Consider the following 269,646-nt stretch of genomic DNA (forward strand, 5'->3'; position numbering starts at 1 on the left):
CAACTCCTTTCTAGGCCCAGACCTCAGGTCTCTGCTCTCCTGGGCCTGGATGGTTCCCCCCAGCCTCTTCCAATGGCCACAGACTTGGGACCACTCCTCAGAGGACTCCACCAAGCTGGAGGCCGGAAGAAGAGGGTGAGGTCTGCTTGGGGGCCAGCAGCAGCTGGAGGCTCCCAGAGGCCTGGGAGCAGCAGCCGGGCTTGTTGCCACCCAGTCAGTCAGGAAACTAGCATTTATGACTGATTATTATTAATTAATAGCTACCATTTATATGATGAGTCAGGCACTATGCTAAGTACTTGAAAATGATCTCATGTGATGGGGAGGCAGGTGCTCTTGTTATCCCCATTTTACAGATGAAGAAACTGAGGCAGGGAGAGATGAAGTGACTTGCTCTGGGTCACACAGCTTGAAAGTGTCTAAGGCTGGATTTGAATTCAGGTCTTACTGAGCCCAAGACTCTATTTGCAGCCTACTATGTGCTGGGCAGTGGGTTTTACAGACAGTTCCTGCTCACACACCTCCTGGCCATCCCTCCCTGCTTAGTGGCCTTTCCTTGATTTTCAGTTCTCCCTCAGAATCGCCTCATCACTTTCTCATTCTTTCCAGCTGGAAACGCCACCTTTCCAAAGATTTTAGTCTCCTTTTTCACCTTCCCCATCTCAGGGGTCTCTTTTCTCTTCTCTAAAACAAGCTTAAGTTTTGGTTCCTAAATGGAGGGTTTGTCTTTAGCATTAACAAGAGCCTTACTTCCTTCAGGGCTGGCCCTGCGTGAGGTGTGGAGGACAGAGAGGCTCCCAAAGGATGCTGCAACGTTTAGGCACACCTCACTGGTGGCTGGGATTCTGGGGAGCTTTGTGACTCTGGCTCAGCCCTCTGTCAGGGAGGCGGTGAGCAAGAGGACATGTACCGCCTTCCCTCCTCTCTCTCCCAGAGTGGTACCAGACCAGAATTATATGTCTGCCCCCTCAAATATCCCTGGTGTAGGGGTACAACAGATTTAGAGCAAACGCTGCTTTCCTGGCCATTCTTAAGGGGGGGGCTTAGCTTAGCTCCTCCCCCCACAAATGCTTCCTGCACCATGTAGTAAAACATGATAGTAAGAGCACCAACCTTCCAGGGTTCATGGAGAGAATGAAATCATGGAATATGTATGAACAGAGCCAAGCCCGGCCCCGCTGCCTCTTCTGCTTTGTGTTTCCTTTCCTGAGTAAGTGACTGAGCTCCAATCAAAAGCAGGGCGTCCTGGCTTGGGTGTGACCTTGGGAGATCAAGGATTGGGTACCATGTCAAACTGTGGGCCTTGGAGAAGACAGGAAGAGAAGAGGAGCCCAAGGTTGGACCAGGCAGGTCAGAAGATGTGGACTGTGAGGGGACAGGGCAGAAGCTGGGTGAAAAGAAACAATGTCTACGCGGTTCCCACGAGGGCTTTTGTGTTTGTCTAGTTAGAATCAAGCTCCCAGCAGAATGCCACAGTCGTACCTCCCCAAACCACTCTACCACGTTTCCAGCCTTTCTGTTAATAAGCACTTTTAAGTGGTTTGCACTGAGAATTTATTTTATTTGCAAGAAATAAATTCTGTCCCCCACCTGGTTTACCTTGTGCACTGAATCTGCCTCTTTGCTCTGAGGAGACCTGAGGCATGAGCCACAAACTAAAGTATAAAAGAGTGATGGAGTGGGGACATCACAGACCAGAGCATGAGGAAAGGGAGCCTCATCACCCTCCTTGGTGATGCTGCCAGGAGCCCAGTGGGGCCTCATGCCTGGATCTAGAGCAGATGGGTCTTCTAGCGGAAGGGGGCATCTCAGCAGTTCTTAGCATCAGGGCTGTAAAGCCTGCAGGGGCGGAGGCTGTGGTCTGGATGCTATTACAGGATTGTTACGGTAGTGGAGAAGCACAAATATATTATTTGATGGTGATACTGATTGAGAGGAGATGAGCAGTTGTTAGTGACGACACCATAGAGCCTAGAAGATGAAGTTAGATGGAGACAATGGAAGGGACCTCAGAGGGTCCAGCCCCTTCGTCCTCCAGAGAAGGAAGCCAAAATCTAGAGCAGGGAAGTGACATGCCCAAGATAACTCGGGAAGAAGCAGGAGGAGCACCATTTTAGAACCAGGGGCCCTGACCCCCAAAGCCAGGGCACCACCACCTCCCCTGGTGTGTGGTCATACCAGGCCTCTCACAAATGTGCTGGATAAAAGTTGGCCAGTCCATCCCAGCCTTAGCTTCCCAAGCTGAACCCAAGGTTCCAATACTGAGGGTCGTTCTCAGGGCTGACAGAAAGGCTAATTTGTGCCTGTATTAGGAGCTTTGGCCCCTTGGGCCAAGGCACTGTCAGCAGGCCAATAAGAACACTCCATCTCCCCCCCCCCCCCCCCATCCCAAGAACTTGGAAACCCTGGAGCTGGATTTTACCAAATAGGTAGTCCCCTCCCCCTTCATACTTGAATGTGCCCTGAAGGGTTGGACTGATCATCTGGCGACTTGAAGATTTGCTGAGAGTCGAACCTGGCAGGCTTCTGTCTCTGATTTCCTCCGCTGAATGTTAAGGCTTTCCCAGAAGCAGTGTGATGGGAAAAGGTTAGGCGTAAAGGGATGGATGGAGCTGAGAGCACTGAATCTGTAGAAACAGATGTTTGGGGTATCCCTATCCCCCTCTCTGCAACCTTCCGGTACTCTGTGAATGAGATGAGTGACCAATGACTGGTCATTCACGACCATGTTTACAAGCAACCAATGGTCACTTGAGGCCATGTTTGTAGGTGACTAATGATTATTCAAGGCCATGTTGGCAGGTGTCTAACCATCATTCAAAGCCAAATTTGCTAGTGCCCCATTTACAATTGGCTAAGAGTCACCAGAAGCCACATTTGCAGGTAACCAATAGCCCCCCAAGGCTATGTTTACAGGTGACCCCTACTTGGTCATTCAAGGCCACATTTGAAGGATCATACTCAAAGCTCCAAATCCTACTCAGGATCAAACAACGGAACCTGAGCTCTTAATACCAATATTCTCCTCCATAGTACACATGGTCACAAATGATGGAGCATGAGACTCAGAAAAATCACAACTATGGGTGACCCAAAGGGCAGATAACCCATGGGGAATCTAAGGAGGAGGCAACAAGTCCCCAGCAGTGCTGCCAGGCACCTCACGGGTCAACTAGTCCAAGGATCTCGTCTGACAAGAGGAGATGGAGGCCCAGGAAGGTTAGGTGGTATGCCTGCATTATCATAAGAAAATGTAGGATTGCAAAAGGAGACAGGCCAGCCCGACTGTAGCCCTGGCACCCGTGGAACCTCAAGCAAGCCAGAGGAAGGAAGGCCTCAGGCAGGCTGGCTGACTTTTCCTCAAGGGACATGAGGGAGGACGTGGTCCCCAGGGCATAGAATGAGGCCCCCTGATTCATGGTCAGCCCCAGAGACAACCACCTGTGTGCCGGCTTTGGCCCATGTGAAAAAGCAACTGGAGGCAGCATCTCAGCTCTCTAAGAGCTGCACCCATGAGGTCACTTCTAACCCAAATTTTTCCTTCTTCAGCCTCTTTGGTTTCCAACTGGGGTTTCAGCCTTTGGAATCTCTGGGCTCTTTCTGCAGTACAGAAAACCCATCACACAGGTCATCGAGCAAGCTGGCAGGCAGGAGGCCTCCCCATGGCTGCTCCCTGCCAGCCGTGGCCAGACGGTGACCCAGCAGAACATATGCCTTTCACAGTGGCCCTCGGGGACTGTTCTTCTCTCCACCTCGCCTTCCTCTATTTGTCAAACCCATCCCACCTGTCCTCCAGCTCTGTGCAAAAAGGCAAACAACCACAAACTGCTGAGGTCCTAGCAAGGCCACTGAGGTGCCTGGCACCCAAGGCAGGCCCCGAGGAAGAGCAGGTGGGTCCTCGGATGACCACAGGGAAGGAAGAGAGAGGAGGGATTCCAGGCGAGAAAAATTAAGGGGATGACTTGGAGGCAAACTGAGTGCTGGCTCTTATCTGTCACACTATCTTCTGTCCCAAGAAGATGCCCTTCCAAAGCTGGGGGAGGGGAGGAGGGTCAGATGATATGGCAATCTGAACTCCAGGACAGAAGAAAACAAACAAAAGAGCCTAGCCTGAGGAAGAAAAGAGAGACAGAGAGAGAAAGAGAGACAGAGAGAGACAGAGAGAGACAGAGAGACAGAGACAGAGACAGACAGAGAGACAGACAGAGACGGAGAGACAGACAGAGACAGAGACAGAGAGAGGGAGAGATTGTCTCTGCTCACATTTGTATTCTGAGTAATTACCCTTGGGTCTATCACACTGAAAGTCCCTAATAAATGCTCTACCTCCCTATTTCCCTAACTCCCTCCCTATCTCTCTCTGTCTCTCTTTGTCTGTCTGTCTGTCTCGCTCTCTCTGTCTCTGTCTATCTCTGTCTCTGTCTGTCTGTCTGTCTCTCTCTCTCTCTGTCTCGCTCTCTCTGTCTCTGTCTGTCTCTGTCTCTGTCTGTCTGTCTATCTGTCTGTCTGTCTGTCTGTCTCTCTCTCTCTCTCTCTCTCTCTCTCAGAGGAGGGTACTGTGCAGGAACATAACCCGAGTCCCCAAAGGCCCTTGGACTGAGGCTCTCTCTTGGTTGGTGCAGATGAATTACAAAGACAGGGGCTGAATGTCTAGGGTTCCGTCAGGTTCCGTTAGAACCAGATGAGAGGGGAACATGTCTGGCTAGGCCTCTCCTCAAAGGGAGGTTCATGCAAGGAGCTCACCTAGGAGAGGAGGAAGCCCCAGGGACCCAAGCACAGTCACAACCTCCAGATATCCGAAGGGAGGTCACGGGAAAAGGATACGGCCGTTATGTGGATGCCAGAGCGCCCGTCAAAAACAAGCTGGAAGTTTCAGAAGCAAATTTTTGACCCACCAGAGGAAAACATTTCCTGACGGTTAGAACTGTCCGATACAAGTCACCTTGAGGTAATGAGTCCCCATCCCAGCAAATGCTTAAAGCCGAGGCTGGGTCAGAAAGACTTCGGGCTTGGAGCGGGTTTTCATGACCTTGTCTGTGTGGCCACAGAGACCCCAAGAACCAGCCCCCAGAGGTCTTCCAAAGTGGAGGTGCAGCATGCTTCGTCAGCCACCACCACCAAACGTGCTTTGCAGACCACAGCAGCACCCGTGTATAATGGGTGGTCCTGGAAGGCAGGAGCTGTTTGTACAGTTGAGGGAACAGGGGCACCAGGAGGTTCAGTGACATGTCCTGGACCACACAGCTAGTAAGTATCTGAGGCAGGAGTCCCGGGCTTTATCCACGCACCCCCCACATCCCTTTAATTTGCTTCATGTAGCTGGTAAGCTCAAGTGCAACCTTTCTGAAAATTTGGGGCAGTGAAAGGAACACTAAATCTGTATTCAAGGTTCCTGGGTTCAAATCCTGCCTCCACCGCTCAGGGAGCCCAGGGCTAGAAACTTACCTAAGGATGCACTTGTAGGGATGTTGTAGGTCTCTTTTGGAGGGGGACTGGGTGGGACCAAAATGTCAGGCAGGACAGGGATTAGACACCTAGTTTCTCTGCCTCTTCTACTCCCCAAGGCCCCCAGTTCATGTCCAGAAACTCTCCTGTGCCCTCAATACCCTTTCACCCTGAAGGAATGAGTGAGTGAGTGAGGGAAGGAAGGAAGGAAGGAGGGAATGAAAAAGCATCTACTGAGTTTTTATTTTGTCTATAAGCATTTATTAAGGGCTCTCAGGTACCAGTCCCTGGCCTCAAGAAGCTGCCAGCCCAGGGGGAGGGATGAAATGCAAACAACTCCGGGATAAATAGGAAATCATTACCAGGGAAGGCACCACATCAAGGGGACTGAGGAGGGCTGTGGGGTCAGACTCAGACAGAAGCAGAGGCTACCAAATAATGCAGAAGGGTGCCTGCTGTTGTTTGTCGACTTTAACAGCGCACCGACAGGATCTGTGTTCTGTGTTATTTTTGTTCATTCCATCGTTTGCCAATTATACTTTCATCTGGTTCAGTGCCTAGCTGGCACCCAATCATGCAGCTCTCTAGAGGTGTTTGATGCCCAACCCAGCTGCAGCTGGATGGATTTGAAGGAAGTCATGGAGGTCAGGTGTTGGTACAGAGAAAGGAAAACATGCCAGACAGACTGGACATGCCTAGAGCCCAGAGATGGGGGGCCTTGTTTGAGGAACAGACAGAAGGCATAAGGTGTGAGAAGACTGGAAAGACAGGGGCGGGGGTCAGGTTGTGAAGGGCTTTGAACATCAAACAAAGCATTTTGTATTTGATTCTGGAGGTCAGAAGGAACCACTGGAGGTAACTGAGTAGGGGATGATGGCATCATCATCCTTGGTACTCTAGGAAAAATATTTTGGAAGCTAAATGAGGGGTGGAGCAGAACGGGGAGAGAAGAGGCAGGCTCCCCAACTCACCTTCTTCAGGTCTGCGCCAGTGTCTGAGGACAGGTGCTTTATAGGGCAGACTGATGGGCCTGGGTAACAGGTTGAATGTGGGGGGAGGTAGTGAGTCATTGAGGGCGACTGGGGGATGGTGGTGCCCTAGCCAGGAACAGGGAAGTTTGGAAGGAGGAAGGATTAGGGGAGGAAAAAGAAAGACCACGAGGATTAGTAATTAAGCAATCCTTGGTAACTGGGGAGAGAGTGATTTCAGTAGAGTGATGAGCTTGGAAAGCAGGCTGGACAGAGTTCAATAGAGACATGGGAATACAGTGTAAATAGGATAGGAAGTGGCGGCCTCAGTTATTGATGGCCTTCTCCAGGAGTTTAGCCAGAGGACAGGAGAGATGTAGGCTGACAGCCCGCAAGGATGGATGAATCAATGAAGGGCTCTGTGAGTAAAGGGGAGACCTGAGCATGACTACTATAAGTGGGGAAGCAGCCACAGAGAGGACAGAGGGAAGAGAAGGGAGAGCGGGGTGAGAAAGGGCAGTTGGTCAGAGAAGATTGATGCATGGGGATTCCCTGGTACAGGGGGCAAGGAGAAGGGCCACCTCCTCATGGGAGATGAGGGGGAAGGAGATTAAGTCCAAGAGCACCTGAGTGATGGAAGAGGGAGGAGCCTGGGGAATGCTTGGGTAAAATTTGGGGCAAAGTTCTCAGCTGAGAGGGTGGGGGTTGGGCAGCCATTGGAGAAAGTTTGGAAGACTGGAAGTGGTGAGTGGCCTAGTGAATTAATTTGGAAGGTGTGAAAGGATTGGGCACCAACAGCAAGGCCTTGTTGGGTTTTGGAACCTAAATTCACAGTGGCCTCAATCAGCCAGGTAAGGGGACATCAGTAGCAACTGTGTGGAGGAGGGCAGTGAATGGTGGGAGAGCCTCAAGGTTGAGGCTTGGCAGAGCAGTATTGGCCATAAGGGGGCATGGTACTCAAGGGAAGAGGTTGGCATTGAGTTGAAGACTGGTAGAAAGGAAGAGAGTGTGGCTAGTGGGGGAGCCATAATGAGAGAGAACAGATTAAGGGATCTGACATTTAGGTATAAATGAATATGGGGCTTGGGGGGGATGACAATAGATTCTGATCAGTAAAGTCTGGGGAAGAGAGACAGACTGGATGAGCCTTGAACTGAAAAGAAGGTCAGTAGGTTACAGTTACCTACATCTTGGTTGGTTTGTAGAAGAGATTGGCTGTGCTTCACAGGACAGGTCTCTGAGCAGTGGTGGTAGAGGAAGAGCCTGAAAGTGGGAATGGAGATTGAGGAGGATTCCATCCTTGCCATGTCTACCAGTGAGCGGGGAGGGAGTGGTGAAGGTGGGAGGAGATGGATGAATGTGCATCCACTGTTGCACCAGGTGTCCAGGGAAGCTGGGTCATCTTGAGGGAGCCAGAAAACAGAAGGAGAGGGAAAGGAAGAGAACTGACCTGAAAGCACCCTTATTATCCATGAAGCAGGCATTTCCAAGAGCCCAGGGGGAGGAATGAGGAACTTTAGAGGGAGGACTTTGAGGGGACTCTGTCAGTGTAAGGAGAAGAGAGACAGGCTGTGAGTGTGGGGAAGGCAATGCAAGGTGCAGAGTGCTGAACTGATCACAGACTTATCCTCTCCAAGCTAAGCATTCTCACTGAACATAGGCAGCAGCCCCAAGGCAAGAGGAGCACCAAGGCTTGGTTGGCTGTTGTCCTTTGTCTTCAAAGAGGACCAACATGACCTCACCACTGCAAAGCGAAGTGTCAGTGTGTGCGGCGAGCTCGGAATGCTCTACCACAGGGTGGGCACGGATTGTCTGTGGGAATATTTGGGGTCGATATCCCAAATTCATACATCATGTGTTTACTTTGTGCCATCTGAATTCTGCTTTGCTCAAAGAGCACAACGCCATGCTGTTGTTTTTCTGTATACTGGATTTTATGTTACCTATTAGTGTGTGCATGTTCCACAAGCTGATGGTGAGTGGAATCATCTTTGCAGATGTTTTCTTACTTTTTTTGTGTTTACACCACATAGTGGGATTCCCTGCCTGCAGCAGTAATCAGGCCAGGGTTGGGTAAGCAGGCAATGTTTAGGGCACCTTTTCTAGCCCCCTTCCTCACACCAGGAGTGAGCAGTGTTATCCTTAAAAGGCTGCTCAGACACCCAGAGGGCTGCCCAGTCCCACTGCTGCTTCCAGTGAGAAACAATCCTATGGCCTGGGCCACCTGTGTGCAGGGTTGTGACTACAGCTCCAAGTGTATCTGCACCTGCTGCTTCATCACTTGCCTGTCGCCACAGGACTTTGAGGCATAATAGTGAAATAGTATGGGTGACGTCTTCTGATTCGTTTGTAAATTGGATTTAAGGGAGGCAGAGTTGCACGGTCATCAGCTTCACTCTCTCCTCCTGAGTCATCATAGTCCAGGGGCAGGACAGAGTCCAGATGGCTGGCGATGGCTCAGGATGCAGTTGGATGATCTTGGTATCTTCAGTGTCTAATCAAGCTCTAAGTGCTCCACATCACCTGCTTCATCTGCCTTCATGGTTGTTGGAATACATTGTTCTCATCTGCCATTCCACCAGAGGAAGTCTTTACATGCTCGGGGTAGACACCCCCCCTCCCAACTCACCAGTGGGTTTGAGAACCCCTGGTTAAACCTCAACCTGGTTTGGCTGGTCTGCCAAAACGGTTTACCAGGGTGTGGCCGCTGCGCATGCTGCAGCTTGTTGGAGTCACAGGTGAGAGTTAGGCAGAACAGGTAGACACCAAAGGTGGAAAGAGTCCAAAAAGGGCTCGGCAGCCATCACACCAAAGGTACTGGTTCTCCCTGAACACACCCTACACCCCACCAAGACTTAACATTAAGAGATTAGAGTGCTTCTCTGAGAGGGAACAATTTGTTGCTAACTTGGAAGAAAAGCTGAGCCGACACCATGTTGGCAACACTGGAGCAGGAAAGGAGTGGGCAGCTTTCAGAGATTTGGTGTACAGTTCCACATTTACTCATCTGGGACAGAACATTCAGATATGTCAAGACTGTTTTGACAAAAATGACGAGGAAATTCAGAAACTACTAAGTGAAAAAACAAGAACTCTGCAGGCTTTACCAGGAGGATAGTTTGTCTATCTCTAAGAAGGCTGTATTTAACTCCATCAAAAGTAAAGTACAAGTGAAGCTTAGAGAGATGAGGGATTCTTGACTCAGTAAGAAGGCAGTTTTATGCTGACAGAAACAAGCCAAGTGTTTTTATGAGGCCCTGAAGGCTATTTATGGGCCAGAGACCTGTGGTACATCTCAACTACTCAGTGCTGATGGAGTCATGTTGACATGACCCTGGAAAGACAGGCTGAACACTTCTATGGGGCTCTCAATGCTCTTTATCAAGCAGTCCTGAAGTCAGTGACCACATACCTCAGGTTGAAATCAATCCCTCTCTGACTAAACTTCCAATTGAAGGAGAGGTGTTTAGGGTCATTAGGTTTTTCTCATGTGGCAAAGCACCTGGTGCTGATTGTATTCCAGCTGAGATTTACAAGGCAAGGGGTCCAATGCTCATACAAAAGATGAGTGAAATTTTCTGAGTTATATGGCAAGAGGAGGTTATTCCCCAGGAGTTCAAAGATGCCTCCATTGTCCATCTCTATAAAGGGAAAGGAAATAGGTTGTTCTGTAACAATTACAGGGGGACGGAGGGAGGGGTCTCTCTCTTAGTCATTGCTGGCAAGATTCTTACCAGTGTCCCCCTTAATAGGCTGAGCCTTCACCTGGAGGTTGGTCATCTACCTGAAAGCTGGTATGGCTTCAGAAAGGGCCATGGGACAGTGGAGGTGGTGTTAACTGCTGGACAACTCCAGGATAATTGCCAGGAGCACAGAAGAAGTCTGGAGACAATGCTTGTCAGGCTAACCCAGACTTTGGATGCTGTCAGTCTTGAGGGCCTGTTGAAGATCATGGCAAAATTTGGTTGCCTGGAGAAGTTTATCAGCATGAGTTTGCCCAGGTACTGACAGAGCTGTGTGCTCGCTGTCATGCTTTTTAGCATGATGGTTTCAGGGATGTCATCATGTGGGGATTATAACTGCCCAATCTGCAAGAGGAGCCACAGAGGCAGAGCTCTGAGCCAATGGCACTTTATTAAAGGGCCCTCTCTGGAAGTGGACCTCAGACCTTCCTGAGTCTGAGGTGTGAGATGCCCCTGGTCCTCAGGACATTGTTCTTACAGGGTTTAATACCCAAATATGCAGAAGAGGCATGGCAAAGTACAGAATCTCATTGGCTGATAGATTTTGCTCTTGAAGGCCATAAAGGCCAATGATGGATCAGCAGTGGGGTTGGGAGAAGCCCATTCTAAAGGCCTACTACAAGAATCTATCTTTTCTAATTATCCCTATAGATATGTATAAAATATCCAACTGATTAATACTGATTGGGCTAGAGGAGGGGTACAAATGAATGTATGGGAGAGGAGAGATATTAGACTGACTACCAAACTGAAGGTCTACAGAGCCATTGTACCAATCTCATTGTTTTCCGCCTGTGAAACCTGGACAGTCTACCAGGGCCATGTTGTTGCTATCTGTCCTTCATTCTTGAAGAGGACCGTGACATCGTGGTTATGATGCCACAGCTTGCAAGTGAATTGAATTGCAGTGAAGGAGGGCTGTGCAAAGTCACCAGCTTCACTTTCTCCTTCGCAGCCATCTGGGTGCAGTGGCCAGATATAGATCAGGACACCTGGAGATGGTCCTGGATATAGTTGGGGGCTTGGTCTTTTTAAGGTAAGGTCTTTCCCAGGTCTCAGTTTGACTCAGGCAACGACCCATTCAGTCATTAAGACTAGATAAGAAATGAGGCAGAAAGTGGCCTCTATTATCTAGTCAAAAAAAAAAAATTCAATCTGGGAGGGTATGACAAGACCCTCTGGGTTTTTGACTGAAACAGAAACAATTGCTCTTTACTTTCACTAGGAGCTAATCAGGGCCCAAACAAAGACTAGGAGGGCTTGGTCTGGGACCTATTGTAAGCAGATCAATCACCTCTAAGAGTGATTTTTTTTTTTGACTAGGTAACAGAGGCTACTGTTTATCATCACCACGCCAGAAAATGAAACTGTTTCTTTTTGAATTGTCTTAGGAAGGTTCTGAAGATCACCTTACAGCATAAAGTACCAGACACCGAGCTCTTTTCTGGAGTTGAACTGCCAAGCATTCCAACTCAACGGCAGAGAGCGCAGCTCCAATGGGCTGATCATTGATCATGTTCGAATGCCAAACATACATTTGCCTAAAAGACTATTTTCCAGAGAAGTCATACAAGGTGAGTGGAGGTCAGTGTAAGGACACTCTCAAGATCTCCCTGAAGAACTCTGGAATCCACTGTGAGACATGGGAGACCCTGGCACAGGGCCCTGCCCACCTCAGAGGAGGCGCTATGCTCCATGAACAAAGCCGAATTGAGACAGCTCAAAAGAAACCTGAGAAGTGCAAATTTAGAGACTCATCTCCCCAAATGGCCGTACAGTTTATCTTGTGCCTGGCTTGTGGTAGAGCTATTGGTCTGAGCAGCTGCAGTCAGACACACTGTACCTTGACCCTAGCACGGTGATGTCATGCGGTCCTCTTGGAGCCTGAAGGACAAAGAGCTCCCCTTCCCCCAGGGCAGGAGACCAGGCTGGAGAGTTGAGGGACCAGCCTTTCTTCTCTTCCCTGGATGAGTCTGGTGCTGGATGGAATGGTGTTTCTCCTCTTCCTGTGGAAGTCAGGAGATCAAACAGAAGGCTCAGAGAGACAGAATGGCATTTCTTCCTTTACCCAAAGGCAAGAGGCGAGTGGAATTTTCCTCTCTGCTAAGTGTTGTTGAGTACCAAGAAAGTCTCTGCCCTCTCGTAGCTTACATCCTCATTGAAAGAGATGATACGAATTGGGAGGTGGTGGCCAAGGTCGGATGCTTGGGTCTGGAATGGTCCTGGGAGGGTGAATGGGGTCAGAGAAGAGTAGCTGGATGTGCTCTTTCCATAAGTCATGTAGAGTTAGGGTTAGACCTCTGATGCCCCCCTGCACCTCTGCCCTCCCCTGACATTTTGCTTCCTGAATCCCTTGGTCTTAACCCTAATTAATTAACTGCCCTTCAGATTAGACTTATGTCCTCCCAATGATAGGGTACAGGCTCTAGGAACCCCCTTCAACTCTCCTTGAGATCAAGTGGAAAAATTCAAGGCAAGTTCAAGGGGGTACAGAGCCCATAACCCATCAGCTGCACACACCATATATTCCTACCTCTATTGTATCTACATTGTGGCATTGCGTGGGGAACTACTTCTGCTGCCCTCCCCCCACCTTAGTTCATGTGAGGCTTTCCCCTTTCTCTGTCATCTTCAATTCATCATTTCTTATTCTGAACTGATGTTCCATTATTTTCCAGACTATATCGTCTTTATCCATTCTCCAAACAATTGGCATGTGTCTACTTTGTCTCCTGGTCCTGGCCCAGATTAACCCCTGGTTTAAAGGGGACCTCTTTTCCTGTCCTTGATCCTCCAGGGGTAGCCACCTGGAGGTGGGATCTCTAGGTGTTTTGGACTTCTGAATCTTTCCATAAACCATTGCTTCCTCAAATAACAAACTCATTAGGTATGCTAATTAAAACATCATTGGGAAATGAATGCCAGAATGTCAGACTCTTGAGTAACTGTCATTTGGATGTATGCTTGCTTGTATCATGCCAGCCTTAGCATGGACTGATTGCATGAGCTGACCCAGGCCTCTCAGGAGAGCCCGAGAATGTGCGTGTAAAGCTGGAGGCTCAGCCGCACAGCTTCCTCATTTCAACTCCAGGCCTTCCCGGTCCATGGAGGGTAGGGGGGTGTTCTCCCTAGGATGTAGACCCTGACCATCCTGGGCGGCCCCTGCCTAGGCTGCAGATCCTCCTCTCAGGGCACCACAGGGACTCCCCCAACAGGCTGGGCACTTTCCTGCTTTTTCTTGACAGTCCAAGCACCCGCTGCCTGCCATGTATCTCTCCAGAGCCCTTTGGATTACAGCCAGCTGTGAATTCTCTAGAATCTAGGAGCCAGCCACCAAGGTGTGAAAAGCTGCTGGTTCTCGGAGAGAAAGAGGGGTCAGGAGAGGAGATTTGCAAATTCCCAGGGCAATCACCCCCATCTCCCCTCCCTCCCTCTTCCTCCTCCCACCCCAGCCGGTACTCCTCCCCCTGCCTGTCCTCCTCTTGTCCTCCTCGAGCCAAGGCATTGTCCATTTGCAGACTCTGGTAACCCCCATCTGGAGGGTGGAGATGTCAATTCCATCAGCCTGGGCATTTGGCCTTGAAGGTCCCAGGACTCCAGAGTTGCTGCTTCTTCCTGGCTTAACCAATGTGGCCACCCATTCTCACCTCCTCCCAGCACAGTCTCTCCTCTCTCTCTTTGTATCTCTCTGTCTCTGTCTCCTTTCTTCCTCTCTATCTCTGGGTCTTTTTCACACCCCACCTATCCCTCTTAAGTATCCCTTGTTTCCTGCTGCCCCCTCCAGATGCTCCCTCTGCCACCATCACTCAGCACCCTGTTCTTTGAGGTCCATTCCATCTCCTTCTAGCCTGTAGTCTAGATCCCAGGAGCTCCAGGCTAGAGGGGCTCTCGATGCCACCTAGCCCACCTGCAGAAAGCAGGATCACAGGTGAGAAGTGAGCAACCTCTGTTGGAGGTGGTCCTCAGATGAGGGAGGAGCCAGCCTGCCTAGCTCCGCCTCTGTTCAGCTTCTGTCCACTCCCTGTGCCCTCTGGGCTCGTGTCTAATGTGGCTGCAGGAGCACCCTTCACACACATAGGCAGGGTCCGGATCCCTCCTAACTCTCTTCAAGACCAACATGCCCCAGTCGCTTTAACCAATTCTCATCTAACATAGACGCAGGGACCTTCTTCTCCCGTTGCCCTCCTCTGGACACTCTCTAGCTTATGGGTGACCTTCCTGAAATGGATAGTCTAAAATTCTTGATGGAATGCCTTGGGGTGGGAACCAGGAAGAGCCAAGTTCAAATCTGGCCTCAGACACTTACTAGCTGGGTGTCCCTGGGTAAGTCACTTCACTCTGTTTGCCTCAGTTTCCTCATCTGTGAAATGAGCTGGAGAAGAAAATGACAAACCACTCTGGTATCTCTGCCAAGAAAATCCCAAATGGGGTGATGAAGAGTTGGACATGCCTGAAATGGCTGAACAAAATTCCTGATGGAGTCTTGGCTGGACAGAAGACAGAGGTACCACCACCTCTTTGTTCCTGGACACTGTGCCTCTCTTCATGCAGCCCAAGATGGCATTTGCTTTCTGGGTTGCCACACCACTCCCTGCTGATCCTTGAGCCTGTGGTTCACTCTAACCCTCAAATCTTTTTCAGATAAATTGCCATCTAGCTCCATTAGTCACACATCTCCTTCATCTTACATTTGTGGAGCTGACTTTTTAAAACTCAAGTCTAAATGTACTTTATCCTTATTCCATTTCATTTAATTAGATTTGGCCCAATATTCAAGCATGGAAAGATCTTTTGAATCCTCATTGTCATCCTGGATTCCCTAATACAAGGAACAAGTATTTTAAAGCTGCCCCAAGTCCTTACTGACGATTGCTGCCACGTATAAGACGGAGTCCTGCTTTGGGGGAATGGGGGAGAATGTTCTGAGCACCATTTCCTGTCCTGTCCTGGGGTGCCTGAGGACATGGGGTTATATAGCCTCCTAAATAAGGGCTTCCTTTGATGAGTGCAGCCTGTCTCCATCAGCAGCCTGACCTGGCTGCATGACTGGCTGGATAAAAGGCATTTCCCCTCTCAGAACCTCAGTTCTGCATCTATAAAATGGGGATAATCATGTTAGCATTGCCTACTTCATAGGGCTGTTGATGAGTGATGATGGGGAAATGATCTAACGATAATCTAGCGGTGTTTTATCAGGTCTAATTGAGGGTTCCCAGTTTTATTCTTCGCTCTGGAGGAAGTGCCTCAGAACAAGCCCAGAAAAACCTGAGAAGAAATTGTTTCTCCTGGAACCCAGGGTCTCCCTCTTGGCTTTCAGGGAAACAGCCCAGGAAAAGCAACATCCTAATCATGCCTGATAAGGCTCCCCTAGTCTCCCACCTGCCAAAGTAATTCCACTAGCTTCAAAAAGAAAAGTATTGATCTCCTGTCTTTATATCATCTTCATCACCAATTTAATTCCCATGTCCCTTATAACAAAGAATGAAAGAAAATCCAACAAAACTAAATAACACACCATCGTGAATGAATGGAAAAACGCATTAGTCCTTGAGGTACAAATATAAGGAGCCGATTTTCTAACAGGAGAAGGCAATCTGTGTGGTGGAGAAGTGGCCAGAGGTGAGGAATTAGAGTAAGATGGTCTGGGTGGCGTCTTGGGCAGTCAGGTGGTGCAGTGGACAGAGCACTGGGCTTAGAATCAGGAAGATTCTCCACAAGTTTAACTCTGGCCTCAGACACTTACTAACTGTGTGACCCTGGGTAAGTCTTGGTTTCCTCATCTGTGAAATGAACTGGAGAAGGAAATGACAAAACATTTCAGTATCTCTGCCAAGAAAACCCTAGAGAGTTAGAAAACACAAAGTCAGACCTGACTGAATGATTAAACAGTAAGTAGAGGGCCAGCCAGTAGACATTCATTTACTCACCAATCAGTGGCTTTGGGCCTTACCAGATCATCTTCCCAGGGTCTAGAAGCCTGTATTGCTAAGGCAGCCCCCTCCTCCCACAGGAAGCAGGGGGAGGAAGATGAATTTTCAATTATGATCCCATGTTGGTGAGTTTCCATCACCGACACTGTCCTTTCTATGTCCACTACTGTAGTCCTGGGTATATCATTTTCCTGGTTCGGTGTTCTTCATTTTGTATCCGTTCTTAGGTTTTTGTGTCCTTCTCTATATTCTTTATATCTGCCATTTCTAATGGGGCAGTAAGTAATATTCTGGTGCATTCACATGCCACCATGCCATGGGGATCGTGAGCTACTCTCTCAGCTTTCAACTCTCACTGCTAAGTCAGGTCCCTAGAACTTAGCTCCTAAGCTCCTACTCGAGTTCCCTGCACCTCCGCCTAGGACTAGCAATTGGTGTCAATGAGTCAATCAGATTAATTAGCCTTTAGATAGGGGTATTTACTAAGGTTGTACCCACCACCCCATTTCACAAGGACACACAGCGTCCTGGGGAAAGCAGGCTCACACTCTGGGTTCCCAGAGGCCCTTTTGCTGGTCTTCACAGTGTTCCCCTTCAGTCTCCTGCAGCTGCCTGATGGGATCCTCACAGAGATTTGAAGTGACTGCCTTTCCTTAATGGGTCTAGTTTGTCCTCAGCTCCCAATGCGGACAGTGATACCCACCATGATTGTCCCAAGGACGCTGCTGGGAGTCCAAAGCCTCGACCTTCCAAGAATGGGGAAGTGGGGGTGGGGTGGGGAGAGGAGTCAGGGAATCCCTCCCTGGAGAGGCTGGACTGCCACCTCTCCTCTGCGGCAGTGCTCCGAGCCTCCTGGTTGTTCTACACAAACCAGGGACACGACTGGCCTTCTTCGCAGTCGCAGCACAACCCCACCTCACCAGTGGGCATCTAGGTAGAGCGCCTCTGACGACCCAGCGACTGATCCAACAGGCCTCCTCCGGACCTGCTCCTGCCCCTGAGGCCTGGCTCTCCGCAGCTGCGAAGCAGGGACACGGAGCCTTGCTCGGACTGTTCCAGCCACAGGATGTGCCTCTCCCTCCCCCAGGTTGGCCGCCACGAGAAGGGCTGCTCCAGGCGTTGGGTGGGCACGGCCGGGCGGCCTGCCTCTGAGGTGTGCCTAGCAGCGCGGCTCCTGGGTCAGGAGGGTGGCGCTTGGTTGTTTTCGGTGCCAGACTCCGAGCTGCTGCCCAGGGGTGGCCCGCCTCACAGCCCACTGGGTCAGGAGGGTGGCGCTTGGTTGTTTTCGGTGCCAGACTCCGAGCTGCTGCCCAGGGGTGGCCCGCCTCACAGCCCACTCACGAGCCGGCACCGAGCGTGTCCATGCTGGGTCGCCTGCCCAGTCTCCTGCATTCCCGGGCCTGCGAACAGCGGTTCTCGGGGCCCTCCGGCCGTTTGTCCTTCCACCTCACACACCTCGCACAGGTGTGTGACGTAGCAGGCCTCCTCTTTCCTTCATTGGCCGCTTCCCTGCCCATCCAAGTCCCGCTGACTTTCTAAGGGAGAGTCTGATCAATTTTTTTCCATGACAAAGTGATCAGAGCCACAGGTTCGGGGAATTGGGCCGGAGCCGCCAAGGCCGACCCTGTCATGGTGTAGATGCGAAAGTGGGGGTCACAAGGACACAGTGACCCCCCGGAGGTGCGGGGCGCAGGGCCGGGCTGGGGCTGCGTCTGCGGGAGGATCGCGACAGGGGCCTGACCCTGCTGGCGGGACCGGACCGGACCGAACCTCACCGGGTTGTCACGGGCAGTAACGGATTTACCTCAGCGCTGCCAGGAGCGCCGGGGGGTCCCGGGGGCACTTTACACGCACACGCGTGCACACACATACACCTGCGCACGTCGGCAGGCGCGTGACCCTGGCTGACTTTTCCGTGCCTCAGTTTCCCCTGCCCCCCGTGGGGTCCGCCAGCTTCGGGCTCCCGTGACGTGGGGGGGCGCGCACGGTCCAAGCACAGCAGGGGGCCCGGGGCGCGGCCAGAGGAGGCGGGGCGGGCGAGAAGCCCCGTCCGTCCGTCCGTCCGTCGTCCGCGGGTCCTTCACAGAGGGGGTTCTCGGGGGCTTTCCCGCAGCCCTTGAAGCCCGGTTCGGGGCGGCCCCGGGCCTCGGTTTCCCCCAGCCCCTCGGCTCCGGCCCGAGACCTGGGCGCTCCTTTGGGGTTTCTCCCCCACCCCCACCTCCACGAGCAGCGGCGGCTCCTCCTCCGGGCCCCGCCCCGGGGCGTGGCCAGCCCACCTGCGGCTCGGCCCCGCCCGTAGACCGGCTCGGTCGGGCTGCCACCTGTGGCTCGCGGGCCCTTTAAGGCGCGTCGGCCCCGCTCCACGGGGGGGAGGGAGTGTCCGCCCCGCCCCTCCACGGGCCCCGCCCCCTAGCGTCTCCGCCCCCAGGGCCCCGCCCCCTGCCCCCTCTCCGGGGCTGCCGAGCGTTCGGGCCGCTCGGGCGCGCGCCGCCGCCCGCTCACTTGCCATTGGCTGGCGGCGCGGGGGAAGGCGGTCACGTGGGGGCGCGGCCGTCCGGCTCGGGGGCCGCCATCTTGGAGGAAAGTTTGAGGGGAGAGCCCGAGGAGGAGGGGGAGGAGGAAGGGGAGGCGGCGGCGGCGGCGAGGGAGAGACGGAGAGAGACGGAGGCAGAGAGAGGGAGCGCGGGCGGGGAGCGCGCGGGGAGCGGGCGGCGATGGCGCTGCGGGCGTGAGGCGGGGCCGACGCGCGCCAGCCATGCCCGTTCGGAAGCGAGGTGAGCGGCCCGGAGGGGAGGGGGAGGGGAGGGGGAGGGGAGGCCGGCGGGCGCGGGAGGGGCGGGGGAGGGGGCCGGGGAGGGGGCGGCCCCGCCGCGCGCTGACGCCTGCCCCCCGCCCTGTCCCCGCAGACACGGAGCGCGCGCTGCGGCTGCTGCAGGAGTACCGCGCGCAGCTGAGCCCCGCACACGACCGGCCGCTGCGGGGCTCCCTCGAGCGCGTCATCGGCATCTTCCAGAGCAGCCTCTTCCACGCGCTCCTCGGTGAGTGGGGGAGGGGCGGGGGAGGGGAGGGGCGGGGGAGGGGGGAGGGGAGGGGAGGGGAGGGGAGGGCCCGCCCCCGCCCCCGCCCCCGCCGCTCGTTACAAAGTTGCCAAGTTCGGAACTTTCCCCTTCCCCGCCCGAGGTAAAGGCGCGGACGCCGTCGGGGCTGGGGGAGAGGGAGCGCCCCGGGGCTGCGGGGGGCCTGGCGGGAGGGGGGGCCCCGTGCACCCCTTTGGGATTAAAGGAGGGTGGTCTCCTGCGGGCTGTACGACGGACACGCCCTTAGCGCGGTGCCTGGCACGCAGGAGGGGTGGCAAAGGCTGGCACCCTCTTGGAGTTGGAGGACGGGGGGGGGGGGGGGCCTTCGGGGCAAGGGGGCAGCGGAGCCCCTCCCCCGGGGGGGTCAGTCTGGGCCGGCCTCCGCCCCGCTCCGCCCGGACCCCGACCCACAGCCTCCGCCCCCCTCGGCCCCCTGCTGCCCGCCCGGGCTCCTCCCCTCCTCGCCTGGTGATGGGCAGAGAGGCGGGAAGCTGCGGCCTTGGCCGAGGGGTGGCACGCACCGTTCGTGCCCGTGCGGGTCCGCGGTCCCCGGTTCGGGTGGGGTCCGAGCGCGTGCGGCCCGGGAGCGGCCCGGGGCAGGCAGGGCCGTGAGGAGCGGTTCGGGGTAAGGAGGCTTCCGAAGCCCGCTGAGCTGGGGCGCCACCGGGAGCCCGGGGCACCTCCTAGCCGGATCGCCCTGTGGACCTCAGCCGCCGCCTTCGGACCGGCTCCGCCCAGCCGTCTCCAGGCTGACCTGCCCAGGCACCCCCCTTCCTTCCCGGAGTGAGGGCTTGCAGCTGCTAGAGGCAGGGGCCCCCCAAGACTACTCAGTTCAGCCGGGGCGGGCCGCCAGGATTGGAACCCAGGACTTTGGCTCCAGGCCACCCCGAGCAGGGCAGAGGAGTGAGGGCACAGCCTGGGATTCGGGTGAGGAGAAGGAGGAGCGTTTCACTTGACAGAGGAACGTACCGGATCCTAGCAGAGCTTTCCGGGGGCGTCCCTTGCTGTTGTGGAGAAGCCAGAAGGGTCCAGACTGGTTAACTGAGACAGTGGGCGGTTCTGTGCCAAGAGGCCTTCACCCTGGTGGACCGTTTTTCTCAGTTCTTTGGATCAAAGGACAGAAGGCAGGCTCTTCGCGTCCAGCCGGGAGGGACAGCGGACACCCTGGACAACCGAGCCCGAAAGGACTTGAGAGGCCCCAGTGTTGGGCCAGGTTCAGTCGATGCACTGCAGTAAAGATCAGTGTGAAGTCTCGGACCTGTCTGTGCCAGTGGACCTCATGCAAAGGCAGCTGTTCTGAACAAGATGGGATGGGCTTTTGTGGCCTGCGGATTCAGGATGAATTAGCAGTGACCTGTCACGTCCAGGAAAGCCGGTGAGATGTCTATGGACATCCAGCTCAAGGTGCCCAGAGGCATCAGGTGGAGCAGAGCTCCGTATCTGAGAATCATCTTCGTAGGAGCCCAGGAGGGCTGAGGAGGGCACCTAGGGAGACGGTACAGAGGGACAAGGGTGGACCGTGCAGGGTGAGGAGGCCGCTGCAGGGACGGGAACATGAAAGGTGCCAGAGAGGAGGGCTGATGGGGGCAGTCTGCTGGAGAAGATGGAGGACTGTGGGCTCCAGATTGAGGGGTTTCCCTCAGCAGGAAAGCCTTCCTTTTCATGGGACACAGGACTAACAGTACTTAGTTGTCAGAGGTGGGGACTGCTAGAATTAGCTATAGAAGTGGATTCCCTATAACTGAGAAAGCAAGCACTCTACCAAGTGCCTAGGACCTGATCAGGGAGAAGCAAACCACAGAAAATTACAGGATAATTGAATTAAACATTTATTAAGCACCTACTGTGTGCTTGCTCTTGGTTAGGTGCTAGGGATACAGTGGCTGCTCCCAAGAAGCTTACCTGCTGGTAGGAGGGAGAATCAAGTTCAGATCCGTCACACCCAGAGTGTATGGTGCCCAAACCTGGGCTGGCCTGCATAGGGCCCCTCCTCTCTTTGCCCTGCTGGTCCCACCTATTGTGGATTCAGGAAACCTCCAGAACCCACGTCTCTCTCCTGTTGGTTTTAAGGCTTCCCCAGAGGTGGGTAATATGAATAACAGGGCCCCCAGCTCTCAAAAACAGTCAAGTTTGGCAACTCCCTTGGACTCCAAGAAGATGTTGTAAACCTCTAAGGGCTTTTTACTGCCCACCTGAAATTGTTTTTGTGGTGGAATTCAGGCGTTTGACATTCCTGATTAGTCGATCTTTATTAATGAGTCCTCTGGGGTCTCCTAAAGCATAAAAAAAGTAGAGTACAGTGCCTGCCAAAGATACCAAAGTCTCCCAGGGCTGTGCCTAGGTGCTGTGGTGAGGCTGTACTGTGGAGGAGCCATCCAAGAGTCTGCACTCAACCCTTCACTGGGTTCCTAAAAAAAAACTTCACTTTTACCCTCTCACCTCCCCCTTTTTCCCCTCCATTGAAAACCTTTTGCTTGCCTCTTTTATGAGGGATAGTTTACCCCATTCCATTTCTCCTTTTCCCCTCCCACTATATCCCTCTCTCACCTCATAATTTTATTTTTTTAGATATCATCCCTTCCTATTCAACTCACCCTGTGCCCCCTCTCTCTATGTGTGTGTAATCCCCCCAAATACTGAGAAAAGTTTCAAGAGTTACAAGTATGATCTTTCCATGTAGGAATGTAAACAGTTCAGCTTTAGTAAGTCCCTTAGGGTTTCTCTTTTCTGTTTACCTTTTCATGCTTCTCTTGACTCTTATATTTGAAAGTCAGATTTTCTATTCATCTCTAGTCTTTTATTTTCATCAAGAATGCTTGAAAATCCTCTATTTCATTGAAGGACCATTTTTTCCCCTGAAGTATTAGACTCAGTTTTGCTGGGTAGGTGATCCTTGGTTTTAGTCCTAGTTCCTTTGACTTCTGGAATATCATATTCCAAGCCCTTTGATCTCTTAATGTAGAAGCTGCTAGGTCTTGTGCTATCCTGATTGTATTTCCACAATACTTGAATTGTTTCTTTGTAGCTGCTTGCAATATTTTCTTCTTGACCTGGAAACTCTGGAATTTGGCCACAATGTTCCTAGGAGTTTCTCTTTTTGGATCTCTTTCAGGCGGTGATCGGTGGATTCCTTGAATATTTATTTTGCCCTCTGGTTCTAGAATCTCAGGGCAGTTTTCCTTGATAATTTCATGAAAGATGATGTCTAGGCTCTTTTTTTGATCATGGCTTTCAGGTAGTCCCATAATTTTTAAATTGTCTCTCCTGGATCTATTTTCCAAGTCAGTTGTTTTTCTAGTGAGATAGTTCACATTATCTTCTATTTTTTTCATTCTGTTGGTTTTGTTTTGTAATTGCTTGGTTTCTCATATAGCTTCCATCTGTTCCATTCTAATTTTGAAAGAACTATTTTCTTCAGTGAGCTTTTCAACCTCCTTTTGGCTAATTCCACTTTTTAAAGCATTCTTCTCATTGGCTTTTTGGACCTCTTTTGCCATCTCTTTTACTTGATTTTCAAAATCCTTTTTGAGTTCTTCCATGACCTGAGACCATTTCATATTTATTTTGGAGGTTTTGGATGCAGAAACTTTGACTTTTATGTCTTCCTCTAATGGTATGCATTGTTCTTCCTCATCGGAAAGAATGAAAGAAAATACCTGTTCACCAAGAAAGTAGCCTTCTATAGTCTTGTTTTTTTCCCTTTTTGGGGCATTTTCCCAGCCATTTACTTGACTTTTGGGTCCTCTGTCAAGAGTAGGGTATACTCTGGGGACCTGTAAGTTCTCAGTTCCTCCAAGGTGGCACAATCAAGGGAGAGGAGTTTATTCCTCTCCTGGCCTGCCTACTGGTCTGGCAGCAATCAAAAACTTTTCTGCCCAGGATCTGCGAGTAAAATTCCCTCTCCACAACTGCCTCCAGCTCCACCATACCAGCACTCCTCCTCACCCCAGGGCCGCCGTTCTGGGCTGAAATCCAGATCAGCAGCTCAATTCCCCCAGGGTCTTTAGGGCTCCAAATCCAAAAATGGATGCTGCTGATGCAGTGGCTGCTGCTGGTGGGGCCAGATGGTGTTCCTTTCTCACCTAGGTGAAAGAGCTTTCTCATGAACCTTTGAAGCTGTCTTTGGTATTTGTGGGTTGAGAAGTCTGGGAACTGCAGCTGCTGCTGAGGATTCCACCCCTTGAGGCCTGCTCCATCAGCGCTGAGTCTCCGCTTCGAGTCTAGGGCGATAGACCTTTCCAGTTGGCCTTCCAGGCTGTCTTGTGTTGGAAGTCTCTTTCACTCAGTTGTTTTGTGCCTTCTGCTGCTCTAGAATTTGTGTAGAGTCATTTTTTATAGGTGTTTTATGGGCTACGGGGGAGAGCTTTTACAGGTCCATCCTTCTACTCCATTGTCTTGGCTCTGCCCCAGGAAATCCCTCTTGTAGCTAAAAGACTCGATCCAGAATTACGGTGCCGAGGAAATTTCAGAATCTATTCCACATAGGCTTGTGGGCTTCATTTATGTCCTGCTTAACTCTCTGGTTGACCTTGGATCAAGAACTTAACTTTACTGGGCCTCAGCTTTCCCATCTGGGAAATGAGGGGGTTGCAAGATGGCTTCTGACCAGAGCTTCTGACTGGATTTTGTATTTTGGAACTCTCTGGCAGGCATTGTGGGCTAAGCTTATAAAATCCTCTTTAAATGCATAAAATACTGATGATGATAAAGGAAGCTGGTTCTTTGGAAATAGTTATCCAAATATTTAAAAAGAAAGAAACTTGGATCCTCAGGTTAAGATCCCTTGTTTTGGATCTATGATCTCATAAACCAGTGATTCCCAATTTTTTTTTCCTGTGAATTCCTTTCAGAAAATAAATGTGTTATAAAGACCCAGGATAATTTAATATATTACTCATTCTATTCTTTTAGATTTATTTATTAAGTACTTAAAGTAACTACAGTGATCATTTTTGCCCCCCAAATTAAAATTTAGATTATTCAAATAAAATAAAACTTCATTCTACCTATACTTATGAAAACTCTAAATAGAAAATTCTAAAACTCAAATAGTTACAATATCGACTGTGGGATAGTCTTTAAGAATCAAAAGAAGTAAACTAGCAAGCCCTCTAACTAACATAATCTTAGTAATCATATGTAAACTTACTTTTGAGGTTGGACTTTCCTGTTTGAACAAAGGCTTGTAGTCTTTGACCCAGTCTTAGATCTGTTTCCCCATTGGGCTTATGTTCTGAAGTGAAAAGATCATTCGCAGACATGGTGGAAAATGATAAAATTTTACAAGCTCTCATTGAGAGATGGAAATTCGTTTTTTATTTTTTAAAAAAATTTATAAGGCTCTCATTTTTGAATCATGTTTATAGTTCAGAATCCAATGACATGTTAGTTAAATTTAATTTTTCGTCTTTTGCCAATTTGTCAACCGGTCATAACATAGGTATCAAATTGGATTGAGAATCCAATTTAATGTATTGGAAATTTTAGGAAAATATTCGTTGAAAGTCATTTCTAAAGATTTTAGAGGATTACTGACATCTTTTTTTGACAGCCTGATCCTGAGACTGGTCATTTTCTAATAAGAAATTATATGATGTCACAAAGCATTTAGTACTATTGTTAATTAAATGGTTTCTAAACTTTAGTTTCTCTAATAATACTTTTTTTTTGTCTTGCATAGCCAGTGCTTGTACTGTGCCATGTCCTCCCCCCTTTCCCAGGGTGTGGGATTTGTTAACTTTTGAAAAGATGTCTGCTAAGGATGCTAATCTTTTTAACTGCGTCATATAACCTGATCTCTTACTCGGGTGAAAAAGGATGGTCATTAAAGAAAGCAGCTAACTTTTCTCTCAGTTCAAATAGACAGTTCTCTCTGTCGTGGGACAGCCAGCTACCAGCTGGGTTATCCTTCTGAAGGGTAACATCCTTACTGTGCATAAAATGGTCAACTGTTGAGACTTAGAGGAATCCTGATTTTATAAAATTGATTATTTGGACAGCATCATCAAACATGGTTTTAAGTTTGGAGCATTCTCTTGGATGCCCTAACTTGTCTGTATCTTCCCTAATGTGTCCTTCATTTTTCTTTCTCTGTAAATTCCAAGACAGTAGGACTGATTTGTTTTCTTTCAGAGTATGAATTAATTAGGTTAAAAATGCCTTCTCCCGTTCTGCATCCTTTCAACATAAAGTGGCATATATACTTCCACTTTACCATCAGCAAATACCTTATGAATACAGTTAAAATTGCTAGGTTATGATCTTCAGATGTCTTATCTGATCGCAAAGGATAAATGTTATTTTTTTGAACTCTGTATAGTAGCTCATTCAATGTCATTGGACATAATGTGTTTGAAGACGTTCCTTTTTAAAAAAATAGAAAACAGATGATCAACTCTAGTTTCTTAAGAGAATTGTCTGCAAACATACACTTTACAGTTGCTTTGGCTCATGGCCAAATTTATTTTTCTTCAACAATATGAACTTCCTCAAAATATAAAAGTTCGGTTGCTTTTTTGCTTTTTAGTTCACAGAAACGAATGAATTGCTGTGCCTTTCCAGATATTGTTTTTTCCACTTCAGAAACAATCAGCCTGTCTCTCTGGTTTGCATTGTAAATGTCCAGACCAAAGACCAGGCTTTGAGTTTTCTCCCAAAATCAGACAGTGTGGCTGTGGAGAGCCGATCTCTCCATCAACTAGAAGCTCAGCGTCATGTGTTCTGGATCCCATTGTTTTCTTGTTGATGCCTGTGTAATGCAGGTGTCTCACACATGTTCTGCTTCAGAATTGTGACCTGTCAAGATACTTCTGACTAGTTTTTTGGTCAACATAGGCTGAATCTGAATGAGAATTTTGACTTTCTTCACGAACCCCTTTTTCAGCATTTTCTTAATCCATTTCCATTCTTTATCCATTGATACGTTGGGGCTGTAATAATTTAAAAAATAAAAACATTTCTACAAAAATTTCATTTTATGTTCTCTATTTGTTAAGTGTAAAACAGTACTATACCAACATAATTGCAAATGCGTATCACTCCAGGCAGCTTTGCTTTGTAAGTCGGCTGACTTCAGACTGCCGAACCAAGCGCTGAAAATGGGTAGCTCATTATGACATAAACATTTTACTTTGCCGCTGGCTGATGACAAGTACTACTTTGAATGATAAATATGTGTTTTTTTGTTTTAAACAACTTTTACATAAACTAATCCTTGCAAGATATGACTTTCTTCTCCTGACTCTTGACTCAAGTACATTCTTCACAGAAACACCACTGGACTGCTCACCAGTGTTGTCAGACAGAAGTAGTTCTCATAGTTCACTGACAGTATTTTAAAAATATCACTTGATCCACCTGTCCCCACTATCATCCCCTACGTCTCCTGCCTTTTGTGACTAAACTCCTTGAGAAGACCGTCTGCAGTGCAGTAGGTGCCTCCCCTTCCTGTCCTCTCCCTGTCCTCACTCTGCTCTCTGGCTGCTCACCTCATCATTCCACCTAAAGTGATCGCTTAATGGCCAAAGCTAATGATCTCTTCTCCATCCTCATCCTTTTTTTTAATAGCTTTTTTCGTTGTTTTTTTAAAAATTTGTTTTTAGTGTTCCACATTTGCTTTTATAAGATTTTGAATTCTAAATTTCCCCCCCTTCTCCACTCCCCTTTCCCCAAGACGACATGCAGTCCGATAGAGGCTTTACATGTATGATATTATTAAACATATTTCCACATTAGCCATGTTGTGAAAGAAGAATCAGAATAAAAGAGGAAAACCACAAAAAAGGAAAAAAGAGAAAATATTATGCTTCGATCTGCATTCAGATTCCATAGTTCATCCTCAGGATGCTTGACCTCCCTGTAGTCACACTCTCTGGTGCCACTCTCTCCAGTTTCTTCTACCTGTCTTACCTATAATTGCTCCTCCTCAGTCTCCTTTGCAGGATCTTCATCCAGGTCATGCCCTCCAACCAGAAGTGTCCCTCGGTTCTGTCCTGGGCCCTCTTGTCTTCTCCCTCTAAACTGCTTCCCTTGGAGATCTTAGCAGCTCCCTTGGATTCCCTTGGGTTCTACTGAATTCAGTTCTGTCTCTGTGCTTATAATTTTCAATTCTGCCTTTCCTGCCTCAGTCTCACTGTTGACATCCAGTCTCACATTTCCAGTTGCCTTCAGACATATTGAACTGGTTGTCCAAAACTCAGCTCATTCTCTTTTCTGCAAAGCCTTCTCCCACCCCTTTCCAAGCTTTGTTATGACTGTTGAGGGCACCACCCAGTATTTTGCCAGGGTGTTGGTTTCACCTCTGCAGCAGCTCTTGGATACACCACTCTCTTTCCTCTGACACTACCACCGTCGTTGTGCATATTCCCATCACCTCCCACCTGGACTGTAGTCCGCCTGCCTCAGGTCCCTCCCCAGCTGTCCAAGAGACCATGTCACCTCCTAATTCAGTGAATTCTCACCCCCTTGGATAGCCCTTCCCAGCCTGGCTCCCCCTCTCCCTTTCCAGACCTCTCAGGTTGGATCAGTGTCCTTGGTCTCCTCCAGGCAGGCCTCTAATGCTCTCCCACCTCTTCTCTACTTCTTGGATTCCCAGCTAAAATCTCAGCTTCTGCAGGAACCTTTTCCTAACCCCTCTTACTTCTGACATCTTCCGGTTTAGCTCTTGTTTGTACATGGTTGGTTGCTTCTTGCTCACCCATTAGCTTGTAAACTCCTTGAGGGCGGAGACTGTCTTTTGCCTTTCTTTGTGTCCCTAGCACTTAGCATAGCACCAGGCCGGGTCGTAGGTGTTGGAGAAGTGCTGATTGATTGACTGAATGGCAGGCAGTATAAGGATTATTTCTTGAGAGCAGTTGTGCTGGTCTGTGGTCATTTTCAAGGTGACCGATGATGAGGGTGCTTAGACATGTGTGCTGCAAGAAGATCAACATTCCTAGCCTCATGATGAAGTGATTGCACAGTTGGTGAGGGACATTGATTGGGGGTAACTGTAACAGGAAAAGGAGCAGTGGTTTGCTGGTACCAGCTCTTGAAATGACGCACCTTTAGTTTTAATTTGCTTTTTTAACATTTTCTCCATCATTTGTCTAAACAACCAAAAAAGAGTAAGTCAGGTCTTGATTTGTGTTTGCCACTTTCTGGATGTAAATGCTCACGTGTCAGGGCCTACCCTTGGGAGGGAGGGAACCCCTGTGGTGCATTACACAGACTACAAAAGAGGATTTGGGGATGTTTCTGACTACTGGTTGGGAATAGGTTTGTGCTTGAATGTCTGACTGGTAATAGTTTGGAAGCAATTTGATGACAGATTGAGAATCTGCAGCATGATGGGCTTAGTTGGAAGTGGTCAAAGTGAGTTCAGATTTCTGCAGGAGCACTGAAATCCATCCCTCAGATCATGTGTATGATCATGGTAGGTTTTGAATTGCTGTGGAAATGAACTGGTAATACTTCAACCATGTATGTAGATGGAACAGGAGCAGTAAATTAGTTATTTGCTGCAGAAGGAAGGGAACAAGCATTTGTTAAATGCCTGTTACTATTCAATGCCAGGCATGGTGTCAGGCACTTTACAGATGTCCCATTTGATCCTAACAACAGTGGGATGTGGGTTCCATTGTCATCCCCATTTTAAGTGACTTGCCCAGGGACACACAGCTTGGTAAGTATCCGAGGCTGGATGTGAACTCAGGTCTTCCTGACTCCAAGTGCACTCTTGTCTACCATACTACCTAGCTGCCTCTTAAGATGCCGCTAAGTCATTTTTAGTTTGAACTCCTTGGACTCTCATCGTTGCAAACCTCTTCCTCCTGGGAAGTACTGCGATAAACTACGCTGTTGTGCTGATTCTTCTCTTAAATCTTTGCTGTGATGCCCATTGACAAGGTTCTAGAAAGGCTAGAGAAGCACTCCCCTTCCCTGGCTGTCCACCTTTCCCCCATAGGGCTGGTCTCCCTCATTGGAATGGAAGCTTTTAATAAATACTTTTCTCCCCCATTCATTCCAAGGGGAAACAGCATCATTATCACTGTTTGTATCCAACAAGGTGGTTTGATTAGAAAACCTTGGAAAATCAGCAGGGAGTTAAAAACAATAGCTTCTGTTAAGTTGCAGAATACAAAATAAGTTCACAGAAATCATCATTTATTATATGTAACAATTGCAAAAAGCTAAGAGGAAGTAATAGAGAAATTACATTCAAAGTTCTGGGGTGGGGGGAGAGGGCAGTCTGCCAAGATGTGCTCGAAAGACTTACAAAGACGTCCCCAAAATGCTGTCTGCAAAGGTGATAGAAGACAGATGACTGGGTCACTGCTCACTGCTCATGGTTAAACTACAGTAATATAAAAATAAAGATTGTGCCTTTAGTTACGTGTAGTTTGGATGAATGAAAGGACTGAGAAGTCACCATGTATGAGCCTGTTTTGGTTCCACTGGTCCTGCCTCTCCCTGTTGGGCTGTGGGCTCTTCTTTGCTCCAGTCTGCTCCTCTAACACGTCTCACCTTTGTGTAGTTTATCTTGGTACGCACTTTGGACTGTTGGTCTATAACCAGCTTTGGGGCTTTCCCAGTAGTTTTTGTCAGATAATGAGTCAGTCCCCCAGTAACTGGGCTCTTTGGATTTATTGAGCGCAATACTACTGTTTATTTGCTTCTGTATGGTGCATCTGACTTATAAATCTAATAGGATGGAGTCTGCTCAGTCCTGATAATGCCACTCATGGCAGTTTGGTGTGGCCCTGCCCCCATGTGTGCCCTTTCACGAGGACTCTGCAGCACGCTTGGTGATTTTCTTTTCACTGAGCAGTTTCTTTGTGGAAGACTGACCTAAAGGTTTTTTCTAACCTGAGAATTCTTCTGAGCTAAGGAACTGTGAGAGAGACTCGGGGACCTCCCAGCCCTGGGTGAGGGAGGGGGCCCTGGTAGTTTTCACTGAATGATTTCCACTCGGGACATGAGGTTTACGTTAAAAACTTCCAGCTGACCAGCGGAACCCAACTTGCCTGGAAAGGCCCATTCCATGCAGAGCAGAGAAAAAGATGCCCATGTAAAACTTACTCTTCCTTGTTTCAGGTGAGAGCCTTTCTGTTTGGCTTTACCTTAACACCATCACCTGCTGTCCTTCCTTCCCCAGTTTACTCTATGCAATGAAAAATTTTCATGCCTCATACTCATCATATGTTTTAGATCTTGCTCAGTGCCTTGTTGTTGCTTAATTCTGAGGTTGTTTCGGGTTGTTTTGAGTTCCACTCCTCCCTGGAGGATACCTTTAGTAAATGTCATGGCAGTGGAGGGCCTGCTTTGTGTCATCTTCAGGCCATTGGGCCCAAGGATGCCAGGTTTATCATCAGATCCACCAGAGTGCCCCTGTTTGAAGGGCAGTGCTCCTTCCCACAGCCAACAGATTCCTCCTAAAACAGCATCATGCCATTGAAACTCCTCTCTGAGTTAACAGTAATCTCTTCATCAACAAATCCAATGGCCTGGCCTCTCCTCAGCCTCAGCCATGGTCCGTCACCCTCTCCTCTGACACTGTCTTCTCTTGTTTTTTCTCAGGACCCGTCTCTCCTGCCTCTGACACTGTCTTCTCTTGTTTTTTCTCAGGACCCGTCTCTCCTGCCTCTGACACTGTCTTCTCTTGTTTTTTCTCAGGACCCGTCTCTCCTGGTTCTCCTCCTCCCTCTCTGACCACTCCTGCTCTGTCTCCTTTGCTAGATCCTCCTCCAGATCATTCTCTTTCTCCCCAAACCCTCCCCTGCTCCAAGCTCCCCTTTTTCTGTAGAGGGCAGCATCATCTTCCCAGTTCCATGCCCTATGGCTCACCCTGTACTTCTCACTTGTTCTCACCCCTCATATCCAGTATGGGACCAAGGCCTGTCCATTGCATCATCTCTTGAATACACATCCTTTCCTCCTTTGCCTCCATCCTGGTGCAGGAGCTTATCACCTCATACCTGCCAGTCCTACCATTGCTGCTGCTAGGTCTGCCTGCCTCAAATCCTTCTCCACTCTCAGAAAGCCCTCCTTGCCTTCCCTCCCATACCTGGAACATTCTTCCTCTTCTGCTACCACTCCTGATCTCTTTGAGTGGCCTTCCTTTAAATGCTAACTAATATCCCACCTTCTACAAAAAGCCTTTCCCAACCCCTTTTAGTGGCAGTACCTTGTCTTTGCTAATTATTTCTTACTTATTCTGTATATTGCCATTTTGCAAGTATTTTTCCCCCTTATTTTACAGCTGGGGCAATGGAGGTAAACAGAGGTTAAGTCATTTGCCCAGAGTCACACAGCTCATAAGTGTTTGAGGCCAGATTTGAACTCCAGTCTTTTATATTGTTTTATAGCATGCCTTGATGCTACCTCTAGGCAATCACTAGCCTAAGGAATTATTATTCTGTAAAAACTCCTGGGAAAACCGGAAAGCAAGGGAAAGGCTATTAAGACGCAGTATTCAAAACAAGTAATTGAAGTGACTGTATGAGAAGATGCTCCAGATGCTCCAGATCCCTAATAATGAGAGAAACTGTCATTGTACCATTTTGGAGATTCCACTGTGAAGTCAGCTCTGCTGACCAGAAAGGAGAGTCAGTGCTGCAGGGACTGTGGGAAGACAGCACTGGAATGGCTGTGGGTGCAGCTGTGGGTCCTAGCCGTCTTGGAGCAGTTTTGTGACACCACCAAAAGAGGAGGAGGACTGTGATGAGCAAAAATATTTATCGAAATTTTTATTAGTAGCAAAAAACTGGAAACCAGGGGAGTTGTTACCTTTTGGGGAATTTTTCTGTGTGTGTAATAGGGAATTATTTCACGTAAGAAATGATGAGATAGTTTTAAAGCAAACTGCCATGACCTGATGCAGAACCAAGTAATAGAAGCCGAAGAACACCTTATATGTTAACAGCATTATGAAGAAGATCAACTTTGGTGGACTTTGGAGCTCTGACCAGCATAATCACAAATTCTGCTTCCATGATGAGGCGCACTGCTCGCTTTCTGACAGAGGAGGGAGGGACTCAGTGCAGAAGGAGGCGCGTATTCTTTTGGATATGGTGAATTAGGGAATTTGCTTTCCTTGACTGCCTATTGTCTTGAAGGTTTTCTTTTTCTTTTTTTGTTAAATGGTAAAGGGAGGGAGAGAAAATAAATGTTGATAAAAAAATAAAAAGGAATCCCTTGTCTTACCAAAATAATATCAGGAAAAGGAAAGCTAATGATGAATTTGAGGTGTTGAGGTTGAGATATTTCTGGGATATCTAGTTTGAAATGTCCTGTAGGCCTCTGGTGAGAGGAGACTTAGGTTCTGGGGAGAAACTCTGGCTGGGTATGTAGATCCGGGACCTGCAGCCTAGAGATGATGGTAAGATACATGAGGACTCATGAGATTTCCCAGAGGGGATGTGGAAGGAGAAGAAGTCCTCAGACAGAACCGTAGGGTTCCCACAATCATGGGGCATGTTGGCGATGATTCCCCAGACAAGATCCTCAGCAGAATACTGTCAGACAAGTGGGAGAAGCAGAAGAGTCTCCTGAAAGAGAAGAGACTGTCCATGAAGATGGGAGTCTGCAGTGGCAGATGGTGCAAAAGGTTGACAAGAATGAAGACTGAGGAGAGACTGGCAGGCGTGGCTGGCAGTAAAGGGGTCTTTGGGCAGATTTCAGTGTCAGGCAGAATGGAAAGGGCTGAGGAAGTGTAGGCGGTGAGTGTAGATGATGTTTCAAGGAGTTTGGCAGCTAAGGGCAAAGACCTACATAGAGATGCAGGGACAGAGTCTGGGGCAGGTTTTTAAAGGTGGGAGGAGAAGCTGTTTGGAGGCAGTAGGAATGCACTGAGCAGATGGGAAAGGGTTGGGGATGGGGGAACAGAGGAGAGAAGAAGGAGAAAAGTGAATATAATTGAGGTGTATGTTGCTGGAGAAGGCTGTAGGGGACATGTCCACGTGTAGAGAAGTGGAGGATAAGGGACCCTCCTTGTCAGAGTCTGGAGGAAAGGAAGAGAGTGAGAGATAATGTTGAGGGGTTTGGGGATGGAGAACAGGACAAGAGAGGGGAGCCCCTGTCACGTTACCTCCGTTTTCTCAGGGAACCAGTCTTGTGGGGGGCCGGGTGAGGGGAGAGCAAGGATTTGAGGAGAGAAGAGAACATTTGGAATAGGCTTTTGGTGGAGTGAGATTGAGAATAAATTAGGGGAAGTAAATGAATTGCTTTGCTGCATTGAGGGGCCATTCAAGCTGCCTGTCTTTGACCAGCACAGTCAGAGGAGGCAGATGGGGAGAGTATACCAGGGCCTTCAGTTTGCTAGCCATAGAATCTTGATTAGAAAGGGAGGAAAGTGAAATTAGAGCAGGATTGATGAATGAACAACCTCACAAACACTGATGAATGAAGGGATTGGAAGGGTGGATGAGGGCAAGTATCCCCGGCACTTAGCACCGTGCCTGGCACACCGTAGGCTTTTAATACATGTTTATTGAGTTGAAATACATTGAAAGATGTGGGTGTGGAAGAGGGTTAGGCATGGGCAGAGCTGGAGGAGTCATCTCGGTCAGCTTGGAGAGTATGGGTTGTGGTCATTTACTCTTTTGTTCTAATTGTTTTCCGTTAGCTCTTATTTTCTCTTCGTCTCATATTCAGCAGCTTATAGCCTGAATCCTCCTTTCTTTCCATCCCTTCCTCTCTACCAGTTCATTCCCTACTGCCTTCAAAAATGCCTTTCTCCCTTCTCCTTAGAAACTCTCACCCCGTTCTGTGGAGATGTGGAGGGCCACCCCTTTCCTGTCACCTCATTTCACAGCCTTGGAGTCATCCTCAGACCATCCTCCCCCCAGATCCATTCAGTGGCCACTTCTTTTCAGCCCCCTTCTGTCCACTCTTAAGGTGGCTGCCCTGTTTCAGGCTCTGGTCGACTCTGGCCTGTCCTGTGGTAGTCCCTTCTCATTGGTCTCCCTGCTATCCATCCTCCTTCCAGATTGTCCACAGCTGACCATGTCATTGGTCTTTATCCTTTTAGTTCTTACATCTTGTTGGGAGTAAGACTGTCAGAATTAGTAGGGTTCAGTTCTAGGTGTTCACCTTTAGGGGGCTGGGGCCTCCAGCCATTTTGAGCCTCTCCGCCGCTCTTTTTTGGTCGGCTTCCTAGTGCATTGTTCTTTGCCCATACTTAACTGGACTGGGCCATGGAAGACAGGCAGGCCCCTCCGTGCCCTGAGGAGAAAATGGAGGAGGACCTTGGATTTTCACAAGTAGATGGGCCATTTATCACTAATTTCTGAGTGAAAATATTTCTTTATTTCTATACTGTTGTGCTATTGTTCAGGTTAAGTAGACAGTAGATAATCTCCTTTAAAGATGTTATTAAATGTCTTGTTTTCTTTTCCTCTCCTCTTTCTAGATATTCAAGAATTTTATGAAGTGACCTTACTGGATAACCCAAAATGTATTGATCATTCAAAGCAGTCTGAACCAGTCCGGCCTGTGAATACATGGGAATTTTCCAGCCTTCCAAGTACTACTGTGACAACAGACACGCCACCCAGCAGCCTTAGCCCCAGTGTAGAGGTAAGATTTTCTAAAAGAGTAAGTTTTTTAAGTTCATTTAACCAGACTACCTAGTTTTCAAATTTTATTATAATAGCTTTTTTTTTCTCAGACCGATTTGTATAAGAATCATGGGTCATTTATAAATTTGAATTTTTCAAATTGTATGTGTGCTTGGATTTGAACTGAACCTTTCATTCCATTGGGGTGTGGAAACTTCTGCTGAGGAAAACTTCTCCCAGTCTAGGTTGGCGCTTGCTCTGAACCTTGGTTGTGGAGAGTTGTCTGGGGTTCTAAGAAGTTAGGTGACTTGTCCAAGGTCACTGAGTCAGACTGTGGCAGAGGCAAGCCTCAAATCCGCCTCTTTGTCTTCTCTCCCATGCGACATCGTCTTTGTAATATGGAGAAGAAAGTGGAAGTGAACCTATGTTTGGTGTTCCAGTCCTGCCCTCTTTTGGCTGCCCTGTTGTATACCATTTCTTACAGCACAGTCACATTCCTTCGTTCCACTCATGTGTGACCGTTCCCCAATTCGTGGGCATCGATTTTGTTTTTTGGTGGATTTGGGCACTTTTGGATATAAGCCTAGTAATGGAGTTTCAGTTTGAAAGGGTGTGGACATTTTAGTCACTTTATTTGTGTGATTTCAGGTAGCTTTCCAGAATAGCTGTGCCACCACCACCAGGTGTACACACCACCACCAATGCACTAGTGCGCCTGGACCGAGTGAGGTCATCGTTAGTGCCCAATACGGTAGTGATGGTCATGTAAACGATAACTTTGTCATCATCATCATTCCACAGGCCCTCCAACACTAGGAATGATTCCTTGAGCTTTTTCTAGGTCAGATGTTTTTGATCCTTTTTCTATGTTAATTTCTCTTACTTTTTATTCTCCTATTTTTTCAGCCATTTGATTGTATGACAATATCTACTGGTTGTCATTGGTAGAATTCTGATTGATCTATCCTAGCTCGCAAAGAATCCATTTCTTGGCCATTTTCTTTTATTTATTTATTTATTTATCTATTTAGCTTTTAACATTCATTTTCACAAAATTCTGGGTTCCAAATTTTCTCCCCATTTGTCCCCTCCCCCCACCCCAAAACACTGAGCATTCTAATTGCCCCTATCACCAATCTGCCCTCTCTTCTATCATCCCTCTCTGCCCTTGTCTCCATCTTCTCTTTTGTCCTGTGGGGCCAGATACTTTCTGTACCCCATTACCTGTATTTCTTATTTCCTAGTAGCAAGAACAGTACTCGACAGTTGTTCATAATACTTTTCCAATTTCTCTTCATCCCTCCCTCCCCACCCATTCCCTTTGGAAGGCAAGCAACTCAATATAGGCCAAATCTGTGTAGTTTTGCAAATGACTTCCATAATAGTTGTGTTGTGTAAGACTAACTATATTTCCCTCCATCCTATCCTGCCCCTCAGTGCTTCTGTTCTCTCTTTTGATCCTGTTCCTCCCCAAGAGTGTTGACTTCTAATTACTCCCTCCTCCCTTTGCCCTCCCTTCCATCATTCCCCCCACCCTGCTTATCCCCTTATCCCCCACTTTCCTGTATTGTAAGATAAGTTTTCATACCAAAATGAGTGTGCATTTTATTCCTTCCTTTAATGGAATGTGATAAGAGTAAACTTGATGTTTTTCTCTCACCTCCCTTCTTTTTCCCTCCACTGAAAAGTCATTTTCTTGGCTCTTTTATGAGATAATTTGCCCCATTCCATTTCTCCCTTTCTCCTCCTAATATATTTCTCTCTCACTGCTTAATTTCATTTTTTTAAGATATGATCCCATCCTATTCCATTCACTCTGTGCTGTGTGTGTGTATGTGTGTGTGTGTGTGTGTGTGTGTGTGTGTGTGTGTGTATGTGTAATCTCACCAACTACCCAGATACTGAATAGTTTCAAGAGTTACAAATATTGTCTTTCCCTGTAGGAATGTAAACGGTTCAACTTTAGTAAGTCCCTTATGACTTCTCTTTGCTGTTTACCTTTTCATGCTTCTCTTCATTCTTGTGTTTGAAAGTCAAATTTTCTTTTCAGCTCTGGTCTTTTCACCAAGAATGCTTGAAAGTCCTCTATTTCATTGAAAGACCAATTTTTCCCCTGAAGTATTATACTCAGTTTTGCTGGGGAGGTGATTCTTGGTTTTAGTCCTAGTTCCTTTGACTTCTGGAATATCCTATTCCATGCCCTTCGATCCCTTAATGTAGAAGCTGCTAGATCTTGTGTTATCCTGATTGTATTTCCACAATACTTGAATTGTTTCTTTCTAGCTGCTTGCAATATTTTCTCCTTGACCTGGGAACTCTGGAATTTGGCTAAAATATTCCTAGGAGTTTCTTCTTTTGGATCTCTTTCAGAAGGTGATTGGTGGATTCTTTCAATATTTATTTTGCCCCCTGGTTCTAGAATCTCAGGGCAGTTTTCCTTGATAATTTCATGAAAGATGATGTCTAGGCTCTTTTTTTGGTCATGGCTTTCAGGTAGTCCCATAATTTTTAAATTGTCTCTCCTGGATCTATTTTCCAGGTCAGTTGTTTTTCCAATGAGATATTTCACATTATCTTCCATTTTTTCATTCTTTTGGTTTTGTTTTGTGATTTCTTGGTTTCTCATAAAGTCATTAGCCTCCATCTGTTCCATTCTAATTTTGAAAGAACTATTTTCTTCAGTGAGCTTTTGAACCTCCTTTTCCATCTGGCTAATTCTGCTTTTGAAAGCATTCTTCTCCTCATTGGCTTTTTGGACCTCTTTTGCCAGTTGAGTTAGGCTAGTTTTCAAGGTGTTATTTTCTTTAACATTTTTTTGGGTCTCCTTTAGCAGGGAGCTGATCTGCTGTTCATGCTTTGACTTCATGTCTCTCATTTCTCTTCCCAGCTTTTCCTCCACCTCTCTAACTTGATTTTCAAAATCCTTTTTGAGCTCTTCCATGGCCTGAGCCCATTGGGTGGGCTGGGATACAGAAGCCTTGACTTCTGTGTCTTTGCCTGATGGTAAGCATTGTTCTTCCTCATCAGAAAGGAAGGGAGGAAATGCCTGTTCCCCAAGAAAGTAACCTTCTATAGTCTTATTTTTTTTCCCTTTTCTGGGTATTTTCCCAGCCAGTGACTTGACTTCTGAGTGTCCTCTCCACACCCACCTCGCCTCCAGATCTGCCCAGCCAGCGCTTGGGGTCTGAGATTCAAATGATGCTTCCCAGCCTCAGGGCTTCCGCGGGGGTGGGGCTGCTATTCAGTGTGAGATCAAGTTCAGGTGCTCAGGTAGGGGCAGGGCCACCTCACAGACTCAGTTCCCTCGGGGGTTTATGCAGAGACCTTCAACAATGGATCCGAGCCCCTGCCCGCCCTGGGAGCCCCTGTCCATGGCTGCCTCCCGAGGGGGCCCAAGCAATGGGGACACCCCGCCCCCCTCTCAGCGAGCCAAAAAGGCTCTGTCTCTCTCACTGACTCCCAGCGCCTGCAGGTGGAGGGACCCGAAGCCTGCCTGGATCCACTCCCCTCGGTGCTGCGCAGACAAGGCAGGGCTGGGCTCTGCTTTGGGCCCAAGGCACGACGGACCCTACGGACCCCTCGCACTGGCCCTTCAGGCCTCTCTGGAACAGAAATCCCCTCCTCCCCCCTCTGCCGCCCTGTGGCCTCCGCTGCTCCAGAGTCCGCTGGGAGTTCTTCTCTACAGGCATTTTATGGGCTGTGGGTTTGCAGCTAGTATATGTGTATCTTTCTACTCTGCCATCTTGACTCCTCCCCCCAAAACTTGCCATTTTCTGTTCTAAGCTATTGTTGAGTCATTTCAAATTTGGCTCTGTGACCCCATTTAGGAATTTCTTGTCAGAGATACTGGAGTGGTTTGCCATTTCCTTTTCCAGCCCATTTTACAGATGAGGAGACTGAGGCAAACAGGGTGAAGTGACTTGCCCAAGGTCACACTGCTAGGAAGTCTCTGAGGCCAGATTTCAATTCAGTATGATGAGTCTTCCTGATTCCTGCTGCTCCATTCACTGTACCACCTGGCTTCCTAAGCTGTTCTCTTTCTAATTCTTGCCTCCAGAATTTTCTTTTCATTTTTTAATCACTTGCTTGGTTACTTCTGCACAGTATTTGTATAATCCTTGTGGAAAATCCATTTTTTCCTTTGAGTCTTTACTCGTTGTTATACCCTTTAGGTTAGATTTTTGGGCATCTCTAGATCTATAATTTTTCGTACTGGTTGGTGTTTCCTTGTATTTACTTACCTCTAGCTTTAGTTCCTGAACTGGGACTTTGTGCTAGGGATGGGCTTTTGGGTGAGGTCATGGGCCTGGCTTGAAAGAGCCCTGGATTACCTTGGTTCCAGCGGTGATCTCCACTTCCTAGGTCTTTGAATTTCAGAATGCTGGATCTTCTGGTCCCTTTTTGACATCTCTGGATGGGGAGGGATAAGGAGGGACCTATGATGCCTTAGTTATGCAAAGTACTGTTCCCCTAGGCCAGCTGCTTGTTTGTCCATAATGGTTTATTGCGATGGCCTGTGGGCTTGTCAGGGGAGGAAGTCATTGACTGGATCCTCACTGGATTTTCTGGTCATGCTTCTGTCTGGAGCAAGTCTGTGGGAGCTGGTGTCTGTTTTCTGTCTGGCCTGCCATTCTGGCCAGAAGTTGCTACTGTTCTTTGATTCTCTTGTCTTATATTTGTAATTCTTTTGGTTTCACTGACAAGTATTATTCTTTGGTTACTTCATCTGCTATTTTCCTTTGATCTCAGAGTTCCCATTTCCCTCTGCTGATGCACCGCTGGTTTTAGATCAGTTATGTCTGGGTATTAGTTGATTTTATATGTGTCTTTTTTTCCTAGATCAGGGGTAGTGGTGCTTAAGTGCACTCAGGAATCTCTGGGGCCACCTAGTGATTTTGTTTTCTAATGTAGTTTTGTTTGTCAGATGTCCCCCAATCCAATTTTAATCTAGTTCAGTTGGTCCGTTTGATTTCCTCTGTTCTGGATCACAGGGCTTGCCCAAGCCTTGGGAAATGTGATTGCTCATTAAGGACGGCCAGTCAGCCTTCCATCTTGCCCTCTACTCTGTCATAGTGGCTTTTGGGAATTGTTCCTCGCTGGTGGTTTTTTAGTGTTGTTTCTACAAAGACCAAAGAGAATAGTGAGTTCAGTCAGCAAGTCAGCAGTTTTCTCTTGAGCTGAGAAAATGTGTCCTCCCCGCCTTGCTGCGGCCGGGCACTTGGTGCTTACCCCACGCGCCGTCAGACGTGGCTGAAGCGCTGCTCTGTCTTTCTTTTTTTGTTCTGTTCGCTGGCTCGCTTGGTAGCGGAGGAGGGAAGGGTCTGTTTGGAGTTGTGGTGTAAGGAAGTATTAATAGCTTTTTCAAAAGAGGATATTCTAAAGAAAGTGCTGTTTTACCTTATTTAAAAACTAGTTTTCAGTTGTGTCCAACTCTCCGTGACTCCATTTGGGGTTTTCTTTGCAAAGACACAGGACTGGTTTGCTGTTTCCTTCTCTAGCTCCTTTTACAGAGGAGGAAACTGAGGCAAACAGGGTGAAGTCACTTGCCCAGGGTCACACAGCTAGAAGGGGTCTGAGGCTGGATTTGAACTTGAGAAGATGAATCTTCTGACTCCAGGCTTTGCACTCTATCCACTGTGCCCTCTTTTAAAAACTGAGGCCATCAAAAACTTTGAGGCAACCAGGTGGCACAGTGGATAGACAGCTAGGCCTGAGTTCAAATCCAGCCTCTGACACTTCCTAGCTGGGTGACTGTGGACAAGTCACCGCTCTTGTTTGCCTCAGTTTCCTTATCTGTAAAATAGGGATAATAATTAGATTTGGAGAAGGATTCTGATTGAAATCTCCACTGAAAATGGACTGCTGGATCAGATGGACCATAGACTGTTGTGGGAGTTTTTATTCTGCGTAGTGGTGATTTCGTTGAGAAAGAGAGATAACATTTTTGTTGCCCTCTTCTTTTCAGGGATACTTCTTTTTTAAAAAAACAAAAACATTCATCTGTCTATTTTTAGCATTCTTTTTTTTTTTATGTTTTTAGTTCCCCATTCTCTCCCTTTCCCACCCATTGAGAAGGCAGTATGATAACCATTATATAGGTAAAGTCATGTAAAACATACTTTTATACGAGCCAAGGTTGTTGTGGTTTGTCCTTCATCCTTGAAGAGAGCCGTGACATCAGGAAGTGAATGGGACATAAGTGTGCGAGGGCCTCACTCTCTCCTCCACAACCCTTTGGATCCAGTGGCCAGGTAGAGATCAGGATGATGGGGGGTGGCCCAGGGTGCAGCCAAGGTTGCTAATCACTGAGGGAAGGAGTTCAGGTAAGTTTTCAAGCTCTCTAGGGGTCTGGCTGCAGGATGTGGTTTTCTCAGGGCATTAAATGCTGAAGTCTTGGTATCACTCCCTTTCCAGGCTTGGAGACTTGATGGCTTAGCCTTCCTGCTCTCCTCTGCAAGGGCTGAGTCTGGTGTTTCTCTTCTTTTTGAGATACTGGTGAAACCTGCCTGGTCGGAATCTTGTCCATGGTCCCCATAGGCAGGAGACTGGGCTTTGAGGAGAAGTCCTTCTGCCAGGCTGCCATTCCTGCCAGGGCCTTTACCGTGGCTTTCTGGTTGGTCTTCTTGATCTCCCTTGTTCCCCTTCCCATTTCATCTCTCGTTCATGAATATCTTCTGAACGGGAGTGAGCATCAGAAGAATGTGGGCTTCAGGCATTTTATATGTTCAGTCTAGTGCTTTTGAAAAGAAGGAAACAAGTGCTAAAGCCTTTTACAAATTTCATCCCATTGGATACTCATAACAAGCCTGGGAGGTGGGTGATGTTACCGTTATTATTCCTGTTTTACTGTTGAGGAAACTGAGGCAGATAGAGTAACTCCTTGGCCACACAGTGATTTGGTCACATGCAGTGTCTGAGGCTGCATTTGGATGGCCCCATGCTTTATGCAGTGTGGGGTCCCTCGAAGCCTCAAATCAGACCAGACCACCTCCATATTTCCCTAGTTAAGTTTTAAAGACTACAGCTCTATTTTCAGGGAGTGACTTTTTGTTTGAATCTTTATGACTCAATAGTATCGTTGAATAGCCTGACCTTCATAACAATGTGACTGAGGACGGAGAAGCTCATGATTGCCTCACTGTAAGGTTAGCATCCCAGTTTGAAGGTTTTTTTTTTGTAATGGAAAATGAGAAGAAAACATTTCTAAATGTCACTCAGATTCCCAAGCACAGAGGAAAGGGATGGATTTACTTTTCTTCCATGGACATTTTGTACAACCTACTCTTATGCCATTTTCCTAAATGGCAGGCACATGCTGAGCTGAGGTTTTAGAACTGTTAGGTTGAGCTAAAAAAGATTGAATCTCATGTACAGTGGCGTTGATGAAATGACTGTCACTGCCTTAATTTAATTTCCATGTCAAGAAAGAGGGGCTTGGTGGGGCTTGGTGACTCTCAGCCTCATAATTTTAAAAATTCTATATGATGAAAAAAATGGGTGGAGAGAGGGGGAGAAAAATGGAAACTTATGGAAGTGAATGTTGAAAAGTAAAAATAACTAAATTGGGAAAAAATTGTGTCAGCTATGGGGGTTTTTTTGGCTTTTTTAAAAATTGAATTATTTTATTTGTTTTCAGTGTTTGACAATCACTTCCATATATCTTAGATTTCTAACCCTCCTTCCCCACTCCCTCCCTGAGATGGCATACAATCTTATGTAGGTTTTCCTGTTAGAGCTGTTTTCGAAGCTGGTTGGTAAAATGTACTTTTCAAGTTCCTTCTGCAGGGGTGGAGCCAAGATGGCGAAGAAAAGGAAAGGACTGACCTGAGCTCTCCCCCAAGCCCCTCTAAACACCTTTAGATAATGACTTCAAACAAATACGGGAGTGATAGGCCTCAAGGACAGGATGAAACAGTTTTCTAACCCAAGACAACTTAGAAGGTCAGCAGGAAAGGTCTGTTGTACCAGGTGAGATTGGAGTTCAGTCTAGCACAGGCCCCAGCAATGCAGGAACAGGCCTTGGGGTGACAGAATCATTGGCAGCTGTGCTGCTTTCCAGACTGCTCAGCCCAAAGACATCAAAGACAGTTGGAAGGTCGGCAGGGAGGGTCTGTCACAGCTGGGTGAGAGAGGAGCTCAGTCCAGCCCAGGCTCCACCAGCACAGCCCCCGCAAATGAGAAGTCCTTGAAAGTGACTGAATCAGCAGCAGGAGCTGTTTCCAGAGCTCTTGGCCCACAGACGGTAAGGGGGGTCAAACAGTTGGTCAGAAGGAGATTACAGGGGTCTCTTTGCTGGCACTGAGGCAGGACTCTGTTGCTTTACCCATACTCAGATCCAGGTCACAGTTCTGGGGCGAGGAGGAGCACTAACCCAACAGAGCTTGTGGCTACAATGAAGCAGGGACCCTCCTCACAGTTCTAGGACAGAAAAGAGTGCTTGTGGTCATGTAGAGCCCAGAGCACTGGCCAGGAGAGGAGGAGACGCCTCTCCTTTGAACCATGGAAGAACTGAAAACTTAAAGGTCCCTAGAAGCTTCTCTGAAAACAGGTGCATAAAACCCCTGAAGTTTGGGACCCTCCACGCTGAAAGCAGAGTCCCACTTTAACAAAGAGTTAAAAGTGAAGAAATAGGCTGGAAAAAGGAGCAAACATCAGAAAAAATTCTGACCATAGAAAGTTACTGTGGTGACACACACTCAGAAGGAGATACGATATCCAATATTCAAAAACCTCCAAGAAATATATGAATTGGTGTCAGGCCATGGAAGAGCTCAGAAAGGATTGTGAAAATCAATGAGATTGGTAGAGGAGAAATTGGGAAGGGAATCGAGTGATGCAAGAAAAGCATGAAAAATGAGTCAACACCTTGCTAAAGGAGACCGCCCCCATTAGCACCTTAAAAAATGAATTAGGCCAAATGGTGAAAGAGGTACAAAAAAGCCAATGAGGAGAAGAATGCCTTGAAAAGAAGGATTGGCCAGATGGAAGAAGATAAAGTGATTTCCACATTATATCTCGTGGGGCAGAAAGGTCCTGAACCCTTGGGACTGTGGATGGCGAGTGCCATATTAGGAGGAGTCAGAAGACCTGGGTTTGAATCCTGCTTTTTCGGGCTTTCCTCATGTAAGGCAGATATGCACAACCTGTAAGCAGTTTAGACTGGAGATAGACTGATGATGGTTGGCTCCTGTGAGCCTGTTCTCACCTCCCTATTGAGCTCATCTCAGACTTGATGCCTCCCAGACTCATTGGTGAGCTTTCTCTCCAAGCTGTTCCTGAGGGCCCAACAGCCACCCCAAGTCCCCCATGTTCATGCCCCCTGTGTCATCTTTGTGTGTCCAGGGTCACTCTCCTGTTCTTCTGTGGCTCATTGTGGTAGCCTTGTTATTGGTGTTCCTTCTCTGACTGGTCAGAGTGCGGCGCTGATTGTGCCATACTTCCTCCCTCCTCTTGACTTGAGGATTCTCTTGCTTCCTTCATCTAGACACCTGACGTCTCCTGCTTGTCCTCTTGAGGAGAGGTCCCCTTGCCACAGTTTTCCTTCTTCCCTGATTCTCCTGCACAGCCCAGAGTTGAACTTGTGAAGACATTCACAGTCAGATTCTAGCACTGCCTTCTTGGCTGTGTGGAACATTCTGTATTCTCATCACTGTGGCCTGTTTATGACATCTTAACTTTGACTTTCTTGCTTTTGCACCAGCTGTTTCCTGGGAGCTTGGAATACTCTCCCTCTGTAACCCTGGCTCCCTTCTACTAGAAACCCTATTTTACATTAGCTGCGCTGTCCTTCAAAACCATCGTGATCCCCATGGAAGCGTGCTGAGGTGGAGAGGAGAGGGCCATGGACTTGTAGTCAGGGAGACTTGGCTTTGTTTCCCTTCTGATATTTACCAAGTCATCCCCAGCCCTCCCCCTGCCCAGCTAAGCAATGTGGTGGATGGAGTGCTCGGCCTGGAGTGCAGATTCAGCCTCAGCTTCCTTAGCTGTAAAATGGAGACAAGAATCGCACCTACCTCTCTGGTTGTTGGGAGGATCCAGTGAAATAATCTTCATAATGTACTTAGCACAGTGCCTTGCACATTGGCAATGTCTAATAAAAGCTCATTCCCTTCACATCTATAAAATGGGACAAGTAGTGCCAGTCGTGCACACCTCATATTGTTATTTGTGAGGGTCCAGTTAGCTCATGGATGTGCATTAAATAAAGGCCAGCTGTTTCTTGGGAAGAAACATGGTGGGCATCAGCATGCGAAGGCCCATTTCCAGCTCTGAGCAGAGTAAGGGAAGGATCATTGAAGGTCCAAGGGAACTTGGGGCGGGACCAGATGAGGAGAGAGGGCAGTCCAAGAGTTAGAATGAGACACAACATGGAGAAGGGGGCTGGTAGATTACACATTGAAGACCCCTAATGTTTCCAATGAGTTCTGGCAGTGAATTTATGGGATAATGTAGGAAAAGGCCAGATAGGATGAGAGCTCAGGAATTTGGATTTCTCTACCTTCTCATCTTCTCCAACATAGATGTTGGCCTCTTAGCCATAGCTTTTTTTTTCCTGTCAGCTTTGTCACAAACTCACATCAGAACCACAAGAGAGATGACCACGCATCTCCTGCCATGTTGGTTTCTGCTTTGGGATATAGTCAGATTGGCTTTGCCTCCTCCTTTGTTTACCTCTCCAAGGAGACCTGTGTAGCTGCAACTTTTATGTCTTCTGGTTTCATTTGTGGCCAGGATGAATTGAGAGGATTCCATTCGTTCCAGAATATGTCACTGGGCAGGGACCTTTGACTTCTGCGGCACCACCCTCCAAGTATGGAAGCAGTGTGAGGCTGCCTTTGGCACTGTGACTGCAGGATCCTTGTTTGATCAGAGGTGATGAACCTCTCTGCTAGGCTGGTCCTAGGACAGCAGACAGGATGAGCCCAGAACATTTCTAGCTTGGTAGAATTTGGGTCAAGCTGGGGGTGCACATTTATTAAGTGTTTACTAGGTGCTAGGCACTGTGCATAGCAAGCACTTTGACTTGAGAGAAAGGCAAAAAGGGGGTGGTTTACTCAGCAACATCCACAAACAACATAAGGACAGGAGAAATTGGAGGTAATCATAGGGGAAGGCACTAGAAGGTGGGAAATGTGGAGGGAGAGAGTGGGGAGGGGGAAGCAGTCAGTGAATATAATTGGAATGGGAAGATGGAGGGACAGCCGGGAGGCCTGAATCACTTACTGATTGTAGACCTTGGGAAAAGGGAGTAAGGTATAAGAAGAATGGAAAAGGGGGGAGGGAGCCCATAGGTTCCCAAAGGCTTTAAAAGCTAGTCACACCATTTAGATTTGCTCCAGAAGCAATAGGGAGCCACTGGAGTTCACTGCATGGGTGATGGGCTCAGACTTGCACTCTGGGGAGATCGTGATAGGTTCTGTGAACTCAGAGACAAAAATGAGGTTGTCTAGGCCCCCAGGACTTTCTGATTCTGTTGGGATGACGGGGCTGGTACTGTAGCCAGGTAAGTGACCTAGCCTGAGGCCTGCTGGGCATCACCTTCAGGAGCCCTCTTGTGCCCACAGTGAGGGAGCTGCCAGTGGGCCAGGATCTGGGGTCCTTCATGGGATACAGGCTGGAAGTGTATGAAGGGAAATCACCAGGTCAGAAATAGCCAAGTCTCTGTCCCTCTCCAGGTCAGCAGCATTGCACACACATGTCATCAGTCCCCTCTTGGTTTCAAAACTGTGATCTTAGTGTTAGCAAGAACACACGCTGTGTTTGAGCCATAACTTAGGGTGTTTCATCGAGTCTGAGAGGGTGCTGCATGGAGTCTGAGTGAGCCTTTTGTGAGCAGAATTGGGTCACATCAGGTGATTGCCACAAAGTAATCACAGGAAGAACACGTCTCCTCCTGCGGGCTCCTCGCTCCATTGTCCGCATGCTCCCCTCCTCCAGAGTCCCACATGGAAGATTCCGGTTACTCCTGCCTGCCAAAGTCAGTTATTTTTCAAGCAGCAGTTACTAAAACGCTTTAATGGAAGCGATGTTCGCTTGCTCTTGTGTTCTCTTCCATTGAGGTGTAAAGCCAGACTGCTCTCGGCCAGGGAAAGCTGCTTTTAGCTCTGTCCTCGTTGGGAACCTTTCCCTCTAGCATTTCATCAAATGCCTCTCCTTAGACCTTGTGTCCCAAGAAATCCTGAGAGAAGAGGGATCCATGAAACCGTGCCGGCTGCTGTGTTCAGCAGCTTTGGAATAGGCTTGGCCACATTCCAGGATGATTTTAAATTATTTAGATACAGATAGAACAAGTGAACATTCCAGCTTTTCTGGAGCTCCTACGTTTGGATTTCTTCTGAAGTCTTAAAGAAATTGTGACTGCCTTTCAGGGTGGGTTTTGTAGAGATATTCAAGCCTCCTGGGACCGAGCTGTAACTTTCATTAATTTCTAGTGAAGTGAGATAAGAAAAACGCTCATTAATTTCCTTAGAGCACCTTTTTCCATCTCCTGCTTTAATGACTAATCCTGCTGTTATGGTTTCGGGATGGATTGTCTGTGTATTCTAACCACCAAGGTAAGTTGCTTCCGGTGCCGGGGGGCGGGGTGAGGAGGGGTGGGAGTGTGGGGCGCTTTTGTTCCATTTTGTAGTTTACAATTTAATTGTGATAAGACTGCCCCCATTTATTTATTTTTTCTTTCTGGTCTGATTTCTGGTGCTGTTAGTTTGACTCCTGTGCTAGGGCTAAGGGGTTTTCTTTTAATAGTTGCTGAAAATAAAGCTTATACAGTAAAACATATAAAATGAATTCCCCCTGCCTTATAAAGGGATCTTTTCTTGTCTGAATAAGAAAGCTTATGTTTAGCTTGGTATCTACCTCTGGAGTTTCTCGTTTTACATCTCAGTTCCCTGTTGGCGTTTAGCTGATGATTTTTATATGAAAGGGTAGAATGCCATTTTACAGGACTCTTCCCCCCCAAAATGAATAGACTAGTAAATATTTAACAGGTCTTCAGAGTGTTCATGTAAAGCCTGTTTCTAAAATAAGAAGCAGGGAAGTAGACTAGGTGGCCCTTGGGGTTTTTGAATTGAGTTACGAAATGACCGTGTCTGTGCACACACTCGTTTCAGTGCATCCCTTAGCCCCTTATCTCCGCTACTTTCTTTAAATCAATCTGTTCAGGAAGAATGCAGAGGAGAGTGGAGCTTGGTAATTGAATATTTTCTGAGATGATGGGAGAGCTCCGCGTAAAAGGAGCATTCTGTCCCGGTGATTTGAGTTCTGATTGTTTTGCTTAAAGGATCCTTTTTGAAGAACGATAGTCTTTGCCATCAGCGTCTCTAATGCCACCTCCGACATCCCTGGTGAGGTCCCTTTGCTGTCAAAGCAACCCAGATCGTAAGGGCTCTGTGGGTGCCAGTAGGGCGTTTGTTGCAACTTCCAGGGTTAGGGGGGTTTTTGCACTGTCAGGGTGGGCTCTGTGTCTGGGGCTTTTGTTCCTATGAATTTTCCTTTGTAATAGGTTTTAGGGTGAAGCAGTATTCTCAGATATGCCCAAGGGAATTTCTTTTTAATATTTAGTCAGCAAGGGAAAAAAGTGAATTACAAAGGTGATTTTTTTTTCTGAGCACTTTTCAGGGCTATTTTTAGAAAATAATGTAAAAACCTTAGTGCATTTTGCAATTGTGGAATGCTGGCTCTTGCTTTGAGTTTTCCTGAGAGAGGGACCACAGCCTAAGGCCAACTCATCTAGTGCTTCTGGTAGGGCTTTGGGCCCTTGTAGAGAAGCACCCCTTGAGGAATGGCCCGACTGCCTCGTTGGCCGGTGATTTGTGCTTCCCGGGGCTACTATTCGGCCTTTGTTCTTTCTGCCTTTTGCTTCTAAGATTGGAGGCAGGTGTAGTCATTAAAAAAATATCCCACTTTGTTTTTTTCTATTTAAAAGCTCACTCATTTGCTCCTTTCCTTTACAACTAGAAGCTCAGGAGATCATCCCTTTTTCCCCTTCATTGATGTATGCATTCATTTGCTATCTTGAAGCTGATAAAAAACATGTTATCTAACAATTAAAGTAAAAATAGATAAAAGTAGGCTGAAAGTGTGGAAGTTACATGATTTATCCTCAAGTATAAAAGAATCAGAAGCATTTGTTTTAGGCCACTATGGCAGAAAGAAAAGTCTTTGTTTTGTAATGTGAAAAAGTGAAATTGGATCTTAGTCATTTTAAATGATGCTGTTTTGTTCAGATGAGAGAATGGGAAAAAGGAATTGAAGTTCACTCTGGTCTTCCAAGATCCTCATGCAGCTCCTTGCTTAACACTTGGGTCTTCATGAACAAATGAACTGCAGCTCTCAGAGCCTCGCTGGTGTAGGCTTGGTGACTTAGGTGGCAATGTTCGAGTCATGGAAACCATGGATACCCTTCCTGAGAGGTGTGTGGGCAGAGCAACCGTGCAGTGGTTCTTTAGTCTGTCATTTTTGCTGCCCAGCGAAGATGTCCAGAAAGCTTTGGGTGAGTTCTTGGCTGTGATCAAATAAACCACAGTGGGCCTCTGAGTAGAGCAGTAGTGCTGGGCTGGGAATCCATTTTCCGTGCTTCTCCACTAGAAAAAGTATCTTGCCAGTGGAGTCATGTGTGTTTATCTTAGGCGCAGAATTTCAGAGGTTGTGTGATTGGTGCAGCCCTCAGCTGAACAAGATTTCCCCTCTCTAGAAGCTGTCAGCCAGCTTTTGTTGGAATACTCCAGTGCTCACCACTTTACAGGACTTCGTGAAGGCTTAGTGGTGTGCCTCTGTGCCCACTCCTGCTCTTTGCTCCCCCTACAGCCAAACAGAACAAGTCACATGACCCCCAGAGGGCCTCCTCATGTCCTACCCAAGGCTTGCCTTCTCTGGCATCACATTTCTCTTTCCTTCAGTCAGTCCTTGTTTGGCACAGCCATTTGTCCAGTCACCATCCTCTAGATTTGTACCAGATTCTAGTTGTCTTTTCTGAGATTTTTTACTCCAAAACACATGAGCTTTATGACCTGCTAGCCTGTGCTTTGGATTCATAAAGAACTGGTCAGGCCCCATCACATGGAAAGCTTTTCCAGATGAACTGTCTCTAAATTCTCCACCTGCAAAGTTAACTTTTTGAACCAGTGTTAAACATGATTTTAGACCTGTTGCTGTTGAATTTCATTTTATTAGATGATCAGTTTCATGATCTCTCTGGCCTGCCAAGATCCTTTTGAAGCCTGATTGTCCCTGCCTTGTTGAGAGCACAGGGCAGAGGGTGACCGTAGGCCCACTTTCCTAGGCCATTGGGCACATTCATGTCACTAGGAGACTAGCATGAGAAGCTCGATCAGATCGATGCTACCTGGAGCATTCCACCAGTCTGTTAGATAGTTTGGTGTGACTTATGCTGAGTTTGGGGGACCATCAGTTCCAGTTCATCTCTAATAGTGTGTTCTGGAATTTTTCTAGAAATGGACATTGAGCTCATATACCTATAATTTTCATGTTTCATTCTCTTTTGTTCCTCCTCTTTTGGAGTTGAAAACTAGAAGGGTTCTTAGACTTGCCTAGACCCACCCCTACATTTTACCGATGGACAAATTGAGGCCCAGAGAATTTGAGTACTTTTTCCGAAGGTCATGGAGATAGTGTTTGAACTTGGGTGCTTGATTCTTCATCCAGTGCTTTTTCCATAGTGGGACTCAGTTTAATCCTGTGCTATTCTCTAGTGCTCCTTTATTTAAAAAATATATATTATCACTTATCAAAAATCTGACTCCCCCTCTCAACCCCAGTTCCACCCTTTCCCAGTTGAGAACCAAAGGAAAAAGCTGCTATTATCAACATGAATTGTCAAGAAAAATAGATTTCCATATGGACTGTGGCCAAAAATATGTCTCATTTTCCACGCAGAGTCCCTCATCTCTTTATCAGGAGGTTGCTAACATGTTTGGCATTAGCCCTCTGAAATCTTAGTTGGTCAGTACATTCATCAGAGCCCCTAATTCTTTCAAAGATACTTGGTTTTGCCAGAATGTTGTCATTGTGTAAGTCCTGTATCAAATCAATCTTCCCAAGTTTCACTGAAACAGTCCCCTTTGTCATTTTTTATAGCATGATGTTAAATTTAAATTGAAACAATGACAGATTGACATTACATAGTATATTGTGTTAAACATATTTCAATTATATTTTAATTTGGTTCAGACCATTTTACTGTGAGTTTGACACCTCTGTCTCCTCATATTTATGTACGATAGTTTGTTCAGCCATATCCTAATTTATGGATACTTCTCAGAGTCCTGTTTTTTGTTGCCCCAGAAAGAGCTCTTCGTATTTTTGTTTATTCTTAATTAAAGGTTATTTTACTTAGGAATAATCACTCTATTAATCTGCCTTCCTTCCAACGTCCCTGTCCATCCCTCCTTTTCCCATTTTGTCTGTTGAGTAAAATATGTTTCTGAACCCAACTCTTATATATGTGTGTGTATGAATTCCTCTCTTTTTAAAAATTTTTTTATAATTTTATTTTTTTTTATTCTAACTTTGTACTAATTTTGATTTTTGCTGTAACAAATCAGTGCTATGACTATACCCAGATAGTTGATTTGGAAATGACTCGTATCAGAAATGAGTTATTACCTCTCTTTAAAATGTAATAAAAATAGGTTTTTGGCCATTTTATTCAGTGCTCACCTTGTCCAACACTTTCTGATGTTTTCCCCCCAAAAGGTGAATTCTTCTCTTCTTTGACTAGTTCAACTGTGGCCACTTTCCCTCACCTTTCCCCTATTATTTGAATAGATGTCTACTTGTACGCCTTTCAGTAAGGATTATGTAACATACAGTTTTCCCTAGTTTTACTTTCCCTCTCCCCCGGCCCCCACAGTGTTCACCTTCCCCTCTGAGCCCTGGAGCCGGTGCGGAGAGGATCAGTCATCATCTCCCCATGTTTGTATGTAAGCTCCTTAATCTTGTTTGTGTGTGTTTCCCTTCACTCCGTGTTTGAACTTCAGAATTTCTGTATAGCTTTGGACTTTTCCTCAGGAATGTTTGGAAGTCTTTCTCATTAGAAGTCTCTTTCCCCGCTTTGTAGCATTCTACTCAAGTTTTTCTGGGTATAGTATTCTTGGCTGTAAGCTCACATCCTTTGCCTTCTGGAATACTATATTCCAGACTGTCTGATTGTGGTGGCTACTAAGTTGTGGCTGATCCTGACCATGGCTCCTTGGTCTATTTTCCTGGCTGCTCTCAGTGCTTTTTCTCTGACCTGAGAGCTCTGTGTTTTGGCTGTGACATTCCTAGGATTTTTCATTTTGAAGTTTCTTTGAGGAGGTGACTTTAAAAAGGTGGAGCCTTTTTATGTTCATTTTACCCTTTGTAAGACTTTTGAGATTTCTTGAAAAATGATGCATAGATTCTTGTTTTGGCCATAATGTTCAGGTAGTTCAATGATTTTTAAATTTTTTCTCCTTGATCTGTTTTCCAGATCAGTTGTTTTGGCTGTAGAGATGCCTTACATTTTCTTCTATTTTTTTCAGTCATTTTACTTTTTTGTTTATTATTTATTGTTGGCTCATGGATTCACTGGCTTCTATTTAGTCCATTCCAGTTATCAGGGAGTTTTGTTTGTTGGACAAAGCTTTCTAATTGTTGTGGCGAGCTCTTATTTCCCCTTTTCATTTCTTTCTTCCATAGCTCTCATTTCTTTTCTCATTTTTCCTCAAGGACTCTCATTTAATTTATAAAAACACTTTTAAACTGTTTTTTTTTTAAAACAACTTTGTTTCATCATTTCCAGGAATTCTAGTTGAGTTTGTGCTTAAACTTTGAGGCTTTTGCTTGTGAATGTTTTAGAATCATTCCTTTCTTCTGATGGTGGGTTTCTTTTTTTGTTTGCTCAAACTTCCTGACTTAAGGCTTGATACTGGAGCTAGACTCTGAGCTCTTTTGGAAGATCTAGGCTGGTCTTGCTGTGTTTTTGGGTTTTGAGTGTTGTGTTATTCCAGGATCCTAGCTTGGGATGTAAGTATTCCTAGACTGGTCCGTTTAGTCTGATCTAACTTTGCCACTTCCTGACGTGGATTTTGCAGAGCCTGAGAAAGAGTAGACTGCTACTCTCCTCAGTCACCATCAGCCAGCTGGGAAACTGCTCCCTGGGGCTGAGCCCCACTGCTGTTGTCTGGCTTGCTCTAACTTTGGTAGAGCTTAGCCATCCCTGGGCCCAGGTCTGCCCTAGATCTGTGACCTGGAACTGGGGAGTGAGTGACAAAACTGCCCGAAACTAGCCGTGCATCTTGTGCTGGCCCTCCAATGGGTCTGGCCCCTTTCCTTGTCCTGGGCCACCATCCTTCCTGCGTGCTGCAGTGTTCCTCTTGGTGTGCTTCTGGCCTCACCCTTCTCTAGCCTTCTGTGCTCCATGCTGGTCTGCACTTCCTTGGTGGGAACACTTGCTGAACACCCAAACTTTTCCTTTTCCTTTCATTTATGGTATCAACAGATGATCACAGTGTCATGAAATTTAGATGAAAACCTGGTTATTACAAGAGAAATGAACATGCATGTGGAAGCCAAAGAATTCACAGTTCTTTGAGAAGTTCGCATCTTCATGTGTGTTGTTCTTTTGTTGCCAAAGAAGACCATGTCGTCAGAGAAATAATGACATGACTTGCCCTTGACTGTTTTGAGGGAGGGAGGGCTCAAAAGGAGGAGAAAACAGGAAGGGGCGGGTATGGGGGGGGGGAGACAGGTGCAGTAACCCCTCACAAAGGGGAGGAGCCAAAGTGGTTAGATTAGTTGGTTTCATCCTTTTCTATTCTGGATTTGGTACACTTGGAGACTCAATGGGGTGGAAAGAGGATCTGCCCTACATTCCAGTCTGACCTCTGAGCTTTACTGGATGTATGACCTCAGGGCAGGTGATTTCACCTATATGTGTTTAGTCACCTATTCTGTAAGATGGTCATAATACCTACTTCTCCTGGCTTAGGGGAGTGTGCTGCTTATAAACCTGAAAGGATCACATACATGGAGTTCTTTTAAAAACAGATTTTAAACAAACTTCCTCTCATAACTTCCCTGTGCCATGGTTATGAAGGTTTGTAAATTGTGTAGCTGTTGGAACACACACACACACACACACGCTCTCTCTCTCACACTCTTTTTACTTTTAATTTCATGACAGAGAAATCCTAAGAAAATGTCAGATATTTTTAGTACTTCCATCAATTCAACTTGAAAAATAAACAAAGAATTTAAGAAAATAATTGAGACCTCCCTAAACACCTGAATCTGGCCTCAGGGAGAATTCACAGACATACAGAGGTAGGGATTGGGCCCAGCAGCAATATTTGTACTCTGCTGAACACACACTGTGAAGACCTGGGGAGTTTGGGAAATGCAGGGTACACTGTCCTTCAGCTCATAGCATTCGGCAGTGCTCATGGAGCTGCATTGGGTGATAGATCATTGAAAAAATTCTAGGACATTGCACCTCTCACATTCTGTACTTTTCTGATTTGACTACTTCAGTAAATTATTTTTCCATGGAAAATCTTACTGGATTGGTGAAGGGGAGAGACTGAAATCTGCACTTAACTACAAGAGGAATATAGCATGATAGCTTTAAAAAACAGACAACTTTCCAGTCGACAAGTCAAGTCACTGACCATTTATTTTATTAAGCACTTCCTGGGAATACTGAGGCAGGCCAAAGGAAGTCATTCCTTGCTCTGGAGGAGCTCTTAGTCTCTTGGGGGAGAAAACATGCAAACCAGTGTGAACAAAAATTTACATAGAGGAGAAACTGGAGCTGGTCACCTGAGGGAAGGCACAGGAATGAAGGGAGAGATTGTAAAGTGCTTCGTCGAGCCAGGGCTTGGAGAAAGCCATCCAGGGAAGCATTGCAGAAAATTTTTGGTAGAGAATAAGGAATTAATTTGCAAATTCTTGAACCAGGACCTGGACAAAAGTTTAAAGTAGGCAGCCAGCTGGGCTTGGACTTTGCTGTTATGGCTCAGGGTTTTGGTTTTTTTTTCCCCTTTTCATTTAAGGAAGCCTTTTTTTCCTTTCTTACTTTCTTTCTTTTCTTTTTTTTTTTGCAGTTCACCAATCCCTACTAAAATATTAATTGATCTTCATTGTTTTAATTGTTTCATTGTCTTCCCAATTTTAGACCACTTCTCTCACTTCTGCTACCCTTAAGTAATGAACAAAAGATAGAACTAGCACATTCCCAAACTGTTGGGAACACTCTTGGCTATTTCTTCAAAGGCATGGTTCATATTCTAAGTCATTGTGAGTCTTTTAATATTCAGCAATCTCCATCAGGTAGACTTGGATGTACTTATTAAATTTGAGAAATGAAGCTCTCCCCAGACAGATCTCTTTTGAGTAGAGATCTGGGAGTTAGCAGCCTCTTCTTGATGGCTGAGTCCAGTCCATTTAGGATTGAGTCTTTTGGGGCTGATTTTTGCAGGTCTGTTTGATGTGTTGTTTAGTGTAGTGCCCCAGGGCTAAAGGAGACTGTTTAGGGAAAGATGCAGGGTTATCCTGCCAAAGCCTGATAACTTCAGTCTGTGCATTCAGTTCTCTTCCTAGGAACCCGATTTTCTTAGGTTATTCCAAGATGATCAGACCCAGTTGAATTGATTGATGCAAGCTTTGCTTCTACCCTGCCATCTGTAGCCCATCAAATTTACCATGTTCAAAACAGAATTCATCATCTCTTCTGCTCTTTCTCCCCCCAAAGAAAACAAAACAGCAAACCACAAAACCACCCAAACCAACCCTGCCCTCTTTCAAATTTCCCTATTCCTGAAGGGGGAGCCACCTTCTTGGCCACCTGAATTTGTGACCTCTGCCTTCCCAGCTCCATATCCATTTTCCAAATTCATGGACTCAGGGTTTTTCAGTGACTCTTGTACTGTTTCTGTCCCAGCTAATGTCCCCTTGGCAATGTCCTTGACAGATGATCGCCCAGCCTCTGCTCAAAGCCTTCCAGAGAAGGGCAGGCGACTGTCTCCTGAGGCTGACTTGCCACTTGAAGATGGTACCAACACTGCCTTCCCCCCTGGAGTTCCCATCCTGATTGAGGAAGACAACCCACAAAGGGAATTGAAAAGGGGGAAATTGGAGTGGGGGGCAGGGTGTGGTCTACAGAGTCCGAAGGAGATCTGGGAAAGGGAGAGAGAGCCTTGAGGCATGAGAGTCAGGCTCACCTTAAGAGATTTTCCTTATATCTAGTTAGGAAATGGAGTGGGTGGGGCTGAGTTCTCCCAACAAAGCCCCCTTCTCAGCTTCTCTGGCATCTCTTCCCTCTTCCTTCGTATAGGTGCCACCCTCAGTATGTCTTATCCGGTCTATCACTGCAGCTTCCCAGTTAGTCTCCTTATTTCTAGCCTCTTCCAGAATCATCTTCCTGAGTCACACGTCTGACTATGTCACTCTCCTCAAAAATCTTCAGTGGCTCCCCATTATCTTTAGGAAAAATAGAAACCCTAATTGTGCCTGGAATTCATGGCCTTCCATAATCTGCTTTGTACCTGCCTTTTCCAAACTTCATTCTGTTCTTCCCGACCTCCTGTGCCAGCAAGATCCTCTTCATAATCAATGTGCCATCTTTTGCCAGTCTAGGGAACATTGTCTAGAAAACAGATAGTGCCTCCTCCAGGAAGTCCAGTGGCCAAAGGATATTGATGGGCAATTTTTCTAAGGAAGAAAATCCAGACCATTGACTGCTGTATGAACAAAAGGGGTGGATGGAATTTAGAGATGTAAAAAACAAAAGATAGCAGTAAAAATGAGTTTTAAAGCATTTTTGGAAAAAGAGAGCCTTGCATAAGTCTGACAATCTTTGGAGCTCACATCTGATATCCCATCTTTCCTCCATCTTCCTTCTTGTTCTCTTTTGTCCAAAGCTGTTTGCTCCTTGGCCCCTCCCATTATCTTGTGAGCTCCTCGAGGCCACACACTGTACCTTAAGCCTCTCTCTGTGTGCTCAGGGCCTGCCCCGAGGAAATGCTTGTGTGTGATCTCTCCAGGGTGGCAATGAGCAGCCCACAGGTCACTGGGGTGCTGACCAAGCCATAAGTTAGACCGGCCTGTATGGGCAAGGTCTTCACAAAATCTGAACTGACAAAAAGCTCTTACTTTTCATGGAGCTCACATTTTCCTAGTGGGCACACTAGGAAAAAGAACATGAACGCATAGGGGCAGTCAGGAAAATAGCCTTATTATGTATTTGAATCAGTTCCTTATTAGAGTGGGCACGGTGTGGGGGGGGGGGGGGTGCACCATAGTGCACAGAGCACCCGGCCTGGAGTCAGGAAAACGCTTCATCCTGAGTTCAGATGTGGCTTTGGACATTTACTAGCTGTGTGACCCTGAGCAGGTCACTTCACTGTTTGCCTCAGTTTTCTCATCTGTAAAATGACCTGCAGAAGGAAACTGCAAACTACTGTAGCATTTCTGCCAAGACGTACCCCCAAAAAAGTCACAGATGACTGAAAAACAGTCTACAGAAATACTGACACCTTATTCTGCAACTTTGCTGAAGTTATCTTTTGAATTAATGACTTAGTAGTAAACATTGTATAGTGTGTTTGCTCACGGTTATTCCCTCCTTTCTTCTTTTTCTGTCTTGGTGCCCAGTGCGTGTCTAGCACTCCAGCACATAATAATAGTGACTGTGGAAAGCCTTTATTTATTCCTGATATTATGGCAGATGCCTTTGTTTGTTCAGACTGAGAAAAGAGCTTCTTGGTTGCCCATTCCTGCTAATGTGCCTTTCCTGCATTGATTGGTAAAGGATTTTTGTTGTTACTTTTTATATGGCTATTACTTTTGTAGTTTTCCTAAGATTGAGCTAAAGCTATGTTGCTGATAGGAATTCAGCTTCATCACGGGGTCTAAACTTAGATCAATGTTTGTCGCTTCTTGATGAATATTTTGTTGAAGACCTTGCTATCAGTGTTCACTAGAGATATCATCTCTGTTTTGGCTTCCCCCAGTTTCCATATCCAGACCATACTTGTATCACAGAAGGCATTTAGTAGAAGTTGTTTTTTCTTATTTAACTTGCCTCTGCAGGCCTTCAGACTCACCCTTTCCTCCACAAAGGCAGTGCTGTCCAATGGCCATACCCCTTTCCACCTTTCCAGGGACCTCAGCCCTTTGCTGTATCCCTGCTGGCCTGGTTGCAGGTCCTCCAACAAGACACTTCTGCCTCCCACCTTGGTGCCCTGGGCCTGCAGTGCTCTCCCCCCACCCCTCCGTCCTCTGACTTCTTTTAAGACTAGACCCCTGGCCAGGCCCCTGGCCAGCTGCTAATTCCACCTTCCCTCCTGCAGGATGAGTTGTTTATTTGTTCTCTCCCCCATTTGGATGTGAGCTGCTTGAGGCCAGGGACCACTGGGCCTTACCATGCCTTTCCTTCTGCTTGCTTAGCACAGGGCCTGGCACAGAGTCTCTACTCCACTGCTTGGTGGCCTCTGCCACTGCAATACAGGGCACCTCCAACACCTGTCCTGTCTTCACCAATCTGACCTGAGATCCTGCCCTTGGCTTGGCAGTTTTCATTGGCCTGATGTAGATTTCGGCAATGTTGTTCCAGACTTCTTTTGCTCGTAGACTGTTTGGTGTGCCTCAGAGTGGAGAACTGGTTCTACCCCCATTCTTCAAGCAAAAGAGAACGCAAAGGAGATGAAGTAGGCTTCCTGTAAAGCCTTGGAGATTCTCGGAAGTTTGCTGCTGTGATTGTTGCTAAAAGGAGAAGCCCGTCCGAGGGCTGTGAGAAAGAGCAGCCCTGCAGGCTTGTGGAGGGCATTTTCCTAGGTGTTCTAGTGGATGCACACCCCTGCTGATGGACTCCATGACAGAATCAGAGTCTCTGAGAAGTAAATTATGTGCATCTTCATTCACTTATTCTTTGTTCCATAATGTCATCTTCGCAGCATTGACATTTTCTCCAGGAAAGCCTCTTGCTGCCTGCCTGCAGGAGGTTAGGGAAGCAGATTTGCCAGGTGCCTTGGGCCTTTTGAATTCTATCATTTGGGTCTTGGTTTCTGTGGCATTGTACGTTCCCTGCGTGGGGCACTACTTCTGATCTCACTGTAAGTGAGCAGTCTTTTGTAAGTTTTCAGGAAAGGTTGGATCTTCCTTCATAATCAGGTAACATCGGCAGTTTGGAGGGGGCTGTTCTACAGCTTCTGGTTCCTTTTGGTGAAACCTTTATCTGCCCTTTCACGTTTTATTTTGATGCATTTTCCTCCCTTTACGTGATAGAGCTTTCTTTTTAAAATTAGCAGCAGCTTTCAAAGAGAATGAGACCTTTTTGAGTCTCACTGTATTTTTAGAGTGATTTTGATGATTTACATCAAGTCTTTGTGTGTTCAAAAACACACAAATTGAAATATTAGTATAGAAATGCTGCCCTCTGCTGTTTGCCTATTTTCCCAAAATTAAAAAAAAAATTACCCATCTCAAGTAAGAGATTTTAGTGGATTTCCTGTACCCTATGGCAGTGGATGGTCTTGAAATTTAGGCATCAGAATACTTGAATTCAAATACTGCTTCTGAGATTGACTAGCTGTGTGACCCTGAGCAAGCCAGTTAACCTTTCTGAGCATCTGTGGCCTCATTTGTTAGCTAGGGTGCTAACACTGGCTTCACCAGATAATTGTGAAAATCTATAGCAGAAAGTGTTTTGCAAACTTTGAAGTGGTCCACAAAGGTTAGTCTTATTTCCTTCAGGACAGAAAACCACCCTGAAACCCTTTGTTTCCAGAGGTGTCTATGGGAAGAAGAAGGTGGGATCCGGCAGAAGTATCTGCATTGTACTTGTAGAGAGGCAAAAAGGAATGCAGTCCATATCTTCCAGGAGCTTACACACAAAAACACACACATGGTACCTGCAAAGTTAGTTTTGTGCAGATTTAGAAAATGCTGAATGTTATACATGTTGGGGCTAAGCTTTGGAGGAACCTGGGAATTCCAAAACACAGCAATGACGCATGGAGGAATGGAGTCAGGAGATGGACAGTTTTGTTGGATGGACTGGTGACTCGCTTATAAATGGAAGTACCATATAATATGGGACAGTAGATAGAGTGCTGAGCCTGGACTCACAGAGACTCCTCTTCCTGAGTTCAGATCTGGCCTCAGACACTTAGTAGCTGTGCAACCTCAGACAAGTAATTTAACTGTATTTACCTCAGTTTCCTTATCTGTAAATGGTCTGTAAAAAGAGTTGGCAAACCACTCCAGGATCTTCACCAAGAAAAGTCAGACATGACCGAGCAACAGTAGTGATGTGTGACTGGAAAGGCAGGTTCAACCTGGGGCTCTGAATGCCAAGTAGAGGAGTTTGTCTTTGATCCCCCAGGTAGTGGGTAACTACTGGAATCTGAGTAAGTTTTTGTTGGTGTCTCCATAGTGTCCCATGTATCTTTCCATCTCCCAGAGAGCCATCCTGTATGACAACTCGTAATTTTTTAGGGAGAAAAAAATCATCACAACTGATCTGTACATGGGCAGTGTGTAGGACCTCATGAATGAAGAGAATGGCCCACCTGATCTTTATAGTTTTGTTACCTTTATTTTTGATTTTTTGATGAGTCACGCTTTCCTTTTATATTGTAGTTACTGTTGTACTTTCTTGATTCTGTTTACTTTACTCTGCATCTGTTCATATAGATCTTTCTAGACTTCTCTGTATTCATCATACACATCATTTCTTTTTTAAATTTAATATTTTATTTTTTTCCACATCCTTTTTTCAAATTTTGGGTTCCAAATTCTCTTTCCCTTCACTTTCCCCTCATTGAAAAGGCAAGCAGTTTGATATGGGGTATACATGTGTAGTCATGCAAAACACATTTCCATTTAAGTTATGTTGTGAAGAAAAATAAAGACCAAAAAACCCCCCAAGAAAAAGAAAAAACATAAAGAAGAAGCATCTTTGGTCTGCATCCTGGTGCCACCAATCCTTTCTCTGGAGGTGGATCTTTCAGAATGGTCTTGGATCCTTGTTTTACTGAGAGAAGCCTAAGTTAATCCCAGTGGATCCTCATACAGTGTTGCTGTTACTGTGTACAGCGTTCTGGTTCTGCTCATTTCACGCTGCCTCAGTTTGTATTCATCTTTTCAGGTGTTTCTGAGAGCGTGCTGCTTGTCATTTCTTGTAGCCCAGTGGTATTCCATCAGAGTCCTGTGCTATAACTTGTTCATCCATTCCTCAGTAGCGCATCGTTTCTTAAAGTGTCAATTCATCGACCACAGTTTGTCTGGCCATTTCCTAACCGATGGACATACATCTGCTTTGTTTTCAGTGCTTGCTGTTCAGTTACCTTTTCAGTTGGGTCTGACTCTTTGTGATCCCATTTGGGTTTTCTTGGCAGAGATACTGGAGTGGTTTGCCATTTCCTTCTCTGCATAATTTTACAAATAAGGAAACTGAGGTGAAGAGAGAAGATTAAGTAACTTGCCCAGGGTCATCCAGCTAGTAAGTGTCTGAGGTCAGATTTTAATTCAAGATGATGAGTTTTCCTGATTCCGGGTCAGGTACTCTATCCACTGTACCACCTTCCTGTCCTTTTCCAGTTCTTAGCGATTACAAGAAATGGTGTTATGAGTATTTTGGTGCATATGGAGATTTTCTTCTTATCACAGGCTTCCTTGGAATATAAGCCTAGTAATGGAGTCTTCCATTCACAGGGTGTGGACATTTTAGTCACTTTATTTGCATAATTTCAAATTGCTTTCCAAAACGGTTGTTCTACTTCCCAGCTTCACCAGAAATGTATTAGTATCTCCATCCCACAGCCCTTTCAACATTGTTGCCATTTTTGGCAGTTGTGGGGTATGAGCTGAAACAGTTGTTTTACTTTGCAGTTCTCTTTTTTTGTTATTTGGTACCTTTTCATATGGTTATGAATATTTGGCAATTCTTCTTTTGAGATTATTCGTATCCTTTGATCACTTTATATCTGTTGGGGAATTGCTATAAGTTTTATACATATTTATGAATTCTTCATCTAGGTTACCACACCCATATCAGGAAAATTTGATACAAAGATTTTTTTCCCATTTGACCACTTCTTATCTTAGATTCATTAATGATGCCTGTGCAGAAGTTTTTCTGTTTCAAGTAATCAAAAGATATTTTATCTTTTATAATTTTATCTTTCATAATTGCCTCTTTCACTTGTTTGGCCAAGTTAATATCTCTTACCCATAGCTGTGGGAGACATGATCTATTTCTCTTTGTATTAGTAAGGACACATACTCATTTAGAATGTATTATGGAATGGAGTGTAAGGTGTTGGTCTAAGCCTAATTTCTACCAAATCACTTTCCACTTTTCCCAGAAGTTGTTTTTTTTAATCAGATTGGGAGTTTTCCCAGGTAGTTTGTGTTTTCCACTTTATCAGATACTGGCTTATTAAGTTCTGGTCCTTCTGAGTTTCCCTTCTATTCCACTGATCTTGGTGTTCTTTAACCAACTCCTCATGGTTGGGATGACTGTTGCTGTGGAACATACTGTGCCCACTCCCTTTTGTCCTTCTTTTCATTGTTTCCCTTGCTATTCTAGATCTTTTGTTTTTCCAAATGATTTTTTTATTAATCAGGTTCTGTAAAGTATTCCCTTGGTAATTTGATTAATATAGCATTAACAGTACATATTAATTTTTATTATATTTTATGTCTTACTATATTGGCATGGCCTAATCGCGAGTACTGAATATTCCTTAACTATTTAGGTGGTTCTTTATTTTTTAAATTTTATTTTTTTATGCCCTTTTCCAGAAAGGATTTCTCCTGCTCTTGTTACCGTCCACCTTCTCTTTCTACTCTGAACCCTCATTCTCTGGCCTATGTCCCCTCTATATTCAAGTCTCTTTCTATTCTCTGTATGTCTCAGGCTGTCAGAACTCCCAGCCTATCCATTCTAGGTACTCCCCCCAGACAGATTTTGTCAGTGCCCTTTTCCTTTACTTTGCCCTCTTCACTCTCTTGTATGTGTCAGAGAGGACACTGCTCCATAGTAGGATCCCTCCCTCCCAGTATCCTTTATTATGTAAGCACTACTGATCCCTTTCCTTCTCCAATTACCCCCCTTCCCCCATTTTTTGTCTCAAAATCTCCTCTGTGGTTCCATGCCCTTCCTGTCTCCCTGGGGCCACTTGTCACATGGAGTTCTACTTTCTCCCTCCCAAGGTAGGATCTGTGGACTTTTCAAGCACCGCATTGCCTCAAGCACACCTGGGGTGAAGGTCTGCATCTCCCTCGCTTCACAGAGAACCTCTCTTCACTCGTGAAAATTCATCCTTGGAACCCCCTCCCAGGACCAAAGCAAGGCTGCCTTTCTCCCCCTTCCTCCTCACACTACTCCTCTTACTGTGGCCACAAGAATCACTTCCCTTTCTGCCTTAATTTAACCAGAACACACCCCATATTCCTAAGAGTTATTTTGTAGTCCCGCAAAACACCTTGATTCACCAGGAGGCAGGATCTGTCCAGAAGGCTCCCTGTGATCTCCCCTGGATTTGCTCCTTCTCTGTGTCCTTGTAGATATTTAGAAAGAAGACTCTTCCTGGTCTCTCTGGTGTCCTTTTTCGTTGCTTTCCTTGGCTGCTGCGTTTATTCACTCCTACATTTCTGAGGGTTCAGAAAGCAAAGAATCTCTTCGGTTCTGGTTCCTTTCGAAAAAATGTTTTAAACACCTTCTATTATTGAAGGTCCAGCTTTTTGTATGTGTGGTTACGCTCAGACTTGCTGGGTAAATTACCCTGGGCTGTGTCCTGAGCCCCATCCTTCTTTAGAACACATTATTTCCCTATTCCCTCCAGTGTTTTCTGGTGGGTGCAGAAAGGCTTGTGTTATTTGAATTGCTTTTCCTTTGTATTTGAAGGTCTTTCTCCTGATTCCTTGCAGAAGTTGTTTCTGAAATGAATTATTAAATTTATTCCCTACATGTCTTGGAGGTTACAGCCTTGGTTTTTTTTCTTTGAATTCTAGATTAGTATTTCATTTTCTGTGTAGTTCTCTTGTTTAATTTCTTGCATTAGGGTGTTCAGGTTCCTTTTGGAGACCTTTAATCCTTAGGTTTTTAAATTTTGTTTGTGTAGTAAGCATATTTCTTGTTTATTTTCTTGAATATTGTTTTTTGCTTCTCTTCTGCAGGTTATCCTTCCGTTTTGTATATTTGCATTCCCAGTCTGTTGTTTTCTCTTTTGTTTCTTTGGTGAGACTCGCCATCACAGGTTCCAGCGCTTCTTTTTCACTCGTTATCTTTGAAATTCTGCTCTCATAATTTTCCTTTCTTATTTATACTACTCAAGAACCTTATTCTTACCTTCCACAGCGTCCTCTGCCTCATCCCTCGTTATTCATAGATGTTTGAATTAATTTACTAGATCTGGAGGCCATATTTCCTTCTTTTGTTAGTTTTCCTCTAGATTTATTTGCTTTATCTTCAGGGTCTTTCAAGTTTTCTTCTTGAATTCTTTGAGCTGGATCTCATAGTGTTTCAGCCTCTTCCCACACTGAGCTGTCTGCCTTTCAGCAGCCCCTGGTCTCTGGCCTCAGTTACTTTTGGGTGGGCACAACTGACTTCACAACTGGACACTGAAAACTTTCCTTCAGGACTTTTGCTCCCCCCTCGCCACACATGGTGTCCTGTAGGATACAATACAGACTCCTCTGTTTGACCACTTAGGCTCTTCCTACCTGATTACAGACTCGTTGTTTTTTTCTACAGACACGCATTCCCAGTCAGTCCCATTGGCCTGGTTGTGATTCTTTTTTTTTTTAAATTATACTCTTTTTTAAAAAATTTTATTTTATTATTATTATTTTTTTAATGTTTTACAATCACTGCCATAAAATTAAGATTTTATCCCCCCCACACCTACCTCCCACTACCCCCCTCCCTCCCCATGACAGCATACAATTCTGTATAGGTTCTACATATACTTTCCTATTGAGTACATTTTCACTATAGTCATGCTATGTAGTCGAACTAAAATAAATGGAAGAAATCATATAACAAATCAAAACATGATACACAAAAACACACACACACACACAAACATGATCTGCTACATTCTGCAAATGACTGCCATATTTCTTTCTCTGAGTGTGGAAGGCGTTTTGCCTTAGAAAACCACCATTGGGATTTTTTTTTTTAATAAGTTCTTGCGTTATTATGAAATTCCAAGTCTACCAGAAAAAGCTCTGGCACACTGTGGTCGCTGCTGTGCACAAAGTTCTCCTGGTTCTGCTCCTTTCACTCAGCATCAGATCATATAAGTCCTTCCAGGCCTCTCTAAAGTCTTCTTGTTCATCATTTCTTATGGCACAGTAGTGCTCCATTACATTCATATACCATAATTTATTGAGCCATTCCCCAATTGATGGGCATCCCCTTGACTTCCAGTGTTTGGCAACTACAAAGAGTGCTGCTATAAATATTTTTGTACACATGGGACCCTTTCCCATTTTTATGATCTCTTGGGGATACAGTCTTAGAAGCGATATTGCTGGGTCAAAGGCTATGCACATTTTTGTAGCCCTTTGGGCATAGTTCCAAATTGCTCTCCAGAATGGTTGGATGAGCTCACAGCTCCACCAACAATGAATTAGTGTTCCAACTCTCCCACATCCTCTCCAGCATTTATCATTTTCTTGTTCTGTCATGTTTGCCAATCTTATAGGTGTGATGTGGTACCTCAGAGTTGTTTTGATTTGCATCTCTCTAATCAAAAGTGATTTAGAGCATTTTTTCATATGATTATAGATATCTTTAATTTCTTCCTCTGAAAATTGCCTGTTCATATCCTTTGACCATTTATCAATTGGGGAATGACTTGTATGATTATACATTTGAGTCAGTTCTCTATATATTCTAGAAATGAGGCCTTTATCCCCGAGCTTAGCCGTAAAAATTCTTTCCCAATTTACTACATCCCTCCGGATTTTGGTTGCATTGGGTTTGGTTGTGCAAAAACTTCTCAGTTTAATGTAATCAAAATTATCCATCTTGCATTTCATAATGCATTCTATCTCTCCTTTAGTAAAGAATTCTTCCCTTCTCCATAGATCTGATAAATACACTATTCCTTGCTCCTCCAGTTTATTCATGGTATCAATCTTTATACCTAAATCATGTATCCATTTGGACTTTATTCTTGTGTATGGTGTCAGGTATGGGTCTATGCCTAATTTCCGCCACACTGTTATCCAGTTTTCCCAGCAATTTTTGTCGAACAGTGAGTTCTTATCCCAGAAGCTGGGGTCCTTGGGTTTATCAAACAGAAGGTTGCTATATTCCTTGCCTACTGCATCTTGAGTGCCAAGTCTATTCCACTTGTCTACCTCTCTGTTTCTTAGCCAATACCAAGTGGTTTTGATAATTGCTGCTTTATAGTACAGTTTGAGGTCTGGTAGCGCTAGGCCACCTTCCCAAGCATTTCTTTTCATTAGTCCCTTTGATATTCTGGACCTTTTGTTTTTCCAAATGAATTTTGATATTATTTTGTCCAGCTCTAGAAAGTAATTGTCTGATAGTTTAATTGGTATGGCACTAAATAAGTATATTAGTTTAGGTAGAATTGTCATTTTTATGATATTAGCCCGGCCTATCCATGAGCAACTAATGTTTTTCCATTTACTTAAATCTGACTTTATTTGTGCAAAAAGTGTCTTGTAATTGTGTTCATATAATCCCTGGGTTTGTTTTGGCAGGTAGACTCCTAAGTATTTTATACTGTCTACCCTAGCTTTAAATGGGATTTCTCTTTCTATCTCTTGCTGTTGGACTTTGTTGCTAATATATAGGAATGCAAAAGATTTGTGTGGGTTTATTTTGTACCCTGCAACTTTGCCAAAGTTTTTTATTAATTCAAGTAATTTTTTACTTGAATCTCTGGGATTCTCTAGGTAAATCATCATATCATCTGCAAAGAGTGATAGCTTAGTTTCTTCTTTGCCTGTTCTTATTTCTTGAATATCTTTATCTTGTCTAATTGCTACAGCTAACATTTCTAGTACCATACTGAATAATAGTGGTGATAATGGACAACCTTGTTTCACCCCTGATCTTATTGGGAATGCATCTAGCTTATCCCCATTGCATATAATGCTTGCTGAAGGTTTTAGATAGATACTGCTTATTATTTTATGGAAAGTTCCCTTTATTCCTACGTTCTCCAGTGTTTTTAGTAGGAATGGGTGTTGTATTTTGTCAAAAGCTTTTTCTGCATCTATTGAGATAATCATGTGGTTTTTGTTAGCTTTGTTGTTGATGTGATCAATAATGCTAATAGTTTTCCTAATATTGAACCAGCCCTGTAGTCCTGGTATGAATCCTACCTGATCATAATGTATTACTCTCATGATAAGATGCTGTATTCGTTTTGCTAAAATCTTATTTAAAATTTTTGTGTCTATATTCATTAGGGAAATTGGTCTATAATTTTCTTTCTCTGTTTTGTCTCTTCCTGGTTTAGGTATCAAAACCGCATTTGTGTCATACAAAGAATTTGGGAGCGCTCCTTCTTCCCCAATTTTCAAAAATAGTCTATATAGTATTGAAATTAACTGTTCTTTAAATGTTTGATAGAATTCACTTGTGAATCTATCTGGCCCTGGAGATTTTTTCCTAGGGAGTTCATTGATGGCTTGTTCAATTTCTTTTTCTGAGATGGGGCTGTTTAAGTATTCAACTTCCTCTTCTGTTAATCTGGGCAATTTGTATTTTTTAAAATATTCATCCATCTCGTTTAGATTATCGAATTTGTGGGCATAAAGTTGGGCAAAGTAGTTTCTAATTATTGTTTTAATTTCCTCCTCATTGGAGGTGAGTTCACCCCTTTCATTTTTAATACTAGTAATTTGATTTTCTTCTTTCTTTTTTTTAATCAAATTGACCAAAGGTTTATCAGTTTTATTAGTTTTTTTTCATAAAACCAACTATTGGTTGTATTTATTAATTCAATAGTTTCCTTAATTTCAATTTCATTAATCTCTCCTTTGGTCTGGTTGTGATTCTTGACCTGTGCTTCTCAGGGGCTTGCCCATACCTCCTCTCCACGACCCAGCCCACATCTCACCCACTATTGGAAGCCTTATCCCATGTGCCTTCATTTTACTGCTTTCCCTCGCTGATCATCTCCAAATTAGCCTGTGTGTTTCTTGTTTTTATGTAGCTGTTTGCATGGTCTCCTGTCAGACTTGACCTTCGTGAGTGTTAGAACTGTCTTTGGCTTTTCTTTGTGTTCTCAGCCCTTACTGGGCTGGCGGAAGGATGCAGTGGGATCTTGGAAACCCTCTCTGCCACATTACTGTTTCTTAATGACCAGATCTTAGAATCACCTCCAGGCAACATGCAAAGTAGGAAAAGTAAAAACCAAGGATACCTATAAAAATCTATGGAAAAAAAGAGTAAGGTAAATTTAGCGTTTGGACATTGAGAAGGCTATGGAGTTTAGAAAGGGGTTCTGAGAAATGTTCCCTCTAGCCTGGTTCTGCTCTTTCTGTCTATTGGTGCCTTCCCTGTTGCCTCCAGACACACCCCACATGTCCTCTGTCCTTAAAAACCCCATCACGTGACACTGCTCACAGCTGTCCAGTATCGCTTTCCTTCTCGGCTAAGCGCCTTCTCTTTCTCTTCTCTTTGTTGTCCAACTCCTCATGACCATGTTTGGGGTTTCTTGGCAGGTATTGGAGCAGTTTGCCTTTTCCAGCTTATTTTTACAGATAAGGAAAGGAGGCAAACAGGGTGAAGTGACTTGCCTGGGTTCACACAGCTAGGAAGCATCTGAGGCCAGATTTGAAGCCAGGGCTTCCTGACTCCAGGCCCAGCTGCCCTGTGTGCATGCAGACATACATGCACAGTATCTGTGTGTGTGTGTGTGTGTGTGTGTGTGTGTGTGTGTGTGTGTGTGTGAAGAATGTTCCTCAGATTTATGGGAGAAGCATTCTATTGGAACTTTTCTTACTGGGCCATTTTCATCTAATAACTTTTCTTTGAAGTCATCGTGTCCTCCAGTTGACCAGACAAAAAGTGACCACATTGGGTGCAGCTTTTAGGCCATGGTTTTGAGTGCCTTATGAGCCATGTCTTGCCTTGGATCTGGGCCCCTGTTCTTGAGGCTTAACAGTGATGCTAAGAAACAGTAAGTTACCTGAGTGGGTGCTGTCCTTGGTCTTGAATTCTCAGAGAGCCATCTCCTTGCTGGCCTTGCCCTGCCCACCATTCTCCTAGTAGTAGCCTCATGGTGGCCAGTGCCTCATGGATGTGTAATCTTGCTGGACTCCTTATGCCTGTGGTTCTCTGGCTTCTGGGCCCATCCTCAGGACCTGGGCCCCTGGCCCTTGCTAGGCCCTGCACTCAGAGAACCCTCCAGGAGGAGGAGCTTGAATTCTGCTGGGAGGCTGAGTGAGCGCCCTTCTGACACAGCCTGTGTGGGAAGTTTCATGGTAGCTTTATTTTGAAGGGAGTGCGGAGTGAGAGATGGGGGGATCCTGGTAGAAAGGTAGAGAGGGAAGGCTTGGGATGGGGAGGAGTTGGTTCTGCTGAAGTGGATGGAGGGTGAGGAAAGGAGGTCATTGGAAACAGCACTGGGAAGGCTGAGGGGAACCTGGCTGGGGTGGAGCAGTTGGGAGCATTTAGGGAATATGTTTCTGCATGCTCTCCTCTGTGTTGGGCAGCTGTGGGGAAGGGCTGATGGGCCCTTTCTAGAGGCAGGCGAGGAAGGCTGCAACTTGGCCGGACTGTGTGAACCCAGAGAAGAATCTGGATTTGAGATTTTGTGGAGGGAGAGTTGGCCAGATTTGCTCACTGATTGGATGGGGAGAGGGCAGAGGTGCCTCTGACCCAGTCGGAGCCTTGTCAGTACACAGAGGTCCCAGATCACAGCCTACCTGGGAGTCCCAGAGCCCTTTCCTTCCACTTACTCAGTCACACAAGTAGGTAGGGACTGAGGCTGACTGTTCAGCGCTGCTGCAGTGGGAAAGAAAGCTGGGTCAGAAAGGATGCTGAGCTTGGGGCCATGGAGCCAGCCTCTTGCTGCAATCCCTGGCCCCTCCCCCCAAGTCACCGGCACCCATTGAACACCGTGGCTCCACCAGAGTTCTCTTCATCTCCCGGAGGCGATCGAGAGAGCGGGTGGACGACTACACTGCAGCAGGTGGAAGGAGCTGCCTTGGCGTGGGCCCCCGAGTGCTGTTGGGGAATTGGAGCAAGGAGCTGGACCTCAGAATAGGGATGCTGCTTGTGTCCTTTCCTCCTGTTGTATGGAAGGCTGTGGTCTAGAGGAGAGAGGAGAACGGGCAGGATTTCTGTGGCAAGCGTACCATGCCCACCTGATCTCTCCCGGGAGGGAGGGAGATTGCTGCTGCCAGCCCCGAGGAAGAATGCTGCATCTTAGGACAGATCTTTTTTTAAAAAATGCTTTGGCTCTCGATTAAATGTTCCTTCCTGGCAGCCTGCGCTGTTTGCAAAAGCCTTTTTCTACAATCTCAGTCCTGGATCAGTGGAAGTGCCCAGGCTCTGAAAAAATGTCTCCCAGCATCAAAAACTTGGATTGCTTTTCTCCGATGTTATGCCACTGTAAAGTAGCTTGCAGCAGCAGTATGATGTCCTTAATGTTTGGCTGTAAGGTGGGTTGGAATTGTGTGTTCCGAAAAGCTCAGCATTAGTCACTGACATCCCAGTTCTCAGATTTGGTTGTTCAAATCTCGGAGTAGGGTCGGAGGGGTTGAGCGGATGTTGGGTGGAAATGAACAGCTCTTTACTTGCCTCCAATGAAGAATTGTTCGGGGTGAAGATATTCTTTCTGCACAATGACGTTTTGAATTAGAAAGCCATATGCAAAACAGCATTTGCCATGAACAAGTCCTGCTAATCATCATGTAACCAGTTTATTTACACTCATTTTTTCAAGTGTGAACAGTTCAGTGCTCTGAAAATCCATTGAGGTGCAGGGTTGGGGCTGCCTTCTGGCCACTTAGGGAGAGATGCAGGCTCTCCCAACAGCTTTGAGCTCACTGACTGTCCCCCAATCTCTCTCTCTCTCAGTAACCAAAGAACCTTTGGTTTGGTCATGTTTTTAAAGCAGAACTACATCGCTTCTCTTCTTTGGAGTTTAATGCAAATGATCACTAATTGGCTTTTGAAAAGCATATAAATACCCACACTTCTAAAATGATACAAATCTGAAGTATTTTAATCTGATTTTCCCTTTGAAAACAAACTTCTAATTTTGTTCCAAGCTAATAATGGATTAGAGGGAGTTTTCTAGCAGAGTTCATTATATATTTAGTACAAAGTATTTATCGTTAGTATAAAATGTTTATTAATTTTTGTAGGGCTGAACCTTTTTTAAAGCAGTCAGTAAAGTAGGCTACAATAAAATCCTAGAATCTCATGCACTTGGATGATTTTGAGTTAATGAGTTTTGCTTTTTAAAATTAAAAATGTGTTTTCTTGAAAGCTTGTCTGCTCCAGGTGTGAACAGTTTGTATTAGAAAATTCGAATTGTTCCCCCTGCCAAAAATCTCTGTTATTATCGAAAATAAGAAAGGAAATGTGTTGCATAAACACTGTTCCAATCAACAGTTGATCAACCATATTTTCAATAATTTCCCATTAAACTAAGATCTAATTTAAAACAAAAAATTTATATTTAAATTTTGGCTTTTTACTTAAACCATTCAGATTGGCTTCCTTCCAACCTTGCTTTTGAGAGAAGGCCTTTGCTTGAGGACTTTTTAAAAAGCTTCTTTCATTTGCAAAGGCGCTCTAGAGGCGCCTTGATTTTCACAAAGGAAAACAGCCAGACCCAGGCGGGCATTTTCTTCCGTCCTGTGCATGTTTAGTCATCAGCTCTTTGCATCAGGAAGCTGCCGGCCTGCAGCGCTCTTCCTGGGCTTTGGACTGTTGCCTGGTTCTTGGGGAAGTTTATGGCATTGCCTGCTTGGCCTCCCCGATGTCCCAGTGCTGGTGCCCCCTGGTGGGACCGATGAGCATTAAAGTCTTGTGGTATCTCCTGTGGCTTGTCACCTCTGGTGGTAGCACCAGGTTCAGAAGAAGCATTTAATTGGTAATGAGCCACGTAGGAAACAGGTTTCAAGTTTGTTACCCTATGACACTGCATGTAATTAGCTTGTTTTCTCATAAATCCTCATTGTGTTTAGTCTAGTTTGTCTTCGTAGTTTTTATTCTCAGAGTCAGTCTGGTCTTGAACTCAGGAAGACCTGGTTCCCATTCTGCCTCAGAGTCCTGCTTATGGCTGGGATTCACGGGAGACGGTCTTTGACCTGGGGCTGCAGTCCCTTCTAAGGGACTATCCTGTCCCCCTCTGGAGGAATGGAGTTGTACGTTCATAATCAGTTTTGGACTATGGAAGAATACTTCTTGGATGCTTCTGTGCCCATAGTTGAATTTGGGTAGTGGTCCTTGTGCGCTCCATGTGGTGAAAATGGAGCTTCTTTGGAATAGTTCATTGTACTTTTTGTTTTTATCTTAGGGTTTATGGATTAAGACCTAAAAAATAACAAAGGAGTAGCCAAATCTGTGCTAAACAAGGGAGGAAGCTTCTCCTTATTACCCCGGAGGCCCTGTCTATATTTGTTCAGATAAAGGGAGTGGTGTTTGCCAAATATTCAAGAGAAAAAACAGGCTTATAACTTGGTGAATTCCAAAGGAAACTTAAAAGTCACCTGATGCTACACTGTGTTATCTCCATCTGAGGTGTTTGCTTTAAAACCCTCTTTAAGCATTGGCTTGCTTTGGCATTTTGAAACACTTAAAGTATTCCATATGTTGAGTTGTAACTATCATTATAGGATGGTTAGGGGTCTGCAGGACTGCTTGCCCTACCCCGATGACTCCAGAGACTACTTTGCTATTTTTGTTCTTTTATTTAGCACCACCCCTTCCTCCATCCCACCCATTTCTTTCTGCTCCTGGCACTGCCCATGCCTAGGATTTCCTCTTGTCCACCTTCCTTGGCTTCTGCTTTGTTGTGCACCTAGAAAACAGAGACAGTTTAGTTGTGTCTGATTCTTCGTGACCCACATGAGATTTTCCTGAGAATTTTCATTGTACCTGCACCGTACGAAGTGCTTTGCAGATGGCGTCTTATTCTTCATTTGAACCCTCAGAGGGAGGTGCTGTTATTATTGTTGCCATTTCGCAGTTGAGGAGAGTAAGGCCAGCCTTGTCTGAGGCTAGATTTGAGGTCTTCTGGAGGCCAGGCCCAGTGCTTTACCCACTGAGCCACTCAGCTGTCTTTAATTTGGGTGAGGCACACAAGGGAGTGGGCTCTGGAAAAGGAGAGCCCCTCAGGCCCTGGGAGGTGATTGCAGGAGCTGGCACACAGGTAGATTGGAGCAGCAGGGTGTCATGGCAGGGCATTGGAATCCTAGACTGCTCCCACATCCAAGTCCTGGCCCTGTTCCTTATTATCTCTGCAGCTTGAGGGCAAGTCACTTACGTCTTCTAACTTTTGACCTTTCTTTGTATCCCTAGTGCTTGGCAGAGTGCCTGACACACAGTAGGTGCATAATAAATGCTTATTGACTGATTGATTAAACTTGGGGTTACATCGCCTTTCTGGCTTGCTTGGCAATGCCCTGTACAAGGGGAGGTTGCGCCATAGGTCAGATTTGACTTGAAAAATTTCTGTGTAGCATGCTGAATTGTAAAAAAGTGGGCTTATGAATTTTGTAATTGAAAATTAAATCCTTTGAAACAGAGCTGTTTATATTTGACGCAGATGAAATGTATAAATGAAGTGATCGCTGTGAGAAACTTTATCGTTGTGACAAAGATTTGGCAGGATGATTCCGATTTGATTTAGAATGTCCTCCCAGCCGTTTTTCTGCTTTTTCTTTCTGGCTGTCAGGCTTATTAGTCTATGTGTTGTTGTTTTTTTTAAATTTAGCTTTTATAGTTGAACTGACACTTGCAGAATTTGTTGTTTGTCCATGAAATTGCTAAATTTAACCATTGGGTGACTTGGGGTTTACAGAACAGGCACCCCACCATCCACCCCCCCTCTCCTCTGGTGTTCTGGTTCCTCTGGTTTTGCTGTTCAGAAGTTCTGGGTTGCTTTCTTTCTTTGGTTCCCTTTTGGGGGGAGGGTATGATCTTTTTTTTTTTTTTTTTTACTAGTTACATTCTTCTGGCAATCCTTATGTTGTCACAATACATCCTGCTTGAATGGAGAGTATGCTTTCTTTCACTTGTGTACTTGCATTCTCCGTCATTTATTCTTTTGGGAGACTTGTTTTCAGTGAGGCTTGCCACTGTGGATTCAGATCTTTTTGTTTGCCAATTGTTCCTACCATGCAGGCCATATACCAAGCTTTCCCAATTATTATTACCTTCTTTAGCCACTCAAGATCATCCTGCTGTGGTTCCATGCTCTTTTGGGAAGCTTCCGCATTCTCTGCCTCACCAGGATTGATCAGTTTTCCTTTGTCTGGCTGTATTTATTCATGGATGTCTGAGGCTATGTTACTACTTGTTATTAACGTCTTCCCTTTTGGTTTATCTGCTTTTGCTCAAGGCCTTTCTTTAGCTTCATTTTCTTCCTCCCTGAGATCTTCAGTCATTTTTTCTCCCTTTTTTTTTAAAGCCCCCTATTTCTCAATTTCTGACTCCTTCCCCTTTGAGTGTGGTTTCCCTAGGGGTTGGCACTCAAAGCCTTCTCAGCCTCCTCCCATGATAGGTAGGTCACTCACAGTTCACTAGCCTTGGATTCTGCCTCAGATGACTCCTGGGGGGATAGAACTGTCCCCAGATGGATTCTGGCTCCTTCCCTCAGGCTTAGTAATGTGCTATACGGCCACATGTACTTGTCATCCCTTGGTTACTCAGTTCTTCAACCGAGTCCTAGAGTAGCACGGAGCCCTGCCCTCTACTGTCTCAGACTGAGGAAGCCTAGGTATTCTGGATTTCTTTGGCACTGATGGTACAGGGAGGTGGGGGGATTGAGCTCTGCTGCCAGCCCTGGTTTGACAGTGTTGAGGGAGGGCACTAGAGAGTAGGGATTATTATTGACTCTTTGTTCCGAGTTTATTGGGAATTGCTGTCCTGGACTTTGGGGGCAGCAGAAATGGCTTTATCTCTGGCACAGAATTCTGCTGAGGGTGCTCCCGAGCCTGTGCTACCTTGGACAGTGCTCTTTTGGTTCTTTAGACTTCAGCCTTGCCTTATCATAGTCTGGACAGTTCTGGTGCGGTTGGCCACCAAGGAGAGAAAGAAAAAGGGAAAGGAATAAGAATTTTTATAGTGCCCGCACTGTGTGAAGTGCATCTTCTTTCTTCTTTATTTGGACCCTCAGAGCGAGGCGCTGTTACTATTATTGCCATTTTACAGTTGAGGAAAGTGAGGCAAGCAGAGGTTAAGTGACTGGACAAAGGTCACACAGCTAGAACTGTCTGAGGCTGCACTTGAACCCAGGTCTTCCTGATTCCTGGTGTGGTGTCTTGATTCTAAAAGTATCCAGGAATATTTAGTTTAGTTCAGTAAACATTTATCAAGTACCTGCTGTATACCAGGTGTTGTGTGAAGTCAAAGAAACAGCCTCCAGGAACTTAGGATATAAAGAAAGTTGAAAAGCTGTTTGGGGGCACCTCCTGTCAAGAGCGAGGGAAAGGCCACTGAGGGGGAGCTGAGAAGGAGGTGTCGATATTTGTAGGCCTTGATTTTGCCCGGTTAGATGTTGTGGAAGGGGTTACCGTTGTTCTGAATCAGTGAAGTGTCTGCCAAAGTGTGGTAGGAATTCTCTCCATCCACACCAGGCAGCCGACTGGAATGAACCTGCCTTAGGGCCACCGCCTTGAACCAGTAGTTCAGTAAGGCTGGAGGGGCTTTCTTCTGTTTCTTATTTCTGCAGTTTCTGTGTTCATCTTTATTCAGTTTCTTAAAATTTATTTTCATGTTTTTCTGGTCTTTACCACTCGTCAGGAGGAGTGGTGAGGCACTTATTGAATCTAACAACTCCTGGAATGCACTTGAATCTTGTTTCGTATGTGATAGAGCTATTTGGGAAAAAATGTGTGCTTCATCAGCTTAGTGTGTCCTTGCCCAGAAGCGCTGGGTCTGGGAGGGGAGGATGGGAAGGGTGAGGTGCAGGGAGTGCAGCCTGTGGAGCTCTCGCTAGCCCACTGACCATGTGAATTATCCAGAGGAGGTTTCTCAAACCTGGGTCATTTTTTCAGACTGGATTGAGAAAGCTAGCTAGTGATGCCATTGGATCAGATGCACGGTTCACAGTTGGCTTCCTTCCAACCTGTCTCTTTCTTGACTTTTTCTTCGTCACATCTCTCCCCTGCTTTCCATTTCCGTTGCTGCCTGCCTGATTTTGGTCTTGGATGGGAACCTTTAAGATGGGAGCTCTGACTGCTGTGGGAGTGTGAAAGGCCTCATTCCCCAGTTCCCCATACCCAATTGAACCCTCTTTTTCACTCTGGTGCTCTTGACTGCCTCCTCCCCATGGACTCCCCCAATCTTTGTAAGAGTTTTATCCCATTTCTCATAAAGTTTTTTACAGCACATAATTTCAGAGTTGGAAAGGACCTTGGGGGCCATCTGGGTTAGCCTGTTTAGGGAGGATTCCCCAAATAAGAACCCACAGGGAGGTAGCCAGTCTGCTTCTAGAACTTTAGAGGCATGGGGCATTCAGGAGGATGAGCTCCTCTTGGATCCCTCTGTCACCCAGCTCTCAGCTGGGGCTCCAGAAGCTAGAGCACAATCAGCTGGCACAGCCTAGAAAACCGTCTGGGCAGATAGGCTAAATGAGGCTAGCCAGCGGATTTCAGGGCTGCTGGTGAATTGGGGATGTCTATCCCCAGCGGAATGGATGGGTGGGAACAGTTTGTTCCAACGGCCTCGAAGGTGGCTGAGGCAGGTGCTGGGGAGAGCTTAGACCCATCCGCTGCTTCCTGGGCCATCCATGGTTGTATCTCTTATTAATTGTAATTAGCAGGTTTCCTTTGAGGGAATGAGCCTATATCTTAAAAAGTTCAGTACTTCAGACCTTACAAAATCCTATTCAGAAGGGCACTCCCTGTCTCCAGAACCCTCCATCCCCACAATAAGCCATGAAATCACCTCTCCAAAGGTACCTGTGGCTAATGTGCTGCAGACGCTGCCTGAAAGCAGGGGAAGGGGGGGGGGGGGTGCCAGTGGGAGTTTTGTACCGAGCTGTTTCCTTCCTTGTCTGCCTACTCTCCAGGGCCCCAGTCCTCCCACTCAGCCTCACTGGGCAGCAGGATCTGTCTCCTTACTTCACCTTCTTCATGATGTGACCTTTGGGAACAATTAGTTCTCTGATTATGGTAATTTAGTGAGCTGTAGGGGTGACTGATGACTAAAACTTGGGAGCATTAAAGTGCTAGGCCACTGAGTTCAAATCTATCGTGTGTGTGTGTGTGTGTGTGTGTGTGTGTGTGTGTGTTCAGCTGTGTGTTTTTGCTTTGGGATTTTTGAGCATCATAGTTGTTTGGGGGAAGGGAACCAAAGACACTGACTCATTCCCTTTTTGTAGAGCTAGGAAGCTGAGGGCGGGGGGAAGTGTTTCTGTGAGACATTCCTCTAGGCAGGAAGTTGCAAGCTGTTATGTGGCTGGACTCTCATGACCCTGGAGGAGACTGAGGCTGATAGCTTTGGCAGTCTAGTCTGCCTCACTTCAGTCCAGTTTACATGTCAGTTAAAAGACTTTATACGTTTTTCCAAAGTCTTGTTTTGTTTGCCACGCTACACTTGCACGTCCTCTCCTTGCCATCACCACGCCATCCTTTCTGTATCTGGCATCTTCCAGATGTTTCCACTGTAAATGGGCATCCCTGACCCTTGGATTCAGACTCCAATTGGTGAAGTTGCATTGTATCTTATTCAGTACCAAGTTCACCATGCCACTTCCTGGCCATCTTCTGAGCTGTCTCCAAAATACTTCGTTAAGTCCAGAAATCAGGAGGGAAGGAAAGCTGTTTTGGCCCCTCTACAAGGAGGAGGCCCCAGGAGGTATTTCCCAGTGGAAGGAGATGGGCCTTGGAGAGACTGACCAGGCCACAGGGATAATGGGTACAGAAGGTCAAGGAGGCATCTGGGGCTCAGTGAGTTTTGGATGAGATGGCAGCAAAATTATGGTTCTGAGTGGTTGAAATGCAAAACGTCCAGTCCCTTCATGTAGATTAGCATCACACAGATTTGACTTTACGTAAAGAATTCTGAAAGAAATCTGCATTCCCCAAAATACCTCTGTTAAATTTACTGCACAGTGCAGTGCGGTGCTGCCCCTCTGAGTGGGCCTTGGCCTGCCGCCACTCCTTGTGAAAGCAGGACAACTTCATGCTGAGATCGCCAGCCCCCAAAGAAGAGGTCATAGTCTCAGTTCACCAACCTGCTGGCGTGTGTCTGTCTCTGTGGGAGATAGTGGGGTGGCAGGTGGCCCTCCTGGACCCCTCTCTCCCATCTTGTCTGTGTTACCAGTTCTCTCATGCCAATGTTTGTGACTGTCCCCTTGCATGCTGTCTCCTACATGGCTGGCCCCAGGCGCTGCGTGGTCCTCTTTCTGCTTTTGCTTCTCTGACCCTGGCTCCCATGCCGGCCCCCTCCTTCCACAGGTTTGCATGGCCCTTCCTGCCTCCTCCCACCTCCCCAGCTTCCACATGTCTGTGGCAAATATAAGTAAGAACTGCCTTGAGTGCCTAGCCAACAGTGGTCATTTCTTTATTCCTTTCTTGTCTCCATTTCTGACTCTGAGGACCCAATAAGAGTTAGGGAAATATTTATTAAGCTTTTGCTATGTGCTAGGATCACAAAGCAGGGTGACAGCTCCTGCTCTGAAGGAACTCGCAGTCTGACAGGAAGACAAAATGAAAACAACGCTATGCAAACAAAAGGTGTGCCCTCCCCCCCTCCCAACACGGAGGATAAATTGGGTCTAGTCTAGAGAGGGAAAACAGAACTTCCAGGGGGAGACCAGGACATACTCCTTGTGCAAGGTGAGATTTTCACTGAGACTTAAAAGGCAGCCAGGGCAGTGGAGATGAGGAGGGAGAGCAGAGCATTCCAAGCATGGCGGACAGCCAGAGAAAACATCCAGAGCCAAAAGTCTTGTATGAGGAAGAGCCAGGAGGCCAGCGTCACTGGGCTGAAGAGCACACACGGAGGAGTTAGGAGGAAAGAGATGAAAGGGAGGAGGGGGCTAGGTTACAGGATAGAGAGCTCTGGAGTTCATTGAGTAGGGGGTGATGTGATAGGACCTGTACTTCAGGAAGATCACTTTACTGGCTGAATGGAGAATGGACTGGAGTAGGGGGAGGCTTGGCAAGCAGACCCCTGCACCCCAGCAGCTGGTGCTACAGTCCAGGTATGAGGTGAGGAGGATCTGCACCAGGCTGGGGGCAGGGTCAGAATAGACAAGACTTTGGCAGTATTGCATATGGTGGCTGAGAAGACAGGAAAGCAGGGTATAAATTGAGTCTAGAATGAAACAAAAGAGGGAGGAGGAATTGGATTGCCTTCAAGAAAAGGCAAAACCTCTTCTGCTGTCAGTCACTTGGTTCTACATGTGATGTTTTAGATCTTATACTTTTCTGATGTTCTGGTGACTAAGATGTGAGTGAGGAGATGGCTGGTGTGTAGGGGTGCCCAGGGCTCAGAGTGCGGGCCTGGAGTCAGGAAGAATAACAGTACCCACCTCCCAGAGGATTAGATGAGACAAGAATTGTAAAGCACTTAGGATAGTGCCTGGCATACAGTAGGTGCTCCATAAATGTTGGTTGTGATGATGTTCATTGACGCTCAGGATCCTAACATCTCTACAGACAGGAACATGGAACCACATCTGTTAGGATGAATTTGATAGGGATAAATGTGGAGTATTTCCCTTGGATTAAATAGAGCAGTTCTCTAGATAAATTTAGGATTGATCTGAAGAGGTTTCCGTGGATTTCGTAGGGATTTCTTCAGTGCCTGCTCTGTGTGGATTGCACTGCTAGGTGTTGGGATGGCAGGGCCCGATCACAGTCCTTTGTCTTGGTTATTCCACTATAATGGCCATATTGAGTTTGATTCTGGTCAAACTGATGCTAACCCCAGTTTGTTTGGAATTTTGTCCTAAATTTTGGTGATAGTGTAATGGCAGTTAAAAATCTTCCCACCCATTGACAGGCCTCAGATGGGGCTACTGAGGGAGGCTTGATTAGGGCAGATTTGTTTTGTATGAAGGCCCCACCTTTTGCTGATTGCTGGTGAGGCCCTGGGTCTCCAGGGGTCATGCCCTCTGGCTCTCAAAAGAGTATCTATACTCTGAGGGGAGGTTTTGCTTTGGGGCTTAGTTTTTGGAAGAAGGTTCCTGTGCCTGATGAGACTCTGGGCAACCCCTGCTCCCAAATGTGGGTGCTTGTCTCTGTGGTAGTGATGTATGTATTGCCTGGGGTCAGACAGTTAGAAGCCCTGTCTGTTGGTCCTGCTTCTGTTTTCTCTGCTGGCATACGTGTTTGATTAAAGTCATTGTTGACCCCTCAACAGTTGCTTTCCTTTTAGAAAATCAGATATAAGACCCTGGGCAGCAAGCCCTCCTGGGTGTGCCGGGGTGCTCACTGCTACAGATAGCTATCCACAGCAGATCCCAAGAATTCAAATGTAATCCCACCTCTCCCTTGCCCCATTTCATATAAAGAGTTTTAAATTTGTGTTTGTAACATTATAGTTCCTTGTTCTACCCTCACTCATTTGAATATTTAAAACACTTTCAGTGGACCTAATAATCACAATTCGAAACAAAATATTGATGAAAAAAATCTCTCAATTCTTTGAAAAATAAAACTACTACAAGGCTAACAGTTTCACAGAATGGGGAAACATAGCATGAAGTGGAATGATGTCATATCCTCTGGTGCCGAGTCTGGGCTCTTGAAGTCTTTGCCAGTGAAGTTCACACTCTATCACATTGGAATGTGCTGGCAAGGCATTGAAGCACCTCCAGGTTGTGCACTTGGATAAAGCCCAGGTGAGTACCTTCAACAACAAAGCTAGAATGGCTCCTGGGAAAGAGAGCAAGAAGAATTTCCTAGTTTCTAGGATTTCTGTCAAACTGGACTTTACTTTTAGCATGCCAGATATGAGATCTTCATTGACAAAGGAGTGGAATTGGGCCTCCTGGAGGCCCTGAATTGTGTCCATCTGGACACTTGAACTATCAGTGGAATTACTAGCACAAAGGAAGTTGTAGTGGAGAGTGTTTCCCAGATTCTCCTTGTTGGAGTATTGTCCAGCCAAAGTCACAAAGAAACATCGCGTCACGAGATGGTTGCTTGCCTTGGAATGCTTGGGGGGGGAACCTTTTTTCTTTTTAATTTAATTTGTTTGTTTTCAGTTTCCAGCAATCACTTCCATGAGTTTTAAGTTTTCTCCTTCTCCTTCTCCTCTTCCTCCCCGAGATGGCTTGCAGTCTTATTAAACACATTTTCACATTAGTCATGCTGCATAGAAGAATTAAAACCAATGGGAGAAACCATGAGAAAAACTGAACCACAATACAGCACAAGAGATAATAGTCTGCTTCATTCTGCATTCTGATTCCATAATTCTTTCTCTGGATGTGGACGGCATTTTGCCTCCAGAGTCCTTTGGGAATGTTTTAGGTCCTTGCATTGCTGTGAATGGCTAAGTCTGTCAGAAACAGTCCTCGCACACTGTATCTGTTACTGTGTATAATGTTCTCCTGGTTCTGCTCATTTCACTCAGAATCAGTTCATAGAAGTTTTTCCAGGTTTTTCTGAAGTCTGACTGTTGGTCATTTCTTTCTTTTTTTTTTTTCTTTTAAAAAAATCTTAATTTATTTGTTTTCAGTTTTCAAGAATCGTTTCCGTAAGTCTTAAATTTTCTCCCCCTCCTTTTCCTCTCGCTCCCCAAGACAGCTTGCAGTCTTATATGGGTGCTACACTTACATTCTTACTAAACACATTTTCACATTAGTCATGTTGCATAGAAGAATTAAAACAAAATGGGAGAAACCATGAGTAAAACCAAACCAAACCAAAACATAACACAGGAGAAAATGGTCTGCTTCATTCTGCGTTCCAGTTCCATATTCTTTCTCTGGATGTGGACGGCATTTTGCCTCAAGAGTCCTTTGGGAATGTTTTAGGTCCTTGCGTTGGTGTGAAGGGCTAAGTCTATCAGAAACAGTCCTCGCACACTGTGGCTGTTACTATGTACAATGTTCTCCTGATTCTGCTTATTTTACTCAGAATCAGTTCATATAAATCTTTCCAAAAAGGAAATATTTTTGCTATAAATATTTTTGTTCATGTGGGTCCTTTTCCCATTTTTATGATCTCTTTGGGATACAGTCCTAAAAGAGATATTGCTGGGTCAAAGGGTGTGCACATTTTTGTAGCCTTTTGGGCATAGTTCCAAATTGCTCTCCAGAATGGTTGGATCAGCTCACAGCTCCACCAACAATGAATTAGTGCTCCAGCTGTCTGTGGGAAGCATTTTCAAGAAGACCATGATAAAAATCCTGGCAGCTTCTGGGCCAATAGCTGTTACAGAAGTTAAGGAGTTAGAGAAATGTCTCTGAAGAACTCAAGAAGATCTATGAAATCAAATCCTGATGCACTTTCAGACTTGGTGACATCACTGTGAGAGTGGTGAGCGAGGGTGACGAGAATTGGAGAAGATGGTTTTCCTGCTCTCCCTTATCCTCACATCACGTTGTTCTCATTTGATGTACTTCAAAAATTGTTTGATTTTTAAATCAGCAAAAATACGTATTTTCTCCCTCCCACCCAGTCACCCCTTTGAGAATTCATGTGTATGTTCATCCTTTGTTGCTGAAGAAGACCATGCCATCAGAGAAATAATGACATGACTTGCACTTGACTTTGTTTTGAGTGAGGGTGGGCTGTGCAGGTCACCAGCCTCACTTCTCCTCCAGAGCCGTCTGAATGCAGTGACCAGATATTCGTCAGGATGACTGGAGATGATCCAGGATGAGGCAGTTGGGGTTAAGTGACTTGCCCAAGGTCACACAGCTAGTGAGTGTCAAGTGTTCAGGTCCTCCTGACTGGTCAGGAGATGCTCTATCCACTGCACCACCTAGCTGCCCCTAACCCCTTTGAGAATACAAGAAAAACAAAACCCCTTACACACATTTAGTCAAAACATTTTCATACTGCCTCTGTACTCAAACAATGTTTGTCTTTCCGTGCTCTGTGTCTTTGACCGTCTGTTGGTAGTTGGGTGGTAACTTTCCTCAGTAGTCCTGGAATCCTGGTTGATCATTATGCTGAATAGAGATCGCCACCACAAGTACTGCATCACATTCATCTGCCATTCCCTAGTTTATGGGTATGGTGCCCCTTCAGATTCCCATTCTTTGCCACCTCAAAAGAGCTCCAAATATTTCTGTACATCCTTAGAATTTGTTTTTTGATTAGGACCAACCTGTTCTTTAATCTTCCCTCTCTCTAATTCTCCCTTTCCTTTCCTCTTTCCTGTTGAGTGAAATGTATTTCTGGATGTGTGTATGTGAGTGTGTATTCTTAAATCTTTTGTCTAATTCATATGACAGTGAGGTTCAAGTGGCAGCTGCTCCCTGGAACCCATCCTTCTTGTTTGTATACGTCTCCTTTTGCACCCTGATTGTTTGAGATAATTTCCCCATAACCACCGCCACTGCCCCCCTGTGCCTCCTGGTGTGCTTTCCTGCTCTTTACATTCTTTTCTTAAATTCATCAAGACATAAGAAAGGACTCCCTCTGTAAAGCCTGACAATGATAGGGATCAGAGGAGACATTTCTTATCTCCCCCTATTGGAGTGTGAGCAGTTTGTCCTTGTGGGTCCTTTATTATTATTTATTCATGTTGACCTTCTTCTGGTCCTCTCCACTCTCTTGTTTGTATTTCAGAGTTTCTCTACAGCTCTGGCCTTTTCATCTAGAATGCTTGGAAGTCTTCTCTGTCATTAAAGGTTCATTTCTCTCCCCTACCCTCCCAAAGTATTGTTCTCACTTTTTCTGGGTATCTTGGCTTTAAGCCCATATTCTTTGCCTTCTGGAATATCCTATTCCAAGCTCTCTGCTACTTCATAGTGGTGGCTGTTAAATCATATATAATACTAATGGTGACTAGTTAGTACTGGAATTCTTTTTTCTGGCTGCTTGTAAGACCTAGAAACTCTGGATTTTGGCTATGATGATCCTATGAGTTTTCATTTTGGGATTTCTTTGAGGTGACTGATGGATTCTTTCTATTTCTACTTTGCCCACTAAGATATCTGGTAAGTTTTCTTTAGGATGTTTTGAAATATGATGTCTAGTTTCTTACAATTTTTTTTCCTCTTTGATCTGTCTTCCACGTCAGTTCTTTTTGCTATGAGATACCTTACGTTGTCTTCTATTCATTTTTCAGCCTTTTGACTCTGTCTTAATATTTCTTCTTAATAATGACTCCTCACGAACTCACTGCCTTCTCCTTGGTCCATTTTCATTTTCAGGGAGTTCCTTGCACAGAGTTTTTCACCTCTTGTGCCAGGATTTTCTTTTCCATTTCTTTCTTCTCCCATTTTTTTCTTCAGGCACTCTTCATTTCATTTATAAAAGCATTAAAAAATATTTTAAAACTCTTGTTTCATTTTTCCCGGGATTCAAAGCTGTTTTTTTCCATTGAGACTTTGCTTGTTAATGTTTTAGAGTTATTCTCTTTTGAGTTTGTGTCTTGGACATCCTTGTTCCCCCAGTGACTTTTGATGGGGGTTCTTCTTTTCTTTCGGTTGTTTGTTCTTCCAGCTTTTTCATGACTTGATGTTAAGGCTGAACAGGGAAAGTCCTGCTTGGTCCTGTTACTCCTTTCTTGGGTTATTAAGTGCCATGTTGTTCCAGAATCTTACACACATCTCAGGCTTTTGTTTTTGTAGCAGCACCTTTTAAACTGTGGGTCGCTACCCTGTATGTGCCCCATGTCCAGGGCACAGCTCAGCAGGCTCCCACCTTAGGTTTGGGCAAAATCTTCCAGAACAATTGACTGATGCTCGATTCAGCCATTTTCAGTCTGCTTTGGAGGACCTGGGATTCCTGCCTTGGTTACTCCTCTGACAGCTTCAGACCGTGTGAGAAGCTGGGACTGATACTCCAGTCTCCTCCCTGGTTCTGAGCCATACCACTGCTGCTGGCTTCTGAACTTGCTTTCTTCTCAGTGCATCGGGCTCCTTACTCAGAATGACCACGTTAGAGGTAGGTGCCCTCTTCAGGCCTGTATCTAAGATCCAGAACTGGCTATTAGGTGACAAAACTCTCACTTGTTGCTGGCATGATTCCCCAGTCTAGGCATGACCTGTGGGGTTCTAGACCCTGGTTCAGAGCCCCTCTTTCTGTTAAGAGTTCTCCACAAGTAGTAATCCCCTTCTATTTCCTCATGCCACTCTGGGCTGGAAAAATTCTCCATTAGGATCCATTCTGGGGCATTGTCTAGATCTTTTGGGGAGAAGTGCTTGGCTGAACTTCTCTCTGATCTTCACCACCTTGCTTTCACCTATTTGATGGACCTTTAATTTACATGTATGTACTTCATTTGTTCCCCTCTGTGTGTGTGTGTGTGTATAGTATGTATATATGTTTGTGGTGTTGTGCTCGTCCTTTGTTGTCGAAGAAGACCATGCCATCAGAGGAATGATGACATGGCTTGCACTTGACTTTGTTTTGAGAGAAGGAGGGCTGTGCAGGGCACCAGCCTCACTTTCTCAGCCATCTTGAGATGGCCCAGGATGCAATGGGAGACCTTGATCTCTTTAGACCAAGGCCTGTGTGTGAGTAGGATGTATATATATATGTATATATGTGGTATGTATATATGTATGTGTGTAGTATGCATGCATGTGTGGTATGTATATGTGGTATGTCTATATGTGTGTGGCATGCATGCATGTGTGCAGTATGTGTGTACACATGTCTCTGTGTGTATGTGTGTATATACATGTTCTCCCTGATGGAACAGGTTTGACTGTGGCTTTTGACCTTATATCCCATTGCTCAGGATGTGATGCTTCGCAGAGTAAATACTTAGATACTTGCTGACTGTTGCATGCAGGATGAGGTAGCGTTCAAGCACTGGCTTTGGGGTCAGAAGACTTGAGTTCTGGTCCCACCTCTGATGCTTTTTGTACATGCCACTTTGACTTTCATGGGCTTCAGTTTTTCCATCTGTAAAAGGAGGGGTTTGGGCTCCATGAGCTGTGAAGGCACTTCCAGTCCTAAGGCTCTGATCATCCACTTGGTCTTTTCATTAGTTTTATGTATGTTACATCTCTCCAATAGAATATAATCTTGAAGGCAGGGGCAGTTTTGTGTCTGACTGGCATATAAAATGTAGGTAGATTCAGAATTCTTCATGAATGAATGTAGCCTTTATGCCTAGATGTCAAGAATATTTTCTCCAGGAAGGGATTCCCGTCAAAATGGTGCCCTGGAAATGCTGCCAACGTTAAAGATAAAAGGGAATTGACTCTATTTTTGCACACAGGAGGTAACTGGTTGCCTTCATTGGAGTTCTTCCCTGGCAGCTCTCTTAGACTGTGTTGCTCCATCACCTTGTTAAAGCAGAACTTGTGGTTAGTACTAAATAAAAAAGGATCCAGTTGAGAAGATAGGGCAACTGACCTAAACAAGCTGTGTTCCCTGAATCATGGATAAAAATGTAGTCATTGTCAAGATTGCTACCATTTCCTAAAAGAGAGAAGTAATGGAGGGAAGAAATAAAAGAGAATTTACAGAATTCTTTGTGTCACACTGACTGAGCTAATTGTCCTGAGGTCATTTATGATGAAGCTGGAAGTAGGACACCTGCAAATGCACCAAGACCATTCTTGAGAGACAGAGCTGGGAGAGCGGATATTTGGGTCCGTGGGGAGGGAGAAGAATGCCTGCTCATTCATGCAGGCAGCACCCCTCACCCTCACGTGGTGCCATACTGCTCCATCATCATCAGTAATCCTTGGACTTCAGGGATAGATTTATCTTATTGACCTTTTCTGTCTAAACAGACTGATACTGGCTTGATATATTGCATCATAAGTAGTGACAGAACCCAGCGAGCACGAACACTAGTCTGTTGGTACTCTTAAGGCTTTTGAGGTGATTTTGCATAGATGTTTTCTTCTCTTGCATGGATTCATGTATCTGTCTGGTAGACTGTACTCTCCTGGAAGCAGGGCCTGTCTCCTTTTTGTCTCTTTCCCACACAGTGCACAGCATACCATAATGGCTAATGGAATAAAATGAAAATCAGACCACTGCCTCTTTGCAGGTGCACAGATAGTTGAAGGGTGAACATAGGATGATGCCCTGTCATGCTGGTCCTGACTTGTTGACCAGAAAGTTCACACTTGGTTTGGCCAAGTGAAAACACTGCCTAAAGGCCCCCTTTCAGCAGGTGATTCCTCTGCAGTTGTCCAGATGTAGTAAGATTCCTTTATGGGTACAGCAGGACAGACCATTTTATCTGTTATCATATGAATGGCAATGTAAAACAGGAAGATATACTCACCGGAGACTGAATCAGTACCAACTCCAGATCTCAAAATATTAGAGCACTGCCTTAAAGTAGACATTGTGTCTATGTGCCTAGGGTGCCTCTGGGTTATGTCTTGTCTGTGGGCTAGCTGTCTGCAATCAAGAATGTGCTTTCCATTGAACATGTGCAGTGGAATCCAGAGGGCCTGCATTCAGGTGCTCCCCACCTGGGCAGCCTTACAAACCTCGCTGAGACTAGATGGAGGACTTCTGAGGTTCACACTGATTCATTCTGAATGGCAGTCCCCCCACCCCAAGACGGTCGATGTTTCAAAGGTTTCTTTCTGTTTTTTATTTTGCAGAAATACCGATATCAAGATGAAGATACTCCTCCACAAGAACACAGTTCTCCCAACGTTATCAGTGAGGTGACAGGTCCTGAACTGGTTCATGTCTCAGAGAAGAATCTTTCTGAGATAGAGAATGTCCATGGATTTGTTTCCCACGCTCACATTTCACCAGTGAAGGTAGGGTGTGTTAATGCATGTTCATCTTTTCTTCCATGCTTTATTGCTTTTGCACTAACATCGCTTTTAGAAAAGGAGTAGAGTTAGGCATCGGAGCCAGTGAACTGCCCTTGGCGGATTTTTGCTGAAACTTCAGGGGAATTTCAAGTCTCTCATGTTCAAAGAAACTAAATTAGCTTCTAAATATTCTAAAATGTCACTTATTTTGAAATACCATGACTGTTGTGTTTGGTCTATGGCAATTGATGTTGGTATTTTAAAATAATGGATCTCACTCTCTTGTGTTACCTTCTCACCTCAATTCATCTTGAAAAGATGTTTTTGGGTTTGTTTGGGGTTTTTTTGAGGCATTTGGTGGCTAGTAAGTGTTTGAGGATGGATTTGAACTCAGGGCTTCCTGCTTCCAGGGCTAGTGCTATATATTCACTGTGCTATCTACTTGCCAGAAAAGATGGCATTTTTTAAAAATAATTTTCCATTTATGATTTCTGTTTTTTACATCACCATGGTTTCCCATGTGTCTCTCCCCGAGAGCCATCCCATGTGACAAAGGATTTTTTAAAAAAATTCACAAACAAACAAACAAAAAAATTCACAAACATGTGCCATATGTAGCTCCTATGGGCCACCTTGCATTCCCTCCTATCTCTTCATCTGAGTCCCACAATTTTGTCCCATTTACCTTTGATCGTGATTCTCTCGTTGTCTCGGTTCTACTTTCTTCACTCTTCATCAGTTCAGATGTCTTTCCATGCCTCTCTGTGTCCATCACATGCATCATTTCTCATAGCATGGTAATATTCCTTTACATTCATGGACCAAAATTTGTCATTGATGGACATTTACTATTTTTTAGCTGTCACAAAAAATCCTGCTATGAATATTTTGCATTATATGGGGACTTTTTTCTTACTGATTTTCTTACTGGGCTATAAACCCAGGAAAGGAGTCTCTGGTTCAGAGGGTATGGACATCTTAGTCACTTGATTTGCATAATTCCAAATTGCTTTCCAAAGTGGTTGTTCCACTTCCTAGTTCCCCCAAGGAGAATTCATCCCAGCTAACTCCCATTTTCCATTTTGTCCAACACTGGGTTATTAAGTTCTCTTGTTTCCATACCTTCCATATCTGTTCTGTTCCATTGATTTATCTTTCTGTTCTTCAACCCGTTCTAGATGGTTTTGATGACTGCCACTTTATTATAGGGTTTGAGATCTGTTAGTCTTTACTTCTTTTCATGATTTCCTTTGATAATCCTGGACCTTCTGTTTTTCCAAAGGAATTTTATTAAGCTCTGCAAAGTGTATCATGGTCATTTGATTAGCCTAGCGTTGAAGTGTGAATTAATATTGGTAGTATTGTCATTGTTGTTATATTGGCCTGGTCTCGCCACGAGCACTGAACATTCCTCTGGCTATTTAGGTGAGTGGATCTGTACAAGTCTTTTATGTCCCTTGGGAAGCTGATCCCCAGATATTCAAGCCTTTAGTAGGTATTTGGAATGGGATCTTCCTTTCTCTTGCTGCTTCTTGCCTTTTTTTCTTTTGTCACATAGACATGCTGTTGATTTTCAAGGGTTTATTTTGTAGCCGATAACTTTGCTGAAGCTATCAATTATCTCAGTGCCTTTACTGATTTCCTGGGGTTTTCCAAGTAAGCCATCCTATCGCAAGCAAACAGGGATAATTTTACCTTCCTGTTTACCTTTCTTTGAATTCCTTTCTCATGTCTTACTGCTATTGATAACATTTCTAGTACTGTATCAAATAATAATGGGCGTCCTTGCTTCACTCATGTATTGATTAAATGTCCTGATTGCGTATAATGTTTGCTTTTGGTTTTAGATAGGCGTTTTTTTACGATACTTCAAAAAAGGTCCATCTGTGCCTATAGTTTGTAGGGTTTTAGTATAAAAGGGAGATACTCTTTGTCAAAGACTTTTGCTGTATCTGTTGATGGATCATATAGTTTTGGATTTTAAAGTGATTAATTATATTGATTCTTTTCCTAATGTTGAATCATCCTTGCATCCTTGGTATATAAATGCTGCTCGATTATAATGAATAATTTCTTGGATAAATTCCTATAATCTATTGGATAGGATTTATTTTTCAATTTTTGAGTCAGTCTTCATGAATGATCTTGGTCTGTAATTTTCTTTCCTTGGTTTGGGTAGTGAATGTTTGTTTTTGTCTCATAAAAGGATTCTGGCAAGGTTCTTTTTTCCCTGCAGTTTTTGAGAATAATTTCTGAAGTCTTGCCTACTAATTGTTCTTCAGAAGTTTGCTAGAATTTGCCTGTGAACCTGTCAGGTTCAGGGGGTTTCTTCCAGGCCCCCGCAGTCCCTTTATAGGTCAGTCCATTTCCTTTTCTGTTATAGGGATATTTTGTGGTGTTCCTCTACTTGTTTGTGTTCTCAGTTTTGTTAGCAGATAATTGTGCATGATCTGATTATTGTTTTTATTTCTTTAGATTTTCTGTAGTTCTACCTTTCTTTGCTCTTTTATTGATTTGATATTCTACTCAGTTTTAAGTCAGATTAGCTAAAGGTTTATCATGAGTCTTTCCAAAAAAACAGCTTCTAATTTATATTTATCATTTTTATTTCTTTTATTTACTATTTGTTGTCTAATTTTTGTTCTTATTTTTTGTTTTTTGTTCTCTTTGGTTCTTATTTGAAGTTTGTTTATTTGTAATGCTTTCATTTTTTTAAAATGCTAATCTTCTCTTTCTCAGTTCCCCGTGAATTCTGCTTCTCAGAAATCTTGGCGTGTTGTTTCATATTATCGTTCTTTTACATGGAGATTAATTGTTGCTTTGATTTGTTCTTCATTCCACTCGTTTCACACTGTTAAGTCTCCATTTGGGTCTCTTTGTGTGTCCTTCCTGAAGCAGTTCCTGATTTTATTTCGTTGTGCCCTTCAGAAGATGCATTGATTATTTACATCTGTTTATACTTTTTTGCTGTGTTTCTACGCCCTCCATAAGTACGTGGTCAGTCATTGTACAAGTTCCATGTGGAGCAGAGAAGTCTTTTCCTTCTGCCTTTTAACTCTCCTTTCTCTGGTTATTTGTTCAGTTCTATATTTCCTCATTTGTGCATCTTTCTGTGAGATTTATCCAGAACTGATAGAAGGATGTTAAAGTCTTCTTTGTGACATTGTTGTGTTATCGTCTGTATCTTCCTGAAGCGCAGATGTTTCCTTTAGGAATTTGGAGGCTAAGGCATTTGATCATGTAAGGTTATTACTGATAATGATTTGTTATCTGTGGTTTCTTTCATAATAACGTAGTTTCCTTGTTTATCCCTCTTTAATTTTTTGAGTTTTTGTATATTCTGCATGTAGCTTGTTTGTACCTATCTGTTTGCTTCTTGTCTCATCCATTAGATTGTGAGATCCTTGAGGGCAAGGACTGTCTTGTGCCTCTTTTTTTGTATCATTATTATGTCTGTCACTAGAAGGTGCTCAATAAATGTTGACTGAGTGGTTGCGATGTTTCAGTAGCTTGTGTTCTTCCAGGAGGCCTCTGGGCCTTAGCTTGAGTCTGTATGTCCTGTGTTTGAGATCCATGTTTTACTTGCATAGTGAGTGGACTTTTCTTTTAATGTTGGTTTTTGCTCCTCTTGTTTTTGATGATCTTTCACGTCTTTGTGTTTGCATTTCCAGTCCAGTGTTGTCTCTTGTCTCACCCTTCCTGCCTTCCTCCCCTCCTTGTCCTCTGTGATCTCTTCCAGGCACATTCCCTGATGCCACGGCCTCCTTCTCACTGGCTGTCCTCCCCGCAGAATTCCAGCTCACTTCAGTCCCACCTTCTATAAGAAACCTGTACGGGTCCCCCGACTGCTGGGGCGACCTGTTTATCTGCATGGCTTGTTTGTGTGTTACCCCTCCAGTAGACTGGGAGCTCATTGAGGGCAGGGACCGTTCTTGCTTTTCTTTGTACCCCCAGCTGGCACACAGCTTCATCAGTGCTTGTTAGCTGAGTGGTCCATAAGTAAAATCAACAGAACTTTTCCAGAATCTGTGGCTTCATTACCATGTGGCAACATGGTTTTCCATTTGCCTTTGCTGACGTAGACTATGACTATAACTGTTGAGTGACTTGATCTAATGTATCTGTGACTCTGAGGCCAGTCTTCTTTCACTGGACCATTGAAGGGATTTTTGTGATAGTGAGACAATAGAATTCGCATGACATAGCGCCTTGCTTTATGTGTCTGTTGATGGCATACATGATCCTCTTATTGGGAGTTTGGCTTCTTTGCCTTTCTTGTCTGTACCAGAGTAGCAGAACTCTGACACACATGATGTAGACCCTCCGACAAGATGGAAGAGACCACAGATAATCTCGTTCTCTCCCCTCCTTTTATAGATGAGGATGATGAAACTAAGCCACTTTCTGCAGAGTTGGGGCTGGTAGCCAGTCTCACCAATTCTCATTCTCACCAGAAGCTGGCATTTCTGTCCTGCTTTAGGACTTGGCAAAGAACCTAGCCTACATTCTCTTCTGGGAGGGTCACAGGAGCCCCATGAGCTCAGTCCTCCAGCTGTAATCATCTGACTCTTAAAATTGGGGCTTCTAGAAACTAAAGTACATGCCTATGGATCCACAGCTAGTGAGTTAAGTGGTCTTTTAAAACCTGCCACTTCAAGACTGTATCCCATTTGATGTGCTTGTAGATCGTACAGTGTGGTGCAGTGGCTGGAGAGTTTGGCCTGAGTTCAAATCCAGCCTCAGGCTTAGTTGTGTGACCCTGGGTAAGTCATGTCACTTCTGTTTACCTCAGTTTCATCATCAGTAAAATGAGGATAATAATGACACCCACCTCCCAGGTTATTGTCAAGGATCAAGCGAGATAATAATCGGAAGGCACATGGCACAGTGCCTGGCACACAGCATCATCGTCATCATCACGCATCTTGTCTGGGTTAAACAGAGGCCCCTGGAGAGGAAGCCTTCTTTATACTGTCTATCCAGGGACCCTCTTTTATATAACTTCTCAAGATTGGTCTGAGGATCAAATGAGATAATACTCGTCAAGTGCTTAATACGCTGCACTCTCTAAGTGGTAGCTGCCGCTGTTATTTTTAACCACCAAGCCGACATCCCAGACCATCATCCGTGAACAGAAACCACGATACTTAGAACCTGAAGAAGAACAGTTTTTAAAACACATACATTTGGATGCCATGGAGTACATGGCATGGCTGGATTCACTAAGCTCTTGTCTGCTTGAAACCTGGGGTTGCGGTGAAGTGAGTGAGAGAGCCTAGTGATCCTTGGGCTCAGAAAGCCAGCCTCCCCTGGACAGGGTGAGATGGGTGTAGGTACATGGATAGAAGCTTGTCTGAAAGGGAGGGAGGGAGCTGCAGGGCTGGCATTTTCCACAGTCAAGGAGCTGACATCTGAAGAACTGTATTAGGTTCTTCAGGCCATATTTTGGTCAGAACATTGGCAGGCTTGAGTGTACAAAGGAGGGCACTGAGAGGGTAGTGAGGGTCATGTCCCATGAGGTTGACTGAGGGACCTGGAAAAGATGAGACCATCTGATGAGGACTGGCAGAGGAGGCCGTGGCAGTGGGTAGAACTGTCTTCAGGTATCGGTATCCCTGTCGTATGAAAGAGGGATTAGCTTTGTCATGTAGAGCTTCAGAGGACAAGACTATGCTCAGTGGGTGGAAGTTCCAGAGAGGTAAATTGAGGCTTGATATAAGAATTAGAGCCTTTCAGACCTGGAATGGAGTGCCTTGGGAAGGGTAGAGTTCCCCCTCTTTGAAGGCCTTCCTCAAGTAGGAGAAGTCAGGGGGGGTCAGTCACATGTTAGATATGTCATAGTGGTTGCTTTTTCACATTTCAGTTGGAGTAAATGGCTACTGAGGTTTTATCTATCTAACTCTGAAATTCTGGGGGCCTTTGAAATTTGCACTCCAAATAGGGTGTTATTTACTTTTAGAATGGCTTTGAGTACTGTGTGTTGTACTAAAGGATGGTGTGGCCACTAGGTGGCAATACCACAAAAGGGGACTTTATGGACTGCCTGGGTGATTACTGGCACTGAATTGTTTTCTTTGTTAAGGGTTAAATATTACTTTTAAAAAAAATAGCCACTGTATTCCATCAGCCAGAGAAATCCTAGGTCATAATTTCAGCAGCACACATTGGTGAGTAGCTTGAGTTGTCTTCAGTCTCCACTTAACCAGACTCATTTGTAGGGAATTACGAATTGGTGCAATTCTATTTAAGACTTCATCTTTAAAAAAACCCGTCACCACATAATGATTGAGTGCTGGTTCTGTCTAAGACTCTTTGCTTGGCCTATAGTGTAAATGCATCTGTGCTACCCATCCTCAAGCAAGCTCTATGCTGCTGCTGTCTGAAGCTCTCATATATACCCACTGCCGGTTCTGGGCTTGGGTTGCCAATCCCCTTGTAGATTTTTCCACGATCTGCCTTGCTTCTGCATCCCCCTCCCTGATTTCCCCTCCCAAATCTTCTTTCTACCCTGTGTTCCCTAGCCACCAGTCCCACTAGCCTTGTTAGCTCCTTTAGGGCAGAGACTGCCTTGTTTACTTGCATCCTCAACACTTAACAGAGTTCCTGGCACACAGGAAATACCTAACAATGCCCTTTCATTATTGCTATGGAAAGAGCATTGCTTTGAGCATCCTTTGAATCCTTCCTGTGATCTTTGATAAATCATCCAACCTCTGGGGAACTCAGTTTCCTTTTCCATACAATGAGGGAGACTGTTGAACTGGGTGGTCTTTGAACCTGTCAGTTAATCTAAGATAATTTGAGGAGGGAGAGAAAGCCAGCTGAGCCTTTTGAAGGTGCTGAAGCCTGGGGGGAGCTTCCTGGAAGGAGTGCATTCCATGCCCAGGGAATGTCCCCCAAGGTGGGGGATAATGTTTTGGGAACAACTGGTCATATGAAATAAGGTGAGATAGGGAAGTTGGATTGAGATTACTGTGTACCTCCTTGAATACCACGTTGAGATAATTGTTTTATCCTAAAAGCTGCAGGTATTTTGAACAAAATATTTTTGACATGATCAGATCTGTGTTTTTTGGCAAGTTATTTTGGTAGTGATGTGAAGGAGGAAATAGAGAGGAGAGAAACTGGGAATAAGGAGCCCTTCTCTTCCACCAACCTTCTCAGCCAAAGATTTGAGCATATCTTTGATGGAGAAAGTAGAGGCCATTTGCAGTGATCTTTCATTCTCCTGTTCGACATCTAAGGGGGGCAAATCATACCCCATTCTTCCATCCTTTCTCTAACCTGATGAAGAGATGATCCTTCTAGCAGCACTATGTGGTTATAACTATCTGGTATAGTTGGTAGAACCTTGAATTCAAATTCAGCCTTAGATACTTATTAGCTGTGTAACTCTGGACATGTGGACTTTACCTCCATCTGTCTCAGTGTTCTTAACTGTAAAAATGGGGATCATAATAGTATCTACCTCAAGAAATCAGCTAGAACTTCATATTTAACTTCTAATATTTAAGTTTATGGTATGTTTTTATTTCTTTTTTCTATTCTCTATTTGTGTTGTGGTGAAGTAAAAAAAATTCTGGATGCTGTATTTCAAAAAATTAAAATAAATTAAATAAAGCTGCCCATTAAAAAAAAAAAAGGAAATAGGCTAGAAAATGAGCAAACAGCAGAAAAGGTTCCTTACTATAGAAAGTCACTGTGGTGACAAGGAAGATTGAAGCAGAAACTCAGAAGAAGTCAACAGAGTCAAAACTATGATGTCCAAAGCCTCAAAGAAAAATTTGAATTGTCCCCAGGCCATGGAAGAGCTCAGAAAGGAGCTCAGAAAGTTAAGAGAGATAAAGGAAAAATTGGGAAAGGACTGATACTGCCACAGTCTAATCGTGAAGAAAGAATCAGTAGCTTGGTAACGGAGGCACACAAAGTACTGAAGAAAGCAATACCTTACAGATAGAATTAGACCAAATGGCAAAAGACACACTGTTCAGCCTAGAGGCTGATGGGCTACCCGAGTCTTACCTTTTCACTGGTCTTCGGCGGCCAACCGGATAAACGTATTGAGAGAAGAGACTTTCCAGAGTCGAACAAGGGTTAGGCTTTATTCAGGGTCTTGGTTACATGTGCAGGGTGAATTCTTCCTTAGGTGAGAGGAATCCTCCTCCTCCCAAGGGGCAAGAGGACGGGAGCGGAAGAGGGGAGGGACCCTCTTCCCTCCAAGGACCCTGCAGCAAGAAGAGCCCCTGGAGGGGACTCCGCATCCAGAAGAGGGCCTTCAGGCTTTCCTGTCCCTACTTAAGCTCTCCTGCCGCATAGTTTGCACGTGAATACCATGCGTGCTCTCAGCCCCTAGCTAATCAACAACAGGTGTGCTCAGACCACAGACCAATCTCAAGGGTGGGATGCTCTCCCCAGCAAGTTTCCCACTGAGAAGAGGTGGAAATGCACGAGATAGCCCGTGTTCCATGCCTCAATTCCCAGCTGTTCCCGGGGGGGCCTCATGAGAACTCTGAGGTTTGGAAGTCCTCACCTTTACCTGCCCCAGACTGTCCTCATGAAAACTGAGCTTACACCCCCAACAACACACAAATCCAGTGAGGAGAAGAATGCCTTGAAAAAGAATTAGCCAAATGGAAAAGTAGGTATAAAAGCTCATTGAAAAAAATAATTCCTCAGAAATTAGAATTGGGCAAAGTGGAAGCTAATGACTTCATGAGACATCAAGAAACAATCATATGAATTCAAAAAAATAGAAGAAAATGTAAAATAGCTCATTGGAAAAATAACTGACGTGGAAAATAGATCCAGGAGAGATCATGTGAGAATTATTGGACTAATTGAAAGCCATGATCAGAAAAAGAGCCTAGACATTATCTTTCAAGAAATTATCAAGGAAAACTGTCCTGATATTCTAGAACCAGAGGCATCACCTCCTGAAAGAGATCCCAAAACGAAAACTCCCAGGAATAGTATAGCGAAATTTCAGAGTTCCCAGGCCAAGCAGAAAATATTGTAAGCAGCCAAAAAGAAACAATTCAGATACCTCGGAGCCACAGTCAGGATAACACAAGGTTTAACAGCTTCCACGTTAAAGGATCAGAGGACATTCCGAAGGGCAGAAGAGCTGGGATTACAACCAAGAATGCCTGGCAAAACTGGGTGTAATTCTTCAGGGGGAAAAATGAATGTTCAATGAAATAGAGGATCTTAAGCAAAAACACCAGAGCTGAATAGAAATTTTGACTTTCAAATACAAGACTCAAGCTAAAAAAAGAGTAAAGGAGAAAGGAAAAGAAAGGAAAGAGAAATCATAAGGGATTTAATAAAGTTTTAAGTAAACTGTTTACATTCCTACATGAGAAAATGGTACTTGTAACTCCTGAAAACGTTGTCATTATTAGGGCAGTTAGAAGGGGTATACATAGAGGACACGAGTGTGAGTTGAATATGATGAGATGATTATCTTTAAAAAATAATATTAAGGCATGAGAAAGAAGAATACTCTAAGAGAAGGGGAGAGCTAGAATGGGGTGAATTACCTAACATGAAAGAGATTTTACTATGGAAGGGAAGAGCATGTGGCCCTCACTCCCACTGAAAGTGACTCAGAGAAAATAATACATGCACTCAGCCGGGTGTAGGGCAGGGGATAAGAGAAGGGAGGGGAGAAACTGATAGAAGGGAGGGCAAAACACTTGAGAATGGACAGGGTGAAAGAAGGGAGAAAATAGGATAAACAGGGAAAATAGAGAGTAATCATTACTGTGAAAATAATTTTTACAGCATTTCTCTAATAAAGACTTTATTTTTCATATATAGAAAACTGAGTCAAGTTTGTAGAAAAAATGGCCATTCCTCAATTGATATATGGTCAAAGGATATGAACAGGCAGTTTTCAGACAAAGTAATCAAAACTATATGTAGTCATATGAAAAAATGCTCTCACTGTTGGTCAGAGAAATGCAAATTAAACCAATTCTCAGCTACGATCACATACCTGTTAGATTGATATGACAGAAAAGGAAAATGATAAATGTTGGAGAGGATGTGGGAAAAATTAACAGCACTTAATGCACTGTTGGTGAACTTGTATACTGATTGAACCATTCTGAAGAGCAATTTGGGACTATGCTGCAAGAGCTATAAAACCACATTGACCTAGCAGTATTGCTACTAGGTCTGTATCCCAAAGAAGGAGAAAACAAAACTATTTCTAGCAGCTCTTTTAGTGGTGGCAAAGAATCGGAAATGGAGGGGATGGGCTGAACAAGTTGCGGTATGTGATTATGATGGAGTACTGTTGTCCTCTAAGGAATGACTAGTGGAATGCTCTCAGAAAATCCTGTGAAGATTTACATGAACTGTTGCTGAGTGAAGTGAGCAGAACCAGGAGAACCTTGTGTAATAACTCAGCTCTTCTCAGCAGTACAGTGATCCAAGAGCAGATTGAAGATGTTTTCACTTTCTTTGTTGGGGTGTTCCAAATTGTTCTGCACAGCATAACTTACATGGAAATGTGTTTTTCATGACTACACCTGTCCTGGGCCAAATTGCTTGTCTTCTCAATGTGGAGGTGGGAAGAGGGAGGGAGGGAGGGAGGGGATTTGGAACTCAAAATTTGAAAATAAAAAAGCATGCTAAAATTATTTTCACATGTCATTGGGGGAAAATTAAAATATTAGTTAAAAAATCCAGTAACAGTGCCCTCCCAGGGTGGTTGTGCGGATCAAATGAGATTACACTTAGAAAGCACTCAGCCCAGCTGCTGGCATCTAGCAGGCGCTTAATGAGTGCTTCTTCCTTCCCTTCCCCTCCAGTTTTAGAACCTTTTACCGTCAATCCACACACAACCCTCTTCTCAGCCACCCTTTAAAACAAACAAAAAGCCCTTTATTTGATCCTAGGCTTTTGACCTAGATCTTTTCTCCCTTTACTAGGCAAACTCCTCTCAAATGCTATTTCCATTTCATTCTGTGCTCCCATTTTTATTCCCTTTTCTGAATAAACTGCTTGTGAATTTCAAGGCCTTGGACATAAGTTGCACTTGATGGACAGGCATAGATGAGTTGGGGGCCTCAGACTAGGTTATGAAGGACTTGGAATGCCAAACAGGATTTTATATTCTTGGGAACCACTGGAGTCGAGTAGGGAGAGATGCTGTAGTCACACCTGGGTTTAAGGGGGACCAGTTTGACATCTGAGTGGAGAATGAATTGAAGTGGGGAGAGACTTGGGGCAGGCAGGCAGGCCCCTCCCCCTTCCCTTGCAGCTGTTGCAGAGGTGGCATTGACAGGCTTTGGCACCATATTGTGGATATAGGGAGTGAGAAAAAGTGGGGAGTCCAGGATGACTCTGAGGGACCAGGTGATGGTGTTGCCCTCCACGGTAATAGGGAGGTAGGAGGTGGGGTGTTTGGGGGTAAAGAGAATGAGTTCTCTTTTGGTCAAAGAAGAGTTTTCATTTTAACTGGAAATGACATCTGAGTGGAAGGGCAGTAGCGGTGAGACAGGCAGACAGAGATGGTAATCTCTTACTCCCATCCCCGCCTTTCTGTTCCCATGCTGCCATGCAAAGTTGGGCCTCCCTTTTTGCCTGATTTTTGGGTTCCCTGGGATGTCTCTCTCATGTCCTGTTCATCCTCTGCCCACTGGCCAGCACCACTCTGGCTGCATCATTCCTGTTGCACACTGAATGCTTTTCCAGACTAAGGTCATGGATGCCTTATGGCCTTAGGGCTGCTCCCTGCTACTGTTTCATCTCCCATCTCTACATCTTTGCCCCAGACTGACCCCCATGCCTGGAATGGTCTCCCTCCTGACCTCTGCCTCTTAGAGTTCCTAGCTGCCTCCCAAACTTTGATCAAGGTTCACTTCCTCCATGCAGTTTGCCCTAATCCAGCCTTGTCCCCAGCAATTACTACCACCTCCCACCCCTCAGATAGCCTTGGAGTTACTCTGTATGCATTTTGCATTGACTTATTTCCATTCTACAATGAGACAGTGTTGGTTTTTGTCTTTTTTCTACCCAGAGCCTAGCACAGGGGTGGGGAGTCGGCAGCTTCAAGGCCACATGGGACCCTCTGGGGCCTCAGGTCTGGCCCTTTGACTTTTGACAAATCCAGGATTTTTTCTGTAAAACTTGGAGTCCTTCAAAAGGCCACACCCAAGGACCTGGAAGGCCACATGTGGCCTTGAGGCTGCCTCTTCCCCACCCCTGGCTAGGTCTTTCTTTAGGACCCTGACTGGCTTTTATTTTGTTTGCTTTTGCAAAATACTGGAGTGTTTGCCATTTCCCTCTCCGAGTAGGCACTTAGGAATTGCTTATTGATTGATTGGCTTCTCGCTGGCAGTTGCTAAGCCTCTCCTCAGTATGGCTTGGGATGAATCTGACCAGAAAGAGAGTCTGTGTCTGGAACATATGCTTGGCTCTCTGTCAGCTCTGGTGCAGATTGGTGAGAAATGTCTGGGGTCTGAAGCGGTGACTCCAACCCAGGGCATCGGGTAAGCAGTTAAAGTCACTGTCCACACGGATCCCTCAGGTTCTTTTTTAAAAATAAGCTTTTATTGGTATGTTGGTTTTTAGGTGTCCTTTTCTTTCCCCTCCCACAGAGCATGAGGAGAAAAAGCACCAACCAGACTGATGAGCATCCACCCCATCCTCCGTAGCGGAGGACCCGCCCGCTCTGCCACTCTCCCGTACTTGCTTTCATTTCTTCTTCCGATTTTTGTGGTGCTTTTTATTTTGCACTGTATGTACGATGTCTGTTGTGTTCTCTGTTCTCTTCACTTTCATTAGCTCAGTCATCTAAGTGTTAGCGTCTTTCTCTGTGTTTATTCTGTTTCTTTCATCTCATGCAGTTGGTTTTAGCCGTTCTGCAATTAAATGTATTTCCAGTTTTCTGCTATCACAAAAGTTACTGCTATAAATATTTTCCTGTACATGGGATCTTTTTTCTAATTAGCAACCTCCTCGGAGTCTAATCCTGGTCACAGGGTATGGACACATTAATTGCTTTATTTGCTTATTTCCCTTTTGTTTTCCACAATGCTACAATCTATAATTATAGAATTTTTTATTTTAAAAATTAATGTATTTTTGCAAATATTTATTTCCCCTTCCATCATCCTCCCTATCAAACAATAACAAAAAAAGAAAACTTTCCTAACAGAAATCCTCCAACAAAACAGTTTCCACAGTGCCTGTGTCCAGAAATGTTTATCTCATTATGAATTTTAAATCTGTCTCTTCTCCAGCAGGAGGCGGCAGCATATTTCCCCTTCAGTCCTCTGGGATCTTAATTTGTCACTGCATTAATGAAAGCTCTCATCAGAATACAACTTATACTCTTTAAAATGTTATTGATACTTTTCAAAAAAATCCCTGTTTCCAATATGACTCTCCTTTTGTCAAAGTAGAAATCTCCCTTTTTGTAAATAAGTGAAAGAAGCCCAAGTATTGGCCAGCTCTGAACTAGCGTGCCTCCTTCCCACCCGCTGCCTGACACCTTGCAGCAGGCCGTGGGAGCCACGCTCCTGTGCATCTGGGGGCTCCCTGCACTGGGCACAGACCAGAGGCTTGGAATGCCCTTTTTCTTTAGTTATCGGTTCTTCCTTGGTTCATCAGCATCTTCACTTCGGTCTTCCTGTTTCTCTGTTTTGTCTTTTGCACTGACTGTGGCGCAGCAATAGCCGATTCATCTACTACCGGTTTTCCTCAATTGGTGGGTACCTACTTTCCTGCTGGGTTTTTGCACAAATCAGTGGATTTCCTGGGGATCCCCAAGGCTCCCCTTTCAAGGGGTTGACTAAGTAAAAATTGTTTTTCTAATAATTCTAAGACGTTTGTCTACTAATATACTCCTTGCATTTCTCACTTAATACCTCTTTGGGGTTGGGTTTTCTTCAAATAATTTAATTAAAACAGCCAGTCACAGCAGACTAAATGCAAAAGGAACTCTGAAAATTCAGACTTTAAAGAGGTTTTATTTCCACACTCCCCCCAGTAAATAAATAGAAGTAGAACAACACCAATTTTCTCTCTTTTTTTGCTTTGGAAATACCTGTTTTTCATAAAATGTGTTATTTATGCTAGCTTTGTAATGGCTTTGTTGTTGCTACTTTAAACAATCAGCTTTAATCACCTAAACAGAAGCTCTTTGGGGTCCTCCATCTTAGGAGTATAAAGGGATTCTGAGGCCACTGTTAAAGAGGCCCAACCTTTCCCTCTCATCTTTGGCCTTGTTGAAGTACATGCTTAGTAGCAGCACAGATGTGTCCAAGCTGAATAACTTTTGAGTAGTCATTGTGAACAGCTCAGTAAGTTTTAAATGGGATCAGAACATCCTCCATTGAGAGCTGGAAGCCTCGGATTTTCTAGAGGCCAGGGCAGCTTCGTTGACTCTTCCAACAGGATTTTAATCCAGATCTTCCTGTCTCCCAGGGGAGGGGAAGAAAAGAAGCACTTGGAAGATAGTGCCTGCAGATAAGCACTTTACAAATGCAGCTTTATTTGATCCAGGCCAGGACCCTAACCACTGCTCCCTTCCTTCCTCTTCGTCAACTTGACTGTGTCACTGTTCCACCAGCAGCTTATGGGCAGCCTGTTCTCCTGAAGCCGCCTCTTCCACATTTACTCTTTTTGTATTTTATCTTTTTACCATGTGAGGGAAAACCTTTGAGTTGTTTGAAATAAACTATTTTTTGATAGTATTTTGGAGAATATGGTTATCCCTTGTAGTTTTTTTCTAAACTGTTTGTAATGCCATCTCTTGGGGACAAAATAGGTGCACATGCAGAGACATATATCACTTTGTTCAGGCTTCCCTATTAGTCCTTGTGGGCATTGCTTTGTTTCAGAGTTCCAAAGTCTTTCAAAATTGCTTATCTTTGCAGTATTGTCGTCATTGTATTAATTCTTCTCCTGGCTCGTTCCTTTTACTCTGCATCAGTTTTATACAAGTCTTCCCAGATTTCTCTGAAACCCCTCCTTCTCACAGTGGTTTTCTGTCATATTTATGCACCGTAACGTTCAATCATTCCTCAGATGATGGGTGCTCCCCACAGATCTCTATTTTTGTCTGTCTTAGAAAGAATTATGCCTATTTTTGTATATCCTTCATTGGTTTGCTTAGGACTGATCTCTCCCTTAATCTACCCTTGCTCTAATTCCTCCATCTTCCCCTTTCCTCCTACTACCGTTTAAGTAATTTTTCCAGCCCAAGTCAGCATAGGGAGACAGAGAGGACTGTGGACCTTGGGGATGGGGACCCCAGACAGAAACTCAGAAAAGAGAATGACACCAAAACAGGGACAGGCCTAATGAGGCCTGAAAGGCAGATGTTAGGAGAATTATCCTTTAAAAGTAATAAAATGCAAATAACTTGAATCAGATTTTGACTTTTTCTAAAGTCAGTCATGCATAGAAAGTAGTTTATGTGGTTTTTTTGCATTGAGGGGTCTTGATCCTTGGGTTAAAGGAAAATCCAGCAAAGCCGGCTAAGGAATGAAGGAAGGTGCTTGTTCCTTGTAGAGTAAAAGTCAAGAAGAATTAACTTTTAGACCTCTGTAACCTAGAAGAAACATAGTAATGGAGTGCAGAGGAAATAGCCCCACACTAGGTGTCAGAGAATTTACTGCCTCTGTGACTGGGCAAATCCCTCCCTCTTTCTCTAGAGTTGGACTCGATGAACAGCTCTCAGTCTCTGGTACTTTTTACTTTGGTAGAAATCTGTCCTGCTTTTGTCATCTTCCCCCGCCAACCGAAAATACGTGAACAAAATCTCACATTGACCTTTTGACTTAATTACAGTGTCAGCCTGAAAATGGTGGTTATATTTCCACCAATTTGCATACTACCCACAAATCTTTGGTTTTCATTTTTTCTTTATTCATCCACATTTGTTTTTTAGCATTACATTCTCTGAAGTAAATTATTTTGGGGGCCATTCTCTTAAAAAAATAGAATTTCAGATTTTCTCTCCCACCCCTTCCCCACCCACTGAGAAGGCAATCAGTATACACTAGTTATGCATGTGAAATCATGTGAAACATTTCCATATTAACCATGGTGCAAAAAAAAAAAACAACAAAAAAGCAAGAAACATAAAAGAAAGTGGGGGAAAAAATATCTTTCAGTCTGGAGCTCAGTCTCTGGAGATGGATGGCATTTTTTGGTCATAAGTCCTTTGGAAATTGTTTTGAGTCATTATCTTGACCAGAGTATCTGGGGTTTTCACAGTTGATCATCATTACAGTATTCCTTTTGCTACGTTTGCTATTCTGCTTTTGCTCACTCCCTTTGTGTCAGTTCACATAAGTCTTCCCAGGTTTTTCTGAAACCATTCTGCTTATCATTTCTTCTAGCACAATGGTGTTCCATCACAGTCATATACCACAACTTATTCAGTGGTTCCCCAATTCATGGGAATCCCCTCAATTTTCCTTTTCTTTTTTTTTTGTCACCACAGAAAGAGTTGCTATAAGTATTTTTGTATATATGAATTCTTGTCCTTTTTCTTTGATCTCTTTGGGATATAGTATAGTAGTGGTATTGCTGGGTCAAAAGAGCTGCAAGGTTTTATAGCTCTTTGGCCATCATTCCAAGTTGCTCTCCAGAAAGGTTGGATCAGTTTACAACTCTACTAACAGTGCATTAGTGTCCCTGTCTTTCCATATCCCCTTTAGCTTTTGCCATTTCCTTTTCCTGTCATGTTAGGCAATTTGATATGTGTGAGATGGTACCTCACAGTTGTTTTAATTTTCATTTCTCTAATCAGTAGTGATTTAGAGCATTTTTTATGTGACTATTGATAACTTTGATTTCTTCTCTGAAAATTGTTCATATCCTTTGAGTTTTATCTATTGGGGAATGGCTCTTTTATAAATTTAGCTCAGTTCTCTGTGCTTGAGAAAATGAGGTCTTTATCAGAGAAAGTTGCTGTACATTTCCCCCCAGTTTCCTGATTTTCTTCTAATTTTGTTTGCATTGGTTTTATGCAAAACCTTTTTAATTTCATGTAATCAAAATTATCCATTTAATTTCATATGATTTTCTCTATTTCTTGGTTGTAAACTGTTCCCTTTTCCATAGATCTAACAGATGAAACTTTCTATCCTCTCCTGATTTGTTTATAATTGCTTTCTTTCTGTTGAAAAAATGTGCCTATTTTGACCATTATCTTAGTATACAGTGGAAGATGTTGGTCAGTGCCTAGTTTCTGCCAAACTGCTTTCTAGTTTTCCCAGCAGTTTTTGTCAGATGTTGATTTCTTGCCCCCAAAGCTTGGATCTTTGGGTTTATCAAATACTAGATCAGGGGTGGGGAGCTCGCAGCCTCAGGGCCACACATGGCCCTCTTGGTCCTCAAGTGTGGTCGTTTGACTGAATCCAAACTTCACAGAACAAATCTGCTTAATAAAAGGGTTTGTTCTGTAAAACTTGGATTCGGTCAAAAGCCTGCACCCAAGGACCTAGAAGGCCACATGTGGCCTTAAGGGTTAGGGTCAGAATCTGAACCTAACCCTAACCCTAAATGTGCAGCTCTAGATTATTTTGATCATTTAGTGCTGAGTACTACGTACCTAACCTATTCCACTGATCCACCACTCTATTTCTTATCCAGTTCCAGATTGTTTTGACGATGATAGCTTTGTAATATAGTTTGAAATCTGGTACTGCTAGGCTGCCTTCCTTCACAGTTTAAAAAATCGATTCCCTTGGTGTCCTTGGCCTTTTGTCCTTTCAGATGAATTTTGTTATTATTTTTCCTGGCTCTATAAAGTAATTCTTTGGTAAACTAATTTAGGTAGAGTTGTCATTTTTATTATATTGGCTTAGACTACCCATGAGCAGTTAATATTTCTCCAGTTTTATTATTGTGGTGAAAAGTGCTTTATTATTGTGTTTATATAGTTGCTGAATTTTTCCTGGCAGGTAGACTCCCGTGTATTTTAAAATGTCTCCAGTTATTTTAAATGGAATTTATTTCTCTTCTTGCTGAGTTTTGTTGGTAATATATAGAAATGCTGATGATTTATGTGGGTTCATTTTATACCCTACAACTTTGTGAAAGTTGTTCCTTGTTTCAACTCATTTTTGAAGTTAATTTTCTAGGATTTTCTAAGCATACCATCATATCATTTGCAAGGAGTGATGGTTTTGTTTCTTTGTTGTTGCCTGTTTTTATTCTTTCAGTTTCTTCTTCTTCCTTATTGCCATTCTAATTCAATGTTGCCTAATAAGTGTTTGATGACAGATGTCCTTGCTTCATCCCTGATCTCACTGGGAAGACTTCTAGCTTACTCCCATCACAGGGAGTGTTTGCTCTGGGTTTTAAATAGGCCCTTTTTATCATTTGGAAAAAGGCTCCGCTGATTCCTGCGCTTTCTTGGTGTTTTTCATGGAAATATGTTTTGTCCAAAGCTTTTTCTGCATCTATTGAGATGATCATGATTTTTGTTGCTTTTGTCTATGATGGGTCAGTTATGCTGATAGTTTTCCTAATCTTTGTAATACATTATTGCGTCCTCTTGCTAGTATTTTATTAAAAATTTTTGCAACAATATTCTGACCTTCTAAATTGTTTTAGGCTGAAGTCCTGCCCTGACTTCATGTTGGCTCTGCCATTCCAAAATTTGACCCGATGCATCATTTTAAAGTTGTTTGGAGCTCTGAGGTGGGCTGCTACCTCTAATCCATCATCTTTAGCCTCCCCACTCAAGTCTTTCAGATTTTAATTTAAAATGTCAAATCCCCTAGCAATAATTTTCAGTGTGGTATTTCCCCCTGACAACCACTTAGTGTCATGTGACTTTGAAGGAGTAGAAACACTTCCTGTCTACTCTCGATAGTAGATCCCTTGGTGACCAGTTTTGAGTGCCCAGAGATAGGCTCTGTCACATGAGCCTAGTTCTCTTCTCTTCTTGTCTGTCTTCGTGGTCTTATGAAGTAAGGACCTCTCGGGTGACCCCCCAGACTAGCCAAAGCGAGGCTTTGTTACTTTGTCCTTCTGGCTTCTGGCATCGGGGTTTATCGAGCCAGCATGCAGCTCCCACCTCTAGACTTTGTAGTTTCCTTTAGCGTTGGTGTTGGGAGCTCGCCTTCCCTTGGTAGCCTCTCCTCCTCTTTCATGTTCTTCCTCCTGCCTTCCTTTGCTTCTCCTTTTCCTCTTCCCTCTTCCTCCCTTCCACTTGTAAAAATTCATCTTGAGATGACACTGAATTCTGAACACTTATCCTTAGTTTTGAATGCTTCCTACAGTTGACACATACTATTAAAATGAATGTTCTCATTTGTTGGTCAAGCGATGTGTATAATTTCATGACAGACGAGGTTTCTTTAGTGCCACAAAAGTTCCCAAAGTGGAGTGTTAATTCTGCCAGTTAATTATCTTTACCTGTCTTTAAGCTGATTTATTAGAGCATTGTGAGTAGATAAAGGAGCATTGTTATAACAATAAAAAATGGCTGGTCTCCATTCAGTATAACCTTGTTTCCCATGTCAAGATAGCCAAACATTTTAGAAGCACTTCTAATGGAATCTCATTTCTGAAGGAGTCATTTGTTCATTAACAACATCACCTTTTTTAGGTCACAGTCTCTTAAGCAGTCAGAATTATTGCAGAGAGGACATTTCCTTGTTGAGTTCAGTTTATGTTGATAATTTATGTAAGCAGCGAAGATGCCATTGGATTTTACTACAGCCTGTGATTGAAACTTGGTAATTGTGATCCTCGGTTTCTCCACCCAGTGCATTCAAGCAGGCAGCCCCAAAGGGTCTCGCTAGTCCAGTGCTTAGAACATCCCTCGGTACCTGCAAGTCGACCTCACTTCCTGGATTTCAGTCTGTCTAGTTGGCAGCTAACAAAAGAACAGCTTTTGATCCTTGCAGACCTCGGTGAAAGGATAATCGTGAAAAAGAAATCTACCTTGTCCTGCATTTTCTGTCTCCAAACATGAGCCCAGCCTTCCGGCAAGTAACAGGTACAGAGGGAAGACATAGGCTCTTGTACGGAATGAACTTAGAGGAGAAATGAATAGCAGTTTGGGAGATGTTCATTTGCCTGATCTGCCAGCGATGCTGCTGTAATTCTGTCTGCAGTTCTTCTCTGATCATTCACCACTGAGCAGCTGCTAGAGAAATAAGACTGCCGGCAGCCACCTGCAGGGCTGCAGACATGAATTACATTTTCGGAAACAACACACTTCTTTACTCTCGTGCCAGTCGGGGAGGCAACCCCAGCTCCAGCCACAGCTCGGCAGGCCCCAAGCAGAAGCCCTGGGCCCAGAAGGGCTCGAGTGACGAGCTGCAGGCTGAGCCCACACCTTCCCGCTGGCAGCAGATAGTGGCATTCTTTACTCGCAGGCACAGTTTTATTGACTGCATCTCGGTGGCTGCCAGCTCCACCCAGGTAATCCATCGTCACTTGTTGAAATTATTGTTGACTCTTAGAATCTGCTAATGTCTTAGCACAGGTTTCTTCTAATTTGGAAAATGGGATTTTACATTAGATTCTCTGTTTATGTTATGTAATTGGAATTCATAGATATTGACGTGCTTCCAGGCCAAGTAATGTAGGGCTAAATGCTGAGTGGGGAACAGAAATCTCTTACCTTATGTAATTTTTTAAAAAAAAAACCCAGCAGTCAATCTAGAAATTTTTTTGAATGACAACTCAGAAATGCCATGACATCGCTGTGTGCGTCAGTGTATGTATAAATCAGTAGTGCTGAAAGTTGTTGATCAGGTTAGCCTCTTTATTTTCAGAAAATGTTATGATTACACACCATAACGAGCAGCACAACAGCTTAAATGCTAATTTGCCTTTCCTCCTCCTGAGAGGATCGAGAATCAGAGAATGATCATCTTAAAGGGAGAAAAAATTACAAAATTCAAACTGCCCACTTTGGTGAGATAAGGTCACCTGAGATCTCTCTGGTTGCTTTCCAGCTCAGAAATTTTGAACTGTACATTATAGCATATTTTGTAGTTTAGTGTGTGCTGTAAACACAGAAATGGGGGAAATCTTAAGATACCGTTCATGTGGCATCTTTTTGTCAGTTTTTTTTTTCTATCTCCTAAATTTATTTGCATTGTTTGAAATAAGTAAATCTATTACAGTGGAATTTTCTGTCATTCCAAATTTTTCTGTCAATACATAAATCACAGTTTAAAGTGGGGGTAGTGAGTGCCAACCCTGAAGCTCTATATGAAGAGACTAGGAGGAAACGTGACAGGTCAGTGATCCAGGAGAGTGACGTACAAAATGATTTTCATACTGTTCTTTATCTGAATTGAAACAACAGAAGAATAAAAAATATCTAGGTTAGAGTTCTTTTAAAAAATATTGAATATAAATACTGTGAATCATGTGGTTATCTTTTAATAGGAGAGGACCTGTCTCTGATTATATGTTTAGTACAATACTGTCTTGTTATTTAAGGCCAAGGACCCTTAAGTCTTGTTAGCTGTGTAAGCAGGAAGTAATGAAATAAATCCAGTTTGTAACGCAGTCGTTCCTTTCTGGCTTTAGGCATCATAGTGGCTACTCATTGTCTACTTTAGAAGTCCTTAAACTTTCTGAAGTGATATTTCTTTCATTTGTGTTTGATTTGGGAGGCAGCAGGGGTTAGTGACTTCCCCAGGGTCATGCATTTAGTAAGTATCTGGGGCAGGATTGGAACTTGGGTCCTTCTGACTCCATGGCCAGTGCTTTATCCACTGAGCCATCTAGCTTCCCCAAGATATTTCTTTCCATTATTTTCTTTCTTTTTTTTTTTTAAATTCCACTATTTTCCTTTTCTTTGAAGTCAGAAACTGTATTTATTTATATAAGTTATTTATGTAAATGAAATATCTTTTAAAGTCCCACTTTTACAAATAAATCATCTAAGTATCGTCTATCAAGTGACTTTCATTATGTTGGTCAGTGCCTTATTTTCAGTCAGTATATTTTGTTTTTGTGGATCTTTTGTTATGTTACGGAGGAAAAGTGAAGTCTAAAGATGGCTCATGTCTACATTTGGTTATTCTGTGTTAACATTAAATCAGCCCTTGTGATACCCAACAAAGCTCACAGTATCTGGGATGTTTAATAAAAATGTTTAATAAGGATTTGCGCTGGCCTATAGATCTCACTTTCATTCTTATTACCTTATTAATGTAGCATTGCATTTATCTAAATTGGAAGGCAATGTTCTTTAGAATGAATTAATTGACTTCAGTGGTTTAAAGCTAAGATATTTCTTTGAAAAATTAAGTTGAGGTAACTTAGGAATTGAGCCTGAGCAATCTTTGAGTTCTCTCTTGTTCTGCTAAGATGCTAATGGAGATTTTATCTAGACTTAGATGGTCCCTAACTATGACAGAGCAGTTTTAGTTTTGAGCATTTTCTCTTTAGGTAGATTTCGTTTCTTTAGGTAGATTTCGTTTCTTTAGGGGTTGGGGATGTAATTCTTTAGACTTTTCTCCTTATAATTTTGTTGCTTTTAAAAAACGAATACCTTCATAATTTCGGTCTCGAAACATCAAGGCTTGTTTCTCACCTTGTCAAGAACTTGGAAAGCTCCGAGGACCTGCCAGCTGTTCTCTGGTCAGCGGAGAAGAACTGGACTCCAGTGAGTGACTGCATCATGGTGCTAGTACAAAGGACTGGATGGTTTGGGCGGAGTTTTTCATAGGAATTACTTTGGCTTTTTTTCCTTTCAGACTCATGACTAGGTAATGACCCTAGGTGTCCAACCTTTGGAAGCAATGCTCATTATTGGAATAGGAATTTACTGAATGAACATAATTCATCACAACTCAAATCTCAATGGATAACATGAATTCTGAGTGAAGGGGACCTTTGGAGGGTTTGGAGCTCCATAAACCAGTAGTTGATTCTTTTCTCTGGCCATTGTCAGCAGTATCCTTCCATCTTATGAGTACCCCAGAGGAAAAATTACATAGAAAAAGAAACCAGATGAATGGAATTTATTTGATGATAATTATGGTGGGCTCTCTTTCAGTGATCTCAGAGCAGCAGAGAAGACATTACACATGGTGTTCCTTGGTGCTCTACAAACCTCCTGGGCTTTTGTGTGCAGGGCAAACAGATGGATTCCTGGTTTCCTGTCCAGTAGTAGACACATACCTAGGCTACTGTCCTTTCCCTAGAGATCCTCGCGTCTTACCTGCACTTACACATAACCATCTATATCATATTGTCTTTTTAACGTATTAGCTTTGGAGTAGACTTCTGTAGTAGCGATTGCACAGTAAGAAAGAACACAGGAAGACCTGTCTGCTTGTTAGGTGGACTCATGTTACTCATGCATAAGTACAGAAGCCTGTGGACCAGAGAGCTGCCCACACTGTGCAAACCCAGATAGCTTTCTGTCTCCATGGTTAGAAGGGGGTTCCATGATCAATGAAATTACAGCTATTCATTAGTCATAAATATACCAAAATGAAAGAGAGACTATCTTTCAGAGAGCGGAAATAGTGGGTGTAACTAGAGTTACGATGTAGCATAAAGGTGGATGGATGGTGGAAATGGGATAGATCGTGTAGTCCACAAGGGTGGAAATGTGGCTTCCTGTTTCTTTCCTGAGTAGGTCTTCTTTGGGTTATTATAATTTCTCACAGTTTCTCCCCAATAATAGTCTGTGAATGGACATCCCATGTAACTTTCTGGAGCTTCTGTGCTGACCTACCTTTCTTAACAGAAATCCTCTGTGATGGAGAAATCCATTTCATTTCTTCCTTTCAGGACCACCCTGTCTCACAATGGAGAAACTTGGTTCACCATATTCAGGTGGTCACGGATTCTTTGTGATTGTTCATAGGTAGTTTTGGGGACTTGGGGAGTTTTCTTATCTTTGTAGCTTTTATGTAGCTTTTTATATCTTAAGACCGTCAGGTAATAGGTTCCTCCTTTTTTTCCCCCAATTTACAGAATACATTATATTGCAGTAATATTCTGTTTTCTATACTTTGGTTTATTCAACCATTGCTGAACAATTTGCCACATGTGATAAGCCTTGCATTCAGTGGTCTGAGGATGAAACACACTGACCAACTTCTGCCACGTGGGTGATAGAATTAAAACAGAAAAGAAGACTTTCCTTTTTGGAAAGTCCAGTGTAGGAGTTTCTTTTGCTGGCTCATAAGGGTTTTCTTTTTCTTTTTTTAAAATTTCAGTTAGAAAATGGACAGTGGAAAGGAAAGACAGTGCATTTAAGGGGAAAATGAAACCCTTAACCGTCTGCACAAACCAGTTGTTTGCAGGGAGGATGGTGCAGCATGCCAAAGGGGCCCAAGAAGGATTGAAGGGGGAGTGACAAAGGTTACAGGAAGGGGGCAGGTTTGAAGTCTAGAAAGTCAGGAGTTGTGTGGGAGGGGAATTGAGATCGGCTGGCCTGGGCCCTCCACAAAATGGAGTCCCCCAAAGAACTCATCAGTGGCAGAAATAGACAGTCTAGTAGGTAGCTATTCCATGGTGAGGAGACCATCGAGATGGTTGCATAATCCAGGGGGAGGAGATCCAAGGCAGTAACTTAGATCCCTCCACACCATGGCAGCCCCAGGAGGAAATCCCCATAGGAGAAGGGGACTGGTCTGGCAGATGGATGTTCAGAGTGAGAAGTCAATGTAAGAGCAGTTGGTAACAGAAAGCAAGGTCACAGAAAACTTGTGGAGATGCTTGAGGAAGCAGAGTTAGGGGCCTGGAAGGGTGGAGCCAATGAGATGGGGCAAGAACAGGGAAAGATCTTTTCTCCATCCTTGGCTGACGAGCACTCACGAATGAACTCTAGCATCGCAGTCCTTGGTGGAGAGATCAGAAAGGGAGGAGATGGCTGGAGTACAGACACATGTGCAGACCAGGCACTTTTCAGGGAGGAGAGGAGGCCAACGGTGAGAGAATAAAACTCTCCGAGCTTATTTTTACCAAAAATGTTGACCAAGACAATATCAGCGTGGATAGGATACCTTCCTGTCTTGCTCTGACATTTTTATGAGACTCATTTCTATGCTCATTGAAGGCGTCTTTGAAGAAATATGATCAATATGTGTGAGAAGAGAATCTGATGGCAAAGCCAACATTTCAGTCACATTGTTGACTGAAAGGTCAGGAGAAGCAGTTCTCAGTGTGGGGCTTGAGGACCCCTGGGGTCTGGAGACATCTCTGAGGGGCGGCAGGGTCAACGCTATTTTTATAATAGGACTATGACAGTCCAGTAGATGGAACCCCCATAAACAAAAGCCCTTTCTAGAAGTGTCCTCAATTACGTTCTCAGTAAAAAGGTCCTAGGACCAGAAATTTTGAGAACAAAGATCATATTGTGCTAATTGTTTGTTGACTAGAACAAAACAGTTTTTTAAACCAGGAACTCTCACGCTGGGGTCCAAGGACTCCTGTGAATAGGTATCAGGGAGGGGTCTGTGAGCTTGGGAAACATTGTGACTAAACCTCTAACTGCATTTGAGTGTTTCCCCCAATAATGCGTGTTGGTTTTGGTGGTAGTGTTGTAAAGACATTATTCTGAGAGGATATTGGCTTCCCTATACTGCCTGAGGTGTCTGTGATATAGAACAGAGTTCGACATCCAGGTTAAATAGATCTAAAAGGCTGTCCCCCTACGAAGAGGCCCCTTGTGCCAAGGTGGATAAATCATCTGAGAAAGATGTAACAAAGGTCAGTCTACTCAACCTTGTAATTATTAACAAAGATGTTTCCCAAAGATGCTGGCCCATTCTTATTGGTGGATTCTTGATCATTTTCGTGGATAGCATCTAGCAGAGCATCTAAATTAATCAATAAACCTCTGGGAAGCACTTGATAGATATATATGCCACACACTGTGCTAAGCACTGGGGATACAAAGAGAGGCAAAGGATACTCCCTTGCCTCAAGATGTTTGTAATCTAATGGGAGAGAAAATGTGGAAATAAGTATTTACAAAGTAAGCTATATAGAGGATAAAATGGAAACAGTGAACCAAGATCAGGCACTGGAAGTAAGAGGGTTTGGGGAAGGCTCCCTGTAAAAGGTACAATTTTAGTTGAGACTTAAAAGAAGGTCAGTAGTTAGAGCAGTGGAGAGAGAGCATTCCTGGCATGGGGGAACCCAGAGAGAATGCCCAGAGATGAGATATGGAGGGGCTTGTTGGTGGAACAGCCAGGAGGCCAGGTTGGGGAGTAAGAGGGAAGAAGCCTGGAAGGTGGGGGGAGGCCAGACAGATGATTTTGTATTTCATCCCAAAGTCATAGGAAGTCCTTGGGGTTTATTGATGAGGGGATGATATGGTCAGACCCTGCACTTTAGGAAGCTTACTTTGATGGCTGAATGGAGGATGGACTAGAATGGGGAGAGCCTTGAGGCAGGCTGACTCCCCAGCAGCTATTTTGGTAGACCAGTGTGAGGAGAGAAGGTGGTATATTGGGGAGATGGTGCATAGGTGAAATCAACAGGCCTTGGCACCATATTGAATCTGGGGGCTGAGAGATAGTGAGGAATTCAGAAGGACTGCCAGCTTGGGAGTATGGGGGACCGGAGAATGGGACTGCCTCTGCAGTGCTAGGGAAGGGTTTGAGGAAAAGCATCCCAAGTTTTCTTTTGGACATATGGAGATGGGGGTACCTGAAAGACAGTTGGAGACACGAGATTAGAGATGTGGCTATTCTTGGATGCTCCGCTTTGCTGATGATGTCATGTTGAGTGTGTCAGGCATTGGAAGGCAGCCGAGCTTCCTCAATGAGTCCCACAATCAACTCAGAAGTGCTTACAGTATCATGGAAAAATAATGGGAATAAAGGTTTTAGTCAGTTGGGAGGCTGTGTAGTAATGGTGGAGTCAGGAGGCCCTGGGTTCAGGTGTGGGCCCCCGTGTGCTGCCCTTCCTGGGTGCCACACACCATGCTCGTCATGGGGGCCAGTCACTGTCCCCAAGGAACTGCTCCTTGACGTAGGAGACCAGGAACATTTACATTGTTCTTGTTGGAGTTTGGGGGAAGAAAGAACGAGAGGCCTTCTATAGCAGGTGGCCCTTGGGCCAGGCTCTGCAGGGATGAGGAGGAGCCTGCATCCAGATACAGGGTGGGGCATAACCATCAAGGCAGTTTAGCTAGATGAGGTGGTTCCAAGTCTGGTCAGAAAGAAAGGGCTTTTAATGCCAAACAGAGGATTTTGTAGTGGATCATAATGGTCACAGAGAGCCTCTGGACACTGAGCTGGGCCCACAGAGTACTAGGGAAGAAAGGGGGCTGGCTGACCTTTGGGTCTCTCTTAACAAACACGTTCTTTGGGTGATGCTGCGGCTGCAAACCATGTCATCCCATGGCTTCCATGAGGGTTTCGAAGTGTGTGACTGAGAAAGGAGGGGGACCTGCCATGTGATGGGAGTGATCGGACAAGACTCCTCCCTCATTCGGGAGAGGAGGACCCGGATGAACCTCAACCTTCATCTTTGGAGGGAGCACCCATGTTGATGTGGTCACTTGGCTATTGACATCTGGGGCAAATCAACCCAGGCAGCCAGCTTGGGTGACCTGGTATCAGGAAGACCTCAGTTCAGACCTGGTTTCAGACACATAACTACCTTTGAATCTCTGTCTACCCCCTCTCTTGTTTGTAAAATGGGGAGAATAGTAATGAGCACCTGCCTCCGAGAGTTGTTAGGAAGATCAAATGAGACAGTGCATGCAAAGCATTCTGCAAACCCTAAGCTCTGTAGAATTGCTAAGTGAGAACAGTTGGAGCAGTTCACAGCTTTCCAGGGGTATTTTTGTGATCTCTGGGCTGATCATTCTCCATTTTTGACCATCTTTGCAGGCTTTGTGGATAGGATGTGACCACTGTCTTCTTCAATAAAAGGCTTCCCTTGAGAGCATAGGAGTGCTGCTTCCCAACAGAGATTTAGTCATTAAAAAAAATAAGCTTCTGGTTGAACTCCATTTTATAATCCCTTCCTTCTCGTCTGTTAAGTTAAAGCCTTCTTCACTTTGTCAGTGTTTTATTCATCCAGTGTGCCAGCTTCGAAACTTTGCTTCTTTTGTGTCGTTTGTGATGTCATTTCTGGGATAAGATCATCTGTGTTTTCATTTTGAAGCTTGGGACTATGCTTCCCCACGTAGATGGCAGGCCATAACCTAATTCTGGGCATTCCTATCAGCTGTCATGAAGTTGGACACACTCAATAAAAATCAATACAGAGATTTTCTAGGACTGTGCAAATCCACCTGTAGCCACCTGGGAGTCATTTGGACATGAATACGTGAAGAAACTTGAAGGCTAGAAGCTGGAGCCAGTATTTACTTTGGAATTTCCACTTCAGTTCTGAGACCTTTGTGGTTCTGAAGTGGAGGAAGGAGCTTAGTACTGCCCCAAATCGTGTTATCTCAGGCCCTCCTGGAGCAGATTACAGAATAGGAGCTGGAGATGAAAGCCCAGCACCCTCATTTTATGTGTAGGTGCTGATTCTTGGCCAGATCCCAAGGTTTCCTACTTCTTCCCAGTACAGTAACTATGCACAACAGTTTAAGTCCTCAAATCTTCTTTCTCTGCCTGGGCCTTCCCTTCATGTCCACATGAGCCCTGCCAGTCTTTTCTGAGGCCTTTTCAGGTACCACTGAACAGAGAGCCTCATAGGCCTGGTTACGGCCCACTCCAAAGGGCAGTGGGTGACCCAGCGTCTCTCGCTGGGCTTCCACCTGTGAGACTGTGGTGACTGGGGATCATGCTGTACCATTTTGTGTTCTGAGTGTGAGATTGGAAGCCCTGCTTAAACTGTAGGAAGCAGCTGGTGGAGATTTGGGGACACTTTGAAAGTAGTGGTACATGCACATCAGTGTATGAGCTGATGCTTGAAGAAGCAGTTCCAAGTGATTGCTTTGGACATTTTGTTATCTCTGTCCTTGTCAGTTTCGAGAGTTGACAAAAGGGGAAAGGGGAAAAATGGCTTTTTTCATTGATGTGAAATTAAATATCCTTCTGATAAATTGACAATTATCCTCTATTTCTCACCAGAAAAATCTTTGTAGAAAGAGCCTTCTTGGTTATTGGCTGTTTGGTTTGGGGATCTGAAACTGTCCTTCCCTTTTCATTGCACTAACTATAGGTTGTTTGTGTTTTAACTTGCCTTGTGATTTCCTTACTCTAGAGCGTTCTTGTGAAGAGCCTCATCCCTACAGATCAATTGGCACCTTCTCTTAAATTTGTAGCTGTTGGGGGGGCACTTAGTGCTTCCTGACTTGCCTTTTCTGTGTTCAGAAGGAGTTATGCCCAGGGGTTTCTGACTCCAAGACTGCCTCACCCTTACACACATTGCCTCTATACTGACCATATCACTTCTTATAATTTGAGGTTCTTTTGTGCAAATTTGAACTGATTATATATTTGGTAAAAAGCTCATAGAATATTATTTGCTGACTTGTAGATAGAAATTAATCAGTTTATGTTTTGTCAGTATCATAAACCCAACATCTTCTGTTTAGAAAGCAAAATACAGTTTGTTTTTGATCAAATATTCCAAGTAGCTTTTGACAAATTTTGAAATATTAATGAACAGATTTAGATTTTTTAACATCTTTTGAAAGTATAAAAAAATTTTAAACTTAGGGAAAGCATGTCTGGTACAATTATCAGATATGCAGAAAGCAAAATACAGCTGGTGTTTTCATTTTGGTTAATTTTGTAACAAGTCATTTAAGCAAAAATAATAATATTTTTAAATTGGTCCTTTTTAGATTGACCTATTGATACACATAACTGCAAAACTTTAGAGTTCTCTTAGCATATTAGTAACAGCTGTTGGGTATAAACCCAGCTAGCTCATCCCAGCTGGAAAACAAGCAGGAAACAATCTCATGAGGGTAGAGAAACTGATGGCCGTGACTCTTGATAGGACTCATTGTTGCTTTCTCATTTCAGTTCATTATCCCTTCCTTGAGACTATAAAAAGTTTGAATGTATATTTTTACATGTAACCTAATAACACAATACTTCTGCAGTTGTGAAAATTATTACAGAAGTTTTCTTTGCACTTGTCCATGCTTCTGTGAGAGGAAGATTAACAGCACCTGTCCTCCTCTCTCTTTGTATCTCTGTGTGACACACAGAGACAGACATAGACACACACACACACACACACACACACACACACACACACACACACACACACACACACACACACACACACATATATATATATATATATATATATATATATATACAAGAACTTGTATATATATATATATATATATATATATATATATATATACAAGAACTTGTACCTTCCCTCTGGTCCCCACTCTGCCTCCCTCTGACATCCTCCTCCTCCCTGTTTTTTCTGGCCATCCTCTTTACCTTCTGGCTTCCCCATCTTTCTTCGAATCCCACCTAACATCCACCTTCCTGCCAAGACCCTTTCTCAGTCCTCCCCACACCTGGGACCTCCCTCCCGCTTGTCCTGTGTGTTGCCTGTATGGTTGCCCTTCTTAGCATTTAGCCCAGAGTCAGCACACAGTAGGCGCTAACATGCTTGTTTATTTGACTTGACTTTTGGTTAAGTCCATGCAGATCACAGAGAACCCCGGGGCAGAAAATGGAAAAATTGCTGACAGCCATATTGAATCAGTTCATTATGCCCTGAGTGCACTATTTCAGGACTTGCTCACAGATATACCAAAAGAACATGTGTGTGATACTTTTTGCATCATCCTTCCTTCCCCACTCCCAGGGCTTTTTTAGTAGGATATATGAAGGGGGAGGGGGAAGATTTCCCAGCAGTTTCCTGCTTTTGGACCTGGGGTTTTTCCATGCCTTGGGAAATCTCATTTTGCCAGGTGGAATGTGCCTGGAAGACAGGGGCAGGCTGTAGGGTTTGAGGGGGCTCAGCACAGTCTTCTCAATTCCCGCCAGCCCCATTGCTTTGGGACTTCTCTGGACCTCTCCAGCATGTCACTACCTTCTGTTTGTTGTCTTCTCACCCAGTGGATTGTGAGCTCCCCAGCACTTAGCACAGTGCCTGGCACTTCAGAAGTGTTGTTTGACTGACTGACCAAACCATACAAGGTAATCCGTGCATGGTGGTTGTCTGCATCTGTGGGGAATCACAAGATCATAGATTCAGGTGGAAGGGACCTGAAATTCATCTCATTACTTGAGAGTTGAGGAAACAGAGGCATGGACAGATGATGTAGTTTGTCCGTGGTCACAGTTGTAGCAATCCAGTTACTACTGGGGTCCACAGCAGAATTCTGTTTGTTTTACCTACCTTATGCCTCCTCTCCAATGCATCTGCCTGGGAGGTCAGAGGCAGCACCTCCTACACTGAGGAGATCACACCGAGCCCCTGAAGAACTCCAGGTGCCGTGGGCGGGGTGGACTTTGTAGTGACCTCTTTTAACAAAACTTACCTGAAGGACTCCAACTCATTCCCTCTTTATGAACTCCTAATCCCACCAGAAAGTCGTTCACTCAGTAAACATAGATTAGGCACCAACTGTGTTCTGGGTACTATGCTAAGTGCCAGGGCAGTTCTTGGCTCCCGTTGTTGATTCCTGGGTATCAGGGAGCTGGTGTAGAGAAAGAAGAAGCTCTTCAGATTCAAGAAAAGGATGAAAAATTAGAAAAGGAAGGAACTGATTGGAAATGGAAGGAAAATTGTGCCATTCTCTGAAGGATTGAGGTCAGATTCCTCTGGGCTCTTGTGAGCAGGCCAGGAGTGTCCTGGGTAGGCCAAAGACCCAAGGTGCCACAAGGGGGCACAGAGCTGCTGTTAACATTAACATTGTTAATGGATTTTCATGTTATTAGAAAATCTTACTGGGTTTTTGGATAATTTTACAGGATACACAGAATGTAAAATCTTAAAGAAAATTGCTAATCGGCATTAGAATAATTTTTAAAATGTTTATTAAATTTGTGTTAACTATTTATAAAGCTCCCTACCATCCCCCGTTGGCTCTCCATTCCATATACACCTTGGAAAAAGCAACAGTTTGACATTTGTGTCTTGGTATGTTGTCATTTATCCAAAGGTGCAGTCTTGTTGTTTTGTGGTTGTGTTCATATTATAAGCTCCGTTGTCATGGAAGCAAGTCTCTGAAGGCGGCTTGAAGTGTTTCCATGGTGTCACCATGGATAGTCACATGGGCCAGATTTTTATCTTTGGAGATGGCTTTATTAAAAGATGCAGCTGGAATGGGACACGTATGATGATGTGATATTCATTATTGGCTTATTAATGAAGGAGTAAAGATAGGAACTGTCGGCATAAAATCCTTCTGTTGAATCCCACAGTAGAACATGTGCCTGAGTATTGTGTAGGGCCTTCTGTAGTTGGCTTGGCATCCAGCAAAACTAAAATCTGCGGCAAGATTTTAGTCATATTTTTACCACAGAGTTTATTTCTTCCTCTTTCTCCTTGGATTTCATAGCACCCTCCATTATGTTCTAGAAGCTGCTTCTTAGAATCCGGTCTGTTCCAGCCTCTTTGCTGTGCCCATTACTCCTAAACATTGTGTCCCTGAGATCAGAAAGAAGGGTGGGCTGCAGGCAATGTGGCTCAGCCAGGGGGCCAGAGGATGACTAATTAGAGCGTTTGGATATCCCAGGCAGGTTTGTTGGTGACATTTCTGTATAGAAGCCAGCTATGTCTTTGATGTGACTGATAGCATATTAACAGATATTGTTAGAGTCACAAGGTCCTGGGCTCTGCCTCTGCTTTGACCAGTTGGAAAGATTGTTGGACTGAGCATGTGTTTGCCTGTGTGGCCACAGGGATGTTTGATCTACTTTAAGAAGACTCTTGTTCAGCAGGACTCCTCTTTGTCAGAACAGCTGTTGTAGCTGCGGTACCTGTGGTACATGAAGGTGTACGTGAATTTAAAGTAGACTTTCTAAATCAGATCATGATTGTCATTTTAGAGTGTCACAAAACCTGAGAGGTGTTCTTACCCTCTGTGGGATCTGGGAATCTTTTAGGACCTTTTGGGATGGAAAAAGGGAAGGGAATAAACATTTGTACAATACCTGTTATGTGCTGAGCCCTTTACAAATGTTATCTCCTTTGATACAACAACCTTGCAAGGTAGGTACTGTTTTTACATGTTACAGTTGAGGAAACTCAGACAATAGGCTAAATGACTTGCCCAGTCACACAGCTAGTAAGGATCTGAGGCCAGATTTGAACTCAGGTCTTCCTGACTCACCCAGAGTCAGAGTCAGTGTCAATAAACATTTATTGATGCCCATGTGCCACAAACTCTGCTGAGCACTGGGGATACAGAGAAAGGCACAAAAACAGCCCTTGCCCTCAGTCGTGGGGAGATTACCTAGTCAGATTCATCATGCAGCCAAGCTCGAGAAACGATCTGAGGAAGGAGCTGGTGTCCTGTGGCCCATATTGAAGTCCAGGAAAGTAGCATGTGGGAAATGAGGAGGCAAATGCTCCAAGGACCTGGGCGGAGCTCTCAGGTGTGTGGCCTCCACCTTCCTCTACCTTCCTGCCAGCCATCCCTGCAATTTCAGGGTGATTGGCATCTCTGTGTTGAATGCACTATTCTGAAAAGGAGTCCAGAGGCTTTGCCACACTGTCAGAGAGGTTCATAACAGAAAATATGAAGAGCCCCCTGATCTAATACAGTTCCTTATTTCGAAATTGAGGCATAGATGAAGTGACTTGCCCGAGGCCGCTAGGTGACCTAGAGTCAGGAAGATCCAAGTTTAAATCCTGCCTCAGCCACTCAGTAGCTATGTGACTCTGAGCAAGACATTGAACCTCAGTATGCCTTGCATCTCTTGTTGTAAAATGGGGATCAGTAATGGCACCTACCCCCCAAGGTTGTTGTGAGAATCCAACGAGAAGATATTTGGCAAGGGCTTTGTAGACCTTAATGTGCTCTCTCTGAACGCGACTGCAGACAAGTCGCTGCTGCCACAGGAAGGCTCGGAAGGCTGGTTTTGTGACTCCTAGGTCAGCTGTCTTTCTCGCCATCTTGCCACCTCTTTCTCACCTGTTTTTCTAATGCTTACTTGATGTGTAAGTGATTATTGATGCTGAAATTGCCAGTAAATAGCCTATAAAATGGTGAGTTTGTTCTGGAAGTAATAAAAAGTATGTTATCTTTTCACTGGCCAAGAAACCATGGTCACCCCTTGGTTGTGCCCGTCACTGCACTTGCTCTTTGTCATTTGGAATTCTGAAGACTGATTGATTCAAAATGAGTTAAAATTTTACATTTTGCCAAAGTCTGCTTCTTCCTTTCTTTAATTTCTAGTAGACTTGATTGTTGCAGGAAACAGTGGTGATTTCGTTGATTTGGGTGACTTCTTTGAGGATGCTCCTGCCAACAAGTACAAGGCAGAGCAGGGCCCATATCTTCCAAGTTCAGAGGCTTCCTCTGCCCACCAAGTTGTGTTGCCCAGCAGATATGAATTTATACTGAACTACCAAAGTCACCACCACTGACAGGAAGAGATTCTTCTGGAAAATGCAGTCTGGAAAGGCAAAGGGCAGCAGCCTTGAGCTAGGCCTTTGGGGAACCATTTGAAAGAAGGAAGGCTTTGTAGCTTTGGAAACAGGTCTCCTGGAGGGAGAGGACAGCCAGAGAGCTTTGTTAGGGAGCTGCAGAAGCAAAAAGGTGAGGTGAACCAGATCCTGGATGACCCCAGGTTTTTTAAAAAACATAGAGCAGGTTTGATTGGATTGGATTAAAATGCAAGAGTCCCTACGTTATTGAAACAATTTCCCTTCCCTTGCTGATGGACTTATTTGCCAGGTTTCTTCTTGGTAGGGTCCCTTTTTTGTTCTGTGACCAGGCCTACCATCATCATAACCAAGTCACTGGCCCCTGGACACAGTGTGTGTCCCAAGGATAATCATTGGGACAGTTGTGGTGGGGACAGTTATCGCAGTCAGTTCAGGACTTGCTGTGCTTTGTCCTCAAGACAGGTCTGATTCCTTTGGGCAGTTCGTAGTGGTGCTGTTGTGTGCAGTGGGCAGGTGCTCTCTCCCACTGAGGTGGACTCTGTCTGGCCTGGATCCAGTAATGTCTACATCTGAGACCATGCTCAGGAATGCCTGAAGGACCTCATGCTCTGCAGGGGCGTCCTCCTCTTCCCTTAGGATGTGAGGGTGGCAGAGAAAGGCTTTTGGCGAATGTCTGGGGGCTCCCAACTAGCCATTCACATTCACTCAGCTCTTGCCAAGGTTACTAGTCACCTCTTCATTGCTCACTCATGGCCTTTTCTCAGTCCTCATCCTGCTTGACCTTCTTGCTGTATCAGGTGGGATGGTTGAGTCACTCCCATCCTCCTGTACCGTTTCCCTTTCCTGCGTTTTCATAGGATTGCACTTGTCTGCTTCTGTATTTACTCTTCCTTGTCAGTCTTCCTAGCAAGATCATTTTCCACGTCCTGCTCCAGTAGGATGTCGACTTTGTGCTAAGCATAGGATACAAAGAAAGGCCAAAAGCGATCTCTCTTCTCCTTGATAGCCCTTTTCTCCCAACGCTTTCTCCTACTTGTCTCACCTGCTCCCCAGTTTTCAGCTGTCAGTTCTCTGCAAGGTGATCTCCACCCCTCCTGAGTTCCAGTCCTACGTCACCCATCAGTTCAGTATTTCCAGTTGGATGTTCCATAAGCATCTCAAGATTGCCAGGTCTGAATTGGAGCTCCTGCCTTTTCCCCAAACCTGGCCTTTCTCCAAAGTTGTCTTGTAGCCTCCTATTGCCAATCTTGGAGTCATGACTTGCCAGGTCTTACTGAATCTAGCTCATGACACCTACCCTGTGCACCCACATGGTCACTGCCCTGGGCTTGACCTGAATTCCGAGCTCACCTTTTACCTGGATGATTGGGTTGCTAGCTCCCCTAGCCTAGCCTCCATGCAGTGGCCAAAATAGTCTTGATCAAGATTCCTCTGACCTTGTCACTTCTTGCTTCAGTTTACCATTCTAGATATTTTATGTTATGCTGAGCTGTGTTCTGTTCTAGGCAAACTGACTGGTACTGCCTTTTCTCCAACCCAGCCATCCATCTTCCAGCCCCCATGCCTATGCACTGTGTAGGGGCTACCCAGGGTATCCACACCAAGGAAATCATAGATCTTTGGAGGAGGAATTCAAGTTAAAGCTTTAAATTGGATACTTCCACCATGATGTGGGAGTTCAAAATCTAGGCCAGAAAAGGGTCTGTGGGACTAGATTCCCAAATAATACTCAAAAATAGAATCTGATGAAATGTTTCAAGGGAATTAAATGCCACTGCAAATATATTTGAATCATAGCTAAAAACATGAAGAAAACTGTTATATGAAGATTGCATTTAGGGTTATCGAATGTGAAATGTTAATATGTGTGCGAGCACACACACATACACACACACACTAAAGACCACTTGTCATCTGTTGTAGTGGCCAGCAATGTTACAGGTAATCCCCAACTAGTTTCTAGTTAGAGATTTGTAGATGTTTTAACACTGTACTTTGGCATTAGCTTAATTAAGGTACTTCGAGTTCTTGAGTGTCCAGTTGGGCAGGAGCATGTAGGCTGGCCAGTTTGGCCTGTGTGTCAGGTGTGTGAAGGTGGGGGGAGGGAGTAAATGACTCCTAGCCTTTGTCCCGGGGCCTCCATCTGGCGTTATTGTGAGAGCTGCCAGCTCTGGACTCGGGGAGGGGGCGGGGGGTGCTGGGGCTTGGTCTGAGAGTGTAACCTGCTGCACCCGCTTATCTGCTCATTGACTTTGTTAAAAACTCTTCTGCCATGTGGTGTCTATTCTCCTTCCTGACTCTCTGTCCTTGATGATTTTTAGCCAACAGAAGCCGCACCTCCCTCTCCTCCCATTGTCCCTGTGATCCCCGTCCTGCCAGTCTCTGCTGAGAATACTGTCATCCTGCCCACAACATCACAGGTTTTTATTCTTTTTTTTTTCCCTGTATTTTCTTTCTCTCTCTCCCTGCCTCCTTCAATGTTTGCAATTTTGTTTCCTGGTTTCTGTGAACATTTCATGTACTGAGAGCATCAGTAGTTTTACTTTAAAGAAATTTCACACTTAAATTTAGAGATGCAAACTGTTTAATATTTTAGTCACCTTTTGTCATATTCTTAATGACCTCTAATAATTCTCCATTGGGGAGAATTCAGATGTTCTGATTATCTCATTTAGAAAAACTTTCTTTTTAGAGACAATTAACCCTAAAAAAACAATAAAAACCCTAAATACTTCTGTCATCTTACTAAATCTAGGACTGTATGTTAAGATAAAGAGCATTTTACCATCCCATGAATTACTTACTGCATGTTTTTGAAAAACCGAATGAACCTGTTGTCTTGGTGATGTTTGTTTTGTTTTGTCTTGTTTTGACCTTAATTGGCTCTTGGTTTAGCTTGAGAAATCAAGCAGTTAACTGAAGTAAAAGGACTGAGGTTTTTCACGTTGAAAATAAATGTTCCTATGATACATGAAGACCAAATGTCAGGGTTCAGTTTTTTGCTCTGTGTTCGTTGCACATCTCTATCGTGGCGGTGTTACTTTCCATCTTCTTGGCATTGGTCTGTTTTGTAAAAGGCGGATTATACTTGTCAGAGATAATCCTACTATTATTCAGTGTTATTCACTAGAACAAATGAAAGAAAGAGTAGCCACGTGCTAGTTGGAGTTCTGCACCACGTGGGGAGTGGCTGCAGCCTGTCCTGCATCTCGCCCTGACTTCCCACCCTTCATGGTGGCCTTTACCAGGCAGCACAGGGACCAAAGGAAAGGCCAGTTATGGCAAGAAGGAACGCACAGAGATCCTGCTTCATCTTTGCTTCATTCGAAAAGAAATCGTTAAAAATTAAATGGTTGTAAAACCATAGAAAACAGAACTAGGGGGCTGAGTCAAGGCAAACCTTTTCTATTCATAGTAGATACATTGAATTTATAAATAAACGATAGTTTTGAGTAAGTAGGTGACACTGTTCACGGCATTGTCACTTTAAAAAATCTTCTAAGTCACTGAGGTTTAGCAGCATGGCATCTTAGGAAAGAAGAAATTGTATGAGTGCAATTGTTTTACTTTGTTATTTCTGTCTTTCAGAATCAACCCCTTCAAGCTGGTAGCCTGGCCCACAAAGCTTCCTCCCTGTCCTCTTCCCTCACTCCTTGACTCAGGCCCATTCCCCTTTGCCCAGACCTGTCAGCAGGCTTCTTCTGGGCTTCCCTGCCTCTAGTTTCTCATCTCTCTGATCTGTCCTTCCCACTGCTGCCAAGATCATTTTCCCTAAGTGCAGATCTGACTGTGTAACTTTCCTAGTCTGCTTATTATACCATGTGTCTATCTTCCTGTGGTCCTGCTTAGCCTTTAAAGCCTTTCCCTTCTTGGCCTCAATCTTTCTTTGCATCCTTAGTACACATTCTTCCCCTGGCCTACGGGCTACAGTCAGCCAGGCTGACCTCGCCTCTGTTGCTCCCACATTACTGTTCCAACTCCAGGCTGCAGGTTTTGTGCTGGGCATGCTCCATATTTGGAATGAACTCCCTGCTTACCTTGACCTCTGATTCAGAGAAGCCCTCTCATCCTTCATTGTGCAGCTCCAGCTCTACCTCATGCCTTTCCTGATCCCCCATCTACTCATTCCCTCCATCATAAACTCCCTGGTCTTTCCCTACCCAGGAAAGATTTGCATTCATTAGGTTTGTATTTATGCTGTCAGACAGATATCCCAAGAGATGCCAAGGCTTCAAACTGGCCCAAGATTCTGGAGACACTCTGTCTATGCAGCGCTCTCTCTCTCTCGCTTTCTCTCTCTCTCTCTCTCTCTCTCTCTCTCTCTCTCTCTCTCTCTCTCTCTCTCTCTCTCTCTCCCCCTCTCTCCCTCCCTTTCTCTATCCCTTCATCTCCTTCCCTCCTTCTCTCTCTTTCTATGTATGTACACACTTGCATGTGCATGTGTTCTTCTGTACTTGTCTCTGCCATGAGAATGCACAGTTGATTTCTTTCTCTGTCCTTGTATCACCAGTGCTTAGTACAGAACCTGACACATAATAAGAGCTCGATGAATATTGGTTGATTCGGCTGCTTAATTCTGCTTTTGGACAGCTGGCAACATAATGAAGTTTGTCCTTGCATTAAACCAAAGTTTGTCTCTCTCTCCTCCTTCCAGTCCAGTCTCCCTGCCCCCAGATGGCACTGCCAGTGTTCCGAACGTGCTCTGAGGCCCTCTTCTCTCCTCCGTGCCTTACCCTTTTTTCCATCACTTCCCTGGAGGCTCCTTCTCTTCACACTAACCGTTTCCAGGGCTATAGATGGGACTCTTCCAGGCATCTCCAGGCTCTCTCACCATCATAGTCTCTAGTCCTTTGTGAATTGAGCCTGAGTCTGGGGGCAAGGTCCAGCTAGGTCCAAGGACAGTGGCAGTGTCCCCGCAAGTTCAGAGTGCTTTCCTAAATCTTATGGTGCAGGTGGCTCACCATCACACTTGCTCCTTGTACTGACAACTCCTTGTGAGTTGGTGGTTTGCTGAAATCCCCACAGAGCCTCTGTTTCTCCAGTTGGTTTTTTGGTCCCTCAATGTAAGATCTGACATTTCTCTCTTTTTAAATTTGGTCATATTAGGGTTATCCCATCTCTCTTAACCTATAAAAATTGTGTTTACTTTCAAACATTCTGACCTCCCAACTTTGTGTTACCTGCAAATTAGGGCTTTCATTCCCTCCTACCAAATTGCTTAGCTTGTAGCAGTAGGCATGGGAGAAATACACAGATGTTAAGGGTGATTGGCATAGGTGAATGATAGACCCACTGAACGTGCCTCCTCTAGTTTTTCCTCTCCCTTTTTTCACCCCGATCAGATTTAGTGGAATGTCCTGTCTATGCTAGATTCCTGCCTGTGGACTGAGAAACCTTTTCTGTGTTGATGTCCAAAATAGGTTGTTCAGGTGCTATCATGTACCTAACCATGCCCACTCAGAACCATTGCATCCTGTCTGCCCAGATCCGTTTCCTATTCTTTATTAAGTCTTGTAGCTGCAGCCTGCCACCATTCTCCCTCGGCTGCTATGGAGGCAGCACTGCCACCTCCTGGGGCTTATGGGGCCAAGAGGCTGACTGCACCTGGCTTTTACTTTGTTATTCAGGTATTACAGATTGTGAGATTTTGGAGTATGAAAGGGGGAACCTTTGGGCATTCCATGAAAGCTCCATAATTTTCCCCATTAAAATGAATTAGAATAGCGTTTTTATTATGTGCATTTTTGCTTTAAGGAAAGTATTTGCAGAATGGATTTTGTCTGCCTGTAAATCTGAGGATGAGTGTATTTGACAGCATTCTCTTAATCTACTTGCTTGATGATTCTAAACAGAAAGGAAATAAGGTCACCAAGTGAAATAGTCTAAAGGGAGAAAAGAAGAGGGCCCAGGACTGTTTAAAACCCCTATGGTTTGTGGGTATGACCTGGGTGAAGATCCAGCAAAGGAGAATGAGGAGGAGCAGTTATATAAGTAGGAGGAGAACCTATATAAAAAGAGAGTATATCAAGGAGAGAAAAGGGTAGCGCACAATTTCCAGGGCCACAGCCTGGTCAGAGAGAAAGAAGACTGAGGAAAGACTATTGGGTTTGGTAATCAAGAGAGCCATTAGCTTGGAGAGAGCCATTTGTGGGGAATGGTGTTGTGGGAAGGGAAGACAAACCAGACTGCAGAGATGTAAGAGGAGCCTTAGGGGGAAGGGAGGGGCCGCCCTGAGGAGAGACAAGAGACAGTCTTCTCAAGGAAGTTAGCCAGAAAGGGAGGAGAGATGGGCCCGCAGCCAGTGGGGATGGATGGATTCTGAGGCTTGTTTGAGGATGGGAAGACAGGAATATGTTTCTCGGCTACAGAGAAGCAACCAGTGGAGGAGAGAGATGGGGTATCCTTTGAGCCTTGAAGGAAGCCAAGGAACTGCAGGATGTAGTTGAGGAGGGAGTAAAATGTGGGGATACCCCAAGCCAGGCCAGTGTAATTAGGACATTATTTGGCTTTGTCTCACTGTCTCTTGTCCTCAAATATCACGTGTGTGAGAAGTAAAGGGATCCAAATGAAATGACTCTCTCCTGTTGGCTGATTGTTCCCCTGAAGTCATAGAATCTACCATGTTAGAGGAGGAAGGGACCTCAGCAGCCATCTGATACAATCCTTATCTAGAAACGATTCCCACTTAGCATCCTCCACAAGTGGCTCATTTCATTCTGGGATGCTGGATTATTAGGTTTTTCTTTACATTAATCCTAATACAATTTCTGCCCTCTCTCCTTCCATTTGCCCTTTGAAATGAGTGTGAGCCTTCCACCTGACAGTCCTTCAAAGAATTGAACCCAGCTCCCAAATGTCCATTAATATTCTCCTAAAGCATCTCTAGCTCCATCAGCCCAGTGGCATGAACGCGATTTTACCATCCTGCATACTCTCTTAGCCTTAGCCTACCAGAGCATGTTGTTCTTAAATTTTATTGCTTAGGACAGAATACTACAGGGTGGTCTGACCTTGTTAGAGTACAGAGAGACTGAAAACTTTGCCTCTCTGAACGAGTCTCATCCCCTAGATGTGTTGGCTTTTTGGCTGACCTGCCATCCTGTTTGCTCCTGGAGCTCACGGTCCCCTGAAAGTCCCACAGAAGTGAACAGGGAGTTCAGCTCTGGTTAAGAGGAGCGTGCAAAACAGTGGTCACTCTTGGTACTTGCCACAAACCTCCCGCTTAAATCACATTTTAATCTCCTGAGCACACAATACCATTGAAAACGGCTTGAAGAAGTCAAGAGGTGTGTGTTCAGATTCTGCAGTGGAGGAAGGGAATGCAGGGCAGGTCTGCCGGGCAACCTCTCGAGAGGAGGGAGAGAAAACACCAGAATGTGGACGTTGTGGGTGTTGGACTTTTTATGAGGATGGTGCTATGGGCTTGAAACCCTCAAGTTTGGTGTTTTAAATACATTCTTCTGTTTGATTTTCACTGAAATTCTTTTTATTGAGTAAATGAGGGAAAGCAAATCACTTATTTTTAGTAAGATAATCTACTTAACACCAAACATAACTAAGTGAATATTAGCTCCACCATCTTACTTTAGAGTTAAAATGATTTCCAGTCAGATTGATATTTAAAGATACAAGAATATGATTCTTTTGGTTGCTCACAGTGTTAAAATAATGAGCATGTTTTACACATAGTAAGAGTTCAGTAAATGTTAAGGGAATAAAGAAAGGGACCACTACAGTAATCCTGTAATTCCTTAAAAATACAGCGGAATCTGAGAAAATGGTTTTGTGTTACAGTTATTCACAGATGTGATCTTTAATCTCTTTAGAAAAAAAACTAATTTCAATCTTAAGGTTGATTGAGTGGTATTTAATTAATAGTAGATAGGGAGTAATGCACATCTCTCTTGAAAGGATTTGGAGGTTTTAACACGAGAGTGAAACTTTAATTATAAGAAAAAGTATCCCTTGGAAACTATCATTCTGACCACCTTCCATGGGGATTGAAGGAGACAGATGTTATTTTCTGACCAGTAAAACAGAAGAATTGAAGAGTCAGCACAATGGACAAGGCCCTGGGGAAGGGAGCTAGAGGGCCTTGTCTATATGTGTTATGGGGGAAAGCTGCAAGGCGCTTTTAAAAGACTTCTCAAGCATTCTCTGTATGCCCGATGGAACTTTTTGGTTGCATTTATTGATCAAGAGAGTGCCTAAGTACAGTGACTTTGTTTTAGGAGAAATAATGGATCGAATTCTCAGTGGGCACATGATTCCCAGATCTCTGTGTCTGGCCTCTAACCCTGCCAGTTGGAGATGATAAACTGCCTGTGTTCATGACATTTCACACTTGTCCTGCCCATGACAGAAACAGACAGATTTCACATGGGCATGCACCTCTGTCTTCTGAATGCCCTTTTTCTGTTGAAGGCAGAAGTATCCTTCCAATAGATTGCTTCCCAAACCTTAGTATTACCTTTGACTCCTCCTCCTTCTGGACCCCCCAAATCTTATCACTTACTGTTGTCTCTCTCCTCTGTCCTCACTTTTTTCACTCACTTTCCTTGAAGGGATTCTTGCAGGTGTCTCTGAACTGGTCTCCCTGCCTTCACTGGCTCCCTGTTCTAGCCTTTGCGATCCTTTTTCCCCATGGCTGCTCAAGCCTGTGTTCATACATCGTTGTTCCCCCAGCACAGCTTTGCCCTGGTTGTTCCCCCAGCACAGTTTTGCCCTCATCAGTCACCCACTCAAGCCCTCCACAAGGGGGCCCCCAACATAGCTTTCCTGCCCCATGATGCATTTCACCCACTCATGGTGGTCTGACCCAGCCAAGAGGGGCTTTCTTTTGTGCTTGTGCACAGTCCTCCAGGACTCACCCTCCCCAGGTCCCTCCCTTTGTGCAGGACCCTGCTCCCCCTCCACATGGTACAGGCAGCCTTGCAACCCTTCTTTCCTTCTTGAGAATTTTCTGACCTGCGTGACCATAAGCCTTTTTCATCTTCTTGGTGCTTAGTTGTGTTCGAGCTTATGGTTGTGATGAACCCTTGTTGATCAACTGTTGGCTTGGCCTCTGCTTAAGAGTTTACTTCTTCACAGTAGCAGCCACCTTGTTATGTCCTGTTTGTATGTTTCATTTTGTAGACAAGAAAATCAGGTCACTGTAGCTTGAGAAAAGTTCATGTGAAAGGGTACTTCTAAGAAACAGCAAACATTCCGTGTGCTCCTGATAGTGGTGAGAGCTGTTTGTGAAATGTCTCCACTGTGATCATTGAACTTTGCAATTTTTGGTGCAGGTAACTAATACATTTTACAATTTTTCTTCAAAGGCAAATCCTCCTCCAGTGCTGGTCAACACAGATAACTTGGAGACGTCACCATATGTAAGTTTACGTTTCTTTTATATTCTTCCCACCCCCACACCCCCTCCTTGTGACCAGGCATTTTTCCTTGAGACAGATGTTTTCAAGGAGAATGTGAAATTATTTTCTAATCACCAAATCATAACTGCGTTTTACAATATAGCATATTTCTGATAAAATAAAATTCATGAAGCTTAATTACTCATAGATTGTGGTGGTAGCTGAAGTGCACATAATTCCAATAAGTTATTCTTAACAGTTGATTTTCTGCTTTGTCAGTAAATGGGAAAATTTGATTAGGAATCTATGCTGTGATGTTTGAACTAAAATTTGATTAACCTCGAAAGATTGTCTTGGACCAATTACCTATGTGGGGTCACCATATGGATAATTGTGATACATATGTTATTGGATGGTGCAGGCATCTACTGAGGAAGTCTGGAGAAGGCCAGGCCAGGTTTTCTCAACGGTGGGGGGATGGCAGTTGGATACTCAGCATATCATGCTTTGCATTATTTCTGCTCTGTGTGTGTGCTGGTGGGTGCCTCTCTGGGCCCAGGGACCTTGTGCAGGTTAGAAGGTTGATACAGAAGCTGCTGCTGTGGCCTTAGGGGGTGGGTCGTTCTTTGTCCTTCTCAGAGGACCATGACACCAGGAATGTGACACCATGACATGTAAGGGAGGGAGGGCTATGCAGTGACGAACCTCACTTTCTCCTCCAGAAGCATCTGTGTCCAGATATAGATCAGGACAACTGGACATAACCCAGGATACACTGGGGGACCCTGGGCTTTTCAAGCTAAGGTCTTCAGCAAGTTCTCAGTTCAACTGAGGCAAAGCCCATTCAGTGATAGAGATTTAGTAAGAAATGAGACAGAGAGCAGTCTCTTTACTTTGTCAAAAATTAAAAAAAAAATCAATCTGGGAGAGAAAGACCCTCAGGGTTTCTGGCCAGAACAGAAACAATTGCTATTCACATTTGACCAAGTAGGGCTTGGCCTGGGACCTGTTGGATCAGTCCCTGGCACATAACAGGCTTTAGTAAATGGGATTGGAATATGGGCTGTGATGGGGATGATTGAATGAAAATCCTCAGGGATCTGTGACCTTCTGGGTTGACATGGCAAAGATACCAGGGGAGCATGCAGGCCATTCCCAGCCAGGTAGCACAGTGCTTGGATCCAGGAAGACCTAAGTTCAGATGTGACTTCAGACACTCAGGAGCTGTGTGACCCTGGGCAGATCACTTTACCTCTGTTGGCTTCCATTTCTTAAACTGTAAAATGGGGTTGTTGACTCTTAGGGCTGTTGTGAGGATACAAGGAGATCATACTTTGTTAAAGGGGGCTTTTCTCATTACCTGGCACAGTGTCATCTCTTCCTCTCTCCCTCCCATCATCCTTTGCTCGAATCACATGGCCAGTCCACCTTTGCTTTATTTGATGACATCCTGTCCTCTTTTCCTTCTTCTCTGGTCAGAGGTTGCAGCCGGTGCCTGCTCACTGTGTACTTTTGGGGGAGGACAATCTTGAGTTCTTCTGTGGCAATGCCCCATGCCTTACTACTGGAATGCAGCCCAGGCCAGATGTATTGAAAAGGTGGGGCCAGTGAAAGGGCTTTGCACTTTCTTTTGTTTATTCTCTAACTAAGCATAACAAACATTTATTAAGCATCTGCATTTTACTTAAGTACCTTGTTTTTTCTTCTTAAATTTTTTTTATTTTGCTAAATGTTTTCCAATTGCGTGTAAAACTTTTTTACCATTCATTTTTTAAAGCTTTTGAGTTCCAAATTCTCTTCCTTCTCCCATCCCCTCCACTGTTGAGAAGGCAAATAATACATCAGTTATACATGTGAAGTCATGCAAAGCGTATTTCCATATTAGCCATATTTTTGCCATTTCCTAAAAGCATCCCACCCCCTCTCCTTCTTTTTTCCTGTCGGCCCCAGCTTCTTGGCCGCCTGTCCTTGCTGTCTCAGACTCACAGACTCTTTCGCTAGCTCTGTGGGACATCTGTTCAGAGGCAGCTGACATGCTTTATAGTCAGACCTTCCCATGTGGATAAACAGGCCAGGCTCCTTTGGGTAATCCCAGTTGTCTTATGGGAAGTTTTGCAGTTTTGGGGTTGAATACAATTGGCAAAACGTCACATGCAAACAAGAGCATTTGGAAGACCTGCCTCTCCATAGGGCAACCCTCCTTGGGCCTGACCTCTGCCCTGCATCCTCCTCCATTTGGTATCGTGGTTCAGTGCTGTGCCTCTCTTGGTGACCCTGTAGAGCGCACTGTTTATGGAGTCTTCTTGGCAAAGGTACTGGAGTGGTTTCGTAAACACAGGTCAAGTGACTTGCCCAGGTTTACTCAGCTAGTAAATGTCTGAGGCTGGATTTGAGACTCCAGGCTTAGGGCTCCATCCACCGAGCTGCCGCCCGCCTCCTCTCCTATATTTTGGAGGCAAATACACAGCAAGTACACACTGCCCCGTTTTGTGCCATGCATGATGTTTATTATTGATGGGTGATAGTAGACAGGGTGATTTTAGTTGTTGTCTCTTAAAAAGAACGGTCAATGATTGTGTTATGTGGTTGGGAAGACACACTATTGAACACAATGCAAAGTAAAGATAGTTGGCCTGTCCTTTTTTGTGTAGGGTTGTTTTTGAGTGTTTCATTGTGGTTGTTGAGTCATTTCAGTTGGGTCTGACTCTTTGTGACCTCATTTGGGGTTTTCTTGATAGAGATACTGGAGTGGTTTGCTATTTCCTTCTCCAGCTCATTTTACAGATGAGGAAACTGAGGCAAACCCGGTAAAGTGACTTGCCTAGGGCCACACAGCTTATAGGTATAAGGCTGGATTTGAATTCATGAAGATGAGTCTTCCTGAGTTCAGGCCTGGTACCATCTAGCTGCCCCATAATGCACTTTAATAACATGACTTAAAATGTATTCATTATGTGCAGATAAAGAATACAGAAAACTCTTTTCAGCTCTAATGATAGGATGATATGAATTCTTAGTTTATTAGACTTTTATGAGATTCTTCTCTTTCTTAGTTTTTCTTTTTTTTTTCTTCTCCTTTTCTTGATTTAGGCCTCCATCCTCACACTTATTTTTAGATAGCTATCTTTCTGGCATATATTACTTGGTACAGGGAGGGTACTTAAATATTTAGGATAGTTTACTTTTTTTAGAAGTCATTGCCTTTTGCTGGCTATAGAACAAGCAAAAAAAAAATAGAAGGCAAGTATTCAGATAAATTAGGCAAATCAACATAATTGACAGTATTCCAAAGTCAAGCAAGATTTGCCAGTAAAAGCAAATCTTAAAAATTCTAGACTTGATACTAATCTGAAATAGACCAGAAAAAGTAACCCTGATCAAGGTACAGGGTGGATCAGGACCTGATGTGAAAGAATAAGCTGAAATTCCACTCCCCTGTGCTCTGTCTGACAAGGGGAGGACACCCCCACCTAACTATGGGAAGCTTCTGTGGGGGATGGCTGAGTGGCAGTTGCCCCTGTTCTGTCCCCTGGGGCAAAAATGAGAGAAACTCCAGCTGGCCTAGTGTGAAATGAATCTCACCAACTGTCTCTGTTTCCTCAGTGTCAGTGTAGCAGTCTTATCTCTACAGGGAACAGTCATATCCTTCTTTATTTCTGGAAGGGACCTTAGCAGCTATTTAGTCCAGGACCCTTAGGGGTTAAATGGTTTTCCCGCGGTCCCACAAGTTGTCATGGCATCACCTTCCTGATGTCATGGTCCTTTTCCAGAACAAAGGACAAACAACCTGTGAGAAGTCCGAGCTGCTCCACTGGGTATGCAACTGGCCACTGCCAATTGGGCAACGCAGCTCCTTCCTTCCTTCCTTCCTTTCTTCTTTCCTTCTTTCCTTCTTTCCTTCTTCCCTCCCTCCCTTCCTCCTTCCCTCTCTTTCCCTCCCTCCCTTCTTTCTCCCTCTGTCCACACAAGGAATCCATTCTCTTGCCTGCTGGTGCTCTGCCCAAAGGAATGTAAATTTTGATCCCTGAAACCTCACAAGATATCTTGAGGTTTATAGGCTACATTTCTTTCTTAAGGGCCATGTCTTAAACCGAAATCACTCTGGCTTTCATTGATCAACAGTAGGTTCCAACCCAAGCATCACTTGGTCATTGTTTGGGCCCTGATGGCTCAGAGTGAGTGTAAATAGCAATTGTTTCTGTTTTTAGGCAAAAGAGGCCATTCTTTGCTTCATTGCTTACCTAGCCTTAATCTCTGAATGGGTGTTACCTCAGTCATACTGAGACCTGGGAAAGACCTTAGCTTAAAAAGGTCCAGGTCTCTCACTGCATCCAGGCCATCTCCAGCCATCCTTATTTATGTCCGTCCACTGGACCCAGATGGCTCTGGCAGAGAAAGTGAGGCTGGTGACTTTGCACAGCCCTCCCTCCTGTACATCCATTTAACTTCCAAGTGATGGCATCACCTCCCTGTTGTCATGGTCCTCTTTGAGAATGAAGGACAAACAAGAACTTGTAAGTAGTGAGGAGCAGTGCTGGTACCTCCCTTCTTGCCTGTTCCCAAATGTGCCCAAAGTGGCATCTATTATTTAGTAGGACTTTGAAGCAACTGTTCTCTTGGAGGTTTACAGCACTGGTGCACAGCTACCTAAATTTTTAATTAGGAAGAGCACTCCTAAGCACTAGCATGAGCTTGTTCTTATTTTTTAAGCTAATGCATCATTATTTTTAGACTCTGAGACTATACAAACTTTGAGGTCTTTAATTGTTTAAAAGCATGCATTAATATGAACCTGAGTCATATAAATATGAATATTTATTGACAAAAATCTTGGATTTTAGAAAAGGAAGACACCCGGTCCAAATACCTCATTTTGCAAATGACCACACTGCATTGCAGAGATAAGTGCTTTGTCCCATGTCACTGATCTAATTGTACCTTGAAGCCGGGGCTTCTACACCATTCTTACCTCTCTAAACTGGAGGATGAATGAAATTAGACTCCTTTCCTTTAGATAAAAGTAACTTTTGCTTTCAAAGTCAGCAGAGTGTAGGGAATGAAGAATTGGGCATGTTTGTAGGCAGTAGAGAGGGGAAAATTAAAGAGAAGTGACAGTGGGGATGCCAGGGGGCAATCTGTTGGTAGAGATAGAGTGGAATAGGGTCACGTGAGCAGGTAGCTTTGGTCAGGAGTCGGACCACGTCATCATGTGAGGCGGGAGAAGGAGGAGAGGGGGCAGAAGATGTCTGAGTGATGGGAGGTGAGGAAGAGGGGAGCTCATGATGAAAAGCTTCATTCTTTTCTGTAAAATATGAGGCAGGAGTCTCAGCTGAGAGGAGGGGAAGGGGGAGCCAGGAGAGGTTTAAGGAGATTTGGTGAAGAGTGAGGTGATCAGAGGGGGTGAAAGGATTGCCTAGCAGCAGTGAGGGTCCAGGTGAGGCTGTAAAACATAAAAGTTTTAGTGGCCCTGGTCAGAATGGTCAGGTGATTTCCTTCATCTTTGTTCAGCAGCACATGTATGTGTGGAGGAGTGAAAACTATATATGGTGGGAGTGATCCAAGGCTGAAGCTTGACTGGGTGTAGTTGGGGCTATGATTGGGGGGGAGGGATTCAAAAGAAAAGGAGAGAGTAGAGTGGAACTGGTGTTCATCAAGGGATGAAGATGGGGAGAAAGAGAGAAAGTAGTGAGTGCAGGGGAGGTGGCCTGGGAGAGAACGTCTGGAGGTCACAGTGACCTGAAGAGCAGGGTTATGTAACGGAGGACTGAGGAGGAGCTGGAAAGCCAGTAGATTAGGGTTGGATATGGAAGGTTCAGAATTCTTCAACCTGGTGGTGTCCATCTGTGGGTGATGCCAAAGTGGAGGAGATAACCATTTTTGTGTGTGGTTGAGGTGGGGTGGAGGAGGAGTTCCTGGGAGGTGAGCAGACTGAGGATCTGAGTGGTTAGGGTTAGATTTGAGGGAGAGTCGTTATTGATGTTGAGGTCCCTCGGTATAATGGCAAGAATTGGGAGGGAGAGAAGAATTGTGAGCCAGGCATAGCACTCATAGAAGAAGGCAGAAGCATGAGCTGTGGGGTCTGTGAATGGCAGCCACCAGGACTTTGATTAGGTGGTAAAGATGAGTGGCATGAACGTGAAAGGAAGAGAGGTCACTGAGTGAGGGAGGAAGGAGGAGAGCCTGGGAGTGGCAATGGGGAGCAGGGAGGATTCCTACTCACCTGCCTCTATCCCTGAGCTGAGAAGAGTGAGTGAAGGCACAATCAGAGCTGGAGAGGGATGCCAGGGAGGCTGGAGCATCAGGGGGAGCCAAGTTTTAGTAAGAACTGGTAGATGGAAGGAGTTGGAGAGGAGTGCATTTAAAACTGAGGGAAGTTTGTTGCCAGTGGAACAAACAGAGGACACGTTGGAAGAGTTGGGGTGGGATTAGGGGTGGGAAGTTTGAGGGATTGGGGAATCAGTGGCAGGGGGTGTATAGTAAGGTTTGGATAATGATCTCAAGGAGATCTAAAGGAGCACCAGGTGTCATTTCTTATAGTGTGGCCGTAATATTACATTGCATTCATGTCAAGTCAGCAGGCTTTTATTGAGTGCCTGCCACATGGCATTTAGGGTTAGGGTAAGGGTGTGCCAAATGCTGCAAGAACTAAGAAAGGCCAAAAAAAAAATCCTTGCCCTCAGGGAGTTTCCAGTCTAATAGGGGAAACAATATTCAAACCACAGCATACAAATGATTGGATAAGCCCTTACCCACTGAAGGAGCATCCATTTTGCTTCCCTGTCTTTGTTATCACAGAAAGGGCTACTACAAATATATAGCTGTGTATTTGGCGTAGCCTAGTAGTAGACTCTCTTGAATCAAAGAGTAGCAATAATTTTTGTGGTCACTTTATCTACATAATTGCTTTCCAGAATGGTCATGCTGATTCACAGCTCCACCAACAATGTACTATGGTGCCTATCTTTCCATTATCCTTCCAACGTTGACTATTCCTTTTTCTTTATCTGCCATTTTGTAGGATATCAAAAAACCCCAGCTTTTGGTTTTGCATTTCTCTTATTATTAGTGATTAGTTTCATTCTTTCATGGTTATTAATAATTTGCAATTCTTCTGAGAAGTTTTTGGTGTTCTACCTTTTGCCACTTATCTGTTAGAGAATGGCTTTGACTAGGTGTGTGGTGGACTGGATGGGGAGGGAGGGGTGGTGAAAGGGGGGTGACCCATGGTAATAGCATCCAAATTCTTGAAGAAGTTAAGTGAGAAAATTGAATGGGAATGGAAAAAAATATACCTTTTTTTCAGCAGCACATAGCATCTACACATGTATTAGGGCATAGAAACAATCAGTAATTTCATTAAAGAGAATGACAGATAACATACTAAAATTTATGGGATGCAGCCAAACCAATACTTAGGGGAAATTTTACTGAAGTTTTACATCAGCAAAATAGAGAAAGAACAGAGCAGTGAATTGGGCATTGCAACTAGAAAAGAATAGAAAAATAATCAAGTAAAAATCCCCAGTTGAGCTCCAAATTGGAAATCCTGAAAAACCAAAGGTGAGGTTATTAATAAAATTGAAAGTAAGAAAACTATTAAGCTAGTAAATAAAACTAGGAGCTGGTTTTATGATAAAAAATCAGGATGATCAATAAGCCATTGGTTAATTTGATTAAAAAGAAAGAAAACCAAATATCCAGTATCAAAAATGAAAAGGGAGAAATCACCACCAATGAAGAAAGTAAAGCAATCATTAGGAAATATTTTTGCCCAATTATATGTTAATAAATTGACAATCTGAGTGAAATCAGTGAATATTTACAAAAATATAAATTACCCAGATTAAGAGATGAAGAAATAGAATGCCTAAATAACCCCATCTTAGAAAAAGAAATTGAATAAGCCTGTAATGAACTCCCTTCGAAAAAATCCCTAGGAACAGATGGGTTCACAAGTGAATTCTACCAAACATCTAAAGAACAATTAATTCCAATACTATATAAACTTGTTTGGAAAAACAGACAAAGGAGTCCTAGAAAATTCCTTTTATGTCACAAATACGATCTTGATGCCTAAACCAGGAAGAGCTGAAACAAAGAAACCTAGAGACCAATTTCCCTAATGAGTATCAGTGGGAAAGTGTTAAATAAAATACTATCGAGGACATGACAGCAATGTGCCACAAGGATCAAACACTATGACCAGTTGGAATTTATACCAGAAATGCAGGGTTGGCTCAGTGTTAGGAAAGCTGTGTGTGCTCGTCCTTCATTTTGAAGAAGACCATGCCATCAGAGAAATGATGACATGACTTGCACTTGACTTTGTTTTGAGTGAGGGAGGGCTGTGCAGGTCAGCAGCCTCACTTCTCCTCCAGAGCTATCTGAATCCAGTGACCAGACATTCATCATGATGACTGGAGAGGACCCAGGATGAGGCAGTGGGGGTTAAGTGACTTGCCCAAGGTCACACAGCTAGTGATTGTCAAGTGTCTGAGGTGAAATTTGAACTCAGGTCCTCCTGACTCCTGTACTGGTTCTTTATCCACTGTACCACCTAACTGCCCCAATTAGGAAAGCTATCAGCAAAATTGACCATAATAGCAAAATCAGCAGAAATCATCTGATTATCTCAATACAGCACCCGTCCCTAGTAAAAACACTAGAGAGCATAGGAATAAGTGGAGCTTTCCGTAAAATGATAAGCAGTATCTATCTAAAACCATTAGCAAGCTTTATTTCCAAGGGGGATAAGCTCAAAGCCCTCCCAGTCTGATCCGAGGTGAAAGGAGGCCCATTATCACTACTGTTACAAAGTATCGTACCAGAAATGTTAGCCATAGCAAGAAGAGTTGAAAAAGAAATTGAAGGAATTAGAATAGGCAACGAGGAAACAAAATTGCCACTCTTTGCTGATGATATGATAGTATACTTAGAGAATCCTAGAAAATCAACCAAAAAACTACTTGAAATAGTTAACAACTTTAGTGAAGTTGCAATATATAAAATAAACCCTCATAAATCATCAGCATTTATCTGTATGACCAACAAAGTCCAGCCGCAAGGGATAGGAAGAGAAATTCCATTTAAAATTACTCTAGACAGTCTAAAATACTTGAGAGTCTACCTGCCAAGACAAAACCCAATATGAACACAATTACAAAACACTTTTCACACAATTAAAGTCAGATCTAAACAACTGGAAAAATATTAATTGTTTTTGCCTAGGCTGAGCCAGTGTGAAAAAAAAATGACAATTCTACCCTAAATTCATTTGTTTATTCCATGCGATACCAATCAAATGATCAAAAAATTATTTGATGGATGAGAAAAAAACAAAACAGAATTCATCTGGAAGAACAAAAGGTCAAGAATATCAAGGGAAGCAATGAAAAAAATGCAAAGGAAAGTGATCTAGAAATATCAGGTCTTCAGACTGTATTATATAAAGCAGGAATCATCCAAACTATCTGGTACTGGCTAGGAATAGAGTGTGGATCAGTGGCATAGATTAGGTACACAAGGCACAGCAGTGCATGATCATGGTAACCTAGTGTTCAATAAACCTAAAAGACCCCAGCTTCTGGGATAAGAACTCAGTTTTTGACAAGAACTGCTGGAAAAAAAGGAGAAAATAGTATGGCCGAAACTAGGCATAGACTAACATATTGCATCATATTCCAAGATATGTTCAAAATAGGTACATGATAGACATAAGCAAATTAGAAGCGCAAGGAATAGTCTACTGGTCCTGTCTTTGGAAAAGGGAAGAATTTGTGACCTAGCAAAAGAGAGAGAGCATTATGAAATGTAAACTAGATCATTTTGATTATATTAAATTAGGAAGTTTTTGCACAAACAAAAGCAATGCAGCCAAGATTGGAAGGAAAACAGCAAGCCTGGAAGCAATCTTTATAGCCCATGTCTCTGATAAAGGCCTCTTTTCTCAAGTGTATAGAGAATTGAGTCAGATTTATATGAATAGAAGTCATTCCCTAATGGATGAAATAATAAAAAGGATATGAGCAGGCGGTTTTCAGAGGAAAAAGAGTTCTAAATCACTTTTGATTAGAGAAATAGGAATTCAAACATACGTATCAGACTGTGTAACATGGCAGAAAAGGAAAATAACAAATGTTGGAAAACTGGGACACTAATACACTCTTGGTAGAGTTGTGAACTGATCCAACCCTTCTGGAGAGCAAACTATGCATACCCTTTGACCCTGCAGCTTTACTCCTAGGTCTGTATCCTAAAGAGATCCAAGAAAAGGGGAAAGGACCAATATTGACAAAAGTATTCATATCAGCTCTTTTGCAGGGAGGAGGGTAAAGAATTAGAAATCAAGGAGATAGCCATCAGTTGGTGAATAGCTGAACAAGTAGTGCTATCTGAATATTATAGAGTACTGTTGCGCTATGAGAAATGACAAGCAAGATACTTTCAGAAAATCCTAGACTCACATGAATTGTTGCAGAGTAAAGTGAGCGGGACCAAGAGAGCATTGTACACAGTAACAGCAGGGTATAGGATGATCACTTGTGAATGACTCAGCTATTTTCAGCAGTGCAAGGATCCAAGGGATGTAGAATGAGAAATGCCATCCACCCTTAGAGAAAGAAGGAATGCTGATGGAAGCGTGCTTGTGTTTTCTTCCTTCTTTCTGTCCATCTTTCTGTTTTCTTTTCACAATGTATGATTATAATGGAAATATGTTTTGCATGACTTCACATGTATAACCTATATCAAATTGCTTGTTTCATGAGTGAGGAGGGAGGTGATGGAATGAGAGAATTTGGAACTCAATTATAAAAAAAAAGAATGTTGAAAATTGTTTTTTACTTTGGAATTACATGTAATTGGAAAAAATAAAAAGCTCCAGGAATAGGAAGAGGCAAATCACTACGCATTCATCAATTTTTGAATAGACAAGAGGAAAATAGCCTGATACCTATACCACATTTACTGATTTCCTCCCACAGTCTTTCCTTAGAAGGTACTACAGAAATAGAGCATAGCTCAACACAGTGAGAATGCTCACTTTCTTCACATTCATGTGGAAAACATTAACTTCAGTTTGGTAAAGAACACAAGACAATTTTCTTTACTTACCCCTACACCTTCACCATTGGGTGGAAGATGAAGAAAACAAAACCTTATTTTAAAAAAATGTTCAAAATCAAGGAATGCAAAGAAATGTTGCCCTTGTACCCACTTTGCATCCTGAGTTCATCACGTCAGTCAAGAACTTAATAGAATTTGCTCTTCTGAAATCTTGATGAATCTTTGTGTGGACCCAGAGTCATTTTAGCTTTCAAAATTGTTTATTTGTGTACAGCATTGTTGTTAACGTATGGGTGGTTTTCCTAGTTTTGCTCATTTTCCTCTGCATCAGTTCATACAAGTCTTTCTGGATTGCACTTGAAATCTGTTCTCATCCTTTCATATGGCTTAATAGTATTGCATTACATTTATATACCACAGTTTGTTTAGCAATTCCCAGTTTATCAGTAGCCTTTTATTTTCTGGTTATTTACTACCACAAAAAGAAGTGTTATAATTTTTTTTTTTTTTGCACAAAGGTCCTTTTTCTCTTTCTTTGATCTCTTTGAGATATAGACTCCGCATTGGGATCAGTCGTTCAAAAAGTGGTCATTTGGAACGGATTTGTAGAATGGATGGACCAGTTCACAACTGATTGCTCTAGCCCCGATTATTGAACATTTGACATTTTCCTTTTTGATGAACTTTGCCTATCTAATAGCTGTGAGCTGTCACCCAAAGCTTCCTTACTTTACATCTCTCTAATTATTCTCTAATTAGTGGTTTTTTCATGTGACTATTGCTATCTATGATGTCTCCCTCTGAAAACGACTCATTCATATCTTTTGATCATTTGTCAATTGGAATGGCTTTTGTTCTTATATATTTGAATCAATTCCTTACATATTTTGGAAATGAGACTCTTATCAATGAAACTCACCACAAACATTTTCCTCTAACTTACCTGCTTTCTTTCTAGCATTTTTCTTTGTGCAAAACCTTAGAATTTTCAGAATCAAAATTATCTAATTTATCTTTCGTTAGTCTTTTTTATTCATTGTGTAACAATAGGTTTTATCTTGCTTCAGTTGCTGGGGTCTTTGGTTTCATCAAACACTAAGCCCCTACACTCATTAGCTTTATATGTTGTCTATGTAATCTGGTCCATTGATTGATCAACTTTTTTACATTTTAATCAGCTCCAGATCTTTTAAAGATTATTTGTTTATAGTTTAACTTGATGTCTGGTACTGCTAAGCATGCCCTCTCCATCCCTCTTTACCCTTTGTACTTTTATTATTTCCCCAGAGATTTTTAAACTTTTTTAATCCCTATATGAATTTATTATTTTTCTGTCTCTTTGATGTAAGCCTGTAGTAGTTTAATTGGACCACATTGGAGAAATGAATTGTTAGGTAGTATTGTCATATTTATTTTATTGCTTTGACCTACCATTGATCAATTTTTAGTTTTCCTTTTATTTCTGTAAATGGTTTTATAGTTGTTCTCATATAAGTTTCTGTTTGTGTGCTAGTAGGTGGACTATCAAGTATTTTATAAATTCTGTAGTTATTTTCAATGTAATTTCTCCACTTCTTGCTGATTTTTTTGGTAATGTATAAAAATGCTGATGACTTAATGTGTATTTATTTTATATCCTGCAATTTTCCTAAGGTTATTTAACAACATAACTTTTTTCTTATCACTCTTTCATTCTCTAAGTACATGATTATGCCATTTGCAGAAAATAGTATTTCTTTTCCTATTCTAATTCTCCCATTTTCTTTTTCGTACCTTATTGCTGTCAGAAACAATTTTAGCAGTGTGTGTATGTGTATCACATGGTAGTTGTGACAGTGGCATCCTTGCTTTACCTCTGATCTTAATGAAAATACCAGTAGTTATCCCCATTACATATAATACTGGCTTGTGGGGATCTAGGGGTGTATATTCTTATGTTTAAAAAAAGGTTTCATTTATTTCTGTATTTTGTAGTGTTGACAGAAATGAATGTTGTAATTTTCTCAAGCTTCTTCTAAATAAATGATTTTTGAATTCTTTGTTATTAACATATTGGTTGATTATGTTTTTAGTTTTTCTAATATTAAACTAGGCCTGCATTCCTGTTATAAATCCAACCGAATGGTAGTGTTTTATCTTTGTGATCTGTTATTGTAAGCCTCTTTGCTGACATTTAAAATTTTTGCACAAATATTCATTGGGCATTAGTATCTATGGTTTCTTTTTTCTGTTTCGACTCCATCTGGCTTAGGTGTCAGGACTACGTTTATATCATGGAAGGAACTTAATAGAATAATTCCTGTTTTGAATTACTGCAGTTTCTTTATCAAGAAAACTCCAAAATGGGGTCACAAAGAGTTGGACTTGACTGAAAAATTACAGCTAATATTATCTTGGACTGCAGACTTGCTATAAGTCTCTTTTTTACTTCAAAAATAATAATAATAATAATAATTCCTTTTTTGCTCTTTTTCCAAACAGTCTGTGTAATATTGAAATTTATTGTTCCTTGATTATTTGATAAAATTCACTTGTAAATCTATTTGGTCCTAGGATGTTTATGTTAAGGAGTTCATTTATGGTTTGTTCATTTTTTTTGTGCTGAGATTGGGATGTTTTAATTCTCCTTTTCCTATATCAGTCTGTCTCTTTATCAGTTGGGGAATGGCCAAACGAATCCATTCATCAGGGAGTAATGGCGTATTATTACAATGTTAAGAAGTGACAGAAGGCACGAATTCAGAGAAGCCTGGTAGTGTTGACTGATGAACAGTAAATGAAAACAGAGCACGGCGACATCGTAACGGAACTTAAGAAGTCCAGTTAATACAGTGTCCAGTCAGGGTTCCACAATACTAATGATGAAGCCTGTCACCTTTCATTGTTTAAATTATTATTATTCAGTTTAAAAATTTTAAGTGTTAATTTTTATTAATGAATTTAATTTTATTGTGTTTTAAATATTAATATTTTGTTCCCCTCCAATTACATGTAAAAACAATATTGACATTCTTTTCTCAGATTTTGAATTCCAGATTCTCCTTCTCCTTTCCTTTCCCATGTCACTTTTTTAGAGAGAGATCAGCAAGTATTTGTTAAGTGACTACTATACAAGAAAAAAGTGTAGCATATGTTTGAAGGGTAGAGACAAGTAAATCTAAGATCCATCCAGCTCAATCAAAAGCAAAGGTCTAGGAACCAGTAAAAAGTGAGGGATCCAAGACAATATTCCTGGGTAGAATAGTTCTTTAACATCTCTTAAAGACACAGAATGGGGATGGGGTGGGGAGAAGGAAGGAAGGAGGTCCAAATTCACTTGATAGAAGAGGGAGGGTCCCATCTTGGTAAGTTCCCTGGGTGCTGTTGGGGCTGGGGTGTGTAGGGTTTTAAGTGGTAAAGAAAGAGTTTATATTTTATCCTGGGGGCAATCAGAAGCCCCTTGAGTTTTTCCAGCAGAGGAGCCAGATGGTCAGACTTGCACTTAAAGAAAATTGACAGACCAGAGTGGAGAGAGACTTAGTGCAGAGGAGCAACTGTTAGGAAGTTGTGGCCTCTGGGTGCTAAATGTGTCCTTTTTTTTTCAGACAAGACTACCCAATAAAATACAAATATATTGGTCTATTTATTAATCAAGTTTTATTCAGGACTTGTTGGGTGCTGGTCACCATGCAAAGCTCTGAGGATCCCACATAAGGCAGAAATCCTTTCCCAGGCTTCAAGGAGTTTATATACTCTGATGAGGAAACCATTAGACTTCATTAGTTACTGGGGAAAAAAGACCAGTAGTTATTTGTATTACTTATTGCCATAGACCATCAGTTGTAAATAATTGTATGTGAAATGTACGTGAAAGGTGTTTATCAAAAAATAAGAAATAATCCGTGAGCGAAAGCCCCGCCCACGTGGGCCCAGGATCTGGATTGGGTGACAAACTTCCAGGGAGGAGTGGCGAGCTCCCACCAGGAGCAGGAGTCAGGGCTCTGTGTACAGCTGGCACCTGGATGGTAGTCCGAGCACAAGGAAAGAAGCAGGTCCCAACATTGGAGGAGTACACATCTTCTTCAGCTCACTCTTAGAATGAATGATGGTGGTATTTACCATGGGCTGGTCACTGAGCTAAGCGCTTTCTAGTTATTACCTTATTCAATCCTCATAACCCTTGGAACTGGGGGCTGTTACTATCCCCATTTTACAGTTGAGGAAACTAAGGCAAAAAGGTTCAGTGAGTTGCCCAGGGACTCAGAGCTAGTAAGCATTGAAGACTGTTTTGAACTCATGCCTTCCTGACTCCAGGCCCAGCTTTCTATCTCCTGAGCCACCAAACTGCCCTAAATTATGAAAATTTCTCATTTCTTTCAAGTCTTTCCCCTAGTGCCCCCACTTGTTACTTATCATCTGTATACTTTTCTTTGTGTCCATGTTGTCTCCCCCAGGGAAAGGTTTGCTCCTTGAGATCCCTGGCTCCCAGGGCAGTTCTTTATACTGAGCAGGCACTTAATAAATAAATGCTGATTGCTTGACCCTCAGCTTGTTTCCCTCCCTCCCCCTTCCCCCCATCTAAGCTTGTTATGAGAATCAGATGAGAAAAGCTGTGTCACATGCTCTATGAACAGTCCAGGGCCCTATAGTGGTCACCGTCACTATTGTTACATTATTACTTCTGGCTCTTTAGGGTTCTGAGATTCTGGTGTCCAGGGACTGCCTTATGTCATCGATTTAGTCTTGGAGGGTTAGGACATGAGGCTGGCCCGCTTCCTCGTGACTCTTGAGTGCTGTTGTTTGGGATCTAGGCTGGCTGCCTCCTGCCCCCCTGACTTGTGCTATGTGCAGGGCTCCTGCTGATGAAGCCTGCATGGTGTCCTTCACTCAGGAGACCTCGTGGAACAGAGACACCCTGAGCTGTGGATGTGGGGTGCTTCTGAGCCTTCCTACATCTGCTGCCTTTCCAATGAAGTGTTGCTGTACACAATCCTGTGTGTGACTAGCACGTGACTTGGTGGGGTGGGCATTCTGGGAGTGCATTTCTCATTCATGAGGCAGCATGATTCCTTGCACACACTTGGTGCTTCCACTAAACTAAATCCATCTTCTTGGGGTTGTTTCCATTTTGTAAAGGAGTAAAGGTGGATCTTTCATCTGCTCATTTCTTTTAGAGGACAAACACTGAGAATATTGAATTTCAGAATGAATTTCCATCAGCAGTAGTTCAAAGAGCCTTCGAGATCAGTCATGAGGGAGGAATTCTGCCTAGATTGCTGAAACAAAAGGAGAGTGCACCATGTATCAGACGTCAACCTTGCTTGTAGATGATGAATTTCAAAGAGTGAGCTAACCCCAAAAGTGCTGATGGCAAACTCAGCAGTCATTATTTTTTAAGGTAATATTTCCAGTGATTCATGAGGTCAGGAGTTTCTCCCTCCTCTCCCCTGTAACCTCCATTTTTAAGAAGATCTCAGTGAAACACAGGGTGAAAGGCAGCCTGGTTTGAACAGAGACATGACCTGGAAGCCAGGAGCTTAACCTGTATGGAGAACCGTGGGCAAGTTCTCAGAGATGAACGTTGCTGCAAGCAATTTCCTGCCAGGAGAAACCCCACATCCATTCCCTGTTGCTTTTTTTAGTTTTTTGGAGGGGGGAGGCGAGGCACTCTCACAGCTAGGAAGTGTCAAGTGTCTGAGACCAGACTTGAACTCAGGTCCTCCTGACTCCAGGGCTGGGCTCTATTCACTGTACCACCCCCCACCCCCACCCCCCGCCCCTACTTGCTTTTTACTGTTTGCATTTTCTGTCCTTTGACATTAATCAGGCCTTTTAAATAAAATTCTTTCATTTCAAGTGTATAACTTTTCGTTTGTGTCTCTGATGTTACAAAAAGTGTATTTGAGTATGAAGAGTTGGACATTTCAAAGCAAGTTAACCCGCCATCCCTGCCTTGTGACCTTGTGCAGAACACTTCTGTGAACTAATCTGGAATGCTTCTGCCTCTGTCACCCGTATGGAGGTAGGGGCCTGATCTTCTCCATGACTTTGCCTACAGAAAAGAGGGTTATCTGACCTTTTACCTCATTGTTGTAAATATTCTTCCTAATGGGCACTGCATAACCCAGAATACATGAGAATCAAAAATCATTTGGTTCCGGAGCATCAGATTTGATGCCAGGAAGATTGTTTGCAGCTGACCTCAGAAACTTCACGGAGGTTCTGGAGCCCTGGGTACAACAGTGACTTCAACTAAACCAAGTAGTCTTCTTTGCAGCACCAAGCATGTTGCCTTACTGATAAAATTGGGACTTTTTATGCCTGAAAAAAGCAAATTCAGTGTATTTGGGTTCCAAAGTTAGTTTTTTAATCCTTTGCCTATAATTATCTCTAAAATGAAGTCACCATGAGAGTTCTGATCCTTCCGCTGGCCGTTTTTCTCTTTGTCCACAGTCTCCTCTTTTTCATTCTTCTTGTGGCCTCTAGTGTTTCTGTTCCTCCCTGATCCATCTCCCCTTCCAGCTCTCTGGAGTGGATGTCACTCACCTTTTCTACTCCTGCTCATGCAGCCTGGTACGGCTTCAGGGCAGATCCAGGGGCCTGATCTTCTCCACGACTTGGCTTTGCTTTCTTCCTGCTTGGTTCTAGAGGTTCTTGTAAACTTGCTGTTCTATCCATGAATGTCCTCTGCCCCTTTGTCCTCTCACACTCATCAACTGAGGACTATGCTTTGTCTTTCACCGAGCACACTGGACCTGGAATCAGGAAGATCTGAGTTCAGATCCGACCTCAGACATTCCTTTGGCCATCTGTTTGCCTCTGCTCCCTTCTCTGTAAAATGGCAATCATGGCAGTGCCAAGCACTTGGCACGGTGCCTGGCACATAGGTGCCTTCCCTTCCCTGGGATCCATCTCCTGTCCTGCTCCTCTCCCCCCACCCGCACCCCGCAGTGCCTCCAGGACTTTGTCCCTTTTTTCAGCTCGCCCTTCTTCCTTAGGCACCTTGGATTTTTTATATTTATGTTCTTTATCGACTAGTTCCTCCTAATCCACCACCTTCCACACTCTGCCACGTTCATCATCGTCACCCCCCGCTTGTCTTCCCCATTTCCTTTGTGCCCTCTCTGTGATCACACCAGTCCTTGGTTCACTTACTGTGCTCAACCCTATAGGCCTCCGCACCCTGGACAGGGGATTGCTATCTGGGGCTCCGTGTATCAGAAATTGCTTGTACAAGATAGAAAGTAATCTTGGGATTTCAGACTCTCGAAAACCTGCCCCTGCCTCCCTCTGCAGACCTAGGCCTGCCCCATCTAGGGCCTTCTCCCCCATCTGATCACGCCTCCTCTTTGGAGGGCTCCCCATCTCCACTGCCTTTCCTAGAAGCACAGCCAAGGTGTCCTCTCATGCAGGAAGCATTGCTAGGTGTCCCAGTGATTAGTGGTGTCTCCCCTTCGTGTGTGTGTGTGTGTGTGTGTGTGTGTGTGTGTGTGTGTGTGTGTGTGTACTTGGGTGTACACATCACTTTTCCTTCCAGGTAGATATCAGAAAGCTCCTCCAAGTCAGAGCCTGTGTGTCCCCAAGGCTGCTTTATTGACTCCTTATCAATATTTGATCACTTGAATTATAAATTGGGCTTTGGAATTATCTTCATGGTTGGATTACAGGGTACTTGCAATAAAGTGAGCCATTTCTTTTACATTTTTCTATTAATAAAGCTTGATTATGTCCCTTTTCTGCTGTGCCATAAAAAAATCATTGTGGCAGTTTTATTAGATGTGTTCATATTATTGTTTAGTTGTTAAACACATTTGTGACATATTTGTGAGGAAAGCTTTGTCATTTCTAAATGAGCTTCTTGTCCCCACATTAGGTCAATGGTACAGATGCGGATTATGAATATGAAGAAATCACACTGGAACGGGTAAATACGCATATTAATTGATCTTGTTTTTTATAAGAAGTGGTTTTCAAAAACAACTTTTACCTTGCTCTCTGTTCTAATTGACATAGATTTAAAAGAAAAAGATCTTTTTAAAGAGGTCTGAGTAGTGGTGTCTTTCTTTAAAAGCATCACAAACACACAGATCCACTCTGTTTATATAGTCTAGATTAATTTTTTGTTAAATAATTTATATAGTGAGTGGAGCCGAGAATTTTTCAGGAACACAGAATACCTTTCAGTGTAGCACATCAGATCTAAGTTGACATTCACCAGGACAAATGGACTAGGGTGATGACTTGTGCCTAACTTTCCTCACTTCCACAGAAGCCATGGCAACTGTCATGGGGATTTGTTCTGGTAGGTGAGGAGATGAGGCTGTTTAAAGAATGTTATTAAAACTTGAGCTAATCTGGAAGGTTACACAGTAATCTCATAAATCATGTTTGAATTGCTCCAAACCTTTAAAAGAATAGCCAAAGGTAGAAGAGTCTGCCCTGAAGTAATGAGGCTCCCTTCAGCTGCCTGTCTTTGAGCAGATGCTTGGTGGCTCACCTGTCAGGTGGGGGAGTTGGGGTCTAGGTACTCTTTGAGTTCCCTTCTATCTTTGTGTTTCTTAGGTTGTGTCCAAAGCAGGTTTGCACAACATATGGCCCATGGCTGGTGTGTTGTGCAGGCCTGCCCTAAGGGAACTTCACATGGTCCAGGCTTGCACAGCATACTGCTTGCAGGCCTGGTCTAAAGTATTTTCTGCTAGGAGAGATTAAGTGATCAGACTATTTAATGCCACTATCATTTGGAGCCATCAAAGAATTTAAAAGACAATGATAGAAAACAGTTTTGTGGAAGAGGAGGCAAGATGGTGAAGGAGGAACCAGTTGTGATCATGTTACCCTCCACAAAACTCCCCTAAATGGATCTAGAAAATGCACTAGACCAAATCCAGTTAGGGAAGTCTAGAGGGGAAAAAAATCACAGTAATTGTCTGGCCCAGCTCATCTTGGGTTAGAGAGTAGGGCACTGGAGACTGCCACATGTGAGCACGCCAGTGCTCAGGAAAGTCCAGGTCCCCTATCTGTATTGTGACACTGTGATGGGGGCAGGTCTTGGCAGGGAGCTTTGTCACCCATAACCCATCTGTGGCTCACAGTTCCAGGGAGGAAAGCCTCGGGTAATGGGCTGAGAAAGGAAGATGTTCAGAAGCCAATAACAGCAGTGTACCTCACATCTTGGGAACAGTGGGGTGTCATTCCCATCATCCAGCCTAGTCTACAGAGGAATAATCAGGGCAGGAGTCCCACCCCAAAGGGGAACCTTCAGTTGTGCTGCTCTGAGCCCACAGAGCTTCCCAGTTGGCTGAAAGGAGCAAATTCTAGCAGTTCAGAACAGGGGGCGGCAATCAGCGTTTGCCCTGGATCAGACCCCGCTGGGAGCACCAAAGGCTCACAGCTGCCTGTGTGTCCCTGAGATCCTTGAATACCCCAAGAAAGACCAGCTCAGACCTTTGCTCCAGAAGGACCAAAGGGCCCTAACATCAAGTCTAGAATCAGGCTGCAGGCTGGAAGGATCAGCAAACAAATAAACCAGAAGAAACATAAAGAGCTGCAGTGGTGGCCAGGGAGACACAAACATGGAGGAAGAGAAGGTTCCAAAGCATCCACAAGCAAAGCACAAAACTCCACTAGATCCTCTGCAGGAGATGAAATGAGAGTTTTAAAAAACAAAAAAAGAGTTGAGTGGTTTTTTTAAAATGAAATGAGAGCACTAGAGGAAAAAACAGGAGAAGTAGTGAGAGCTTGGAACAAGGAATGGGAGAAGGAATGAACATCTTGACACAACAGGCACAAGGCCTTGTCCAAGCAACAAGCTCCCTGAAAACCTGAATGGACCAAATAGAAGCCAGTGACTGTGAGGCAGCAAGAAATATGAAAACAAAGTCAAAAGGCTGAAAAAGGAGAAGGAAATTCAAGGCATCTAATGGCAGAAGCAACTAACCTGAAAAACAGAATAAGAAGAAAAAAATTAAGAATCATCCTCACTGGACCACAAAAGCCATGACCAAAAGAAGAACCCAGAACATCCTAGTTCGAGAAATGAAAACTGCCCAGGTCTCTTAGAACCAGAGGGCAAAGTGGAGAAGGAAAGAATCCACTGGTCACTTCCTGAAAGAAACTCCAGAATGAAATCTCCCAGCAACATCCCAGCCTAAGCCTATTAGTATGATTTCACTGGTGATTCACTGGACTTACTCTCCTGAGTACAAGGACCAACTTAGTGGCTCCATGTATACAAGCAGCCATGATGAAAGATGATGTGCTCCCAGCTGTTAGCGTAGTGCCTGCTGGCATCTGTTGGTTTTGTCCAAAACATAATTTATTTGTGAAAGAGGCAGTTTGATTCCAAGGAAGAAGAGCCTGTGTTGAAGAATGGCAGGGGTAGGCAACGTCTGTGACGTGCTTCTCTTTCTAGGCAGCAGCAAATCCCAGAAGCATGGGGGCAGCTCTCCCCAAGGTGATCCAGTCAGTGCAGCAATAGAAGGCATCCATCAGCAGGTGGCTAATGAAAGCACCCTGGTCCACCATTCTGTCCTCAGTGTAGATGGCTGCAGTCAGTGTAGACAGTAGCTCATGGCCATCGCTTGTACATATTCATGATGAGAAGCATGTCGTCTTTTTTCTGTGTATTTGAAGGACGGCCATGTAAAAAGACTTAGTTCCCATGGTACTTTTATTATTCTGTAGGTGATTATTCATCTAGAAAACATAAGTTTGTTTAATTTCCAAGTTTTATGTTACTGAATTGGATGAAATTTTTCACAGCTGACTTGAATTCTTTCCCTTTTTTCTTTTCCCCAGGGCAATTCAGGGCTTGGTTTTAGCATTGCAGGGGGCACAGATAACCCACACATTGGAGATGACTCAAGTATTTTCATTACAAAAATCATTGCTGGGGGAGCAGCAGCACAGGATGGAAGACTACGGTATGTTGAGTCTGCAAGAAATAATGAATCTGGCAGCAGAAGAGATTGACTCAAATTGTTGGGTCTGGTGTAATTGGGAAGAGGTATATGGGTAAGAGGGGCTGCGGACGTTTTCTCTTGTTGGCTTGTAGTAAATATTGTTTAAATTGTAATTAGGTTTTTACTGTCTGAATCCTCCGTATGTGTGGTTAAATTGCCGAAGTCAAGGCCTTGTCTACAGATCCTCTGTCATGATGTATGTCTGCATGAAGCACTGGAGAATGTTTGGTTTTGGCTATTTGAAGAGAATATGTAGCTAAGAATAGATCCAAGATCAGAACCAGTGAACTATGTTGATTCCCACTCTTGTTCAAGGCACTTACTTGGAGTAGGTGGGAAGAGGTCTTGTGAGTGCTCTCTCATCCTGTCCTAGCTTAAAGAAGGATCCCCATGCCCTCCACCAGCCATAGCCTTTGTTGTCTCCTGAGGAAGGACCCTCTGCCCCTTCCAGGTGACCTGACAGCCCTTCAGAGCCTTCTCTGTTCTTCCTGTGCTATGCAGCCCCCCTCCCCAACTTCCCCTCTGGATGCTCTGCATTCCTTAGGGTTTCTCTCAGAACTGGGCCTACAGATGCCATCAGCTCCACAGTCCTGGACTCGGACACATGTGCAGTGTAGCCTGAAATGACATCAGATCTTTTGAAGACTCACTCACTGGGCAGAGTGCCCAATCAGCTTGAGGTAGTGTGCTGTGTAACCACACCTCTACCACTTCATATTTATGCGGATGGTGGGGATGGGGCCAATCAGGGTCATACTGCTGGTAAGTATCTCAGACCAGATTTGAACTCAGGACTTCCTGATTCTAGGGCCAGTGCCCCACCTAGCTGCCCTCATTTATCTCAATTGCTTCCAAATGCCATCCAGTCATTAACCCTTGTCATTAATATAAACAGAAGTGATGGTGCCTGACAGGAAGTCTTTCACTCAGCAGGCATCTAGTGAGCCCTTGCTAGGCTCCAGATGCTGGGCTGAACATTGGGCTACAATGACAGAAAGGAAACAGCCCCTGCCCTCCAGAAAAGAAGGGAGGGAGGGAGCATTTAAGCACTTGGCATGTGCTAGACACCGAGGACACTGAGACATGTGAAGAGAAAGACAGCCCCTTCCCTCCATTCTGATGGGGGAGCTAAAAAGCAAGGAGGGACTGATGTGGAGGGGAACGAGGTCCAGAGAGTTGGGAGGGTGAAGGCCATGCATGTGGGGGTGAAAGGCTCATGAGGAGCCAGTAGGAGAGGGGGCTTTGAGACAGGACCAACCTAGACTTCCAGCTGTCTGTCCATAGGCTGTTTTGATTATGATACCAATGTTAATGAGAATCAGCTTAGATAACATTTATCAGCCATTGTCAGGTTCACATGCACTTACATCCATGGTCTTGTTTGTTCCTCAGAGTAACCCTGTGAAGGGATAGTTACTAGTGCCCCCATTTTATTGATGAGGAAGCAGAATCTGGGGGTGGCAGAGTCACCTAGTTAGGTAGTACCTCAGACAGGATTTGACCTCTTTCTGACTCTACTAAAGCACTCACAGCCCACTTGACACCATAGTGCTGGAGAACGAAGGGGGCACCACACAAACACACAACATGCATGGCATACCTACATGCAAATATATCCAGAGTCCTCTGAAGTAATTTCAACGACTGGTGTGTTGGTGTGGTGGAGATGGCCAGGGGCTTGATGACAGCCAAACAGAGACCACTTCTTGGGACCCTCTTGTACAGAAGCCCTCCTCCCAAAGGGAAAGTCAGCCATCACTAGCTGCTCTTTGGGTTCAGCTCTTCACTCACTCCCAAACTCATTGGGACGTATTATTATCACACCCATGTCTTGCCATTCTATTCACAAGTACAGCATGAAACATTTCCTCCCCTCTTAGCTAAACTAGGTAATGTTTAACACCCTTGTCAAACTGTCAGGACACAGAAGTAGACAGTGTTTTGAGTCTCATCTCAAAACATGTTGGTAGGGCTACGCATTGGTGTAACCATGTAGGAAAACAGCTTAACACATCTTGGCGGGCTTGGACCTGTTGCTCTCCCTCCTGGACATGTGCCCCAGGGAAGTCAGAGGTAATTATCAGAATCTTCATTGCAGCACTGATGGAGGAAGAGAGCCCTGGAAAGAAAACCCTGACTGTATGGAATGTGCTTGTGGTTGGAATCCCAAGAACCCTGGGAAAGCTCAGGTGCCTTGGTGCAGATTGAAATGAGCGGCCAAAGGACATGCAAAGGACTGTGCTTGGCTCTGTCCCAGTCCCTCGCTCTCCCAGTCTAGTGACCACTAGTGCATCTGGAAAGGAAGAAAGACAACTTGGGCCTTGCCTGTGCTTGAAGAAGCCCTGTTTGCCTGGGCTTCTTTGGGGAGCTCTCACTGACTCTCCCTGGGATGACACAGCCTACAGTTTGGCTAGGAATTGCGTTCCCTGGCCTGTGTTTTTCTCTCTTCTGTTCCTTTTTTCTGCTCCTGGAGCACCTCTTCCATTGTTCACTTCTCCCCATTCTCCACAGTCTGATAAAGATGATAGTCTCATGGCAGCCAGGGCTGTTGGGACCCCAGTCAGTGTATCGTGAACCCACCATGGGTAGTGAGGCGCTCCATTGCTCTCCCAGTCTTGGCTGTCAGTTCTCTAGTAACTGTTTGGTTGGGTCTCCAGTAGAGTTCTCATGTGATCTTTCTCCATATAAGTCTGTGTTTCCTTCTTCCCTCCATCTTCCATTGTCCCCTTTTGGTCTGCCCCAGGCATCAGCTCTGTCCTATCTTTGGTCCCTTTTTTCTTTCTAACTCACTTAAAGGTTCCCTTCTAACCATAGCAATACAGATAGATGCTAGTGCTGGGCTGCATCCCACCTTCCTCACTTGTTCATGCTGTGGTCTGGAGGACATCAGGCTTGGCCTCTGAGCTCCCCATGGGAGTCATTGGGATTGCTGTTGATCATTTGTCTTTTGTCCTCATCAAAATGTTTCTGTTTGTATTTTTAGAATTTCAGTCTTGGCCTCTTTTTTCCTTCTGGGCTTCTTCCCCAGTGGCATTGCAGTCCATGAGACTCTCCCTGTCTTTCTCTGTATACTTGGACATTTTCCTTCTAATACCTAGGTTCTAATTCTCTTTGGGATTCTCACCAGGAATGTGCCTGACATGGCATGAGAATCCATTTCATGATGAATCTCTTAGTTTGGGCTCCATGGGGGAGCAGTATTCTGTGCATCTTGTTCAGTATTGTGAGCATCCTGTGAATTCATATCTTACATTTCTATTCATTTTTCCTCATAGTTCTATTTCTAAGGTAAAAAAAGTTGTACTTTTTAGGTAATAGTTATGGCTACTAAAAAGGCCTCAGACATTATAACTTGATAAATGTTATTGGTGCAATTTGAAACCAAAATTCCCCTTAAATAAAGCACAAGTTAGAACATTAGGCAGAAATGGAAAAGGTGCATTTTAATAGAAATAAATATGAAATCTTTCACATGGATTTCAAAAAATCAGTTTCCCAAGTATAAGATGGGAGCGTGTTAAGGAAAGAGAGCAGCCGGATTGAAAAAAGATTTGGGGGTTTGAGGTACAATAGCTGCACCTCCTCAGGATGTGGTAGTCAGGCAAGGGAGTAGACTCTTTGAAGGAAGCTAGCTGTCCTTCTGTACACTGTCCTTGTCCTCCTCCTCCACACATGTGGAGGATTTTGTTCAGTTTTTGGTTACGTTGATAAGTTAGAGCGTTTCCAGAGATGGGCATCCCAGTTCATGACTGGCCTTGGAGCTCAGGATGGTGGAAGGAGGTGAGGCTCTTGGGAATCATCCCAGCCAAAGAAGCTTTGGGCCTCGACCTGGAAAGGGCAAGGCTGTTGTACCCCAGATGGAGGAAAAGGTGTCACGTTGGAAATTCTTACTGTTATGCATCGGGCAGCACCCACAGGGCTTCTACTCTGCAGAGAAGTTGGGGGGAGACCCCTGCTCTGAACTTGTCTTTGAGGCCGAGCTTGGTCACTGGGGTTTCCCTTGAGTTGTTCTTTCTGCTTATATCGTCCTAGTCATTCTGACTTGTTTTCTTTCCCCAGTACACTTCACTCACATACGTCTTCCCACACTTGTTGCTGTACATCACCTTTGTTTTTTTCTTTGCTACAGTGATATTCTGCAACATTGGGGGACCTCAGCTTGTAGAACCATTCCCTGATTGCTAGGCATCTTGACTCCTACCTCAAGTCTGGCTCTAAATATTTGGGGGCAATGGGGCATTTCTTTTTGGTCATTCTCTGGATCCAAAGGTGTAGACATTTCAGTTTATTTCATCACCTAATTGTGAACTGCCTTGCCAAGTGACTGAATTGATTAATTTAAAATTTCAGTTTATAGAGCACTCTACCGTAGACTCATTGGATTCCTTTTTTTAAGGTTTTTTTTTTTTTTTGGTTTTTTATTTTTTTTAGCTTTGTGTCCCAAGCTTGTTCTTAGACACTGAAGAGATTCTCACTGCAGGAGTCATTGATAGGATCCACTTTTGTGACCAGTTGGGCCTATGGGGGCTGGGTAGTTTTATCCCTGTGATTCAGAGCTTATCTACTCTTGGAATTCTGAGCTGGGGAAACATGAATTAAAAGTCTCTTCTGTCTCTCATGTGTCCCCTTAGGGTTAATGACTGTATTTTGCGAGTAAATGAAGTGGATGTCCGGGATGTGACGCACAGCAAAGCTGTCGAAGCCTTGAAGGAAGCAGGGTCCATCGTGCGTCTGTACGTCAAAAGACGGAAGCCGGTGACAGAGAAAACGGTGGAGATCAAACTGGTGAAAGGCCCCAAAGGTAGGGTAGTGAGAAGCTGCTGCTGATGCGATGCTGGCACTTCCAATGAGAAAGTAGCACTTGTCGGGATTTAAAAAGTGACTGCAGAGTCTGGGCAGAAGGCGACAAAACCTAAGATTGATACATTTAAAATGTGTCTGTATTATTTTCATAATTAAAGTAAACAATCCCTCTTTATTTTGAGTATTTTTAGCACGTCAAAGCATAAGCTCAGTGAGCAGACTTTCCTTTGTTCATGCAGATAACAAGCCTCCTTGCAGTGACTTAGATGGAAACTAGGCCGAGAAAAAATCGAATACAACTTCCCTAAGACTTCCAATCATGGAGTCTTTTGTTTCTTAATATGGCAAAAATTGATCCACATTTCAATAACCTAAAGCTAAATAACTGAAATTTTAAAAAAGATTTAGTCTTCCAAAGCTGACATTGTTTTCCATTCTGTAACCCTCAGAATGAAGTGATGGATAGGCAGCAGGGTGCAGGGCTAGGGCACTGGACCTGGAGTCAGGCCTGAGACAGTTCCTAGCAGTGGAACGACTAGCAGGTCACTTTCCTCTGCTGTCCCTCCCAGGGTCCATGCACACAGTAAGCACTTTTCTCAGCACTTGCCCCTGCTCTCCAGGAAAGCCTGTGTTTGTGTCCCATCTCTGGCACCTCCTGGTGATGTGACTCGGGGCATGGCCCTTCCCTTGTGTAGCTGTTCTCCCTGCACCTCTCTCAGTGCCTCATGTGTGACGGCAGAAAGACACTTTCTATCTTGATATGCCCAGCGCCTAGCTGAGAGGCGCTCCAGAAACCTTGATGGAACCAAAAGAAGCAACCCTTTCTCTTCCCATAACCAGCCTTTCAACCCAAAAATGTTTAGCTCAGAAACAATCAGGAGATGCACAGATTCTTATATGGTAGCCCACACTGTTGGTCAAGAGTTTTAGTGGGGGAGACCCTGTGGGATCTGTTAGTACAACTAAAGCAAAGAAGGGTGGCAGAAGCAGGGAGAGCTTGGACATGTCAGGTTATCAGCAGTAGGGGCACATGGCTTTCCTCCTTCTAAAGTGTATTTTTAATGATGGGGAGTGATTGGCCCTGTTGAAGACCGCCATTTTGTCATTGCAGAGACTCTTATGGCTTGATCTTGCCAAGGACTTATATTTCAGGAGGAAATTGACGCTTTTGAATTTTCCAAGCAGGTCTTGGGTTCAGTATAGCTGGCGGAGTTGGGAATCAGCATATTCCTGGGGATAACAGCATCTATGTCACCAAAATTATTGAAGGGGGAGCAGCCCATAAAGATGGAAAACTCCAGATTGGAGACAAACTTTTAGCAGTAAGTAGCTTCTTGTTTTTCTTCTGACCTCCTGTTTTCTTGCTAAACTTTGATATTTTTAGTCATATTACAATTTCATGTATTTCAAAAGATGCTTCTTAGCACTGAAAATTTTTTTAGTATGAAAAGAAAACATTTTTGGTGTGTCTTTCTTGGAGCATATTCATATACCTAAAAATATTCCTGGCTATTCCTAGACTAGCTCTTCTTTATTTTTATCTGGAAACATTTTGGCATATGCTTTTCATTCTCTGGATCCCAGGGTCTAGCACATATGTCCCAGCCATGGGTATGTGGTCTGGCAGCAGGGAGGAGCAAAAAAGAGAGGGGTGGGATGAGTCCCTAAGACCCCAGGTGTCTGTCCCCATCAGAGACGAACAGGTGGTCTACCTGCAAGACATCTAAGGCAATAGGGATTGAGAACTGGGGCATGCCCCAAGCAGGACCAATTGCCCACTTTGCCCTCTTAGCATCAAGGCAGGGCTCCTGAAAGACTCTACATCGAACTGAGCTGGTTCTCAAAGTTCAGAGAAAGACATGGGTTTTAGCTGGAGTGCAGTGAGTATTTGGGAATAAAGTTTAGGGGGAGACAGCACCCAGCCAGACCATTATTTCACAGGTGAAGTCATCTGCACAGTCAGTGCCCACACCTCATTTTGCCTTTTGGACTGGGCCTCTGCTTTTCATTGGTATAGGAAGCACCCTCCACTCCCAGCTTAGATTGCCCTCGGCTTCAGTGACTTGCCCAGGGTCTTAGGGCAGACTTGTAGTCCGTGTCACTCACTGTCTTTTAGTATCCTCTGACTTTTGAACCTTCATTTAGATATTCAAAATAGATGGCTCTTTTACTACCTGACCAGTGAGCTTCTGGAAATAGGTGAAGTGTTGAACTCTCTTCATCTCCTTTGCCTTCATTGTCTTCTGGTCTGATTATTTGTGATTAATGAAATGACTAAAATGCAGAGAAGAAAAGCATTTTTATATAATTCATAGAGTAGGAAGCCAATTTGTGCATGTTTTAGCATTAACTGTGGCTTTATTGAATGTAATATTTTAAGACACTTTAACTAGTATCTATCTACAGAAACCTTGAAAGGATGAATTTGATCTTGTTCCTGTTCATTCTTGTTCACCTAAGAAACAAAGGGAAAAATACTAAGTGCTTTGGAGGTTCACCATGCTGCCTTCTTGGGCCTTTTTCTCTTTCTCAGTTAACCCTGTCCTTAGCTCCCATGGGCTGAATTGCTCTCTCTTAGCCAATTTCTACCAGATCTCTCTGTCTTGTCCTGCCCTTTCTCTTGAGCCTCAGGTGAGCCTCACGGATCACCTATTCATTTCACACTGAATGTCGCATGAGCATCTCTACCGCAAAACTCCTCTTTCATCCCCAAACTCACCCATCTTCCAAATGTCTCCTGCCTATTCAAGATGCCACTGTCCTGTAGTCATGATCTCACTGGTAGCTCCCACTTCTCACATGCATTCACCACCCTCCCATATAGTCTGTTCACTGCTAGATGAGATGACAGGGCCAGTCACCCCCTGAGCAGGCATCAAAGAATGCTTCTTCCCTTTGCCCTCCATGGCATCCTACCAGTGTAGGTCAGGCCCTTGGCACCCTTTGCTTTCTGAGGCATTTCTCCAGGCCTTGCCACCCTGCGCCTTTTAGTCCATTTTCCACACTGCTCACAAAGGAATTTTCTTGGGCAGCTAGTTGGCTCAGTGGAGTCAGTGCTAGGCTTGGAAGCCAGGAGGCCCTGAGTTCAGATTCTTAGTAGCTGTGTGACCTTGGGCAAACCACTTCTTCTCTGACTGTCTCAGTTTCCTCCACTGTAAATTATAGATAATAACACCACTCCCTTCCAGGTTTTTTGTCAAGATCAGATAAGACAATATTTGTGAAATGCTTTGCAGATTGTAAAGTATGATAGAAATGCTGTTACTCTTTTTTTCTCCTTAAGCGCCAGTCTGCTAGTACCTGGAGCATATTCCATGAACTTTAGTCCTCCATCCTGTCCCTTGGATAAAGCAGAAGTTGCCCTGTTTCTGTCTGATAGCCCTACACACATTGGTCCCTTGTTAGACATTTGCTTCCCCTCTCTGAGATCCAGCCACACACAGGCTCCCTGTGCTCCTCAGCCCTGACTCTCCTCCTGTTTTTGGCCACTCCCTGCCCAGTCTGTCTTCACTCAAAGGCCCAGCATAGACGTCCTCACCACACCCAGCCCTGGTGCCTCCCCTCTGCTCACGTCTGCATTCTCTCTCTTCATGTTCATCACACTCAGGTGTAAATGCATTGTTTCATTCTTTACACTGTGTAGCCAAGTGCCCGGCACACAGTGCTTGTGGCTAGGCTGGTTTATTTCCCAAATCTGGGTTTGAAAGTTCCAGTTTCTGTTGCTAACACGCGAAAATATTTTCTGTGTTTCAACCTCTAAATTCTGTCTGTCCCTATTTTGTTTTAGGTGAATAGTGTGTGCTTAGAGGAAGTGACTCACGAGGAAGCTGTGACGGCCTTAAAGAACACGTCAGACTCTGTTTACCTGAGAGTGGCAAAACCCACCAGCGTGTATATGAGTGATGGCTGTGTGCCACCTGATGTCACCAACTGTAAGTGCTTTATGGCGATTGTTCACAATAATATGCTTAGGCACCATCACATCCAGCACACTGGAGTAAACTGGGGTCCTTCCCTCTGTTGATGGTTTCCTGCTTATCCTCTGTAAGCTTGCTTTGGCTGGATTGGTTTGCACGTTGTCTCTCCCAACCCTTGTAAGCGCCTTGAGAGCAGGGACTGTCATTTGCCCCTTTTGTGTCCTCAGTGTTTAGCAATAGTAGGAACTTAATAAATTTTGATTGACTGATTAAACGAATCCAAAAAAAAGGCCAGAGTTGCAGTTATGCTGCCTAGCGAAACCAAGATAATATTTACAGTATAAAAAGAGGTAAACGTGGAAACTGCATTATACCAGAAGGAACCATAAACAACAGACCTGTGTCAACATTAGAATTATGTGATCTCAGTGTCTTATCATCTAAGTAAAGGAAAAATTGGCTGAACTGACAGAAGGCCTGGATAGTAACACAAAAGTGGGAGATTTCCATTACTCTCTTTTGCTTTGGACAGATAAAAGGGATGACATAGAATTGAACAAATTGCTGGAGAAACTAGATCTAAAATGCTTGTGTCACCTTTTAATTGGAACTGCTAAGGAATATGCATAGTTTTCCATTCTTCAAAGAAAGAATGATCATGTACTAGGCTACAAGAGATATTTTAAGCAGATGAAAAAAGGCAGAAATAATAAACATATCCTTTCAGAACATTAAAAATAAAAATAATCATTCAGAGGACACAAGCAAAAGACTCAGATGTAAATTGAGAATTAACAGTGAATTTCTAAAAAAATTGATTGAAGAACAAATTTTAGAATCAGTAACTAAGAAAATGATAATAGTGAAAAAATGTAACAAAATTTCTGGGATGTAGGTGAAACATTCATAAGGGGAAAAATATATCCCTAAAAAAGCATAAGCAAAATAGAAAAAAGTAGCAGAGCCAAGGCAGGAACTTGCCTGAACTATGCCAAATTCCCCTTCAAACAACATTAAACTAAGGCCTCAAAACAAATTTTGGAGTGGCAGAACCAACAAAAGAAAGAGAGGAAACAGTTTTCCAGCTGACAACAACTTGGAAGGTCTGTCTCACTAGGGTGACGATGGAACTCACTTCAGCACAAGCCATGCCCTGGCAAGCCAGCAGAAGACCTTGGGGGCAACTCAATCTGCAGTGGCAGCTTCTGGAGCTCTCAGCCCACAGATAGTAAGAGGTCAGTCAGACAACTGGTCAGAAGGAAATTAGAGGGGATCCTCTGCTGACTGTGGGAGCAGGGCTCTATTGCATTGCCCATATGAAGTTCTGGGTCGCAGTCCCAGGATAAAGAGGAGCACTAACGCACTGAACCATATCACTGCAGGGAACAGGGGCCCTAGTCACAGTTCTGCAGTAGAAAAGCGTGCTTGCAATTTCACACCAGACAATAGGTCAGGAGAGCAGTGACCTCACCTCTCTTGAGATCAGATGTTAGATCATACCCCCTTGGAAAGAACTAAAAACTTACCGACCACCAGAACTAGTGATGAAAACAGCAGCAGAAGAAACCTAAAGTTTGAGGCAGTGCCCCTTCTACTCTGGAAACAAGAGCCCAACTTTAATGTGAAGTGAAAAGTCAAGAAATAGGCTAAAAAAAACGAACAAGCAACAACAAAAAAAGAACCTGACACTAGGAAGTTACTAAGCTGATAGGGAAGATTAAAATACAAACTCAGAAGACACTGGTGTCAAAACAGCTACATGGAAAGCCTCAAAGAAAAATGTGAAGTGTTCTCAGGACTAAAAAGAATTCCTAGAAGAGCTCCAAAAGGATTTTCGAAAAATCATTAATAAGAGAGGTAGAGGAAGAATTGGGAAAAGAAATGAAAGTGATATAAGGAAATCATGGGGGAAAAAATCAACAGCCTAGTAAAGGAGGTCCAAAAAAAATATTGAAGAAAATAATACCTTAAAAACCACAATAGACCAAATGGCAAAAGATGGAGAAAAATTCACTGAAGAAAAAACACCTTAAAAAGTAAAATTGGATAAATGGAAAAGGAGGTATAAAAGCTCTCTTAAAAAAACCAATTCCTTAAAAATTAAAATTGGGCAAGTGGAAGCTAATGACTTTATGAGAAATCAAGAAACAGACAAAACCAAAAGAAAAAAAAAAGAAAATATGAAGTTTCTCATTGGAAAAAATAACTGACCTGAAAGATTGAAGAGAAATAAGTTATAGAATTAATGGACTGAATGCCATGATCAAAAAAAAAAGAGCCTAAATAGCATCTTTCAAGAAATTATTGGGGGGCAGAGCCAAGATGGTGGAGTAGAAAGACATACATATTCTAGCTCTTCCCCCACAGCTCATAAAATACCCATAAAGAAAGACTCTCAAAAATTCTAGAGCAGCAAAAGCCACAGAACAATGGAGTGGAGCAGATTTCCAGCCCAGGGTGACCTGGAAGGCCAGCAGGAAAAGTCTGTCACACTGGATGCAGAGCGGAGCCCAGCTCAGCCTTGGCCAAGTGGTGCCCAGAGGAGGACTGGAGCAGGCCTCAGCAGAATCCCTGGGAGCAGCCCCGGTTCACAGATCCCTCAACCCATAGGTGCCAAAGGCAGTTTCAAAGGTCAGTGAAAGGTCTTTTTCACCTCCATGACAAGGGAGCAGGGTCTTCCCCTACCCCCAGACCCAGGTGGTGGAAGCTGCAGCAGCAGCAGCACCACCTGGCCACTGCTATAGTGGCCTGGCAGGTAGCAGTCAGAATCCATTGTTGGATAAAGCCGCAGGGGTAATTGAGCAGCTTATCTGAACCTCAGCCCTGAGTGGTGGCCCTGCCCCCACTGAAAGCCCCTGGAGGAATTGAGCAGCTGATCTCAATCTGAGCCTCCAGCAGGCCAGGGAGTAAGCTCCTCTCCCTTTATAGTGCCACCTTGGAGGAACTGAGATCTTACAGGTCCCCGGAGTATACCCTACTCTTGACAGGGACCCAAAAGTCAAGTAACTGATTGGAAAAATGCCCCAAAAAGGGGAAAAAATAAAACTATAGAAGGTTACTTTCTTGGTGAACAGGTATTTTCTCCCATCCTTTTGGATGAGGAAGAATAATGTTTACCATCAGGGGAAGACATAAAAGTCAAGGCTTCTACATCCAAAACCTCCAAAAAATATGTGCAGTATTCTCAGGCCATGGAAGAGCTCAAAAAGGATTTTGAAAATCAAGTAAGAGAGGTGGAGGAAAAATTGGGAAGAGAAATGAGAGCGATGCAAGAAATCATGAAAAGTGAATCAACAGCTTGCTAAAGGAGACCCAAAAAAAAATGTTGAAGAAAATAACACCCTTAAAAATAGACTAACTCAGTTGGCAAAAGAGGTTCAAAAAACCAATGAGGAGAAGAATGCTTTAAAAAGCAGAATTAACCAAATGGAAAAGGAGGTTCAAAAGCTCACTGAAGAAAATAGTTCTTTAAAAATTAGAATGGAACAAATGGAAGTTAATGACTTTATGAGAAACCAAGAAATTACAAAACCAAACCAAAAGAATGAAAAAATGGAAGATAATGTGAACTATGTCATTGGTAAAACAACTGACCTGGAAAATGGATCCAGGAGAGACAATCTAAAAATTATGGGACTAAGAGAAAGCCATGATCAAAAAAAAGAGCCTAGACATCACCTTTCATGAAATTATCAAGGAAAACTGCCCTGATATTCTAGAACCAGAGGGCAAAATAAATATTGAAAGAATCCACCTATCACCTCCTGAAAGAGATCCAAAAAGAGAAACTCCTAGGAATATTGTAGCCAAATTCCAGAGTTCCCAGGTCAAGGAGAAAATGTTGCAAGCAGCCAGAAAGAAACAATTCAAGTATTGTGGAAATACAATCAGGATCACACAAGATCTGGCAGCTTCTACATTAAGGGATCAAAGGGCTTGGAATATGATATTCCAGAAGTCAGAGGAACTAGGACTAAAACCAAGAATCACCTGCCCAGCAAAACTGAGTCTAATACTTAAGGGGAAAAAATGGTCATTCGATGAAATAGAGGACTTTCAAGCATTCTTGACGAAAAGAGCAGAGCTGAAAAGAAAATCTGACTTCCAAACTCAAGAATGAAGAGAAGCATGAAAGGGTAAACAGGAAAGAGAAATGACAAGGGACTTACTAAAGTTGAACTGTTTACATTCCTACATGGAAAGATAATATTTGTAACTCTTAACTTTTTGCAGTATCTGGGTAGTTGGTGGGATTACACACACACACACACACACACACACACACACACACACACACACACACACAGACCCCAGGGTGAGTTGAATAGGAAGGGATCATATCTAAAAAAATAAAATTAAGGGTTGAGAGAGGAATATATTGGGAGGAAAAAGGGAGAAATGGAATGGGGCAAATTATCTTCCATAGAAGAGGCAAGAAAAAGCTTTTCCAGTGGAGGGGGAAAGGGGGGAGATGAGAAGGAAAAGGTGAAGCTTACTCTCATCACATTTGGCTCAAGGAAAGAATAACATGCACACTCAGTTTGGTATGAAAATCTATCTTACACTACAGGAAAGTAGGGGAGAAAGGGATAAGCAGGGTGGGGGAGGATGATGGAAGGGAGGGCAATGGGAGGAGGGAGCAATTAGAAGTAAACACTCTGGGGAGGGACAAGGTCAAAAGAGAGAATAGAAGAAATGGGGGACAGGACAGGATGGAGGAAAATATAGTTAGTCTTACACAACATGACTATTATGGAAGTCATTTGCAAAACTACACATGTATAGCCTATATTGAATTGCTTGCCTTCTCAGTGGGGATGGGTGGGGAGGGAGGAAAGAAGAGAAATTGGAACTCAAAGTTTTAGGAACAAATGTTGAGAATTGTTTTTGTTGTACAGCTGGGAAATAAGAAATACAGGTAACAGGGTATAGAAATTTATCTTTCTCTACAGGGCAAGAGAGTAGATGGGGATAAGGGAAGGGAGGGAGTGTTAGAAGGGAGGGCACATTGGTGGAAGGGGCAATCAGAATGCCCAGTGTTTTGGAGGAGAGAGATGGGGAGAAAATTTGGAACTCAAAATTTTGTGCAAATGAATGTTGAAAACTTAAAATAAATAAATTTAAAAAGAAAAAAAGAAATTATCAAGCAAAATTGCCCCTATATCCTAGAACCAGAGGGTAAAATAGAAATGGAAAGAATCCACTGATCACCACCTGAAAGAGATCCCAAAATGAAAACTTCTGGGAATATTATAGCCAAATTCCAAAGCTTCCAGGACAAGGAGAAAAGAAACAATTGAGATATTGTGGAGCCACAGTCAGGATAACTCAAGATTTAGCAGCTTCTCATTAAAGGATCGGAGGATTTGGAATAAGATGTTCTAATGGGTAAAGGAGCTAGGATTATAACCCCCAAAACTGAGTGTAATCCTTCAGGGGAAGAAATTGCTGTTTAATGAAACAGAGGACTTTCAAGTCTTCCTGATGAAAAGACCAGAGCTGAATAGAAAGTTTGATCTTCAAGTGCAAGACTCAAGCAAAGCATGAAGAGGCAGACAGGAAAGAGAAATCATAAGGGATTCAGTAAGGTTACATGAGAAGATGATCATTGTTAGGACAGGGAGAAGGAGTCCATGGAGACAGGGCACGGGTGTGATTATAACATGTTGATATCTATCTGAAAATTAAAGGGTGAGAAAGAGTTGCACTGGGAGAAGGGAGAGGTAAGATGGGGTAAATTATCTCACACAAAACAGCTTTTGTGACGGAGCATGGTGCTGGACAATGCTTGAACCTCATTTTCATTGGAATTTGCTCAAAGGGGGAAAAATATTCATACTCAGGTATCTTTCTCATCTTAGAGGGAAATAGAGGGGGAGGGGAGAAGACATAGGAGGGAGGCTAAGAAGAAGGAAGGACAGCTTGGGGAAGATGGTGGTGGGAAGCAAAACACTTCAGTTGGGGGCACGGTAAGTTGAGAGAGAAAGAGAGGAGGAGGAGGGAGAGAGACAGTGACAAAGAAGGATAAACAGGTGGGAGAAGTAAGATAAAGGGAAATACAGTGTAATCATAACTGTGAATATGAATGGAATGAACTCAGCCATAAAGCAAGTGGATAGCAGAGTGGATTACATGATTTAGACATAGAGGGTGATACCATAAGCTCATTAGGGGAGCATGGAATATTTTATCTGTCAGATCTGTGGATAAGTAGAATTTAGGACCAAACGAGATACAGATCATTACAGAATATAAAATTGATAATTTTGATTACATTAAGCTAAAAAGTTTTTGCACAAAGAAAACCAATGCAGCTAAGATTAGAAGGAAAGCAGAAAATGGGGAAATTTTACATCACGTTTCTCTGATAAAGACCTTACTTCTTGAATAGATAGAGAACTAAATCAAATTTATAAGACTACAAGTCATTCCCCAGTTCATAAATGATCAAAGGATCAAATGATCAAAACAGGCAATTTTCAGGTGACATCAGAACTATCCATAATCGTATGAAAAAGTGCTCTAAATCATTATTGTTGTTATAGAAATGCAAATTAAAACAAGTCTGAAGTACCACTGCACACGTGTCAGATTGGTCAGTATGACAGAAAAGGAAAATGACAAATGTTGGAGTGCATGTGGGAAAATTGGGACACCAATGCGTGAGTTGTGAACTGATTGACCCATTCTGGAGAGCAATTTGGAACTGTGCCCAAAGAGAATAAAAATTAAACATTGAGGGGATATTTATCAATTGGAGAGTGGCTACACAACTTGTGGTGTATGGCTGTGATGGAATACTATTGTGCTTTAAGAAATGATGAATGAACCATAAAAGAACCACCAAAGGAAAAAAAATCTCCTGTCCCTGATTGACTAGAGAATTCTACCAAACTTTTTAGGACCCATACTTTACAAAGTTTTCTTAAAAATTACTTTCCCAGATTTCTTTTATGAAACAAATATAGCTATAATACATAAACTAGGAAAAGTTAAAGCACAGGAGAACTGTAGACCAGTAAATTTCTTCATGAATATTGCTTATAAAATTGTAAATAAAATCCTGTCTAAAAGCTTGCAGCTATTCAACCAAGAAATCATTTGTCATGACATCATTTAATTTATTCTAGGAATGGATGGATGGATGATTCAGCAGTAGGAAAACAACCAGTATAGTTATTAGATTTAAAAACCAGAACCTCCCTAACTATATGGATGTCTCCAAAGAGATAAGTCTTTGACAAAGTACAACACTTTTTTATACTAAGATCCCTACAAAATAGAGGCTGAGGGGGACCTTTTAAAACCATCTAAAACCAAAAGCCTCGTGCATTTGAGATCTAAGCTTTCTCATTAAATCCAAAAGTACAGCAATGAAGAAATGTATAGATGAAAGAGCAATAACACTTCCAGATTTCAGATTAGATTGTCAAGCAGCAGACATCTAGCACTGATTAAAAAACAGAGAAATTAAGCAGTGGAACAGACTAGAAAAGGGATCGTTAGCAAGAGCAGAAGCCCCAGTGATACACAAAGCAGAAAACATGGATTAGTGAGGAAAGACTTCCCTGTTTAAATTGCTGGGGAAACTGGAAAGCACTCTGGGAGAAAGCAGGCCGGGACCGACCCTTTCTATCCCATTCCACACTAAGGTCTTCATGGGTATGTGACCTTGTGTTAAAGGCCAAAATAAATCAAAGTCATCCTGTGTCTCTTACTGTTATGGGCAGAGGTATTTGTAATCAAAAAGTGACGGGGACAATTACAAAAGACAGAATAGATGATAACTTTGATTACATGAGCCTGAAAAATTTCTGCTACACTTAAGAAGGGAAGAGTTTATGAACAAACAGTTCTCAAAAGGAGCATTCCAAACCATTAGCAACCATAGGAAAGGCTGCTCTGAATCACTAATGGTGAGAGAAATGCGGATCCAAACAATTGAAAGATTTTGCCACACTCTAAAAATGGGCTAAAATGGGGATTGTGTTGGAGGCACTTTGGAAAGAGAGGCCAACCAGGACAGATGGCAGAGCCATTCCCTTTGACTCAGAAATGCTGCTTCCTTTTACTCCAAGTTCACCCTGTAAGAAGAAAGGAGTCCACATGCACCAGAACATTTCTGTGTCTCCTTTACGTGGTAGCCAAGCAGTGAAGCGAGGCATCGATTGGCGAATGGCTGCACAGATATGGTGGGAATGGAGCAGCCTGGCAGGGGCTCCGTGAACTGATGCAGTGTGAAGTCAGCACAGCCAAGAAAACAAGAGAGAGAAAGAAACGTAAAATTACAAAGCAAGCAGAAGGGATAGGAGTCTCCCCGCTCCTTTGCAAGTGTCAGGACTACAAGTATACTTATTTTCAGACATTTTTCTTATATTGGTCTATTGCTCATTATTATGTTGGTTTTTTTAAACCTCTTTCTTTAAAAAAAGTTATTTGTTCTACCATAGAGCTTTCTGGGAGAGGGGGAAAGAAAATAAGCCTTTATATTGCACGTACTAAGTACTGAGCCCCGCATTAAGTGGATTTTTACAAATATTCTCTCATTTGATCTTTATGGCTACCCTGGGAGGTAGGTGCTATTCTTATGTACATTTTACAGATGAGGAAATTGAGGCAGACATGAAGTGAAGCGACTTGCCCAGGGTCACACAACTGGGAAACAGGGGGCCACGTTTAATTTCAGGTCTTGACTCCAGGCCCAGTGCTCTATCCATGATGGTGCCACCATCTGCCTCTGATGAGATGGGCCCTGGGGGAAATAGTGGTGCTGTTTTAAAAATGAGAGAGAGCCTGGAAGGACTTACATGAACTGATGCTGAGTAAAAGGAGCAGAACCAGGAGAACGCTATACACAGAAACAACCACAGTGAGCAAGGAATTTTTCTGGTAGACTTAGCCCTCCGCAGCAAAGCAAGGACCTAAAACATTCCCAATGGGCTCTTGAGGCAAAATGCCATCCACATCCAGAGAAAGAACTGTGGAATTGGATCGCAGAATGAAGCAGAATATTTTCTCTTGTGCTGTGTTTTGTCTTGGTTTTTCTCATGGTTTCTCCCATTTTAATTCTTCTATGCAACATGACCAATGTGAAAATGTGTTTAGTCAGAATGTATGTGTAAAACCCATATAAAAGTGCACGCTATCTCGGGGAGGGAGCGGGGAGGGAGAGGGAGAAAATCTAAAACTTATGGAAGTGATTGTGGAAAACTGAAAACAAATTAATAATAATAATAAAAAAGAAAGTCTAAAAAAAGTAAAAATAAAAGAGAAACGCAGAGAGATCAATGAAAACTATTTTTGAAAACAATCCAGCTTCTAGTTTAGAGGCCACTTAAATCCTCTTCTTATACTTCAGATTTCTTATTCAGAGCTTAATCTGTGACCCAGGTGAAAAAAATAAAACTTATCATAGTCGCTGCCCTCAGGAACCTTAACAATGGATTCCCATGAAACCTTTTGAGGTGAACCAGTCTTCAGTGCAGCGAACAGCTGAGTAGTCATCTCCCAGCCATCGATTGTCCAGTCTTCTTTAAGGCCGTACCTGCCTTCCTCCTGAGACAGGCCTTTCAGACTTCCTTGACCTCGTGCTTGGAAAGTTTTTCATGACCCTGATGCTTCACCACTTGCCTGTGGTTCTGCCCACTGGGGCCCCCTGGGAGTCTACTCTCTTCCACATCCCAGTGCTTCAGAGACTTGAGAGCAACCGTCCCAAGGTCCAGCCCTGTCTGCACACAGGCTCCCACGTTGCCAGCTACTTGTTGGACATTTCCTCCTCCCAGACTCCACATGGCCCACCTGCAGTCCTCTCTTGACCTTCCCTATTACAGTGTAGGTAATCGTGATCCTTCTAGTCCCCCAGTTCATAGCCCTGGAGTCAGAAGACCTGAGTTCAAATTTACCCTCAGACACTTGATAGCTGTGTGGCCCTGGGCAAGTGAGGTAGCCACTGTCGGCCTCTGGAAAACTGGAAAATGGGTATAATAATAGCACCTACCTCACAGGGCTGCTGCAGAAATCAAATGAGATATTGTCTGTGAAACTACTTAGCCCAGTACTTGGTACATAGTCAGCACTTAGTAAATGCTTGCTTGCTTCCTTTCCTCCCCCATATATTCAAGTATTTACCAAGTCTTGTAGATTCTACTTGTATAAATACTCCCCATGTCACTCCCCTGGCCCCTCACCCTAGCTCAGGCCCTCTTCTCCAGTTGGGAAGCCTCTCTGTTACCCCTGGGTCGTCTATGTCCTGAATCCCTTTTCATTCTATTGTCCCTAGGAAGTAGCCAACTGTGACCAGAGTGCTTGGTTGTCCTGAATTTTTGAGCTAGTCCTCATCTAGGTCTTCCTGTGCAGTCTTATAGTCTTGTTAAAGTCTCTTGAGAGTCATGGCGTGACCTGTGTGAGTGCAGAACCTAAGCTTTGGCAAGCCCCTCACAGCTGAGAGGGACTTTGTTATGCACCTGATGATGGACTATAACTGCTTCACCCAAGGGTCCCATCCACCATGTCTCCCTCCTCGTCAACGAGTGAGAGGGGCTTCCTGTGTATCAAGCGCTGTACTGAGCATACAGTGCAAAGACAGTAAGTTATTGGCAGGGCAGGCATGAGACATTAAACTGTTTCGACATATATGTAGGGTTACATTAGGTGTTGTTGGAAAGATCCATGGGAATCCTTAAAGTCTTAACATAGTAAAGAAGCCCAGCTTTGCAAACAGGTTGATCGTAGTTAAGTTTTCTTACTGAATTAATGAACTAAATAAACATCTTTCATACCGTATTGCTCGGGCAGTTCATTCTTTATTTTAATTACTTTTTCCTGTTGTATTTTTCTAGCTTATTCTCAACCTGTGGACAACCACATTAATCCACCTGCTTATTTGGGCCAAACACCAGCATCACCAGCCAGATACTCCCCTGTTTCCAAAGGGATGCCTGGAGATGATGAGATTACAAGGTAAGGAGCTGGCATTTCCTGCCTCCCTTCAGCCTGACTGGTCAACCAGGGCTCATGCTTAAGAGACAGCCGTACCTTGAAGAGTCGAGAGAACTTGGATCATTGTTTGACACGTTTCATTTCTCCTTGTTTCATGACGAAAGAAACCCTTGTTCAGCTTGTTAATTAGCAGAGCTTTTGTGTAACATTGCATTGAAAAACCAGGCCATGTGGTTCTTTTTAAAAAAATCTTTTTTTCATTAAAACTTGGTTTTCTGTCCCTCCTTCCCACCCTTTACCCCACCACTGGGGAAAGAACAAAGTTCTTGTAACAGATAACCCACAGTCAGACAAAACAAAGCCCACATGGGCTCACCCAGTGAGTGTCTCCTTTGGTCCTCCCCTGGCACCCAGCCACCTTTGTCAGGGCTGGTGCTGGCTCTCCACGTCATTTGTTGTTATAGTAGTGGTTCTGGTTCTGGACACATCCTTCTCTGTGAGCTCATGCCAAGGAGAGTCCGTGAGCTGGTATTGTTTACGGGGCGAAATCACAGTGACCAGTTTGCCAAGGGCCCCTCTGGCATTTGTCATGCGCCCCCCCACCCTTTTTGATGGGTAACTGTGGATAACCATCCAAGATTTCCTTTAATTTGCATTTCTCTAATTTAGTGATGAAAAACTGCTCCAGATAAGACTTAGTGATAACCTGGATTTCTTCCCTTGAGAATTACTTGTTCATATCCTTTGACCACTTGTCTGTTGGAGAATGGCTGTATTCCTATAGATTTCATTTCATTTCTTATCTATCTTGGAAGTAAGACCTTTATCAGTGAAACTTGTTGCAGACCTGTGTCTAATTGTAACTGCATTTATTTTGTTTGAGCAAGCCGTATGTAATTGTGTGTAATCCCAGCTCTGACCATCAGATGATCATCCCTCATTTGGTTCTGACCACTCACCTGTCTGAAGAATTGAAAGGCAGCTTCTTTCTTTCTCCTCTGATTTGCTTTTGAAATCCCTCTTCAGGCCGAAGGGAAATCCGTTTGGAGCTCATCTGGGGTGATGGGAGGGGAGGGGCTCCCCTTGACTGGCTTTCTGCTGGATTGTTCCTGGCCCCCATCGTTGCCCCTTTGGGTTTAGCCAGCATTGAGCCACTCGTCTGATTCTCTGTAGTTGATTATCCAGGTAATCTGTCCAGTCAGCAACTTCTCTCCACTTTAATCCGTCCCTAGTGCTTTGGATGAGTCTGCTTTCTCATGGAGTTTTAGATCTGGTGCTGCTGATAGAAGGCCCCCCCATGTCCACTTTAAAAAAAATGATTCTCCTCTTTTTCCTCCAGATGAATTTTATCATTAATCCTTTGGTAGTTTGATAGGTAGGGCATTGAATAAGTAAATGGAGATTGGCAATATTGCCCTCTTTTATGATTTTAGCTTGGCCTGCCTGTAATGTCTGTATTTCTATAAAGAGTGTTTTGGAGCTCTTTTTCTGTTCGTCTCCTGTGTGTGTGTGCTGGCTAGTCAGCTCCCAGGTGTTCAGTCAGTCAGTCAGTAAACACTTATTAAGCACTTGTGGAGCAGAGAGCAGAACGGGACATGGCCAGACCTTTGGTGGCTGAATGGAGGATGAGTTGGAGTGAGGGGAGACTGAGGGAGGCAGACTGCCAGCAGCTGTGGCCATGGTCCAGTTGGGAGGCAATGAGGGTCAGAGAAGAGAGATGCTGCAGAGGTCAGATAGACAAGCCTTGGCACGACCTTGTAGGTGGAGGGTGGGAGAGTGAAGAGGCCAGGAGCCCTCTATGGTAATGGGAAGAGAGGAGGGGAGGCGTTTTGGAAACAGTGAGTTTAGGAGGCCTACGAGACATCCAGTCTGATGGAAATTCCAGTGACTTCCTATGTCCTCCAGGAGCCTTGACCCTATTCCCCAGACTGTTCCACAAACAAGACCTTCCCGCTCTCTGCTCCAGGCATTTCCCCCAGGGATGGAAGCCTCTCCTTCTGTTTCCCTGACTGGTGACCCGGCTTCCTTTGAGCTCTAACTAAAATCCCACCTTTCCTGGAAGCCTTCCCCACCCCCTCTCTATTCCATGGCCTTCCCTCTGCCAATCATCTCCTGTCGATCTTGTCTGTGGCTTGTGTTTGTAGTCTTGGATTGTTGTCCTCTTTACGTTGTGAGTCCCTCAGGGGCAGAGACTGTCTTTTGTTGCCTTTTGTGTGTCCGAGGCTTAGCACCTCTAACTAGGCTTATTAAATGTTTGTTTATTGACTGATGACTTTAGCTGAAAGGAGTGCCTGCCCAGAGTTCTGGTCCTGGAGTCAGGAAGATTGGAGTTCGGTTCTGGCCCCAGACACTAACTAGAAGTATAACCCTGACCAAGTTACATAACGTCCATTTGTAAAATGTGGCTGATAATAACACTCACAGGGCTCTTGCAAGTGAAGTATTTGTGAAGTATTTAGCCCAGTGCCTGCTCTGTAGTGTCTGCTGTCATCACCATCCTCTCCTCCATTTGAGCTCTACAATCTGTTGGAAGGTAGCTACGTGGCCAAGTGGATGGAGGCAGGAAGACTGTACTTGGAAACCAGCTTCAGACGCTTGGTAGCCATGGGACTCGGGGATTAGAACAGCACTGACCTCCCAGAATTACTTTGAGGATCCAATGAATTAACATGTGTAAAGCACTTTTGTGGCAATGATACTTATCATTGTCTTGTTAGGATTCTTCTGGTAAACAGCATGTGTTGGGTTCTGCATTCTAATTTACTGTTTATCCTCCCTCCATTCATAGTTAGGATTATTAACTGTAACATTTCCCTCCATCTTCTCTTCTAGTTTCTCCTTACAGACAAGGTTGTGGGATAGGAGGCTGCCCCCCACACTGATGTCACTGCATGCCTGTTGCTTCTTCCCTAGAATTTCCTTGCACAACCCTCTTCCCCATGCCCTCTCGGAGTCTAGAATGTGTTTTGCTTATGACTATTTCCTTCCTAAATCTACCCTCCCTCTTCTTCTCCCTTCCCTGCCCTCCCACCACGTCGTGCCTTACATTTTCTGCACCAGACTTCATGTGCTGCTTCCTCCCTCCCCACCTTCATCTTTCATATAGAAGTTTTATTGTATTTGAAGACAATAAAACCCTTTCTTAGCTTCTGGGGGTCGGCAGAGCTGTCCTGTCACAAGTGCCCATCTGCTTCACGGGGGCTGTCTATCTTGTGGGCCTCTCTTGCTATGTGGCCACCGAGGGAGCACTTGTTAATTAGTGGTGATGTGCTAAGTACTGGAAATAGAAGAATGAAATGAAGAATGTTGTTGTCCACAAGAAACTATGGTTTCTGCCAGGAAGGGAGTGAGGAGAAAACTGAATTTCGACTTAGAAGGCCCAACTTCTCATCTCTGACTCGTTTTTCCTGGCAGGATCTGAAGAAGTACCAGTTGGTCTGGGCTTCTGTCCCACCCACACCTGCCAAACTGCCATCCCTTCACTGCTGAGGCAGACTTAGGAGCTGCCATCTGTTATTGTCAGGGGTGCCCTCAAGGGCCAGCAGAACCAAGGTCTCCCCTCTTTCTCCTAACACCCCATCCCTTTCCTTTGCCTGTCCTCACCTCCCTGCTCCAAGGTTCTGGGCTCCACATCTTTATTCCTTCCTCTGACCTCAGTGGCTCGCCTCATCTGGGAGTTGCACATTTAAAGTGTTCCCCCACAATGTGATGTATCTGGGAGAAGTCTTCATTTCAAGAATGTGAAGCACTTTGCATATAACTTCCCAAGAGCCCTTTAGGGGAAGTGCTATTTCTGTCCATTCCCATTTTACAGATGAAGAAACTAAGGGCCAGAAGAGTTGTGACTTGCAGCTAGGTCTGATCCAAACCTCAGCGTTCCTGATTAAAGCCCAGTGCTCTTACTCACCACTGGGGACCCACTGCTCATGTAATTGATTCTTCCCTTAAGGTTAGCACTGCTCCATGTTCTTTGCATGGATTCTGCATGCAGTCTTCTGCTCAGAAATGGAAGGCCGTTAAGACCACAACTTGTACATTGTGTGTGTTGTGTTCTCAAAGAGGACCATGACGTCAGGGAATGATGACATGACTTGCAGTTGACTTTGATTTGAGATGGGGTGGGCTGTGCAAGGTCACCAGCCTCACTGTCTGCTCCAGAGCCACCTGGGTCTGCTCGTCAGGATAACTGGAGATGGCCCAGGATGCCCTTTTAGACTAAGGGCTTTATCAGATTCTCACTTTGAGGGAGGTAAGGCCCATTCTGTGAACAGGCTTCTTTAAGAATTGAGTCAATTTAATTTTAAAAAATATCAAACTGGGAGGGAAAGACCCTGAGGGTCTTCCAATAGAGAAACATTCACTCTGAGTCAGCCGGGCCCAAAAAACAGCCATGAACTTGGGCAGGGACCTATTGTCCAATCAGTGAGATCCAGAGAGAATTGGGTTGAAGAGCTTTGCCTTTGAGAATGAGATCTAGCCAGTAAAGCTCAGATTAACTAGGTATGCATCCGTGCATGCTCAGCAGAGAGGCTGAAGCTTAGTGAGAGGGAGCCGGGTGGCCGAGTGCTTGGAACTTTGCCCTTGGAGTCAGGTAATAGCTGTAGAACCTGGGACACATCACTGCACTTCTCAGCCTCAACTCACTCACCTGTAAAAGTTGCCAGGGTTATGGGACATGTGTGCGCACGCGCCTATGTCTGTGTCTGCATCTGCGTGCGCATGCCCTGGTACACCTTGAAGCACCGAGGAGGCAAGAAGCCGGACAGTGCCCAATTCCGGTTCAGTCTCCTGACCTCTTCACCCACGATTACAGAAATGATGACTTCTCCTGTGCTTCTTTGCATAAATGATGTAGGGAAAACTAATTTCCAGATATCTGTGTATGAATTATCCATTTTGGTTTATTCTCAGCCATTTTTACTCTTCCTTGATTCCAGCCTTTAGTAGGAATGAAATCAATGAAAACACTTGCTAAGCACCTACTGTGTGCCAAGCACCTTCTAAGTTCCTCTGGGGATCCCACCAGGAGAAGTTGCCCGGGGCGCCTCTTTAATAGAGAGACCAGGAGTCCTGCAGTGGGCTCTGTGTCAAGGCCCAGAAGTCCCTAGATCAGAGGGGGACTGCAGAGCAAGATGGTGAGGGCTGATCAGCTGTCCTCCGTGTCAGTAGAAGGAGGCCAAGGCAACGGCACAGGGAGTTGCTGATGTTGGTGGCAATTCCAATGCATTTTGGGACCGCAAGGAAGGAGGGGAGGGGAGGGACGGAGGGAAGACATTGAAGGGAAGGAGAGCAAGAACTAGAGGTAGTGAAGCCAGGGAAAGCCTTTGTTTATTAGCCACCCCAGAGCGTGCAGATGCCTGGAGTCAAGGAGACTCATGTCCCTGAGTTCAAATCCAGCGTCAGGCATTTACCCTGGACAAGTCACTTCACCCTCTTTGCCTCAGTTTCTTCATCTGTACAATGAACTGGAGCAGGGAAGGGCAGACCACTCCAGTATCTCTGCCAAGAAAACCTCAAATGGGGTCACAGTGAGTCAGCTGTGACCATAACAACAAAAATGGAGGATCCATTCACTGTTTTTAGCAAGACTTTGTGCAGGGTGAAACAGTGTGAAGAGATGCTGTACATCCCATTGGTGAGCCAGACCTTCTTGCAGCAAAATGCTAATAGAAGTGGCTAAAAGATTTCCTGAACTTTACTGGTGTCATCACTACTGTAAAGAGTGACTTGGTGGGGTCTGTGTTTCAGAAAAACAAGGATAACCAGAATGGTGGATATCAGTAAACTTGATTTTACTACGTGTAGGGATCTATTTTCACTGAAAACTCTAGGATTGTGGCTTTGCCCCATCTTTTCCCTTAACAAGAACGGTTCGTTTCTCCCTTTCTTTCATTTTTTTCCACAGAGCTCATAGAGCAGCTGCCACGTGCCAGACACTGTGCTCGGTGCTGAGCATGTCGTGACCAGACTACGGGCTCCTTATTGTAGCTGCTTTGGTTTTGTTCATGCAGAAATGCTCAGTTTTATGCAGCCAATTTTATGTTTTGTCTCTTATTATTTACCTTCCTACTGCATGCTTGGCACTGGAAAGAGAGAGCCCCTGCCCATCGTGCAAGAATAGAAGAGGGTCTGTACCAACATGTGTTTCTAGAGACACTTTACGGGGTTGGCTGAATGACCACTGAAACAGCTTTTGTAAAGGGCCTGGCACTTAGTAGGTGCTTAAGTGCTCAGTAAACTCTGGTTGTCCCCATTGGCTCCTGAATCAGCAAGGGGCAGCTGCTCCTGTAACAAATTAAATGCCTCTTTTGGTAAGTCACCCAGCCTCAGAAAGATCTGGCTGGCACTGTGGGCTCTACTCACGTCTTCTCTTTGTGGAGAGCTGCCATGAATCCCATGTACAGGGGTCAAACTTTTTAAAAATCACAGTGCAGTATAATCCACTTAGTGCTGCTCTAAGACATATCTTAACCTTTGAAATTGTGATTCAGAAAAGGCTTCCAGATTTGGCATTCCCTTCCTGTCATCATTTGTGGAGATAAGATTCTCAGCTGTTGTTGCAGTGCTGACGAAGGTTTCAGGTTGATGCAGTGATCAGAAGAGTCTCAGTTGTGTACTATCTTTTATTTTAGGGAACCAAGGAAAGTTGTTCTTCACCGTGGCTCCACAGGCCTTGGGTTCAACATTGTGGGAGGGGAAGATGGAGAAGGAATATTCATCTCCTTCATCCTTGCTGGAGGGCCTGCTGATCTGAGTGGAGAGCTCCGCAAAGGGGACCGCATCATCTCGGTAGGACTTGCTCTCTCCCTTCTGCTTGTTAAGAATATTCGGTGTTTTTAGTAAAACATGCAGGGAGAGGGAAAGTTTTAAACTGAGAATTTGTCATTTAAACAGGTCATTGAAAAGAATGATTTAGATCATTTTGGTGCTGTGCTTTTAAAAACCATGACTTGGGGCAAGTGGGGGAGGGGGGTTGGCAAGGGTGGGGAAAGGGAAGAAGCACTTCACAGATAACAACCCTAGGAGGTAAGCACCATTATTATGCCCATTTTACAGTTGAAGAAACTGAGAAAGACAGGTGAAGGGCTGGGATACACAGCTAGGGGACGCCTTGGCTAGATTTGAACTTAGGTCTTCCAGGCTCCAGGCCCAGTGTTCTCTGCACTGAGGAAGCCCCATTGTGGACACATTTAGCAACTTGATGACTTCTAAACATTGACTTTATGTACATATGGTCAGAATGTGAAAAGGTGAGATTCAGAGGGACGGTGAAAAAACAAGGTAATTTTAGTAGGAAGTAAGGATCCTAAGGATAAGGATCCACTGTGGACCACAGTGTGCCAGAAGCAATCTCTGGTCATTCTGGTTTTCATGACTAAGCATCCGGGGCATTTGGACGGAGAATTGGCCTTTGATTCCCAAGTCTGTCTGTCAACAGGCGTTTCAGTGTGTGCAAGGCACCAATCTAGGCTCTGGGGATGAAAAGGTGCCAGGGAGATGCTGCTTTCCAAGGAGCTCGCATTCCGTTGGGGCAGATAACGCGTGTGCATATAAGGGAATTTTAAAACAGGCAAACCAAATAGAAAGTGATGTTGGACAGTCAGACTTCACAAGCTTGGTGTGAGTTTCCTTTGAATTGGGAAGGAAGCCCAGTACATTAGAGGCAGGCAAGGTACAGCAAGAAGGTCTCTCTCTCTGCCCAGGACCTCGCAGACCTCCCCCTCCCACCCCCAAAATGAGCTCCTTTGTCTTTGCCTTCCCGCACCTCCTCTCACTCAGACCCTGTCCATCACACCTGCATCGGTGGGCCATCTCCTTGACAAGACTGGTCCCTACATTTTCACCCATCCTGTCTCTGTTCTCTCTCTCCTCCCTTGCTTCCATTCATACCCATGTCTCTTAGGCAGCTGGGCTGTGTGGCAGATGAGTGATAGACTGGGAGTCAGGGAGATCTGAGCTCAAAATCTGTCTTTTAGACACTTAATAACTGTGTGACTTTTCCAGAGCCACTTAATATGTGTCTACCTCTATTTCCTCAATTGTAAAAGGAGTGATTACAGCATCTCCCTCCTATGGTTGTTAGCAGCATCAAATGAGTCCATGTTTTTAGAGTGCTCAGCATAGCGCCTGGTACATTTAGTAGGTGCTTAATAAATGCTAATTTCTTTTCTTCCTTCTCTGTCCTTAAAAAAGTCTGACTGCCTCTACCTCTCACACTTCTACATTCTAGCTCCCACCTTCCTCATTCGAAGTCATGATTGAGGGATGCTTTCTCCAGGTCTGGTGTTCCCCACCTCTTCTGTCTCCTCCCAGAGTTTCTGGGATGGATAAATCCATCCGTGTTGTGCCTCTGGCAGTTGGGAGTCCCAGGCTCTGCCCTTGACCCTCTTCTCTTCCTGTACAGTGTTCTTCTTTCTCTGCTCTCTTGCTTCAGGGTTATCACCTCCCGTGGCCCTAATTACCATGTCTAGACAGACTATTCACAGAACTGGACATCCAGCCCTGACCTCTCTCTTGGCTTCCTATCCTGCATCATCGCAAGTTGCTTCTGAGACGTCCTATAGCCATCTCAGACTCAGCATGTCCAAAACAGGATGTCTTATCCTCACTTTGCTGCTGCTGTTGGGGGGCACTGCCATCATCCATGGCCCTCAGGGTCATAGGTTTGGTGTCATTATTGGCTCTTGACTCGATTTTGCCCCCCAGCTATCTCTACAATATCTCACATGTTCGTGCCATGTTTTCTGCTCATCCAGCTACCATGTTGGGCTCTCCTTGCTTCTCACCCAGGCCCTTGCAATCGCTTTCTCATTGGTCTCCCTCAGATCATCTGCCTCCACTCAGGAGCTGGTGAGTTTTCCCAGACCTCAAGACAGATCACTTGGCTCTGGAGCCTTTTTACCTTCAGGGTCAAATAGAAATCCTTCTGTTTGGCACCTAGAGCCCTTCCTAGCTTGGTCTTTACCTGTCTTTTGCCTTTTGCTCACCTCCCAGACTCTTTGGTCCAATTAAACTGGCCTGTTTACTGTTCCATTCATATGATGCTCCATCTTCTAATGCCTTTTCAGTGGCTGACCTCCCATCCTGGAATGCTTTCTCTCTTCGTGTTTCTCTCGTGGGATCCCTCTTTCCTTCAAGATCCTATCTCTCCACCCCCAGCCTTTTCCTCTGAGATTTCCTTCCCTCTTTTATATAGTTTGTCAATGCATAGTTATTTACATTTTGATTCTCTCTTTGAACAGCCTTCTGGAGGTCCGCAGTAGTGTTTTTGCCTTTCTTTGTATCCTTTGCCCTTAGGATGGTATGCTAAGAGTGCTTAATAAATGCTTTTTGACTACCTGACTTAATGATCAGACGTGATAACCTAGAAAGGGATGCTGAGTCTAGTCTGTGATTGCCTTTAAATGCCTCAAGAGGCCTTGGTCATTTATGTTTGGGTCTTAGCCCAGAGATAAAACAGGGCGGTGCCAGAGTTCTTGGCATAGAGCAGTGATGTGGTCCAAACCAGACTTGACTAATAATGCCTTTGATAGTTACATGGATGGTGGATTGAAGAGGCACCAAGAACAGTTAGGAGGTCATTGCCCAAAGTGACAAGGGCCTGAACTTGAATGGAGAACAAGGGGAACAGAGGGCTGAAATGTTAGCAAGACAGACATCAGGGCCCAACTAAAAGGCAATTTGAGAAATAAAGATACAAAGTACATCGGTAATATTACTATATGTTTTTCCAGCTCCGTGTGGAGTTAGACAGGGAGGAATCCTTCTGTTTGGCTCAGTGGCCCCATTTCTGCTGCATTTGACACCACTAGTGTAATGAAGTGAGGAGGAGTTTGGGGTAAAGTTGAAGTTATAAACCTAGGAGATTACCTTTGACATAGACATTAAAATTGAAAAGAGGACTAGGTCTGGAAAGAAAGAAAATGAGTTGTGTTTTGGACATGTTGAGTTGGAGATACCCACTGGGCTCATGGTTATAGGATCGGTGCTCAGAGGAAGGACCAGAGAGATACATCTTGAAGTCGTCTGCAGTGTTGGAAATTGACCCATGGGAACAAATGAGATTGTGAGAGAGGGTCTTTAGAGAGTGAGAAAAAAGAAGGGGTGGGACGTGTACATGAATGACAAAGAAGTCTTGAGAAGGTGGGGCTCCACAGATGGATGGACCTGCACATTCCATATCCATGATGGGAGGTACCCCAGGCAAGTTCAAAGACTGTAAGTTAGGTATGAGAGGAAACGCTGATCAGCATTGGTGGTGGAGGTTTCCATGACAGGAATTCCCTGTAGTGATGGAAAACACCACAGGTCCAGACCGAAAAAGGAGGATGGGATGAAGGAAAACCAGATAGGAACCCTACAGCAAGTCCACCCATCAACAGGCATTGCTTTAAGCACCTACTCTGTGCTAAGTGGTGTGAAAAGAGAACAGGGCTAATGCCTTCAGGGAGCACTTAGATAGAGGTCGATGAAGATGACGAATAGATTGGGAGAGATCTAGAGAGAAATGGAAGGGTAACAGGTTATGATCTGCTAGGAAACTCCAGAGTTTTTGATTGTGGGAGTAGAACCCTGGTGGTAATGCCAGAGTCAGTGGTGGAATCGTCCTATGTGTAGAGGAGATGAAATGAAGGAGCCGAGAAATTCGAGCAGGAGTTTGGATGGAAAGAGGAGACAGTGAGGGCCTTGGGTAGCAGGCAGCAGTGTGTCGCTACTGGATCAGTTTGGGGAGGTGCTGCTGACAGGCTGGGAGCATTCATGAGGGGCAGAGACTTTCCCCTGATGACTAGATGACAAAACAGATGGACAGAGATTTGGATTAAAATGTTTCATTCTTCTTATAGAGGATTTGATGATGAGACAGTCTAGCTAGGTGACCAGACTCAGAAGAGTTGTGAATGGGCTTCTCATTTTTATCAGGGACTTGGATGACATGCAGCTGATGCCAGACCAGGAGGGAGAGTGAGGGCGGTGGAAGAGACAGCCAGGGTCCCAAATGAAATCCAGCCTTGAGTTGGATCTTACTCTTTTGTTGTCTAGTCCTTTTGGTTGTCTGTGACTATTTGTGACCCCGTGTAGAGGTTTCTTGGTATAGAAATGGAGTGGTTTGCCATTTCCTTCGCCAGCTCATTTTACAGATGAGGACACTGAGGCATACAGAAGTTTAGTGACTTGCCCAGGATCACACAGCCAATAAGTGTCTGAGGCTGGATTTGAACTCAGGTTCTTCTGACTCCAGGTTTTGCATTCTAACACCATTCTAACATGCACCACCTAGCTGCCGGAGCTGGATTCAGTGAGGTAAAATTCAGTAGATAAATGTGAAGTCTTGGCTTTGGGTACCGAGCATCAGAACACATTGTCTGTGTCTCATTGGCGCCTGGGACACAGTGTGCACTAACTGAGAGATCTGCTTTCTGACAGTAGGTGCTGATTGGAGTCCCTGTTCCTCTTATTCCTTTGGCCCCATCATTGTAGCCTGTCCTGATCTTTTTAGATCTACTGCACTAGCTTCATTAGCTCTCCCTCCAGATTCTGAAGTTTTATGAAGGGGATTTGTTCTGTGAAGTTTGGATTCAGTCACAGGAGGGGCCACATGTGGCCTCAAGGCCTCGGTCTCCCCAACCTGTGCTCCAAACCTAGTTTCCAGCCAGCCTGGAGGATCTGCATTTGGGGGTTTTGTCCTAATCCCTGATCATGAAGAAGAAGACAAAGCCAGACCCAACCAGATCCCTGGGTCCTCTGCTCCACCCCCGCACTTACTAGGTAGTAGCCTGGTAGTGATGACTTGTGCAAGGGCACACGAGAGACTTGATCAGAGGCCTTGAAATCTATCACATTCTATGGTGACGTTCTCCTGATAACTAGAGGAAAGGCAGCTATTTGGGACCCTCAGACTTCAGGGAAAGACGTGCCTTCTAGTTGGGAGCCAGGAAGAGAAAGAAGGAACCAGAGAGACAGAGAAATGATAAGATGCTGAAGATAAGTTGGTAATTGGCATGCTAACTTAAGAGGGCTGGGGGCACTTGTTCTCCTGCTTTTTCTGAAGGAGGTGGCCAACTTTGGTGGGAGATGTGGGCGAAGTGAGGAGGAACTGTGTGAGAGGTGGTGACTCAGAGATCCACACTGAACAGGGATCTCAGGTGTAAGGGGTGGGGCTCTGAAATTCAGAGTAACAGTGCATCATTGCTTACTTAAATAAAATGATTGAAACCAGTTTTCATCACTTGTCCATCCCTTGGTCATGATTCTTGTCTCTCCGATGGCATCTCTGCTTGATTTACAGGTAAACAGTGTTGATCTCAGAGCGGCCACACACGAACAAGCAGCAGCAGCTCTGAAGAACGCTGGCCAGGCCGTCACGATCGTAGCGCAGTATAGACCTGAAGGTAAAAAGCTGGGCCTTAGCCACCTGGCATTATTCCGTTTTTTCATTAAATAAGAACAGGCAAAATGGAAACCAAAAGATCGGTTTTTTTGTCCGTATGATGACTTATTTAGAGAACCCTAAAGAGACAAAAACTAGGTGGAAAAATTAGTAATGGAGCAGAGTTGTGGAACATAGTCTGTTCACAGGAGTCATCAGCATTTCCCTGTAACTCCAACAGAACTCAGTAGGAAGATGGGAAGAGCACTTCCATTCCAGATGACAACAGAATGTGTGAGATACTTAGGCCTCTCCCTACCCACATACATGTAGGAATGTCATACGTAATGTGTAATCATTACATGATAACAATGTCATACGTAATGTGTAATCATTACATGATAACAATGTCATACATAAATGCAATACAACTGTAAAAACACTTCTCAGAAATAAAGACAGACCTAAATAATAAGAGGAATATCAGTTGTACATGACTGGGTAGGACCATCACGTTAGTGTCACATCATTCCTATGACCAGAGGATTATGTGACAGGCCTAGAAAAGACAAATGGCAGTGTATCTGGAGAAGGAAGAAAAAGGTCAAGAATCTCAAGAGAATTCATGGGGGGGTGGGGGAAATAGGGGGTGTGAGATCTCAGGCTCTCCCACAACACAGTAATCATCAGGATGGTTTCTGTTGGTCAGAAATGGTGAGGTGAGTTAGTGAAACCAAAGCAAGGGGAAGACCTCAGTTACTGGAGTAAGGACTCACTGTTTGACAAAAGCAGTCTAGCAGAAACTGAGTATAAGTCACCCTCTCCTGTGGCATACTATGATAAACTGCAAATTGGTCCGTGACATGGGTATAAAAAGAGGCATCATAAGCAAATTATACGAACAGGGAAGGAATACCTTTCAGATGTGTGGTTAGAGGAGAATGGCTTTGACGAAACATGGGATAGAGAGGATCAAATGGACAGTTTTGATCTTATAAAATTTGAAAGTTGCTGGGCAAACAAACCAGTATTTAAATATTTTGGCCACACGATGAGAAGATGATGGAACTCACTGGAAAAGACCCTGATGTTGGGAAAGATTGAAGGCAAAAGACAGTGGCCAAGCAGAGGTTGAGATGGAGAGATGGTATCATGGAAACCACGGCCATGCCCTGGGAAAGATACGGGGAGGTAGTGGAAGATGGAAGGACCTGATGGGGTCACAAGGACAGCTGAATAAAGTGACAAATCTGCTTCAGTACTGGTCTGACTGAAGAAGGAGAGAGCCATGTTCTCAGAATTTCCCAGTTTAATTGTGGATTCAGCAGCTAGCAGTAAAAGCGCATTTTTGCCCAAAATGCGAGCCAGGGAGAGATGAGAAAGAGTGAGCAGAAAGTGGGATCAGAGTCAAAACTGAGTGGGACAGCCCCAGATTACCATTAAACATTTTCTGGTTAGATTTTTAACCTGGGGCTATCCTCCTGGCCCCCACCCCGAGGGATGGCATGGGGGATAGCCAGGGCAAAGGCCTGGAGGCAGGAGATGGAAGGGGCCATGTATGTAACAAGAGGACTGGTTTGCCTGGGTCCCAGGCCTCAAGAACAGAAAAGTATTCAGCAGTCATACTGTGCACCTAGTAAGTAGTTAAGAAGCAGCGTTGAAGTAATAGTTAATGTTTGAAAGGATTGTCAGTGCCAGACAGATTGATTCTGGGGCATTTTTGCCTCTTGATGGTGAGCCTGCAACTCAACCCATCTTTTATGAATTTACAAAACAGTGTGTCTTTAATTTGGCCTCATTATAGCATGAGTGGGACCTTGGTTTGAAAACCTGTTGGAGAGACGTGAGCCCTGGCCACAGGTCAGCCAGCATTGGCTCATTCCCACCACATGCCTTGGTCTGTCACCCAAGGTCCAGTCTAGGCACATTTGGAAGTGTGTCCCTGGTCAGCAGGCTCGTGACCACTGATGATGCCCTCTCAGCCAAAGTGTGGACTCATGGCTGTCTGGGCCTAGTTCATTGAGGGTAGTTTTGGAGTTTCCAAGTGCCTGGTGCTTGGCAATTGACATAGTGGATTATAGTATGTAGGCATTTTATATATAACTCTCAAGCTCTTCTCAGTTCATTTGATTTTTCCTGAGTTATTGTTAGAAAACATCTTTTTTCTTCCCTAACAACAGAATACAGTCGGTTTGAAGCAAAGATCCATGATTTGCGGGAACAGATGATGAACTGCAGTGTCAGCTCTGGGTCGGGTTCCCTTCGAACCAGCCAGAAGCGATCCCTCTACGTCAGGCAAGTGTCCAGTCACTGCTGCCACCTCAGGTGACCTGCTCTCTGCTTCGTGCCACTCACGGCCTTCCTAGCAGGACTCCAGTGCTCTTTAGTGCTAACTTCCTGGGAGGAATTGGTGGTTTCAGTAACCAAAAGTCAGTTGTGGCTTGCGATGGTGAGCAGACAGCCAGCCTGTGGTTGGTGTCCTCAGTGGAAGCATGTCAGTGATGACTGCCCACAGCTGCGTGGGGAGGGAAGGGCAGCGGCCTGGATGAGCCTGAACTTTAAAAGCTCCAGGCAGTGCAGAGCCCTGGGGCCTCTTCATTGAGACCTCAGGGGGTCCTATGTGTCAGACAAGATAAGAGTGAGATGGTGCCTGCCCTCAAGAGGTTGGCATTCAAAGGGACTCAGCACTCACTACATACCGCTATGTAGTGAACCCACCCAAGGTTGCTCGGCAGGGTGGGTGTTTAGAGTTGGAGAATCAGAATGGGCTTCGTGGGAAAGGATTTCTTGGCTAGAGAAGAAAGGTGAGCAAAGCAGCACTTGGGCAGCTGCGGAGAGAAGGCTTCCCGAAGTGGGCCAGCCACCAAGTGGAGATATCAGCAGTGCTCTTTGGCCAAGGGGACACATCTGAGCCTCTGGGATGATGAAAGAGGGGGAGGTTTATGGGTAAGATGAGGAATTGGGTTTCTGATGCCTCTGGGAGGCCCTTTGTAATGGGAGTCTGGAAAGAGACTAGGGATAGGACCCATTGGTCTGAGAATCTGCAGACGGGTGAACGTTAGACTCATAGAGAGGGAGCATGGGAGAAAGGACCCTCATAGCTGTGTGCAGGAAGAGCCAGCCGCCTGGGAGCCCGGGAGAGGAGATCAGAAGCCAAATGCAAAGGGTTGAGAGAAAGGGCACCAGCAGGGCTTCCCAGGGGAGAGCTTGAGAAGGGGGCAAGGTGCAGCAAAGGCTTTTCAGGACAGAGGTGGGGAGGCGGCTGAAATGAAAGATTAGAGAGAGCGACGTGATGCAATTGGGGGCACCACCCCAGAGAGGGCTCGCTTTTCTAGTCACCTTGCAGAGGTGTGGTAGCATTTTTAAGCTTAGAGAGGAAAAGTTAAATTCTGTTAGTGCGAAGAGTCAGGAAGACCTGAGTTCAAATCTCGCCTCATCAGCTAGTCATTGACCTTCTCCAGGCTTCAGTTTCTCCTGTCAAATGGGTTTCCAGGATCCGTAGCCTTTGTCTCCCAAGGTGGCGTTAGGCAGGTATTCTCTCTCTGAAGCCTTATTGCCACCTTTTGAGGGTAGGCACAGAGAGGAGACTGAGGCGCAAGGTGGTGAAGGGATGGAAGAAGCAGCTCCTGGACCTGCTAGCCCAGAATACCCATCTTCACAAGTGGGCACTGGGTGGGCAAGTGGCGTGGCCAGACTCCTCCTCTTTCGCTAGTGCAACTTTGTTGTTCACTTGTTCTCTTCCTTGTGAATGCGATCTTTGGAGAGGCCAGGCAGAGCCCTCGATGAGCTCCCACCCCAAGGTAAACTTTTCTCAGGCCTCCTCCCTTGGGGGCCAGCCCCTGCTGTGATGGACAAAAGCTTTCTGAGGTCCTGAAGAGGGAAGAGACTTCATTCCTCCTGCTCCTTTCAGTCCCATCATGCCTTAACAAATGCCTCTGATCCCATGGTAACCCTGTGGCCACACTAGACTCTGGTGTCCAGCCAGCTGGAGACAGGTGTAGGCTGCTGCAGGCCTCCAAGTCTGCACCTCATCTGGGCTGATGGTGCAAAAATGTCCCACTTTTTAAAGAGTAAAAGTCTGTTCTGCCTGTCTTGCTGCTCTTTGTATGCATTGGGACCTTTGAGCACAGGAAGCAGTGGAGGGAGGTTTGGGAAGAAAACCAGAACTGGCCTGCTCTGCTCCAGGTGGTCCATCGAAGGAGAAGGGAAGGCCAGGTGCTAAGGGACTCATCTAAAGCCAGTCACTGAGCTACGAGATCACCCCTGGGAAGAGAAAGCAGGGGGTCCTCAGCTGGTCCCCAGGACAGAGGCAGAGACCAGGGAACAAACAGAATCTAAGTGTTAGGAAAAGAACCTTGGAGACATGCTACTGGTTTTTCCCTTGGAATTCTACTTGGGAATTGCTGACTCAGATTCCCTGGGGGAGGGTGGAATAAATTCTCAGTGCCCCAAAGTTTTAGCAAAGGAAGAAGATCTACTTATTAATGGATCTGCATATAAATGCCTATGTGCACATAGGTCTCTGTCTGTCTATCTAGTTATCTTTCTGTCTGCCTATATGTCTGTCTTGTCTGTTATTCTGTAGCCAAGAGTGCAGATCCATTTGTGTTCTCCAGAATGAAAGATAGCATTGGTCATTACAGAATTCTTAAAAGCAGCAGTCTCTACATGGACACATGATATGGGCTGCAGAACTAGAGACCAGATGCTAGGGAAAGCAGTGTGGCCGTCTGCATGGTGGTGGCTGCCCCTGCGCAGCAGGCGCTCTCTACACCTCTGTACACCCATTCTAAAGTTCCTGCAGCAGTTCCATATTAGGAACAGCACTGATGTGACTCCCGTGTAGTAACTGCTCTTTCTGGTTGACTTGACTTGTAATTTGTCTTCTAAATCCTAGAGCCCTTTTTGACTATGACAAGACTAAAGACAGTGGCCTTCCAAGTCAAGGACTGAACTTCAAATTTGGAGATATCCTTCACGTTATCAATGCTTCTGACGATGAGTGGTGGCAAGCGCGGCAAGTGACTGCAGACGGGGAGAGTGACCAAGTTGGCGTGATTCCCAGTAAACGAAGGTAATTTTTCTTAGGGTTAGTCTTCACAGTGTCCATAATTTGAAGTCTGGTGCCATGAGCAAATAATGAGCTTTATCCCAACTTCCATTTGCCCTCTGAATTGCTGATGCCTCTTTCTGTGTAACTTGGCAGTAAGCAGTCTTGGGGAGGATTTTGGCCTTGAATGTCATAGCTTGACAGTGCCTTGAGAGTGTAGAGCCCCTCCCCTCGGATGGGACTTGGCACATGACCCTTCTTATGCTGGAGCTTCCTCTCTAGCTTGGAGCAGTTAGCCAAGGGAAGTGAAGGTCTGGCCTCCACACACATGCATGCACATGCATGCACATGAATGCACACGCATAGATGTATTCACATACCATCCTTCAGCAGTCATGGATGGTGAGGATTCCCTTCAACAAGGTAGGTTCTGAGTCAGGTTAGTCATTGGACATTTCCAGGCACCATGATAAGTGCTAGCAATACAAAAAAAGACAAAAGGCAGTCCTTGCCCCTTGAGGAGGCCACAGTATAATTGGGGAAACAAGAAGATGAATGAGAAATCATTAAAAGGGCAGATACCTGAATTCAGAGGGTTTGGGAAAGGCTTCCTGCAGATGCTGGGATATCAGTTAGGAATGGAAAAAAGCCACAGAGATGAGTGGTTGGAGCCATTCTGGGCAGGGGGAGACAGGCAGGAGGCTGGCAGTGTTGGAGCGAAGAGGACATGGTGGAGACTGAGCGAACCAGAGAAAGGGAGGAAGAGGCAAGGTTAGGAAGGACACTGAATGCCAAACAGAGCATTTTGTATTTGATCCAGGGGATGATGAGGCCACTGGAGATTATTGAATGGGGAAAGGGGGGCGCTGCTGTGATCAGACCTGTGCTTTAGAAGAATCACTTTGGTTATTGGCTGGAGTGGGGAGAGACCCGAGGCAGGCACACCCACCAGCAGCTATCACAGTAGTCCAGACGTGAAGTGATGAGTGTCTGCACTGAGGTGGTGGGCAGTGGCAGAGGAGGAAGGGATGTATTTAACAGATCTTGCAAAGGTGAGGCCAGCAGATCTTGGCAACAGATTGAATAGGGAGGGGGTGGTTGTGAGTGATGCTGACATCTAGTTTAGGAGCCTGACAAACTAGGAGAAAGGTATTGTCCTCTACAGTAATGGGGGAATGAGGCACCAAATGAGTTCAGTTTTGGATGTGTTGAGTTAAAATGTCACCTGGTTGGAGATGTAAGACTTCAGGTCAGTGGAGAGCTTGGGGCAGGATAGGTAGATTTGAGAATTGTCAGCACAGAAATTGTAATTAAATCCATGGGAGTATCTCTAGAAGAGAAGGGGGCCCAGAACAGAGCCCTGAGGGATATCCGTGGTCAGAGAGGAAGAAGGAGAGCCAGGAGAGAGGGGCGAGCCCTGAAAGCCCAGAGAGAAGAAAGGATCCAGGAGGAGAGAGTGATCAGCAGTGGCCAGCGCTGCAGAGGGTCAAGGAGGCCTCTAGATTTCATGATGAAGGCATCATTGGTGACATTGGTGGAAAGATGAGGTCAGAAGCCAGATTGTAAGGGGTTAAGAAGAAAGTGAGGAGAAGGAGAGTGGAGGCACCTAGTGTAACCTTCTCAGGGAGTTTAGTCACAGAGTGCGGGTGAGATACTAAATGATAGAAAGATTCTAGAGAGGGTTTATCAGGTTTGGGGGGACTCAGGCCTGTTAGTGGGGGATGGCAGAAGGGGAAATCCATTGGAGGGGACGGTCTGGATGGGGATAACTGTTGCAGGTAGAGTCTGTCTTGGACAGGAATGGGATTGCTTCATCCTGTGAGACAGGGGAGGAGAAAGAGGAGAGGGGGAAAGGGGGTGAATTCACAGGGAAATATGAGGCAAAAATCTCAGCTGGGAAGGTGGGGGGGTCCCTCCAACATGGCAGCAGTGTCCTCGGTGTTGTCTTCACCTTTACTGTGTGGTTAGGTCGCCTGCTTTCTGAGAGTATCCTTAGCACCACTTTTCTTGTGCATCTTTGCTTAATACCTACTGTGCGCTCCCTTTGAGTAACCCTCAGTTCTTGATGGGCTGTGGAATTCAGTAACTTAAAACCATGTAGCCTCACTAGAAGACTTGTGAGAAAGATGATGGCCTTTGTTTCCCCCAAAAACAGTGTAAAGTTTCCCAAAGGTGATACTGCTTCCAGACTCCTCTAGCTCAGCTCTGGGCCTAGCTTGTTGTCCATGCACATGTCGCAGAAAGTTATACTGATGGACCACCCACCCTAATGGGGCGTCCTTCCAACAGTTTCATCTTTGAATAGTCAAGCTGGACTCTGCTGTGTAAGAAAAGTGCCCAGAAAAGGGGTGTGCTGGAGCTTGTTGCTTCCAGAATAGCATCTACCTACAAAAGCGTTAGAAGCCTGTGGTGACCATCTTCCTTGATGGTAGCAGGCAGCTGTAGACTTGAGGATGGATTGGATCTGTGGAGTATGGGAGGCTGAAGAGTCATAAAGACACCCACCCTGCACACCTGAGTGACTGGAAGGATGGGACACAACAGGGAAGCCTGGCCTTCACCTCCAACCAAGAGGTGAGGAAGGAGGGAGGCCTGTGTGGCACCCAGCCTGCACATTCTTAGTCACCTGGGAGTTGAGACAGGTCAGAGCTGCAGTCAGAACAGATTGCTGTGTAGCAGGGAGGGTGCACCTAGCAGCATTGCACATCTCCTACTTTTCTCCAGTGGGGGGGGATATGGCCTGACATGCAAAAGGACAAGGGTAGAGGGGAGGGTGCAGTTGAACTAGCCCCACGCTGACCAGTAGCCAGCAGAGGAGAATGAGCACCGCTGTGCTCTCTGCATCCATAAAGAGCTGTGTATACATGCTCCCATCTAGTCTCACAGCAGGTTGGGGAAATGGAGATCCTCTTATTTCACCCCCAGGTACAGAAGAGGACAGGAAAGTTCAGTCACAAGCCTTGCCTTCCTGCACAGGATGCCATGCTCTGCCCTCTCTGCCGCTGCCTCTTGTGGGAGAGCTGGGGGCAGCATGGGCGGGGGGGGGTTTGCTTAAGTTGTGGCCAATCGGTGGGGAGTTGGGGAGCTCTTGGAGAGAAGTTCCCTGTGTGGAGGAGAGTGCACGAAGGCTCCATGACATGGCGGCAAAGAGTTCTTTTAAAACCCAAGTGGCTTCTTTCTGAGAAAAGGGGCAGGGCCACAGAAAGCCCTAACCCTGTGTCAGGAGGGCAGGGGGCCACAGAGCTGAGGCAGGTGTGGGTCTGAGCGTGAAGTGACTGCTCCCAGTGGGCATGCTTAGGCCTCTCCCAGGTGAGGGAGTCCAAGAAGAGTCGCATGGTGATGATTGTCAGTAGTCTGGCTGCAGGGGGGGCTGTTGGGGCTCCCCCGCATGGATCCTGAAAGGGCTGGAGAGCCAGACAGTAACTTCCTCCTTCTGGTGTCTCACACGGGCAGAAGGCACTACTGCCCTTTGGTTTGGGGAAGGAGACTGGAGACCTTTATGGAAGCATGGCCAGGCACAGATAACCAGAAAGACCCCTTAGGAGACAAAGTCATCCCCTTTGGCAGCTGGGGCAGTGACTTTCTTTGGAACCTCCGAGAATCAGTGACGAAACTCCACCAGGGAAGCAGCCAGATGCTTCTGTCAGCAATGGAAGGAATCAAGAGAAGACTGGATTCCTTGGCCAAGGATTCACTCCATACATGTTCAGTGATAGCACCTACTTAGTGGCCTCTGGGAACCCTTCCAACTCATCATTCCTGGGATTCTCATTGGGAAATGTAGTCCTTAGTGAAAAACTCGTCACCCCGGAGGCAGCTGCTTTCTTGATGAGCTGGTCCAGACTTCACTAGACTGGAGGGCCTACCAGGGTGGGTGCTGTGCTGTGTGTGTGGTTGAGATAAACGCTCACGTGTAATGTGTGGAGTTGTGACGTTATGAATTTATCTGGGAGACTTGTGCTCATTTTAAGGTGTACGCTGTATCTTTAACTGCCAAATTCTGAATGGAACATCTTTGTTTCATACCTTTTTTTTAGTATTTTATTTTTTCCCAATTACATGTAAAAACAGCTTTTAACATTCGTTTTTAAAATTTTGAATTCCAAATTCTCTCCCCACCTCTCTCACTGAGAAGGCAAGTAATTTGATATAGATTTTACAATTGTAGTCATGCAAAGCATACTTCCATATTAGACATATTGTAAAACAAAACACAGACCAAAAAAAACCCTCGAGAAAAATCAAGTTTAAAAAAGTATGCTTCCGTCTGTATTCCGACACCATCCGTTCTTTCTCTTGGGATGCACTTTACAACCTAAGTCCTTCCAAGTTGAGTTGTCTTGGATCATTGTACTGCTGAGAAGAGCTAAGTCGTTCCCAGCTGATCGTCTGAAAATATGGCTGTTACTCTGTACAGTGTTCTCCTGGTTCTGCTCATTCAATCTGCATCTGTTCGTGTAAGTCTCTCCATAGTGTTCTATCATAGTCACAGGCCACAACTTGTTCAGCCATTCCCCAGTGGATGGGTACCCTCTCACTTTTCTGTTCTTGCCACCAGAAAAGAGCTGCTCTAAATATTTCTGTATGTGTAGGGCCTTTTCCTGTTTGTTTTTGATCTCTTGGGATGCAGACCGAGTAGTGGTGTGGCAAGGTCCAAGGTTGTGTACATGGTTTTATAGCCCTTTGGGCATAGTTCCAAATTGCTCTACAGAATGGTTTAACAAGTTCACAATTCCACCAACAGTGCATTAATGTCTAATTTTCCACATCCCCTCCACCATTTGTCATTTTCCTTTCCTGCCCTACTAGAGAAACTAATGAGTGTGAGGGCTGTAGTACCTCAGAATTGTTTTATTTGCATTTCTCCAGTCAGTGATTTAGAGCATTTTTTCATGTGGCTATAGATTATAGCTTTGATTGTTTCATCTGAAAATTGACTCTTCATATTCTTTGATCATCAAAATGATATCAGTTGGAGCATAGCTTTTATTTTTATAAATTTGACTCAGCTCTCTACATATTTGAGAAATGAGACTTTTATCAGAGAAACTTGGCTTCAAAAATTTCTTCAGTTATTGATGACTATTTCCCTCCATCCTATTCACTCCTCCACTGTTGATTTTGTTTTCTCTCTCCTTTCACCCTGTCCTACTTCAAAAGTGACTGCCTACGCCCTCCCCCTTCGCTTTATCTCTTTCTCCTCCTGCTTTCCTGTAGGTCAGGTAGGTTTCTATACCTGGTTGAGTGTGTATGTTTTTCCCTCTGAGCCAGTTCTGGTGAGAGTAAGATTCAGGTATTCCCCACGGCCTCCCCCAGCTTCCCCTCCACTGCAAAAGTTTTTCCTTGTGCTTTATGTGTGATAACTTACCTCATTCTACCTCTCCCTTTTTTCCCTTTCTCTCAGTGCATTCCTCTTTTTTATAGAGGATTAATTCCCCTTGATTTGTTTATATTATCCCATCATATTCAACTCAGACCTGTGCGCTCTGTCTATATATGCTCCTTCTAACTGCCCTAGTAATGAGAAAATTCTCATGATCTTCCCATGTAGGAATGTAAACAGTTTAACCTTAGTAAGTCCCTTATGATCACCTTACCCTGTTTGCCTTTTTACGCTTCTCTTGAGTCTTGCGTTTGAAAGTCAGATTGTCAGGAAAGCTTGGAAGTCCTCTTTCGCTGAATGCCCTTTTTTTTTTCCACTGAAGCCTTATACTCAGTTTTTCAGGGTAGGTGGTTCTTGGTTTTAATCCCATCTCCTTTGCCTTCTGGAACGTCCTTCCCAGCCCTTGGCTGCTAAGTCCTGTGCGATCCTGACTGCGGCTCCGCGATGTCCGAGCTGCTCGCACTGTTCTCTTTTTGTGGTTTTCCTTTTGTGATCTCTTTCAGTGACTGGAAGGTTTCCTGGATCATTCCTTGAAAGGTGATGTCCAGGCCCTTTTTTTGATCATGACTTCCAAGTTGTCTCATAACTTTTTTGTTCTCCTGCATCTGTTTTCCAGGTCAGTTGCATTTGCAGTTAGATATTTCACAGTCTCCTCTTTTTTCATTCTTTCGGTTTTGTTCTCTTGTTTCTTGATTTCCCGTAAAGTCGTTACCTTCCATTGGATCATTTTTTTAAATTTTAGAATCCAATACAGAATAGAGAAAGAGAAAAGAAACATATACCAACTTAAATATTGAAACCAGTACAAAGTAGGAAAAGAAAAAAATCCTGTCATGTGCACAGCAGGACGTGAGAGGATTCAAAATACGTAACAGTAAATTTTCATGTTACACACTGTGTTAAGAGCTGTGTGTCTTTGCTTTGCTTCCTTCTAAGTTTTTCTTTGTTTTCTACTGTGCACTTTTACTTTGTTCTTTCTGCCCCTGCTTCCTTCTCCCCCCATTCTAATTTTTAGGGAATAATTTTCTTTTTTTTGTTATTATAATTTATTTGTTTTCAGCTTTCTACAGTCACTTCCATAAGTCTTAAATTTTCTCCCCCTCCCTCCCGGGGACAGCATGCAATCTTATGTGGATTCTACACATACATTCTTATTAAATGCATTTTCACCTTAGTCATGTTGCATAGAATTAAGATGAATGGGAGAAACCATAAAACAAAACAAAACGTAACACTAGAGAAAATGATCTGCTTCATTCTGTGATCCAATTCCATAGTTGTTTCTCTGGATATGAAGGCATTTTGCCTCGAGTCCATTGGGCTAAGAAACAGAAGGCAACAAATATAGTGATCTACTGTTTGATAAACCCAAGGACCCCAGTTTCTGGGATAAGAACTCCCTGTTTGACAAAAATTGCTGGGAAAACTGGATAAAAGTGTGGCGGAAACTAGGCATAGACCAGTGCCTAACACCGTACGCAAGAATAAAGTCCAGATGGGTACATGATCTAGGTATAAAGATTGATACTATGGACAAATTGGTGGAGCAAGGAATAGTGTACCTATCAGATTTATGGAGAAGGGAAGAATTTGTGACTAAAGAAGAGATAGAAAGCATTATGAAGTGCAAGATGGATAATTTTGATTGTGTTAAATTGAAAAGTTTTTGCACAACCAAGCCCAATGTATCCAAGATTTGGAGGGATGCAGAAAATTGGGAAAGAATTTTTGCAGCTAACATCTGTGATTAAGGCCTCATTTCCAAAATATATAGAGAACTGAGTCAAATGTACAAGAATATAAGTCATTCCCTAACTGATAAATGGTCAAAGGATATGAACAGGCAGTTTTCAGAGGAAGAAATTAAAGCTATCTGTAGTCGTATGAAGAAATGCTCTAAACCAGTATGGATTAGAGAGATGCAAATCCAAACAGCTCTGAGGTGCCACATCCCACCTATCAGATTGGCTAACATGACAGAACAGGAAGATGATAAATGCTGGAGAGGATGTGGGAGAGTGTTAGTTTGACCCCAAGGCTTCCCAGAATATCTGTCAAACATACTGGATTTTGAAATCATTTGTAGATGGTTTTGTTGAAGAAGCTTCTTTAAAGCACCGCAGGCTTGTGAAAGGAAAGAGCAGCACTTTTCAGTCTTTTGAATTACTTCGCTTGAAAGTTTAAATGTTACTGTTACTGCTTGGAAGGACGTCATTAAGAAAATGCTGCCCTGCTGGGGGATCCAGTTTGATGACCAGTCTTAAGGTGGCTGGCACTATGGAGTTATTTTGGGGTGCTTTTTTGCAGAGTTGAGAAGAAAGAACGAGCCCGGTTAAAAACGGTGAAATTCAATTCTAAAACAAGAGGAGATAAAGGGGTAAGTGTGAAATCTTGATATTTTGGACATTTCTGTGACAGTAAATTTGGACAATATTTACTTTATGTTATTTTGGTTGAGTGGGATTTTCAAACTAAGGGTGATCTTTTTGTCAAACAAAAACTCAGGATTGTCTTCTGTCTTTTAGAAACAAGTATGGCTTCCCCCAAATTATGTTAATTGAAAATATTCTTAGCAGCATCCTTTCTGTAAAAGGTCTTTTTTCTGAATGAGACAGATTCCATCCTGTCTCAAACTCTCATTTGGTGAGAGTCACTTAGGCCAGAATTATTTGGCATCCTTATCACGAATAATGGTAAATAATTATAGGGTGAACCTTTTGAAGCGGTCAGAAACCCTCAAATCCTGAGAGCACAGAGTGATGGATCATTATGTGTGAATCCATGGCACTCTCCTGGTTGCTTCCCCTACCTTGCCTCCTCCCACCTCCCACCCCTCTTTTTTTTTTCTGAGATCAGGTTTGTTGTCTTTGTTGCAAGACACACTAGTCTTGTTTTGGAAGTCTGCTTATACTTCTGAGATGCTCTGAGCTACATATGGTTGAGGTGTGATAAATATCCAGAGAATCACACAGGGTTCTCCTGCCCTGGTCATAATTAGAACCACAGTCGTCTTCCTTTTCTGCCTGCTGCAGTGACATGCAGTTAAGGGCTGTCATAGAAATATTATTGGGATCAGGGGCAGAGCTCAGAGGGCAGTGAATACTGATGCACTTTGAAAGCTCCCCAAAAGCCAGCCATTTGGTTAACACCAGTGGAGACTGGGACTGAGACCTTTACAGAAAGCAGATCAGTTATTTCTACCCCTAATTCCCCTGTGTCAGCCTTCGAAATCTAAATGCCATTCTCCACTCAAAGAAGCCAAAGAGGGGAATCGCAGCAGTTTCAGATGCTAGTGCTGGATTCATTTTAGGATAAGGGAGCAGGGGCCAGGCAGTGAGGAGACCAAGATTCAAGGCCCAGTTCTGCCAGGAATTGGCTTTGGGATGTTGGTGATCATAAGACCATAGTGTCTCTCCTGCACTGCTCCCCCTCCCCTCTCCCCCCTCCCCCCCACCATAAAGATGCTCAGGACTTTGAAAATCCTTCTCCATAAGAGTTCCCTTTAGCACTAAAATATTAGATAAGCTCTCCACACATAGACCTTTTACAGATTTTCTGGACCTGTGTGAGGCACTCACTTTGAGTGTTCTCTGTAGCCATAAAATCTGCTAGCACAAACATGCCTCATCTCTGCTGCGTGAGAGCAGAGACCTTACACAAGTCCAGAAAGTTTGAACTGCGCCATCTCGAGTCAGGTCAGAAAGAGGAGGGGCCCCTGCAGACAGTGCGTGGGGCTTTGGTTTGTGTTTCCTCATCTCTCTAAGTGACCACTTAGCAGTAGAGTCTACAGTAAGTATGTCTCGATGATAATGAATTGCATGTTGTAACTTATAAAACTACGAGCAGTTAACTGAATTAATGCCATTTCAATCCTCGTCTCATTTGTTGACTATAACCCAGTTTGTCCACAGTCCCTGTGTCCTTAACACAAGCACCCAAAGTATGCATGATAGGAGTGGGGGGAAATACGCTTGCCATTGATAGAGAACTGCCTTCCTGTCTTTCACGGCCCCTCTAGTCCCCAGCTTTTTCTTATTAGTTAGATGTAAACTTTTAAAATTTCAGTTTCTCATTAAAATCCTTTAAACTTTCATACAGATGTTTCAAAGTGTCAGGTATGAAAGTTTAAGTACCAGCCACATAACATTCACGCCATGAATTATGTTTCTGATTTTTTTAATATACTGTTACCTTCTTCCATATCACTTCAATGTCTCAACTGCCAGCCGGCGAAGCGTGCTACACAGCAGCTTGGCTTTCTTTTGGGAGAGTAGAGGAGCTGGCACAAGCAAGCATGCTCTCTGGCTTGGGCTCCCTCTGCATGGTCTTGTCTGGGGCTTGGGCTGTCTCACTTGGGCTCCGTTCTTGATCTGGCTTCTGATAGTTGTGTGGAGGATTTCATATGAAATTTAATACAATTAATACCTTTCCACTAACCAGCAATTCTCCATCTTCTGTGTTCTTTTGATGTCCTTAAGATACCACATTTTGGCCTTTTTTCAACCATGACTCAGAACTTTATAAATTTCATATTTCTTTTGGTTGTTTGCTGTGAAACTGACTCTGACCACAATGTATGCAGTAAGAGGGGAGCAGTCTTGGTGGGCAGCCCCAAATATGGCCACACTTTGCCAAACTCCAAAACATTTGTTCTTCCCTGATGAATGAACAGCTATGTAGCCACATTTTTCCCAAATGCCTATGGGGGCCTTTCTTCTTTTCTGTTAGAATTCAGTTAAGCATTTTTATCCATACGATGCTACTTGACAGATATTAAATGTGCCACATTCCTTCCCATATTCTTATCTATTCAGCCAAATTTTGATCATGATGTAGAATGTTTCTTACTAATTTTTACATGCCTTGCCTTGAAGTTTCAATCCCAGCACACTTCCCTCCATTAAGAGCAGTGTCAAGATAGTATACAGCTGTAAGAACAGAGAGCCGGAAGAAGCTGCCATTGTATCTGTGATCATCTGGGTTATTTCAGGAAGATCCTGGATAGGACAAAAGTGCTTTTGCCCTTAGTATCCATGAGAAACCATGGTAACCTGAGGCTGACCAGGTCTGGGTCACTTTCAGCAAGGACATATGTGCTCATGGAAAGTCCCTCAGGGTCCCTGGATGAGCCAGGGACTGTCTCCACCTGCCTAGAAGGAGTCACATGATCATGTTTGGTGGGTGGAGGATTTGGCAGCCACAGAGAGATGACGTGTCCTTCCTTTTGCTGGAGAAACAGTGAAACTTATTCACCTTCCTCCATGCTACCTGCACACACCTGGGCAAGGGGGAAAGCCTCGTTTTGCATAAAAATGAAATGAAGTAAATGAAATAAGACAAACCAGTAAAAATCACAGATTCTTGAAGGGCATTGCCTCTAGAGGGAGGGCGAGTCAGGGAAGTGGCTTGTCTGTGGCTCATATAGCAGAATAAGAAGGGGCCAGGGAGCTGCCACAGAATGGTTTGACCATGGATCAGTCTGCGCCAGAGCAGAGGAAATGGCCTTGTGGAAAGAGAGCAGTCCTAATAATTAGGGATGACAGTGGTGATAGTGGGCACCAATCACTTAACAACCCTAGGAGTATCCCCATTTTGCAGATAAGGAAATTGAGGCCTGGATGGGTCAAGTGATTTGCCCTGGGTCACACAATTAATAAGTAACTGAGGCTGAGTTCAAATTCAGGCTTTGTGACTCTAGTCTGGTGCTCTGTCCTCTGTGACCCCATCTGATGGGCCGCCCCCTGGAGTCTGTCAATCAGAGAAAAGCTTGGAGTGCAGTAAGCATAAAGTGTAAGCGGGGAAAGGAAGGGGCCTGAGGTTGGGCAGGGTATTTCCTGCTGAACCCAGGAAAGAGTTAGCGGGCTGTCCTAACTGAGGGAGTCTGTGCTGTGTGGTAAAGAGGGAGTGGAGAGAAAGGAACTGACGCTGATGCTGGCGGTGCTAGGCACCTGCCTGGCTGGCAGAAATGAGGCAAGGGAGCCTAAGGGTCCTCATCAGAAGGAGTGGAAGGGCCTCCAGGCAGAGTTTGAGAGTCATTGCCTAAGTCAGTCTGGGAAATAAGTTATCTTCCCCAGGGACAAAGCATCAGGACCCCACTCAGACTCTGGGAAGGCAAGGGATGGCTAGAGGAAGTCACAGATGGGGCAGTCAGACAGGAAGGAGCCAGGAGAGCACGGGTCCAGCAGGAGAGCCTGGTCAGCAGCCTTGAAAGCTGCAAAAAGGAAGGCGAGATTGGGCAGCTAAAAGCTGGCTGGGCACCTGGGACAGGGCAATGATGGAGCAGGGCAGTGAAGCAGGATCACTGAGAGGGCAGCAGTGGGAATGGATGACAGAACTGAGGACAGGTTAGGGGAAACCTGAATAGGTTTGTCAATAGCAGGAAGGGTCAGGTGTTTCCTAGAAGTGGGAGAGAGGCAGGCCAGCGTACTGGAGAAAGCCAGTGCCAAGGAGCTGAGAGGTCAGTCTGGCGGTCATCACACCAGTACTTGAGGACAGCAGCTGAGAGGGAGGCGGACTTGTAGTAAGCAGTGCATTTCCCTGAGGATAGCTCCTGGTGAGGAAGTGCTGTCTGTCCTCTCTGTGACCGGTCCCTCTTAACCCTCAGGCAGCGGCTGCTTCTCCAGGATGAACAGGCCCATTTCCAGCCCATCAGCATGGAGCCAGTAGCCAGGGTTACCTTGCCCCTGCCCTCCTTATCCTTAGCTCCCACCTGGTGCCCAGGGCCAGACACAGTATCCCAAAGGTGGTCTCAGCAGGACAGGGACACGGGTGACCTCTGTCTTGGGTGCTTTCAGCCTACTTCCTCTTTTAGTTATCAATAGCACACTGTTAACTTGTAATCACTAAAGACCCGTGAGCCCAGGCCATGTTATATTTGTCAGGTTGATTTCTTGAACTCAAGACTTTACATTTACCTTCCTTGAAATCCTTCTTGTTTGATTCAACCCCATTTTCTAGTCTTCGAAGCTGTTAACTGTCCTTCCACATCTCATCATCCTTGAGCATTCCCCTAAAGGAAATAGTCCTTCTAAGGGGACATTGAACCGTCAGTGATGACACTTTGGTCCCTTTGCACCACCAGTTCTAAATTCACTGGATTGTCAAGGTTTACCCCAAGCCTAAAAGCTAGGTAAACTCTATCCTCAGCACACCCCCCAGACTGTATAAAGAGGAAGAATGGTCAAGGAGACAAGGCAAAGTCAGATTGAGATGGGGATGAGTGGAAGTCAGCTCCGTAAGGCGAGGGGCTGTGGTCTGGGGAGTCAGTCAGAGATTCATCCAAGGGTCACTGGGCTGCCTTAGTAAGGAGTGAGAAAGAGTGGAGGGAGACCTGACACTAGCACCCAAAAGGCCTGGACCAGAACAGGAGAAGCAGCACAGAGCCTGACTTGGAGCAGCCCCTGAGCTGTCTATCCCCCCGACAACCTGCTGAGGGGGAACCCCCTGCCCCTGGACACAGCTCGGGGGGACTTTCAGTACATGGAGAGGTTCAGGTCACAATGAGGGGAAAGGGTTAGGGAAAGTGAACCCAGGAAATGAAACAAATACTGAATTCACCCTTAGGAAAATCTTAAACCAGACCCGGGGAAGAGGACCCAGATTGTTCTCCTGCCCCTAATGGAATCAACATTGTCCCCTCAGTGGGAAAACATAAGGGTTGGGTTTGTGGAAGCTGCCTTTGATGACATGTCTTACAGATATGAGGGAAGGCTCTCAGGTCAGGGCCAGGAGAAGTGTGCCAGCCTGCTCGATGGGAGGTGGACTTGCCAGCCTCCATCCCAGCTTCTCCCCACCCCCACTGCCTGGCAGGCAGCATGGGGTACAGCCCCAAACCAGGGAGGCTCTTTAGGTATGTGTAAGCAAAGGGTAGCATACCTTAGTAAAGCTCCATCTGGGAAAGTAGGGTCATTTCCCAAGAATAAGCCAAGATCTGAATCCCCTGTACATGGAGTCAGGCACTCGGTAGCTTTGTAAAATCAGGTGGGTGATCAGCCGCTGGTATCAAGCTGCTTTGTGCCTCCTGGCCCCCTTGGAAACACTTTGTAGGCACCTCTCAGGTCATTGCCATCCATCCCCCTCATTTTTTTTCTCTCTCTAAAAACAAGGAAGGGGGAAGGACTTCATTGCCAGGCTGCTATTAGTGCATCTGCCAGGGTCTGCACAAGAGATTCACTGCTACGGCCGTAAGCTGTGCCCTCTGGCCTGGCAGTGACAGACAATCTGAAGGCTAAAGTCAAGTAGCATCGATACCCAGTTTCAGCACCTGGTCTGGATCGTTTTGTCAGAAGGTCACTTTCTCTGGGGAGAAAGCTGCATGCTGTGGTCGCCAGAGTCGGCTTCCCCGGGGCTGCTAGGCCGGGCCGTTGTCCACACCGACGTTAGACCCCCTTTGTTTTGCCCCCCTTCTCTTCTTCAGCAGTCACTCAATGGCAAGCGTAAAAAGAACCTCTTTCCCCGAAAGTTCCCCTTCTACAAGAACAAGGACCAGAGCGAACAGGAAACCAGTGACATTGACCGTGAGTATGCAGGCGCCAGCCGGGAGCCGCCATCACTCACCCACGGGAGGCTCTTACCATGGAGACAGTTTCAAGGGCTGCCGCAGGTGATAGCACCAGGGGGCTCATCAGGGGAACAGGTTCTCACCTCTCTGAAGTGGCCTGTCCTTCTCGGGGCTGAGCCCCTGGGACAGACATCTCTGGGTAGTGTGCGCACCTGCCATGGTCTTGGAACTGTCTCTTCTGTAGCTCCCAGTGTGTACATAACTGACGACTGTTTTCTTTGATTGTCTCTTCCGTGCTTGCTCTCTGGGGACTGCCCTCTACAGGAGATCCCTGACGACATGGGATCAAAAGGCCTGAGTAAGTGATCCAACCTGACATGGTCAGGCATTCCCAGGTTAGCGGTAGCCTCTGCCAGCCTAAACAGCCTCACAGTCTAGTCCGCTTTTAGAGTTCTCATGAGAACACACCTGGGTTTTCATTCACTGTAAAACCCACCTTTGGTTTTTGTTTCTTTCTGTGTTGATTTACCTACATGCATCGCACAATTCCTCCTCTGTGTGTTCAGAAACACATTTTCCTCTTTGTAATTTTGTTGATAGTGACACCTGAACTCTTTCCTTTGGTCTTTTAAATTTTAAATTGGTATTGTTAAAAACTAAAACTAAGCGTCATGATGTGGATGTGCCACATTAAAGCCCAAAACCAGAATGGGCCGCCCCCGACGTAGTGAGAGGTCTCCCAGCAGGGGTGAGATGTCGACTGATTGGGATGACTGGCGCCTCACCCTTTTGTATCACAAAACTTGGGAGCTGGCTATAAAGTTAATTTTCTTTTGGGACTAACTGCTGGAAAACCATCAACATCACAGCCTTCATGTATAAAGTGTGGGATTACAAAGAGGAAAAGAGTTACAGGGAACTCACAGTGGGAACAGTGTGTTCATTTAGAAAGCAGAGGAGCTAATAATGAAGCCTGACCCTTCTGATTCCACCCCTCCACCTGAGATTGCAGCACTCAATTTGGCCTCATGGAGCAGTTAACAGATTCATTTTTTATAAAGCAAAGCCTTCAGATGGGGAACTTCTATATTGCTGTCATGTGAAGAATCTCATGGACGTCATGGTCCTGCACGAGCCTCCTCTGGAACGTGCTCATTTCTTGTGGGAGTGACCTTTCCAGAGCAGGGCCATGTGACCAGCCTCGGTTCCTGCAGGCGCACAATGAATCTCACAATCACATCCTTTGTGTTTTACCTGTTGTTGTTGTTTCCCTCAGGCTGCCTTTTGCTTTTAGACTAAGTAAAATAAATGAAAATTTCATCTTCCAGGATGAACAACTTGTAGGAAGTTTAAAAGCATTTGATCTCTATGTATATTAAAGGACTGTTTGAGTTTTCACATCCTCGTTTCTCTCAGTTTGTGTGGGACAAGAATAAGAAACTGACAGAACTGAGTACGATCTCAGATTAAGGAGGATGCGGCAGTACAGCGCCCATCCAGAGTCATTCCAGGAGGCAGCTGGGCCTTCCTTCCACAGTTCTTTGTGAGCATCAGAGCGCCGGGAGGATAGGAGTTCTTATAATTCCTGTTCCATTTTAGGCCGTCTAGTGGGTTCTCACACTGACAGCAATGCCAGATCTGCCCATCCGTTTTCAGTCAAGGAGATGACAGCTTCCCTTCCAGTGGCTTGTTCAGGACAATTTGATGTGAGGACTCAGGTCAGAGTGCAGGTGTCTCTGCTCTTGCCACCATCCCCAGCCCCCAGGAGCAGAGCTAAAGTGAAATGGGAGTGAGAGCTTAGGCTGTCTCACCACGTCAGCCCTGACCAAAGGGAAAAGCCCCCCTCCCACTCACCGTTCCTTGCTTTGGTTGGTCAGTCCGCCCTAGGTCTAAAACATTCGTCTACTTTTAAAAGTGGCTTCTTTCAGAGCTCTGATTCTAGGAGATTCTCTGGGTGATGAGGTTTAACTGAGGCCTTTTCCTGTCCCAATTCTCTAGAATTCATCCCTGCTCCAATTTTAAAAGCTTTTCTAGCCACCAGAGAGGTTGTCTTGCTCTCCTCACTGCCTCCAGGTACCCTGTTGGGACTGGAAAAGTGACCCTGGTTTCTTGGAGGCCGTGCTCACAGAAGTCAGGCTTGAGCAGGCCCTGCCAGGCTAGGAGAATCTCACAGATGTTTGCCTCCCCATGCCCTAGTAAGTGACTGCCCAAAAACAGGCAGTCAGTTCCTCAGAGGAATACATGGCCTCTCTCCCCATTCCTTGCAGGTGTCCATTAGCATGAATAGCAGTCCGCAGGCCAATCAGCTTAGGGTGAGTGGGTGAATGTGTAAACAGGTTGAAGAATCGGTGGTGCGAAGCCTAGTTTGTGGGGCCAGAATTAGCCTGAATGGTAGGGCCATTCATGGCTGCTGTCCAGCTCCCTACAAATGGTTGTCTGGGCTCAGTGTTTACTTTTCAAAAGGGTGGCATAGCCGTCATCATCACAGTCTCAGTGCTGGAAGTTTGGAGCCTAGTTTTGCCTCTTAAATTTTCCTTAAAGTTTCAGAATTTGTGCTGTCAGAAGGGCTTTGCCTGTAAACTCAAAGCATGAGACATCGTCTCACTTGAGAAAGTCAGAAAAAAGGAATCAGACTGAAAACAACCTGGAGTTTGAGGCCCCTCTGCCTTTGCTCCCATCACGCCTTGCCCTTCTTTGTCCTGTTGCTGCCTAGTTGCTCCCACAGTAGCTCACCATCCATTTTCCATTTGCTAGATAAATCTCAAAGTGTCCCTGGTGAAGAGAACTTTTCTTGTCTGATTTTTGTGTCTAAAATGGAATCAACTCTGTAGAAAATCAGGCCTTCTCTGACAAGCCCTTTGCTTATCCGTGCTTTGTCTCTCTGTTCTTTGTCATGTCAGCTCATCTTTATTTTGATGATTTTTCTCAGCTGTTTTTAAACTTCATGACATTGTGGTTCCTTATTTTTTCACTGTGTTGCAATTTCAGAGCATGTAACTTCTAATGCCAGCGATAGTGAAAGTAGTTACCGTAAGTGTTCTGTACTTATCTCTTTTTAATGTAATTTGTTTTCATGTACTTTCTTGAATGTGGATTGCAGATATTGAGTGGCAGATGTTCATTACAAGTGAACACTGTGAGAAAAAAAGTGGAAGCAACTTTTAAAAAACATCCACAGCTGTTCAGACGTTGGTGTGAGTCATGTGAAGAGTGAGCTGCCGTTTTTTGCTGAGTGCGTGTGTAGTGAATGTGCTGCCTCTTAGAAGACATCAAGTAGCACCCATTTTTAGGTTAAGTTACAATAACGCAGTCATAGTTTGTGTGTTGCCAGATAGGATGTCTTTCAGCTCCCCATGAGTTTTGGCCAAATAAATGAGATGTCAAAGAAATTCTAAATTTCCCCACATGATTTCCTGTCATTCGCTAGTGCTTTATCTCGCCCTTCCTGAGTCCAGTGGAGTTTTTGCTTTCCTTTTTTTTTTTTTTTTGATGAAACATCCAAAAAAGTTAAGTTGGTTGATAAACTTTTGGGGTGAGGAGGAAGTGGGGCTTTTTGTTTTAATTTACAGCACTTTAAAAAATTAAAATTGCCTTTCTAACTTCTTTTTACTGCTGTCTAATCTGAAAGTAGTCTTGATTACAGATGAGTATGGTTGTTCAAAAGGTCCACTCTATTAATATGTGTTTTGCTCTTGTGTTTTGCCATGGTGACAGTATATACTTTTGACTCTCGTTTGTAGTGGACAAGGTCGGCTTTTGCTGGACAGTATTCCCTTTGACCAATTTTTGACCAAGTAGAAAAAAAAATGACTCGTCTAAGGCAGCTCCATAGTGATGGGAGGTGGGGTGGGAGGAGCTGTCACAGCCACGTGGAGAGCCCAGAGAGGTCATGAGAGTATGTACTGTCTCCCCCACCCCCACTCCTCAGCTGCATGAGCTTTTTAAGGCTTAAAGACATCTAAGCTGCATGTTTTTGTCTTAGGTTACTCAGTGTTTTACATGCGATAGCTGAACAAACTATCTCTGTCTCTTTCATCTACTGTTAAATGCACTTGGAAACTAACTAAAAGAGGTTAAGGACTCAGTGCCATCCATTGAAGGCGTTTAAAACAACCAAAGCTCGTGCTTTAGTCCCAAGGATAGAGGGAGAGGTGTTGATGGGGATATTTGGGCCGAGATGGGCCCTTCAGCTGCCATTCCTAGAATGCCGGAATGTGGATCACACCTAGGAGACCTTTCTTAAGCAGATTTCCCAAGATGGGTGGCTTTCATTGGGCTGTCCTCAATCTAACGATGCCCCGGTGGATTCTACTGGGCTCTGATCATTCGTTAGGGTTTTCATTAGTGGAAGTTTTATGTAATTACATTTTTAACTTTTTCTTCATGAACTTTGTCTCATTTAATTATAAGTCATAGACTTTTGAGACTCTTTACATAAGATGCCTTCCTGCACATCAGCACTTGCCTTTCGGAGGAGGGCTATGGCAGCTGAAGCACATTCAGACGCTTTCCTTTGACATTTCAAAAACTTTTAACTTCAAAGCAGAATGTGTGAGCTCTTTCATTTAATTCCAAGCTGTCCTTCTTCTAGAATGGAAAGGACTTGGATCCAGTCTGCATCCATTCCGAATGTACCAGAAATGTCACTCAACAGAGGAGCTGTCGGTTCCTCAGAGTATTCAGTAGTTTGTTTTCTCAGTGACATACAGTGACCTCCTTTAGGAGTCATATGGAAAGTCTTTCATAGCCTTCCATACTAAGAAAGCAAATTTGGTTTGTTTCAGATTCCCTCAACTCTAACATTTTATCATGTTTAGAAGCCAGAAAGGTGATTCCTACAGGGATGGATGGACAAGACAAGATGTGTCTTGAATCTCTCAGAAATTACAGTTTTAAAAACTGTTAACAGTGATTATGTTTTCATACATGCATAAAAATTCACCTCCACCCAGTTATAACAGCACAAAAGTGATATTTAACAAATACCCCAGCATGAGCTGTGTTAGTGTGTAAATAGAACATCTCTATGTGTATTACTGTTCCTTTTAATGTTTCAAGTTCATCGTTTTGATTTGACAATTTACCAGCTCTTTTAGTGAATGTTACCATAACCCACTTACTAGGTGAAACATTGTCTTTGATACCTCACTTTTTTTATCTAGGAAAACAAATTTTGTGTGGGCATAAGCATCTGGATGGATGGATGGATGCATGGAGGGATGGATGGATGGATGGATGGATGGATGGATGGATGGATGGATGGATGTTAATTAAGGTTCTTTCTAGATTTTCTCATCTGCATTTTAACTTTGTAACAGGTGGTCAAGAAGAATACGTCCTGTCCTATGAACCAGTGAATCAGCAAGAAGGTTTGTGAAATCTACTGAATGTAAATGTTTCTGCATCCCTAGCTACAAATATATAAAGTGCCCTTGGATGTCTCCCTGATCTTTAAGAAGGAAGCTAATTTCCTTTGGGGAAATCTGTTGTGTTAGGATTTTATTCTGTGTATTTGTTTCAAGAAACATGGTTTGTTCTCCCCATCATTTGCGCCATTACTTCTTTGGGATGTTTCAGACAGGCAGGTGTGTGCAGGTGGCCCAGTTAACAGGGAAGGGTGCCAAGTCAGATCCCTGTTTAACCATCTGATGTGTGTAGCCAAATCCACATGTGGAAATGGTGCCTTAGGGTGCAGCCAACCACCCTCTCCATATGTGGCCAGACAGGGATTGATTGGTCTGAGAAAATCTGTAAAGGCCATGAGCCAATGTCTGGCAGCAAAAGGATGGGTGAAACCGTCAGCTTCTTGGAAAGAAGCCCAGGACTGCCATTGCTCTCTGCCCAAGTCAGGCCTCATGTGGGGTACAAGAGTCAAGATCCAGTACCTATCCATGAACTGGAGACTGGCCGAAGGAATCAGGCAGCCAGGGTGGGGAAAGGTTTCACTCCCTGTCATTTGGAGATTGATTGGGACAACTGGGCGTCTTTAGCCCAGAGATGAGAAGACATAGGAGAACCCATGATAGCTGCTGTTAAGTATTGAAAGGGCCATCACATGGAAGAGGGACCATATGTATTATCCCTGGTCCTTGGCAATGTGGAGCAGCACACAGATGGTAACTGTCTCAGAGCAGTGTGGGCTTGGCTCTTCAGGAAGGGCCTTGTTCGAATGAGCGTGGACTACCCAGAGGATCTCATCCAACTCTGAGGTTTGATCTTGGCAAGTGATCTTTGAACACAACCTGTTTGTGACAGGGGGCTCCCTCTTGAATACCTGTGCCTTGCCAAGTGTGCAGGATGAACATCGGATGGGCAGGTGATGGGGCTCCCTTATCTTCTGATTGGGTACCCAAGGCCTACTCTCTATGGTCATTCCAGCTTAGCTCCAGAGCCCAGAAGGGCAGCCCCGACCCTTGGATGAAGTAGGTTTATTGGAAGTCAGGGATTCTTGGCACACATCTGGTGTTGAAGCTAGCTCCTACCATTGTTCCTCGTGGCTTTTGGTGGTGGGACAGATTCTGTTGGGAATTTGTCCCTTGAAGTTTGGATTCAAAGGGCCACCCTCGAGGGCCACATGTGGCCTTGAGGTTGCAGGTTTCCTAACCCTGGATGATGTTCATTCCTACCAAGTGGATCCTCCATCTTCTCTTCCTGGTATAGATATTCACCCAGGCGTCTGGAGAGGGATGTAGGGAACAAAAAGATGACAAGCTAGGCCCCAAAGAAAGACCGCGTGTGCCTGTGCATCATCATCCTATTGTCCTCTGTGATCTGAACAGGCTGAGGTTAGGGAGAGAACAGATAGTGTTGAGAGCTGGCAGTTTTGCCAGTTGTTTATTCCTAATAAGTGTAAAGATCTAGACTTGGGAAGAGAGAGACTATCCAGTGAGATGAGATGACAAAGCACTTTGTAGATCCCCACTGGCTGCCGCTCAGACTGGTCTCTCCCCAGAGGCGAGGAGCTGCCAGCCTAGCTCAGGCCTCTCCAAGCTGCTTGTCTCCCAGCCTCAATGGGCACGGTCTCCCCTTCTCCTGCCCTGCAGACACACCCAGCAGGGTGGGAGACTTTCCTGACTCCTCTCAGAGCCCTTGTTTCTGTCTTATTAACTGTTGTTTATGCAAAACAAATGCCTCTCGTTGTTTCTGCCTCTAGTCTCTCCCTCCACTGCTCCATGAGTAGAGACTTCTCATTAGTTGAACTGGCATCCCTCCTGCCCGGTACACCAGTCAGTAGGTTTTGCAGTCAGTCCTTGGGAATGAGGAAACCCTTCCCTTGGGGCCTAGGTGTCGCCCCTTCCTGCCTGTGAGTTGCTTTTCTACCTTATGTGAATCGTCAGAACCACCCCCAACAACAAATCAATGTATTCACTATTCACTTGCTTAGGGGGCCCTATTTTGCCCTGAGACCTTTCACACCCTCCTTGTCAGTGGACAATTGCTCCAGGAGGTCGACGAGGGCACTTTTCTCCCAACCCCCAGATCATTGTCCACCTGGACATGTGACAGACCCAGGAGCTCCTCCAATATCCTGCCATCAAGTCACCCCACCCTTTCCTCAGGCAGCAGTGCATTATTGCACTTGGGGACAGTCCAGTCCCTGGAATGCCTGACCTTCCTGCCACCTGAGCCCTGGGTGCTTAATAAGTCTTTACTAATTAATTGATTAAATCCCTGGCGGGGAGCAAGGAGTGGGCGGGGAGCACGCATCTTGTCCTTGAGAAGTTCCATTCCATCTTCAACAACAGATTTCTCCCAAATGCTCGAGTCCATAAGGGTCCTTTGGAATACTCAGTCAGCATTTAATTAATGTGCCCAACACAAAGAAAGGCAGGTCCCCAACCCTGCCCTCTGGGGAATGTGGATGGGAGACAGAGAGTGGAGTAATGCCCCTTGCCTGATTCTGTGACCACCAGCAATCTCTTCCTCTGGTAACAACATCCTTGGACCTCATGGTTTCCCAGGCCAGGAGTGGGGTGAGGTGGGGGAACACTAGAGCCTAGAATCCATTCCTGGGCAAGTCACTTGGTTTCCTAATGGGGTAGTAGCACTTTCCTCATAGTTGTGAGGACCAAGCGGGATGACCTTCGTGAAGCACTTAGCACAGTGCCTGGCAAATAGTAGGGACTACAGAAAAGGTGGTTCCCTTCCCTCTCCTCGTCTCCTTATCTTCCAGGGCCTCTCTTCCCTGTCCCCTCAGAGGCATATCTGGCTGGATGCCATCGCCATTGCTTGCCAGCCTTCCTCGAAGCCCCATCGGAGCCCTCGTTAGAAATCCAGCTTTGTCTTGTCTTTCAGACTCAAGCCTTATTTGTCCTCTTTTGATGCCCCTACAGTGCTCATGCCCCATCTTTGGAAGTCACAGTTGTCATCACAGGCGACACATCCCCCCATCGCTGGGTGCCGGTCACTCACTTGCCTTGTCTATGTATGATGAGTGTGGTGCCTGGCATGCATACCCTAACACCTCCCAAGAGTGGGTATTGTGTGTCTCATTTTTTAAAATGGGTTGTTGTAGTAAAGATTGTTCACTTAAAGACAAATTAAGTTTTTATTTCTCTAGTTTGATGAATAAAAACGTCATTTATGACTAAGTATTCAGGGACTTCTGTCTCTGCAGGCACTCCCTGATAAACTAAGCCATGCCCCCTGGGGCTGCAGCCAGGGAAGTCTCCAGTTATCAGTGGTGATGAAAAGCCAGGCCAGCTTGACTTTGGACATTTTAGTAGGACAGACGTAGACGTGCCCTGGTCTAATGCTGGACGGGCCTTTCCCTCAGCAGTGACATGGATGAAGTTTCTCTGTCATTCCCGGGGTAGTGACTGTCCTTGTTTCCATCTGTACAGTTAGCTATACTCGACCTGTGATCGTCTTGGGACCTATGAAAGACAGGATTAATGATGATCTGATCTCAGAATTCCCGGATAAGTTCGGATCCTGTGTCCCACGTGAGTGTTGCTGCTGGGCATCGGCAGGCACCTTTGGGGGTCCTCTGGGTGTGGACTTGAGGTTCATTTTCCCCGATGCCCAAATCCTCTGTAACCCCCAGAGCGTCTTTCTTCTTCTCTTTAAAGATACAACCAGACCAAAGCGAGACTATGAGGTGGATGGCAGAGATTATCACTTTGTGACCTCAAGGGAACAGATGGAAAAGGACATCCAAGAACACAAGTTCATTGAGGCCGGTCAGTACAACGGTCACCTCTATGGAACCAGCGTGCAATCTGTGCGCGAGGTTGCTGAAAAGGTGAGCGGCCCTCCCTCCCAGAAGTGCCTTGGTCCAGGGGCCTGGGTTTGCCACCTATGTCTGCTACCCGAGTGGCCACTTCAGATATGAGCTGGAGGTCTAGGTGGTTGCCAGAACTCACGAGTGTCACTCTGCACCCTGCAGAGAGGCTCTTTTCTCAAGATGAGCTCTTGTGACCCCAGTTGAGAAAAAAAAGTTTAGCTGGACAGAGAATGGGCCAATCAGGACACCTTCTGTATGGAGCAGTGGTCTAGGAGGGAGGGTCCAGTTAACATGGCTTCAGCCTCTTGTGATTTATTCCTCCCCTCCTCCTTAGCCCAACACAGGGAGGGTCACGTGCTGAATTTGTGCTCAGTCTCCCATATTCAGAACTTTGAAATCCCTCTGACCACAGCTTGCTCCACTTTCAGCTTTACTCCTCCGCCCACAAAGAGCAGTGTGTGGATGGGGGCGGTAGGGGGCGGGGGGGTAGGTGATAATTTCAGGAGTAGGGTTAGCATTTGGGAAGGTCAGTTGGAGTGGCATTTGGGTTGGACTTTGAAAGAAACTAAAATTACCATGCACACTGGAAAAGGTATTGTTAGTACAAAGGCATATAATCTAGGTGCTGATCCATAGTGCCGAGATTTAAATATGCCAAGAAACATTTGCATGGAAATCTCTGAGGGGTTGTTAGTCTTTGTGTCTCAGAGTAGACATGGGGCATGGCTCAGCATCCAGAGGCCTCGCTGGGCCTCTTCTTGTCTGGGCTTTAAGAAGGGAGAAGGAAAGTTACCTCAGCTGAAGGAAGATGAAGACAGGAAAGTCCCCAAGAGGGGGGCCCCACCTCAGCCCCCTGCCCGTGCCTGGCCCTTCAGTGTGACAGAAGTAACTGGCCAGTGCTTTGTCTTTTTGTTTTTCTTTTTTAGGGCAAACATTGCATTCTTGACGTCTCAGGAAATGCCATCAAGAGGCTGCAGATTGCACAGCTCTACCCCATCTCTGTTTTTATTAAACCCAAATCCATGGAAAATATCATGTGAGTTTAAAGTAAAATTCACTAGGTTCCAACAAAGGGTTTCGTATATTGTCCTAGGACATAATACTTAAAGCGCCAGTTACTTTGATGGCAAAGCAAAGCATTTTATCTGATGCCTGAGACTTTCAGCAGTTGGTCTTCCCAGTAGCCCTAATCAAAGTCCAGTTAGAGTGAGCCAGCTGCCTTGCCCCATGGGACGTGGCCCACTTTTGTTGTGGGGGGGGTCTGTGCTGGGAATCGTTGGCCCCTGCCCTTCCTGAGTCTGTGAGGGGAGGAAGAGGAAGATGGGGCCTGGCGTTCCTGAAGCAGAGCAGAGCATTTCACCACATGACTCTCTGACCTCTCCCATGGTCCCCCAGAAGTGCGTGTCAGAGGCACTGGGGGAATCCAAGCTGTCCACTGTTGGACTGGGTTTAAACATGGTGGTCCTGAAAAGTCTGCCATCTTGTTGGTGGAGTGACAGTCTGAACGGTGCCCCCTGCTGGAACTCCACGTTGGGTCTCTAGCCTGTCCCATGATGGCACATTGGCTTCTAGATGAAAGGTGTGGACAGGGCCACAGAGGCCACCTCGTCCAACTTGTACACAGAGACATCCCAGCCCGAAGAGACGTTAGTCCAGCAGCCCCATTGCCTGATTTTTACAAAGTTCAGCATCCTCTACTAAGAAGATACTGATGGCAGGGTTGTTCACCCATCCACGGCCACTCTCACTTGGGCTCTTTTGGGTAGAAAGCATCCTCCTTGATACTGTTGAGAGTCCCCCTTCACGGCCACAGGGTTTAACGGCTGAAGAAAATGTTGCTAGATTAAACTCTGATAAGCTTGAAACAGTTATTCAGCGGAAGGTGCATTCCAGCCCCTCCGTCAGCCCCTAGAGACATGTGGGGCACGGCTCTCTCTTGTCAGATCCACTTCCCAGGGACACCATCCTCTCTGATTCTCACTCTTTTTCACAGGGAAATGAATAAACGTCTGACCGAGGAGCAAGCCAGGAAGACGTTTGAGAGGGCCATGAAACTGGAGCAAGAGTTTACAGAGCATTTCACAGGTGGGCTTATTGCAGCATTTTTTTTCCATGCTTGTTTTCCCATAGTGATGTGGAGATGGGTATATGGCATTGGTGTGGTGTCCGTACTGCAGCAGGAGCCTGTGAAAGTGTGACCTCCCCACGGGCAGCTTCCTGTGGTGAGATTGAAGAGTGAGAGGGATTCTGCTGTGAACCAGATCAGGAGGAAATGGATGATTCTGTCTGCCCCTCCCTTCAGATGCTCTGGAAGGTGGCCGCGAGGCTGTCCCAGAGCAGCCGGGCTCCTGACTCTGTGCAGTCGTGAGATTTTTGGGCCCGTCCACTCCTGAATCAGTGTCCTAAATCACTATCGGCCTCTTCCTTGGTTTGTCTTTTGTTCTCTTATCTCTTTTAAAACTTCATGACAGAGCCATCTTTGGACAGCCCCAGGGTCATGCAGTTAAACAGTGACATTGGTATTGTGAACACTCTCCCCATCTCCATACACCTTGACGTTGGTAGCCTCTGACCACATCTGAGGAGTTAAATGTCCCTCCCAGAGAGTGAACAATTTGTATGCATCTTAGCTCCAAAGGACAGAGGCAGAGGAAGTTTCTCGGTTTTGGTTTGGGGGTCACTGGCTCAGTGAGAGTCAGCTTTCGCCTGGTAAGATTTGTGGGGGCCTAAGCACTCACCCTCTGACCCAGGATGGTAGAATCAGGAAATACAAGAAATGGGTTTGTTGAGGAGGGACCAAGTCATCTGTCCCCTGGGGCCAATGACTCGAACAGGAGGAGCGCCAGGTACTCTCTGGCCACCCTCCCCCACACCCCCAGGGAACCTTCCCAGCCCTCTTCATTCTAGGACTAGCCTTCCCTGTGTCCATTCCCTCCTACACAGCCCACATACCACTTTCTCTGTACAGACTCATCAGCCTCCTGCTGAGCACGGTGCCTGTGCTTGGTAAAGGTTATCTAGCCTGCCTCTGCATGGTGGTTTGCATTTGGGAGGCCTGGAACAGGGTCTGCCTCCTGCCTTTCTTTGTGTCCCCTTCACCTGGCACAGTGCCCTAGGGGGCATACAGTAGGTGTTTGCTGTTTATTGACTGACTGGTGGCCCCTGACAGCCTCTGAGGCCTTTGGGAATCTTGAGGAAGGCCTTTCTAATGCAGAAGTGTGTGGCCACTGCCCATCCCCACAGTCTTATCTTCCTTTGAATTCTCCCTGTTGTTGGGTTCCTCCTGCCTTTCAGAGACAGCAGGAAAGCAGTGGGGGGTTTTCCTTGTCTTGGATCAGCTCTTTCTCTGTCAATTAGATGGAACATTTAGAAAACAGTTCCAGGCTCGCCAGAGCTCATGCATCAGTCACACTTGTTACTTGGCTCTGTGTCAGCCGCTGATCGATTCAGATGTTTGATTGGCCAGCTCTTTCTTGTAGCCCTGATGCGATGCCGCACTTAGTGTTCAGTCTTTCAGGCTATGAGTAAATGACTGAAGGACCTTGACCACTCCAGAGGCCATTCACATGCATGTGGGAGGGACGGGCTGCTCCACCACTCTGTACCCCTGGGGATGCAGAACCCCCACCCCTACCTCCCGGGAACTCAGGCCCTTTCCTGTCTGTTACAGCTATCGTGCAGGGGGACACACTGGAAGACATTTACAACCAAGTGAAGCAGATCATCGAGGAGCAGGCAGGTCCCTCCATCTGGGTCCCAGCCAAGGAGAAGCTGTGAGCCCTCCCCTCTCCTCCTGCTTGTGCTGCCTTGCAGGGCCTCCTGTTCTCTGAAACACCTTCTAACTCTTCGTTCGCTCCTTTGTGTTCTCGTGTGTCGCCGTTGGTCTGCTGCCATTTTTCAGAACCGAAGATGGAATGGCCCGACCAGCTATTAAGGGTTTGGGGGGGTGGGGAAATTGTGGTAAATTCCTTAATGTTTAAGGGAAAGTAACTTTCAGAGATTTTCAGAAAAGCTTTATATACAGTCTTTTAAAATTTCATAACAAATGAAAGAAAAATGGTCTTAATGATTTAGTCAATTGTGAGCAACTTTGCACGCCTACTTTAATAGCATGGTTTGGCCAATGCCGTTTTCAAGGTTTTTTTCTTCCAGATCTGACTACTTCTCAGAGCAAAGGGTTTTTGTTTGTTTTGCAGGCAATTAAGGAAAATCTCTGCTTTTGTTTGTTCTCTTTTTAGTTTCGAAATTTAATGTCTGTTAACTTTCATAGTTTGACAAGGGATATTCATTTTGTAAGGGTTACTTTACTTTTCAAGTCTTCTTTCTTTTTTCCTTTTTTTCTTTTTTTTCCCCCCCGATATAATTGCTAGGAATAACAATGTTCAATGTTTTTAATCCTGCTCGTACAGCACTATTTACGGTGTCTTACAACTGTTGTTTATAGCTAAGGATCCTCCCGTTTTCTGAATCGAGACCACGTTTAGGTGCTAGGAAAGTCTGCCTTTTACACAGAGGGCCGACAGTTCATAGGCATCAGTGCTGGCAAAGCCGAGCCAACTGGACTGTAGCATCACAGCCATCCTTAGGGCTGTGGCCAAGGAACCCGCTTCAGAAAATGACAAGTGTATTCTTTGGGGTCAGATTTTAACGAGTATTTTACCCACGATAACTGCCTATTTTGTTATAATGATAAATATATATATTAAACTTTCTTTAACTAAAACTCTGTAACTATGGGAACTATTTTCTTTACATAGTTGCGCACACACACACACACATATATATATATTTTAAAATATATATTTTTCTTTTATCACCTATTCCTAACTTTTTTGTTTGGTTTTGAAAATAAATATTAATTAGAATTGATCTTCCTTAATCATGTGAAATGCAAACAGAGGTATGTATGGTTGTTGGGGAAAATCTTTAGAAGGAAGTGAATTGCAAGAAGATGGTTATGAGAGCGTTCTCCTCTTTTCTACAAAAAGTTCCAGTTTGTTTTCTGCTTGCCCCGCCCCTCATCTGCCCTTTTCTCAGAGAGAGGAATCCCCACAGAACTGCAGCTGTGAACAGAGCGAGGCCCTGGGGCTGCGCCCTCAACTCAGTTCAGTCACCCACCGGGACTGCTTCAGGAACAAATTTCTCTGATCCTTCATATTAATATTGTTTGGTAGCTGCCCATCGCTTATTTGAAGTTGATTGTTTATTAAATAGGTGTTTTCCAGAAATTTCCTCCTTGTTTTTCCTCAACCAGATGATAGCTGGTTTGTAAAGAGTTATCCATATCCATTCCATTTGTCAGAAAGGGGAGAACAGCTAATAAACTTTATTGTACAACCTACTCGTTGAATGTGTCCTGAATTCTGCACCATCCTCCCTTTCCATGCAGGAACACAGCCACCATGTTATTAAAATCTTTAGGGCCAAGTTGGCCCCATGGCCTGCATTCTAAGTAGAGTCCCCAGGGCTCCTGGATAGACCATGTGGAAAGAGTGGAGCCACCCTCCGTGCTGTGCAGGGAGAGAGATCCACCTGGGAGAGATGGCTCTCTGGAGGCACTCCCTAACTGTAGGGACACCCTCCCCGAGCTAGCAAGCTACTTCTTTCGCTTGATCTGATAAAGGAACTGTGCAATAGACAGGCCTGGTACTCCCAAGGCCCATTGTTGGACCAGCGTGGGGTATGGCTTCCATGGGTACAGATTGCAGCCCCCTTCCTGGACTTTGGTCCATTTTCATCCCTATCCTCTCAGGTGATGAACCTTGATCTTCAGAGCATCCCTGAACAGGAGCCAAAGAGGGGCCTGAAATGCCAGAAAGGGAACCGAGGAAGACAGTTCTCTCAGGAAAGATGCAGCTCCAGCTTTGCCATTTGCATCTGCCTGTCCATCCTTGGACTCTCTGAGGACTTGGACTAAGTGCTGAATTCACATGCTTACAGGAGAGAACAGAGAAAGGAGGGTGGCCAAACAGGGCAGAAATTACCTGTGCTTGGAAAACCCCAGGAAACTTGCTTTGTAAGAGTATCTGGAGGAACAGCCTGGGCTGGGACTGTGGTCCCAGAATGAGCCACCCCTCCCCTCTCCCTCTACTAGGCATCCCAAGCTGAATGGCATGCCACCCTGCCTCTTCTGTGGCGACTTTTGGTTAGACCATCTCTTTGTAGGACTGTAGAGTCCTCCTGAGTTGTGGTAGAATGAGAGATCCCCCTCTCTATAGCACCCCAAGGTTTTTAAAGGGTTTTACATACATTCTCTGCTTTGAGAGACAGTGTCCCCATTTTATAGATAAGCACATTGAGACTCGGGGACGCAGAGCTAGTAAAGATCTGAAATGGGATCTGAACACTGGTCTTTTTGACTCTCAAGTTGTCACTGTCCACTAGACCATGCTGCCTCTCAGATAGGAACGATGGAACCAGCTGTTAAGAGTTTCTGTTTATTTTTTAGAAGAAGAGATGGTAAATTCCTTGTCATTTGAAGGAAAATACTTTTAAGAAGTTTATTTACCTGTAATATTTCATAACAAGATAACTGCATCATTCATTGAGTAAAAAACAGTACCCTGAAATTAGTTCAGTGTTGGTAGGGCTGTGGAAAAGTTCCTTCTGCCATTGAGACGGTCAGCTGATACCAACTTTGCAGACCACTTCAGCAATATGTACTAAGCCACAAAACATCATGCCCTGTGGCGTGACGTGGCGTGGCCACTTTCCTTGTGATGGCCAGCCACTGGGGAGGCATCTGTGTCACGATGATGGCAGGTTATAGGGTCCTAAGAAACAGCCCAGTAGTTCAAAAAAACAAACCTGGAATGCATGTGGAAAAAGCGTGCTAGATGAGCCAGATGCTGCCCCTAGTGGGTTCAGAATCAGAGCAAATCTGGGCCAGGCAGCAAGGACAACAAAAGGTGTTTTTAACTATGAGGGAAAAGTCCAAGGCTGCAGAGGGCCTGATGACCATTCAGGACTCTGTTCCCCCTCCTCTCATCTTTTCTGTGTGAGGAAGTGAGACTTTGCCCTGGAAATGGGCAAGTCAGATCACTGGTGACCTGGGGGAGCCAAGTTCAGGTCCCAAGGAGCCCTCCTCTCCCCACTGCCATGATACTCAGCACCCTCTGTTTTGAGACCCTAGAGCATGGGAAGCACAATCCCTGAACATGGGCTGCAGGCCTGCTCTGTGCTGGGACTTGTGTTCATCCTTCTTTGCCATCAGAAAAATGACATGACTTACACTTGACTTTGTTTTGAGTGAGGGAGGGCTGTGCAGGTCACCAGCCTCACTTCTCCTCCTGAGCCATCTCAATCCAGGGACCAGATATTCATCAGGATGACTGGAGATGGCCCAGGAGGCACTGCGAGACCTTGGCCTTTTTAGGCTAAGGCCTATTCAGGGACTCACTTAGGGTGAGGTAACGCCCATTCAGTGAATAAGCCTCTTTAAAAAGTAGTCAGGGGGGTGGCCCTTCCAATAGAAAAAAAATTGATAAATCAGGCTGGTAGGGGGGGAGTTTCAGAAGAGAAACTGTTATTACTGTCATTCACTCTAAGCCAGGAGAGGCCAAAAACAGCCATTGAGAGGAGGTTGGGCAGGGACCCAGAAAGAAAGAGAGAGAGAGAAAGGAAAGAAAGAGAAGGAAGAAAGAAAAATGTAGCCAGTGTGTCCCAAGTTAAGTGAGCAGCTTCTGGCCATCAAAATTTGCCCTCTTTTGGAGAGAAGGAAGGGGAGAGGGCTAGGTTGAGAGAGAATGAGCTGACCTACCCAGCTAGCTGGGTCCCCCATTCAGCAGCTCAATCTATGTGCTGGGACACCAAAAGACAAGATCATCCCTGCCCTGAAGGAACTTACGATCTAATGGGGGAGACAGCTGGCAAACATACAATGCAAGTTACAGGATAAATAGGAAATAATTAACAGGAGGGCCCGAATTTAAGAGAGGTTGGGGAAGGTTTTGATGAGATTTTAGTTGGAACTCAGAGGAAGCCAGAGGTTGATGTGGAGGAGGGAGAGCATGTTCCGGGCCTGGGGGACAGTCAGAAAGGTCACCCAGAGTGTTGTCCATGGAGCAGCCAGGAGGCCAGGGTCACTGGGCTGAAGCATATGAGGGAAGGGGGAAGGGGGTAGGTAACAAAGAGCTTTGAATGCTGAAAAGCATTCTGTATTTGGTCTTGGAGCCAGAGAGCACCTTGGAGTTTAGGGATGTAACAGACCTGTGATTTAGGAAAATCATTGTAATGGCTGAATAAGAGGGTGGACTGGATGGGGAGAGACTTGAGTCCAGTGCATTGGTCCAGGCATGAGGGGATGATGGTGAGGCCAGAGAAGGGAATGTGTTGGATGCTGCTGAGGTAAAATCAATGGGCCTTGGCACCATATTGGGTGGAGGCAAGGGGAATGGTGAGAGAGTGGAATTCAGCATAACGCCTAGGTTCTGAGTGAGGCGCTAGGAAAATGGTGCTGCCCTCCACAGTAGTAGGTAAAGTAGGAGGCTAATTAGCTCTCCAGGAGCTGATGAGATCACTGAGTACAGTAGCAGAGAGAAGACCCTGGGCGCTTGTTCCACATCTGCATCTCTTCTACACTTGTGAGCTCACTGTGCACCTACTCTCCCAGCTGACTCACAAGGATTGTGGGAGAGCGAGCTCATGCTTATGAGGGTGGAGAGGAATGGTGGGCACTCATAAACTGCGGTTTAACAGTGTAGACCTGACCCAGCAGAGTACCTTGGACAGGGGTAGTGCCATTGGGCTTACCTCCAAAGAGGCTTCAAACCAGCCCCTGAGTCCAGCAGTTGGGGTGCACTGTACTGGCTGCCACCTCTTTTTCTAGCCTTGCTTCATAGGCCTTTCATTCGACAGAAGAATGTCTCTACCACCTATTTTCACCATCCTAGGCTGGTGTCCATCCTCTGATCTTAAGGTTCCACTACTTTCTCATATTTATGCAGACCATTTTCTCCTCCTTTCACCTGCTTCTTTCCAAGTTCTCTCTGAGTGATTTCTCCAGAGAGCACTGGGTCTCTTGGGCTTTTCTTTCTGTTTTGTGTGCTTTTCTTTCTTTGCAGATAGAGACTGAAATTTTATCTGCATCCTCATGGCGTGGCACCCTGCTTCATGTTAGTAGCTACTCAGCAAATGAACCATCGGGCTCTTAGTGAAGGAATGGATGATGACTTGACCATTTTCAGGGATCTTTTTTTGAAATATCGTGTAGAATGAGAGGGACTACAGGACTAACAAAGGCTTTTAAAAAGGAAACAATGCAGCCTACAAAGTTGGACAACTGGCCTTAGATTCCAGGCAAACTTCTTAAAAGGCTGGTTTGTAAACAAACATACAAGATACAAAGCCAGATCAAGCCATTGCAGCTTCATCTCCTTTTCCCACAGTAGCATCAGATCCAAGGACAAAGAAAGAAAAACCTGCTACAGATGTAATTTATCTCCATCTAGATCTTAGTGGAGGATTCAGCAAGGCTTCTCACACTAGTCTTATGGGAAGATGGAGACATGGGCTGGATATGAAACTTTTCAAAACTAGATGAGTGCGATGAGGTTCTTAGGAGTCAATGGGAACTGTGGGATAGTGAGGAATATGAGTCCTCAGCAGCAGCCAGTCTATGACCTTGTGAGGGTACTAGTTTTTAATTAGGCATGGATGACTAGGGTAAGAGAAAAATTAGGAGTAAAAGGCCGTATAAAGACAAAAATGCATGTGAGGGTAAAGAGGAGAAAAAACTCATCAGGATGCATCCAGCTCTGGAATCTTGGGAAGAACTGTCTGTTTTATGAAGTGGTCTGCTTCTGGGAAGCATTCTCCCTGGAAAATTCTGGATCAAAGGTGACTGTCCTTGACTATTGCCCATAAATTGTCCAATTCAGTCTAATTAAACTCAGATATTCTTCCCTGAATCAATATTTTGGTATCTTTAACTGGGCTGTTAGTTAATAGTACCTGGAATGAAATGGACCTTACTTCTAGGACAGATTTGCAGAGATGTTTCTTCCAGTAGATCCATTTTCCAGGTTCCAAGTCACTTTAATGATGCTTAAATCTCCAAGTAATAAGACGTAGTATGATTTAGGAGGGCCTCACAAAACCTAATCACACAGACCTAGCCATCAGATCATGTGGTAAAAACCAGTTCAAACAGTGTGGAGTTAACCATATGCATAAAAGAGCTACAGAAAGAGCAACTCACCAGAAATTTTGGAGAGTTTTAGTTACACAGCATTTGTTCTTTTCCTGTTGCCTGAATCTTGCATGTGGTATAGATAATGCAAACTGTGGGCCAGAAGAAGGAGCTTAAGGATCCAGACGACTGGACTTGTAAAAAGTCATCAGAGAGACTTCAAATGGCAGTGGTGGGGGAGGGAGGACATAATTTAAAATTTTATTGACAACTATGAAGACAATTATGTGTGTGCATGCATGCATGCATGCGTGTATGTGCATGTGTGTATTCATATGTATATTTTCAGATGGGACCTGGAGAAAGTTCAGTACTTTTTTCTGTCTTGTTCTCATTGACCTCCAAAGTCAAATGTTTTTTTGTGGAAATATCATCCAGGACCATCCTGTCTGTGAGTCCCTTTTGTATTGGCTGAAACCAATGACATGTGTCCTCATTCTCAAGTGGAAGCAATCTGATCTTGTTTCTTTTCTCAAAGTTGAAGTGTATTAGTATACTGCTCCATTAAAAATGAAAAGTTTTACATCATTATCATATCTTTACCATGTGGAGAGGGTTGCAGGGAGTGTCCTTTTAGGATATATATTATCCTCGTACAACCTAGGAAGATGTAATACTATATAGACCTAATCTTATACATGAATACATAACTATGAATCCAATGAATAAGGAGATGGTAAGCTTAATAGATGCAGCATTGCCAGAGCTAGCTCAGTGTTGGGGAGGCTCTGAAGAAAGGTTTGGGAGAGAAGAGGTATTAGACTGACTACCAAACTGAAGGTCTACAGAGTTGTTGTGCTGACCTCATTGTTGTATGCTTATGAAACATGGACAGTCTACCAGTGCCATGCCAGGAAACTGAATCACTTCCATTTGAACTGTCTTAGGAAGATTCTGAGGATCACCTGGCAGGATAAGGTACCAGACACTGAAGTCCTTGCTCAGGCTGAACTGCCAAGTGTTCAAACTATGCTTCAGAGAGTGCAGCTCCAATGGGCTGGCCATGTTGTTCAAATGCAAAATGTACGTTTGCCAAAAAGACTATTTTATGGAGAACTTGCATGGGGTAGGCGACCACATGGTGGTCAGAAGAAGCGATACAAGGACACTCAAGGTCTCTCTCAAGAACTTTGGCTTTGACTGTACAACATGAGAGACCCTGGCACAGGACTCCCAGCATGGCATGCCCATGTAAGAAAAGGTGCTGCGCTCTTTGAGCAAAGCAGAATTGAGACAACACAAAGTAAACGCAGGATGCCCAGATTTGGGATATCCACCCCAAAGGTTCATATGGACTTTCTGTGCCCACCCTGTGGTAGAGCATTCCGAGCTCGTATTGGTCTGACCAGCCACCGTTGGACACACTGAAATCTCACTTTACAATGGTGACGTCATTTGGTCGTCTTTGAAGAGGAAGGACAACAACCAGTTACTCAGAGATGTTTGAGTATTATAAAAACAGGGTTCATTATAAAAAAAACCTTTACAATTCACCTGCGATAGTTATAGAAATTGGATCTGTAAAGGAAGAGAGACATGGTTTTAATGATGTCAAGCTGTTTCCTTGCTCTGAGTCTAAGGACACGGACACCTATCAGCTAAAATTGGGGAATCCCTTAGCTCTCTTTGATTTCAGGTAAAAGCTATAGATGCCTTTTGGAACAGCCAGTCACACAACCAGAGTTCCGTGTTATTCACAGGGTATCATGTAGTCAGACTCAGGATTAACAAGGTAGAGAATATTCCTGTTCAGAAAGGAAATAGCGTGATGGGGAAGCCAAATTAAGAGGATGCTGTGGACATGCTGCAAGATGGCAGAGTAGAAAGACACACATACGCTTAGCTCTTCCCCCACAGCCCATAAAATACCTGTAAAGAAGAACTCTCAACAAATTCTAGAGCAGCAGAAGCCACAGAACAATGGAGTGGGGGAGATTTCTGTCCCAGAGAGACTTGAAAGACCAGTGGGAAAGGTCTGTCCCATGCCAGACGCGGAGCAGAGCCCAGCCCTGCCTTGGCCACGCGCCCCTGTAAGGAGCAGATCCGAGGAGGCTTCAAGGACAGAATCTCCACAGGCAGCACAGATCCCTCAACCCACAGGCGCCAAAGGTCAGTGAGAGGGTCTTTTTGGCTGGCCGAGAAGGGAGCAGGGTGTTCTCATAATTCAGGCCTCCTCAGGTGGCAGCAGTAGAGGCAGCAGCAGACGGGGCTCCCAAAGCAGGCAGTAGCCCGCATCCATTGTTGAAAACCCCCTGAGGGGAGCTAAGCTCTGTGTGGCAGCCCTGCACCTACCTGAGCAGCTGATCTTAATCTCACACTGAATAGCATCCCCACCCCTGCTGAAAGCCCGTGAGGCTTGAGAGCAGTTCATTTGAATCTCAGCCCCCAAGAGCTTGCTTGGTGGAACTGGAGGTGAGGTGGTTGTGGAGAGGAAACTCAGAAGTCAAGTAACTGGCTGGGAAAATGCCCCAAAAAGGGGAAAAATATAAGACCATAGAAGGTTACTTTCTTGGGGAACAGGTGTCTCCCTCCATCCTTTTGGATGAGGAAGAACAAGGCATACCATCAGAGGAAGTCAAGGCCTCTGCCTCCAAAGGGAACTTAAAATGGGCTCAGGCAATAAGAAGACCTTAAAAAACAAGTTAACAGCTTACTAAAAGAGAACCAAATAAATGCTGAGGAAAATAATAGCTTTAAAAAGAGGCTAACTCGATTGGAAAAAGAGGTCCAAAATGCCAATGAGGAGAAGGAGGTTTTAAAAAGCAGAATTAGCCAAATGGAGGAGAAGCTTCAAAAGCTCACTGAACAAAATAATTCATTGAAAGAGAGAATTGAGTTCAGGGAAATGAATGACTATGAGTTAAACAAAGCAGTAAGTAAACAAAACCAAAAATTTGAAAAAATAGAAGATAATGTGAAACATCTCATTGGAAAAACAACCGACCTGGAAAATAGATCCAGGAGAAATAATTTAAAAATTATTGGACTACCTGAAAGCCATGGTCAAAAAAAGAGCCTAGACATTATCCTCCATGAAATTATCAAGGAAAATTGCCCTGATGTTCTAGAATCAGAGGGCAAAATAAATACTGAAAGCATTCACTGATCACCTCCTGAAAGAGACCCAAACAGAGAAACTCCTAGGAATATTGCAGCCAAATTTCAGAGTTCCCAGATCAAGGAGAAAATACTGCAAGCAGCTAGAAAGAAACAATTTGAGTATTGTGGAAATACAATCAGGATAACACAGGGTCTGGCAGCTTCAGTATTAAGGGATTGAAGGGCTTGGAATGGGATATTTCAGAAGTCAAAGGAACTGGGATTGAAACCAAGAATCATCTACCCAGCAAATCTGAGTATAGTACTTCAAGGGAAATAATGGTTATTCAATGATGTAGATGACTTTCAATCATTCATGTTGAGGAAAAGACCAGATCTGTATAGAAAAATTTGACTTCCCAAGACAAGAATCAAAAGAAGCATGTAAAGGTAAACAGGAAAGAAAACTCATAAAAGACTCTCTAAAGCTGAACTGTTTACATCACTACATGGAAGGAAAATATTTTTAACTCTTGAATCTTTTCTCAGTATTTGGGTAGATGAAGAGATTGTACACACACACACACACACACACACACACATATACACATAGAGAGTATGGGGTTTGTTATATCAGAAGAGATGAAATCCACACACACAAAAAAATAAAATAAAAAATTAAGGGGTGAAGGAGGAAAATTCCGGGAAGAGAAAGGGAGAAATGGAACGGGGCAGGCTATAACTCATAAAAGAGATAAGAAAAATCTTATTCAATGGAGGAGATGGGGGGGAGGGGGATAAAGCTACTTTTCCCACATGTGGCTGAAGGAAGGAATAACATGCTCACTAAATTTGATATGAAAATTTATATCACACCACAGGAAAGAAGGAGAAGAGGTGACAAGTGGGGTGAGGGGATTGTTAGAAGGGAGGGCAAATGGGAGAAGGGAGTCACTAGAAATAAACACTTTTGAGAAGGGACAAGGTCAATTGTGGGGGGAAAAATAAGGGGGATAGAGTAGGACAGAGGGCAATATAATTAGTATTACACAACATGATTATTATGGAAGTCTTTTGCAAAGCAACACATATTTAGTCTGTATTGAATTGCTTGCCTTCTCAGTGGGGCTGGGGAGGGAGGGGGGCAGGGAGAGAAGTTGGAATTCAAAGTATTTGAAACGAATGTTGAGAATTTTTATTGCATATAATCGGGAAATAAGAACTACAGGGAATGGGGTATAGAAATGTATCTTGCCCTACAAGAAAAGAGAGAAGATGGGGATAAGGGAAGGGTGGGGTGTGATAGAAGGGAGGGTACACTGAGGGAAGGAGGAATCAGAATGCAAGGTATTAGAAAAGGGGGGCAGGGAGTGATGGGGAAAAAATTGGACACGTTACAAAGTGAGGTAAAAACAATTAGTATTAAAACAATTGGCTGAATTAATTACTGAGAATAAATCAATGACATCTTTAGTTTGGAGAAAAGAATTTCAGTCTAACTTTCCAAGAGGAAAGTAACCTCGGGTAAAATTTGGCATTGATGGAAAAGTCAAGGTTTTAATGGTAAATTTGATTTCATGATCGCCATTTAATCAGGAACTAGAACATGTACAGAAAGGCATGTAAGCCACTTAAGACTTGCCTCAAAAGATGTTCCTTAGCCAAAGTGGAATTATAATCATGTTTGAAACCTGGTTATTGGAACTTGCCATTTTTTAGATGCTACGGGACTATTAAGTGACTGTTTTTCTGAGTCTCACTCCAGGTATGGATAGCAAGAAAGGAGATCTGAGCCTCCAATCCAGGATGCCAGTAAGCCTGTGAGATGCTGCTATGAACTAAAAAGGTGATCTCATGGGAAGGGTGAGAGAGCAACTGTTCAGCCGGGGCTGAGGTGGGATTCTCCTGACTCAGTTTCCCCAATGACATCTGGCAGACTTTAAGCCTGACTGAATGCAAGTGGACAATCTAATCCTGCCTGGAACTGACATGAAGTTGGGGAGATATTGTATCCCTGCAATGTCCCTACTCTTGGTGGCAATTTCCTATAGTCAGAAGATTTGCAAGCTTAATACCAGATCTGTTCAATCATAGATTATGGGTAGAGGAGCATCCGAGGTTGCCTAAAATTAAGCTATCAGGCATAGGACTTTAGACCAACAATAATAAGTTAGGGTCCTTTAATTCTTAGTAATACTGTGGAGACAATTAGGTCAAGAGCTTGTGAAGTGAGCAACATAAATATTATCTGTGTCTCAGTTAGTTAATGTTTAAAAAAAAAATTCTTTTGTGGTCCATATTGTAAATGCTTTAAAAAGATGTATCACCTGACCAAAAGTTGGAATTGTTTTATCTGTTATAAACGGTGTTAAAAAATGAAAAATTAAAATTTAAAAAAAAAAAAGAGGATGCTACCATTACCTTTGTTAGGCAATCTTCTCAATCTTCCCATTCATTTCCATCTACCAGGAGTGAGCCTCAGATCACACCCTCTTTGAGCAAATCATGACATTTCCCTTGAGTGATGGATTACTGTAATAATTTAAACATCCATTAAAATTACAGTTCCAAGCGATCTAACTCCATACAGCAAATTTCACTAATCATAGCTTAGAGCAAGGAACAGTTATTTTTCCTGTTGTAATATCAGTGAACAACAAAGAGCAATAAATAAAAATATTTCCCTTCCGTGTTTCTCAAGTCCGTACAATGTCTTTCCAAAAGCACTCATTCAATCTTTCTTTTCTAGTTTAAACACATCCTGGTGTAAGAAATAATCATTAGAAATTAAGAACATAATAACATCGGAGTTTCACACATGCAATGAATACATGACAGTTCACTCAAAGCGCAAAAGATGCTGGCCATTGTAAGCCTTGAAGCTAACAGATATCCATATCTTGGTTAATGCATATTAAGCCTCAAGGCAAAAATAAAATCTTTAAAACTGGAGTCTAGTGGGACTAAGTTGCCTCCAAGATGTAATTTCAATGCACACTATTCCAGGCGCACGTTCATAATCAGTAGTCAGACAAATCATGCAAATGACTTGGAAGTTTTTCCCACTTCGACTGTGAGTCTTTGTGACTAATGAGGAATCCCAGGTTCTCAGTAAACCAATGAACTCTCACAATTTCACAATTTTTTTTTTTTGCAACTTCTCCCACAAAGCTGCTAAGATTTTATGACCTTGACAAAGCTGAAGATCCAGGAAACTAAAAATCTAGCAAGGACTCAAAGAACTTTACAGATGAGGAGAATTCGCAAGGTCTTTTGTACTTCTCCCGAACACTAAGTAATCATTATTATTATTATTCATTTAAATTAATTACTTGACAGTTTTTTAAACCATTATGACAACAGTGTCTAATAGGGATATGATTAAATTCACAACTTCACACCATTCAGATAAAAAGTGGAGTTAGTTTTCTAATGGCACAAGTCCATTGCTCTCATGTCTCTCAATATCATTTTTCAAATGAACAGCTTTTCCCCAAAATCACAATAACATAGAAATTAGGAGTGTAACAGAAACAGCATTATGAACTTAAACCATGAAACAACACCACCTGTTGCCAGCGAAATAACATTCTGAATTATTTTACATAAAAGAAGTCATTTCCTCTATTTAATTGACTGGCATTTAAAAAAACGCCACCACCACCAATTCTGTATAGCTTCTTGGAGAGAAATCCAAAGCCTCACTTCCCATCCATACTGTGTCAAGGCCAACGGTCTTCAGTTTCTTTCACTTTCATTCAATTCTCCTCTTATCTCCACTTCCTTAACTTGCCTGTCCCCCCGCACCCCACCTTGAAGTTTGGTTAAAAACCTTCTGTCTCCCAAACTGCCCATCTTTTTATCTTCCGAGTGGACACCTACCTCAGTTCCCTTGCCTGCTCTCTCAGCCTCTCGCTATCTCTCTCTGTCTCTCTCTCTCTGTCTCTGTCTCTGTCTCTGTTTCTCATTCTATCCACAGAACTTGTTTTCCCTCCACCAAGCCTCTCCTTTGCCAGCTGGCACTAGTTTTCTTACCTTTCAGGTTCTTAGGTTCAATTTCTTCTGGGTGACTTTGCTCACCAAAACCATTCTATTAAGAAGAAAATTCTCCCAAATTGAATTTTGCTTATTCCCCATTTGCTTCCTGATTTAAACAATCCTTTTCTTTCCAAAGTGGAGAGAAGAGTTAATAATGGGTGATTCTTAAGTACACACGCAGACCAGAAAACCATTTTCTTCCTCCACTTTTGGACTTCACTGGTAAAACTTTCAAACTAGCTTCACTTTTGTTTGTTCTCTAGTTAGTAAAATCACCTTCTCCCCTTACACAAAACCAATGGTTCTCTCCCACTCCAAGGAAGAGAGGAAACAGTGATGGTTGTATCTTACTTCTAGGGGGCTGCAAACCTGCAAAACCCTCTAGAATATTTCAGCCTTTGTATAAACGTTCCAACTGCCTTTCATCACAATTTGGAGTTGTACAACAAACAGACTTCAGTTCTTAAAGTCATAGTTTACAAATACTACAAATCTCTCAAACCAGGAAAGGGTCCACTTTCCTCTTACCTCACTGGAAAACTGGAATTCTCTGTAAATCTCTCTTGCCTCTTTTCCACCCCCACCCCACCCTCAAGACACCCTCAAGTTCAGTTTAGAATCAGAAATTTATAAACCCTTATAAACAAGTTCATTTGTCAGGACTGAAGCTCCCATCTGGCCATTGCTGACCTGGGTTTTCAGTAGCATATCCATTCCACATATGGCAGTAAATTATGAAGTTTTTGATGGTAAGGCCTCTATGTAACTTGCCAGCTAGTGAATAACTTTCACCATGATGGCTGATGAGGCACCAAGCACTGAGGAGATTTGTGAGTTTTCCATGAAGGACGGAAGCCTTTCCACTGGAGGTCTGGATCTTCCCTATTGGGGCCATACCTAGAGAGCCTATCTGTGGCTCCCCTGGGGACTCACAGAAGATTACAGACATCAACGACAAAAGGGACTGGAGATATCTAAGGCAAGAGACCAACCCAAAGGGCTTGGCGCTTCCGAGTAGGCCACCGCAGTCACCTACTGCGGCCCAAGCCTAAACATTTCCCTTTGAGGATAACGAACCACACTCTTAGGCACCCCTAAATTTTAGGCAATCCTAAATGCACTTTGACTCAGCCCAAATCTCCCGGCACAGCCCTTAGTTGCCCAGCTCCTGCTAAGATGCAGGACCGAGTTAAAAGCTAATCAAGGACGAGAGTCCAAAAAGATGATTTTACTTTAAATGCACTCTCGCTTCTCCTCCCCCTTCCCCCCAAAAAAACCTCAGGGAAGGTAGCGAGGTCAGGTGTGCACCATCCTGGTGAGTCTCAGTTCTGACACCAGAAAACTGGTGTCAGGGGGCCACTGCCGCCAATCACAGTGGGTCCTTGAGGAAAGGTCAGAGAGAAAGAAAGAGTCTGGAGATAAAGCCAAGTTCTTTTATTCTGTTAGCCAGGCAGACACTGAGGACATCTGGGAGCATAAAGGAAGAGCATCGCCATCTAACCCTAACCCTAAATTGTGCTAGGCAGCCTTGGGCAACATCGACAAGAATTGTTTGAACCAGCCCCAATAAAAGTCTACTTTCACCACAGCTGAACGTCAGGAAGAGGTGGAGGCAGTTGATCCCTAGGACATTTCCAGAACAGTCAAATCCCATCAAGGGAATGGGATGTGTGCATTTTTCAACTATTGGAATGCAAAATACCAATTTCTACAACTGCAGCTTGCAATCTTGTATTTTTCCATGGACAAATGCAAAGTCTTACACATAAAATAACTTCACAAGTACCGATTGGAAGCCCAGACATGTCCAAAAAAGTAGGCAGGTGTTAGTGACCCAAGACCTCAAGAAGAGTAAAAGCTAAGTGTAGGCTACCTTCAAAGAGGCAGTATCCCAGGTCGGAGCGGTAGTGGTCCCACTGTATTCCCTGAATTTTGGTGTTAGAAGGGTACGGTCTGGGCCAGCCCTACCTTGAGCTGGTCCAGTAATTGTTTGGGGATTAGAATGTCATGAGATGCACCACAATTATTCCTGGCGCATCTTTTTAAGAGAACTGCCTTCTTATCAGCCACAGACTCCAGAAGAGACCAGGAGAGGAACTGCTCCTGTATAGGTTCCTGCTCCCATTCCCCCTGCCTGCAAAGTCCCAGGGGATGTGCCAACTCTGCCCAGGCTGTGGACAAGGGAGATGGCTGCCACAGGCTCCTATCTCACTGTACCTATAAACAGAGGAAGCTGGCCCATACCTAGACTTTTATGCACCATGGACGTAGTTTCTACTCTTTCTCTACAAAATATGTAAATGAAAATAAACCCAAGTACCCTTTTTTAAAAATGTCATGCAGCATTTGTGGACCATAAAATGCAATTTTAAAAAACGCTGGTGTTGATGCACAAAAGGCATTAATTCAGATAAAACAATGACTGTCTTTCACCTCTCACTATTTCCAACAGCATTCGGTCACAGTAGAACAAAAGGGTATTCCCATCAGATAGTGGGAATTCCACTAAAACTTCCCAATTTTTTATTTCTAGCTAGGTGGTAAGCCAAAATAACTTCTTTATCTCCTTAAAGGGAAGCCCATTGAGCCCAGATTCCATCCCCTTCCAACCCCACCCAAAGAAAGGTCACTACAACATACTAACAAGTGGACCTCCAACATTTTCTGGACAACGTCCAAGGATGTGGCCCTTCAGAGACCACCCAGGTCACTTCAGGGCAAGTGTCCTTGTTAGGAAAGTGTCATTCCTGTTTGTCCTTGACGTGACCATTATCAGGGAGAGGATGCCAGGACATGCAAGTGAATTGGATTTAAGTGAGGGAGAGCTGTGCAAAGTCACCAGCTTCACTTTCCCCAGAACCTTCTACCGCCAGTCTGCCCCCGTGAGGGGTCCCCCAGTACTCCCGGTACCTTTGAGAATCACCTAGACCAGGAGAGGAGAAGAGCCGGGCTCAAATCCTGTCTCTGACACTAGCCATGAGTAGGGGTGATTTACTTAGGGCCTCAGTGTCCTCAGCTGCGAAGTTGGGATGGAAACAGCTGCAGTCCCCACCACGTGTCCAGGCTGTGGGGAAGAGTACATGGGGTGATGTATAAAGTTCTCCGCAAACCTGGAGGGGCCCCTAGAAATGGCAGCTCTCCCTCTTCCCAACGCCTGTCTCCCTGGCCACCTCGGGACTAATCAGCGTCCCAGCGTGGCTGCGGAGAGCTTCAAGTCCAAGGAGTCTTTTCAGGATCTTCAGAGCTGGCGCTCTCTGTCTCTGTCCAGAACACAAAGGACAACAACTTTCCTTTTCACTCGCCTTGGCCGGGATTCCATTCTCCCAGAGGTGCAGGACCCACCAAGGGAACATGCTCTTCTGATTCTGGCTTTCACGTACAGAAAGGAGTTGGTTGCTGGGCCTGGGAAGGAAATCTGGCGATGGAAGGAAGTCCCACAAGTACTAGGAGTGCCAGGCACTCACAAGGAGCTCCCGTTCCAGCAGAAATGTAAAACGTGTCAGAAATGATCACCCTCGGGATGCTCTAAGGCTGGTGAGGGAGATGAAACAACCAAAAATTGGGGTTTTTTGTTATAACAGGAAGGAAGAAGAAAGCAAGCATTTCCTGAATACCTGCTATGAGCTGAGCACTCCACACCGGGGAGGTGGGCGCATGGGGAAACTGAGTCAGGCAGGTAAGTGACTTGCCCCTCCGGAGTTCCGCGGCTAGGACGTGTTGGAGGCTGATGTGAACGTGGTTCTTGGGGATCCCAGCTCCAGGGCTCCCTTCACGGCACCACCCGGGTGCCTCCTAGGCACGCTCAGAACAGCACTTGAGTGTTCGGACTGATCTCCCCACTGTCCTCCGCTACCCACCGACGGCGCCTACTTCCTGCCTGGCAGGGACCTGAGCCTCTGGGAGCTCTGGGCAGGGGCTCCAGTGGGAGTTTGGGGACTAGACCCCAGCTGAAGAGAAGGGACTTTGTCTTCCTTTGCTCCAGGGCAGGGATCGTAAAGGGCAAGAGGCCGAAGTGAGGAGCTGACGGAGGCACTGGGAGAAGAAAGTTCCCCAAAGGCTAATGGACGACCCTAAAACGGAACTGTCACGGAGCTCGGTCTTGCTGGCATCTAGGTCTGCCAAGCAGAAGGGGCGAACCGGGGGTGACGTTTCACCCAGCGGCTGCAGCCGAACGTTCACGCGTGGATGCTGAGCAGCTTTCCATCCGTGAAAGCGTCTTTCCCTCGGTCTCGGCCGGGCGCTGCTCCACCCTGCCCTCCGCCCACGAGCACGGCGTTTCCATGGAGAAGACGCGGCGCGTGGAAGGCGACCGTCCCATCCCAGCCTTCTTCGGACTCTTGCCTTGGATCTAGTGCAGACGTCGCATTTAGGGTTAGGGTTAGGGTTCCTCACTTCCGCTGAAACGTTGGGGGGACCCCTGAGCTCCACGCTTCCGTGGACCCCAAATGTAGAAATGCGCTCTGGACGTTCCCCGAGGTCCGGAACATGCGGCCAGAACTCGAGTGGGAGCTGCAGCCTGGGCGGACGGTGGCATCTCGCCTCTGCTTTAGCCCGGGACAGCCTCGGATGGGCGCAGGGAAGCTTGACCTGGCCGTCTGGTCACTGAGTCGCCTCTCCCGGGGTCTGGCTTCCTGTCCTAGCCCTGCTGGACCTTCTGGCTCCAGGTCCCAGAGCCGGCCCATCTGGGGGCGCTGCCAGAGGCGGAGGGAGGGTCAGAAGAAGGTGGAGGCTGGCCCTGAGCTCGAGAACTCGGACACTTTTCCCCTTCTCTTGCCTCCACGTCGGCAGAGGATCCAAGAGGCCTCTGGAAAGCCGGGCGTCGGGGACAGCGCTCCGCAGACGGTGGCGGCCGCGTGCCAGTGGAACCCTCGGTGGGCGCCGAAATCTGAAGGGCAGGTGGCTTCCAAACGTCCCGAGCTGTTCTTTTTTTCCCCAAAACCATTTAGAAATGGAAAAATCATCCCAGGCTCATGGCCAGACGAGCCCTGGGCAGCTGGAGCGGGCCTGGTCAGCGCGCCGGCCCCCGCCCGAGGCTGGAAATAACGTTGAACCAGATTCAGGGAGGCTCACTGGCCCCTCCAGTCTCCCACCCCGGGAGCCGGGTAGAAGCGGGGACCAAGGCAAGACTGCGGGGGAGGACGGAAGCACCTGCCTGGCCCCCGCTGTGGCGGTGACGCTTCCTAAAGTCCGTCTGACCAGGTCACCCCTGCTCCATCAAGGCCAAGTGCTTTCTGCTTTGGGAGTTCACGCGCGGCTTCAAAATATTTAAGTACTGTTTATTTTTAAGCAGGATTGATAGGACTGGGTTTTATGGGGTGAGTTGTGGATGACTGAGGCGGGTGGCCGAGTGGGGTGACAGGAGCAGGAATGCTTAGAAGGGGCAGAGTTTGAGGGAAAAGAGGGGGTTCTGTTTTGGACACCCCCTGAGAATATGGAGAAGGCAGCGGGTGGTGTGGTCCTGGAGCGCAGAAGGGAGATGGGGCACTTGGAGAGATCTGAGCATCACCTGCCTAGAGCTGCATGCGGTAAGGAGCAGAGGCTCCCGAGAGACGGAGACGCTAGTGGATCCCAGACGCCTCTTTCATCTTCCTTTCTTCACTAAGCTCACTTCTTCCTCGACTGCTCCAAGTAGGCCCTTGGCTCCATTCTGGATACAGTTTTCTCAGAGTGTCTTCCTGTCTTCAGCATTCTCTTTGGCTCTCAACTGCTGTGGCCCCTCTCTGGACCCCAGGGTTGATCTCCTTGGCATATGTAACCAGGCAGGTTTTGTATTATAGAGGAGTCAAGTCAACCAGCATTTATTAGACATCTTCTGAGTGCCAGACCCTGGGCTAAGCACCAGGGAGGCAAAGAAAAACAAAAGACAGTTCTTGTCCCCAAGGAGCTCATGATCTAATGGACTACCCAGTACAAACAAGATACTTCCAGGATAAATTTAAGGTTATCCCAGGGGGAAGCAACTGTCCCTAAGGGACTTTGGGTAAGGCTCCTTGCAGAAGATAAAATTTGAGTGGGATTTGAAAGAAGTCAGGAGGCAAAGTGAGGAGAGAAAGCATTCCAGGCATGGGGTACAGCCAGTGCAAATGTCTGGAGGTTGGAGATGCAGGATCCAGTGTTACTGGATCAAAGGGTACATGACAGGAAACGTGTAAGAAGACTGGAAAGATAAGAAGGGGCTTTAAGAGTTAAGCAGGATCTTTTACCTTTGATGCTAGGGTATTATTAAATGGGGGAGACACTGGGCCGTAGTCAGATCACAGTCATTCTAGACCCCTTTCTCCCTTACAGAGGTTTTCTTCACAACACAGCCCCTGTGAGGAAAGGATGGGATGCCCATGCCTCGGAGAGGCAAACTGACTTGCCACAGTCAGACAGCTGGGACCACTTCATCAGAAACACGGAGCAGGGGAAGAGGGATTTTTTTAAGGGTCCTCAGCCTTCATGGTGAGCAGACCAGTGGGTCCAAGGAGGGCTGGCTGAGTTCTAGGCAGGGCCTCCATGGGCAGCAGTACTGTGTGTCCACTTGGTTCCAGCAGATGGTGCCAGAGTCTGGCCAGGTGTCCTCCCTCCTGGCTGGGCAAGGAGGCAGGCTGGAATCTGCTCCCCTCCCACCCTCGGCCCTCCCTATGGGGAGGGGTCTGATGGGCACATAAGTAGCAAGGAACCAGAGTGCTGGAACCAGGGCTGCCCAGGGACCAGGGGAGGTGGAGACTGACAGAGGACTGGTGAGCAGCACAGTCTGCAGTGGGGGCAAAGGATCACACACCTGACCATGAGGACCCTCTGCAGTGTCATTGGGCTGCTCCTCTCCTTCCAGGCAGGTAAGGACCCCCTCCCAGTCCAGAGGTGGCTGGCAGCAGGCAGGAGTGACAACCTCAGACCTGCGGCACTCGGCCCAGGGACATACGGGAGGCAGAGCGAAGCTGGGCCTTGGACTCAATCCTGGGTCTTGTTCTGTCTCAACCTCAGTCACTAGCTGGGTACTGCAGCTGAGCCCGGCTTGTCAGCAGAGATGAACAGGCAGGGGAAGAGGAGGGGCCTCAATGCAGCTGCCCCTGGTGGAGGGAAGCCCTTGGGGCATAGCCTTGGAGCCTGGGGGCAGAGCATGAGCAGAGCCTAGACATTCCTGGGTCTTGGCTCTGAGCAGAATGGCTCAGCAGGACTGCTCTTCCAGAGGTGAATGGGGTCTCAACTAACCTCTAGTGTACCCATAACCGTTCTAAGCTCCCAGGGGCTCCCAGTCCAGTGGGGGAGATAGGGCAGAGATGAAGCATCTTCTTCGAGGAGGAGCCAGGGGTCTTGGAGCCCTGGACCTAGTGGGATATTGCACAGATGGTGGGTTGTGAGGCAAAGATAACTTTTGAGGTTCCCCCTACAGTGATTTTGTGGCTCCCAGGTCCCCCACTCTGATCTTGACAGGCTGTTTGGAGGGTGGAAGGACAATTCTCCTGCAAACAGCTGAAGCACTTTGGAGAACTTTTTTCCCCTCAAGCCCCTCCACCCATGAGAGGCCAATTGGGCCTGCAGCTAGGGGGAATCTGGGGGGAACTGTCCAAAGAAGTCCAGAGGCCCTGCCCTCCCCTGCCCTCCCACAGCCTTGGGGATGAGTGAGCTGAAGTGGTGTGCCATCTCGGACCCAGAGCAGGAGAAATGTGTGGCTATGGCAGCAGCCTTCAAGGAAGCCGGCCTCCAGCCGTCTCTCAGCTGCGTCCTGGGGGCCTCAGCTGACCACTGCATCCGCCTCATCGAGGTATGCCCCCCGAAAGTGCCTCTGGACATGATGGGTAGGCTCAGCTCTCCCCAAAACTGAGTGACTGTGTGCCCCAAGAAGTGGGGGCCCTGGGGGGCCTGGCTCAGAAGGCACAGGAGGGACACCTGTCAGAAGCCAACAGTAAGGAGCTGGTCTGGGGAGGTTATCCTCCCCCTCTCACCTCTGGCTACTAACCAAGAACGTCCCACCCTGTGCTGTCAGGCCAGAGATGATGGACCTGGATGGGACTAGCAGGGTAGGACCCCCAAGAGTCCCAAATATCGTCTGAATTCAAGGCAGATGGACAAAGAGGAGTGGGGAGGGCTGGACAATGGATGGGCCCTGGCTTTGGAATCTACATCTCTGCCACAAGCAGGCAAACCATGGGAGTCCAGGCAGGGCCTCCCTGTCCCAGGGCTGCCCCCCTATCCAGCCCAGCATCATCAGTGCCTGCTGTGTGCTTGGCACTGGGCTGGGGCTGAGGAGAGAAGAGGAAAAATCAAGGCAGTCTTGGCCCTCCAATGCTCCAGAGGGGAGGCTGAGAATGGGTGCAGTCATAGGGTGGGGGGGATGGGAGGGCAACCCCTGAGCTGGGCCTTGAATCCTGGGAAAGAAGGGGGCAAGGGAGGATCCTCTAGGCCTGGGGGCCCACAAAGGTGGGGGATGGAGTGCCTCTTTGGGGCAGGGGGCCCAGGCTCTGCCATCCTCAACTCTCCTGGGTTAAGCCAAAGGAATGAGCCTCTAAGTGGGGAATTGCCAAAGGCAGTTTGAACCTGAAAGCAAATGTGAGCACCCTCTCAGGGCCTCTCTGTCACAGGGACTTTCTGGGGAGAAGCAGGTGGCTCTGGGAGACTTGGGGGGACCCGTAGAGAGAGATGAGGGTGGGATCAGGAGCAAGGGAGAGGAGGTGAGGGGGGGGTCGCTGCTGTGGGAGGGAGGATGGGCTGCAGGGGGAGGAGGTCACTCCTGTCTGCCCCAGGGACAGTGCCTGGAGGTCTCCTGGCAAAGGCAGGATGGCCCTTGGAGGGCCATAGCCAACTGACTCACTCCAGGATCCTGACTATCCTGTGACTAGTGAGGTCTCCTTCTGTGTCTGGGCTCAGACCCCGGATGTTCTCAGACCCCAGGACCTCGAGGCTCAATTCTAGGACTACTGAGAGCCTGCTTCCCAGAGGTTCCTGCATTTTCAAGACCTGAAGGCTGAGGACCTCCTGGTCTAATGAGTTACCTAATCAGATGGGGGAGATTTGAGGACAGTCATAAAGGTTGGGGGAAAGGAGGGATTAAGTACTGATTAAGCCCCTACTGTGTACCAGAGCCTGTCCTTTGCAGGGCTGTCCCATTGGAGGAAGGGAGTGGGAGGCCAGCCTGAGCTGGGCTGGGGGCATTTGGAGGACACAGCCTTCCGAGGTGCTCGGGGCCCTGAAGGCTGCCCTGGAGGCCCCCACACACTCCCTGCCCTGCTCCTGAACAGGTCAAGAAGGCAGATGCCATTACGCTGGACGGGGGAGCCATCTACGAGGCTGGGAAATACTATAACCTGAAGCCCGTGGTGGGCGAAATGTATGATCAAGGTACTGGCACAGCAGAACCCTGTCAGCAGAGCCCAGGGGAGGCTAGGCTGAGGCCTGGCCTCCAGAGGGAGAGACCACATAGTGGGGGTGGGGAGGGGGTCTCCTTGGTCACCCCCACGCTGGGTGGCCAGGTCTTGGAAAAGAAGTTCAGCTCCCTGACCTGGGGGGCATCCCTGGAGCCTGCGGGAGGCCAGGATTGCCTTTAACAAAGGTTTCAGTCCCAAATGGTGAAAATCCCAGGCTTGGGGTGGAGAAGGCTAAATCCTGAGTGCCCATGACTTGTGTCCTCGGGGTCACATCCTGCACCTGGTGCCTCTGACCGCCTTCCCCTCCCCTCTCAAGGCAGCCCTAAGACAGAGGCACCTAAGAAGGATGATAGCTTCCATTTTACAGATGAGGAAACTGAGGCTCATTTTAAACTCAGATCCTCTGACTCTGCATTCAGAGCTCCCCCTCCATGGCTCAGGCCCTATCTGCCTCCCCCCCACCCATGTATCCTGCTTGCCCTTTACCCTGCTCCCTCCCTTACTGTGGCTCTGCCCCTGCCCTGCTGCCCGCCCCATGATGCCCTTCCTCTGCTCTGCCCTCCAGAGGCTGGCACCTCTTACTATGCTGTGGCTGTGGTCAGAAGGAACTCCTCCCTGAGTATTGACCAGTTGCAAGGGGCGAGGTCCTGCCATACTGGCATCAACCGCACAGTGGGCTGGAATGTGCCTGTGGGCTACCTGGTGGAGAGCGGACGCCTTTCGGTGATGGGTTGCGACATGCTGAGAGGTGAGGCATAGGAGCTGCCCAGGCCAAGCCCGTGCTCCTTCCTGGGGGTACGGAAAAGACAGGGTCCTAAGAGGTGGAGAGGAGGAAGAAGGGTCTTCCAGGCTGCAGGATGGCAGGCCGGAGTGAAGATGGGAGGGGGATGCATGCAGGTGCGGAAGGGCCAGGGAGGCAGCCGTGTTCGAGCACTGGGGATCACCCTCCCAGGAAGACCCTGCTCCAAACATTCCTGTTTCTATCCAGGGTAGCCCCCGCCTACCAGCCTCACCAGCCTCGGTATGGACCCCATTCCTCCCTTTCCCTCCCACCGCTGCTGGGCACACACACCCTCCTGGTCGCCTTTGGTCTCCTCCAGTCTCTCTGTCCCCCACCTAGCTGCCAAAGTCATCTTCCGTGCCCTGCCCAAAGATCCTCGGGGGCACCTTCTTGCCTCTAGGATAGAATGCCAGCTCTTTACTTGGAGATTTAAAGCCCCTCACTGGGTGTCTAAATCCCAGGGCTAATCACATCCCATGTGCTCCAAATTAACCAGGCTCTGGGCAGTTCCCTATTGGTACCATTCCATCTCCCACCTCCAGACCTTTGCCCAGGCCATTTCTATACCCAGAATGTCTTCTCTAGTGCTCACTCCCTCCCCATTATCTGCATTTACTCATCTGCACAAAAGGATCGAGCATTTTTATCATGTGCCAGGCACTGCGTTAGCATTTACAGATACGATCTCCTCAGAGTGTACCTCTGGTTTGTCTCCCAGAAACAAGAATAGTTTGGGGTTTTTCAAATGTTTTTGAATCCCCAGTGCCCTGAACTTAGTGGCTGCTTAGCCAGTAATTGTTGAATAAATGTTTGATGAAATCAGTCAACAAATATTCATCGAGCATCTACCACATGCCATGAGGCCCTGGAGGTGCCAGGACAAAGAGTTACCCCATCGCAGGCAATGAGGACCAGGCTATGTTTCCACAGAATAAGCATGAAGTGAATCCTACAGATCCATATGCTCACTCAGTATGGTGGCCGGTTGGGAGGAAAGGCGCTGGGAGCTGGAAGACTGGGGATGAGCTGTCAGAAAAAGCAGAAGTGAATGGGGGTGCGGGGCGGGTCTTCAAAACTCAGAGAGTGAAAGGAGAGAGAGTGTGTGGTCAGCAGGACCGAATACCTGAGAAGGACAGAGAAGGGTTGGTCCTGAGAAAGGACCAGCAGCTCGGGCAGTGAGAGATCCCTGGTACTGGAGAGGCTGTGATGAGTGTGGGAGAGGAGAGGAAGGGAAGCTAGAGGGGAGAGGGAAGAGGGTGACTGAAAGGGGAGAGGGAGGCTGAGAGGGGAGAGGGAGCGAGGCCGAGAGGAAAGACTGCCGTGGCAGCGAAAGAGAGGAGAAACCAAGGTTTGAGCCCCAGGAGTGAAGGCTCACCAGGGGTGGGGGAGACTCGGACTTATGCAAAGGCAGGAGGGGCAGACCCAGGACAGGAAGAAGCTAGAGCTGGGTTGGGGGCAGATAGAGGAGCTGGAGGGGCCCTGTGCTGGGGAGGGTGGGCGGGAGCATAGATCTCCTTTCCAAGAAGGGTGGCCCCATTGTCACAGACTCAGAGTAGGATCAGAGGGCCAGGAGGGAGCTCGTGTGGAGTGGCCACGTTATTCTCATAATGTCAGACACAAGTCAGGAAAGATGTGCTTTGCATCCTGCCGCCGACACTAGTTTTATGATAAGGAGCCAGTCCTTGAAGCCCTCTGTGCCTTGGTTTCCCCATCTGTACAACACGAATATGCCATGCTAGTGGGGTCAGGTGTCCTAAGGCATGATCCAAGGGTCAGGGATTAGGCTATAAATCCAAGGGAGTGGGACTGGTCTGTGGGGTTTGTATCTCTTCCTTGGGGCCACAGGGAGCCACTGAAGGCTGGGGGGAGCCAGGTGAAGTGGGTGTATCTGAGGCATCAGCCTTTACCTGAGGGGTGAGGGTGGGCTGCAGGCACAGCATGGAGCCCTTCAGGAGATCCCACAGTGGGCTCCAACTCAGAGTACCCCCCACCAAACCACCTGTGGGCTGATGGGGTGAAATCTCAAAGGCTGAGTCCAAGTCCCTGAGAAGTTGGGAGAAGGGCCTGGATGCCCCAGAAGCCTGCCTGGAGGAGGGCGGAGAGGAAGAAGAGGGGTGGGGCAGGGGAAGCCGGGAGAGGAGTGAGGATACCGGGGATCCTGTGTGCCAGGGGCCTGAGAAGCCAGGCAGAGCAGCTGTGAGTCTCCAGCTCTCTGGGGGAGAAATCCCAAGGCCTCTGGTTCAGGCGGGTTCCTTCATCAGGGAGGCGATGCTTCTCCATGGACCATCTGGTTCTGAGGCTCATGACAGCCCTGGAGAGGTGACAGTCCCCTCTGCAGGTGGAAAGACCAAGATTCAGAGGTTGCTGACTTGCCCTGGGTCCCAGGGTCCAGGGGGGATTCCAGCCCACTTCCGAGGCCAGGGCCAGAGCATTTCTCTCTCTGTATTTGCATAACAGACATTTTTCATCCTCTCAGAGAGAACAGGGTCCCTGGCTCAGGGACTGGCCCCACTCCCCTGCCCCAGGGCTGGGCAGACTCACTGACTCCTGCCTTCTCTCTCCTGCAGCGGTCAGCAGCTACTTTGGGGGCAGTTGTGTCCCTGGAGCCGGGGAGACCAGCTATGCGGACTCCCTTTGCAGGCTGTGCAGGGGAGACGCTGCTGGGGAGGGAAGGTGTAGCAAGAGTCCCCTGGAGAGATATTACGATTACAGTGGGGCCTTCAGGTAAGAGGGACAGCCTAGCCAGCTGCTGGGAGTAGGATGCTCAGAGGGCTTAGACAGATGGCCGGGCAGGGGCCTGCCTATGAGAGGGAGGGGCTGGCAGGGTGGACACCACAGAGGAAAGGGGAGGGGCAAAGTCACATCCATGGGACCATATAAAAGCAGGACAGCTCAAGTGTCATTCCAGGGCACCTCCTGTTCCCAGGGCTCTGACCAAGAATCCAGCCACAGCCATGCAATCTCATTTTTCTGGGCATTATCACCTTGGACAAGTCACAAAGCAGAAAAATCAGAAGGGCCATCCTGCCCAATGCCCTCACTCTCTCTTTATGTGTTCCAGGAAAGGATCTGGGTATTTCTTTATACCACAGTTACTTTCCATGGCAGCTGCCCAAATGCTACCCTTCCATAGGGAGCCCTGGGGGCAGGGATTTGGAAGAACAAGGCTTGAGTTGCCACGGGTCTCAGAGGACTTTCTAGAACTGGGGGCATGGACATGTGTGTCAAAGTCATGAGGTCCTGGGAGAGTCCCAAAGGTCTTCTATAGGATATCTCGAACCCAGGTGTGAGACTTGACACATCCCTATTCCAGCTGATCTGATTCAGTTCAACCCAGGACATTCTGTCCTGATGAAGACAGTCTCAGTGGTCTGGCCAAGATCATTTTGGATCCTGGCTGTTGTCCTGGGCACCTCCTTCCCAGTTCAGTGTCTTCTGTAAATGTGAGAAGCATGTAAATGGCCCATGGGCACTCTGCTGGAGACCTCCAGCTGGGGCATGGAGGAACCATGAGTAAGGACGCTAAGTCCAGCTGTTCTGGAAGCGGCCGGGTCTGAACCCATCTCCTGGTGCTGACATCGGCAGCTCCCACTGCCTCTTCCACACTTCCAGAGGGCCCCTGTTATACCAGGTTAATGACCCTGTAAACCATGTAATAGGAAAGAAGGCGTTGGAGGAACCTGGGCTGGCCTTTGGGGCTGAGTCTTCCTTTCCCAGATGTCCACTCCCAGAAGCTGGCTCCTCCTTGCCCTGTCTCCTGGACCTTGTGGATCCCAGGTGCCCAGTGCATGCTCAGGACCCTGAGGCAGGCATTGGGCACTGTGCTCCTCCTCTCCTTCGTGTTCCAGGTGCCTGGCTGATGGAGCAGGAGATGTAGCATTTGTAAAGCACAGCACAGTTCTGGAGAACACAGATGGTGGGTGTGGGTGTCTCCTTGGGGGAGGCTGGGAGAGAGTGAGGGAGGAGGAGCTAGGGAGTCAGATCTGGTCCCCTTGGTGAAGTTAAGGGACAAATCTGGAGGAGGCTCAGGTCCTGGAAGGGATTGCAGGGGGCTAGAAGGTCAAGAAAGACCCTGGAGAGATCACCTGTTCTATTTCCTTGTACATGACAAGATCCTAAACCACAAACAACCCTGGCCAGAGAGAGCTTGCTGCCTTTTCCTCACAAGTCTCTAGGGTGGGAGGCATCCTTGGCGGGTCCAGACTGGGAGGGGTAGATAGTGAATGAGAGGGGCTCACCCAGCCAAGGGCCTGCTTCAGCTTTGGGGACTGCTCTTGGGCTCCTGCCTCCCTACTATGGCACTCAGGATGTAGTCAGCTCAACAATAAACATGTATTAGGTGCCTGTGTGCTGGGAACCATCCTAGGCACTCAAGACACAAGAGAGATGAACTAGCCCATTGTGCAGTGGTTGGACTGGGGAGGCCAAGGGCTCCCCCTCCTCCCCTTCCCCATTGGAGGTCTTCAGGCAGTGGGAGAATGGTGGCTAGGGGACTCTTCCTCCAGCCAAGGTTGGATTTGGTGCTCCTGAGGTCCTTCTGTGATTACAGGTAGAGAGCATACATTCCAGGCTTAGAGCACGGCTTGTACACCTGCCCAGAGGTGGGAGACAATGCTGGGGTTTATCACAGATCACTTGGAGTGTGTGGAGGGGCAGCTAGTAAGTCTAGGCAGGCAGCGTGGTCCACCCACCAAGGAGCTGGTGTCTCCTCCTCGAGGCATTAGTGAGCTACTGAAGATTTCTGAGCCAGGGAGGGTCATGGAAGGTAACTGAGGAGGTAGTAGGGAGGATGGATTGATAGCAAAGAGGTATTCAGAGGCAGAGGTCCAGGTGAAGGGCGATGCACTTGGGATGCAGTGGAGCGGAGAGGATGAGGAGGATATGGGGGATGTCAGAGAAGCAGATTGGATGAGGTGGGAGGGAAGAGGGAGAGGGAGAATTTCACAATGACTAAAGGCAGGAGTCTGGCTGACTAGGACAAAGGTGGGGCCTTAAGAGAAAAGGGGAAGTCAGGATGGGGGGGCGAGGAGGAGCTCTCTTCTGAGTGCTTACTTTGGGGCACCTGCCTCACAATTAGCTTCAAATGTGCAATAGACAAGGTGAAATCGGGGATCAAGAGAGAGGTTAGGGCTGGATATTTAGATCAGAGGTTCAAAAGCATAGACATGGTAGTTAAAGTCAGAGGAACTAATGATGTTACCAAGAGGGACAGACTCTTGGGGGATGCTCAGAGTTAGGGGGCAGGTTGTGGGTGAGACAATCACATAGTCAGTCAGTGAGCATTTATTAAGCACTATGTGCTAGGTATTGTGAACCAGGTGAGAGAAGTGTCACAGACACAGGGAAGATGGAGTCTCCGGGAGGAGTTTCAAAGGCTGCAGAGACAATGAGAAAGATGGGGACTGAAAAAAGACCATCAGATTTGGCCAACACAAGATCTGTGCTAGCGTTGGAGACCAAAGTTTCAGCTGTGTGGCCCAGTGGTTAGAGTGCTGGGCTTAGTGCCAGGAGAACCTGAGTCCAAATTCAGCTTCAGACTCTTACTAGTGTGCCACCCTGGGCAATTCACTTCACCCTGTTAGCCTCAGTTTCCTCATTGTAAAATGAGATGGAGAAGGAAATGGCCAACCACTCCAGTATCTCTGCCAAGAAAACCCCACGTGGGTCATGAAGAGTCAGACAGGACAGTAACAATGACAATGAAGGCAGAAGCCAGACTGTGAAGGGTTGTCACATGAGAGAGAGGAGAGACGGAGACAAAAGTAGACAGGTCCTTCTAGGAGTCTTCCTGAGGAAAGAATCAAGTGAGCATCTGTTAAAGATGGAGAAGAGTGTGCATGATGAGGAAGAGGGAGAGAAGGTGGGATCAAGACTCCAGGAAAAGTGTTGACCTTTGCAAACCAGAGTATTGCTTCTTAGCAGACCCCAGGCAGATGGCCAAAGGGCTGGGATGAAGAGAAGGGAAGCTCATGGGGAGGGGCCTCCATTTTTCTCCTAAGAGGGGAGGTTCTCAGCTGAGAGAGGAGGGCAGGGAAGTGAGATGTGGGAGACTTGAGGAAAGAAGAGGTTGGTTTGGAATGGCTTCTAGGGGACGTGAGATAGAAGTTGGAAGAAGGTGGAGTAAAAGGACTTCGCTGCTGCTAGAAGGATCCAGTGGAGAGGAGAAAACATACATTGGTGGTGGACCTGTCACTTCCTCTGGTGCCATTCAGCATCTTTTGAGTAGGAGAGGAGGAGGCGGTTGATGGAAGTCATCCAGGGTTCAGATTTGCCAAGACGGGAATAGCAATAGCCTAAATGGGCAAAGGGCATTTTAGGGATGAACTGGCCAATTATAGAGGGGAGGAAAGTTAAGGCAGAGCCTGAGGAAGACTTAAGGGATGGGGCAGGGGAGGGGGTAGGAGGAGGGCTGGAGGTCTCAGTGAGAGAACGAGGCATAGGGAGAGGTGAGGGGCCAGGAGGTCACACTCAGAGAGAGAAACAAGAGATCCAGATCTTGCTGCCCCTGGGGGCTGGGGATTTAGCTGGAAGGGGGATTTGAATGTGAGGCCTGATATCAGGAGGCAGATGGAGAGTCAGGGCTGGACCTTAGTGGGGTTGGGGTCAATTCTATCTGTGAGAAGGTGCTCTTGGCCCCCAGGAGCTGATGAGCTCCCCAAGACAGGGCAGGCACATAATGACAAGGGAAGGGGACCCAGGACAGAACCTGGGAACACACTTCCTGCCCCTTCCAGCCTCCATACCCACCCTGGTCCTGAGGTGCCTGTTTCCATCTGCTGAAATCCTCCCCTTCTAGCCACCTCTCCTAGAGCCACCCTCCCCTGCCCCCAACCTCAGCTCTGCCTCTTCCCCTGAGTCCCTCCTTTGCCCGCCAGACTGAGCCAACCTTGAGGGCAGAACATTTCTTACATGGCTAGTGCCAGGAACCCAGTAGGGAAGGGACTGACCTGTTTGGGGCTTTCTGGGACTGAAGGGGAGCAGTGTATAAAAATGGGTGTGTCTCTCCCCGCTACCCCACCAGCTGAGAGGTGCTGGTGAGATGGAGAAGCAGCTGGTTTGTACTGATTCTGGATACCAAGGGTCCTCAAAGGATCGCCCTTTGAGCCCAAGGCCTTTGAGAGGGCCCCTGGGAGAAATGCTACTGAAACAAGGGTGGTAAGCAGAGCCTGGAGATGGCCTGCTTCCCTTTGGGAGAGCCTCACCCTCAAGGCACTTACACCTCCTGGACTGGAGTTGCTCTGACTGGGAGCTCTTCCTCTCCTAGGGAAAACTCTGAGCTCGTGGGGCAAGCCACTGCTGTCCAGTGACTTCCAGCTGCTGTGCAGGGATGGCAGCCGGGCAGAGGTCACCCAGTGGAGGCGCTGCCACTTGGCCCGGGTGCCCGCTCATGCTGTGGTTGTCAGGGCTGACACGGATGGGGCCCTTGTGTTCCGCTTGCTGAACGAAGGCCAGGTAAGGCTAGAGGCCAGGACTAGCCCTGGGGACGTTCAGCTCCTCCCAGATGGTTTCTGAGGGATGCTATGGAATGCCTGGCACCCTGGAAGCCTGCCCTGATGACTGTGGGAGGCTTCTCTCTCTGTCTCTGTCTCTCCCTCACTCCCTCCCTGTCTCTCTGTCCCTCCCTCCTTATCTCTGTGTCTCTGTCTCTCCTTCCCTCCCTCCCTCCTCTCTCTGAGTCTCTCCCACCTTCTCTCTCTGTCTCTCCCACCTTCTCTCTCTGTCTCTCCCTCTCTCTCTCTGTGTCTCTCTCTTCCTCACTCCCCTTCCCTTCTTATCCCTCCTCTCCTCTCCCTCCCTCACCTTTTCAGTTACTCCGTTGTCCCTTCAGCTCTGCTCCTGCCCCCGCTCCCCCACATTTGTCCTCCTCTGTCTACCCTCACCAGCCTGGCACAGGCCTGTGCTCCTAAGGAGGAGGCAGGGGGCTGAAGCCTCTATTCCCACTGACCCTGAAACACCTTCCTCCAACCCTTGCTACAGATGAGATTCAACCAGGAGGGAGCCAGCTTCCAGATGTTTGAGTCCGATGCCTTCCAGCAGAAAAACCTCTTGTTCAAGGATTCCACCATGGAGTTGGTGCCCATCGCCACGCAGACTTACCAGGCCTGGCTGGGCACCGAGTACCTCCATGCCATGATGGGCCTGGTTTGCGACCCCAACAGTGAGTAGTCCATCAGGCTGCAGGGACTGGCCAGAGGGCCCTGTGGAGGGGGTGGGGCTCTGGGATGAGTTCTCATTTAGGGCTCCCTCTCCTTAAGCCCTGCCCCTCACCAGGGTGATTCTTGGAGAAACAAGAATTTATTCAGTGGCTACTACGTGCCAGCACTTTATAAATGTTATCTCGTTTACCTTGCCCCAGAGGCAAGTGTCACTGAGAGCCATGTTTGGCAGTTGAGGAAACTGAGGCAAACGGGGGAAGTGACTCTCTCAGGGTCACAAAGCTAGGAAAGGTCTGAAGTCAGACTTGAAGTCAGGCCTCCCTGACTCCAGGTCCAGGGCTCTATCCCCTGAGCCAACAAGTCTCTCTTCTCAAGGCCCTGGAGTCTTGGTACAGAGTTGTCTCAGCCTGGCCCTTCCTCCTGCCTTGAGAGTTCCTGCTTGGCAGATGAGGAGAGTCTGGACCCACACCAAGCCCCAGCCTCCAGGCCTCTGTGGGGAGTCAGTCCTTGGGGCAGGGCCTGCCTCAGTCTTCAGCCCTGTCCCAACTTGGCTTTGTGGATGGATGCCAGCCTGCTTTCACTTTGGTTCTCCATCCTCCAGGGCTCCCTAACTACCTCCGATGGTGCGTGCTGTCCACACCAGAGATCCAAAAGTGTGGGGACATGGCAGTGGCCTTTAGCCGAAAGCAGCTGAAGCCCGAGATCCAGTGCATCTCAGGCGAGTCCGCCAGGCACTGCATGGAACAGATCAAGGTGGGCCAGGGCCCCCGGGCGGCAGGGAGGGCAAAGCCTGGCAGCCAGCCCTGCGACTTCTTCCACACAGGTCCTTGAGCTGGCTGTAGGAGAGTGACGCAGCTTGTCCTGGGCCTGCCTCATCCCTCTGGGGATGAGAATTCCATCCTTCTGCCCCTCTACTCCAGCCCCTGCCACCTCCAGGGAGGAAAGAGTCCAAGAACATTTCCTCGCAGGCAGAAGGAAGCTGGATTTGTGCCTGGGATCTCCCCTTCCTCCAACTCTGGGGTGGGGGCAGCTCCCCCTTTGCCTCCAAGAGAGGTGGGAAGCATGGGTGTGGCAGAGGGTGTCATTGGCAGCATGTGAGGGATGCCTATGGTATAGCCTGGTGTCCTTCAAATGTGCTAAGAAGAGGGCCCCAGACAGCACTGACCACAGCCCCTGCCCAGCCTCCCACTGCCCAGGCACATGTCTCAGAGGGGCCGGGGGAACATGACTCCATTGACCACCATGAGCCTCCATGCCAGATGTCCAGGGAGGCGTAGACCTAGACAAGGGGCAGCCCTAGGACACGGATGGGCTGCTGACTTTTCCAGAACCTGACTGGACACTCATTCTCTCCTCTCCTTCCAGACTGGCCAGCTCAGAGTGGTTTCCCCTAGTCAGGGAAGAGAAAGAGAGGTCTTGGGAGGGGGCCAGGCCAAGTGAGTCAGATCCAGTATCCATACCACCCAGAGGCTTCTGGGAAACCAGCTAGGACCAGACAAGGAGGCCAATTCACATCCTGTCCCCCCAGGCCAAGGAAGCCGATGTCATCACTCTGAGTGGAGGCGATATTTACACAGCCGGGCAGAGCTACGGCCTTGTGCCAGCTGCAGGGGAGAGCTACCAGGGTAAGGGTAGAAAGGGGGCCTTCTGTGGGCTTGGCTGTCTGTTATTAGTGAAGGGTGGCTGCCAAGCTGCAGGAGGGCCACCAATCAGGCCTGGGGGAACCAGGGTCAGTTTTCTGGGCAGGCTCTTTGGGAACCAGAGCCCTTGTTTTGTGTGCGGGGAGAGCCCTGAGTTGCCTGGGACCACAGAGGCATGGAGCCCACCTCCACATTCTGACTTAGCTTGAAGATCTCCAGTGATGGGGACCTCACTACCACCCACTTGGGGAAGGTCCCAAGGGCCCTTTCTACTGACAGCTGGGCCACCTCCTAGCCCTCAGAACTTGGCCTGGCTCCTGGGGAGTGTTGGGACTGTTTGACCTTTTCCATGGGCATGGAGGACCCTCAAATTCTCATTCCTGGGCATCTTTTTGGTGAGATGAGAAAAATCCCACAGAGGCTCCAGACAGTGCTCAAGCCTGGCGCAGCTCCTGGGGAGGGGGTGGGCAGGCACCAGAGCTATCAGTGACTGGTCCCTGGCTCAGATGGGAAGACCCCGAGGGACCTTCAGGAGTCCAGGAGCCATCCATGTAGTCAGGGCAGGAAGTGACCTAGGGGCTTGTTCTGGGAATTCACAAGCCCTTCCCCACTAGCACCTGGGAAGGATCGATTTGGGAATCAGAGGATTTGGGAGCAGGAGGGAGTTCTGGTGCCCCAACCTCTTCATTTGACTGAGGGGGGAAATGAGGACCACATACATGAAGGGACTTGTCCAAGGTCACATCCAAGTTCAGATCTGACCTCAGGCATTAAGTATCTAAGTGACTTTGGGCAAGTCACTTAACTTCTGCCTGCCTCAGTCTCCTCATCTGTAAAATGGGGATAGCTCCCAGGGTTGTCCTGAGGATCAAATGAGATAATGTTTGCAAAGCTCCCTGCCAACAAATTATTGTCTTTGTTATTTCAACTCCGGGCTGTTGGTTGAAGGAGCGGGTAGATATGGGGCAGAGCGCAGGAGCCTGGGAATAAGGTCAGAGGAGCCCAGGGTGAGGGACCCTGTCTCCCTTTGCCCCTGCCAGCAGATGACGGGAAGGACACATACTACGCAGTGGCTGTGGTCAAGAGGAACAGCTCCTATGCCTTCACCATAGATGAACTCAAGGGCAAGCGGTCCTGTCACTCCGGCCATGACATTGCGTCTGGTTGGGACATCCCTGTTGGAGTCCTGGTCCAGAGAGGCTTCATCCGGCCCAAGGGCTGTGACATCCTCCAAGGTGGGGGGAAGATAGGGGGAGGAAAGGTGAGGGACGAGAGGATGGGCATCACCAGGGAGGGACTGGCAGTAAGACCTGACCCTATCAAGCTTCCGCCAATGATGCAAGTGGCACAGACCCAGGACATGCTTAAAACCCACTCAGCCAGACCTGATTGTGGTTCGGCTGATGTTTAAGGATTTTTACTGAGCCCTGGGACTAGCCTGGACTTGGCATCTACAGAAGCCCTGGGAGTCAGCCAGGCCACTCCCCCCTCAGGGCCTTCACTTCACCCCTCTTCCCTGGAGAATGGGTAGATGGAAAGGGCAGGAGGCCTGGCATTGCTGGGATGGAGCCAGCCTGGAGCCTGGAGGGTAATGCTGAGTCTAGATGTGACTGTACCAGGGAGGAGGGACATTCTTGGCATGGAGACACAGGGTCCTTGCTGCCAACTCACCACTGCCTCTTCCCTTCCAGCTGTGAGTGAATTCTTCTCGGCCAGCTGTGTGCCCGTGAATAATGCCAAAGACTACCCGCCCCGGCTCTGTGAGCTGTGCATCGGGGATGACCACGGCCTAAACAAATGTCATGGCAACAGCCAGGAGCGTTACTATGGCTACAGTGGGGCCTTCAGGTACCAAGCTCCCAGGGCAGCTTCCTGGGGCCTCAGGGCTTGTCTTTAGTCCTGCCAGCAATTATGGAGTGCCTGCTGTATGCAGGCCCAATGCTAGACACCTTAGGCATAGAGGAAAGCCACCCCACCCTCTAGGACCTCATGCTCTCTCAATCTTTGACAGGTGCCTGGCAGAGGGTGCTGGAGATGTAGCCTTTGTCAAGCACTCCACAGTCTTTGAGAACACCAATGGTGAGAGGCCTCAGGGTTGCAGGGATGGATTATGGGGGGACTGGGTTCCCCAGGTACCCCACTTGATGGCCAGTGTGATTTATGAGCATAGAGGACACCAGCAAGGGGCCTCTTTCCTCCTTGGCCTGTTGCACAAACCCCATCCGTGTTCCCCCTGTGAAGCATGATCCAGCACCTCTGGAGCCAGAGGCGTAGGCCCAGATCCCTCCCCTGCTCCTTTCTGTGTGACCCTGTTTAACCTGCCCCTCTCTGTACACTTCAGTTCCCCTGTTAGTAAAACAAAAGACTTGGGCTAGTCAGCCTATGGGGTCCTTCTTGTGACCACAAGGTCCCATCGAATTGTACCTGAGGCTCTGAGACCACAGGGTCAGCAGTGGCCCCCAGCAGGTCATAGGTCTAGAACTGATATGGCTCAGCTCTCAGAATCTGCCAGGAGGAAAGGAAGGGAGCCTGTGGAAGTATTAGAGAGGAGACCCAACATTGTAGTTGAGGGCTGAGGCCAGGGAATTGGGCACTTTCCTGGTGACTTTCTCTTTCTCCCTCTCCTGCCCACCTGAATCTCCTCAGGACACAACACTGAAAACTGGGCAGTCAGCCTGAAGTCTGAAGACTATGAACTGCTGTGTCCCAATGGCGCCAGGGCTGAGGTCACTCAGTTTGAGGCTTGCAACCTGGCCCAGGTGCCGGCTCATGCTGTCATGGTACACCCAGACACCAACATCTTTGCTGTGTATGGGCTATTGGACAAAGCACAGGTGAGGGGGAGGAGGGTGGGTGGAGTGAGGAACACCAAGCCCAGCCCATCTGGGACGCCCCTGCCAAACCAACTGATCAGACCAAGGGAAGCAGCCTGACCCCTGAGTTTGAGTCCTGTCTCTACCCCAGCTGGCTGAATGATTTCAGCTGTCATTTTTCCTTCCTGAGTCTGTTTCTTTTGTGGACTTTGTCCTCTGAGCTCAGGGGATGTCCTTTCTGTGATGTGGTCTGCGATATCTGGTCAGTAAGTAATGTATGAGTGAGCCGAGCCAGGCCCTCTTCAAAGGCATCTGTGCCCAGCATCCTCTAGGATTCTGGGAGGGGTGGGAGAGACAAGGTTAAGAGGTGGAGGCAGGGGTGGTGACAGATGAGCAGATCTGGGGATCCATATTGTGTGAGCTGCCAGTATGGTGACCCCCAGATCCAGGCCTTTGGGTTGGAGTGGGAGGGATGGTGGTCTGGGCCAGGCCAGGCCAGTCCAGTGATCCAGGCTCGGGGTTATAGTCATGGACCATAACATGCAAAAGGACATCTTTACTTGTGATCAGACTGAACAGGACACCATTCCTAGCTGAAATCTGAGAAAATGCTACTCCCTACCTCCCTACCCCAGACCCCTTGTGTCCACCACAGCAGATGGCAAGGCTTCCGGGGAATTCTGGCCCAACCTTCAAATGCCAGTGCCCTCTCACAGGGCTAGGAAGCCTCTGGGGACAAGGAATCAATCCTAGTCAGGCCCTGGACCTCTTGTCCATAAACAAATCCTAAGGGTGGCCTTCTGGCCCCTAAATAGGAAACTCACTCAGGCTTCATTTGCTAGCTGGTCCTGCCATAATCTCAGACCCCTAGGAAAATGTGATCCAAACCCAATGAGTGTTTCTTAGACACCTGTCAATGCCAGGCTCTGAGATACAGGGACATGAGCCGCTCCCACCCAGGTCCTCCCCCCCAGCTCACCCTCTAGTTGGTTGGCAAAGATCAGACCAACGCCCCTCCATTCCTCTACCAACCCCAGTGGCTCCCCATCCCCCCAGGATCAAGTGTAAAATCCTGTTTGACTTGTAAAGTTCTTCACAACCCACCCCCTTTCCTACTCCCTATGCCCCTGATGACTCAGGGGCCTTGGCCTCCAGGCTGTTCCTCATCTGCACTCCATGTCCTGACTCAGGCATTATCTCTGGCTGTGCCTCTGCTTAGAATGCCATTCCTTCTCTGCTCTGACTACTGAGCTCTCCAGCTTCCTTCAGATCCCAGCTAAAATCCCACCTTCTGCAGGCCATCTTCTGCCATCCCCCTTCATTCTAGTGCCTTCTCCTCTGGGGATATCTGTCCTCTGCTGGTGGTTGGTTTGTACAAAGTTGTTTGGACTGGGAGCTCCTGAGGGCAAGGCCTGCTTTCTGCCTCTTTTTGTGCCTGGCACACAGTAGGTGCTAAATAAATGCTTGCTGACTGACTGGTGCCCAGACAGAAAGATGGAGGCTCAGAGGAGGGCTAGGGGCCCAGAGGAGCCACAGCCCAGGTCCCTGGGAAGTCTGTGCCCATTTGGGGCTGGGGGGCATTTCTCTCTCCCTCTGTTCAGGTGGCTCTGAACAATAAAGTTGCCTGGCTGCCAAGTAGCAGGAGACTCTGGGGAAGGCAACTTCCCCCTCCCCCAGCTCTTAATCATTAGCCCCAAGGCTCCTTATCTTCCACTCTGGGTCCAAAGTCCCAGGAGGAGTCCCCCAGCTGACTCCCTGGGTCTCTTCAGGATGGAGCTGTCCACATTCCTCAGCAGTAGAGAAGGGGGCTTCATGCCTGTCAGGCATGGCTGGAGCCCAGCACTTCTCATCTTTTTTGGGGTCTGAGGGAGGGTTCTTTGGCTCCAGTCTCCACGAGGACCCCTTCAATTGGGCCCGGCTTTTCACCTACTCATCAGATGTTGCAGACCCCAGAGGGCTCCAGCCCCACCTGTGCAGCCAGTGGCTAGGTGGTCCACACCAGGTCATGCTGGGGCCCTCTGCCCTTGGCCCCGCTTCTCTCCTTGCTCCCCCCCCCCCCCCCCCACTGTGCTGAGTCCTCGGGCAATAAAGGCATGTGAAAAGAGGCTTGGTGGGAAAGGAGGTTAGGCCCGTTTTGTGGCAGATGTCTCCAGTGGAGTCCCCTGGGGCCTGCTGACGCTGGCTGCCTGGCATTTGTATCTGTGACTTCGGTAATGCCAAAGGATGCCCTCTGTGGATGACGCCAAGCTGGGAGTGTGAGCCAGCCCATCTGTTCCATTGATGAGTTGGTCATTTAAATCCTCCTGCCCCTTGACATAGGAAGTTATGTTTTTTTGGTATTTAAATGAATTCCTTGTCCAGTGAGTTGCCCAGTAAATTAAGCCTGGGCCATCATTCCATGCCCTGGGCCGGAGGCAGCGTCTCCCAGGGCAGTTTAAGAGATACTCTCTGTGTCCAATAGAATGGAAACTTTTGGAGGGTAGGAGCTACTCGATTTTGTCTCTGAATCCCTTGAACCCAGGACAGAACCCCAGTCCTGTGGTGCTTTAGAAATATCTCTTACATAAAGGAATGAATGAAAGAATGAATGAATGGTCATTTCCAGGACTTGTTTGGTAATGACAGTAACAAGAATGGGTTCAAAATGTTTGACTCGTCGGATTACCATGGCCAAGACCTGCTGTTCAAAGACTCCACCATCCGAGTGGTGCCTGTCCAGGAGAAGACCTCCTTCACATCCTGGCTGGGCCAGGACTATGTGGCTTCCCTGGAGGGCCTTCAGTCACTGCAGTGCTCAAGAGCAGGTAAGGAAGACCCTTCCCCACCTACAGCAAGACTCTGGCCACAGGACCCCCCACCCCACCTTGACTGTGCTCCAGGAGGTCTTCGGACCCCCCATCTCCAGAAGCTTTGGGGAGTGGGTGCTGTAGAAGCTGCCAGGAGGCCTTCGAACCGGTCCCCCCCCCCCATCTTCAGGAGCTAAGCTGCCGACCACCCCTCACAGCCTGTGTGGGGAGCAGTTGGGTCTTCACTGGACAGATGAAGGATGAAGGTGAAGTGTACAGAGTTGGGGGCAGGGCTGTAAAGGAATGTTACCCTCAGCTGGAGAAACACACTCAGGCTGGGGAAGGTAACCCCCACCTACTTCCTGTCCAGCCTTGGCCCAGTGTCTTCCTGAGCTTCCAGTGACCCTGAGATGGGGAACAGGAGTCCAGCAGAGGGTGTGGATGGCCCTGGGAGGTGCCCCTCTGCTCATGCTGACTCATTTACATGTACCCTGGGGAAGCCTGCCCACTGAGGGGGCTCAAGCCCCATTAGGGGCTGAATTGAGTGTTCAGCTGTCCCAGTGGTGGGGACTGTGAGTCAAGAGGGAGGGCAGTCCTTGCAGATGCAGACCTCCAACACAAGTCTCAGACTCTGGACTCTCCTTGTCCAGGGGAGCCCAGAAGCCCAGGGAGGCCAACTCAGAGATGCCATGCTTTGCCAGGAGATCTTTGTGTCTCTTACAGGCACAAGACCATGGGGAGAGAGGGAAGAGGAGGGAGTGAGCATTTATAGAGCATCTACTATGTGCCAGTCACTGGGCTAAGTCTGAGAGGGAGGAGCTGTTATCACCCCATGCTACTATTGAGGAAATGGAGACAAACAAAGGTTAAGTGACTGGCAAGTGTCTGAGGTCTTCCTGATTCCTGACCTAGCAGTCTGTCCACTCCACCACCTGGTTGCCTCAAGATCCTCATAGGATGTACCAGGGAAACTGCCCAGAGTTTAAATATGGATATATTCAGAAGATTGCTTCTAACTGTGAGAGCTCCCAGGCCCAGAAACTTCTAGGAGGTGGTAGAAAGGTCCCATCAACATCTTAGCATGTGACTTGGAACAAATCTGTGCCTCTGTCTTCTCAGTGAAGGGCTGTTAGAAGAAAGGCACTTGCCAACTTTTAAGGGCTGCAGGACGGGGCAGGGGGATACTCCCAGGTGCCTTTCAGGCTCCACCTCTGATCCCACAGCCCCACTGTCTGATTTGTCCTCAGTTTCTCTCCTCCTCCCCAGCCAAGGAGCTCTGGTCCACCTGTGCAGTTGTTCCAAAGTATTAAAATCCAGAGGTTGTCTGGCAGCACAGCAACACTCTCAGGAGCTGTCCGTGGTACCTGGGACAGCCCCCAAGAGCTTCAGGGAACAAACTCCAGTGGGTTTTTGTTCTTAACTGAATCCCAGCCTTTCTTCCTCTCTGGCAGTGACCGCTACCCCAGCCCTGCTGCTGCTGCTTCTCGGCTCCGTCCTGAGCAGCCCTGACCTGTGACAGCTCCCCTGGCCCTTCCTTGAGAAGAAAGGAGGCTCGACCCTCAAATACACATGGCCACCCTTCCTAATAAATACAGTTAACAGTAATCTGGGACCAATCTGAGAACAAATATGCCCTATGGCTCTGCTCCTAAGATCCAGGAGCCCAGTTACCATGGAGGGCTCAGGGCAAGTATTTTTAAAAATTAGAATAAAACTTTGTGTTACCCATCCCTACTTCCCAAAATTTGAATTAGAATGGGAAAGGCTGAACTGCCCATATACCTGAACTCCAAGTTTTTCTTCTTGGAGTAGCTCCTGGCCCTATGGGGGTGGGGTGGGGGAAGGGCCAGCATCCAGCATGGGCTTAGTTTGACTGGAATCCAGGATCCTTCCCATGCCTAGGGGTGCAGCCTCACAGCACCCTCTCTGCAGAAGCCCTTGGGGCTGCCTGAAGCCTGGAGATGGAAAGGAGAGATGAGCTCCCATCCTGCTTTCCAGGACTTGGGTCTTTCCCCCTGCCTTCCCTCTGTCTTTTCTGCCAGCTTTCATCCCTGGGTCGACATCTGGTGCCTGGCCCATGGAAGACCCCACTCTGGGCTTTGGGGCTCCAGCCCTGTCCCTGAGTGCTGCTTCATCTCATCTGCCACATCTCATTCAGGGCCCCCAATCCATCACTTGACCCAGGTGCAAGATGCCTCACCCCCTTGACTGACTGTAAGAAGATATACATGAGTGATCATGACTGCCACGGGCCCTTGAGGGCCTGGCTAAGGAGCAGGGGGCTGGGACAGGAGCAAAGCAAACATCCCAACAGTTGCCACTATCTTAAGCCTGAGGGGTGTCAGTCAACATGGCCCTTAAAGATGGATCCTTTCACTGAAGCACCAGGGAGGTCAGGGGCTCCTCTAAGTGTCCTTTTCATGGATTGAGGGAGTGATCAGAGGTGCTCACCCAAGGGGGCCATGGCCACTCTTTGCCCTCGATCCATGCCCTGGCCATGTGCACCTGGTTAATCTGACCAAGCACTTGGCCTTCTGGCAATGATGGATGACTGGAGGTGGGCAACCCACCGATCCCACAGCTAAGACAGTGAAAATGGCCATTAGCCTTTCTCTGGATCAGCCTTGAGAGGCCCCAGGCCCTGTCATGGTTACCTGCTCCCAGTGGCCAGGAGGTCAAACCATAGATTTGGGTGGCCAACAATCCACCCTCTTTCTTGTCCATGGCCCCCTCTGGGTCCTGCTTCCCTCTCCTAAACTGGAAGTTTTATGGAGGTTCTGAAACATGGAGGCACATCTCTGAGCAGCTTTTGGCTCCTAGAGATGTAGGACCCAGCTGGCCTTGGCCATGGCTTCGTGTCTCAGAGGAATCTGACAAGGCCAATGAGGCCATGTGAGCTGAGTGTACCAGGTATAAATGGTACTTGGAGGTGGGCTATGGGGGCAGCAGATCTAAACATTAATAAAGAATGTGTACGAAAACAACCCTGCCCTCCCAGGCTTGACCTTGCTTCGACCAACTTTGGCTGCCATTTTATTTTCTATGGACGTCATCAGACTCAATGTTCCAACCCCCCCCTTGAAGAGAGCTTCCCCCAAGGCTGGCTCCTTGTTTCCTGGGGGTTTCCTCTGATGAAGAGTTAAAAGCTTTGTAGGCAGTGTTAACCACCACTCATTTATTCAGCAAACCCTTGCTGATGCCCTCTCTGTAATAGGCTTTGGTGCTGAAGGGGAGGCAGGGAGGGCCCACATGACCCCTGCCTTCACAGAGGTCAAGGTCACTTGAGCTAAGCATCAATCAGTTTGGGCTTCAGCTTCCTGAACCAGGACTCGAATGAGAACAGTAACTTTGGTGTACCACTTGGAGGTTGGCAGAGCTCTCTGCTACATCTGTCATCTTATCTGGTCCTGGGAGGTGGGTATTCCCATTTTACAGATGGGAAAACTGAGGGCAGTGCCATGGCTTGCCTGGGATCAGGCAGTGGCTTTGGAATGCCAAGTCTGGCTCTTTATCCACTGAACCCTCTTGGACCACTTCTGGCTCCACATTCTGGGGTTCTCAGGGGGTCCATCCCAGAGGTGTCCCACCCAGGGTGACCTGCATGTGATCACAAGCCAGACACAGAGTGCAGCCACCCCCAAATGTCAGGCACCATTCTCTGCAGGGACAAGTACAAGCAGAATTTGTCCCTTCTCTCCAGGAGCTACCTACTGGAGAAGGGACAGAAAAGCTGGGGAGGGGGTGCGAATGAAGGGGGGGAAGGGGGAGTGTGGATTGGGATGGAATGAATGTCTGAGGTCCCTCTATGGAAGTCCCAGGAGAGCAGAGGGTGAGCCTGGCAAGGGGACACTTCAAGGAGAGGAGGCTGCGGGAATAATTCAGTGTTTCAGGGCAAGGAGCTCCATGTACCAGAGGGTCCTGAACAAGATGGTGGCAGAGGCCAGAGCCAGAAGGGTTGATGAAGATGAGGACTTTGGCCCCATTGGGCATCTCCAGCCACTCCTCCTCCCCCCGGGCAGAATCAGGAAAAGACCATATTGGGATCCCTGCTCTCACAGCCAGACTTATTCAGCTGGTGCTTAGCTACTGCTCAGACAGAGGGCTGCCACACAGCTAGCAACTGCTCTAGAATCCTAGGGACCACCGAGGAGTCTCCAGCAGTCAGCCAAACTGTGCCCGCAGCCCTCCCCCCAGAGCCAGTCCTATCCACTTTGGAAGAGCTAGAATAACCCACCCTCTCTTGCCTCTCTGTAACCAGCCCCCTCTACCAAGCACATACATAGCTCCCAGCCCTGCAGAGGGTAGTTATCCTGCCCCCCCACCCCAACTCTATCCCTCCTCCCAGGCTTCTCCAGCCTCCTGTCCTCCCCTTGAGCCTTTCATGATCCTGCACCCCACCCCACCCCCGCCACTAGATTACCCTCCTACAGATGCTCCAGCTAATCCGGGTGCCCAGAGCCAGGCCAGTCTCTGGGCCATTTTTGGCCTCACCAAGGCAGGAGCCTGTGGGACCACCATCTCCCTGCTTGCTTCCAAGGGCTCCCCTGCAGGAGAATGGCACCTTCCTCCACTAAGCAGGGCCTTCAGAGAGATGGGGCATGTGGACCAGGGAGGTGAGAGGTGTAGGGGGTAAGGAACAGCTCATTAAAAGAGAAGACTCCATTCCCCAGGGTGGTAGATGTGTCCACCCTTGTGCCCCTTCTAGGGGTTGGGAGTAGCTGGAGACTTTGCCTGCTGTCCTGGGGCCTCCCTGAGGAGTGGTGAGCTTCTCCTCCTGGGGGAGTGGGGTCTCCAAGCAGCTCTCGGTCCTGGAGCTCATGTATGAGGTCAGCCTGCCCACTCTCCCCCAGGGAAGACAGTGATTCACTCAGACTCCTTCCTGGCATCCAGACCAAGATGGCAGGGAGGAGGTCAGTGGAGCCTGTTTGCTGTTTTCAGACACAACTTTCTGGACTTGGAAATTCCCCTGGTCAGGGCAGGCCAAAGGAAACCAGCCTTGCCCAAGTGAGGCGGGGTGGGGCACCTCTGGGCAGCTTTCTCCATACAGGAAGTGCAAGGCTGAATAAGCCTTCAGTGCCCTGACAGGAACAGTATGCCTCCTGTGCTTGGGGAAGTGGCTCCTGAGCTTCTGCTGTCTTTCCAGGGGGGCACCAGGGAGGCCTGGGAGTGGGGGTGGGCAGCAGGGGGGCCCAGGAGGTGGGAGGGGCAGGAGGATGGTGAGATTTGGAGTAGGGGAGGAGGGGCCATCAAAGGGAGGTCCTGGAGGGAGGTGGAGACAGTGAGTAAAAGTCTGGCTAGAGCTTAGTAGTGTGCAGGGGAATGGGGGCAGGTTGGCCTGGGATGCTGGGTTAATGCTATACTGTGAGGGCCCTTGAACACCAGGCTAGGGAATCTGAATTTTTTTGTGTAGGCAATAGGAGGACACCATGTGACTCAGTGGAGAGAGGGCTGTTGCTGGAGTCCAGGCCTTCCTTAGTGCTTACTCCCTCTGTGACCTCTCCTCCCTGGGCCTCAGTCTTCTCATCTGTAAAATAAGGTGCTTGGCTCTAGATTGGGGACCCTTCGATCCTAAGGACATTCACCTTGCTACAGAAGAGAGCCTGAGGGGCCCATGGGCTTCAGAGGCAGAATGGGCAGGATTTGGGGGTGAGTTCAATGTGACCATAGAGGGAGGGGGCACAGGAAGAGAAAGGAGGAAAACTGGGAGGTCTGAAGCCTGGATAGCTGGGGAGGATGGTGGTGCCTCTGACAGTGCCTGGGTCAGTTCACCAGATGCAGCCCCCTCTCTGGTCATCAGGCATTGGGCCAAGTATGGGAGTCCTGAGCAGAAGGGGACTCAGGGGCACCTTAGGGTACAGAACTTTTAGGGCTTGTGACACATAAATTCACAGACAGGGCAGTCACTACTGGCCTCGTGGATAACCATAGAAGCCAACAGAAAGAAGGTAGAACATGGCTGCCCAGGTCACCCCAGGTCACCCCAGAGTCTGCCTGCAGGGACAGTCCAGTTTGGGGGGTCCTCCCCACCCCAGGCTGCCAGAGACCCATGGCAGTGACCTTTCCCATGACCAGGGCTGAGCCTTGTGGCGCTGGGAGGCACCAGGACAGGCAGGCCCCTCACATAGCCCTGGGGTGCAGGCTGAGGGCCCCATGGGGCTTCCTTATCTATGAATCCAAGGTGATGGGCTTTATGGCAGAATGCACTCAGGATCAGACCAACGGCAGAGTCCCTCAATCACCGAACCTGAAGTTAACCTTTGAAAGAGGTCCCCGAGTCCTCTCAAGGACCAGCCTCACGGATCACCTCCTCCTGAGGTTAGGGAGAAGGGAGTGGTCATGTGGAGCTGGGTTCCTCTTTATCAGGTCACACTCACCCCCAGCCAGGAGGAATTCCAGGAATTTCTAGAATTGGCCAGGCACGTGAGGCTCTCCCTGATTTCCTGCTTTTTGAGCACTTTGTGGGTCCTGCTGGGGACATCCCCTCCTTGTTCCTCTGAGAAACAAGCAGATGGCACCTCACTGGCTCCGTTTGCAGGGAAGGGCTGATTCTAGCTGAGTGCCAGGGTTCTGAGATAGTGGCCCCTCTGGGATTTTGCTGACTTTATCACAGCCACTCCTATGTGAGGCAATGGGTGTGGACCCATCCTCCACCATCCCTGGGCCTGTGATTAGGGCTTATTATCAGGGCATCAGGCTTCCCTGATCTGTGGGTCTTCAGCATGGATACTCCCTACACCAATACAGATTGCAACCCCTCTGGGCTTAGCTGATGACTTAGCAGACCATCCCCCAGGACCATACATTTCCCAGATGACATATCTCAGACTAATGGATCAGTTGCCCTTGGTCATGTGCCCATTGTCCATCTGTCTCCCTATTGCCCTTTGAACCACCCATCATTCAGGGTCTTGGGGGATTGGGGTGTTTCGTAGAACATCACTGGACAGCGCCTGACTCATGGGAAGCACTTAATAAATGCTTTCTCATGCATTCATTTGTCACTGGGGGAATCATGGGAAAAGGAAGATAAGTCTGTGGGCTCTGCACAGTTTCCCAAAGGGAATCCAGCCTCCTGCTCCATTCTGCCCAAGACATGAGGCACCTGTCACCTTGTAGGCATTCAGCTCCGGTCACCTACTGTGCATGATGCCCTGCATACTTGGCGTCAGGGATATTGAGAGAGAAAAAGAAACAGGCCTGCCATCAAGGAGAGTCTATTCTGTGGGGAGGATGCCACATGTACCCAAGTGAGCTAATACAAAATATAAAGGTAGTGTGATTTCAGGATGGTGAGTACTGACAATCAGGGTGATTAGAAAACGTCTTGGTTACAAGATGGGCCCAGGAACCTTGAAGGAAGCTAGAGATTCCATCTAGCAAGAAGTGGAGAGAGATTCCCTGGTGCGGGGAAAGGAGGGAGTCTATGAGGAGCAGGGAGTACATCAATGTAGTTGTCCCAAGGAGTGCATGAAGTTGTGATACACATAAGATACATTCTGCCCCTTCTCTTTTGCAGATAGTGCAGCCACTAAAAGAGGCAGGAACATGGCATTTGTGTGAGAAATGCAAAGAAAAGAAGCTTGAGGAGAAGCACAGATAGTTCTGAGAGGAATTGAGTGAAAGCAGCCCCTTTGTGGAAAGGCGCTGAGTGACTGCAGCCAGGAGGTGCTTTCCAAAAACTGATGTGCTTATGACTGTTTTTAGGACTTGGAAATTTATTGCTGGGAAACTGAATCAAAGAATTGTTTGTGTCATTTTTGGCAGAAACATGGACTTGGGGTTTCTCAACCTATGACAGAAGGACACACAAAAGTAGGAGAGCTGATTAAGAGGCCTTAGGAGAAATGGGGCAATTCGAGAGAAAAAGCCAATGTTAGAAGACAGAAGCTGGGCTTGACAGAGCAGAGTGTCGAGGGAAGATTATAGCCTCTGATTCCAGCTGAACCCAGGTGAGACCAGCTGACTAGGGATGGCCGTCTGCAGTGGATGTGGGAACGTAATCTGATCAGAGGAAAGCTCTGATGCTGAGAGCTGGAGAAGACAGAAGCCTCTGCTGTTTGATGAACTGGCTAGGAAAGGATTGCCTTGCTCTCTAGCACTATCTGTAGCTTGCCTATAATGCCCTGGAAAGGGGGATCCCTCAAAAACTAGAGGCAGACCTGAATAGTTTCAGTAGATCCCAGGCTTACAGGAACTACTTTTCACTGAAAGAATGGAAAGCCAACTCAGTGCCTAGCCAGGAGAGGATATCTGGGAAACTCTAAAAATCACAAATGCTTACTAAAAGAGCTTCACGTAGTGTCAGTGGCCTTGGGGTAGCAAAGAAGTGGCTTCATCCAGCAGGAGAGTAGAAAGGATTACTAAAAAGAATGTCTGATCTACCGGCCAAAACAAACCCAGGGACTGTATGAACACAACTACAAAATACTTCTCACATAAATAAAGTCAGATCTAAGTAAGTGGAAAAACATCAGTTGCTCGTGGGTAGGCTGAACTAATATAATAAAAATGACAATTCTTCCTAAATTAATTTACTTATTCAGTACCATACCAATGAAACTACCAGAAAATTATTTTCTAGAGCTAGAAAAAATAATATCAAAACTCATCTGGAAGAACAAAAGGTCCAGAATATCAAGGGAATTAATGAAAAGAAATGCTAGGGAAGGTGACCTAGCTCTACTAGATCTCAAATTGTATTATAAAGCAGCAATCATCAAAACCACTTGGTACTGGCTAAGAAATAGAGGGGTAGACCAGTGGAACAGTAGGTACTCAAGACACATTAGTCAATGATTATAGCAGTCTACTGTTTGATAAACCCAAGGACTCCAGCTTCTGGGATAAGAACTCACTGTATGACAAAAACTGCTGGGAAAACTGGATAACAATGTGGTGGTAACTAGGCATAGAGCAAAGCCTGTACACAAAATAAAGTCCAAATAAATGAAGTCCAAATGGGTACATGTTCCAGGCTGATACTATAAACAAATTAAGGGAGCAAGGGATAGTGCATTTGACAGATTTATGGAAAATGGAGAAATTTATGACCAAACAAGAGATAGAGAACATTATGAAGTGCAAAATGGATAATTTTGATTGCATTAAATTGAAAAGTTTTTGCACAAACAAACCCAACGCAACCAAGATTAGGAAGGAACTAGTGTCTGTGATAAAGGCCTCATTTCTAAAATATATAGAGACCTGAGTCAAATTTACAAGAATACAAGTCATTCCCCAATTGATAAATGGTCGAAGGATATAACAGGCAGTTTTCAGAGGAAGAAATTAAAGGTATCCATAGTCATATGAAAAAATGCTCTAAATCACTATTGGTTAGAGAGATGCAAATCAAAACAACTCTGAAGTTCCACATCACACCTATCAGACTGGCTAACATGGCAAAACAGGAAGATGATAAATGTTGGAGAAGATGTGGGAGAGTTGGAACACTAATTCATGGTTGGTGGAGCTGTGAGCTGATCCAACCATTCTGGAGAGCAATTTGGAACTATGCCCAAAGGGCTACAAAAATGTGCATATCCTTTGACTCAGCAATATTGTTTCTAGGGCTGTATCCCAAAGAGATCCTAAAAATGGGAAAGGCCCATGTACAAAAATATTTATAGCAGCTCTCTTTGTGGTGGCCAAGAACTGGAAGTCAAGGGGATGCCCATCAATAGGGGAATGACTGAAAAAGTTGCAGTATATGAATGCAACGGATGGAATACTATCGCTCTATAAGAAATCAACAGGAAGACTTCAGAGAGGCCTGGAAGGACTTATATGAACTGATGGTGAGTGAAAGGAGCAGAACCAGAACTTTGTACACAGCAATGGCCACATGGTGTGAGGACTGTTTCTGATACACTTAGTGCTTCACAGAAATGCAAGGACCTAAAACATTCCCAAAGGATTCTTGAGGCAAAATGCCGTCCACATCCAGAGAAAGAATATGGAACTGGAACGCAGAAGGAAGCAGAAGATTTTCTCTTGTGTTATGTTTTGATTGGTTTTGTTTTTATTCAGTTTCTCCCATTCATTTTAATTCTTCCATGCAACACGGCTAATGTGAAAATATGACTAATAAGAATGTAAGTGTAAAACCTATATAAGATTGCAGGCTTATGGAAGTGATTGTAAAAAACTGAAAACAAATAAATTAATTAAATTTAAAAAAAAGAATGTCTCTTCCCTGAATGATATATGTCATACAGATTGTTCCCCAAAGAGTCCAAAGACATGCAAGTCTGCAGTCCAGAGAGGTGGAGTGCCCCAGGCATGTGGGTTTCTTTCCCTCAATCAATCAATAAGCATTGATTAAGTTTCTGTGATGTGCCAGACATGATGCCAATCACTGCTTACTATACCCCATGGACACTGTGCTTTGGCAGAAGAATATGAAATGGTGATTGTTAGGATTATTCTTCCTTTTGCTGCTTATTTAGCAAATGTTTCATGATTAAGTTAAAGATTTCATCTTTGTTGATTTGTTACAATAGGAACCACATTAGTGGGAGCTCAGGAGCTGTAGTTATGAATATTCACCCTGGTACCTAGAGCTGAGAGTGCATTGTAACAGTGTGACTGTTCCTGCCTAGGCGCAAGTGGTATGAGTGAGCCAATTCCAGCCCATGAAGACAGAATCCTGGAGAGAGTGGGGGGATTGGTGCCACAGATGCCCGTGTTACATAAGACTGGAAAGTTAGATGGGCACCATATTGTGCAGGTCTTTAAATCCTAAGCTGAGGAATTTGTATTTTATCCTAAAGGCAATCAGGGTCCCATTGATGGTAGCTTCTCTAGTAGAAGACTGGTATAACCAGCTCTGCGCTTAAGAAAAAGCTGTGTGGAGCAGATTGTAGTGAAAGCAGGGAGACCAAGGAGGAATCCACTGGATGATCCAGGTGAGAATCCAGGGGAGGATGGGGACAGATGAGAAAGACAGATGAGGACACAGAATCTGTCTCTTCTGAGCCCACCGCCTAGGAAATAATTCTCATTTACAGATAATCTTCAGCAGCTGCCATTGTGAAGGAAGACACCATCTTTCATCTCTTGCAAAGCCTCCTCTAGCACTGACAACTTGATAACTGAGAGACAAGGAAGAGGACTCAGGTTGGGGAGATTTGAAGAACTGATGGGGAAGATATATGAGAATAGAAATGGGCAAGTTAGGAGGGGACTGTTTGAAGGAAGAATGTATAGAGCTCGAGTCTGAACAGAGGGTCATAGATTTAAACTGGGCCAACGTTGGGAGAGGATGGTCATGGGCCCTGACAAACCCCTTGGACACAGCCATGCTTAGGTGGTAAAGTTCACCCCCTCCTCCTCAAGCTATCAATCAACAAGTATTTATTAAATGCCTGCTGTCTGCCAGGCCCCATAACTGAAGCCATTTGCCCCAGGTGCAAAAATTCCCAGTCCCAGGACTGTTGTGATGAGGGCCCTTAGGATGCTTCTTTGCTGGAGGCTTCAAAGCGGAGGTGGGGCCAGGGTCTGGCAGCCAATTTCTAGCAGTTGTTCAAGGAGACTTCATGAAAGAGTTTTCTATCTCTCCTCCACGTGCTCACTCCCCACCTGTCACAATGGCCTTGTGCCCAGGATGGCCTGAGGACCCTGTGAGGTCATTATGTAATCAGGAAGGTCTGGCCACACTCACTCTGCACCTGGGGCAACTTGCAATCATGTTTCTATCTACTCCTCCCTCCCTTCTGTTTTTCCTTTCTCCTTCCTTCCTTCCTTCTCTCTCTCTTTCTTTCTTTCCTTCTCTTAACCTTTACCTGATACCTTTAACTTTAATCCTAGTCTTAGCTTCCCTGGCCTCTAGGATTTGGTTCTCTCTCATTTTCAGGATCACAATTTGGCTCTGAGATATAAGGAAAGAAGGAAGTACTTGGACTTAGTCCAAGAGGGCTGCAGTTCTGATAAGATCTGACCATTGAGACTTGCAAGGATTGCAAAAGCTTGAGGGTTCAAATCCCAGCTTCTGATTTTGGGGTGAGGCATGGCCTCTCTTCCTGACTCTGTGGTCACTTCTGTTAATGATCTGGGATCTTATTGTTTTCCCTCTTCTTTCACAATCTTGGGGCCCACGGATAGGGAATTATCCCTCACGAGGGAAGCAAGGATCAAAAGGTTATAGGGATGACTTCAGAGAGGGTCTCTTCTAGCCCACTTCCTAGGGAAATAACCACCTTTGCAAATACTTTTTGGCAGCAGCCATTGTGAGTGGAAGACCCACCATCTTGCAGCTTTGGCAAACCCTTCTCCAGCATGTCCTCCTCTCTTCTTAGCCCTGGGTCAGCTCCCAGGTTCTCCCCAAATTCCCCTTCCATCTACTCTGGACCTTCAGGTTCCCAGATGCTGTGGGCTTGGCTCTGGGCAAGCACAGCTGGGGTCCGAAGAATGCCAGGAGGTTGAGAAGGGCAGTAGTCACTGGGTCATAAAGTTTTCTACCCAGTTCAGCTGTACCGCAGCCAAAGGGGAGGGCCCAGGTCAAGGTAAACAGTCACCACTCTTGGAGACAGAAAGGCTCCTTAGCCTGTCCCACCACCCTGTGGCCAGAGCAAGGGATGCAGGCCAGTCCTGTGGCCTTGGTCGTCCACTTCCCCCTGCGCTGTCCAGTCCCAGAGAATGGCCGCTGAAAAGAGAAACTCAAGTGGACTTGGGGGAGTTCCCTCAGCCGGGCACTTGGCCTGGTACCTTGTGGGGTGATACCCCTGGAGCCATGGGGGAAGGTAAAGGTCTGGCCTCCCACAGCCCACCCCTGGCAGCCATCGGTCACTGTCAGGAGGACATGGAGAATGGAGAGAAATACATGCCAACAGCAGGTCCTGCACATGCCCGTCCTCCCGGCAGGGGCATTTTTGCTGGGAAATGGCACTAGGAAGCGGAAGCAGTGTGGCACTGCAGGAAGGACGCCAGGCTGTGGCTGAGCAGGCCTGAGTTCGAATCCTGACCCTGGACAAGACACTTGGACAGGAGTGCCCCTCTCTCTGAAGGGAGGGGCAGGACCGCCAAGGTGGGAGCCGGGGCAGAAGCGAGAAAGGCCTGAGGGATGGGGGGGGACCCCGGCCCCATTCCTCAGCCTGGGCTTCGACAG

At 45.9% G+C, this 269,646-nt stretch overlaps 2 protein-coding genes across 17 annotated transcripts; both read left to right on the top strand.

Annotated features, from left to right (window-relative positions):
- The first annotated feature begins 18,630 nt into the window (after nucleotides 1–18,630).
- On the top strand, nucleotides 18,631–219,090 carry DLG1 (discs large MAGUK scaffold protein 1). 15 transcript variants are annotated; one of them, XM_072618953.1, is made up of 26 exons: nucleotides 18,631–18,860; nucleotides 18,993–19,124; nucleotides 34,552–34,718; nucleotides 87,577–87,741; nucleotides 124,530–124,628; nucleotides 131,529–131,582; nucleotides 150,478–150,528; nucleotides 153,402–153,526; nucleotides 158,197–158,366; nucleotides 159,551–159,690; nucleotides 162,156–162,300; nucleotides 173,124–173,244; nucleotides 179,856–180,012; nucleotides 185,510–185,612; nucleotides 187,771–187,885; nucleotides 190,488–190,664; nucleotides 198,331–198,400; nucleotides 204,440–204,625; nucleotides 204,848–204,881; nucleotides 207,512–207,553; nucleotides 209,842–209,892; nucleotides 213,367–213,468; nucleotides 213,595–213,767; nucleotides 214,676–214,785; nucleotides 215,743–215,834; nucleotides 217,420–219,090. In XM_072618953.1, exons 1-26 carry the CDS (start codon nucleotides 18,842–18,844, stop codon nucleotides 217,524–217,526), a joined length of 2,907 nt encoding a protein of 968 aa, XP_072475054.1. In that variant the 5' UTR covers nucleotides 18,631–18,841; the 3' UTR covers nucleotides 217,527–219,090. The 15 variants fall into 15 exon arrangements, with proteins under 15 accessions (XP_072475054.1, XP_072475042.1, XP_072475044.1 ...); XM_072618941.1 differs by lacking the exon at nucleotides 204,848–204,881 and having other exon boundaries at nucleotides 204,440–204,539; XM_072618943.1 differs by lacking the exon at nucleotides 204,848–204,881 and having other exon boundaries at nucleotides 204,443–204,539.
- An 18,595-nt stretch (nucleotides 219,091–237,685) lies between these two features.
- MELTF (melanotransferrin) lies at nucleotides 237,686–259,525 on the top strand. Of its 2 annotated transcripts, none has more exons than XM_072618957.1 (16): nucleotides 237,686–237,836; nucleotides 238,611–238,765; nucleotides 240,240–240,339; nucleotides 240,931–241,113; nucleotides 243,714–243,870; nucleotides 244,995–245,062; nucleotides 248,411–248,598; nucleotides 249,124–249,304; nucleotides 249,904–250,055; nucleotides 250,831–250,927; nucleotides 251,983–252,177; nucleotides 252,634–252,790; nucleotides 252,954–253,021; nucleotides 253,589–253,776; nucleotides 256,361–256,559; nucleotides 257,993–259,525. In XM_072618957.1, the coding sequence occupies exons 1-16, from the start codon at nucleotides 237,788–237,790 to the stop codon at nucleotides 258,055–258,057; spliced, it is 2,202 nt and encodes a 733-aa protein (XP_072475058.1). In that variant the 5' UTR covers nucleotides 237,686–237,787; the 3' UTR covers nucleotides 258,058–259,525. The 2 variants fall into 2 exon arrangements, with proteins under 2 accessions (XP_072475058.1, XP_072475059.1); XM_072618958.1 differs by having other exon boundaries at nucleotides 251,986–252,177.
- Nucleotides 259,526–269,646: the final 10,121 nt, after the last annotated feature.

The sequence above is a fragment of the Notamacropus eugenii genome, chromosome 6 (genome assembly GCF_028372415.1).
Source record: "Notamacropus eugenii isolate mMacEug1 chromosome 6, mMacEug1.pri_v2, whole genome shotgun sequence".
NCBI lineage: Eukaryota > Metazoa > Chordata > Mammalia > Diprotodontia > Macropodidae > Notamacropus > Notamacropus eugenii.

Coding starts and splice junctions, on each gene's coding strand:
- MELTF (XM_072618957.1), top strand. CDS start 237,788: ATGAGGACCCTCTGCAGTGTCATTGGGCTGCTCCTCTCCTTCCAGGCA. Junction 252,178..252,633: donor GGGCTGTGACATCCTCCAAG/GTGGGGGGAAGA, acceptor CTTCCCTTCCAG/CTGTGAGTGAATTCTTCTCG. Junction 253,022..253,588: donor AGTCTTTGAGAACACCAATG/GTGAGAGGCCTC, acceptor GAATCTCCTCAG/GACACAACACTGAAAACTGG.
- DLG1 (XM_072618953.1), top strand. Junction 131,583..150,477: donor ACTTGGAGACGTCACCATAT/GTAAGTTTACGT, acceptor TCCCCACATTAG/GTCAATGGTACAGATGCGGA. Junction 173,245..179,855: donor GGAGATGATGAGATTACAAG/GTAAGGAGCTGG, acceptor CTTTTATTTTAG/GGAACCAAGGAAAGTTGTTC.